Source organism: Stegostoma tigrinum, chromosome 21 (assembly GCF_030684315.1).
Source record: "Stegostoma tigrinum isolate sSteTig4 chromosome 21, sSteTig4.hap1, whole genome shotgun sequence".
In the NCBI taxonomy this organism is placed as follows: Eukaryota; Metazoa; Chordata; class Chondrichthyes; order Orectolobiformes; family Stegostomatidae; genus Stegostoma; species Stegostoma tigrinum.
In genome coordinates, this window is record NC_081374.1 from 17,647,161 (window position 1) to 17,935,518 (window position 288,358).

A 288,358-nucleotide genomic window follows, 5' to 3' on the forward strand; every position below is an offset into this window, starting at 1 on the left:
TAAGCGTTTGCTAAATGCTGGATGTTACTCTTGATGGGATTAGAATGTCTGGTCTGAGCTTGCATAATAAGAGGAGTTAGTCCCTTTGACTTTAAAGTTAGTAATGTTAATAAAAATACTAGACCTGTATAATCTAAATAAATGAGAAATTATGCATGTACTAAATAAAAGTACAGAGGATATTAAACTGATCTTCTGCAGCTGGGTCATAAGACTGCTGGTTTTGACAGTCCTTACACATTCATTCAGGCAGTTTCACAGAAGCGCTCTTTTGACAGTAAATTTTTAAAGGGGTAGTGGCCCTGTTTGATGTATATTTAAACAATACATATTAGTGGAGGAAACTGTTTAATGTTCTGCAACCTATTCGGTCCTGAGAGCCAGTTGGTAAGGGCTAATTAATATTATAATCTTTCCATAGTTTCAGGTGAGTTATGGAAATGCGATGTTCTGAGTGGGTTATGGTACTAACACTTATTTAGGGGTAGCCTTTGATACAGAAACAGGTCTAAATGCTGCTTGCAGCATGGAGTCAACAAGAATTGGAAGGTGTAAAGCAACAGGAATGGGTTGGCAGGAATGTTTAATTTAACGTGGTTTTATGAATGAATGAATGGAAACTTTGTGTGGGGAACATTATGCGCTTGGTAGTGACTTAGTAAAGAGTGATGAATGAATGAATGGAAATGCTGTGAGTGAATTCGTAAAGAGAATCATAATACAATATCTCACAGTACCCTCTTTTGATTCTATTGAGATGCTTTGAAGAGAATCACTCAATTCTAATCATAACTCAAATGTGCCACTTGGGTCTTTTAGGCGTTGGAGGGGCTTGTCCAGTCAAGGCTCATGATTGAGCATGGTTCATTCTTTTAATAGCTCATTTGAGAAGTTGGATCCCCCCTCTCCTTGGTTGTGTACATTGGCGAACATTGCAGGGCCTGAAGAAGGGCGGGATGTGAAATATTGATAAGAATACCACCCTGCCATTTCAGATTCGGTGAAGGGAATAGGATAAAGTGAGAATCCCCCTTCAGAGTGAGTGGGACCATGGGAACATATCCAACACTTGGACAGGTTAGAAACTCTGGTGTAGGCATATGACATCTAAAATAAGTATTTACATGCAATTCTGAATTTCCCAATAGTATAAAAGCTGCAATAATCATAATTGAAAAAAATACCATAGATACCAGTCAGTCTCTGGTTCTGCTGTACAGGAGGTAGGATGTCTGTTTAATGTAGGAGGTGTGAATCCAGGCCCTCTTCCCTTGGACCTCGACAGCCAGCTCACCTGGCATGGTCCTTCCCACTTTGGATTCCTTGTGGATCTTTTTCACAAGAACCCACTCGCCTGGAACAACGTCATGACCTCCCTCCAGCAGATCCTTCCAGGAAGCCGATACCTGTGAGGAAGCAGAACTTAAACAGCATCGATTTGTCCTTAGCAGTAGGAAATAAGGCATCACTCAAAAGATGACAGTCGGCCCTCTGGTGATCGTAGATCATAGAATCCCGACAGTGTGGAAACAGGCCCTTCGGCCCAACAAGTCCACACTGACCCTTGGACCATCCCACCCAGACCCATCCCCCTGAACACTACAGGTAATTTAGCATGGACAATCCACCTAAGCTGCACATTTTTGGACTGTGAGAGGAAACCAGAGCGCCCGGAGGAAACCGACGCAGACAGTTGCCCGAAGCTGGAATCAAACCCAGGTCCCTGGCACTGTCAGGCAGCAGTGCTAACCACTGAGCCACCGTGCCATGATCTATTGCCCTAGACAGGGACATTGGCCTGCGTGTCACTACTTCAAATGGACTTAGACCTGTTGTTTTGTTGGGGGCAGCCCTGACACTGCACAGAGCTATTGGTAAAGCCTGGGGCCAGGGCATTCCCTCCTGGTGGGGTTTAGCCAGTTGCTGTTACAGGGCCTGATTCATTTTTTTGCACCTGCTCTGTTGATTGTGGATGATAGGGATGGTGAAAATTCCAGTTAATCCTCAGTAACCAGCAAACATCTTGATACACTGTTTCCATGAAATGGGTTCCCCCTTCCAAATCAATGCTGGTGAGTAGCCCCCATTGGGATACATAAGCCTTACACAGTACTTTGGCTGTTTGATTGGCTGTGGCCTTTCTCACAGGAACAGCTTCTACCCATCTGTAAAACATGACCCCAATTACAAGGATGTCTGAGTAACCTTGACAGCGTGGGAGCGAGCAATAATCAATTTTGTGAGTGCTGGGACGATCCTGGAGGTGCTGGTGCTTTCAGCTGGGGAACTTGCACTTTGGCTCTGGGGTTGTTATCTGGGAAAGTGAGGCAGCAGCCCATTACTGCTTGGGCATATCTTTTAAAAACTTGTGCCCACCAGCTGCGCTGGAAACAGTCTGTCATCTCTTCAGGCCTCAGATGTCACCAAGAGTGGATTTGTTGTGCCAGACATGGCATCAAGGCAGTGAGTTGCGACTGGTCGATTTGATTCTCGATGTCTCCAAACTCCATCTTTGTGTGGCCTGTGTCCATTATTGATCCATTCCCATTTCTCCTCTTGGGAACTTTCATTCTGCATTGTTTGCAGATTTTGACTTGCTGTCCCAGTGTCAAGTTGGCAGATGTATGCCTGAGGCTCTTGGCAGGAGTGATTGAAAGCAGCTCCTTTGGCTGCTTGGTCTGCCAGGACACTCCCCTCCAATCCCAAGGTGTTATGTTTAGTGTTGGCATTGCACTTTAATATGGCCCCTTCTTTGGGTGGCTGGAGAGCCTCCAGCAAGTCTTTGACTTCTCTCCCATTTTTGATGGGGGTACCTGTTAGGAATCCATGCTGTTTCCAAAAACTTTGGCCAAAGTTGTAGGAAACTCCAAAGCACAGCGGGAGCCCATGTAAATGTTAGCAGACTGACCTTTGCTTTCTGCAGGTTTCAGTCAGGGCCTATAATTCTGCTTGCTGTGCTGATGCTCCGGGGGGTAGGCTTCCCGATGTCATTCGGCTTTCCTTAAACCATTTTCCACGAAAGAGGATCCGTCAGTATAAAGGATGATGTCTGGGTTTTGCAAAGCCTCATTCATCATTTGGTTATGTCCTCCAGTTCCTGCAGGATTCTAGAACAATCATGATCATCTTCCCCTTCTGCATGCACCGGTAATAGTGCGACTGGACTGTCTGGACTCGCACAAACTATTTGTAGTTTAGGGGCTGCTAAGTCTGCTGTCCACTAGGTTGACTGGGCAACGTTTACCTGGGACACTCTGTTCACAGACAGCAAAGGGTGAATGGCATGTGGGAATTTAATTGTTAATTGCTGATCCAACACCAAACCCACGGGGTGGCACAGTGGTTAGCATGCTGCTTCACAGCACCAGTGACCCAGGTTCGATTCCACCCTTGGGTGACTGCCTGTGTGGAGTTTGCACATTCTCCCCATGTCCTCATGGGTTTCCTCTGGGTGCTCTGGTTTCCTCCCACAGTCCAAAGTTGTGCAGGATTGGCCATGCTAAATTGCTCACAGTGTTCAGGGAGATGTAGATTAGGGGGATGGGCCTGGGTGGGATGTCCTGAGGTTCAGTGTGGACTTTTTGGGCTGAAGGGCCTGTTTCCACACTGTAGGGATTCTATGATTCACAATAACTTCCTCCTCCATGCTCGTAGCTTGCACTGCTCTCAAACAGCTCCCCCATCCGAGGAATATATTGTCCAATTTCCCTGTGTAATACCAAATAGGTCTCAACCTGTCCCTGCCCTCCTGGGCCAGCACCGCTTCCATATAGCCCTCCTTCTGATGGACAAATTACGTAAAGGGTTTTCTGTTATTGGGGATTCCCAGTGTTGGTGCGGAACAATTTGTTCTTTTGAGTCCCGTTTCTTGTCTGTCAGGGGCTGGGCTAGTTGGGTATATGAATCAACCCAGCACCTGTTAAAGTTACACAGAGCCAGGAAAGCCCTCAGCTCTCGAACTGTCATTGGCAGCCATCGGCTGCAGTCCAACCTTGGGTGATTTCCCTTTTCCTGTGGGAGATTTTCTGTCCTAGATAGACCATTTCTTTCTGGGCAATCTGAAAGCCTTTTCAATATTGGCCTTATCAGCTATCCATTGAAGGTGGTTCAGGAGAGTCTTTCTGAAGAAGGGTCCCAACCCAAAACGTTTCCTGCTCCTCTGATGCTGCCTGACCTGCTATGTTTCTCCTACTCCACACTGTGTTATGTCTATCTCATGTTCCTTTTCCGTTTATGACCCTATGAGTATATCACCCACATACTGCATGATAACTGACTTTGGTTGGCAGCATTTTGTGTGGATGGGGTGATCTTTTAATTCTTCCCTTTGTATGGTTTTGATGGATCACGTTACCTGTCCCTTATTAAAACGTAAAGATGGGTGAGAATATCCATTCTGAGGAGCAGCTGGGCTACAGGTCCTACCCATACAAAAGTTACTGACTCATGGGGGCTGAATGCAATGCGTGTGGCTTTGGTCCTTTTAATTTTGACCCTGTCAGCCCCTGCTCCATAAGCTGTTCTACTTACCCGTGTCACAGGAGTTTGGTCTCATCCTTCTGGGGTGGGCATGTCACCTCTGCTCCTGTGTCCAAAGGCACTCAATGTCCAGGTTGCCCACTCTCATGGTCATATACAGTGCATCTCCCCTCCACTGGCATAAAGACAGTACAAGCATAAAGGAGAATGGGACGGGCTCGTTCAGTTTTTTTGTCATCTTCAGCAGCTCCTGCTGTTGCTGGTCAGTTAGCTCTTTCAACTGCTCTTGGAGATTGGTCTTCCTCCCAGTTCTTGGAGTCTTCTCTTTCTTATTGCTTATTAGGCGACAGACATTTTCCCCTTTGCCAGCAACCCCTGGCCCAGTGGCCTTCCTTCCCACAGATCTAACACTTGCCTGTTTGACTTGGATCTTTCTGGGGTTATTGGGGTCTGTCCCATTTGTCCTGTCTGTAGGACTTGCAACTTGGTGCCCATTACTCGGTTCAGCTGGTGCACCCGGCAAAACAGTTCATACTAATTAGTCCCCCTCTGGTCCCTGTCTGGTTTGATGACCTTTAGCATGTTAGCTGGCTCAGGTTTAAGTCTGGCCACAAAAGCAGACTTCACCAGACCACAATCACAGCCTTCAAAATCCCTCTCGTCCTGCACATTTGGGGCTCCTGCATATTCTTTCCAGGCTGTCCTAAACCTTTCCTCATATCCTGGGACTTCCTCTGTAGCTTATTGATAGCAAGCTATGTCTTTCGTCCAATCAGTCCTGGGTGAACTATTCCCTTGTAACCAATGTTTTATTGCTGCGCAGCCCAGCTTACAGCTCCTGTTCATTCTCTCCAAGCGCACCTTTGACAGCCTCATGGAGAACATGTCTTTCCCTTTAAGTGACAATGACCTCAAAATCTGTTCCTCATCCCATGGATTGAGCACAAATATTCCCCTCAAATGGTCTACCTTTCCCATGTCTTCATTGGTCGTTTCTTTGGGTATGGCATTTCTTTAGACCACATGGCTATGTTTTCAGGGATCACAGGTCCATGCACAACGTGTCTGTCTGTCCATTTTACCAGAACATCCACTTCAGAGCTTTCCTCTAACCTTTGCCTTACCACATTCTCTATTTTTACCTTCTTGGTTTAAGGTGTCATAAAAATGGTGCCAGGGACATACAGTCCTCACAGCTTTCACTGCCAGGGGATCCATCACTTTTGTCCCTCTCTCTCGTAAGGGTAATAACTAGGTTTTGCTGAACCACTTCCTGGATGTCACGGGGTAGTTGGATAGAAATTCTATATGGGTTTGAGAACTGGGGAAGAAACTGACAGGATTGTTACCTCGTCCTTCAGTTTCTTGTTTTTTTTTCTCCAACTCCTGAGTTTTAATGTCATTATTTTTCCATTTTGATCTCTCCTTTTGCAGCTGTTCATGCACTGCTTTTAATTGCTCCTTAAGATTGTTAAATTTACGATCATGGGCTGATTGAGACATGATTTCATTCTTTTGGTAAATTTGCCCCATTTATGCAAGAGACCATTTTTTTTATCTGCCCTCATCTTTCTGTCAGACGGTTGCTCCCCAAACCCATGTCATGTCATCTAGGGTCCAATGTAATGTGGAAATATTGTATTTCTGTCAGATTTTGATTGGGCTTTTCCCTAACAAGAACTGTATTTCAAGGTAGTTTTGTAACTGCTACAGCGTCTCTTCCTTGATAATGTCAGGAGGAGCCAGACCACCTTTGGAGGTCAAAAGCAGCTTATTGGGGTCACTCATGGTTACCTGAATACTTGCATTGTAGGCAATTTCAGCTGATTTGGAGCACTTGAAATCGAGATGCAGGGGATTTGAAAAATGGCCAACTCACAAGAGGTTCAGGATTGTATTCAGGGATAGGTCATGACTCTAAGAAGGAAGCTTCCTACCTTTGGAGTACTGTCCATGGCTGGTCAGTTTTGAAGGTGTCCCCAGATCCTGCCAACTACGCCAAGTTGTGGGACTGTGTTCAATAATGTCTGAGTGGCAAAAATAGCCACTTTATTGAGCATCCACAGCAGCACAGTTCGAGGCAGCGATGGTATCCAAGGTACAGTTTTACAGAGACAGTAGGAACTGCAGATGCTGGAGACTCTGAGATAACAAGATGTAGAGCTGGATGAACACAGCAGTTCAAGCAGCATCACAGGAGCAGGAAAATCATTTTTTGAAGAAGGGCCTCGACCTGAAACGTCAGCTTTCCTGCTCCTCTGATGTTGCCTGGCCTGCTGTGTTCCTTCAGCTCCACATTGTGGTAACAATTGATATTCAATTTCCAACATTTAATTTTAATACTTGAGACCTTTTATAGATTGGAATCCAAAGCACAGTTTTACAGTAGCCTCTTTAGTTCTATCTATTGTATACAAGTTTGTGTGACATCTATCTTGGGGAAGCAGGAAATGGTTTAAGCGTTTGCTAAATGTTGGGTGTTACTCCTGATTGGATTAGAATGTCTGTCTGGTCTGAGCTTGCATAATTAAGAGAAGTTAGCGCTTTTGTCTTTAAAGTTAGTAATGTTAGTAAAAATACTAGACCTATATGATCTAAATAAATGAGAAATTATGCACGTACTAAATAAAGGGATATTAAACTGATCTCCCGCAGCTGGATCATGAAATTGCTGGGTTTGACAGTCCTTACACATTCATTCAGGCAGCTTCATGGAAGTGCTGGTTTGACGGTAAGTTTTTTGAAGGGAAAGCAGCCCTATTTGATATATGTTTAAACAGTACATACTAGTGGAGGAAGTGTTGAATGTTTTGCAATCTACTCAGGTCCTGAGTGATGTTTGCTAAGAGTTAATTAATATTATAATCTTTCCAAAGTTTCAGGTGAGTTATGGAAACACAATGGCAGGAATGGCATTGTTCTGAATATGTTATGATTCTAACGCTTATGTAAGGGTAGCCTTTGATACAGAAACAGGTCTAAATACTGCTTGCAGCATGGGGTCAACAAGGATTCGAAGGTGTAAAGAAACAGTAGTGGGTTGGGAGGGATGTTTAAAGTGGTTTTGTGAATGAGTGAATGGAAATGTGGTATAGTGAACATTATGCGCTTGGCAGGGAGTTGTAAAGAGTTATGAATGAATGAATAGAAATGCGGTATAGTAAACATCAAGTGCTTGTGAGTGAGTTGGTAAAGAGAATCATACTGCAATATCTCAGAATATCTTTGAGAGATATGCTCATGATATGATCACTGCATCAAAGTATGTGACTTCAGAGTGTGAAGGTCTCAAATTCCATCTCAACTTGGATCACTTGAAACATAACATGATGATGGAAGGATGCCATTCTGTTAATCAAATTGCATAATATTAGTGCAGGCATTTAAATGCTTGTGAATGTATTGTAGCTGCCAGCTGTGTAAATGTCTGTTGGAACCCTCAATACCATGTTGTTTCTTATTTTTTTGAATTTGTTCACAGGATAAGGGCGTTGCTGGCCTGGCAACATTTATTGCCTAATTGCCCAGGGAGCAGCTAAGAGTCAAACACATTGTCGTGAGTCTGGAGTCACATGTAGGTCAGACCAGATAAGGATAGCAGTTTCCTTCCCTACAGGACATTAGTGAACCAGATGGGCTTTTCTTGACAGTTGGCAATGGATTCACAGATAATAATTCCAGATATTTATTGAATTCAAATTCCACCATCTGCTGTGGCAGGATTTGAACATAGGTCCCCAGAACATTATCTGGGTCTCTGGACAGTCCAACAACAATACCTCTGGACCATCACCTCCCCCTGGAGGATATTAAGGATAACATATGCCTTGCCACAACAGATAAACTTTCCCAGATACAGACAAATACCAGAGCAGCCTTTGCAAGATTGGCATGGTTGCTGTGGCCATCTTTTAATACAAAGCTGTTGAAAATAACTGACGGTGATTTTCAAGTTGGAATTTCCATCTTTCTCTGTTGCCTTCAACAGCAGCTGCAGCTCCTTCCCTGCTGGAAATATTCTTATTTGATGGTCCTTTAGCTTTGAAAAAACACTAATTGTCCTTAATTGGATAGTGAGCATAACCTCATGGCACTAACTGACCAAATCTATGAAGATCACATTTGGTGCTTTTGCAACACAGTGTGGGTCAGAACCCTTACTTGACAATATCTTCAGAAACCTGAATCAAAAAAAACCAATACCTTGTCCTTGGATTCAAGGTCCCAGAATTTTTGGAATTGGGAAGGGCATCAGTGTGGCATGCTGCCTATGGAGACATTTGTGGAATTTGGGATTATCAGGGTCAGCCTGACTGTCAGAATATCCCTTCAGTTTCAGGGCTTTGCTCATCATTGAGCTATATGCATGGACATTGCACAATGGTATATAAGTGGGATGAATTACAAACTGAGACAACTTTTCTCCTGTGGTAACCTTGGCAACATGGATGCAAGAACTACCTTTGATTTCCAAGTGTTTGGTGCCACTTGGGATATTTACAAATCTGGTCACGTAACATAATCAATTTCAGAGCCTGAAGCTGCGTATGAGGAGACCCATGACATGTAATGATATTTTTCCTAAAGTCCTTAAGTCATATGAGCCTCCAGACATATTTACACAGCAACATTCCTCTCCTCTTCCTGATCCTCTTCACAATCCTTCAAAACCCCCATTCATAAACCTTATTCCCTGCTATCTTCTTCGGCCTCCTGATCCTGAGTTCAAACCCCCACCTCTAAAACTGTCCCATTACCTTTACAAAGTTCAGCCGACTCCGCCAGAAGAGACATCATAATGGGCTTTGATGGTGCAATGGTATTGTCACTGATCACTCTTCAGGTCCATGTAAATGCACTGGGGTTACCGTTCCAATTCCACCACAGCAGCTGACAGTCTTTAACTGGGATCAATGAAATCGACAAAGTGAAAGTTTTTTTTCAGTAATGAAAGCTACGAAACTATCATTGATTATTGTCAAATACCCATCTAGGTTCAGTAATGCCTGTTAGGGAAGGAAATCTGCCATCCCTACCTGGTCTGTTCCAAATGTTGACACTTAAATACAAACAAAAAGTGCTGGAGAAACTCAGCAGGACTGAAAATATCTGTGGAGAGAGAATAAAAGTCATACTGGACTTGAAATGCTAACTTTTATTCTGTTCACAAATGCTACCAGACCTGCCAGGTTTGTCCAGTACTTTCTGTTTTTATTGCAGATCTCCAACATCCACTTGTAGTTCACTTGCATTTGGGTGGTTGTCTCCAAACATTTTTTTCATTTATTCACTCATGAGACACGGCTGGTTGGTCAGCATTCATTGTCCTTGAGAAGATGGTGGTGAGCTTCTTTCTTGAACCATCATAGTCCCTGTGCTGCGGATAGACCCACACTGCCCTTAGGGAGGGAATTTCAGGATTTTCACCCAGCGACAGTGAAGGAACAGCGATATACTTTCAAGTCAGGATAGAGAATGTCTTGGATGGGAACTTTCAGGTGATCGTGTTCCAATATATCTGCTGCCCTTGCCCTTCTAGATTGAAATGATCATGGGTTTGGAAGGTGCTGTCTGAGGATCTTTGGTGAATTTCTGCAGTGAATCTTGTAGATAGTACTCACTGCTGCTCCTGAGCATTGGTGGTGGAGAGAGTGGATGCTTATTGATGTGGTGCCAATCAAACAGCCTGCTTGTCATGGTGTCAAGCTTCTCAAGTGTCATTGGAGCTGCATTCATTCAGGCAAGTGGGGAGTATTCACACATTCTCCTGATTTGTGCCTTGTAGATGATGGAGAGGCTTTGGGGGATCAGGAGGTAAGTTACTCACTGCAGTATTCCCAGCCTCTGAACCTGCTCTTGTAGCCACTGTGTTTATGTGGTAAGTCCAGATGAGTTTCTAGTCAATGTTGATAGTGGAGGATTCAGTGATGGTACTACATTGAACGTCAAGGACCTCTGAAATGTCTTGGCAACCCACTCTGTTCAGAGGACAATTAACAATTGGCAATAAATGTTTGCCTTGCCAGGAACGCCCACATCTCAGGAAAGAATTTTTAAGAAATGTAATTTTTCCCAATTGCTAGTGTTTGGCCATAGCTGCAACTTGCTACCACAGGCTTTCTCATTTGTCAACTGTTCAATTTGGAAATGACGTAAGAGAACAATAATGAAGTGTTGGGCTCATATTCTCTGGATTCCAAATCCCACACTCCCATCTCTATTAGCACACTCCTCTGCTCACACTCTCCCTCCTTGTAAATATCACAGCAATTGTGAGACACAATGATACAACAAATTGGTACAAAAGTACAGTATAGAGCTGGATTACCTTTTACATAGTGTGTGAAAGCTGTGAGGACTGAGCATGCCTGAACTCTGTCCAACATGAAGACATTTTCCTTCATTAGTCAGGGTGGTGGAGAGAACTCAATGTGCCTGAAACCTCTCCAGCACAAGGACACACATCCTCCTACATTGGCTAGAGCAGCTGATAAAGAGATATATCTCAAATGAAATATGGTTTTTGAAAGCAAAAACAGTAGAAAAGTCTGAACTGAGTTAACTACAGTACAAACTGTTCCCTTGTGTAGAAGGTAATAGAGTTTAAGACCAGGTCAGTTTGACAAATAAACTTGAAAGACAGTATGTGAATATTCCACTACTTTGGCAGGAGAGCTATAATGTGTTTCGATGTAAAGGTTATTTACAAGAGGTCATCGTGGGTTCATGATAAATGAACATTTCATCATCACGACATTGAACACACATTGCATGTTTTGTCATGTTACCGTGTTTAATATAGTTGAGCATGTCCCCTTTATCTCTGAGACACTGCCTCATCACGTAGAAAGAGCTCCTTCTTGAAAATTTACTAACTCCATTATGTTATCGAGTTGAAATATAAAAGCTTTAAAACATCATAAAAGCTACCTGTGATAATGGGAACTGCAGATGCTCGAGAATCCAAGATAACAAAGTGTGGAGCTGGATGAACACAGCAGGCCAAGCAGCATCTCAGGAGCACAAAAGCTGATGTTTCGGGCCGAAACCCTTCATCAGAGAGCTACCTGGCCTGGGGAAAAAGAATAGATGATCGTTCTTCAACACTCAGAAACTTTGGTTATAAAAGCTTACATGGAAATTTGATTGTACCTAAATGTAGGCATGGGGTGGGTGTGTGCTTCACATGCCTATTCGGTCATGTGGCTGTTAGTTTAAGTGTGTAGCTAGAATTACTTACATTCATTGGCTGCATGCCTGTTTGGAGGTCAGGAAGTCAGTCTTGACTGTGATCACTTAATGGGGAGGAGCCTCTGACTAGACCACTGAGAAATATTTCTTTCTCTTTCTCTACCCACCATTTTTTCTCTCTTGCTCCTTCTATCTCTCTCGCTCACTTCTGTTTTCTCTCATTTCCCTTCTCATGTGCTGCACTCCCTACCTCTTTCACCTATGCATACCCTCACTTTCTTGGCATTCATGCTTATTGCCTCATTCAGTCCTTGGGGAAAAATGATGTTGTTTCACCTTGTGGACTGAAGATCTCCATGAGAAACATATGAAAGCTAGGAGCCAATGCAGACCATTTGGTTCCTCAAGCCTGCTCAACCATTCAAAATGATCAAGGCTGAACTGATTATTCCACTCTTCTACATCTCAACAACCTTTCACTCTTCTACATCTCAACAATCTACTTAACCAAGCCTTGAATATATTCAAACATTTAGGCTGCACTGCTCTCTGCGGCGATAAATTACAATGACCTTTTGAAAGAAGAAATGCTTCCTCATTTCCATCTTCAAGTGGAGTCTTTTATTTGAAACTGAATCTAGATTCTCCCCAGAGTAGAAATGACCTCTCCGCATCTAACCTGTCAAGCTCCCTTAGAACCATTTGTTTCAGTGAAGTCACTTCACATTCTTCTAAACTCCTATGGAGTATAGGTCCAACCTTCTCAATCTTACCTCATAAGACAAGCCCCCTCATCATAGAAATAAACCCAGTAGCTAATTTCTGTACTGCCTCTAGTCCAAGTGTATTTCCCCCTAAGTGAGGAGGCAAAAAATATATGTAGTATTCCAGGTGAGTTCTATCTAAAATCCTGTATAGCTGTACCAAGGCTTCCCTACTTCTAGATACAGAGCTTTTTCTTTTCCTTGATCTGCTGATTATTGTTACGCGGTTTAGTTCTTTGCTCTGGGTGTCAAGGACCAAATATACTTGAACTGCAAGCGACGCTGTACAATCCAGTTGTTTGGTTTCTTAAGAGGCAAGATCAGGGTAAATGTCTGGCCATTTTCTCTTTCCTGGTCATTGTCGATCCACGATCTAACCCTTTACTCTTGGTTCACCAAGCAGCCACTTTCTTCCATTGTCCTATTTCTAATACTACGTTTGGTATGACATCTACAGGAAAATCACACAATTCATTTCCACAGATGTGGATCAATTAAACAAGCTACAAAAATGTCAATATTGAAATATCTACATCCTTAATAACAAATGCTGGGCAAAGTTCTTCTGACAATTTTATCGCAATATTATTCTATTACAGAAGAGTGGTCGACTGATAGATGTTATTTTCTTCATTGATTGATAAGTGAATCTCACTAACTGTTGTTTTACAACAATGTATAGATTGCTGTTGCCAGGATTATTGACACTTTAGCTGCTTGCAACAAATATTCCATCTGTCTTCCTAATTACTTGCTGTAGATATATTACTTTTTAGTGATATGTGAATGAGGACAATCAGATTTTCTATACCATAGCATTCTATGTCTCTCTTCATTTTAATAATATTTTGCTTTTCTAATTCTTCCTGACAAAGTGGACAGCCTCACATTGTACTGTGAAATGCCAAACTTTTTGCCCATTCACTTAAGCTATCGGCCATATATACTCATGTAAATAGGAATTGTTCATTTTTGTGCAAAAGGTGGTGGGTCAACGTATCCATGAGAAATGTTTTCGAGAGGTTCAATCTTGGGAGCACAGGCAAGCTTCAGCACTTCCACTTCAGGATGAATTTGTACCAGGGCCAATGGGCCATGCTTAACTATTTTGGAATGGTCCTGTTCCCTTGCAGACTCTCTCCCACTCCCCAAGGCTCCCTCCTGCTCATCACTTCTTTGCCTGAACCCTCTGTCTCTTTCTCCGGTCAATGTTTCTGAAGCTGCTGGAAACCCCCTCTATCCTGGCATAATCATTCAGACCCCCAAGAGGTGTCTTCTTTCTAAGGATCTTGTCAGAGAGCAGACTGGGTGGAACCCATGAGAAGAACGATGTCAACAGTGAGTGCTGCAGGTTTTCACTAACATCTTATCGATAATTTTTTTGTTCCAGTCCCTTATTGTCACTCTGTGTCCAAGGCTTCCTTCTCTATTATTATTTATGACTCTAATTATGTAATGCGCATTCCATTTTCATTGGCGTGCTTCTATTCAAATTCCACCCTATGAGTATTCCTCGCAATTTGCCCTCCTAATTGTCTTTCTATGTGAAATAACTCCATTGAGGCTGGTATCCCATCGCCAAGTCTCCCTTTATTTACCCGTGAAGAATTCTTGACACTGATCCAGCTCCCTCAGAGGCAGTACTCAGAGTGAACCTGCTCCTAAGATGCTGCTTGGCCTGCTGTGATCATTCAGCTCCATACCTTGTTATCTTGGATTCTCCAGCATCTGAAGTTCCTACTATCTCAGAAACAATATCTTGACAGTTCTGTTCTTATCAGTCAGGCAGGGCTCCCTGATTGGACCTGACTGACTGCCCCAAACCAAGAAATCATATTCTATGAGGTCCACCTTGCTGACCTTGTTACAAACACTACATCCCTCCCTGTCTGAGTCTGAAGAGATAGGCTACTATTTCTTTTCTCTTACAGCCCCTCCTGGTTCAGATTCCTCCAACTCTGCCTCAGACACAGGTGGCTTGTAACGCACAGTAGCTCAACTCTTGCATCTGGAGCATCTCAGTAGAAATTCATTCCCCTCTCCAGGCAACAATGGCGCTGAGGCAGCCACATCTGCTACGCCCATCACACATTTTGAGATATTTTCATGATTTGATGGAGAAGGAGAACCCAGGATTCTGGGAAAGTTAGAAAGGCAGTTGAGGAGCTGGGTATGTTTTGCTCCTGCACCGGTCGTGAGTTTGCATGTGGTCCACATGCTTGTTCAGGACCATTGCACCCACCCAAACTTGATATGTCACTAGACCTGACCTCACGTCCACCATGCCTCTTACCCATGCAGGGCCATTCCCGTGGTTCCTACACCAAACTGTGTCCCCTGAAGTAAACTGTCTTTCTTACTTAGCGGAATCTTGTGTCTGGCACTGGTGTTGCCTGATGCCATTTCGCCCCACCTCCACCCCCCCCCCCCCCCCCCCCCCGCCCAAGTTTGGGAAGATCAGATTTAACCTGGTGCTGAGTCTTCTCCCCATTAGCAACCTGGCTGGAGCTATCGCTGTAGATGCATGAGGGGTGGTCATATAATCAAATAGGAACCAGGAGATTTTGGTATTGTGAAGCTATAGGCAGTTTCTTTAAGTCTTACCTTCAAAATTTGGATGGTCTTTCGGCCAGATCATTGGAAGATGGATGATATGGAACTGTCCTTTACAGGAATTGTGCCTTCTTCTCATGAGGTGGTGATCATGGGGGTCAGAGACAAGAACACAGATTAGTTTCAGAGATTACACTTTGACCTCCAACATGTGCTCCTAATCGCCTTCAGTTTTGCCCCCAGCTCCACCTAGACGAGCATAATTTCTCAGTCAAGACAGTAGAGGTGGTGAGTTGAGGCCCTTAAGTGAGCATCAATTGCTGGCAAGTGGAGACAATCCTCAAAGGACCCACTCGACCAGCACTTAATTGGTGGGATAGCTAAAAAAAAAGAGTTTCATTCCAGAGCCAAATCACCCTAACTTCCCCTTCTCGGGGAAGGGAAAATCATACCTGAGGAATCTGTCAAACAAGATTCCCTTTTTATAAAACAGCATTGACTCTTTCTGATTGTATTATGATTTGCTAAACGTCCTGCTACTATTTCCTTTATAGTGGATCCAGCATTTTCAGAGTAACATGTGTTAAACTAACCAGCCTTTAGCCAAAGACCAAATTGGCAGATGCCAATTTGTTACAGCCTGAAATGGCCCTGTGACACAAACACTGAGTGCTTGGTGACTGTGACAGACCCATGCGCTAGTTCAAGGCTGATGTCATGATAGCTTCAGGTAATTGAGTTCATTGATAACTCCTTTGGTAAAAGGGAGAGACCTCATACATTGCTTGCCGGTGACATTAAAGCAGGGGAATTGCTTTCTGAAGACCCTGTCAATTTGAATGTGTGCAATGTTCACATCTCTCAAATATTCCTTTCTGCTGTCCCTCATCTTCCAGTCCAAAGGGCAGCCCTATTAGGCCATTCGTGAACAAAATATTAATGATCCCAACTGATGGTTCTACTGAGAGGTCAGATTCCAGAATTAAATCTGGGTTGATCGATTGTATCTTACTTTCTTTTAATATGTAGCAGTAGTCTTTCATTGAAATAAAAGCGCAGAAGGTGACAGATTTGATTTTGACAACAAAACAGATGTTAATTATATAAAAAGAAATGAAAATAGAATAAACCAAACCAAGCCATCTAAATATTACCTCATTTGAAAGATTTCAAAGCACACAGCAAAACAAAATTTCATCTATTTTCCAATACCTCACTTTATAATTCTTCCAAAATCAGAGGCAAGTTTCTTCTCAATTGCACCTGTATATTTGACTTAACTGCTCCTTCTCAGTTCCTGTCCTGTGACCTGTGCAGTCTTTTTCCTGGAATATTCATGCTGACAACTTAGACTTTCACAGTCCTTTAATAATATGCAGAGGTCTCAGTAACTACTCCTGATCTGGAAGTTTTACAAACTAAGCACTTTCCCCAAAGTAAATTGTTCCCTTAAGATGCGTCTCCTGACATGACTAAAGGGTTCTCGTTGCACATGTACAAACCTCTGCACATGCCCCTGTTGTGAAATGCCCTTCCCATTACAGAAAAAGCAGCAACCAGACATGCACAATGGATATCAGTGAACAGGATGGAATGGCATCACTGCTGTACTGGTAGGGTAGCCTTTCCTTTAACTTTTCCAAACTCTCTCCTTTCTAGGAGAAGTTATACTTGCACATAATTTAATCAGGTCTTCTTCCAACTGCCCAAATGCTTTTCCATCTCTAAGTTTTTCTCAGCTAAAATCAATCTGAGATTATTCTAAACCCAAAGAAAACTGATGTTTTTCAGTTTTGTCTCTCCAATCATGGCACTATGGCTCAATGGTTAGCAATGCTGCCTGCTAGAGTCAGGGACCTGTGTTTGATTCCAGCCTCAGGTGACTGTCTGTGTGGCATTTGCACATTGTCCCTGTGTCTGCATGCGTTTCCTTCGGTTTCGTCCCACACCCCAAAGATGTGCAGGTTAGATGGATTAGCCAAGGGAAATGCAGGGTTACAGGGATAGAATGATAGTTGAGTTTTGGGTTAGATGCTCTTCGGAAGGTTGATGTGGACTTGTTAGGCTGAATGACCTGCTTATACACTGTAGGAATTCTATGGTAACAGATTCCTATCGTATAAACGGATTTCCATTAACTCCAGGAGGAAAATCCTGGTTCAAAACCATGATTCTAGAACATCTGACCTAGTTCATTTTTAAACTGCTTCATGAAAATAAACCAACACCTTTATGTCACTAATTTAAAATGCCAGTTTCTTAAAAAATTATGTTAATAAATTACACACTTTTCGTCACAACATTTAAAATGTTGCGAATGTAGCCCTAAGCACTCAAGCACCAACAAAAACGTGTTAGCAGAAATCAATAGAAATAAAAAAGGCAGCTAAAAGAAAGGTTAATTAAGCCTAAAACCATCAGTTACCTTGAAAATAGTGATGAATCCATTCAATAACTCGACTGGAAAGTCCTCGCCACTAGGCTAGGATGCATATTAAATATTTTATTTTGACAGTTTGAGGGTTGATTATAATTGTTGAACCCAGTCCACTACGTTGAATAGTGCAGTTTCAATGTGGGATGAGTGCGTGAAGTTTGCTGTCAAATTGCTCTTTTAGGTACATGCTTTACATCCGTAAAATTAAAGCAGTGTGATCAAATTTCTTGGCCAATACTGTTTATAAGAATTGAAATTTACAATGGAAACATTTTTCCCACAAGAGCTGACATTTCTTTAATATTCCAGAGTCTGAACTATGAACATACCTGGACACAGTAAGTTATATGGCCAAATACAGTGTTGTCTGGACGTCATGGGCATATTTATATGTCTGTCATATCATATGGTGCTACAACATTATAGCATTCATTCATCCATTGATGGAAGTACTGTGAAAACATTTGCCGTTGGCTTGAGACCTTGAATTACACAAATCCTAAGCAACATGTAGCAGGTCAGTAACCTTTTTTGCATTGTTTCCAATTTCAACTCCTGTTGAAATCAAACGAGTGTGAAGTTGGGTGGAGTGCAAACTCAGTGTCCAATCCAAAATTGTCATATCCCACCTGGGCAGATTAGGTTAGATTTGGAATGTCTCTTTCTGATAACAGTCTGAGGCTGAGATACACAGTTTGCAACCTTGGTGTTGTATTGGTTCTCAAAATCAACTTGGTGTTGTGTTGTGTTCTGCCACTGTAACATTGCCTGACTCTGCCTCATTTTCTTTGCTGCTAAAACCCTCAGCTCTGCCTTAGTTATCTTTAGACTTGACCAATGGAATGTAGGCCAGTCTCTCATCTTCCACCCTCCACAAACAAACTTAAGCACATGCTGCCTATGTCCCAACTCACACTGAGTCCCATTCCCTGTCACCCGTGTGGTGGTCGATTCACATTGCATCCCAGACAAACAGTGCCTCAATTAAGACTTCTTATTCTTGTTTTACAATATCTCCATGGTTTCACCCCTCACTGCATCTGTGACGTCCTCCTGTTCTTTTTCCCTCTGAGATATCTGCACTCTTCCAATTCTGGCCTCTGACACATCCTAACTTTAATCACTCCATCACTGACAGCCATGACTTCAACTGCTTAAGCCCTAAGCTCTCGTATTCTCCCCCTAAACCTTTCTGCCTCTCTTTTAAAATATTCCACAAACTTACTTTTTTGACTAACCTTTTGATCAACTGTTCAAATATAATCTAATGTGGTTGTGTCTAATTTTGTTGGATAAAAGTGAAGCACTTTTGGATAGTTTAGCATGTTCATCAAGCTATACAAATGCATGCTGTTGTTACTGGTTTATTGAAGGAAGGGAATTGTTGGTGAATCAAGTTTGTAAATCAGCAATTTTTAATCAAGGAGAATGTTTAGACTGTTCAACTGAGCTGACCTCAGGGGTCTTTGGGATGCTATAATTGGTCTCACTTCCCCTGGGCTAACGATTCCAACTCCTGATCACTGTCCAGCAACCATTTGGAAAGTCACCATGTGGCCGATGGAGACAGCTCAGATTTGGCTGCCTTCCCACACAAGGAAAGGCCACTGAGGTGAACTATGGAGTGCAGCTGTTGCCTGTTAAATGATTCCTTTTGCAAGAGTCAACATCTTCTGGCAGAAATGGGGAATTCTTAAACTTATACTTTTTCCTGTTCTTCCTCCAATGAATTAGTATTTATTTGTTTAAACTTATTTTCTGTAACAAATTGATTTTGTTAGATGAGTGGTATATGGGTATTCTAAAAATAATCAAGTTACTGATTAGGATTGTGCAGCAAATTTGTTTCAAAGCATTACTAAATGTCTCATTCAGATGACTAATTTGACTAATTTCATTTTTGATAGGATCCATTAACATTTTTCAAATTATTTCTGCGTCAGAGTTCACTGCAGTGCCATTTGAAAGAATGTGTTACATTCTACAGGACTGCACTCCTTCTTGAATTAATGCATCTGTCAGATTAATTCACAAAAACTGTGCTGAACTCTATACTGGTTTCACTTTTGACATGAGGGCAGATTTTGTGTCTTCACTGCCTTAGTAGGGAGCTGAGAGGACCATACAGACAGAGGGGCTCACAGCCCAATTTTAACAATTGCCAGTTTTCCTTTCCATTCATTTAAATGGAAAGAAAGTTAGCCAGATTCCCTCCCCAGCTTCATCTCCCCAATGTAATGAGGTAAAATTCCAGAATACGGTGGTGGCCCAGAATTCCTTATAATCCTGTTGGAGACAGTGAGGACTGCAGATGCTGGAAGCCACAGTTGATAGATGTGAAGTTGGAAAAGTACAGCAGGTCAGACAGCATCCGAGGAGCAGGAAAGGCTGAAACCCTTTGTTAGTCTTGTGCTTTTCCAGCTTCACATCTATTGGCTCTGATCAACAACATAACCTCTCTAACTTTTCTCTTAGCAATTTATCAAACCTCTTTTCAAAAGGGCAAGATGATGAGGAGCTGATCTGTTCCAATATTTAATATCTATACAGTGCCATTAATGTAATAAAATGCCTAAGGATTTTCAGAGGAGTGTTATGAAATAAAATTGGACAGTGAGCCTCATAAAATGAAATGAGGACAGACGACAAAAGTCTTAGTTGAAGAGATAGATTTTAACAGGCATCTTCAAGGAGGTGAAAGGGGTAGAGAGCCAGAGAAGTGTGGAAAAAAATTCCAGAACACAGAGTGTAGGAAGTTGAAGTACAGTCAACAGCAGTGGAACTTTTAAAGTCGGAGAAGTGCAGAATTTTGTTTTTATTTATTCATGGAGTATGGGCATCACTGGCTAGACTAAAATTTATTGCTCATCCCTAACTGCCCCGATAGGTGATCACATTGCTGGGGGTCTAGAGTCACATGTAGACCAGTCTAGGCAAGGATAACAGTTTCCTTCCATAAAGGATGCTGCTGAAACAGATGTGTTTTCTCCTCCCTGACAAATCAACAATCATTTCATGGTCATCAATTGATTCTTTTTGCGGATCTTTATTGGATTCAAATTCCATCATCTGCCTTGGCAGGATTTGAATCCTGGTCCCCAGGACATTCCCCGAGTCTCTGGATTAATAGTCAGCACTAGTACCACTCAGCCATTGCCAACCCTTTAAATTAAAGTAGGGCATATATTTTTGGAGGGCTGCAGGGCTGCAGGCAGTTACAGGTATAGGAGGAAGGCAAATAAATGCTTCCTGAGACCTAATGTAATCTTTTCCCTAGAAATATTTCAGACAAACCCTCTCATCCTATCTTCCTTATTTACATCAAATAAAGTTTGCAACTGGACTGTGTCCAATTGCCTCATTCTTTTAAAATACCCTGCATCTGCACTACTGTCCTATAACTTAAGACTGTTAAAGGAATTGGTAGTCTGGTTTCCCTTCTCTTCACCTTCTCCAGAGATGTGATAGTCTTCATCATGTGGAAGGACCAGAATTGGATATGATAGTTCAAGGGCAGATATACCAGAATATTACTTTGCTGAAGCAGTTAACCTCTTGTAGTCCTTGTTATTTTTTATTTATAATCTTTGCAAAATAGTCTAAAATCAATGTTCTTCTTTCCAACTAGTGTGTTAAGCTTCTAATGATTGATCAACTATTATTCAGCAGGCCCTTCTTGATCCATTACCTTTAATGGGTATAATTGCTTAGTATAAGCACATCTAGAGTTTCTTAAATCCGAGTGCTCAAATCTTAGTTTTTCACATAATACAATACTTGCCACACCATGTTCCATTTTCCTAAATTGCCCAAATTGGCACACAATTCCTGGGCTTCAAAGGATAGAAATTCAGCAGCTAAGCCAGTAATTTGATGGGAAATATCTAGAATATGGTAAATTGCATCCTTATTTTTATCTCTTCTTTTTAAATTTGTTGTAGATGTCTAGATTAGAAGTTAAATCAGAGGTTGCTACTGTATCTCGTTTGTTCAGTGTGACTGAAGTAGGAAACAGTTCAGTGAAAAAAAAGTAGAGAAAATCAGGTGACTACATATCGCATAACAAGGTGGAGACATGGATGAACACAGCAGGCCAAGCAGCATCAGAGGAACAGGAAAGCTGATGCTTTGGGTCAAGACCCTTCTTCAGAAATCAGATTCTCCAGCACCAGCAGTTCCTATTATCCCTGACTACATATAGCACTAACGGGCAAATGGGATCAAAGGTTATGGGGAGAAAGCAGGATTAGACAATTGAGTAGGACAATCAGTCATGATCCTGAGGAATGATGAAACAGGCTTGAAGGGCCAAATGGCCTCCTCTTACTCCTGTCTTCTATGTTTCTATGTAAATAATCATTGTGAACCATGATGATAGATCAAAATCCCAGCACTCAAGGATATTTCCAATTCTTCTATGGGATATGGACATCATTGATAAGGCCATCCCTAATTGTCCTTACTCTGAGTGGCTTGCTATGCTCTTTCATTGACATAGATCTGGAGTCATTTGTAGGCCAGACCAGTTAGGGATGGCAGATTTCCGTCCCAAAAGGATATTAGTGGACCAGATGGGTTTTTGCAACAATCGATGATAGCTGCCATTGTGACCATTGCTAAGACTAACATTGAACAACTGCCATGGTGGGTCTTGAACCCATCACCCCAGAGGACTAGGTGGGCCTCTGGATTACTAGTACAGTGGCAGTTCCGTCTAAACTATTGCCTTTACCAATTATGAGGGGTAAAACAATGATGTTAAGCTTAACAGCAAAACTACCGTTCTGCAAAAATACACTTGTTCTATGATTCTAACACATTCTGCAGCCTTTTTGATGTCATGAAACATCCCAATGTGATTTAGCAACATGAGTGTTGTTTAACACTGACAAAATGCTGCCATCAAGCAAAAAATACATTTTGCCTATCTCACCAATCAGGCATGTGACATTTGAATTTGAAGGCTCATGTGATATTGAATATATAGATGTATGACCCAACAGTGGTTCATCACAAGCAAGGTACTGACTGATTACACTCAATCAGCCCGTTCTTGCAAAATTTGCAACACAGTGTCAAACATTAGATTTGATTTTGCAACTAGACAAAAGCTGGATATTCCTGAGTTTGACAAGTAATTAAGCTTACAAGCAATTTAGGATTGTCAGTAGGCTTCACACTATGATGTATGTGCATGCATTTGTTTCCAAACAGAAACAACACATACACACAATGCACTAATTTAACTCAACGAAGTAAGTGACAGTCACTCCTGGTTTACTTGTCAGGACAATGCTTTGATCAATCAAAGTCAACCTACATGGTATGAAAGTTAAATGTAGCTCGACAGTTAACTGTCAATCATCATTAACTGGTGCATTCTCTGCAGCAATGTTCCCTACCAATTAAAGTCCACTTGCGAACCCTATCGCCAACAATCAATTTGTCATAGAGTGGCTGTGGGCTTGTGTGACACCATGATTCCTAGTGTTCTTAGAAGTCTCGTTGTCACTTCCGATATGTTCTTGATGTATGGCAATGTGGCCAATGTGTTAGGGTGTACTGTGTCCTCTTGCCGTCTAGTTAGTAGGCATCTACAGATGAAGTTGCGGGGATATCTGCTCATAGCGAAAATTTTGTATGGGAGCTCTTCCCCTTTTCTGTGTAGTTCTACCATGTTACAATGCCTGTTTAAATAGCGTCCTAATACAGCTTTGTTTGTGGATGTTCGGGTGGTTGCTGTGGAAGGTGAGGGTTTGGTCACTGTGGCCTGCTTTCCCGTATACTGAGGTTTGGAACTCCCCTTTAGTAATGCTTTCAATTCTGACATCCAAAAACGGAAGCTGATTGTTGTTTTCTTCTTTCGTGATTTTAATCCCCGCGAATGCATTGTTGATGAGGTGGTGAGTCTCTTCTAGCTTGTTGCGTTTAATAATGACAAAGGTGTCATTTACGTACCAGATGCACAGTTTAGGCCACAAATATTATATCGGATAGACAGGCAGGAAGCTAGCCATCAGAATACATGAACATTAGCTAGCAGCAAAATGACATTGCAAACTTTCCCTAATATCAGTGCACTCAGACAATGAAGGCCATCAGTTTAACTGGGACAACATAACCACAGTAGTCAAAGCCAAACATAGACACACACGGGAATTCCAGAAGAAAACTGGAAATGACACTACTCACCATATGTTCCAAGTGGAGTAGAACCACATTGCCTCATTGGAGGCCTCACTGATGATGTTACCTGGCATGGTGACAAAATGTCTGAATGAAAACAAGACAACTTGGTGAGCAAGTCAACAACCTCACCCACAACCCGAGCTACAAATCATTGCTAAAACTTCAAAAAAAATCTAATGCAATTATTTTAATCTGTCTTTACAATTTGCCGCCGGTGTGGTGCTTGCTTTGTCACTGACAGCATCTGACTTTTCAAAAAAAATGAAAAATGCGTGCATTATCATTGTTCACTTCAAAAGTGAATCTATTACAGAAAAGACAAATTGTACATCCACACAATCAATTTGATGTTGAAAACAAAATACAATAGGGAGAACATGAAGAGAAGGTCTAGGCAATAAAGAAACCTTGGAAAACAGCTATTATCGTAGGACCCCTACAGCATGGAAAGAGGTCATCCAGCCCATCCAGTACACACTGACACTCTGAAGAGCATCACTCCCAGGTCCACCCTCCTACCATACACAAGCAAGGCACTATGGACAATTTTAGCATGGCCAATCCACCTAACCTGCATATCTTTGGACTGTGGGAGGAAACTGGAGCACCCGGAGGAAACCCACTCAGACACTGGGAGATTGTGCAAACTTCACATGGACAATCACCGGGTCTAGAATTGAATCTGGCTCCCTGATGCTGCGAGGCAGCAGTGCTAGTCACTGAGCCACTGTGTCACCAAGAATTCAGTGAATCATCGTCTGGAAATTACAACTGTAAGTGCAGTCGGATAGAAGCATCTTGTACACTTAATGAAGTGGAGGCACTGCTTATAGTACATTGCAAACATTTCAGATGATCGCCCACTGCCTCCCAATATGTTATAATATATTGTTCAGAGATGCACAGATTGGGTCGATTGGCCACGCTAAATTGCCCATAACGTACAGGGATGTGCAGGCTAGGTGGATTAGCTATGGGAAATGTAGGTTTACAGGGATAAAGTAGGGGGTGTGTCTGGGTGGTATGTTCTCAGAGGATCAGTATTCCACACTGATTCTATGATGCTCTCAAGCTTTGATTCAAGCTTCTCAATGATGTACTTACGTGGTTATCTCCTGTGTAAGAATCTCTCTGTACTTGTACATTCATCTGGATTATACAACGATTTGATTTTTGGAGCATTTAAGAGACAAATTAGATTTTGCCTCATTTGTGGTACTTCTGAGGCAGATGAGCCACATTGTATTTACACCAGATTGTATTTGTGCTGGTAAACAGAAATTGATATCACCTTTTCGTCTTGTAACAAGCAATCTGGAGTCGGTATCAAAATGAGGTTAATTTGAGAGGCAGAAAAACATTTTCTACCATCACCTACTGCTATTCTTATTGAAACCAGTGTAATTGGTCAGCAGTTACAGCAGCTTTGAGTTATGAATTTACGACAGCTTAGTAATTATGCAATGGTTCTACAATGAATTCACAGGGGTGCTATCCCTAACCTTGCTACTCTTACACTAAAAATGAAGCAGTTCATACACCCTGCAGCTAGGCATTCGGGCCTTAAATTTGGAATTCCTTCTTGATGAAGCTTCTTTAAATCTACCTCTTCACAAAACTTTTGGTCACCTATCCTAAAGACTACTTCTTTGGCTCTATGTCAATTTTTGGTTAATTTTGCTGCTGTGCAAAACCTTAGGACATTTATCTACATTTTAGGTGCTAAGCTAATGTAAGTTAGTTTTTTACCAGATTACCCTCAGTGGCTCAACACATTGATCTTGAAAGTTGCTGAGCAATACAGACAGTAGATCTAAGTTTTATTTTCATTGTGAGTTAGGTTAGTCCTAGAAGCACATGCTCTGCTGTCAGCCCCAGGATCCACTTTAGTCAGTTGGACTTTCCCCGGATATGCTGCATCTAGTTTCATAAGTTAATTATGGCCTGTTCTCAGGCACCAAGTAGGTTCAGGGAATGACCTCTGCATCTGTAGGCACAAAGACTTAAGGACTGTGAGCATTCGGCTCCCTGGTCTTGTCGAAATCTCTGAATTGAGCTACAAGCAGCTAGCATACCTCTGCAGGCAGCCCGTCAGCTGGAGAAGCAGTGTGGCTGCTTGCGGGGTTATTAGAGTGTGAGGGGAGGAGAGGGGCACAGATGGGCCCTCAGGACAGTGGTGAAGCTGTGGATGGCAGGAGCCTCAGGATTTTTACACTGCAGTGTGTACTACCTGCAAGATGCACTGCAGAAATTTACCAAAGATCCTCAGACAGGACCTTCCAAACCCAATACCACTTCCATCTAGAAGGACAAAGTCAGCAGATACATCCAAATACCACCGCCTACAAGTTTCCCTCCAAGCCATTCACCTTCCTGACTTGGAATATGTTGTTGTCCCTTCCCTGTTGCTGGGTCAAAATCCTGGAATTCCCTCCCTCAGGGCATAGTGGGTTAACTCACAGCAACTAGACTGCAATGGTACAAGAAGGCAACTCACCACCACCTTTTCGAGGACACCCAGGGACAGGCAATAAATGCTGGCCAGCCAGTAATGTCCACATCCCACAAATGAATAAAAACAAATTTTCAAGATTCAGAGCTTGGTTAAGAGTGGTGATGGTGAGTGCCAATGTAGTGTGGAACTTTCCTCCAACAGGCAGTGATGTTTACAGTTCTCATAGAATCCCTACAGTGTGGAAACGGGCCATTTGGTCTAACAAGTCCACGGTGCTCCTCCAAAGAGCATCCCACCCAGACCCATTCCCCCAACCCTGCATTTCCCATGTCTAACATACCTAACCTAAACATCCCTGGGCACTATGGGCAATTTAGCATGGTCAACTCACCTAATCCTGCACATCTTTGGACTGTGGGAGGAAACTAGAGCACCTGGGGGAAAACCACGCAGACACGGGGAGAACATGCAAACTCAACACAGACAGTCGCCCGAGGCTGGAATCAAAACCAGGTCCCTGGTGCTGTGAGGCAGCAGTGCTAACCACTGAGCCACTGTGCCATCTCTATTGGTGCAAACACCGCTCTGTCAAAGTGGATTATTTTTGTGATTGAGGCTGCATCATGATCATTAGATTTTAAACTGAATGGTTCTGTGCCAATTCAAGTGTGAAAAAGAAATGGGGGAGAGGGAGTTTGGTAGAAAATAAGGAAGGATGCATATATATGTAACATCTAAAGCCCCATGGAGCCTTGAAGCTGATGAGCTACTTTTGAAGTGTTGTCTCTGTTGTAAAGTCAGCCACAGCAGCAAATTTACACACAGCAACCTCCCACAAATTACAATGCAATAATGGCATTCCTTTAATGCTGTCAGTGTACTGCAGCAAATAAATTGCAGATGTTTGTAGAGACAGCTCAGCAATCAAGGGCTTGTAGGGATGTGCAAGAAACATCAGCCTTCCAATAGCATCCATATTCCACAAACAAAAGTCACCAGATAAAGTGTTCAGTGACACCCGAGAGATAAACATTGGGTTGGAAGACTGAACCATTTTGCCTGAAGCAGGGAATGGCCAATATCTCCCTGTCAATTCATACCTCCAAAATTACCCATTAACTGACCATTCATATCATTGTTCTTTATGGGGCATCACTGTGAGGAATGGTGGCTGCATTTACCAACATGGCTACATTTATTATACGTCAGAAGTAATTCATTACGACAAGTACTTTAGGATTGATGTGAGAAGGAAACAAATGAATATGACAATATTACTATCACAACTGATCCTGTAGTGATAATATTAGTAATACATCCTGCTTTTACCCATTTCCACTGAATGCTATTCTCTTCTTACGTGATGTCTACATACACAGTGTTTTTCACGGGGGATACGCTATCAAGAGCTGGAACTTTGGCTGGTTTCATTTCTCCTTGGCCTTAGAATGAAAAGATTAATTATGGTGTTCCTGCAACGCCCCACTATCTGTGTTAAAATCTATTATCTTGATCTGGAAACTGTGAATATTTATTGTTTTTGATTGAATCCCATCTTGACTTGTGATTTTACCCATTTTCCATTCTTGAACATTCACAGTTCAGGTGCTATGTGTAGAAAACCTGCTAGGTGCTATATTGTGATAGGAATGATATTCTGTAATTATGGGACTGTCTGGAGTGAAGACTACTTTGTGTGGCATTAAGTCTTCTCTTCTATATCACCAGACATAGTTACTGTTTCATGTTAATGCTTCCATTATAATGTTAATAAAAATTGTAGATTAAGGGGGTTCTCAGAATTTTGCAGAATAGAAGGAGACCATTTGGCCCATCATCCCACCTTGCTGATACTGTCTGTCAAAGACTCTAAACAGCCTAATCTCACTTTGCTGCTCTTCATTTGTAGCTTTGTAAGTCACAACTAATCAGTGTGTGTTTTGGTAATTTTTGTAAGTTATGAGGATTTCACCTTGTACTTACCATCCAGACAATGAATTACAGACCTCCACTACCCTCTGGGTGAAATGTTTTCCTGTGAATCCCTACTAAACCTCCTACCTTTTACTTCTAAATCTGTAATTTCTAGTTATGGAGCCCTCAACAACAGTTTTGTAAATCTTTTCTCTTAAGACAATTATTCAATTCGTTTTTGAAAGCCATGATTGAACCTGCCACTACCACCTTCTTAGGCTCTGTGTTCTAGATTTTTTCCTGATTAGTTTATTTAGACATCTCATAATTTTATATACTTCCATTTGGTCTTCCTTCAGCTTCCTCTGATATAAAGAAATCAAGTTTAGCTTATTTAATCTTTCCTCATAACTCAAATTCTCCAGTCCATGTGAATTTTTTCCATATCCTCCTATTTACTTCTGCAATGTAATACCCCAACTGTGGTTTAACTAGTGTTTTTATCTTCTAAACCCTGGTGATTAAGAGCATGCATCCCATGTGCCTTATCCACTCATTCTCAAGAATCTGAGAACCTACATTTCAGAACCCCCTTCCTCTCTCCCCTTTCCGAAGAAGTGTCCAGACCTGAAACGTCAGCTTTCCTGCTCCTTTGATGCTGCCTGGCCTGCTGTGTTCATCCAGCTCTACACCTTGTTACTTCAAGATTCCTGTACCTCGACCTTTCTCAGTGCCCCACTATTGTGTATTTCCATGCCATTTTAGCCTTTCTCAAATACATCACCTCTTATGTCTTCGGATTGGATTCCACATGCTGCAGTGCTATGCGCCTGATGAATCCAATGATATCTCCCAGTTGCCTATCTCTTTGAACATTTTTCTGTCGTCACCTGGTTGAGAGGAGAGGGTCAAAATGTGAATTGATGGGTTGATAGAATTTTTATTGAAATGGGCTTTTTGGACTTTCACTTTTCCCTGTTCTTCAAAATTCACACGTTTAAGCTGCTTGCAAAGTTAAATCTCCGGCAGCTTTGATTTTTTAAAATTGGGTATTTGGAAGTGTTACTTAATTGCTCACCAGAGACCAATCTATATGCTGAAGCTGTCCTGATAATGAGAATTCTGTTATCTTTGAAAGACTGCCTTAGATCTTGTTGCTGAGTGAACTGTAGTCAATGATAGGTAATGAAATATGGTCAGCTTCGTACTGGATAAAAGTCTTCAGCCTGTCTAATCACAGAATTTATCCATGCAACTGAGTCTGAAGAAGCACATTGGAATCTAATTGCTTTCAGACACATTATCAAATGTGTGAAGATACTCAATCAACACCTTTCCCATAGTGAGTGCTGAAAGAGTGACTGAACGTGTTGACAGTCAATAAAATGTCATGATTAATGGTGAGCTGTAGTGTGGTTATCCAATGCATTCCTTTCTCTTTAAATAAGACTGGCACCAGAACAGAAAGCATACACAAAAGGAGCCATGGAACTACCCTGCCTTTATTTTCTTCCTTTGTTTAAGTAACTAAGATGAATGGGTTACGTGCGCATCAAAAACTCTTTGTGCGTAATGCCCTTACTGTTTGTGAGAGAGATTGTAGGAACCGCCGATGCTGGAGAATCTGAGATAACATGGTGTGAAGCTGGATGAACACAGCAGGCCAAGCAGCATCGGAGGAGCAGGAAAGTTTGACGTTTCAGGTCGAGACCCTTCTTTAGAAGTTTTTCAGTGCTTTCAGGGTTTTTCTGAAGAAGGGTCTTGACCTGAAACATCAAATGTTCCTGCTCCTCTGATGCTGTTTGGCCTGCTGTGTTCATCCAGCTTCACACAGTGTTATCTCTAGCCTTTCCTGTCCGTATTTGTTTAATATTATTAAATGATAATGTGATAATCCATGGGAGGAAACTAACGCACCCAGAGGAAACCCACACAGACATGGGGAGAATGTGCAAACTCCACACAGACAGTTGCACGAAGCTGGAATTGAACCCGGGTCCTCAGTGCTGTGAGGTAGCAGTACTAACCACTGGGTCTCCATGCCACCCACTTTGTCTCCCAATTACCGTGCTGCTAAATGCACACTGTACTCCCTCCAAGGCCAATATACCCATCCTATGTATGTGCTGAGACTGTTTGCAATCCTCCGTGTGTAGTCTGACCAGGGCCTTATGTAGTGGGAACATGACTCCCACCTCTTGTTGTTCTAATCCTGTAGGTATAAAGATCACACATTCCATTATTGGCTTTTTGATTAATTTCTGTATCTGAAAATTTAATAATCTATGCACCTGATCTCCAAGTTTCTTTCCGTCTTTTATGTTTCTAACTTCTCATAATTTGGAAAGCACTGTAAGGATCTTGCATAGATTTATAGCTCAGTTTGTGGATGCTGTGGTTGGTTCGCTCGCCGAGCTGGATCGTTAGTTTGCAGATATTCCATTACCCTCCTGGCTAACATCATCAGTGCAGCCTCCAATGAAGCGTTCTGGTGTTTCGCCACTTGTTATTTAAACTCTGCGTTCCTTTGGAGTTGATTACCTCATTTCAAGCTTTTCTTCGCAGCGGTATGTATATAGGATCTAATTCTATGTGTTTATTGATGCTCTTCTTGGAAAGCACTCTGTGTATCCTTTTAAGGTCTACAGAGGGTAACTTCATGTTTGGCAGCACTGAAATCCATTTGTCACAGTTTGTTTCTTTACTTAATCCATCAAAATCTGCAATTTCCTGCTTTCATTCACACTGTTTACAAGAACATCTATCTTTGTGTCGTTGACAAATTTTGATCTGTGTCTTTCCAATCCTTCATCTAAGTCACTCATAAACATTGTGGTGTGAAGTGTGTGATTTATCTATATTTTAATTTAATTTATGTTGGATTTTTGAATGTTGAACTAGTAGCATACTGTCCTTCAGTGTGACTGACAAAGTTTAATGATTAATTTGAAAGCATTTTTATAGACACGGTGATTTCTTTAAAAAATTCTGGAAGATATAGTTTGCATTGGGAGAGTTTAGGTGTTTGCAAAATAAATATTAGGCTTTCAGAAAGATAATACTGGAATTTTGTGCGACTCATGGGTAAAACTCACAGCTCACAAAATAAACTTTGCTGAAACTAGATGTGTAAAACAGCTGCCTCTGAAAAGGGGTGGTTCTTTAGAACTGTTAAGAAAGAGACTATCTTAGTGCAATTAGTTCAGTTTAAATGTTCCAGACCAGAAGTGTTTGGTTAAAGCTTGAAGGAGTTATTGAAGTTGGGAAAGTCTGAGGTCAGTTGTATGAAGGCTCCACGGGAGGGGATATCAGATTCTCAAGATGATATTGAACCCAAGTTAAGCTATGCCAAATGATGTGAAAGAGAATGGAATTCTCTCTGGTTGAGCATTGCAAAGGATTTCTTTTTAGAATTAGTGAGATTGTATTTAACCATGTATTTTAAAACCTTTAAATTTGTGTTATATATAAATAGTTCAGTTTCTTCTATTTTTCTCAATATCTTTTGCATAATAAATTTCTATTTTACTTTTAGACCCAAATCTATAGCTTTGTGTACTTGTATTTCACTGAAATATGATCTTGTTAAAACTAAAATGAAATGATATATCAAGCCAGATTTCAGTCTGGGATCTGACTTGGAATCATAGTAATGTAGTGAATAGTTGAAACCCCAGTACAGATTTTGCATGACACCAATAATCTTATCCTGACAACTCTGTTTCCAACTCTTAAGTGAATTAATTCATTACATCAGTAATTTGCCTCCAATTTCTTGAGCTCCAAATTCAGCTAACTTATGAGAAACATTATTAAATGCTACATGTTTTATTAATATAAGTAATATTCATAGACACTCCTCTGTCCACTAGCGCAGTTGCCTCTTCAAAAATTGTAATTGGTTTCTTCAGGTGTGACTTACCTGGTGCAAATCCATGTCAATACTCTCTGACCAGCTGATATTTTTCAAGCTGTTCAGTCACCATTAATCCTTAGTTATAAATGCTAGTAATTTTGAATAAAAACAGATGTCGGAACAATTAGTCTATTTTTCCCTAATTTCTTCACTGACCTTTATTAAATAACAGGTATTGTAAAGTGAAAGATTGGGTAAGTCTATCCTGAACAATGTTTAGCATTTTGCAATAACCCATTTCAACTCAGGCATGTTACACAATGAAATAGACAAAGCGGACAAGAGCTATGGAAGTTCAACATAGCATTATTGAACACTTTATCAAGGAAAAACAATATTCATTAGCCTACCCAGAGGTAGTAAGAACTGCCGATGCCGGAATCAGAGATAACACAGTGTGGTGCTGGAGGAACACAGCAGGCCAGGCAGCATTAGAGGAGCAGGAACGCTGACGTTTTAGGTCAGGACCCTTCTTTAGAAGGGTCTTCAAAAGGTTTCTGAAGAAGGATCCCGGCCTGAAATGTCAGCTTTCCTGCTCCTCTGATGCTGCCTATCCTGTGGTATTCCTCCAACTCCACACTGTGTTATCTTTATTTGGCCACTGTTGTACTTTAAAAAAACTCTTTCAAAACCCAAACAATCTATTCATAATACTGTCCAGTAAACAGCATTAAATCTCTGAAGTAAATATTCTCAAATCCACACTAGCCATCTACTTTTGACACAAGCTTCTAAGGCTTTGCTACATCCTATCCACAGGCACCTATCACTGTATTTGAGCAGTTTGTCTGAAAGGACTGGTAATACCTATTCATTAAAGCTGAGACAGGCTGTTCCTCGGTCTTTGAGGGTTGGCTGATGTTTCAGAATCTGTATTTGTTGATTAGGGCCTCCCATCTTGTCTAGGGCTGGTGCTGGACTTTGATTCATCTCACTAAGGTGATTTCTCTGAAGATGCCTTTGAAGAAAGTGCAGAAATCAGACAGCTGGTGCTCATTGTTTGCCCCTTTTATCACCTCTTCCCACCCTTCTTGAAGATATTCTGGCCTGTTTCCACTACCAACATCAGGTGGGGGCAGGAATATCCAGTGGTGACTACTATCCATATCTGGAGGTTACAGAACATTGTTTTGAACTTTCAGCAGGCAAGTGCTGTCCTGTGAAGTTATGCTTCTGGCCTACTGAACTGGGAGCTACTAAATCTGCATAACATTCTTCTAACAAAGCAGGTTCACTGAAGGGGCAAACAACGCTTCATTCTGAAACAATTTGGCCGTTAGCACCTGATCAGGCAATTCCAGGCCCCTCTGCTTTCAACAGGAAGTTGATTGTCTAAGACTTGGTTGCATTAATACTATCTGTTCCGACTCTGCAATTCGTAAATTGCCACTAGGTTTAAACTTGGCTTTCACATTATAAGGTTTTACCCAGGATCATGAAAGAAATGTCAATATTTCTGTATCAATTGTGAAGGTCATGGGTCACCTGATCACATTCCCTCCAGTTGATTGGGCAGGTGTCAAGCAAGTTGGATCCCAGCATGCCCAAGCCATTGTCCAGCTAACCATCAGGTTTCCAGGCGAGGGGTCCAAATACCTAACGTTGACCCACGCTATCTGACAATAATACTGTTAATAAAATATCAATAGAAAAAAAGAAAAATGAAAAATAGTTTCATTCGTCAATTCTTAAATATTGTACAAATAACTACATCCAGGGTAGAGCCTGTATAGCAGTGGTTATCGAATTATTGACAAATTCTCTGGGATCTTATGTATGATAAATTACGGTAGTGGATGTTGCCTGAGCAGGGCTCTCTGTTTGCGCCTGCTCAGCATCATTTCTACATTCAGGAACTCAGTGAGTTCCTGTTTCAACTTGAAAACTTTAACTGCAAGGGCAGTTATATAAATTAAGTAGAACCAGTGAAGTGTGTTAGGAGGTGAACCCAAGGGTGGATTCATACATTTGTGACCAAATTCCACAGCCATCCACTTTCTTTAATGCCTTTTTGTGCTTGCTCTGTAAGTTGAGTTGGGTTTGTCCCTGACATTGACAATGATCTCACTTCTCCTGTGTATGTCTATGAATTCAGTTAGGCCTCGCCTGCCTGGTATGTGGGGCTTAACACAGAAAATAAAAACCAAAAGAACTGCGGATGCTGTAAATCAGGAACAAAAACAAAGGGAAAAGCTCAGCAGGTCTGGCAGCAACTGTGGAGGAGAAAAAACAGAGTTCACGTTTTGGGTCCAGTGACCCTTCCTCAAAACCTAGAAAATGGTGTTTTGGGTGTTGCCGGTGAAGATTCTGACTTGATGTTTTATGGAATGTGTAATACAGTATTCTGTTTTGCTTTTGATTGATGTCAGTCTCTAGCTCCAGATTTCTATGGTATAGTTTAAATTGGTGCCTATACAAAAACCACATGAGACATGTTCATTTGAATACATAGAATAGGGGCACACAATGACTTGTTTGGCTCACTGACATTTATTCAGAGTGATACCTACAAGCCTTCTCACTTTTTCAACAATGTATGGTAAGGTGCCATCATATTGTAACCACATTTCCCCTTGGATAATGCCAATGTTTTCAGCCTCAAAAGACTTTTAGCCCATTCTTATTCAATGCAATGATTGGGATCCCCTGCACCATGCCTAAGGCCATTGCTGGGGTTCCCTTGCAGGCACAGTCAAACTAGAGATAATGGGAACTGCGATGCTGGAGAATACAAGATAATAAAGTGTGAAGCTGGATGAACACAGCAGGCCATGCAGCATATCAGGAGCACAAAAGCTGACGTTTCGGGCCTAGACCCTTCATGAGAGAGCTAGGCTTCGCAGTGAGGTTAAAATTGTATCAGAGATAATGGGAACTGCAGATGCTGGAGAATCCAAGATAATAAAGTATGAAGCTGGATGAACACAGCAGGCCAAGCAGCATCTCAGGAGCATCAGAGATGATGAAGGGTCTAGGCCCGAATGTCAGCTTCTGTGCTCCTGAGATGCTGCTTGGCCTGCTGTGTTCATCCAGCTTCACAGTCAAACCAGACCTTGGTTAGTTGCTGTCACTGCCAATGGATACTACACAGGGTCCTATTCTTCTGCCTGTTGTCGTTATACTTGGATAATTTCATTTATTGACCTAGCATACCCTTCTAACACCATTACCAAGTGTTAGCTAGCCTGATTTTTCTTTAATTCCCCATTGACATCTTTCTAATCGTCCTGATTGACTTTATCCAAGATTTGTTTAAATTGTTGGGTTCAAATCCTGAGTTTATTGTCCAAACTAGCCAAATTGAGTATATTGACTGTGCACACTCCTGCCTTGTAAGCTGTCACCAAATCGTTAATTATATCGTCTTTTCTGAACCCTACTGGCCTGAGTCTGGTCTTACCCATATCAATTTCCATTTTCTGTTGCAGTAATTTATGTGTTTAATGCAGTTATAGTTTCTGAAGATGGGGAGGGCACCACTCTAGTAGCTGAGTTGCAGATATGTCTGACACCACAGCTACCAGTTCGTGGCGGTTGTTGTGATACAGAATTTTACCTGTGCATTTTAAGAACAACACATTTTGCAGTCCTGAGATTGTTGTCAGACAAGTGGGAGGAGTGTGCTTACAGCCAGTTTTGGTCTGGCCCTGATTTCGTGTACTAAGTATATCTGATCTTTGACCTAGCTCTAATCCTTCTTCTGGACCAATGGCCAAACTTCCCTATTCAGTGCATCTATTGGTGGAGGTTATCCACCTGTCATTCGTGGGTTCAACACTTGTACAACAATGCTCTTGCATAACTCTCATTGACTCTCATATACACTGCTCATTGATACATCCATACATTATGTTGTGGACCCAGAGAATACCATTACTGCACTGGGCTGCTGTGGCAGGAGAGAATTACATGTAGCCAGTTCTTTTCTGGTTCGACTAGTCTGCTTCAGGTGAAATACACAATTATTAAAAGGCCTGCCTGCTGCATATTAATTGATTCCTGAAAGAGGTTCATCTACACGGTATTCCCACACATGGAATTTTACAGTTCATAGAATCCCTGGCAGGCCATTCAGCCCATTGAGCCCACGCCGAACCTCTGAAGAGCATCCCACCAGACCCACCCCCATACTCTAACCCTGTAACCTTGCGTTTCCCCAAGGACAAAACACCAAACCTGCACATCTTTGGACTGTGAGAGGAAACTGGAACTTACATAGTTATGGGTAGGGAACATGCAAACTCCACACAGATGGTCACCTGAGGGTGGAATCAAACCTGCATCACTGGTGCTGACAGACAGCAATGCTAACCACCAAACCACTGTGCCACTGACTCATGCTCTTTGATCAAATTTTTCCCCACTGTTTTAGTTTTGTTCTTTAAGAATTGTTTCCCCTCAATTCCCCTTTTTTATTCTAAAATCACCAGTTTCAGCTACGTGTCAATTTCTCCTGACTGGCTTTTTAAGGTTTTAACCCAAAGTTTGGAGTTGGAGCAGGTTGGCACATAGACATCTTTCAGAAAAATTTCATGACTGAAAACAATTTTAAGCCCACAGACACCAGGGTAGTGCCATAAGAGTGATGATGTCACTGACAGGAAGACAAAAAGTGGCCAAAATTTGACCACTCCCAACAGAGACCTTGTTGTGAGATTATCATTATGAGGAATGATGGCAGAGGCTTGTCAATTTTGGAAGAATCCAGGGTAATGATGGTTACCATGACTGTGCCATGATGTAACTTGCTGGTAATCAATGCCATTCATTGTTGGGTGGTATCGTTTTGGATTGGGGCAGCAGGGGTCTATGCTGGTTAGCCACCTAGGGATTGTGGATATGAATGACCAGATGAAAGACTAACTGTCACCACAGGCTCTGGGCCAGTTTGAAATGAAGTGGACATGAGATGGAACATCATTGAGCATTGACCTCAGTACCAGGTTCAGTGATTGTCTAATTCAGGCTCACTGTGCCTGTACATGTGCTGAGGTAAGCTCTCTGCTGAAGTGGGAGGGCTCTGATGACTGGGAACTTGTTCCTTCACGACATTTTGTGGGACAGTGATACCTACAGGCCTACACACGGCAGTGTGGGGTTGGGGAATGCAGGGTTGGGATATGCGGGTTTGGGGTGTGCGGGTTGGGGTGTGCTGGTTGGGGGTGTTTGGGGTTGGGTTGTGTGTGGGGTTGGGGTGTGTGTGGGGTGGGGGTGTGTGTGTGGATGGTGTACGTGAGGATGGGGGGTGTGTGGCGTTGTGGTAAGTGGGGGTTGGGGTGTATGGAGTTGTGGTGTATGGGGGCTGGGTTATGTGAGTGGTTGGTGTGTTTGAGGGTATGGTTGTGTGGGGTTGTTGTGTGGAGTTTGGTTGTGTGTCGGGTTGGTGTATGTGGGAATGGGTTGTGTGGGGGTTGTTTTGTGTGGGGTTGGGTTGTGTGGGGTTGAGGGTGTGTATGGGTTGGGTTGGGTGGGGTTGAGGTGTATGGGGGTTGGGGTGCGCGGGGATGGGGTGTGTGTGGGGTTTGGTTTGTGTGGGATTTGGTGTGTGTGGGGATGGGGTGTGTGTGGGGGTTGGGGTGTATGGGGGTTTGGTTGTGTATGTGGTTGGTGTGTGTGGGGGTTGGGGTGTATGGGGTTGGGTTGTGCGGGGTTGGGATGTGCGCGGGTTTGGGATGTGCGGGGCTGGGGTATGTGGGGTTTGGGGTGTAGGGGTTGGGGTATGCATTGTTGGGGTGTGTGAGGGTGAGGTGTGTGAGGTTGGGTTGTGTGTTGGGTTTGTGTGAGTGGGAATGGGGTTTGTGTGGGTTTGGGGTGTGTAGGTTCGGGGTGTGTGGGGGTTGGAGTGTATGGCGTCGGGGTGTTTGGGGGTTGACGTGTGCGGGGTTGGGTTGTGTGTGGTTGTCGTGTGTGGGGTTTGGGTGGTGAGGGGTTGGGATGTGTGGGAGTTGGGTTGTGCGGGGTCGGGTGTGTGGGGGTCTGGGGTGTATGGGGTTCGGGTGTGCATTGTTGGGGTGTGTGGGGGTTGTGGTGTGTGAGGTTGGGTTGTGTATGGGTGTTGGGGTGTGTGTGGGATTGGGGTGTGTAGGTTCAGGATGTGTGGGGGTTGGAGCGTGTGGGGGTTCAGTTGTATATGGGGGTTGGGGTGAGTGGGGGTTAGGGTGTGTGGGGTGGGGGTGTGTGTGTGGTTGGTGTATGTGAGGATTGGGGTGTGTGAGGTTGGGTTGTGTGTGGGGGTTGGGGTGTGTGTGGGATTGGGGTGTGTAGGTTCAGGGTGTGTGGGGGTTGGAGTGTGTGGGGGTTCAGTTGTGTACGGGGGTTGGTATGTGTGGGGTTTGGAATGTGTGGGGTTTGGGGTGTATGGTGTTGGAGCGTGTGGGGGTTGGGGTATGTGTGGTTGGGTTGTGTATCGGGTGTGTGTGCGTGGGATGGGGTGTGTGGGGGTTGGGGTGAGTGGGGTTGAGGTGTGTGTGGGTTGGGGTTTTTGGAGTTGAGGTGTGTGGGGGTTCGGGTGTGTGGGGATGGGGTGTGTGTGGGGATGGGGGTGTGTGTGGGGGTTAGTGTGTGTGAGGGTGAGATGTGTGTGGGGTTGGGGTGTTTGGGGTTTGATGTGTGTGGGGTTGGTGTGTGGGTGTTGTGGTATGTGGGTTGGTGTGTGTGGGGATGAGGAGTGTGTGGGTTGGGTTGGGTTGTGTGTTGGGTTGGTGTGTGTGGTGTTTGATGTGTGTGGGGTTTGTGTGTGGGTGGGGTTGCTGTGTGTGAGGATCAAAAAGTAGTGATTAGCAGTTCAAATATCTACTTTAAAAATCTTGCATGTAATGGCTACCCTCTGCAAGTTGATCATTCCTAATACTTGGCCAGCTCAGCAAAAGCTGTGGGAATAGTTTTTCAACAAATTAGTAGGAGAGTTTGATGATTAATGGATGATTGCTAATTCTGAAAAAATGTGATTAAGGTAGGATTGTAGGTTAATGATGGGGTTGGTTGTTACCAGAAATAAAAGGGACAAAATGTATGAATGCCATATTGTACCAAAGAACCATAAAAGTGCTAGGAAATTCAATAAATGAACAAACTTAAAGGATTTCTAGCTTAATGCACAAAGCATTTGGAATAAGGTGGACAAACTGACAGTGCAAATTGAGGTAAATGAATATGATCTCATAGCCACTACAGAAACATGATTATAAGGAGATTAAAACTGGGAACTTAACATTTGGGGTATTCGATCTTCCGGAGAGACAGAAAGGAAGGGTTAAAAAGGTGATGGAGAAGCTCTGTATTTAATAAATGAGGTGACTTGTGAGAGATGTTCTGGGCTTGGATGATGTACAGTCCATTTGGGTGAAAGTTAAAAAACAGCAAGGGAAAGAAGAGAGAGATAAACCAACCATGGTTAACCAAAGAGTTGCAGAGAGCATTAAGTTTAAAGAAAAAGAATGTAGGGAGGCCAAAGTCAGTGACAGCTGTAAGGATTGAGATGGATTCAAAATGCAGCAAAGGAGGATTTAAAAGATAATAAAGACAGTGAAAATAACCTATGAGAGCAAACTAGCAATGAACAAAATGTGACAATAAGAATTTCTATAAATATATAAAAAGGAAAAGAGAGGTCAAAGTGAATATAGGACCCGTAGAAAATGAATCTGGGCAGATGGTTTTGGGCAACAAGGAAATGGCAGAGGAGTTAAACAGATATTTTGCATCAGTTTGTATAGTGGAAATTATATCCAACATCCCATTAAAACTAAAGAACACAGGGAAGGAAGTAAGTACCATCACTATCACTAGAGAAGTAGTATTAGACAGACTAATGGTGCTATAGGCCAGATAAGTCCCTGCCCTGATGGCTTGCATCCTCAAATCCTAGAAGATATGGCTGCAGAGATAGTGGTGTATTGGTTGTAACTTTCCAAAAGATTCTGGAGAAGTACCAGAGGACTGGAAAACTGCTAACTTGGCACCCCTATACGGAAACAGAAGGAAGCAAAAAGTGGATAACCATAGACTGATTAGCCTAACATCTATTGTTGGAAATGTTTTGGTATCAACTAGTAAGGAAGTAACAGCCAGACATTTAGAAAATCATAATCTAAACAAATAGAGTCAGCATGGCTTCATGAAAGGGAAATCGTGTCTGACTAACTTATTAGCGTTCTTTCATTAAGTCTCTACCATATTGGATAGAGGGGCACCAATAGGTGTGTTGCATTTGAACTTTCAGAAGGCGATTGACAAGATACCTCACAAAAGGTTAAGACATGAGATAAGAGTCCATGGTACTGGAGATCGTATTTTGGCATTGCTAGAGAATTGGCTCATGGGCAGGAAACTGTAACTGGGAATAAAGGGTTTTTCATCAATTTGGTGACCTGTGACAAGTGGGGTTCCACAGAGATCAGTGCTGGTACTGCATCTCTTTACAATATAGCTTACTGATATGGTGGAAGAAAATAAATGCACTGTAGCCAAATTTGCACTTGTTGCAAGAATTGTCAGAAAGGCAGGCTACGAGAGGGATATAAACATTTTACAGAGAGATATTGAAAGGCTAAGCAAGTGAGCAAAAAGTTGGCCAATAGAGTAAAATGTAGGAAAATGTGAAATTGTTCATTTTGAAAGGGAGAACTAAGGAACAGAATGGGAGGAAACTGCAGGAAGTTGCAACACAAAGCGGCCGGAGGTTTTTTGTGTACAAAACACAAAAAGCTAGTACACGGTGCTGCAGGTATCAGGAAGGCTAATGGAATTTTGGCCCTTAATTCAAGATGGTTAGAGTAAAAGAATAGGGAAATATTTCTGCAACTGTACAAAGTGCTGGTGAGCCCACATCTGGAGTACTGAGTTGTTTTGGTCCCTCATTTAAGGAAAGGTATCATTTCATTGGAGGCAGTTCTGAAAAGGTTCACTAGGATGATACCTAGTGTGGAGGCATTGTCTTATGTGCAAACACTAAACAGAATGGGACTGCACTCACTAGAGTTTAGTACAAGGAGAGATGATCCAATTGAAACATATAAGATTCTTAAGGAGCTCGACAGTGTAAATACTGAGAGGATATTTTCCCTCATGAGAAAGAACCAGAGAACACAGTCTCAAAATAAAGAGGTTCCAATTTAAGACTGAGATGAGGAGGAATTTATTCTCTCAGAGAGTTATTCCAGAGATAGATTCTTGATCAGTAGGGGAATCAAAGGTTATTGCGAAAGGCAGGAAAGCGGTCATGAGGAATGTCAGATCAGCCATGATTCTACTGAATGGCAGAGCAAATTCAAAGGACCAAACAACCTATTCCTGTTCCCACTTGTTATGGTCTTATGGTCCTTTAAGGAAGGAAATCAGCCATCCTTACCTAGTCTTGTATATATGCAATTCCAGGTCCACAGCAGTGTGCTTGATTTTTAATGGCAAGCCATTTAGTTTAACGGCAATAAATACGCACTTTGCCAACAAATTCCATGTCACATCAAAAAATGAACAAATGAAGTGTTGCTGTCTGTTTTAACTTTTCATTATAAATGCTGTGTCATCCTTAACATTTAATTTTTGTGTCTGAGTAGGCAATAGAACTGGAGAACAGTCTGATTGCTGTAGCTTTGATTATGAATTTGGAGACATGCAAGTCCTGTCCTAGTCCAACCCATTGGCTGTCACAGAGGCATTGATATTTATTTTACAGAACTAAGCACAATACGAAACTTTATTGGTGATATTTGATCTCAAAACATCTTCAAACAAAAATGCACTGCAGATAATCACTACTGTATTGTTGTCAAGTAATTAAGAAGTTTTCTCTATTAAAAGCTACTAACTCTGATAAACAATAATTATTTAGATCTGACGTACCTGCTTTGAATTTTGAAAACAGTTCTGGGAATTTATCTTCTAATATTGCCAAAACGCAAGATTTGACCCAAAAATCAACCTTGAAATATGTAATTTAAGGATTTGCATAGGATCTAATTAAAGCTGGAGTTGGGAAATATGCCAGAAACAGCAGCAGAGAAATTTGCTGCTGTTTTTCCCGTTCAGCACATTTCAGGAAAACATGTCAATCACATTATTATAAGCTTATGAAAAAAAATCGAATGGTGATATCTGCTGAAAAATCCAGGTCCTACTCAGAATTTCAGACTTTCATCTTCAAAAGTTTGTATTCATGGTTCAGCAGCACATGTTGTCTTCTGTAGAGATGCCATACAGCAGCTGTGGCACTGAGGAGTCAGGTTTGCCAGGATCGGCACAGATAAACTCCAGAACACAATCAAACAAAAACGCTGTAATTGCTAGACATCTGAAATGAATTCAGAAAATGCTGGTGATACACCCCAGATCATACCTCAGTCTGCAAAGAGAACAGATAGGTTATCCTTTTGGTTTGTGGTCTCTTGTATAGGATTTAGAATCCATTTCCAGGGAATCTTTCCAGCATGAGAATGAAAGACAAAAATGTGATTGTGACACCCTTGTCAAGTGAGCTGTTATGAGATAAGAAAACGGGAAAGAGAAAATGAGAAGTGAATGAGAAAGAAAGCAGAAGAGATAATTTAAAAAATGATAAAGTTGGTTATTTTTGTCTTTTTGTCAGTAAACAGCATTTATTGTCCATCCCTCACTGCCCTTGAGAAGGTGGAGGCAAGCCCCCTTCTGCAACAGTTCATGAGTGCACAGCCTGTGTGTTTTCATTGTTGAGTTAAGTTCTGTTATTGAGGAAAGCAGAGCTCCATGCTCAGTCTAGCACTTAAACACATTATGAAGCAACTTCCAGCCATCAATAACAAATGTAATTATTGGTGAGATTTATCCAGTCATTCAGGTTTGTTTAGATGAAAGTTTCCATTGAATTTGACAATGTAGTTTTCTTCTGACACTGACTATATTAGAATGGGTCAACACACAACTTTCAAATGATTTCTTAGCAGTGATCATTTAAAAAATGGTCCAAATGGATGAGACTTGGTCACAAGTCAAAGACTGAGGACGATAAGACAGTGGTAACAGCAGATTTGTAATGGTGTCAGTTTTCTTTTTATAAATGCCCTTATAATGTCATAGAGACTTACAGCACAGACAAATGCCCCTTCGCCCATTACATCTACATTAGTCAAAAGCAACCATTTAACTATTTTTACAGAGATAGTGGGAACTGCCAATGCTGGAGAATCTGAGATAACACGGTTTGAAGTTGGATGAACACAGCAGGCCAAGCAGCAACAGAGGAGAAGGAACGTCTGACGTTTCAGGTCGAGTCCCTTCTTTAAGAAGAAGGGTCTCGACCCAAAACATCAACTTTCCTGCTCCTCTAATGCTGCTTGGCCTGCTGTGTTCATCCAGCTTCACACCGTATTATCTCATTTAACTATTCTAATCCCATTTCCAGCATTTGGCCCATAGCCTTGTACGTACTGACATCACAAGTACACATCTAAATAGTTCTCGAATGTAACAAGGGTTTCTGCCTCCACAATGCTGACAAACTGTGAGTTCTCCATTCCCAGCACCCTCTGGGTGAAAATGATTTTCCTCACATCTCTTCTAAACTTTAAATTGAGTTCCCTGGTCATTGATTTCTCCATCAAGAGGAAATGTTTCTTCTTGTCTGCCCGTTCTATGCCTCTAATAATTTCATACACCTCAAATCAGGCCCCTTCTCAATCTCCTCTACCCTCAGGAAAACAACCCATGTGTCTTGACTCTCTTCATACAAGAAATTCTTCACTCCAAAGGCTAAATCTCCTCTGCACCCTCTCCCATCACTATGATATTCCTCCTATATAACATGGATTTCTGCATTGCATGCAATATGCTATCTGCAGCCAAATCATGTTTTACATAGTTCCAACTAACCTCCCTGTTCTTAACCTTAAAGGACTGTATTGTCTCTCTTATGTTCAGTCTTATGCAGCAATGGTGTACATGCACTCCAAGGTCCCTTTGATTCTCAGCGCTTCCAGTACTACCCATCATGTGTTTCCTCACCTTGTTTATCCTGACTGAGTGAATCACCCTCACATTTATCTGGATTGGATTCCATTTGTCTCGGTAAGGGAGTTTTTGTGGTGCACTGGGAATACCCCTATCTCTGGGCTTGATATGGCTTGGGTTCAAGTTCCAACTGCACCAGAGATGTGTCATAATATTTCTTCTCAGATTAATTTTTAAATACCTATGCGATTGTTAAGAGTGGGCAGCAGATAGGTGGCTGGCCTCATGACTGAAAATCTGGCCACAAGAGCCAAGTACTCTGCTGTTGCTCCCAGCCACCATGTTTTTGATTTTACCTTGGGTACAATGACATTTCTGAACATAGTAGCATTTCTGACACGCACTATCAAAATGGCTCCGATTTTGCGACAGAAATTCCACGGCAGCCCTCCAGGAAGGCCGAAACAAACATTGCCTTTAAGCGTCCTTTGTCCCGACCACCTTTAAGAAAAGGCCGTCATTACTCTCCCCGTCTGGTAGTGAGGCTTTGACGTCAGCACGTCTATTTCCACTGAAACTCAATTGGAAGTGCCGTGAAACTGATCAAGTGGGATCTTTAGCTAGGCTTTTAAAAAAAGGGAGATTTGGATTTTGATCGCTACTTCTTGACAGGAGGTGTAGCAACTCGGGGGATTTGTGAGGTTTGGTGATCCAGCTACTTTTACTGTCTCTGGTGGCAAGTCTGTAACTTGGTGTTTGACAAAGAGCCAGGGGTTTGCTCTGGGTTACAAAGTATCGAGCTCCGATGTAACAATGTTGTCGAACGTTGCGACAGCCAGGGATCCGCAACAAGGTAACCAGATCCCAGAGCCGCCGCCTCCGGCTCCCCTTTACCCTCCTCCCCCGGCTCCCTTCCAGCTACAGAGAACCGGCGCTCAGACCAAGAAAAACGCCATCACCGACGACTACAAGGTCACGGCGCAGGTTCTGGGACTGGGCATCAATGGCAAAGTTTTGGAATGTTTTAGCAAGAAAACCCAGGAGAAATTTGCCTTGAAGGTAAGTTCCAACGTCGAAGTTTGACAGCGGACTACTCATGTTATCCGCTCGATCGACCTTCTGTAAACATAGTTTGAAGTAAACTCCCTAATGGTACGGAGGTTGGGGGGTTTGTTTGGGGGGGGGGCGGTGTGTTCTGTCAGACAGAGTCCTAAAACGTAGAGTTTAGAATGTTTCTAAAGGATTTTATTAAGCCGGACTGAATCTACCCGTCACTGTAGCTTCCTAACACAGGCGTGGAACTCGTTCTGAAATATCTGGGAGAATTGAAAGGTGAAAAAAATCATCCCTCTCTCAGTCGGGCCTAAAAGGCTCCCTAAAACTGGGAAGAGAAGCGGTACGGAGACTTTGAGGTGGGAGGCTGAGAAATTGTGCGGCAGGTGGATTTCCTCCCAGACCCCTGTATTTGAAAACTGACTGACTCGCTTTTATTTGTTTGTACTGCTTTGTCACACTGAAACCTCTCACCGGAACAGGCTCCCTCTTCAGATACAAATAACAAAAAGGCGGTGTGGGGGGCTGCATGCTTTGAGGACAATACGGACCACCCCCCCCCCCCCTCTCTCCGTCACCACCAGGATGAGGAGAGTATTGGCTCTGTGTTTTTCAGTCAGCGAAGTTGCCCATCTGCCATTCCCGGCGGTCCTGCCGTTTCGGAATCCTTGTTGTGGCGGGGGGAACTGTTCAGTTAACAACGTTCAACTCCAGTATCGACAGACAGATGGTCTTTCCTTCGAGACTTCCCCGGTTTCGGGAGTGTAATAAGTTTGTCATTTCAGTAACACGTAGTGTTTGGTATTGTAGCTGGCTTGATGTATAGAGATGGAGGTGAGGACGGACGATGATTACTTAGTACCGAGTCTTAGGGTCGTCTCGCATGGGAGAGACGTATGTTGCATTCTCCACCCACCTCTTTTTCCCCCCCCCCCCAAACACACAAATCTCATGGTTTGTTTCTTAATATGTGGCGGATCTTGGGAAATAATTCTCCCTTTGCACGTTTGCGGGGTGTGAGGAAGGGAATATTCATCCATCGGTTATCACTTCTTTATTGTGAAAAAGATTTACAGCGAAACTCCTCGACCTGCTCTTTGAACGCACTTGAAGTTTACACGGATTTACCAACAGCAAATGCTGTTTGCACGAGGTAAACAGCATGTCTCCGACAAATTTCCGATGGAAAAGTGCTGTCATATTTGTGTACTGTTTTGACTATTCAGGAGACGAGTTGATTTCAGCTTCTAGCCAGGTTGTGGTGCGTCAGATATTCTTGAATTATGTCTCTGCGTAGATTTGTGATAGTTCGCCGATTAACCCCAAATCCCTGAGACTGCTGGCACTGAACCAGAAAGGCCTTTGGGACGTGATCTTGCTCATTTCTCCTGAGAGGCACAACTTGCCGAAAAGAAACTTGAGCATTGCCAGCACTTTTGTTTAGTGGAAATCTTGTACATTATATTGAGTTTAATGTTACTCAGTTGGCATTTTTGTGTAGGCCAGCTATTATTCTAAGCTACTTGCTGAATTTGACTATATTTTAAGAGAATCAGTCTACATTTGTGTCTGTTAGCTAAGGTTATTGTTAATTAAGATCGGAGATAGTCAAAGCAACGTCATTAACTATGTGCGAATATATTGATGTCCCTGCATGTCCTAAATTTTCCCATATGAATTAGGTGGTTCAGTTGTGTTTTAGACACGGCAGTTAGGAAGCATTTTCTGTGGGTCTCCGTGTTCATCTTGGAAAAATAAACAAAGCCTGTATAAAACATTCTGATGGACTTGGCAGAATCCATCAGCGGGGTTGGACTGTCCGCTAGGGACTGCATTGTTGGGACAGTTTATGAAGTTCTTACTGTGAGGCTTAGTGACACAAAAATTGTGCTTTGTTCACCATTATCTGCTGATTCAGAAATGACCGACCAAAGTGAAAGGATAAGAATAACCGCATAGGATTCTGGCGAGACTGAAAAGGATAAAACCTAAATAACAGGTAATGCTGGATACACTCAGTGGCTCAAGGTGGCATTTGTAGAGAGGGGAAAAATTGAATAAATAAATACTTCAAGTTACTGACCTTTCAACGCCCACTGATCTGGGACAAGTCTGTAAAGCACTGAGGTAAATGAAAAAGTAATGATTCACTGACTTTAATCAGATACTTGAAGGTATTAAAAGGGGAAAATCTGAAGTAGATGGGTTTGCAGGGTGAAGTCTTGGTTGAAAAGTGAGTTCGCCCAGAAGACAGTGCAATAATTCTGGAATTGTGTCAGAGAAGGGATCATAATAACGTATTTGGAGCTTGGACCAAACAAGAGAGGCCAGCTTAAAAATTGCAATTGTAGGAAAAGCCACAAAACATAACATTTTATGTACAACTGATACTCAGCTTTAACCTTCTACAGTGTGTTGCAAGATGACTTAATTCCTGAACATTTTTGATCTTAAAGTAGCGTTCAGTGTTAACAATTATTTTCTTTAAGAGTGCAGATTGCTTTCTATATTGGAAGTAGTTTGGCTTAAATTGAAGGACTACATAAAATCTATTTTTACTTAAGTAATTCTGCATGGATGAAATTAATCCTCTTCCACTATTTGTTATTGATATAGGAAGTGATTTGAGTTACAGCTTGGATCAATGCATTTACATGCTTTTTCAGGCTCACTACTGTGTAGCTGTTTCCATGAAACTTGCAGTATTCATGTGGGAGTTGACACTTGCATTTTCATGAACTGTGGTTGCATCAGGTTTGAATGAATTCTGCTTCCTATTTAGATGTTCCAAAACATGACTCTTCAATAAGTAACTTTTTAAAGTATGTGCAGAACAAGTTCAGTGTTATTTTAGATGATACTGGAGAAATCAAGGATGCACCCATAAGTTTTTATGAAATTATCTTTAATGTTACAGAGCACAGCTACTTCAACAGCAAAATGTCTTGCATTTTTGTCCTTTAATAGAACTACAATCTTGTTTTAAAGACTTTAGATCGTGTGGAGCAACAAAACACTGCAAGTGAGCTGGAGGAGCTAAAAGCAAAATAGTGTAACTGCTGGACATCTGAAACGGAACGTGCTGAAAACACTCTGAAAGTTCAGCAGCATCCATGGAGAGAGAAAAGCAATTTAAATTTTGGATCAATAACTTTGCATTAGAGCTTGCAGGTGATAGTGGGTGACTAGGTGCCATAGATGAAAAATAAGGTGTCGTCCACTTTTCTGAAGAAGGGTCTTGACCCGAAACAACAAACTTTCCTGCTCCTCTGATGCTGCTTGGCCTGCTGTGTTCAATCAGCTTCACGCTGTGCTATCTCAGACTCTCCAGCATCGGCAGTTCCTACTATCTCTGTCATCCACTTAAGGCAGAGCTGCATAATTAAACAGTTGATCAAGGCTTTAGAGTTACCCCAGGCTGGTACTTTATAGGGAAGTACTGAAAATGCTAGAATTTTGAAATACAATACCGGAAATGCTAGAAATACTGAGCAGATCAGGCAGTATCTGTGGAGAAACAGCATTTAATATTTTGTGTTGAGTCCTCTGTTTTAATGAAGGGTCATTGTGTTAATTGTTAACCCTGTTTCTCTCTACATGTACTTTGGAATATTCCAAACATTTTTCATTTTGTAATGACCAATGTATGTCTTCCTGCCCAGAGTTGATGTTCACTGTAGCTTTGTGTGTAATGTAAAATATTTATTTAGCAAAGCCAGATTAGTTTATAATTCTGAACTTAGAAACAAGGCAGTAATCATCACTCAGATATGCAGACAATCAAACAGGAGTAACCCTCAGGAGAATCTGAGATAAGAAGGTGCGGAACTGGATGAACACAGCAGGCCAAGCAGCATCTTAGGATAAGGAAAGCTGACGTTTTGGGCCCAGACCCTTCTTCAGAAACGGGGGAGGGGAAGCGGCTCGTGAAATAAATAGACAGAGAGGGGGAGGCAGATAGAAGATAGATAAAGGAGAAAATAGGTGGAGAGGAGACAGACAGGTCAAAGAGGTGGGGATGGAGCCAGTAAAGATGAGTGTAGGGGGGTGGGGGGAGGTAGGGAGGCGATAGGCCAGCCCAGGGAGGACAGACAGGCCACGGAGGTGGGATGATGTTAGTAGGTAGGAAATAGAGGTGCGGCATGAGAGGAAGAACAGGCAAGGGAGGCGGGGACGAGCTGGACTGGTTTTGGGATGCGGTAGGGGGCGGGGAGATTTTGAAGCTTGTGAAATCCACATTAATACCATTGGGCTACAGGGTTCCCAAGCGGAATATGAGGTGCTGTTCCTGCAAACTTCAGCTGGCATCATTATAGCACTGCAGGAGGCCCAGGATGGACATGTCTGAGGAATGGGAGGGGGAGTTGAAATGGTTCGCGACTGGGAGGTGCAGTTGTTTACTGCGAACAGAGGGTAGGTGTTCTGCCAAGCGGTCCCCAAGCTTCGGCTTGGTTTCCCTGATGTAGAAGAGGCCACGTCGGGTACAGTGGATACAGTATACCACATTAGCAGATGTGAAAGTGAACCTCTGCTTGATGTGGAAAGCCTTCTTGGAGCCTGGGATGGGGGTGAGGGAGGAGGTGTGGGGGCAGGTGTAGCACTTCATACGGTTGCGGGGAAAAGTGCCAAGTGAGGTGGGGTTGGAGGGGAGTGTGGCGCGCACAGTGGAGTCCCAGAGAGTGTAGTTTCTCCAGAAAGCAGTTTGGACATTTGAGCAGTTTTTCCGCTGCCTTCGCCTCTATACTTACTACTTTAACTGTGAGCTTAACCCCGCTCCTACTGACCCCTTCTCCCACCTTTAACACAAGCCCTCCTCCTGGGCACCACCCCTCGGCCTTCTACCCTCCCTCGACCTCTTCATCTCCAACTGCCGTGGAGACATCAATCACCTCGTCCTTTCCGCCCCTCTCACCCAACCCAGCCTCTCCCCCGCAGAACGTGCAGCCCTCCATTCCAATCCCAACCTCAATGTAAATCCCACGGAAAGGGGAGGCGCAGTTGTCGTATGACACACTGACCTCTACTTCACTGAGGCCGGACGCCAACTCTCCGACACCACCTTCTACCATCCCCTAGATCATGACCCCACTACCGAGCACCAAACCATCCACCACTTCTTCACCTCGGGTGACCTCCCACCCACAGCCTCCAGCTTCATCGTTCCCCAACTCCACACCGCTGCTTCTATCATCTTCCCAAAATCCACAAACCTGCCTGGGCTGGTTGACCCATTGTCACCGCCTGCTCCTGCTCCTGCCCCACCAAACTCATCTCCACCTATCTGGAGATGCTGGAGAATCCAAGATAATGACCCTCTGATGAAGGGTCTAGGCCTGAAACGTCAGCTTTTGTGCTCCTGAGATGCTGCTTGGCCTGCTGTGTTCATCCAGCCTCACATTTTATTATCCACCTATCTGGACTCCATTTTCTCCCCCTTGGTCCAGGAACTCCCTACCTACATCTGTGACACCACTCACACCCTCCACCTCCTCCAGAACTTACAATTCCCTGGTCTCCAATACCTTATTTTTAACTATGGACATCCAGTCTGTATACACCTGCATTCCCCATGCAGATAGCCTAAAGGCCCTCCTCCTTCCTGTCCCACAGGCCTGACCAGTCACCCTTCACTTACACCCTCAGCGGCTGAGCCGAACTCGTCCTCACCCTCAACAATGTCTCTTTCGATTCCTCCCAATTCCTACAGACAAAGTGGGTGGCCATGGGTACCTGCATAGGCCCAAGCTATGCCTGCGTCTTTGTAGGTTACATGGAACCATCCCTCTTCCGTAGCTGCACTGCCCTAAACTCCACCTCTTCCTCGGTTACATCGATGACTGTATCGGCGCTGCCTTGTGCTCCCATGAGGAGTTCGAACAGTTCATCCACTTCAGCAACACCTTCCACCCCAACCTCAAGTTCACCTGGACCATCTCTAATACCTGTTTCTCCTTCCTGGACACCTCTGTCTCCATCTCGGGCAGCCACCTAGAAACCGATATCCATTTCAAACCCACCGACTCCCACAGCTACCTAGAATACTCATCCTCCCACCTACCTTACTGCAAAAATGCCACCCCCTATTCCCAATTCCTTTGCCTCTGCCACATCTGTTCCCAGGATGAGGCATTCCACTCCCGTACATCTGATGTCTGCGTTTTTCAAGGACCTCAACTCCACTCCACTGCACCACCACCCCACCCCCCCCGCCCCGCCATGCAGTGGTCAAGAACGCCCTCGACTGTTTCCTGCAACTCATCCCTCACACCCTATCCCTGCAATAACATATAAAAAAGAACCCCCCTTGTCCTCTCATACCACCCCACCAACCTCAACCTCCAGATCCGATGCATCATCCTCCAACACTTCTGCCATCCGCGATCCGACCCCACCACCGAAGAAATTTTTCCCTCCCCACCCTTGTCTGCTTTCCGGAGAGACCACTCTCTCCATGACTCCCTTGTCTGCTCCACACCCCGCTCCAGCCCCACCACACTTGCAGCACTTCCTGCAGTTGCAGGGAAAAGTGCCACCTGCCCCCACACCTCCTCCCTCACCCCCATCCCAGGCCCCAAGAAGACTTTCCACCTCAAGCAGAGGTTCACCTGCACATCTGCTAATGTGGTATGCTGCATCCACTGTACCCGTTGTGGCCTCCTCTACATCAGGGAAACCAAGCAGAGGCTTGGGGACAGCTTTACAGAACAGCTCCACTCGGTTCGCAATAAACAACTGCACCTCCCAGTCGCAAACCATTTCAAATCCCTCCTCCCATTCCTCAGACAACATGTCCATCCTGGGCCTCCTGCAGCGCCACAATGATGCAGCCTGCTGTTTGCAGGAACAGCACCTCCGTATTCCGCTTGGGAACCCTGTAGCCCAATGGCATCAATGTGGATTTCACCAGCTTCAAAATTTCCCCTTCCCCCACTGCATCCCACAACCAGCCCAGCTCGTCCCTGCCTCCCTAATCTGTTTTTCTTTTCACCTACACCCTCCCTGCCCCGGGTTGACCTATCTCCTCTACCTCCTCACCTACACTCCCCTTTACTGGCTTCATCCCCACCCCTTTAACATGTCTGTCTCCTCTCCACCTATCTTCTCTATCCATCTTCTATCCACCTTCCCCTCTCTCCCTATTTTATTTCAGAACCTCTTCCTTTCCTCCATTTCTGATGAAGGGTCTAGGCCCGAAACATCAGCTTTCCTGCTCCTGAGATGCTGCTTAGCCTGCTTCTTCACCTAGCTCTAAACCTTGTTATCTTGGAGTAACCCTCACTTTATTCTTCTGAAAAGAAAACACCCTTCTATCCCTTTCTTCTCAACTCCTTTAAGTGCAGCTGCCATATAATGGGCAATTTTTTGAGGGTTCACTTTGAGGGTTCTAAGTGAAAAGTCCTCATGAAGAGAAATTTTCGGCCAGTCAGGGAAAGCAATTTCTATGAAAAAGGAAAGCAAGGAAGAGAAATGATGAGAAATTGAGTTGGTGATCTGTTAAGTTGGAATTGTGAAAACCACTCTTGGTTTTCAAAATGGTTTGTATTCTCACTATTTCTGTAATGCTTTAAAAGGAACCTCATTGCACAGAAGGCTGGACTTTTTCTATTTTCTATTGTTGAGGACTGACTGAAAGATTGACTCTCACTTGGGGTCTGGATAAAGCCCCCAAATTTGCCTTTCTTCAGCTTGGTAAAGTTAAAACTGATTTGTTGACAGTGCACCAAGTAAGCTTATGTCAGGTAGAGCATGAGTTAAAATATCTTTCATCACCTCAGCATTGTGTTTAACTCTGACCTTAACAGACCAACTCCAAAAGCATGTCTTTAATTACTGCAGTCCGTGATATTATTAATGAATTGGGTTCACATTGTCAAAAGTGATTTTTTTTTTTTGGCATCTTGCTGCAGGGTTTATACTGGAGCTAACTTTTTCCTAGGCCTGTGTGGATTTTTATACCAAAAGCAGGCAGTCAAAACAAAAGTGTTGGAAAGCACCATAGTGCCTTGTTCCTTCCAGTGATGTAACTCTAATGAATTATTTGTTTTTAATGGATATTTGCCCAGACATCAGTTGCTGTACTTCCAGTGCCTTTTAAGATTGTGTATTATTATGCTCCTGGTAATTTTTAAATTGTTGCTATGGTTCTTAATAATTCTTACTATAAAGATGGCACATGCAAGTATGGTAAATTGTGCACAAAAAAAATCTTCTTTGTAGCTTTTTAGGGCGCACAGCATACATTAAAGAAAGCATGTTGCAATTTTTTTTCACTCGTTGCCATGTTTTGGCACTGAAGCATCATGTCATGATAAAATACCAATTATTCTGGCTTCTCAAAAACAAAAACATTTGGCAAAGAGCATTCCACTTTAATAAAGTAAATTTCAGAGTAATACCATAAGGATGATTTCTCAATGGACTACAGAAAATCATTCCATGTGGATGATATCACTTTATTACTTTCATTGGAGGTTTGCAGTTTTTTCTTTTTGAATCGGTAAATCCAGTTGCCCATTTCAGAAAAAGAAAATGTTGTTACTTAACTAAGTGCAATGTTTATTGTGCCATTATTTTCAAAGAGATGTGAATAACTGTTGAATCATTGGCACTTTGGGCAAATTGTTTCACTGAAATCAGTTTCTGGAGATATGAGTAATCTATTCATACTGTACTGCTGTCAACATTTCATGTTTTCTGATCAATTTGTTGAATAATGCTAGCAGTATGTTATGAAGTATTGAGGTGCTGACTATTGACAATGAGATTAGTTTGTGTTAATGGTATTCTGATGGTTGGTGGATTATTTTGAAATTGTTCTAGTGAAAATGCAGATTCGACCACTTAAGCAAGTTTGTATTTTGGCTTAGAATAATAGAAAACCATTTTGCAGTGCATTAAACACTTGTACAAAATATGTGCAACGCAGTTTGGAAATGATTTGGGTCTTGAGAGTTACTAACCTTGATTGTCTCAATGTTTCGTCCAATAGTGTATATTAAGGGCTATGATTTTTGAGAGATGGGTTTCTAAGTTTTCAGCTGAACTAAACAGGGAAGCATTGTAGTTTGGAGCATTGCAGAAGTTTCAAAGGGATATGGAGTGACTTTAGTGGGAAAACTATGACAGCTGAGATCACTGGGAAATCCACTGTGGATCTGACACAGATGAATTGAAATTATTATTTTAATGTTGAGAGATTTAGTTGTGCAGAAACAAAAGAATAAGTAGACAAATCCTCTGAAAGCTGAAACTCTCAGATGAAAAAGTAATTATAAAGGCTTATGGAATTTTGGCTTTTCTTTCAAAGGGTTTCAGTTCTTTCGAGACTTGGATCTCCGTTGGAAAACTGCAGTCTGTTTTGGACACTGTGCCCCAGGAAAGGGAGGCACTCAATGCTCGTAATCTGTTGATTTTTATTTTTTTCTCTACCCGTGGATCTGCATACTAGAAATGCTAGCCCAGACCCCATGCCTTTTTTCCTGATTGAAAACCGATTGTGGTACATAGGAGAGGTGCTCGTGGGCCATATCAATGTTTGTTTTTGCTCTACATAGGATGTCCATACCCCTATTACTTGGGGATAATGAGGACTAAGAGTATAAACCTTGAAACCTGTATTGTATCAATTTGCAATATTGATGTAACTCCTTCGCGTCTGCTTAAGCTTGGCCTGTATTCTCTTAAACTTGAGAGGCTGGGAGGTGATGAAATTGACGTGACTAAGATATTTTGAGTATTACTGAAAAAGACACATGGATGGAATCCTTTTGTCCCCCTCAAGGCAGTTTGCAAGAAATACCAGTGTAAAGGGCGGCACAGTGGCTCAGTGGTTAGCACTGCAGCCTCATAGCGCCAGGGATCCAAATTCGATTCCAGCCTCGGGAACTGTCTGTGCAGAGTTTGCACATTCTCCCCCTGTCTGTGTGTGTTTCCTTCGGGTGCTCCGGTTTCCTCCCACAGTCCAAAGATGTGCAGGCTAGGTGAATCGGCCATACTAAATTGCCTGTAGTGTTCAGGGTCGTGTGGGTTATGGGGGATGCGTCTGTGTGGGATGCTCCAAGGGGTGGTGTGGACTTGTTGGGCCGAAGAGCCTGTTTCCACACTGTAGGGAATCTAGTCTAATCTAAAGGAAAAGCACATTTTGTATTGAATGAGGAACAGAGTACTGATTTGTTGGCAGAGGAATTCTGATTGGCAGCAGTGTTGTCATTGGAGAATTCATCAGTTAGACGATGCATGACCGCTAACTACCAAACTTTGTTTTAAGTTTAAAATCAGGCAAGTTGACTCTGTTTAGTCAAGGCATTGTGCTGAGAAATAAACTCAGCAAATGTCTTGGCAGGTTAAGTTGAAAATAGTGCAGGATGTATACATGTCTGCAAAGTATTGATTTGCACCTTTGTGTGTGCAAGGACACTACACTGTGAGCCTGAATGATAACCATAAATTGGTTGCCAGCTTTATTCTTTACTCAATCAGGGTTATTGAGCAAATTTCATTCCATTCTAGAATGTGTAATATTGGATTTTCTTTTGAGGTCTGCAAACAAGGGCAATTTGGTTACAGTCAACATGTTGCGTATTGTAAACAGTCATAAGGACATGCTGTTTATACTGTCTGGTCTTTGAAATGTATGGCATGCATAATTAGAATCGCACTGCATTGAAATCAGGTATCTGATTATTCACTTGAGAGAGGCAGAATATCTTTTTTTGCCTTGACAGCAACATCCTAATAATGGAAAATGCTGCTATATATTTAACTGGGAGGCATTACCCCACAGAATGGTTTTGTTGCACCCTACTTCAGCATCAAAGTTTTCATGGTGAACAAACAGTTCTGATCATCTTTACAATGTTGCTGGTCAGGCCAATCTAATAGCGTATGGTACTGTGCAAATCCCAATGCATATATTTATGATAATTAGAGATGGGCTTGCAATATATGGTTGAGGACAATCTGAACAACTTCTCAACTAAGACATCAGGGAAAGAGCTCACTTGTCCATTTCAAAAATGAATTTGGGATTGGAATAGACCCTATTAAGAGGTAAGGAAATTCTTGCATGCAGTTACAGATTTAATTATAGCAAACATGTCAACTGCAAATTGCAAGTATGCAAGGGATGAGAGGTTAGGTGTCTAAATGTGTGAAGAATTAAACTGTCAATTACTTCAAGATTGTCAGCCAGCTGGAAGCATCTTGTGCATGTTGAAGGCTGCATATATTAATCTACAACATCCTGTTCTTTGTGGACAGATAGAACACATATACATGCACTGTGCCTGTTTCAAGTCAACAAAATAGGTGGCAACCATTCACTGCTTCAATTTTTGGGTAATGCCTTGATCAATTGGAGTCAACATGCTTGGTTCAATACTTTAAAGTTCGGGAGTTCGCTGTGAGCCATCATCTCATTGGTGCATTCCACATGGCAATGCTTTTACTGATCTGTGTCCACTTGCCCACCAATCAGCATTCAAACTTGATGACAGCAATGTTGTTTCTTTGGCAGCAGTGTTGTCATTGGAGAATTCATCAGTTAGACGATGCATGACAGCTAACTACCAAACTTTGTTTTAAGTTTAAAATCAGGCAAGTTGACTCTGTTTAGTCAAGGCATTGTGCTGAGAAACAGACATGTTTCATCCTGATGAGTTCAAGACCAGAAGCTTTGGAAAAAGTGTCAACAGTATTCCAGTTCAGTGTCACTAAACGACTGGATTTGATATGGTAGATAGAAGGGAACTATTTTGGAAGGAATTTAGAGCAAGGGGGAACAAATCCTTTAAAATTCAAATTCAGCCATTCAGGTGTGAAATTACAAATCGCTCTTTCATGCGAAGGTAGTGAACATCTGGCATTCTCTCTACTAAAAAGAGTAGATGCTGGATCAAGTGAAATTTTCAAAATTGTTAATTTGTTGGCTATTGGTATCAAGAGAGCCGAGGAAATGGTGAATGGAGGTGCAGATCAGTTGTGATCTAACTGAATGATTAAACAGGCTTGAAGAACCTGCTCTAGCACTTGTCAATCTGTCAAATGTCAGGCCATTCTGGGTAAAGCTACGAATCATGATGTCTTTTTAGAAAGGCTGGAATTCTTGCTGAAAGTGTGCAGGCTAGCTTTCCTGGATGGGTTGTCACAAAGGCCAAATGTTTCCAAGCTCCCTCCAGTTCCGGTTTTTGTAGATGAAATAACCACTTTCTTTTTTTTCCTCTCCTTCTTCTCTGTTGCTGATTCCTCTGCTTCAGTACTGATTCTGATCAACACCTTTCCTTACCATAGCACTTAAGAACATCAGTGCACCAAGTTATCCCTGAAGTCTAAAGTATTGTCTTGGAAATGAAGCAGCTTTTATGGGTTAGATGTCCAGAGAGAAGACTAGAAAAGATGTTACTTTACCTAACACCTTATACAAGATAACTGACCTATTTTTACTGGACCTCTCCAATTGGATACAAGGGGACAATCCCAATGTTAGTCATTTTGAACGCTGTATTTGATTATTTCCAATGGTGATATATTGCCAATTCAGACAGAATCTCTTTTTGTACCTTGGAAAACTAAAATAAATATTTTTTTTTTGGAATCGCGTGTGTGGTCCTGGTATTTGTGTCATTCAAGATTAAGGGGAAAATGCAAATTATCTTTCTTTAAGGTGACACCTTGCAACATCCTTTGGAAATTTTTGAAAGAGTTTTGCATTGAATTATTACTTTTAGGGAGGTCTGGCAGGCACATTGACACAAAAAAAGCCCCAAAAAGACCTAAATGACCAATTAATGTGGATGTAAGTGGTGTCATTGAGGATCAGTGCTTATGGTGGTGAGGAAACTCTCTGCTTATCTTTTAACATTGTCAGATACCTTGTGATAATGGACTGATGTTTGGGCCTTGATTTAATGGGTCAGAAATTGCTGTGATGCTGTATTTTGGGAGAGCAACACTAATTAGACTTTATGTTCAACATCGACTGCGAATGATCAACTCCAGGAATCTCTGGAATGTCAATCTGATAAAGGCACAATTGCTTCAATATCTCACAGGATCACCAATATCCTGTACCATGACTTTTCTCTAAGGAAAGAAAAGAATATAGAAGTAAGAAAGTAGAAGACAAAGAAGGAAATGAATTAGAATCAGACGAAACAGTGGGACATATAAATAAAAGGGTCATTTCAGAAATGAATGAAATGAACAAGCAGAAAGCTTCCAATTTAGTTAGAAATTTGTAACAACTTTTTAAGCTTATTTGTAACTTGCTGCATTGGTTGTCCAGAATTGGCCAGGTCTGTGTGTAAGTTGTACAAACATTCTTCAGTCAAGTTGTTTAGAGCAATGGGCCCTAATAAACATCACAATCAGCAACAGTGGTTACAACACCCCACTCTTTCATATGATCGTAGGAATTGTTAGACCAGTAAATGGCAAGGTCCATCTAATCCATTGGCTTCCAACCAGGAAATTCCTTGCTAGATTCAGAATGGAACTTTTCATTTAATCATGGCATCAGTCCCTAAATTGGCCCACAGCAGACTCCGCCATAGGCAAAGCACCGAAGTGAACAGCTTAATGAGCTGTAGGTTCAAAGTTACTTTTATTCCCCTCAAACTTTGCCCACACTTAGCACATGCCATGTTTCATAAAAATTGGACTACATGATGCAATAACTTTCTGAAATGGTCTACCTTATTTGCATTTGAATGAGTGATTTTTCTAAATGTAGAGCTTTTGTGCCCGGAAAGCTATTACCTCGTGATGCCAACAGGCCTATGGATAATAGGGCTAATGCTAGGATACTACTGCAACATTAACAAGGTTGAAAAGGCACCAGGAACAGTTTGTGACCTAGGATTGTAAATTATATGGTTTCATTGGTTCTTTTATGAGCTTCCAAGGCTGAATGTTGGCTCAGGGCCATAAATCATTTCATTAACTGAGAACAACATTAATTACCACTCCTAAATGACTGGTAAACTTAATTTGTGAAAACGTCACAAATCCACCTGTTCCTGAATTCTTGGGTTCAAAGGAGAGACCAGTGGCTGGAAATGACAGCTTCACTGAAGGTGATCAAACAGCAGAACAATGCAAATTGCTGAGAAGTTGGCTAAGAAACTGAGCTTGTGGCACATCCTCAAACTGAAACTTTAGCAAGTTAATAATGACTAAGTCTGTTAGTGTGGCATTCTAATGTTATAACTGTTCACCAGCTCCTGGCCCATAATATCCAAAACTGTTAAATGGTGTATTGCCCTCAGTTCTAATATACTTAGGTCCTGGTATGAATTAATAACTTCTATATGACAGTGCTGCTAACTGACCAAGCTGACATGTAGGAGAGGTTTTAGTTTTCCTTCTATTAAAAACAAACTGCACAACCATGTGTGAATAAATAACATTCTGTCCTCCTCCGCACAGGAAGTGTGGTGTTCTCATGCATATACTACTGTACAAACTTCTAGAATTTTGGGGACATTTTACCTAACATTTCAAAGAAAAAGTGTCCCATTCACGTCATTCACAACTGATTAGTGAAGTCACCCACCCACACTGCAGTATCCAGCCCTGAACTGGTTTCATTAAAATCAGGTACTCATTGAAAAGCAGATTTTCACTTCTTGCTGGACAGATCGATACTGAGAGCTACAGAAACAAAGTCTGTTTGCATTGAATTTGTGTGGAACACTTGAGTCTTGCGATAAGGCATTATTTGGATCAGCTCCTCCTTGCTAATTCAGACTACCAGCTCCAAGTTTGGGCAGCATTTTATTTGCAATAACTGATTTGTTCTCAGAACTATATTCTGCATTTTTATACAGCAGTGCACTTTGAATTAGCAGTAGGAAAGGATTTGAAATTTCCAGTAGTTCACCTGCATCCCAGTTTGCTCCCTTTACTGCTTCTCCAGCTGTTCAGACAGGAATAACGTATGAAGCAGGAATCTTGAAATCCATTTTAAAAAAAAGAGCCAGTACAAAAATGTGGACAAGCTGTACTGATATCATTGCTGCTGTGGGAGTGTTTACGGAGCTGTGTGGAATGCCATCGCACTAGCGTGGACTCAAATTTGGGTAAATTCAGAACCTTGCATCATTTTGACGCTCATACTATATCATGAAAACTGAAGTTCAAATTTAAGGTAATCCACATGGATCATTAGAACAAAGTATTGAATAACAGGTAGAAGTAGGATTACAGGCAAACATTTCCTGTCAACATGCATGTTGTGTCTTTAAGATGCAGAACCAGTGAGGTATCTTCTTTATTTTGTTGATGGGGGTGTGGGGTTAGCCCAATTCAGCAGAATAAAGTGGAGCATATATCAAAACCTAGAACAAAACAATCAATACCAAGTTAAATGTGCAACTGTTAATAATGGAGAGCTGAGATAGTGTCCGGGTGATGAGGACACAAGCTGTGCCTGATGTAAATGGATACTTTATTGGGCTCCATTTTAAAGCATGCTGGGAGCAGTCTTGTGAAATTTCCAGCAGTTGAGGATTAATCGCCAGGATACTTTCTGTTTTAAAGAATCCTAACGTTGTTACAGCACAGAAGGGGGCCACTCATCCCAGTGCGCTACGTAGGTTCTGTTTCTTGCACCCAACCTCCTTCCTTTTCTCCTCTATCCCTGCGTGCTTTCAATCCAAATAATTGTCCAATGTCTTAAGTCCTTCAGTTGAACCTGCCTCCTCTACATTTCCAGGCAGTGCATTTCCATACCCTAGCTAATTGCTTTGTGAAAAAGTTTTTCATTCTCACATCACCCTTGCTATATTCTCTCATCATTTTAAATCAATGCCATCTTTTACAAGCAGGAACAGCTTCTCCCTGTCTACTCGATCCAGCCTGCTCATGATTTTGAAAACTTCTAACAAATCTCCTCTTGGCTGCCTTGTCTTCAAGGCAAACAGCCCCAACTTATAGACTGAGTCCTACAGCACAGAAACAGACTGTTTGGCCTAACTAGTCCTGGCCAAGCATAATCCCAAACTAAACCTGTCCCACCTGCCTGCTCCTGGCCCATATCCCTCCAAACCTTTCCAACTCATGTACTTATCCAAATGTTTTTTAAAAGTTGTAATTGTCTGCATCTGTCACTTCCTCAGGAAGTTCATTCCGTACAGAAACCAGCTTCGTGGTTGAAGATTTTTCTGAAGAAGGGTCTAGGCCCGAAAGGTCAGCCTTCCTGCTCCTCTGCTGCTTGGCCCGCTGTGTTCATCCAGCTCTGCATCTCGTATATCTCATATCCAGCAACATCCTGGTAAATCTCTTCTGAACCCTCTCCAGCTCATAACTAAAATTCTTCAACCCAAAAACCAATCTTGTAAATTGCTTCTGCACTCTCTCCGATGCATTCCCGTGTTTCCAAGAATGTCACTCCTAAGTGTACACGATACTCCAGCTGAGGTAAAATCCATGTGTCTCATGGATGTTTAACATTACCTCCCTGATCTTGTACTTTGTGCCACTACTAATAAAGCTGAGGACACAAATGCTTTACTAACCACCCTCTCCACCTTTTATTTACATTCTTCTTGCATACTTCTATATATTAGTCATAAGGATACTGTGGTTGGGAAAAGGCTGTTTCACTGACAATTGACCAATGTTGAGTGTTTTTTTGATTTGAACATTTAATTAGAAGTTCCTTTTGATTTGTTCAGGCATGTTATGACACTCCTCTGAAGCAGGTGGACTTGAACCTGAATCTTCTAACTCAGAAGGAGAGACTGTGCCGGGAGACCCTAAATGATGATTTTTTTTTATTGGCTGTCCAATTAAAATGAAAAGATGGTGCACCACAAAACATTAGAGCTGGAGCAACTGAAGGCAAGTAGTGCCAGTGACTCCTGTGGCTGGACAGTTTCTAATTTCTGACCCTATCAGAATTACTTTTTTCCACAATTTCAATATAACTGACACCCAAAAGTTACTGCAGTTCTAATCTTCAAGTTACAACATCACATCCGAAACCTCGCCACTGGTGTATAATGTACTGACTAGACTATTGGTAAATGCTTAATCATTTTAAAAGCAAAACTTGTATTATTTTTCTTCATGACACAAGTATTTAATGTCTGAAGTAAAGATAATTGTGGTTCGCGCGCACAATGGTCTTCTGATATTTGTGGTGCAGATTTCTCTTCTGATGGTAGTTCAAAAATAACACCAAATTGTGGGAATCACCAGGCATGCAGTAACAGTCATGTCCACAAGCAGCCTATTACATTGAAGCATTCCCACAGACAGCAAACCAATTGGAAGCAGCATACCCTTTTGCTTTTCATTTGACATTTCCAGTAGCAAAGTTATAAGATTTTGGAATTGGTCTGTAAAAGAAACTGAATTACACAAACTTCAGAAAGTTGACTTTTAAAATATTTTTAAAAATGATGATATTTGATGTTCCACCATCTTAAAAAGATTTTGTTTTCAGAAGTAATGAGAATGTTCAGCAGGAATTAAAAGCTTCCAAGGTGTTAATGAGGCCAATAAACTAGAAGTTCTTGTCAGTTCAGTTGATTTTTCCCTTGATTTATAGCTTAGGGAACCTCGAATATTTCAGTCACTGGCAACAATTTCTGTTAGCCTGCCCATGTGTGGTCTCCAGAAAACACTGTCAGTTTCAGTAGAGCAATGATGGTGAACAATGACTGCTTTGCTGTCATTATTTTCCCATTAAACCAGTGAGTGAGTGGTACAGAACATGATTATAGCAGACCATGCATGTAAGTTGACTTCTTAGTAGCAAATTAGCTGCTTTTTGGCAAAGTCTTAGTGCAGATCTTATGGATAGCCATGAGTATCCTGGGTGAGAGGTGCTGTGGTGTACTGGAGTTTGGTCAGGAGACCTCCACTAGCACTGAGTTCTCTCAAGGGATTATTGTTGAATTGCAATCCCAGAATCCCTACAGTGTGGAAACAGGCCCTTCAGCCCAACAAGTCCACACCAACCCTCCAAGCAGCCCTCCCAGACCCTTTCCCTTGTAACCCACCTAAGCTACACATCCCTAAACACTGTGGGCAATTTAGCATGGCCAACCCACTAACCTGCACATCTTTGGACTGTGAAAGACCGTGACGGAGACACGTGAAGAACGTGCAGACAGTCATCCAAGGGTGGAACTGAATCCGGCTCTCTGGCACTGTGTGAGGCAGCAGTGCTAAACACTGAGCCAGTTGAGTTCAGGGTTAATTTTGATTTACTTCCTGGGGAATCAAGCTTGCACACTATTATTACCCAGTGGCTGAAAGAGAAGAATTGAACAGTCACATCGATGAACTGCACTGGCATTTGTGATTATGACCTTGGTGTCCATTTGCTTGTCTGAACATGTTCTGTCCCACAGGTGATAGATTAAAAGTGATGCAAAGTCCTTGAAAGGAGCACTGTAAAAGAAACCACTAGGGCCTGGACTGAGGCTGTGAAAAACATCTAAGTAGGTCACGACAAAAAACTATAAGCAGGTTAAGCAGGTTTTTTTTTGAAGACCAGTTACACCAAACTGAGAAACCTCAGGGATTATCCTGCTCTGAAAACAGCATTGTGAGCACGCTGCACTTTCATCTAATTTACCCAGTGTGCTGGTGTGAGTCTCTGACACAGCACTGGTGGGGTTATGCTGCAGTCGAACTGCGCATCTGGTATTTTTCACTATGATAAGAACTGGAATCACTGAGTGCTTCTGTAGTAACAACCAGCTCCCTCCTTTTAGAAGCACTTTAATAAGGTTAGACTCTGACCAAACACTAATAATGCAGAGGACTGTTTCAGGCTAGGGTCATGAAGTATATTCAAGGCTAAGATACACTGATTTTTAATCAGTAAGGGAATTAAGGTTTTTGGGGAAAATGCATAAAAGTGAAGTTGAGAATGATCAGATCAGCCATGATGTCATTGGTGGAGCAGACTGGATGGGCAAAATCACCTACTTCTGCTGCTACATCTTTACAATAACAAACTTTTGCCTGTGAAGTTAGATCTGATAGGGAGCTAAAACTCACCTAGTTTGGTGGTGGGAGAAAAACCTTCCACTCCCCACAGCATCTGTCATACCTAGAGTATGATTTGGGGGAAGTGCTCCTCTGAGAGAAAGCTTTGGAGAGAAAGATCAGCCATGCATAATTTTGCTTATGGTGAGATTACATGTCAGCTAAGCCAAAATGAGCTAACTTGATTTGTGTTCTTGTATCTCAATTCGTGAAGTTTCCTGTTGGGCCATGCCATTTGAAGCTGGCACGGTGGCTCAGTGCTTAGCACCACTGCCTCACATAATGCCAGGAACCCACGTTCAATTCCAGCCTTTGGCAACTGTATGGTGTTTGCACATTCTCTCTGTGTCTGTGTGGGTATCTTCCCACAGTCCAAAGATGTGTAGGTTAGGTGGATTAGCCACGGTAAATGCAGGGTTATTGGGATAGGGTAGGGAGTTGGGTCTGCGTGACATGCTGTTCAAATGGTCGGTGTGGATTTGATTGGACTGAATGGCCTGCTTCCATGCTGTAGGGATTCCAATGATTTAAGGCTCTTGGGATCACGGTGAGCAAAGAATAAAATTGAGTGCACCCCCCTCGGAGCTTTATGACTTAACCTGAAACTGATGAATTTACGATGAAAACGTTACATACTGTCATTTGTACTTGTTTGAGGCTCTGTCTTGCTTGTTTGTTGGGCAGTTCCAAACCCATTTCTCACCAGAGTCCAACCAAAATTTTCGTGCATATTGTGTTTTTCATCAAATGTATCAATAGTTAGAAAATATTTAAACTAATGGCAACCTAGAGGAGAAACATTTCTACCAATTTTGAGTTTTGCTACTGGGTGCCCTCAGCAAAGAATTTTAAATATAACACTGGCATTTGATGCAGCAGTCTTTCCTAATGACTCTAAAATAAAGATGTAATGTTTTATTATGTGGAGTCAGGGTGTCGATCTGGTGAGAATTAACTTAAACCAAATCTTCATGTACGAGTGAGATCTTTGTCTTCATTCAACTTGGTATTATTAAGCAGCACCGAGATTCTTTGCATTGAAAACTATATTTAGCAGAATGACACTGCAGAAAAAAAGCCCTACTTTTTAAAAAGTAGAGCTGTCTAATTAGCCCCACAGTCCTGTAATCCTTTTCTTCTAGAGTATATAATCATCTACCATTTTACACATTAGTGCTGTGACTGTTTCCACACCCTTGAATGCAATGCAGCCCAGATTGTTGCTTTTTTTCTTTTTAAAAGAAGTTCTTTGTTTGAATTATCTTAAATCAGTATCGTCTAGTATCCAACTCTCTGGCTAACAGAAAAGCAGAAGAATTCTAGTTTCCTCGGTTATGATATAACTGAATTTCCTCATCTCTAGCAAATCTCCTGTGCACGAACTCGATGGCCTTCACATCCTCCCTAAAGTGAGCTGCCCAGAATTGGTTGCAATCCTCCAGCTGAGGTCTAAACAGTGATTTATAAATCCGCAGAATAATTTCCTGCTTTTGTGCTCTGCGCCTCTATTTATAAAAGCTTGGGAAGCCATATGTATTTCTAAAAGCCTTACATATTTGAAATGATTTCTCCTTTTGTGAAGATGTTTTAAATGTGCAGGGTGAATCCAGAGTCATGACATGACCTGGTTCCCTGGAGCGAATAATTTCTTTCCGTCTTCAGTTTGAAAATGCAGAATGTAAATCAAGTTTTGTGTCAAATGAGGTTTGTGAATTGTGGGGGAAAAGATAGCTGGGTCTACCACACATTTTTATGTGCAGTGATTTCCCTCCTGATTGCTTAAATGTTTTAAATGATAACTGTTGCCTATTTGAAACTAGCTGCTTGTTAGGAATGCTACTGATCCAGTCAAGTAGGAACGTTGCAATGTAAACAAGATTTTTACCTGGCTGGAAGCTGAACCACATCCACCTGTTTCAGAATGGAACTATGGTGAAAGGGCATACTTAGAGGCCTAGAATGGAATGTTAATTTCGAAACAGTCAGGTTTATTCCTCCTGTGCTGATTTTTGAATGAACTGTTTACAGTTCAAAATCTTTGGTTCCTAAACTTAGCAATTTTGTTCCATCTTCCCTGGTATGAGTGTATAATTTTGCACTGAAGAGTATGTGTGAACTCATGACTAGGATACACTTGCACTGGCTACAGAATTCAAAATGCGGATTTCTAATGATTTAAAAGACATGCTCTTCCTTTTGTGTTTTTTGCCCATTATAGTTTCTCAATCGCTCCCAAGTTTTGATGAAATTGTAGTGCCTTGATATGGCTACAGTTAACCATGTGGGACCTTGTTATTTCTGAGTTTTTACTGACTTTTTAAGATTGGCCCTTGAACCTGTCTTTTTGTCGATGACCTACTCCCAACCTGCACTCTCCATTCTTTTCACTCTTAGGTACCCATCATCTCTTCAGTTATGGAAATCTTGCATACTTGAATTCCCTATAAACCATTGGTTTCTCTATCTTCCACATTCGCTCTCTTGTGACATTCTTTAATTATCTTCTGGATGTTTAGGGTCAAAATTTGCTTTCCCTGCTCCTTTCGTGAAATCTATGGGAGAATTTTCTATCTTAACGGTGAAATGTGTGTGCACGTTCCCTTGATTTTTTGCTCACTTTCCCCAACCTATGTTTTAGTTTCTTATTTTTAAGAGTCAAGCACAAATTATAAAATATATCCTATGGTACCTGCATAAGTGTGTTGGTACTTCACTAAGTACACTAGTGTAGCTGGTACACTGTTCATGCACTAGGAACCTCTTTTGGCCTGTTGCTGAGTAGCAATTGGTCATGTCCCTGGGATGATGGAGTGTTGGGTTAGGGCTGTTGGAAGGGATTAACAGTTTCTCCATCTCCTCTCCCACCCAAAAGCTAAGGGCCCATCCCAACAGAGTGATCCCCACCACAATTAGGGCCAGGAGGCACCCCAGCTGGAACAAGGTTCAAATCCTGTACTGTTGGCGCCAATTTGGTTCACTCTTAAATCAAGTGAACTGAGTCAACTCACAAATCAAGGAGTCTGAGTTACTGTGCTAACACACATACTACATAGATGTAGTAGCCTAGAGCTTTAGATCATGATGCTGGAGATTTCCATTCTTTCCATCAATTCCATCAAATTGTTGACCTGTTCTTACGACCTGATAATGGCATATGTTAGAATTTGGTATTTACTTTGTCTGATCATATTATGATTGTGGCTTCCTTGACCCTGAAGCTGTGGAGCAGGACTGCATCCCAGAGCTAATGGTGTAGGGGCACATGCTGTCCACTGTGCAACAGGACATCCAGAGAGGGACTGCATCTTTGGTTATAAAGGAAACTATTTTCCCAGAGATGACAGCCAGGCCAGTGGAAGAAGGGAGCTTCCAAATTAAGTGTTAAACCTTGCAACATCTTATTTGGTCAAAGGCGTTCTGTTGGCAAACTGTCATTGGGATAAGAACTTAAGTTGAATAGACAAAGCTGTGGCATATAGAAGTACAACAGAGCGAAGTGTGATGCTGTCTGCTTTGGATTTCAGAAAGATGAGTTAAAAAATTTGCCATGACGAGGCTAGACAATCTCTAGTAAAATAAAATGATTTGAACAGCTAGTTACACATTGCTAAACATTATAAGCTAATCAAGATAGAAAATGGAATGGTTGCTTTATATCCAAGTTCCTTAGAAATCAAAGGAGGCAAAGTGATAAGTAGCTGTTAATCTCATCAGGAGTACCATGCTTGTTCTTGGACATTGTACCCAGAAAATAATTAGATTATGATATATAGTTGCTATAGCTTTGTTTAGAGTCTTTTCTACTTAGAAGGTTTAGTGAATGATCTATTTTAAGGCGTTTTAAAGTGATGAATGAATAAGCTGCTTCCTTTTGAGGCAATCCACAAAGGGGAACAATCTTAAAATTTGAGGCAAACTCTACACACAAAATCTAGTGATAACATGGAACTCGCTACCACAGGGAGTGGTTGCAGTGAATACGAGAAAAGCCACGAAGGGAACTAGCCAAGCATATGAGGGGAAAATAGAGCAGATCATTATAGTGGTAGATTTAGATGAGATAAATTGGGAGGAAGCTCAAATGGAGCATAAACAGTGTGGATTGGTTGGGTTGAATGATCTATTAGTGTTGTCTATCCAGTGTAATCCTATCTGAAGGCGAAAACAGTTATCACTTAAGGGATTTTCAGGAAGTAAGACAATCAAAGTCTGACAGGGTAAACTCAGAGATAGCTTCAAGGCCAGGTATCTATTCACAGAAGTAAGGAGTCAATTATTTAGGACTGGTATGAGGAGAAACTGGAATTCTCCACTGCACTGTAGGTGCTCCATTGTTTGAATATATTTAAGATTGACATCGATTTAGATTTCTAGTCCCTGAAGGAAGTTGATAAATATTGGGAGCATAGCTCAAAGTGGAGCTCATTGTGAGAACAACCATGATAATAGTGCAGAGTGGAGTAGGCTCACAGTTGGTCTCCTAACTTGTATGTGGTATGTTGTGGTGAGGGCCATGGACTGAAGCTGGTAATTGGAATTGAGATGCAGATCAAATGTCTAATTGGAGAGGTGAGGAAAGGCTTAAGGGGCTGAATGTTGGTACCTCTGACAAGTTTATGCAAGAATTTTGTTTTTAAAAGTCAAATTGGTAGTCAGTTGGCTATGTGTGGTGTAATTGATTTTAGTTTCTGTTTAAATGTAACTGGTGTTCTGCATTAGCTTTTTGACCTGGAATTCCCAAGTGAACAACTCTGCATCTCTGGATATCAGAACTGTAGATGCTGGAGTCAGAGGTAACAGGGTGGAGCTGGAGGAGCACAGCAGACCGGGCAGCATCAGAGGAGCAAGAAATTTTCTGAAGGGTCCCCACCCGATAGGTCAACTTTCCTGCTCCTCTGCTGCCTGTTGTGTTCCTCCAGCTCCACACTGTTATCTCTGCATCTCCTCTTCTGTTTTGTTTGTCCTCAGATAGTGAGTGGTTTTGGCAAAGCTACATTTATTGTTCCTCTTTTAGTTGTCAAGGAGAAATTGTTAGGGGCTAACACCTGAAATCTGTGCAGTCCCTTGTGGTGATTGTATCCTCATGATCGTGTGAGGCAGGGATTTCCAGAGCTTGGAACCAGCCTTTGGTTCTATAGAAGTCCTGGCCCAGTCAGAACCCTTCAGCAATTAATTGCAAATATTCTGAGGATTTGGTTACACTGAGCTACGCAGGAGTTGGTTTTGTTTTTAAAAAGTGTCTGACTCATACTGTAACCCTTTCACTTGTGCCTGCAGACAAAATGTTTAATTTATTGTCGGATGATTGAGTAGAAAGTGGTGCAGTTGGGAGCACATCAAACAGTAGCTGAATGATTGATTTACAGTAAAATGCTGATCACTCTCTATTCTTGGCAGAGATGTCAGCCTTCCTGTACTAGGAAATGTTTTTGTTGGCCCTCACACAAGTTGCCATGGATAATCTGAGGAATGAATTGGCCAGTTTTCCCAGTGAATGAGTAGATGTTCCCAGTCCGTGAAATACTCATTCTGTTCTTGATCTGTGTCTCAGAGTTTTAAATCAGAATCACCGAACTCAGTGTCAGCGTCAATGCTTCCATTATCAAATAGGGCATGGAATTTGTAATCTGATGCAATTTAATCAACCTCCAAGTGATGATAAATATCTCCTTTTTTCTAAAAGAATTAGGCTGGGCTAAGCGAGTTTGTCCATTTTATCTTGGCCTCGCTTCCTTTTGCTTCACAGAAGTTTCCACCCGAATAATAACTTTCCAGTAGGGATAGGATGGTACAATCTCTTTAAAGGGATGGGAGGGAAAGGATTTTCAAAACATGTTAGTGGATGACGTTCTTTTGAAGCAGTTCAGTGCAAGATGTATGTTAAACTCTAGGGGACTATACACTCCCCACCACCAACCCCTGTGCTCCGTGCCCCCCCCTCCCCAACCCTGCCACCCCCAAAACCCCTTGTAATTCCAGATGTAAACTGCACCTTTTTACTTGGCCAAAAGCCGTGAGGCATATACTCCAGATGTAAGATCTTGGTATTTTGACAAGACCGAAATGGGAAATTGGTAGGAGGAAAATTTACCCTGGGATAGGGAGCAGGGCTTGAATTTTGTGCTTTTACTTTTTTGCTGACAATCCACTGAACCTGAATAACCAGTGCCTCCACATAAGAGAATGCATAAACTGAGCTAGATGAATAATTCTATTGTCATTGAATGCTACAAGTATCTGAGTCCCCTCTGCAAACCACCCACCATATTCCCAAGTTGCTACGTTTCCAATGCATTAAAAAAACTAAACCTTGGTAAAATGCATGAAGAAGTTGGCCTAAAGAATTTTTAAACAAACAGCATCAGTAAATGAAATTGTACCACAATATACCATGCTTAAATTAAGCTGCTTAATTTGTCACATGTGCTTGCACTCATTCAGACAAAAATAGCCATGGTTTTTAAAACAGTTATCAACAATGCAACGATCACAAGCACACTGCTTGCGTGTGTACAAGTATCAGTGACTAAACATTTTTAGTTGTGTAATCAAATATGGAAAAATGCAAATACAATAATGGCAAAATGTATTTGCCCTCTTATGCGCGTAGTTTCTCCCCAACAGTGGGCAGATGGGATGAAATAATCAAGGTCTTATGACAATGCCAAATTGGCTGGTAGCCTGGATATATTAAAATATTTGCTATCTGATATATATTTTAGATATTTGCAGGACTCATGCCCAAGACTCATACTAACAGATATGAGTATATTTATTCCACGTAGGTGAAAGTTATTGTTTTCTTTGTTGCCATGCTGTTAATCCATTTGGTAGTGGGGTGAAACATACATCCGTGTGCCATGTACAATTAAATCCTTGTACCTGGAAGACATGCAAGGAAAGGAAGAGATGGCATTCATACTGCTCCAGTTGACTCAATCTCTTGATGTGCAAACATTCTCCACATGCCTCATTCCTCTAGATCATACAGTGCTTAAGTAGTCTCCTACTTTGTCTTTTCACCTTGAGTTCAGTCAGATAAAACCAGTATTCTCTCTATTGATTTCAGATGGTGGTTTCCAGTTCCACTTCAGGGTCTTGAACAGCATCCAGATTGAGAATTCAGTGCAAGACCAGGAGGACATTTGTTGCCAGTATATTTTTAATCCTTTCATGGGATCTGTGTCACAAGTTAGGCCAACTTTTACTCCCCATGTCTAATTATCTGAAGAAGGTGCTGGTGAGCAGTCTTCTTGAGCTGCTGTAATTCATGGGGTGTAGGGCATCCACAGTGTTGTTCCAAAGAGATCTCATCTCATGGATTTTGACCTGGTGACATAGTTACAAGTCAGGGCAGTGAGTTTTGAGGGAAACCTTCAGGTACTGATGTCCCGTGTATCTATTGCTCTCGTCCTTCTAGGTGATATGGGTCACTGGGTTGGAATGTGCTTCCCAGGAGGCATAGTTGTTGCAGTGCATCTCATAAATGATCGTATATATTACTTTTGTGTTTAGTGAAGGGAGTGAATGTTGAAGGTGATGGATAGCATGCCAATCTGGGGTTCTTTTGACCTGGGTCGTCTCAGGTTTCTTGAGTGTTGCTTGAGCTGCACTTATCCAGGAAAATAGAGAGTATTTTGTCACGCTCTTGAGTTGTACCTTGTAAAAGGTAGAAGGGCAATGGAGGAGAGTGAGTTAATTTACTTGCTGCAGGCTTCTTAAGCCTCTGATCGGCTCTTGTATCCACACCTGTAATAGTCTAGTTCAGTTTCTTGTCAATGGTAATTCTCATGTGAGCAGAATTCAGTGATGGCACAGTCATTAGAGATGGTCATTGCCTGGCATTCCTATGGTGTGAATATTATCACCACTTATCAGCCCAAACTTAGCCTTTCTGCATATGGACTTGGACTGCTTCAGTGTCTGAGGAGTTGCAGATGGTGTTAAAACATTGCGCAGTCATGAATGAGCATTTCCCAATTCTGATCTTTTATGATGCAGGGATGGTGTTTGATGAAGCAGCTGCAGAAGATTGCACCTAGGACACTACCCAAGGTTTGTCTGCAGACATGTCCTGGAGCTAAGATGACGGACCTCCAGTAACTGTGACCATCTTCCTTTTGTGTCAAGTATGAATCCAACAACAAGCAAAGTTTCTCCCCTGATTCTGAATTACTCCAAATTTGCTCAGGCATTGATGTCTTGGGCTGACACTTGCACATCTCTGGAGTTTAGCTCTGTTGTCCATGCTTGAATTAAGGCTGTAATAAGACCACAAGCTGAGTGGCCCTGGCAGAATCCAAACTAAGCATTGATGAATAGGTTATTGTTGAGCAAGTACTGGTCAGTTGCACTGTTGATGATCCCTTCCAGCACTTTACTGATGATCAAGAGTAGGTTGTAAAGATGGTAATTGGCTGGGTTGGATTTGTCCTGCTTTTTGTGTACGTAACTTGTCTGGGCAATTTTTGACATTGTTGGGTAGATGTCAGTGTTGTAACTATATTGAAACTGCGTGGGATGCAGCTTGTGGAACAGAAGCTTTCAATCTTACTGCTGCAGTGTTGTCAGGGCCTGTAGTCTTTGTAGCATCCAGTCAATTCAGTCATTTCTTGCTGCCATGTGGAGTGAATTGTTTGAAGCCTAGTATCTGTGGTGCAGGGACTTCAGGAGAAGAATGAGATGGATCATCCACTCAGCACTTCTGGCTGAAAATTGTTACAAATCCCTTGCCACGTCTCTTACACTGTAACAGGAGAAGATAAGGTAGATAAAGATTGGAATTATAGAACTAGGGCCATAGTCTGAGGATTAGGGCCAGACCATTCAGGAGAGAGTCTAAGAAGCACTTCGACACACACAAGGTGGTAGATGTTTGGAATCCTTTTCCACAAAAGGCAGTGGATGCTAGATCAGGAGCTAATTTTTAAATCTGATTGCTTAACAAAAATTTATCGAAGGTGTTAATGGGTATGCGTAAAGGCAGGTATATTGAGTTAGGCCACTGATCACTCATGGTCTCCTTAAAAGATGGAACAGACTCAGTGGGCTGAATAGTTTACTCCTATTCCTATGTTCCTATGTGCTGGGTGCTGCGTCACTGAGGATGGGATATTTGTGTAGCTGCCTCATGTTTGGTGATCCACCACCGTTCATGTCTTGGTGTGGCAGGTCTTGAGAGTTTGAATCTTTTGGCTGTGAAATCACTTAGTCCTGTGCATCATTTTAATGCTTACATTGTTTGGCATGCAAGTAATCCTGTATTTTAGCTTCACCAGAGTGACGCCTTATTTTTAGATATGCCTGGTGCTGCTTGTGGCATGTCTTTTGCACTGATTAATAAAAGGTCCACTGGCTTGATGGGAATAATAGTGAAGGATATGCCGAGCCATAAGGTTCCAGCTTGTGGCTGAAATATAATTCTGCTGCTATTGATGACCTCAATGATGACTAGTTTTAATTTGCTTGATCAGTTCGAAGTCTCTTCAGTTTAGCACAAAGGTAAAGCTGGGTAAGCAGCAAGAGGTTTCCTTGCCCATCTAGACCTGATGACTAGAGACTTCTTGGGGTGTAAAGTCAATGTTGAGGACTCCTCGGGCAGTTCTGAGCTATGTGTATACCACTGTGTCACCATCTGTGCCCTGTCTGTCCTGTTGTTGGAGCTGGATATACCCAGGAATGGTGATGGTAGTGTCTGAGATTTTGTAAGGTATTACTATATCACAATGTTGCTTGACTAGTCCATGGGAGAGTTCTCCCAGTTTTGACCCGGGCCCCATATATTTGTAAGGAGGACTTTGCAGGGCCAACGAGTCTGGTTTTGCCATTGTTTCTGGCCCCTAGGTTAATGTCAGGTGATTTGTCCAGTTTCATTCCTTTTGTTAGCACTATTGATACAATGGATTTCTAGGTCATTTCAGAGGCCAGTTACCCATTGCTGTTGGTCTGGAGTCACATGTAGGTCAGAATAAGTAAGGACAGCAGATTTCCTTTCCTAAATAACATCAGTAAACCAGATGGAGTTTTCTGACAATTGTTAGTGCTTACGTTTAGAGCAGTTTTGTTTTAAATCCGGATTTTTAATTGAATTTGAATTTTATCATGTGCCATTATGGGATAGAAAGCCATGTCCCCAGATTAACCTAGACCTTAGTATTAGAAATCCAGTGGCATTGCCAGGATGCCACTGACTTCCCCATGAATTTCCTTGCATCCTTCACAGACATCAACTATACATCTTGTGTGGGCACAAACACTACTTCTGGGAACAAAAACTCTCCCAATTTTGGGAGAGAATATATATTGAAGGGGAAAAGTTTTAGTGAAATGTGTTTTGTGTTGATTAGTAAGCTTGATTGGTTTGTAGCCCAGTGGAGCAACTGTGTACGTAAACAATAATGTAAAGACTTGCAGCAAAGCATGAAAGGAACATTTCCAGGGTCAATTAAATATGGGTTAGAAGACCACACACACTGTGCTCTGGCTATAACCTCCTCCCATCCATGGTGCTTGTGTTTATGCAAAGTCATTGCATTGTGTGTATTCCTCCTCTCAGTCATATTTCTTTTTGTGAAGATACTTGAACTTTTTTATTTCCTCTGTGCCTCAGTAAATGGGAAATTGCAACAAGCAAATAACAATGCACCAGCTGTGGGTTTTTAAAAAAGCAGGTTGGGTATTGGTGGGACAGCCACATCCTTCAAGTCACCTTCCATTAATACGCCAGATTTCAAATGGACTAACTCCAGGAAAACGTGCACTTCTGCTCTGAGGTCTCTATGATGTCAGGCTGTGGTCCTGTTCAAATGGAATGAAAACCAGAAAAACAGGCTTTGCTGGAACGTAGCAGCCAGTGTAATTTTTAAGAAGACTTAGGCTGTGGATGAGAGTTTGCTCGCTGAGCTGGAAGGTTCGTTTTCAGATGTTTCGTCACCATTCTAGGTAACATCATCAGTGAGCCTCCGACGAAGCGCTGGTGTTATGTCCCGCTTTCTATTTTATGAATAGAAAGCGGGACAAAACACCAGCGCTTCGTCGGAGGCTCACTGATGATGTTACCTAGAATGGTGACGAAACGTCTGAAAACGAACCTTCCAGCTCAGCGAGCAAACTCTCATCCAGAACTTCAACCTGAGCTACAAATCTTCTCAAACTCACTTAGGCTGTGCAAGGAATAAAGAATAACATAGAGCTAATAACCACACAGACATGTGATTGTATGGACACTTTTACTTGGCGGGGTGACACAGGCAAATCTTTCTCGTTTTCCAACTACCAAGTCATTGAATCTTTCCATCAGGCAGAAAAAAAAATCTCCTTTTAAAATGGAGAAGCACACTTTTTCTGCACCCTGATTGCCTAATAATAGAGGTGGGAAGGGGAAAGAAGTGGCCCATGCTGTGGCTGTCCAGATTTAAGACTGAGTTGAGGAGAAACTTCCCAGTTTGGGAACAATCCCAAAGCATTTTCACTTTAAAGTCAGATTAACACATGACTGAGATAATGGGAACTGCAGATGCTGGAGAATTCCAAGATAATAAAATGTGAGGCTGGATGAACACAGCAGGCCAAGCAGCATCTCAGGAGCACAAAAGCTGACGTTTCGGGCCTAGACCCTTCATCAGAGAGGGGGATGGGGAGAGGGAACTGGAATAAATAGGGAGAGAGGGGGAGGCGGACCGAAGATGGAGAGTAAAGAAGGTAGGTGGAGAGAGTATAGGTGGGGAGGTAGGGAGGGGATAGGTCAGTCCAGGGAAGACGGACAGGTCAAGGAGGTGGGATGAGCTAAGTAGGTAGATGGGGGTGCGGCTTGGGGTGGGAGGAAGGGATGGGTGAGAGGCAGAGACAGGTTGGACTGGTTTTGGGATGCAGTGGGTGGGGGTGGGGGGTGGGGGGAAGAGCTGGGCTGGTTGTGTGGTGCAGTTGGGGGAGGGGACGAACTGGGCTGGTTTACGGATGCAGTAGGGGAAGGGGAGATTTTGAAACTGGTGAAGTCCACATTGATACCATATGGCTGCAGGGTTCCCAGGCGGAATATGAGTTGCTGTTCCTGCAACCTTCGGGTGGCATCATTGTGGCAGTGCAGGAGGCCCATGACGGACATGTCATCTAGAGAATGGGAGGGGGAGTGGAAATGGTTTGCGACTGGGAGGTGCAGTTGTTTGTTGCGAACTGAGCGGAGGTGTTCTGCAAAGCGGTCCCCAAGCCTCCGCTTGGTTTCCCCAATGTAGAGGAAGCCGCACCGGGTACAGTGGATGCAGTATACCACATTGGCAGAAGTGCAGGTGAACCTCTGCTTAATGTGGAATGTCATCTTGGGGCCTGGGATAGGGGTGAGGGAGGAGGTGTGGGGGCAAGTGTAGCATTTCCTGCGGTTGCAGGGGAAGGTGCCGGGTGTGGTGGGGTTGGAGGGCAGTGTGGAGCGAACAAGGGAGTCACGGAGAGAGTGGTCTCTCCGGAAAGCAGACAGGGGAGGGGATGGAAACATGTCTTGGGTGGTGGGGTCGGATTGTAAATGGCAGAAGTGTCGGAGGATGATGCGTTGTATCCGGAGGTTGGTAGGGTGGTGTGTGAGAACGAGGGGGATCCTCTTAGGGCGGTTGTGGCGGGGGCGGGGTGTGAGGGATATGTTGCGGGAGCAGAGGTCCTTTGCAGGTCTGGGAGAGGGAGGCTGTGAGCTGGGGCAGGCTGGATTGCAGTGCCTGGAGGTGCCGGCGCATGGCTGCAAGTGTCTGTTTCAGGACTTGCAGGGAGAAACGATTCTGAAGGGGCAAAGGTCCTTTGCAGGTCTGGGAGAGGGAGGCTCTGTGCTGGGGCAGGCCACCCACCCCGCCCCCGCCACAACCGCCCTAAGAGGATCCCCCTCGTTCTCACACCACCCTACCAACCTCCGGATACAACGCATCATCCTCCGACGCTTCCGCCATTTACAATCCGACCCCACCACCCAAGACATTTTTCCATCCCCTCCCCTGTCTGCTTTCCGGAGAGACCACTCTCTCCGTGACTCCCTTGTTCGCTCCACACTGCCCTCCAACCCCACCACACCCGGCACCTTCCCCTGCAACCGCAGGAAATGCTACACTTGCCCCCACACCACCTCCCTCACCCCTATCCCAGGCCCCAAGATGACATTCCACATTAAGCAGAGGTTCACCTGCACATCTGCCAATGTGGTATACTGCATCCACTGTACCCGGTGCGGCTTCCTCTACATTGGGGAAACCGAGCGGAGGCTTGGGGACGGCTTTGCAGAACACCTCCGCTCAGTTCGCAACAAACAACTGCACCTCCCAGTCGCAAACCATTTCCACTCCCCCTCCCATTCTCTAGATGACATGTCCATCATGGGCCTCCTGCACTGCCACAATGATGCCACCCGAAGGTTGCAGGAACAGCAACTCATGTTCCGCCTGGGAACCCTGCAGCCATATGGTATCAATGTGGACTTCACCAGTTTCAAAATCTCCCCTTCCCCTACTGCATCCCTAAACCAGCCCAGTTCGTCCCCTCCCCCCACTGCACCACACAACCAGCCCAGCTCTTCCTCTCTCTCTCTCTCTCTCTCTCCCCCCCCCCCCCCCCCTCCACCCACTGCATCCCAAAACCAGTCCAACCTGTCTCTGCCTCCCTAACCGGTTCTTCCTCTCACCCATCCCTTCCTCCCACCCCAAGCCGCACCCCCATCTACCTACTTAGCTCATCCCACCTCCTTGACCTGTCCGTCTTCCCTGGACTGACCTATCCCCTCCCTACCTCCCCACCTATACTCTCTCCACCTATCTTCTTTTCTCTCCATCTTCGGTCCGCCTCCCCCTCTCTCCCTATTTATTCCAGTTCCCTCTCCCCATCCCCCTCTCTGATGAAGGGTCTAGGCCCAAAACGTCAGCTTTTGTGCTCCTGAGATGCTGCTTGGCCTGCTGTGTTCATCCAGCCTCACATTTTATTATCTTAACACATGACTGGGTGTGTTAGCAGACAGTTGTTTAATCAAATGTCCAGATAACAACATTATGAAGATATGGCTTGAAATTGAGATATTAATATTGGGAGCAGACATATTGTTGCTTTCATTTGTCCTCAAATAGATTCATACTTCCTTTGAAATCAAGATAAATTGAAATTGTTGTTAATATGCCCTCATTCTAAACCTAGAGATTAGTTAGAACTTAATTTTCTTTTTTAAAAAAAACCATTTTACAGGATGTGGGTGTCACAGGCTAGACCAGCAGTTGTTGGCCATCCCATTCCAAAAAACCCTTCACAAGTGAAATTGGCTTCCTGATAACTGTTGACACATTTCCTGATGGTGAAGGTTATCAAAATATCATTTTTTTAAAAAAAAAATTGATTATCAGAAGGTCCAGTCCATAGCTGGTCAGTTTATCAGTATCTCCTGAGTTGTGCTGGTGTTGAATTAGCTTCCATTTCTTTATTAGGCATAGTTTAATTTTAGGCTACTTTCAGTCCTGTCTCTGTGGGTATTAAGAGTTTGAAATCTACCGGTTATCTAGGCAGGATGATTAACCATCATGTTCATGAAGCCACATGTGCACCAAACTGATTTTTAAGAGATTCTATGTACAGAATTAGATACTTTTTATAACCTTCTACAGTAAGTCTGAAAATCAGCACTGTTCTGCGATTTGTAACTACAAGTATTTTCCCACATTATTTTCCACATAAGTACTAATGGTTTAGAAAGCTCCTTTTAATTCTGAAGGATAATCCAATGATTAAACTGTCAAATTCAACCTCTAATGAAAAATTACTGTCACCTTAATTACCTTTTCTGACAAGAGACTGATGCTGGGTTATGAGCAGATCAGCAGAAAATTACACAAATGACCTCTGAGAAACTTGCAGTGTTAAGACCGGGCCCTGGGTGAAGTTCCCCCATTAACTATGGTTCCAGATGTCTACTCCATTCCTGTCTGAGGAAGGATGCACTTGCTCCTGTTTATTCACCCACCAGCTTTGCACACCAAGATGAATTTGCAAAGGATCACTTCTTCTTTTAGGGATACCTTCCTCCCAGGCCATATGAATTTGTGGTTTAAAATGAGCTAATTTAACTAGGTTTTATTACTGACTGTGAGAAGTAACAATATCACATGCACACATCAGAACGAGTGCAAAAAATGTTAAAGGACATAAGGTTCATTGATTGTGAAGCTTATAGAATGGAAGGTTGATAAGTCATGAAGTCATTTTTCGGATTCTTGGCTTTGTTTGAAATTTTTTTGTCCAGCTTTTTTGGCTGGATTTCTGGCTCGTGGATTACTAGCATTCAGAACAAGATGATCCTTTGACCTGAGAAGGTAGGAACTGCAGATGCTGGAGAATCTGAGATAACCAGGTGTAGAGCTGGATGAACACAGCAGGCCAAGCAGCATCAGAGGAGCAGGAAGGCTGACGTTTCGGACTTTATGGGTGTGACCTTCATTACCTATTAATGCTTGAAAACAGGCGACGTTTACCTCAGCTCATCACTGCACGCAGATCAGGGTTGAGCTGGTTTTTAACTTTGTTCTTGTGTGACTGTCCCTCTCAAACATACAAAACATGTTCCTCGTCTAGAGATAGTAAGGACTGCCCATGCTGGAGTCAGAGATAGCAGAGTGTGGAGCTGGACAAACACAGCAGGCCAGGCAACATCAGAAGAACAGGATGAAGAAGGGTCCCAATGTGAAACGTCAGCTTTCCTGTTCCTCTGCTGCCTGGCCTGTTGTGTTCATCCAGCTCCACACTGTTTAATGTCCTTCATCTAGGCTGTTACCATTTTCCCTCACCGTGTTCACAGCCTAAAGTAACTTCCAAGGTTCCCGTTTAGTTCATAGTACATTTTAAGTTCCTTTGAACTTCTTGGTACCTTTGTTGGGTATGTCTCACCTGACAGCCACTGAAATATTTTGGCTGTATCGGTTCTCTTTTTTTTTAAAAAGTAAAGCTGAAATTAAATTGTGATTTTTGTCCAAAGGTGATCTAGGGTTATGACTAGATTTGCCATGCTGAAATATAAATTCCTTTTATAATAGCTTTATTCCTTATTTAGTTTGCGGACAGCAATCAGTTAAGTTTGGTTTCAGTGACCCTTCCTTAGGAACTGCTCTGAGGAAGGATCTTGACCCTGTAACATTACCTCTGATTGCACTCTGCAGATGCTGCCAGACCTGCTGAGCCTTTCCAGCAATTTCCAGTATTTGCAGTTCAGTTCATTTGTAAACGGAATAATGAATCCTTTTTAATATATGTACTTACAAAAATGGTTAATTTTCATGTTTTTCACACACTTGGAAATATTTAGACTATCAGGAGGTAATCCTTAGTTTGTTCTTCTATTAAGTGGTTATTTGGATTCCATTTGTGTATGTTTGAAAGTAATTGCCTGAACTTATTAGGGGTTTGCAAATTATTTTAAAAAATTGTTGACCACTCTTACATTCAATTCCAGACCACCTCTGGTGAACACTTGGACAGGCCAGCAAACTGTGCAGAAACACTTGCATATTTTGAAGAGAGGTGGTCCCTTTTATTACTTTAAAACTGTAACCTTTTGAGTTCATACATGAACTCAAACTACTTTGTGCCATGTATCAAGGGTCAACAGTAGTCTGTTACACTCCATGCGTGCTCACATTCTCCCACTCTGAAGTAAGCTCTGTTGGTATAACAAGAGCTTCTCATGATGCTAAGGCTCCTGAAGAAGAATAATATGATTAGTACTGGAGAGATTTTCCCAAGCATTAACATCGTTCTGAGAAAGGGTCACCGGACCTGAAACGTTAACTGTTTTTTCCATCACAGATGCTGCCAGACCTGCTGAGCTTTTCCAGCACATTTGTTTTTTGTTAACATTATTGTCGGATTTAGAATCAGAAATGTGACGCCAGATTAGGTTAAAATTGACAGTTTCAGGCCTTTCTAAAGCCGATCTAACAGGAAGTACTGTTTCATGCTCTGTATTTTATTGGATAGTGTGTAGTTTGTTACAAGTTTCGTCTGTATAGTTGTGTTCTGTTTAATGTTTATCTAGGCTCTGTTGCATCAACCTGGAAGTAATTGAAGTTTATGAAAGGTATTGCATAGTTACAAATAATTTTTGGAAAAAAAGATATATTCTGATACCCCTAATGTAGTAAGGAGAAAAATGTCCTTAAATTTACAATCACCTTGTACCTTGTTATAGATGCAGCAATAAAATTTTTGCTAAGACGGTATGTTTTTTGTAAATTGTAACCATAATTAATATTGCCACATTGCACTTTGATACCAAAAGGCTATAGAAAAATTATATTGACGGTGATGCTTTTAAGTGATGTGATATGAGATTTGGTAATTCTTGATTAATCCTGAAATTAAAAAGTGCTAGCTGTAACAGTTGGGTAATTACAAGACTGTTTTGTGTTATGCAATTCGTTGCATGACCCAACAAGCAACGTTCTATTCAAATAAATCTTCTGTTTAGCAGGAGGTAATATCCAGTTGTGCTACTGAGTGGTATTTACTATCCTGGTGTGTCTCTTGTGTGAGAAAATGTTATGTGGTGTTATATCCAGATGTACCTTTTTGGGCATTGAAAAAGCAGAGAGGAAGTTTTGAACTACAGCCCTCTCTCTCCACTGATGCACAATAGCAGCAGTGTGTATGATTCACAGGATGCATTGCAGCCACTTATCAAGGCTCCTTTTGACAGCACCTTTCTTGAGATCCCATTATCTTTAGCAACTGGAAGGATAAGGGCCTCAGATACAAGTTCCCCTTCAAATCATGCACCAACCTGACTTGGAACCATATTGCTGTTTCTTTATTGTAGCTGGATCAAGATCCTGAAACTTTTCTCCCTGACAGCAATTTGGGTGTGCTACATCATGTGGATAGTAGCTATTCTGGAGGTTGGCATTACCACCTTAATGGCAGTTTAGGATTGGGCAACAAATAACTGCCCTAGCCAGCAATGCCCACACCTCATGAACAAGAAGGATAAAGTCTACACCAAGTACTGATATATGGAAGTAGGGTGGAAGTAATTTCACTTTTGGTCTCCCCCTTTCATGGCAGTCGTGGTCCTCTCCATCAGTTAGAGAAACAGAGGCACTTGGAGTTCCCAGGTCTTTTGGCTGGTATTTATTGACAATTGGAGGCCTCTGAGGACCATATCTGATGCCATAGGCTTCTTTGGCATAGTGGTAATGCCTCGCTCTCAATTAGCATTGGTTTCATAACTACCCCAGACACCTAAGCACATGTTCTAGGCTGCAAATGCTGCACAGTCAGATGCCACATTTCAACTACAATACTAAAATGCAACCCCATTTGCCCTTTTCAGTTTGACATAAGAGAACAAATAATACTGTTTTGAAGAAGGGCACGGGGATCCTCCTTACTGTCACTACATTGATATTGCAATAAGAGATCATTGCTGGGACCTTGCTGTGTGCAAATGGGTTGTCAGTTTTTTTTCCTCACTATAGCAATGACTACACTTAAAAAGAAATTTAAATTGGGTGTAGGGTGCCTACGGACTCCTTTTAAAAGTTACTTATTAAATCAGGTATTTCTATTGCCTTGTTAATGGTGGTTGGCTGCTGCTCCTTGCCCCCACCCCTCCTCCCTCAGTGTGGACTTTGTAGTAGAAGATCCTCAGGCCTAGGGTCACTGAAGCCCAAAAGAGGTGGAACTGACTTCTAAGTCCGTTTTTTTGAAATGGGGGCAGGCAGGGAGTTTAAGAATACCAGCCATGAGACCAGCACTGCCTCTGGGATAACTAAACCCAGTTTTATTTGTAAAAGTGTGACTGGAAGTAAGAGAACTGTGTTGCGCTAGGTAACAATTCCTTTATACGTGACAAGTAAAGACAGTAGTTCTTCACATATGGTGATTACATCCTTGGAGTCACTGTCTATTCACTTTGTCTTGAGGTTCCTGTAGAGAGCAATATGGATTTTGACAGCAAAGAGGTTTTCGCCATTATTCACCTGTGCTTTAGATCAGATTGATTTGAGTCAGCTTATTGCTTCCCTTTCCCGTGCACTCAGATGTAGCAGTTGGAATGCAAAATAATTTTCTGCGGGGCTGTTGTTAAAGGAGCACGTTGTGGATTTATTCTGGGACTGATTGGATATTTTCAGGGATCAAGACAGTGCTGCATTACCATGCAGTCTTCCAGGAACTGGCTGCCTCCATAAAGACCCTAGCTGGGTTTCCGATGGTCCATAGCCTTGGCCAGCAGCCCCACTGGCAGGGGCAGCTCCTGATTAATCAGAACTTGAGGCTACCTCAGAATGGTGATGCCTTCGAGCAATCCTTTTTATAACTTTTGATGTTAGAGGCCAAAAGCTGGCCAAGCCATCAGATTGGAGGGGAAACCCACTTGGAGGAGCTGTTTTAGGCAGAGCCTTCCATACTTGTGCTTTTCCTTTGGGCTTGGACACTTCTCATGGGTACTCTGGATCTGTCATACAGACCCCTTGATGGAATTGGTGGGTGCCACACTCCATCTGGAGATCACTCCTATGCCAGGAGGAGCTTTCTGGGTTTTCCTTGTCTGCCTGACTTGACATGATCTGCTACTTGCTGTTGCTGGCCAAGAGGCCACTGTCGATGCTCACCTTCCTCTGCAAGGTTGCTGGCAAGTGGCAGCACCTTTTTGTGGTATTGTACCGATCTTTTTTTTATTTTCCTGACCTCGCTCCCACTTCTGCTCGCAAACTCCCCACTGTGGGATGCTGAAGATGCCCCTCTGTGAGCTTTATTTGAAGGAGGAATAATCCTGAATTATTTTTAAAATTTTCGTTTTGAATATGGTTGTAAATATGAAATGACCCAGGCCATTAGAGCTCAAGTGTAACAAGAGGCTTTTTACTGTGCTGTTTATTCTGCTAATTGAAAGTATTATTTCTTCCCCATTCAACATCTCTCACTGCTTTCAATATATTTACTTCACAGAATGAATGTTGCAAAACAAATGCATTTATCTTTGCTGAGCTCCGTCCCTACCACTCCAATGCCTAGGGTCACCTATCTTCAGATTTTCATTGATGACCTTCCCTCCTCCGTAACATTAGAACTGGGGATGTTCAGTACTGTTGGTGACTCTTCACCTACTGAATTAGTTTGTGCCAATAAGCAACATATTGGATCTGGGTAACATTCAGACCTTGGCTGATAAGTGGCAAGCATTAGTCATGCCACAAGTGCTAGGCAATGACCACTTCGAGCAAGAATCTAACAATTTCCCACGTCATTCAATGGTAGTTTCATTGAATGTTCTGGAGATGACTAATGATCAGAAACTGAACTGGACCAGCCATCTAAAAGTAGTACATACGAGGTCAGGCCTGAGGCTAGGAATTCCGCAGTATGTAAGTCCTTCTCCTAATCACTAACGGCACACCCCCCCCCCCCCCCCCCCCCCCCCAACCCACAAAGAAAAGTCAGCCATGTGTTGGAATACTCCACTTGTCTGGATGAGTGTGGTTCCAACAGCACGCGAGAAGCTTGACATCGGCCAAGAGAAAATCAGCTGTTTGACTTGCCTCCCTTAAACACACACGCTCCCTCCTCCTCCTCCACCTCTGCTTCCAAAGCCCACATCACCCTGATTTGAAACTGTATACTGTTCCTTAATCCTCACAGGGTGAACAATTTGGAACTCCCTTTCTAACAGCGTTGTGACGGTGCCTACAGCAGATTGGCCACACCAATTCAAGACATTGATTCACCACCATCTTCTGCAGTGCAACAGATGTTTGTCCAGTTAGTGACACCCGTGTTCACAAGAAAGAATGTTTTCTTTTTAAAAAAAGGGGGATTTGACTAAGTAGATTATGAAGTCCATGATGGGCCAAATGGCTCCCTTTCTGTGTTGTTTGTATCTTTCATATTTACTGGAGGAGCTTTGCTACTGTTTAACAATCACTTTGAAACTTTGTAGGTGGTTTTGGTCATTTAGCTGAGAGATAGGGTATGGGGTACTGTCTGCATTAAGGCAGTCTGTTTACATTGGTGTAGTGACATCCATGATGGAAACACTTACAACAGGGTGTTAATCATGTGTGCCAATTATTTGGCATTGGATTTCATGATTTTGTTGTCAGCTATACGTGAGCGTGTGAGTGAGCCTGTGTGTGGATTATTAACCTACTTCAGAGCACTGAAGGCAACCAACTAAAGTGCAAAATCTAACCTTCAGTAGTAGGAAGGTCAGAACCTCCTTGTGTGTTTAACCCTTAGTGGTTGTGTTTAAATGGAAATTGAATAATTAGTTGGAGAGAAAATGGCAGGGAAAAGAGGAGGTCATGAGCTGGTTGACTCTTCAAAGGAGCTGCATGACCTCCTTTTCAGGTTGCTATTCTGGAATTCAGTTCTTAAGATTTGTCTTCTGTGTGTAGACTTGCGTTCAAGTTCCATCCCATCGTTAGTGTTTTTGGTCCTGGTTTAATTGTTCATTCAAGTGAAATTCTTTTGAGAGTCTAGATGTTCATTTGGTTCCTTTATAATGCGAATTACGGATGTTGCAGCCCGCTGGACACTTCATGATTTCAGGGATCATTCTTCTGAGAGAAAAACGAGCAAATCAGTGTTTATAGATTAAAATGGAATTTAATTATTTCCATGACTTTTTTCGTATCGATCTCATTATTTCCTGTCTTTTACAAAGAACAATTGGTAACAAATATAAAAGGCAGAGGTGTTGTAACATATTTACATTACTTACAGGCGATAAGGTTCATTTGAACAGAGATTGTATATTTGATTGCATTACAGGATGTTTGTTCTTTTAACGTGGGTGAGTTGCTTAGCACAACACACGCTCCTGCACTGATGCTCGTAATAGGACAAGTAGGATTGTACCTTTCTCCAACCTACCTAAGAGATCTGGTTAAAGCAGAGATTAAGTGTGCAGTCACCCGCATTCTGCAGTAATTATAACTCCTTTTTGCTTTACTGTTACAAGTTGCACCATCCGGTTGAGGCATGTTAATTGAACATCCAGAAACCAAAGTGGAAAGTTTCTATTGTGGTAATTTTTGTGGGTTTACTCAAACATTTACACTTTTTTTGATTTGCTTTTAGCTTTGAGAAACTAAAATGGAGTAAAAATTGGATGAAACCCAATTTCTATGGAAGGACCTTGCCACTTTAAACAGATGGAAAGCCCCAACTTAAAACAGCTGCAGCTCTAACTGTACAGCATATAAACATTTTTGTCTGTACAATTTATTTCTACATACAGTCCTTTGGAAAATGTGTAGGGCAACATTTTTCTTAAAAACCAATTTTATGTTTATAACCCTTGTTTCTAGAGCAAACTCATTTAATATCTCACTGGGAAAGTGAAGGCACGCGATGCCAGATATTCATCTTTTTAAAAAGTGGACGATAGCAGGAAATTTATTAACTTCTGGATCTAAGTGTCCCTAGCCATGCCCTACAACCCTTCGTAAATTTGATCAAATGTTTTACTTGTAGCTTACCTTTACATGAAGCTGAGCTCTAATCAGAAGTGTTTCTAAAAATGAGTGCACCACATGTATTCTATCACTCTGATAGGATGGTACCCTGTTTTCTGTTCTGATTAATCTGAGAACTTGGCATTCCTCCACTTCTCGCCTGTCTAGGTCTCTGACATCCTTTTGATGTGTGTTTGTATAAATGCTGTGCAGCTCTGTCAACCACCTAAAAGGTTTTGGCCACCTCCTGATGTCTGCTTTGATTCAAAATGCTTTCACCTCAGGCCTGTATGCAGCACCTAGTGTCACTCTCTTGAATGTTAAAGACACTATATGCCATGATTTCTTCTGTTCAGCAAATTAGGTTGAAATTAGAACAGATGGCACTACCTGATATGCACTTATCTGAAACGTTGTGTGAGCAACGATGGGTGGGGAAAAGGCCAGTTGATCAGATAAGTCGTCCACACTGTCTGAATGACTGGAGAGACTATGCACTTCCTCTACCCTCCTTCCACCCCAACTGGCGGTTGTTGTTTTCTTTTCATTTTATTCACAGGATGTGGGTATTGTTTGCTAGGCCAGCATTTATTGGCTATCCTTGGTTGTCCAGAGGATAGTTATGAGTCACCAACACTGCTGTGTATCTGGAGTCACACATGGGCCAGGCCAGGTAAAGACAGTAGTTTTCCTTCTCTCTACGGCATTAGCTAACTAGATTCTCAAGAGAGATGAAATATTGTCCATGAACACAGGATGTCTTCACCTAAAGTTGGCATAGTATTCCTGAAAATTGTGACTTTCTCACACTATTGTTGGTGAGGGCTTGCTGTGTGAAAACAGAGCTTTTTTGTTATAATTGTCACTGCACGACTTGAAAAAACTGGTTTAAATATGACCATTTCTGAAGAAGGGTCCCAACCCGAAACGTTAACTTTCCTGCTCCTCTGATGCTGCCCGACCTGCTGTGCTCCTCCAGCTCCACGCTGTTATCTCTGACTCTGGCATCAGCAGCTCTAACTATCTTTAAATACAGTGCATTGTGTATGCAGCATTGTGTATTATTGACAGAAATAACTTGCAAAATAAAAGGCTAACTTCAGTGAAGAAAACAGGCTTCTTGCTTACAAAGAGGTATTTTCAAAAAACATGATAGTACATTACAGGTACAGTGTAAGCTCTTCAACTACTGTACCTGTGCAGGTGACGTACTGTCGTGTGCAGTGCAGCAGAAAGTTTTTAATTATGCTCACAAACATTCCTCTATTTTTAGTATATGTACAAACAGCAGAGCATTTCTTTTAAATTTAAGACCAGATATACTTGAGTGCTTCACCAAAAAGCTGTTTAGAGAAAAAAAAACAATGATCTTTGCTGGCAGGACACAGATGCAGTGGCACCAACACTGTCAGCACATTTAGGGGCCTTGCTAATGATGCATCTCAAAGGTCCAAGTGGCTTAAAGGTGTGAAATGCAAAAGGACATTAAAATTGGGAATGGGAGGAGGTGACATAAAAAGGCAATATTTTAAAGAGTACAAAGACTTGAAAAAACGAGATGTAAAACTAGAGACAACACGGTGTGGAGCTGGATGAATAAATAGAGGGAGGAAGGGTGGAGTTGGGGAAAGGTAGGTGGGGTGATGTTAGGTGGATGCAGGCAGGGAGTGGTGGGGATTAGTCAGTGGGTGTAGCAGATACTTGAGGAAGAAGATGGACAGGTCGTGTTGATGCAAGGAGTCAGGGATGAGAGGGAGGTTGGATGTGGGATGAGGCCAGAGTGCGGAGATTTTCACCAGTTTTCCATCTTCTTCCCCACCCGTCCAGCCAACCAATTCCACTACCAACCCCTACCCTTATCCACCTATCACCACCCCACCTACCTTTCCCCATCCCCACCCATGCTCCCTACTGCCTCCTTGACCCGACACAACCTCCTCGTCTTCTCTCCCACGTATCTGCCCTACCCATCCCACTGACTAGTCCCTACCTGCATCTGTCTGCTTTTCCCCAGCCCACCCCTCCTCCCTCTATTTATTTCTGAGCTCTCTTCCCTCTTCCCCCACCGAGGGAAGAAGGGTCCTGACCTGAAATGTCAACTTTCGTCTTCCTCTGATTCTGCCTGGCCTACCTGCGTTTCTCCAGCTCCTCACTGTGTTGCCCGCGTTCTTAATTAGATGTAAAGCACTTTGGAATGTCCCAGGAAAGTGCCTATTTAAATGCAAATCCTGTTTAATTTGGAGGTTGGTACATTCAACCTCATATCGTACTGAATATGAGAGCTGTTGCAGTATGGGACGAAGCATCTTGTGCCCTGTGTCTAGACTGACCGTCTGAAAGAGCAGCTCAATGAGTGCCACTCCTTGTTTTTTTTCTGTCAGCCTTCTTTTTACGCTTTTTTAGATAACAACCCAAATTCCCTTTTTAAAGCTACAATGGATCTGGCCTCCTCCACACTTCATCAGGGCAGTTTATTTCGGATCTTTAAAGAAAAGTTTATCCTTGTGCCACCATTGTTTATTTTTATTTTAAATTGCCGTTTCCCTTAACTCAACATCCTCTGGTTCATTCTCCTTCTAACAATGGGATCACTTTATCCCTACCTAATCTGTCCCAACCGTCCATGATTTTCAAATTTTGTCTTACCCTCATTGTAAAGAAATACATATATCAGGTAGCCCTGGCTGTTCTGATGCCACGGACTTGGCTCCGGCTGCACTCCCCAGAAGATTCATCACTTTGATCAGTATTTGGAACTGAATACTGCCTGGAGACTCTCTCTTGTATGACCTGCCTATTTATTTTTTGACTGCGTGGTGGTTACCCACACCTTCTCCCTTTGTGTACTCTTGAACTTTGGAATGACCATCTCAAAAACCATGCTGACCTTGCACTGCAGTGATCCCAGCTGTTTGCTTGTGGTCTGAAATTTGGAGCTTGAGCAGTAGTAGCTGTTCATATTTCCTGCATGTTCATTTAACACAGACGCAGGAAATCTGAGTTCCCACAGGGAACAGGATGTGTCCACCAGGGGCTGGAGCTGCGATGCCATTGCTCTCTGATAGATAACAAAACTTACATTTCAAAGCAATATGGAATTTGCTTTTAAATCAAAGGGGCAGCCCTTGCTTTGCAAGAGTTAGTGCCTGTCTATGATGTGTGTGAATGTTGACTGCATTATTATTGATCTATCTGCAGCCTAAAAGTTAATGTCTATAGAGCCTGTATTTGCAGACCCTGAGAAACCATGACCTAGTGCTATTCACTGATAGTTTTTGAAAGCAAATGGATTGCTAGACATGCCTTTTCATTGGAATAATTTTCATACATCAAAATCGAACTGTGAAGTTGTACAGCATTTTTAATCAACATTAGACCATGCTGCAAAATCAGTACTGAATACTACTGTAAGAGGACATCCGGTCTTGGTTAACAGAAGATTAACAGGCTTTATGAAACATAACTGTGTGAGGAATGATGAGAGGGCAGCTTCTTAAACCTTACTGATTTGAGCTCTAGTTCCGTGTGTTCAGGTGTCTCATTAGTACAGCTCCATAAGCAGGTGCCCAGATACTATTCCTAGAGAAAAGGTACAGTCAATCCTTTACTCCACTGATACTGATTAACACAAATGTCAATTAAATGGAGTTAGGATATGTTACTTGCACTGCTTATACATCACTTAATTGAATCAAACATTAAGGGTGCTTTTACTTCACTTCTGTTATTAAACAAAATTGAATTTCCTTTCTGTGCTGATTAGACAGTGATATATTCAAGGGAGGATGTCGAGTCATCCTAAAAAACAGGTAGAAGTTGCAATTTGGTCACAAAATTCTACTTGCGAATAGGAATTGGTGGTAATGGCAATGGTTTGATCCGATCAAAGATGAACTCTGTTCTCAAAGATAGGATGGACATTCTAATAGAACTGTGCAGATATTTTAAGATTTAACGAGGTGTCATGCCCTTTTATTTCAATCTTACAATGTCCCTGGGCCATTTAAGTCATAACTTTTCAAACTGGAATTTACTGTATTTATTTGTGTATATTAATTTTTTAAAAATGTTCTAATCTTCTGTTAGTAACTGACATTTATTTTATAGAAGCTTCCACAACAAAAGTCGGAATAGTTTGAAAATCAGGACCTTTTGGCAATTTGAGGATTTGATCTTTAGATTCTAGTACTCTTTTTAAAGGCATTAATCATCAGCTTTGTGAATAATAAATAACCATGAGAGAGGATTTGACCCAGGCTAGGTTTGTTTTTCTTGGAAGAGATGTAGCTGAGGGATGATGTAATTGTGTGCACAATCTTGAAGGGCTTAGATAGACGGGAAAGTCCTGTTTTCCCCTGGCAGAGAGGTCCATTTCCAGGATTGAAGATTTAGTGGATTAGAGTAGAACAGAGAAAATTCATTTTCACCGTAAAGAATGTGGGTGTCTGAAAATAGCTGTCCAATTTGGTGTTTGAGACAAAAACCCTCAACTCTTTTAAAACCTGGATCTGTAACTGAAGCACATTGTCCAAGAAGGCTACAGACACGGTGCTATAAAGTGGGATTGGAATTGATTCAGCCGGTGCAGACTCAATGGACTGAAAGGTCTCTGAGTAAATGTCCCGTTCCATGCAATTTTTTAAAATGCCGCTGAATCATTTCAGTTTAAGTAAACATTATTAGAAAAACGTTAGAACCATAGAATGGTTACAGCATGGTAAGACGCCATACAGCACACTGTATCTGCGTTGTGCCTATCCTGATTATTCTGTGCTTTTCTAAGCAATAATATTCACATCTCTCAATATTGTTTCTTGTAACTTGCCTATCATCGAGGTCATGGCCTATCCTTCGTACTTTTTTGGAGTAATGATAAATTGCTCATAGACCTCCAATCCCCTGGTACTTTACCTGTATCTAGTGAGGATCAGAAAATGATCCCCCACTATTTCCTTGCTGGCATCCTTCAATGTTTTAGGATCTAATTCATCCAGTTCTGGTAATTTCTGCAGCTTCAAAGAAGTCAGTTCCTCCAGTGCTTCCCTTCTCTAATTCATATTTTGTCTAATATTTTGCAACCCTTCTAACCAGATCATCAGCATCATTTGTGAAGGCAGAAATGAAGTACTCGTTAAGTACTTGACCACATCTCCTGCATCTATGCACAAGTTAGCATGTGCATCACCACTAAGCTAATACCCTTTGTTTAATAATCCTCTTAATGTATTGATAAAAATATCTTTGACTTTTCCTTGATTTTATCAGGCAATGCCCTTGCAAATCATCTTTGTTTTCCTAATTTCCTTTTCACTTCCCCCTTGTACTTTGTACAATCCTGTAATCTTCCTAAAGTATTACTTTTCTGAGATGGTCATAAGCTTCATTTTTTGTTTGTTTTTTGTTTTGTTTTACCATGTATGCTTCTGGTTAACCAGAGGCCTCACCTTTCTTTTTGGAGATTTGTTTACACAGTACAAATAGTGTCACATTTGAACACCTCTCACTGATTTACCACTGACTTTTGTTATTAAGTTGTCTAGAACAATCATGAGTTGGAAGACGGGAAACTAAAACCTGTTTGCTTTTCTGAAAAAAAGGTAAAAGGATGTGTGGTTCCTTTTAAGAGGTAACGTGCATCTCTAAGCTTAGGGACTTGTACCAAGTAAAAAAGAGATGTCTGTGTAGGTTAAGATGTAGAGCCAGTTCTGAAATTGAAACCTGGAGCAATGCCAAAGATTTACAAACCTTACACTTTTTTTGATGTTTTGGCAACCAGCTAAAATCAGCCAATTAATTTAAACCAAGCACTTGGCGATTGAAAGCCAATTGAATTTAAATCTGACGGTTTTGACAACCTCCGATCAATGCTGCTGTAAGAAATTGATATGTCATCCAAGTTATATAAGGAGAGGATTGTTGAAAATCGGTGTGAGCGTCAGTGATCTGAAAAATAAGCATCTGGCTTTCACAAGAAATCACTAAGCTCTCTAAGAAAGCACCATCTATCCATGAAAAATACAGCAGCACTCCTAGCTACGAGTTCTCACAGAAGACTTCACCGAGAAAACGTCCTGGATCTGCTGAAGAAAGGCGTTTATAACTTGAACAGCAGAAGAAAGGCGTGTAGACTTTGAAAAACTAAGTTTTAATTTATTTTCTTCTTAGTTGGGATTATATCAATTGGAGCTGTTTATTGGAACAGCATGCCGGTAGAGTTCAGTTCATGAATAATTCGTAGTTAGGGGAGAATTGTTCGGTTTGTCGATACTTCTGTTAATTTGTTCACTATTAGAGTTAAATAAAGAAATTGTTACTTGTAAAGTGAATATGAGGGATTTTCTTTCATTTTAGTCACTTTTTAAAACAGATTATAAAGGCAAGGCGAGTCTGTGTTTTGGGTTTAATTATGAGAAGGGAACCTGTACTCCTGCCATAACAGATTGGGGTCTTGTGTTTTGGTTTAATTATCAGAGGGGTTCAAGCTCCTCTTTGTAACATTTTCCATCAGGTAGAGTTATCTATTCCACTTTTGCTAGTTCATCTGTGTTGTAAAGTTTGCCTTCCCCAAACTTAAGAATTTTTACTCTTATTCTGTCCCTTTTTTGCATAATAATACTTAATCTAACTGTTATGATCGCAGTCTCCAAAATGGTCACCCACTGCTGCTTCATCCACCTGTCTGATTTTCCCCCCCCGCCGCCCAGGACTAAATCTTGAATTGCATCTCCTCTTGTTGTGCTTGTTGCAGGCTGGCTGAAAAAAACTCTTTAAATGCAGTTCCAGAATTTTGAGCCCCATGTACCTTTCACAATGAGGTGATATTTGGTATTTAAAGTCCACAATAATTACCTTGCTGCTAAGAAATTTTGGTAACATGTATTTTCTCCTGCATCTTTACCTCTATTTGAGGATTTCTAGTGCATGCCCTTCTGTGTGACTGTTTCTTAGCTCAACATACACGGCCTCACTTGATGTTTCATTTAATACATCATCCTTCCTTTATAGTTATGATTGATTGCTGTGTTGCCTTTCGGGGACCTTCTCTATCCTTCCTATATCCAGGGACATTGAGTGCCACCATTGTCACATTTCAACCTAAGTTCCTTTCATAGTAATGGATATGATGCTGATATGTCTGCTCCCTCATTTCATTGGCTTTACCTGCATTTACATGTTCACTTTTACAACCTGAGAAAATCAAAGGAAGAGGCCATGCAGCCCATTGCTTCTGCTCTGGCTGAATAAACTAGCCCTTCCCTCCATCTGATATCCCGTTCCAATCTTCAGGTGTTGACTCATGTTCGTTCTTGCTCAACCACCAAACCAGGCAGCAAACTCTAGATGACCCACTGTCCTCAGGGTGAAAAATAGTAGGAACTGCCGATTGCTGGAGTTTGAGATAACCAGATTTAGAGCTTGATGAACACAGCAGGCCAGGTAGCATCGGAGGAGCAGACAGGCTGACGTTTTGGATCTGGACCCTTCCTCACGGGGAGGAAAAAAATGAAGGGTCCAGACCCAGTACGTCAGCTTTCCTGCTGCTCTGCTGTCTGGCCTGCTATCTTTATCTTCTGTTCCTTTTCGTCCTTCTACCCTAACTCCGTGACACCTGAAAATTGACTACTTCTTTAGGGGGAACATGGGCAACATAGAATCACATATGTTTTCCCTGTCTGCTCTACCCAAATCACCAAATATTTTGTACACCTCAATCAAGTCACCACTCCTCCACTGCACCCCCCCCCCCGCCACCCTCCGTCACTTCTGTTCTAAGGAAAACAGCTCCAATCTGTCCAATCTTTCCTCATAGCTGCAAATTTCTATTCCTGCCAATTTTCTTGTAAATCTCCTTTGTACTGTCTCTAGCGCAATTACACCCTTCCTGGAACGTGGTAACGAGAACTGTTGAAAGGAACTCCAGCTCGTCCTGTGCAGTGCTTTCTATAGTTCCCGCATTGTATCCCTGCTCAATACTGCCAAATTCCTGTGCTATACACTTCTTTCCTTTTTTCTTTGTCTTCCACTTGCTAAATTTCTGCATCTTGTCCCCTGCTGTTCTCCCCAGTTCCTGTCAGTCTAGTTCAAAATCATCCCAGCAGCTCTCACAAGTTTCCCTGCAAGGATACTTATTCTTGCCCTGTTCAAGTGTTGACCTAGGTGTAAGTACAGGTCTCATCCACCCCAGAAACTGCCACCCATTCTACACCAACTTTTCAATCACTTGTTCACTTGCTCAATTCTCCCGTTCCATGCGAACTAGACGTGGGATTGGGATGGTGTTTAAGGGAAAACCAGGAAAGAAAAGAATAGAAGGTTAAAATGATGGGGTTGGCTGAAGTGGTGTGGATGAAAATTCATGTGGAGCTTTGAAATGCCAACATTGACGAGCTGGGCTGAATTCCCTGTTTTTATGAATGATTTAATGTGCTTTGAATATCTCTAAAGTGTATGTGACCAATATTATTTCCTTGTTTTGATTTACTGGATTTGTGATCCACTTCAGTGTATCTTTTTGAGTTTCACGTTTGGGGAAAACACTTGAATTGAATAGGTTTGCTGATGACTTTTACCAGCATTTTCTGCAGTATGTGCTCCTGAAAAGATGTCTTGGCAGGTCTTGAACAAATCAATGAGTTTATCACATGGAAAAGTTAACTACTGTTGTTAACAGCAAGATTAAAACAATTTAGAAAAAAAAAACAAAACTCCATTCCTAGCATCGTTGAGTCGGAAGTTTAATTTGAAACTGCTAATATTTGTAAGAAAATCTTTTTGGTGGAGAAGTAAAGTGAGTGGGTGCTGATGTAACGTTTTTGATTTGAAGGGGAGCAGGTGGATCCTTTGTCAAACCGAAGCTGTGCTACTCACCCTGCATGCTTTCAGAGAGCAGCTTTTGTTCCTCTTTCTAAAAACTGAACACAAGCACATCTGTTGCGCACAGGACACAGAATATTGAAGATTTATCTAAACAGGAGGCAGATTCTTTGTTGGCTGAGGCTTAATTGATATTCAAAGCAGTAAAAAATTAAGTTACTTTGCTCCAGTTTTGTCAAAGAAAGCAGCAGGGGAACCCAGACTGCAGCTGGCCTACTCCTTCCCACTTTGGAATTGGCCAAAGGAGCATAGGCAGTTTGCTCAGTGCGCTGCTAAAGAATGATACGTTTATGGTTCACATTTTTAATTTGAAATCAAGTACAAACATTTCATCCATCATTATAAAGTATTAAGTTGAAAATGATGAGTGCAAATTTCTAATCAATCACATCAACTTTGTTTTATATCCCTTTTTTTGCCACTTCAAAAGTAGAAACCATAATAACACAGTTTGAGAAATGAATTGTAATTCAGCCCTTCCCGAGTTTCCAGTCTCTTCACCATAAGCCGAGACAAGGAAAAGGAAGTATCTGGAAAGGCAGAGTGCAAGTTTTCTCTTGGTTCTGCGTGAGATTAAACATTCCTCAGGACTAAATTGGTGTTTAGACACAAGTTATTTTATCCTAGATTTGTACTAAAATGCACCTGTTATGTATGCACAAATTCCTGTGCAAACTTTGCATTCATCTGTCCTTACCTCAAACCTGAAATTTCAAGCTGTTTGATAAATTAAAGCAAAAGTAAGTTGCTTAGCAATTGCCCCATTGCATTTTCTTGACTTCTTTTTAAATTCCAGTCACACTCCTCTCCTTTTGTTGTTCTATGCTTACATTTACTTTTTCATCTACCTGCATCATAGTATTTGATGCCTGAAATATGCTGGATACTTTAATTGTGCAATTTTGGATCAGAAATTGAAATCCAAACCGTCTTGTCAAGAGAAATCTAAAAGTTCTGTTACCTTATTTGAAAAGTGGTGTGCCAAATAGGCACAGATTCTGGACATCACTTTATGACTGATTTTAGGAGAGGGTGCAGAGGGGATCTATCAGACTGGTGCCAAGGTGAAAGATTTAAATTTTGTGGGAAAGACTAGAAAAACGGAGTTTGTCCTGCTTAGCATTGAATTGAATTAGCTTTATTGTTACATGTACTCATTTGAGTACAGTGAAAAGTTGCCAGTTACAGTACCATCTTGGGTCCCTTGGTACAATCCTTAACTACCTTTTCATTTCTCTATTCTGTAACTGTTACAGCTATGCACAGTATGAACATAGGTCAGGAAAAAACAAGAAGTGTAAAAAGACAAACCTGACAGTGAAGGGAAAAGGGAGATTTGACGGTGGCAGTCAAAATCATAAAAGGCTTTTGCTGATTTACTGAGTAAATGGCACAAGGGTTGCTAAAAAGAGGATGCAGATTGAATCGCAGTGAAATAGAAAAATAAGTTTCATGTTATGAACAGGAATTTGCTCTGCCTGAAAAAAAGAGTCGAAGCATATTCGGGAATGACTTTCGAAGAGAATTAGATACATAGATTTGAAAGGCAGAAACTTGTACAGGGCAATGACAGGGGGCTAATTGAGCTGACACTGTCGTGATGGGCCGAATGGCTGTGTTTGTGCTGCACTGTGCTGTTTCTAAATCCTTACGAAGTGAAGTGACAGCTGTCTTTGTTTAGGTTTGGGACACAGACAAATCATTTACTGGAATCCTTGGGGACCATATATTCCACAGACTAAATAGTTTTAGGTCCAGATGGCACATTAACTGACTGTGGTTTGTCTATGATTAATAACTACCACATAAACACAATAACTAGGTGCGTTGCAACTTTGTGATTCAGCAATGTGGAAAGGGTCAAAAAATTGAGTCTTACCATCATCCTTACTCTACAGTTTTCCAGTAATTTTCTGGAAAGACGAGTTGGTAATGAGTGGCAAAGGCAAAAGGGCATCTGACTGATGAATCGTCTCCTTTAAGTGAGATTTGCGGATTTAAAGAACGAGACCAAAACACTGGAGTGCCAGGATGAATTGGAGCCAAATCCGATAAAAAGTAAAAAATAAGAAGGAAATACAGATTGGAATGAGGGGGTGTTAGGAAAGAGAAACTGTATGAAATACAATATATTAAAATAGAATGTTTAATTTTCAAGGAGGATTGACAAAATGCAGAAATGGGAATGAATGGTTTATATTGTTCCTCTTCAGTGTAAGAGGCTGATGAGCAGCTTTATATCACTCCATTCATTCCCTCTGCTGTAGAATATTGTACGCCTGCATCTGTATATGCAGATATTTTGAATTATCCTGTTCAGACATGATATGAGACAGACCTAGAGTAGGTGGGTTGGAGGGATACTACCACTTGATTTGATTTGACATGAATTATTGTCATGTGTACTTGAATGCAGTGAAAAATTTTGTTTTTGCATTTTAGGCATATCATAGTATACTAAGTGCATTAGGCTAATAGAATGGAGCAAATAATAGTGTTACAACTGCAGTGAAAGTGCAGAAAGAGTAAAATCAACATTTTAGGAGTTTAAAAATTGATCGGTCCTTTCAGAAGTCCAGTAACAGTTTGGGGGAAAAAGCTGAACATGAATCTGTTGGTATGTGTGTTCAAGCTTTTATGTCTGCTGCCAGGCGGAAGAGGTTGGAAGAGATTATAGTGGGGTTGGGATGGACCTTTGTTTATGTTTCCTGTCTTCCGGAGGCGGTGACAAGTAAAGATGGAGCCGATGGATGGAAGGTTGGCTCTAATGATGGACTAGCTTGTTTTCACGTTTCTCTGCAATTTCTTATGGTCCTTGGCAGAGTAGTTGCCATACCAAGCTGCAATTAATTCCAATAGAATGCTTTTTCTGGTGTATCAAGAGGCTAATGAAATTGATTAGATAATATCTATCTGTACCAAATTGTTAATAAATTGTTCTGGAGCAGGTGGACCTTAAATGTTGGCATCCTGGCTCAGAGGCAGGGACATTACCACAGCATCACAAGAGCGAAGAAGCTAATTGTGTTGTTGTAAAAAAAAACATGCATTGTAATTTTCAGCCCTAATTTTCTGTGGTGAACAATTAATGTGGAGATCCAGCAATCTCTTATGAATAATGGTCCAAGGGTAGGCTACTGTTACATCTGGAAATTTGCAACTTACACCAATCCTTACATTTTCTGACCAACATGAACATTAATAATCCACATTTTTTTCATTCCCCGCGCCCCCCAAAAAAAAATCTGGCCTGTTGCCTTCATTTCGATACGGTTCATACGCTGAGTACTTTTTATTTAGAAAAAGAGGTTAGTGATTGGAGCTACACTTGCCGCAGTCATTTGACTTCAGTGCAAAACAGTACATGCTTTCTCATGCACAAGGAACAGGCAAGTTGTGAAGGGAGTAAAATATTTTCATTGTGCTTCAACCTGACTGGAGGCTGCATGATTAAATTGAGAGTATCTGGGGGTTTTAAATGAAAGGTCTGGTTTTGGCACAAGAAGCCACAGGGCAGGGGGTGTCTAGTTTACCTCATGTGCAGTGGGCATCCATGAATTTCAATAGTAACCAAAACATCGTTGATTTTAAAAAAAACTATTGCAGCAAACATTAAAATTTGGAATTTCCAAAGAGTTTGCTCAGGAGTGGTAATTTGAGCCTTTGGGTTGGACAATTGTTCCAATCCTCTGTGCTGACAAATGATGCACTAATTACAGAAGTTTTAAAAAACAATTAAAGTACATTTCAAAGGAGGAAGTTATAACTGGAATAAAGGAGTTTGGGATTATGCCTTTTTTGGGGTCATTCTGATATAGACATAACCTCCCTCACTTGGTCATATCGGAAACTTCAGTGCAGCTCTAATCCATGTGTCATTAAGCAATTCATCTCCCCGCTCAAAGCATTCAATCATAAAGCAACTTAATAAATATCATATCAGTTTACCTTTAATCTACTGCGGTCTTTAATCCACTGAGATTTCTCCGAAACGAAGTCCTGCCTAGAATAAATAAAGTTTATTACTTGGTTAGATTGTTCTTAGTTCTTTATTTATTGAAAGCTTGTTTAGTATGTAGGCCCCTAAAGCCAAGAACTGTTAATTTGTTGATCAGTTTAAGCATGGTATGAGAAGAGCCTCCAGGGGCTGTGACTATTTTTAAAAAAAGTACTCTCTAATGTCTCAGAAAAAATGGAGAAATGCCTTGGCAGCATTTACTACTGAATCACCCAATCTGAAACATACCATTGTTAGAATCTTTAAAGGAGAATGACAATTACTATCCAGCTGGATGATCAAAGAACAGGCAGATTCTGATAATGGGTCCATTTCAATGATGTGACATGTCTTATTTCTACAGTTGCTGACTGATCTGAATGTTTACAGCATTTTCTGCTTTTGGATTTAGATTTCCAGCATCTGCTTGTTCTTTTTATATTTATTTGGCAAATGATGCCCTTTCTGTTCTTGAGTGAACTTTTATTAAACACTTCCACTTGCTGCTTATTGTGCAAGTGTATGCAATTATCTTTTGTTCTGTCCACTTCATTGGTCTTCTCTTTGAACTCGCTCAATCCTCAGCACAAAAAAAATCCCCCTGGATTTAATAGGAAAAGATTGTAACCCGTTTAGTATCTGGTAGGGCGTACACACTCCAGGAGTCAAATCAATTTTGTGCAGCCATTGCAAAATTGATTCAAACTGAAAGCTTTGGAGGGGCTTCTGTGCTTGTCTTGGTATTTAAATTTGGATGCTAATGATTCTGTCTTGTAGCAACACAGCTGTTGCGTAGAGTGCTTAGGGGAACTTTGAAAGAGCTGGAATGCTTCACTTAGCTACAGAATTTTGAATGGACCTACTATAATGTTAATGTTGATCTCTGTGTGCACCTTGGCAGCTGTAACATTGTGTCCTGCACTCTTGTTCTGTCACCCTGATGCATTTGTATGTATGATCTGCCTGTAAAGCACTGAAGATGACACCTTCTTTACTGTTCTGCAGTTCATGTGACAGTAATAAGTCAAATCAAAGTTGAAATCATGAATCCATTTTGAGCCTTGTCACAGTTTGCTCATAAGGTATAGAGAGAATATTTGACGATCAGTATTGTTTCAGAAGCCTGGAAGATTTGTGCAGTCATTTAAAACAAATACTGAGATTGATCTTATGCAACTATTCCATGTAAATTCTGGAACTTGTGCTATGACCTTCAGTAGAGCATTACATTAATATTGAACTCAGTTGATATTGCATTGGAGCATTCCATTTGCAATGCAGACTTTGTGGACAGCAAAGAAAATGAAGTGAACCTGAATCTCAAAGCCATCTACGATTCGGTTGCCAGGAGCACCTGCAAGTGTTAGATTTGAGTTTTACCTTGTAGTATGTTTTAATGTCATAGTCATACAGCACGCATACAGACCCTTCAGTTCAGGTCAACTGTGTTGACCAAGTTTCCCAAACTAAACCAGTCCCACTTGCCTGTGTTTAGTCCGTATATATCTACCTGCATCCACCACTTCCTTTGGTAGGTCATTCCATACACAAACCATCCTCTGCATGAAAAAGTTGCCCCTCAGGTCCCTTTTAGATCTGTGTTCTCTCACCTTTAAACATATATCCCATTGTTTTCAATATTCCCTCACCCTGGGGAAAAGACCTTTGCTAGTCACCTTATCTATGCTCCTCATGATATTTTAAACGTGTAGAAGGTTCCCCACTCAACATCCTATGCTCCAGTGGAAAAAAAACTCCCAGTCTATCCAGCCTCACCCAATAACTCATACCCTCCAATTCTGGCAACATCTTAGTAAATTTTTTCTGAACCCTTTCCAATTTAATAATATCCTTCCTATAGCAGGATGACTGGAACTGTACACAGTACTCCAGAAGTGGCTTTACCAATGTCCTGTTCAACCTCAACATGACATCCCAACTCTCTTCCTCAATGGTCTGAGCCATGAAGGCAAGTGTGCGAAATGCCTCCTTAACTACTCTGTCTATCTGTGATCTTTCAATATCAAAGTCAGCAACTCGTCATCTCCAATTGGGCACAAGAAACATGATTTTTTTGTTTACACCTTGGGTGACTTTAGTCATTGCTGAAGTGTACACAAATAGTCTTGGCCATTTTGTTTCTGCTTCCTATAGGAAAGCATTCCATTTATAAGCTGTTCTTCTAAGTCTTCAATTTGATGAGAAGGAAGTGTGGCTGATAGCAGTGTATTGCCTGCAGAATTGGTAAATGCTTAAAAATATCAGCAATTAGTGCCCACACCTAAAGTAGGCATTAGCCTCTTTTTTTGCCCCTTGTACTAGTATCAGGTCCAGCACTTGTTTGAGACCTGCACTATAGTTTTGCCTTGCCTGGGGTTTGGGGGTTGGGGGTGGTGGGGAATCAAGTCTGAATATAACTAGTTCTTGAAATGACTACCTTCTGGGCCATGACCACAAGATACCTTTTCTTAAAAATAAAAGTAGTTATGTACCTGAATGTGGAAACAATCTGGCACTAAAGTCCAGCTCCTGTTCTGAGTTGCTCAAGGCTGTTATTAGCTTGGATATTGATGCTGTCTCCCCACCCCAGCTGCCTCACTTCACTTGAACTGCTGCGTAGTCAATAGCAACACTGCCTTCATCAACTCTTCACTTCCAGAGAGCATTATTTGTCTTTGCGTTGCTCCTCAAGGAGATGGCTGGTTTCTTAGGCCTTTCTTGCGCCGAGATGATATTGATCCCACCTTGCCAAAAGCATGAGCTTTTCTTGATCCTAGCTTCCAATTAGCAGAGGAAGGATCTCCCCACCAGGTGCAATGTTGGATGTAAACCTTGCTAAAGGCTCTTGCATGTATTTAAATTATTCAAAAGGTTTTATTTCTCCTTGCTCTTCAGAATTTGGGTACTGGGTGTAATTCCAGTCTTCCCATTCTGTTTGCCTTACCCAATCAAACCATTGTTTGTTACCACACTACAAAACATTACATCATACTGTGTAAAAGTCAAGGTTTGTGATTTTGAGTATGTTTTCACATTGGACCTTATTTTTAAGGATCAACATCCAAAAATTTCAGAGCAAAGTATAATGCTGGAGTTGTTAGTGATTTGATTGATTTGTCGATGCGTAGAAGTGAAAATATGTGTGATACATAAATGAATAAATGTTAATTAATTGGGATTCATATATGTAACTTATTACTGTAAAATAAATGCTATAATGAATTATTTAGAGTTGTTTCTACTTTGTGAGGATTATTTCATTTTACTTGGGTCCGAATCAAGTTTGCACATCAACCCCTCAAAAACTATACCTGGGTAAGAGTTGAGTTTATTGATCTAAAAAGTTGGTTTCAAAAATTCAACTTTTGCATAAATTTCCGAGTTTAGATTTAAGAAAGAGGCCTATTGACACTCCATGTTCTCATCTTCAACTTGTAGACAACAGGGTTCCCATTCCTAGCTGGAGTTTCTTTTTTAACTACTGTGTTTTGTTCAAATACACTAAGATTGGACTTTCCAAGTACTTTCAACAAAATTCAACGTATCAGTTTGGGTGTAAGGTTATTGATTCACATGATTAAAGATTAGACTGATGCATCCAAATCCCACTAACAATACTATAGACATTGAAAGCCTGCAAAGTGCAATTTAGGTATTTTATAGCACAGCGCTTTATGTTTGACATCAAAAAGTAGAGAAACTGCTTTTGACAGATGTGGATAGGGATGGTTGTACTTGGTTTACATACCGTTGTTTAACTGCAACTTCTGTGGATTTGTTTTGCAATGGAATTGTATCCGATGAGGGGGAGGTTAAAGAGAATTTCTGCCTTACTTTTCCTTATTGTGAAGTCGAATGTGGTGCCAATACAAATCCACACTGAAAGCAGTCATAATTCAGCTGCTTGATCATTTGAGGGGAAAAAAGTGTTGCAGTTATTAAAATTTTTTAATTTTTTGAGTCTGGTATGACAACTTTAATCACAATAGTAACCCTAAAATTCAAAATATTTTTTAACATGCGTTTACAATTTGATAAACATAGCATCTAAATTACAAGACTCTTTGAAACCCATGTCAGTCAGTCATTATTATTAAAATGGCGAGGTCTCTATGGATTGTTTCACTTCTATAGGTGTGGTTTAATTTGAAGTACATTTAATGCTCAAAACATTTCTGCATTTTCTCATTATTGCCCTCATCTCAAAAATAAACCAATTGTCTCTGAAGATCATGGGTTCAAACCGAACATTAAAGGTTTGAGTAAGTGACCAGTTTTGATGATGTAGTGCAGCACAGTCGAAAGGTTGTGTTTTGATGAGATGCTAACACCAGAAAGTAGAGGAGCTGATTTTGATAGATTTGTCCAGGCAATGCATACAATTTACATGCTGGTGTTGAACTGAACATCCCCACCATTACCATTGTTGTATCTATCCTGGAAACAATCTTGGTTTTTTTTTGGTTTTGAATCTTCTTGCTGTTTGTGGAGCTCAGATTGGCTGCTGAGCTTAGTATGTCAGTCACTACAGTGCAATAGTCACTTAATTGCTGTAAAGCACATTGGAATATAGTGAGGTCATGGAAGATGCTCTGTAAAGGAAGTTATTTCCTTGAACCTTATGGAAAAACTCAGTTATTGAGGATAGCTACTAGCAGCCTGGTTCGATATCCGAGAAACCACCCTTGGGTGTGTACGCAGTATCATTTTGAATTCCTGATTTGCCATGAAATTTGATAAGCAGAAGTTATTTTGCTTAATAATGCTACAGTTTGATTAATTTGTAATTATAGACGTTTATAGCAGTTACCCTCCTTCATTTAAAGAATGTTATAAAAGAAAGTTGAGGTTGATTTTTGAATCAGCTTGATTGGCAACACACCTTGGATTTTCTGAGCATACAGCTGCCTGATTGAGTTCCTGTGATGTGGAGGTGCCAGTGTTGGACAGGGGTGGACAAGGTCAAAAGTCACATGACACCAGGTTATCGTCCAACAGGTTTATTTGAAAGCATGAGCTTTCGCAGCTCTTCTCCTTCCTCAGATATATAGTGTGGAAGAGGTTGTATGCTGACACAGAATTTATAAGCAGCAATTAAGCAGGATTGAGTGCTTTCCCCACTATACTGTTAATGTAACTAGGGTTATGGTGTAAATTGGCGATGTACAAAGAGCATCCTGAAGGATCATGTAGCATGGCTTGGTGAGGGGCAAAGAGGAAAACGAATGTAAAAACACAGCCTATGTCTAACATAAATTAAAATTTACTGTGCATGAGCTGGTTGCATTACCAAATTGTCCTAAAATCCCTGCTGATGCAGCACTCTGGAGGTTGCACTTTGGCACTAAGGATGTCACTGGCTGTGGGAAAAGTGCTCCTGGTTGTTGGTTTTTTGTTTTATAGGAGTTATTGTCCAGGTGCATCTCCCAAAAGCTGAACTAGCACACTAATTCTTTCACTGTCATGTTTTAATGGTTTGTGTGCTCACAGTCTTGTCCAGAAAACTTAATCCCATCCACAGTTTACAGACTCTAAACTATTTCTAACATTAACTTAAAGGAGCTGAAAATTAGTCCAGGAAAAACTCTCAGTTGCCAGGACATTGTCTAATATATCACATTTCTGCTGCTGTAACTTGACTTTTCTTTCCATGCAGGAACATCTGGTTAAACTACACATACCATAGGAATGTGGTTTGACAGTTGTAACAACTTTCTCCTGGTACTGGAAATGTGTACTTCCTTTAACCCTCGTGAAAGGGTGCTGGTGGGCGATAGTGTATTGATAAAACTTAGAATGTTGAAAGTAAAATTTAATTTCTCTTTAATATTTTTCACAGCTGTTTCTCTGATCCGATTATTCAAATTTGCATGTGAGCCATTTCTTCTTTTCTTAGTCATGCTTCTGGGGGCAGATGTATAAAGAGCATTTGTTGATTTTGATGAGAGAAACTGAACACAAACATGGGAGTGATGATGGTATTCTGAAGTCAGGAAATGAAACTTTCCAAACTTACTCAGTACTGAACCTGTTCTGCACCATCCTGTTCGGCAAAGACTGGTGTGAATTTTTTTTAAAATCCCCAGCGCTCCTTGGTCCTCCACTGACCGCCATTTGTAAAGTTGAACTCGACCAGAAATCTCCAAATCTCATTCACTTGTTACCCTTGTGTTTTCATGTTCGGCAGCATCTCAGTTTTTAGCTTCTCGTACTTGGAGCCCTCTGTGTTTAAATGAAAGAAAATCTGGATGATATCTATCCTTGGACTGACAAATGACGTGTAATATTCATGCCGCACAAATGCCAGGCAACAAATATCTCCAGCAAGAGATATTCTTAACTGCCACCCCTTGATATTCAAAGGTTTTACCATCACTGAATCCCCTACAGTCAATATTCTTGGGGCTACCATTGATCAGAAGCTTAACTGGAATCACCATATAATTACAGTGGCTGCATGAACAGGTCAAAGGCCTGGAATACTGTGCCACGTAACTCCCCACTTGCTTGGATGGGTACAGCTCCAAAAACACCCAAGAATCGTGACACCAGACTCTCAACTTACCACATCCATAAACGTTCATTCCCTATATCACCAATGCTCCACAGCAGCTGTGTGTGTTACCTACAAGATATGCTGCAGAACCTCACCAAAGATCTTGAGACAGCGACTTCTAAACACGTGGCCACTTCCATCTACAAGGATAAGGGGAGCAGATACTTGGGAACACCACCATGTGCAAATTCTCCTCCCAGCCATTCACCATCGTGACTTGGAAATATAACACTCACTGTTGCCTGGCCAAAATCTTGTAATTCCTTCTTGAATTGCAATATGAGTCAACCTAAAGCATGTAGACTGCAGTGGTTCCAGAAGGCAGCTTACCATCATCTTCTCATAGGCAATGAATGCTGTCCAGCCAGTGGTGTCCACATTCCACAAGTGGATAACAAAAAAAACCATCCACTGCTTTGGCTCCTCGCCTCTCTCTATAACTTTTCTCTAGACTGTCAACCATCTAGTGTCTTCATGCTGCTCACATTCTGCACTATCTGATTTTCTGTTCCTGGACCAAAGAGGCTTGTACCTTTTTTAGTTGTTTAGGCTTTTTGCTTGGAATTACATTCCTAAGTGTCTCTGTCTCTCTCTTTTGTTCTGTAACATGCTCCACAATTTTCGTTGTCTGACCTATTCATCTCTTTAATGTAGTGTCCAATTTTAGTTGAAGCTGCTTCTGCGAGGTTCCTCCAGAGACATTTTTCAGTGTTATATATATGCATGCTGCTGTTCTTTCCATACTTCCATACTTCCATGACTCATTAAAGGTGCTTTTTCTCCTTCACTGTCATTACTATGACAGTGTTAGAGTGAAACAATTTCCTCAAATCAAAGTTGGAGCTGTGATGTGAATGTCATCTTATTCAGTAGTCAGGCCTTGACTAAACTTTAATTCATTTAGAATCCCTACATTTAGATATCAGAAGAGCATTATCAGACAGAATTTGGAGCTATTTTAGTGGAGTAAAGCTACCACGTTAATGCGAGATTCTATAGTCAGATGCTAAAGGGGTACTCTTTCAAGACTTTGTTAATTGAGTGATAATGCAAAGGTCATCAATATTGTTGCAGGATGTTGGCCCAGACACTCTGTTTTATGAACAAAATATTAAAAAAATCTTTATGTACAGGCCCTGAAGCAGGTTGGTTCTTTACAGTAGCATATGGAGAAACAAATGTTGGAGCTTGACTCTATCAAACAAACAAACCAAGGCATTTCTTTCTTTTACAAGATTATATTCCCAATATATTTGGGGAAGGTGTGTGGTGGGGCATCCGACAACTGAACAGATCCCCATTTAACTTTGGCAAAAAGACCTCAGACACTGGCCTTTCCCTATTGCTTCTTGATGGTGCCTGCCCAAGCTTGAGTACATCCCTCAGCATATAGTCCTGGGTGTTGGAATGTGCCAGTTTGCAACATTTGGTCAAAGTCAAATCCTTGCTCTGGAAGACAAGCAAGTTTTGGGCAGACCAAAGAGCATCTTTCACTGAATCGATAGTCCTTAAGGTACAGTTGGTGTTTGTCTTGGTGTGTCTCCCAGGGAACAGAACATAGATTGCCCAGTCCTGTGTCATGGAACGTCTTGGGATGACCCTTGACAAAAACCACTGCATCTATTTCCAGACTTCCTTTGCAAAGGCATTTTCCTACTGGAGATGTGTGACAGTCTCTATCCCGCAATGCTGCTTTGAGGGCAGCATGCCTTTTGCAGAGAATCTGATAGTACTTTGTATGATCTCACAGGTATGGCCCTTCTCACCACCAGCCAGGTGATGCGTTGGTGCATGTTGGAAAGTTCTGGTGATGAGACATTCTGCTAAATTACTTTGACAGTCTGCTCAGGGAACCACAGAGGATCCACCCTCTCCTTTTCCCACAGGCTGACTTACCAGCATCTGCAACCAGCTTAAACTCACCTCAGAATCCGAGGTAAAATGAGGCAAGGGTAAGGCCGTGTTCTTTGGGACCTGGGATGACCAATCCTTTATCCCTTTCACTGTAAGGACAGATTACCTATGGATGCTGGGAGTATGGTTCGGAGGGACTGGGACGTATGCCAAAACTTGGGAGGAACGTATTGTCAAGGTGAGGCAGAAACTCTGTTGTGGGTAAAAATGTGGTCATAATGTGTGAGGCACTCTGTTGTTGGACATAGTGCATGTCTGGCCCATTCCCAGAGCCTGTGCCTTGCAGTCACCTAAAACATTTTCAATTGATCTGGAGGTCTACGATGGACCATGTCCTCTAGCGACGCCATGTGCAAAACTCTGGATGGCAGAATGAAGAACTTACTCAACCTGCCCTCATCCTGATGGCTACCTTTCGTGTGCAGCTGCATCAAGCTGTGCATAGACCGTCAATACGCAAACACCAGGTGTCACTATATGTACTGAGGTTCTACCTGTCTCTGGTGTCGTGAAGGATGGGAATGGCCATGTTGACTTCCAAGTAATTGGACTGTTCTAGATCATCTGTGTTTTGTGGAGAAATTGGCGAAGAAGCTTTATTTAAAAAAAAAAATGCATTCTACTGGTTTGTGCCACAACTGAGATTGCTGTGGTTTCAAGCTCCATTGCAGTCTATCACTTAAAACAAAACAAATGTTGATCATTTTTGCCCACGCCCAACTGAATTGCTGATTGATTATCTTGATTATGGGGGCACTTGCGAAGGGTGAGGGTTATGGGATGGTATGGGTTTCTGTAATGCTACAACCTTACTGTTTTCCCACTAATTGGAATGGGGAGGGGAAAGAGTAATATGTGGGCTTTTTTTTTATCTACAACAAAACCTTAGTGATATTCAATCCAGACTGGGAATGGAGAATAGCATGCTCGTCTTAAACTGAGCCAAGAGGAACTTTATCAGAAATTCTTGAGGAAGTGAGCAGGTTTCTTTTCATTCTGAATTTCCAAGCAGGCAAAAAGTTGAGTATGAAGGCTTTTAAAGCTTCGTAAGATGAAAGAATGGAAATAGGCCATTCAGTCCATCAAGTTTTCTCTGCTGTTCAATTGTGCCTGATCTATTTCCCAACCCCATTTTTCTGCTTTCACCCCATAGTCTTTGATCCTTTTACCAACCAAGAATCCACCTATCTCTGTCTCATATATATTCTCAATGACTTGGCCTCCACAGCGTTCTATGACGAGGAATTCCAAAGATTTCCCCACTCTCTGGCTGAAGAAGGTCATCCTCTTCTCAGTGCGGAAGGGCTGTGCCTTCAATCTGAAGGTGAGCCCTCTGGTCCTAGTCCCCCCTACAAGTTGCAATGCTATCTCCACATCCACTTTATCCAGGTCTCTCAGTTTTCTTGTAAGTTTTCATCAGATCTCCCTCATCTCTCTCTCAATTCTCATCAAATACAGACTGAGTTCTCAATTACCCCAATGATGACCTTAATTCCCAGGATCGTTTTTGTGAACTACTTCTGGATCCCCTTCATGGCCAGCACATCCTTGATTTAGATATGGGACCCAAAACTTTTCTCAACATTCCAAATGTGGTCTGACCAGAACCATCCTCAGCATGACATCCTTACTCTTGTGGTCTAACCACCTTGAAACGAATATTAACATTGCATTTGTCTCCTTAACTGCCAACTGAGTCTTCATCTTAATCAGAAGAGAACCCTGGATGTGAGTTTGCACGCTGAGCTGGAAGGTTAGTTTTCAGACAGTTCGTCACCATTCTAGAAAACATCATCAGTGAGCCTCTGATGAAGCACTGGTGTTATGTCCCGCTTTCTATTTATCGGTTTAGGTTTCCTTGGGTTGGTGATGTCATTTCCTGTTCTTTTTCTCAGGGGATGGTAGATTGATTTGGAGCCAATGTGTTTGTTGATGGAGTTCTGGTTGGAATGCCATGCCTCTAGGAATTCTCGTGCGTGTCTCTGTTTGGCTTGTCCTAGGATGGATGTGTTGTCCCAATCAAAGTGGTGTCCTTCCTCATCTGTATGTAAGGATACGAGTGATAGTGGGTCATGTCGTTTTGTGGCTATTTGATGTTCGTGTATCCTGGTGGCTAGCTTTCTGCCAGTTTGCCCAATGTAGTGTTTGTCACAGTTTTAACATGAATAGTTGTGGCCCCATCACTGACTCCAGAGGATCTCCACAAAAGTCACTGCCATCCTGCAGTACCATGCTACTAGCTAGCTTTTCTCTCAATGTTTTATTCCCATCTTGAAACATCCAGACATGGTAATATCTTTTCTGTGGATCAAACAGACAAAGCTAAAATCCTACTTTATTTGTGAAGATTGCTAGGAAGACTTCTCACTGATTAACAGCCTACTATAGTAGGACTTGTTATCGAGAGTGAATAGCAGTGCCTAATTTACACAGCTCTCCTGGCACAGTGCATAATTATAGTATTTCCTCCAAGGCATTATTCCTTTCAGGAAGGGTCACTATTCTGCTGAGATGCTTGTCTGCATGCAAAACGTGAAGCTCAGAACAGTTTATTTCTGCTTCACAAAGCTAAGCCTCAGCAGTTGCAGACATTGTTTACGTACACTCTCTCCATTCAAGGGGAATTTAAAAAGCTATTAAGGTCCATTCTGTACATGTGCAGCAATTTCTTGCTGTGCGAGGTTAAAATGTTCCTACAGTCAGCTTTAAGCATAACTGTCACGATAACGTTCTGTGGTCCACTAATGGTTCTAGTCTCACTTGCGGAAAATTAGTAAATTGACAGCGTACCCATTTGTAGGCCTAGGCCTTGACAAGGTTATTGAGTCATAGAATTGTACAGCACGGAATTCTCCCACGCTGATCAAATAGCTTAAATTAATCTAGTCCCATTTGCCAGCATTTGGCTCATATCTCTCCCAACCTCTCCTATTCATAAACCCATCCAGATGTCTTTTAATTGTTGTAATTGTACCAGCCTCCATCACTTCCCCTGGCAGCTCATTCTATTAATACACCACCCTCTGTGTGAAAACGTTGCCCCTCTGGTTCCTTTTAAATCTTACCTCACTCTCCCCTGAAACCAGTGTCCTCTGGTCTACCCTGGGGAATAGACCTTGGCTATTCACTCTATCCATGCTCCTCATGACTTTTGTAAACCTCTGTAAGGCCACCACTCAGCCTCTGATGCTCCAGGGAAATTAGCTCAAGTCTGTTCAGCCCCTCCCTGTACAATCTTGGCAACATCCTTAATAAATCTTGAAGTTTTACAACCTCTTTCCTATGGCAGGCAGTCCAGTATTGAATGCAGTATTCCAAAAGTGACCTAACCAATGTCCTGTACAGCCACAATGTGACATCCCAACTTCAACACTTGCACCGATCAATAAAGGCAAGCATACCAAACGTTGCTTTCACTATCTTGTCTACCTGCGACTCCACTTTCAAGGAACCATGAACTCACATCCCAACATCTTCGGCAACACTCCCCAGGACCTTTACCATCAAATGTATAACTTCTGCCTTGATTTGCCTTTCCAAAATGAAACACTTCATGTTTATCTAGATTAAGCTCCATTTGCCACTCCTTGTCCCACCTACCCATCTGAGTTCCCATTTACAGAGAACATAGAACAGTACAGGCCTTTCGGCCCTTGATATAGCGCTGACCTATTATCCTACCAATCTACCCTGCTTATCCTACATTTACTATCCTCCATGTGCCTATCCAAGAGTCATTTAAAAGTCTCTAAAGTGTCTGAGTCCACTGCCACTGCGGGCAGTGCATTCCGCACGCTCGCCACTGAGGTAACCTTGTTCGTTGTCCACGACACCACCAAATTTGGTGTCATCTGCAAAATTTCCCATATTCACCTTCAAATTATTTATATTAATGATAAAAAGCAGTGGACCCAGTATTGATCCTTGTGGCACATTGCTGGTTACAGGCCTCCAGTCAAAAAACAAACTCTCCATCACCATCACCCTCTGTCTCCTACCTTCAAGCCAATTTTGTTTCCAGGTGGCTAGCACTCCCTGGATTCTATATGATCTAACCTTGCTAATTGTCTACCATGCGGAACCTTGTCAAATGCCTTGCTGAAGTCCGCATAGACAACATCTGCTGTCTGCCTTTGTCAATCACCTTTGTCACTACTTCATTGGCAAATGATTAGACTATGTATCCAAAGCATGCTTTGAAATGTGTTAAACTGTGGTTGAGAGAAGTCACAAGAATAACATCATATTAAATTCCAATATAAAATGCTGGGGGCAATAGTTTGATGTTGCAATAAGCTTTGGCCAAGCTACTGTCTGTTTCTGTTCTTCAGCTGGGTTCCCATGATTTCCTTTGGCAGGGTGGCTCAGTGGTTAACACTCTGCCTCCCAGCATGATGGACCCAGGTTCAATTCCAGCTTTGGATGACCGGTTCTGTGGCGTTTTCACATTCTCCCCGTGTCTGCTTGGGTTTCCTCCCAGTGCTCTGTCTTCCTCCCACAGTCCAAAGATGTGCAGGGTGGGTGGACTGGCCATGCTAAATTGCCCGTAGTGTCTAGGGTGGGAAATGTAGGGCGTGGGCTGGCTGGGATTCTCTTCGGAGAATTGGTGTGGACTCAATGGGCCGAATCGTCTGCTTCCGTGCTGTAGGGATTCTGTGTTGCTATGTTCCTGGACCTTTCCTCCTTTTGTGACTGGTACCTATGGTCAGTCTGTTAGAATTCGCTCTTGATGCATCATCGAAAGATACACTAAACTGTGTAGGGAATTGTGACTTAGATGAATTGCCATCTTTTACCAAAGGCTATTAATATAGCTGTTTAAAGGATCACAGTTTTGACTATGCCAGTGATGACCTGTATATAGATTTCCAGTTTTAGTGAATTCCATCTCTTTGAATGATGTGCACCCAAGACGGTTAACGATTATTTTGTTTCAATCCAGGAAATTCCATCATATGTTGAAGCGCGTTAATACTCCATTTTCCCACCTCATCGTTTCCACCTCTGAATTACTATCCTCCTAATAATGAAAGGATCCAGCTATCTAAACATTGCTTTGAACTTTGCTGACTAGAATTCAGAAATTTAAAGTAACTGAAGTAGATGCCAAAAGTATCTCAATAATAGATGTTAATTAAAACAAGCTTTTAATGATATGATTGTTGTTTGAGTTTGTCAAGAGGCAAATAAACTCCATTTGAGCTGAAATGTGTATGTAATTGGATTGCAGCCAATTATGGAACGGAAATGATTGTGGAACTTTTTAGTGTCAGCTACATACCTGCAACATATCCAAAGGGCTCCAGTGGTGCAATGGTATTTCCTACCTCTTGGTCAGGAGGCCTAGGTTGAAGTTTCTTCGTACTCCAGAGGTGTGTCAAAACATGTTTGAGGAAATTAATTAAAAATATCTACAACACGCCCAATTCTCTATCTTTTATGTTTCCTTTCCAACCCTTTTCCTCTGAAATGAATCACTGCTCACAAAAAAGGTCATGTTTGCTTGAAGAATCTGTCCGTGCAATGATCAGATTTTCAGGGATGTTGCCTGGGCTGGAGTGATTCAGCTATGAGGAGAGACTAAGTAGGGTGGGGTTGCTTACATTAGAGCAGGGAAGGCTGAGGGGGATGACTTGAGGGATACAAAGTTGAAGAATAGATAAGATAGATAGGGATACACTTTTTCCCTTCATACGGGAGGCACTAACTAGGGAGCATAATATTAAGGTAAAGAGCAGAGCTTAAAGATTTGAGGGAAAAGAATCCGTTCCCAAAGGTTTGTGGGTACCCAGAACACTCTTCCAAAAAGCGTGATACAGGCACAAACCCTCAAAACATTTTAAGAAGTATTTAGATGGGCATTTGAAACAGTATAGGACACAAGGTTATTGGCCAAGTGCTGGAAAATGGCATTTAAACAAATGAATGTTTGACTGGCGCAGACACAATGACCTCTATCCATGTTGTAAAAGTGGAGTCTAAATTCACTTTCCTGGCATTTTCATCGCAATACTTTTTATGGTTTTTTTACTTTAAAAAAATGTCCTCAATGATTTTGTTTCTTTTCATGAAGTGTCAGTTGTATTAAAAATTAAATGGCCTAGTGGTATTATCGCTGGACTGTTAATCCAGAGACCCAGATAATGTTCTGGGGACCTGGGTTTGAATCCCACCATGGCAGATGGTGGAATAGGAGTTCAATAAAATATCTGGAATTAAGAATCTCAAGATGACGTGAATCCATTGCCAATTGTCAGGAAAACCCATCTCGTTCACTAATGTCCTTTTAGAGAAGGAAACTGTCATCCTCACCTGGTCTGGCCTATATGTGACTCCAGACCCACAGCAATGTGGATGATTTTTAACTGCCCACTGGGCAATTAGGGATGGGCAATAAATGCTGGTTTAGTCAGCGACACCCTCATGCTGTGAATAAATGAAGAAAAAAAAAAACTGCAGGTTTTTAAATATACTTTGGGTAATCAATGGCTAAAAGAACTGACACTGGGAATTTAAGACTTGGGGCAGGATTTTTTGCCCACTTGTGCAGTGTAGGTTTTGGTGCACGAGTTAGGGAAAATAAATGGAACAGTCACACTTGCGAGAGAATTTGTGGAAAACAATTACAATTTTACCCCTGAGGTTTAAATACTGACTTCTGAATCTGTCTAATGAGTTGTGGTGATATAATTACCATGTATTTGCTACTCATTATTAGCTAATCTCACCTTATTTCTACACAGCTCCTGAGTGTCTCCTCCTTTCCCAAGAAACTAGATGGTGCCAATTGCTAGCATCCTTACCTGTCTGGCCTATGTGTGATTTTTGTGGTTTGTGGTTATCTGAGAGGAGGAACTTCCCACTCACTTCTCTAGACTTTCACAAAGTCCACCTTCACCTTTTTCCTTCATGCTTCCTGAACGCCGTCCTCTTCCAACCTTCGTCCATGGGCATGAGCATAACCAAACCACCAGCCTCACCATGTCACTGTTGATTTAGCAGGACTTCACTTGATATTAGCTAGATTTCTTTGCACAGGGATGTATCCATATCTGCTGTGCCTGTGCTTGATGCATCTTATGGCATTACTTAGTGCTCATTCATTTTGTGCTTACTTGGAGGATTCTGCCAGCCTCTATAGCTAGAATGGCTCTTTAGTGCAGCTGGTGAGGCAGACAGCTCATCCCAGTTCAGAATACTGAGCGATCAAGTGGAGGTGGTGGATGGCCATCAGTAGTGATAGCTCATAAGCTGTAGTGTGAGGCATGTGTAGTTTGTGTGAATGATGGCCCTGTGTGTGTGAGAGAGAGAGATAGCATAGAGAAAACGGTGGCGCTTTCCCTTGTGGAGATCAGAAGCTCATTCCCCATCTTCCTGGGCTGCTGTACTTTACTGAGGACACAGCACTGACCTGGGCAATATCACATTCCTGGCCAGCTGAGACTGATGACCTAACCGCCTCTGCCAGTCGACACAAAAACGTTGACCATCCTGTCCAGCGCCCTATCCACCAGCGTTTCAAGGTCACTGTCAGTGAAGCAGGCTGCAAGCTGCCCATTCTGGGTCATTCCCTTGGGGCTGACCATGCAGCATCAGTGTGCGCAGGGCACTTACTGGCTTGCAGCATCTGAAGTGCTGCGGAGCCTGGGGTTTAAACCTGCTGCGACTGACATTAATGCTGCAAAGTCCTGGCACAGTGAGTGTGCCTGCCTCTCCTATCTCACAAATCCCATGAAGTGGGCATTGAAGAGGCCTGGCACATAGTCACTGAGCACAGTGGCTTGAGAAAGTTGAGGTGTCGATGCTTGACTGACTCCCATAATGTCACAAAATGCCAACTTTCAGGGGCCACATTTTCACATTTGTTTTTTTTTGGCAGTGATATGTTGGTGTGGGTTAGCTTATTTGGGGTGATTTATGCACATTTTAAGTTTGGACAACAGCTAAATACTGTGGATACTGGAAATGTGAATAAACATGAACAAACAATGTTGTACATACACGACATGTCTGACTGCCAATGTGAAGAACAAAACATGAATAATATTTTGGATCTGTGACCTTTCACCAGTACCAAGTTTGAGCAGGTTCAAATGAGATTGCAAGAATATTGAAGTGTAATTTTGACATTTGTGAAATAGGCATGATATTGATGTAGAGGTGCTGGTGTCGGACTGGGGTGGACAAAGTCAGAGGTTATGCAACACCAGGTTATAGTCCAACAGGTTTATTTGAAATCACAAGCTTTCATAGCCCCTTTATCAGTTGAAGTGAGAGAAGAGCACACAGGCATAGAATTGATAGACCAAGAGATAAAATGATCATGCACATTGTGTGAGCAGAGTGTTGAATAATAAGTCTCTGCAGGCGATCAAAACTGTCAGATGGTGGGAGTAAAGAGCCAACAGTTGAATAACAAGCAAAGGAATCACCTGTAATCCAATAAAATGAGGCAGAGAGATAATTATAAAATGTTAAAAATAAGGATGTGTTGAAGACAAACCAAATGACTGGAATGACATGATAAGTATCAAAGTCACATGCTGAAGGTGTAATATAAGTAATTTGAAACTGTACACACTAAGGTAGAGAGGTCATAACAATTTATCAAGATGGTAGTGTCAACAGGACAATAAGGAAGACTTTTCAGATACAGAACAGTATGCTGGGGTCACGTAGCACAATGTGAATACAAAATTACAGTTGAGGCCATCCTCATGGGTACAGAACTTGGTTATCAGTCTCTGCTTGGCGATTGTGTGTTGTTGTGTATGTGAAAGGCCACCTTGGAGGACAGTTACCTTGATATCAGAGGCTCAACGTCCTTGACTGCTGAAATGTTCCCTGACTGAGCAGGAACATTTCTGTCTGACAATTGTTGCACTGTGTCCATTCATCTGTTGTTGTAGCGTCTGCATGGTCTTGTTAGTATACCATGCTTCAGGGCATTCTTGCCTGCAATATATGAGAGACAACATTGACCGAGTCACATGAGTATCTGCCGTGCACATGGTGGATGGTGTTCTCACGTGTGATGGCAGTGTCTGTCGATGTACTGATTATGTCTTGCAGATTTTGCCATGTCAGCATTGTGTGGTATTCTGAGCAATGGTGTCTTGGTAGTTTGCTGCAAAAGATGGTCTGTTTAAGGTTGGAGTCTGTTTTGAAGGTGAGAAGTGGAGGGTGTAGGCATGATCTTGATGAGATGCTTATTGTCATCCATGACATGTTGAAAGCAGTGAAGAACATGACATGGTCTTGCTTCTCCAGGGCAGTAGTAGACAATGAAGGGTACTCTCAGTTGTAACCTGTATCTGTAATCTGAAGAGGACATTGTGGGTTTTCACTGTGGCACATTGGAACTGGTTATTGATGAGTTGAGCATCGTATCCTGTTATGAGGGTGTCCACCATATTCCTCCTCATCTGAGCAGACCCTGTGTATGCACAGGACTTGTCGGCAGGGGATGGCTTCTTTAATATGTTTAGCATGGAAGTTAGAAGTGCAGCATTGCGAGGTTATCCGTGGACTTGCAGTAGAGTGAGGCACTGAAGAGTCTGTTCTTGTTGGTCGAGAGTGATTTCTGAAGGACAGTCCATGGTAAATCTGATGCTGAGATGAAGCTTGTTGATATCACTATGTAGTGGTTTCGGTGATTCCTTGTCATGAGTCCAATGGAAGAAAACGTTGTTGATGTATCAGGTGTGTAGTGTTGGACAGAGGTCCTGTGCAGCAAAAGTCTTTGCTCGAACTTCTGCATAAAATGTTGGTGTATTAAGGTGCAAATTTGGTGCCCCTGACTGTTCCATGTGTTTGGATGAAGAACTGGTTGTTGAAGGTGAAGACATTGTGGTCGAGGATGCAGTGGATGCGACTCTGATACCTATTGCATTATTTCCAGTAATTTCTTTTCTCTCTAACACCAGCTTATTTTGAATTTTTTGTAATTATCTCGCTGTCTCATTTAATCCGATTGCAGGTCATCCCTTTGCTTGTTATTCAGCTGTTGACTTTTTATTTAAATACCTAATATTTTTGATCACTTGCAGAGGCTTACTATTTGACATAGCACTCACACCATTTGTATGATCTTTTGATATCTCTGCCGGTAAATGCTGTGTCTGTGTGCTTCTGTCTGACCTCACCTGATGAAGGGGCTATGCTCTGAAAGCTTGTGAGTTCCAATAAACATGTAGGGCTATAACTTGGTGTTGTGTGACTCTCAAAATTGATGCCAGTTTCATATTTAATATCTGGGTTGTGCAAAAGGAGGAAACTTAAGACCAGTATCTTCATGACTATCACACTTTCATTACAAACCAATTGCTCTTGATTGTTACAGTGGCTCCACATAAAAGCAATAAGATACAAGGCAGAAAAACAGTGGTGCCTTCATCTGCTTCTCCATTTGATGATCATTTGAGTAGTTAAACTAAAATGAGAGTGAATTTATTGGTACATTTGAGTGCATGCTTGGATCAGACCTGTGTTCATTCAGTCTCTGCGCATTAGTGAACGTAATGATTTCCACAAGATGGTCCCGCAATATCCAGGTTTGAGTGGACCCCTGACCTGCAGAGCTATTTAAAGGACCTTTTTCCTTTTATCTGATGGACTATTTATGGTGAGTGTGGAATTTCTAGAATGGTGACAGTGACAACTGTACCAAATGACATCATCTGAATGAAAGTCTTACAATGATCCACATGCTGCTATAGTATTGGCCAGTAACATGAGCTGCTTGGAGGCAAGGGGCCAGGATGCAGCTTATTCTATGCTAAATGTTTCAAGCTATACAAGATATGTTTGTGGTAAAAGCTCCTGTGTCCTCTGATTTGTCATGTTAACAGGAACACTGCTAACACATGAAATCAATAGTTAGCAGTATCGTCTTCGAATATGGGTGGAAGGCATGACCAATGCATTGGAGCCACTTAATCAGAGGAGTGGAAAATGCTTGTAATGAGTTGACACCCCCATTAAATTGTCATTTTCTTCAGATTCAACAGGGATTGTTTGATATTCATTGTATTGTACAATTTACTGTCATTTTCTTCAGATTCAACAGGGATTGTTTGATATTCATTGTATTGTACAATTTACTGTCATTTTCTTCAGATTCAACAGGGATTGTTTGATATTCATTGTATTGTACAATTTACTGCCAAAGTGGGGTTATGAGAGCACCACTTTATTTTCAGAAGATAAAACTTAGATCTATTTGCTTTAGTCCAGCATTTCTGTGCACCCACCCAAAGATATTAGGCTTGATATTTCAGACAGCAAAAACTGCAGATGCTCGTGTCAAGACCCTTCTTCAGGACAAGAGTCCCAACCCAAAATATCAGCTTTCCTGTTTCTCTGCTGCCTGGCCTGCTACGTTCCTCCAGCTCTACACTGTGTTACCTCATATTTGCTTTGAATCTGTACAGGAACTATATAGAAGCTCATAGCAATGGGAAAGTGAAGCACCGCTTCTTTGTTGGGTGTGCACTTGGGAATATCTCATTAGGTTTTGGAACATGTTTGTGATGAAATGCACAAGTCCAATTAATGCAATTCCTTGAAGGGAATTACAACACGCAAGGCTCTATATTATGGCGAAACTGCTGGAAGAAATGAGGAATCTCAGGTCTTCCCCGGGACCGAGGCAGTTCTCATTTTCTTGGCGCAGTTTTGATTTGATTTGATTTATTACTGTCACATGTACAGAGGGACAGTGAAAAGTGTTGTCTTATGTGCTTAACAGGCAGATCGTACTATAAAATTGCATCAGGTAAACGGAACAATGTAGCTGCCAAGAGGTGCAGAGAGATCAACATTAACGTTAAAGAGGTCCGTTCAGAAGTCTGATAACAGCAAGGAAGAAGCTGTTCTTGAATCTGTTTGTACGTGTGTACACACCTTTATATCTTCTCTCTAACAGAAGAGAGTGGAAACTTGTATAAATGTGGTGGGAGGTAGGCAGTAGTTCCTGAATGCTTGGTTCCCAGCGGTACTTAAATGACCAACTGCATTCACTGTGTGATGAATTGGTTGTTTATATATGTAGGCATATACTTTCTTGAGTTTGGATTTCAAACTATTGACAAATGGGTGTTAGATACTTCTGCAAAAAGCTTAAAGGAAACAATGTCTGAGTCCTTTCTGTAACTGTCTGTTAAAGTTGTCATGTCATGTTGACCATGAGACACTAAAGGGCTTGCTAAGTGTGGGTTTCGTTTTGTGCTACTTTTAATCTGTCATAGCCAATAAGCTTTGCCTATCCTTAATTTGCACTTGAGAAAGTAGCAGTGAGGTGCTTTCTTGAACCATTGAGTCTACATGTGCTTATTTGACTTTTCAGTGCTTTCACATTTGCTATGCAGTTTGAGGGCAGTTGGAATATGGAGTTGCATGTAAACTAGACTAAAGTAGAGCAGATATCATTTCCTGAAGGATTTTGATGAACAAGATGGGCTTTTAAGATCATTTGCACATTTCATGTTCTAGTATTAGTAACTAATTCCACTTGCATTTGCCTAGCTGCTGAGTTGGGGTTTGAGGTTGACTCCAGAGCATTAGCCTGGGCATCTGGAATACTAGAACAGTAACATTACCACTATGCTACTGACCCCTCTGGTCTTTCGGTCAGAAGGCTGTGCTTTCGAACTCTGCTGCAGGACCTGAGCACATAATCTAAGCTACCACTAAAGTGAGCTTGAGGGATTGTTGGAAATGTCTTTCAGCTGAGATGCTAAGCCAAGGCGCTATCCACCTGTTCATGCGGATTCTCAAGATTCAATGGCCTTTTGCCAAGAAGAGAGAGAACTAAGTTCTAATAACGTCTGTCCAATGTTTATCCTTCAGCCATTGCCACCAAAATAGATTCATTGCCAATTTATCTGAGTGGCACACAAATAGCAATGATGAGAGAACATGTGTAATGTGTTTGCTTATTATAACACGAGTAACACTTTAACACACAGAATCCATCAACTTACCAGAATTAGCACAATGTGGAAGGTATTACACCAAATATAAATCCTTTCATCCATAATTATGTTACACACAATTTGTAGTCTCTTTCAAATCAATAATAATCCTTTCAAAGCACCCCTCTGTATATTTGAAAGTAAACTATTTGGGCTTACTACTGCAATTTTTCACTTTTTCTTCTACTCTTTTTAGTGTGTATTCCTCATTCATTCTTGGAGCAGTGTGTGTTTTAAAAATTATTTTTTTGTATGATAACATTATTAATCCAAACCACACTGAACTGAGAAGTACATTAACGTTGTTAAGGAAGACACACAATTCTGTAGTCTGTGCATTTAATGTATTCATTGTTAAGGTAATACTTCAGGTTGACTTAAGGGTTTGGAGAGGGTATAGGAAGAGTTTGTTACCTTAGTTAGCTGGAGGCTAGTTCGCAATGAAGAATGATCCCTATAGCCTGGGTTCATTTCCACATCAGCTGAGGTTAGCATGAAAGAGTCTCCTCCTTAACCTCGCCCAAGTCATGGTAACCTTCAGGTTTGTCTCTGAGACATCAGTCCTGTGGTCCATTAGGACCATTGTGACTTGTGTGAGTAATATATGATGACAGTTACGAAGATGCATTATTTAAATGAAGTTTGAAATGTCTGGCTGCTTACAGATCAGAGAGGCCACACAACTTGAAACAGTCAATTATGTAGTATGAAATTAATGAAATATAATTAGTCACTTTGATCTGTAGCCCTGGTATCATGATCTTGAACAGGAAATTCAATGATGCTATTCCTCCAGTATATTAATGTCTGGGGTGTATGTATGACGATGAAATTTCATCAAATTCCTGCTGTTTGAAAACTGTGTTCAGGTCAGCACCTGGTCAATTTTAGTTGCATCTGGTTAAATATTTGTTATAAAAGAAAAATACTGCAGATGCTGATAATCTGAGGGGGTGGGGGTGGGGGGGGTGGCGAAGGTAAAAAAAAAACTAGCAATGTTCATGGTTGAGCCCACTAACCACACTTGATAGAATATTAGTTCAATGAGCTTTAGTGGTATTGCAGTTTTGGCAAATGTTTGCAGTAGATCCTTCAATCTAGGCAACATTTTATTCTGAAGTAAAGTTTTTATTTTGCATACTGGGTTTTGAAAGTTTGGCTAGCTGAACAGCTTCAAGAACCAGCTTTAAATATCTTGTTAAAGGTAGTGAACTTGTATTTCAGTTGGTGGCAAGGGAAGTTCCAAACGGAACTGAACCAAGGTTTTGGAATCTGTCTTGGATTACTTGTGCCCGAAACAGCAGTCAATTTTTTTTTACCTGTGTGCTATGAGAAAGCAACTTGCTCAGAAATGTGAATAATTAAAAGGAAACCTTGTTTTAACTTGGAAGTCATTTTAATTTCAGCTTTTGTGTAATTTTATCTCAAGAGACCCATATTATATGTTTTTATAATACTGCACTCTGATTTTATTTATTCATATCACTATTCAGTTAACAATGAGAGCGCTTCCAATTTTTGGTGTGCTCCTGTTTGTAAGTCCCAGTATTAAGGAGTTTCCCTCTTCCTGCCATTTCTGACCTTCTCTTTGTAACACCCACACCCTACTTTGTTGACATCATATTTGTACTGAAATACTGGCCACCCAGGCTCCTTTCCTAAATGGGTCCTCCTTTACAAAATTGCTACCTCACCCTCTTGCTTATAATTTTCACTCTTGATTCATCTCTCCTTGAAAGCTACCACCTTATCTCAAGTTTCCCTTTCTGCTCCCAAGTTGATTGAATGTTGTGGTCACTCCTGAAATCTCTGCCCATCAATCCTGCAAGTCCATGGTTTGAGTCCTTATTGTTGTGTTTTCAACTCCTGAAACAGATTGGAAGCAAAGTGTTGGAGGACAACATGACTACATTGATCCATACCTCTCATCTCTCCCCTGGACTTTGAAACATTCTCTGTCAATGCGATCTCTGTTTGCCATTTCAGTAGCACTTACCCCCACCCTGTCACACTTGGAGCATCTTCCTTACTATCTTCTCTTCCCATTCTGCATCGTTACTTTTGCAGTCTCCCAACAATCCGCTCTTGTCTTCCTTTGCTCCCTTATCTACATGCTGGGTCTCCTTCCCTGAGACCCTTGTGGATGTGCCTCTCCATGGGCTGCAGCTGTCCAAGAAGTTGGCTCGGTAACACCTCAAAGAATTTGTGTTAGGGCACAAAAGCTGACTTTGCTTGTCGTGCCCACATGGTACAATTGAATTAAAAAAGAAACTTCATGGACTGTGAAGCTGCCACCAGCAAAGATACAGACTGGGAGCACATTGGCAGCCTCTTGTAGACTGGGACAGTTCACCCTATTTTCTATTGACTTAGAAAATATTGCCAGAATGTTTGATTTCACACCCAGTAAAAGCTGAGGAAGCAAGTCTCCAAGAAAAGATTAATAAACATCTTGTAAGCTTTAGTAAAAGGGAAGATCAGGCAAAATGAAGAATCATCTGCTGATTCACCATGAGTTTGATTTCACAGCTGCATCCTGTGGTATCCTCGACTTCTCCCCACACCACCTTCTCATTTCTCTATCAATGGTTTGCTTCATTGTCATCACGTTCTGGGTCCTCTCCCTTTTGTTTGCTTGGATTTGCTCAAAACCACTTTCTAGATGGGCTGACGAGAACTGGCAATGAGATGCCAGCAAAATGTTGCCAGACCTGTGTTTTGGTGTCTACACTTCTGGTTTTTGTTAAGTTGTATTGGATGACCTGGACTGATTTCTTACGTTCAGTCAGGGGCCTGGGGAATAGCTTTCTGCTTTTTGAGACCTAAGAGCACCATTGTTAACTTATCTGTTCATAGGCTTTAGGGAATGGAGTCTTATCCTATCAGCAGGAAGTGTAGAATAACAGGGTGTGAGTGTGATCCAATTGCCTACTAACAAAATCAATTATAAATGAGACCAGTTAATTCACACTAGCCATTGATGGTAAATGCACAACTTTTGAGGAACTGGAGTAGCCTTTTTTAAGAAAACACAGCATTTGGAACACAAGTTTCTATTTCCATTAGCACATCTCATTTTGAATTGAACAAGAGATAATCATGAGCTAACTATTCAAATTTCCAACAACTGATTTTCAGGCGTACTGATTTGAACAAACTGAGTTGTGTGTTTTTTTTTACAGTGATAGCACCCTCTGCTGCTCACAGATGGCATCATCATTCACAAGCAGAATGGTGTGGACTGAGATTATCCAAAGTCAAACTCCAAGAAAGAGAGTTGTTTAGAATGTGACATTCCAATAATTTGTGGAAAGCTTCTGGTGAAGAGCTCTTCATGGTGGTGGGAGATGGATTCACTTCAGATTTAGGGTGTTTGCAATTTGTGCATCCAGATCCACTCTTGCTGCAGACAGTCGTCCCAGAGCTGCAACACTTTAAACTACAGTAGCCCTCTGCCTGTCTAGTACAGTTTGATGTGGATCATGTACATGGTGGTGTCCAGTAACTGCCCCTTGTGGCTGGGTAGCGAGTGGAAGGAAGGTACAGCTTGCCAGAATGAATTTCTGATTAGATGCAGCCTCCTGACTAAAACTGAGAGTGATGTTACAGAGTCAAAACTTGTGTAGGTAGCAGTCCTGGTGAATTGTGATGAGAACTTGTTCGCTGATTTTGTAAATTACTGATCAAATAAATTTCAAGTAGAAATAGATGCTGGTTCCAAGTTTGTTGAAAACTGAGACTGTTGCAGAGGATTAAAGTGATCTTGAAACGAGCATGGTAATAAATGCACTGATCCTGTTTTAGGAATCACCTAAAGTCAATTCAGTTGCACCATATCATTGTGTGCTGCTGTGTGGTTTCGGGTTGATTCTCTGAAGTGAATCTGCTGGGAATTATACAGTGCAAAGTTATCATCATGCAGTTTTGTGTCTGGAGCCAATCTGCTGTGCCAGTGAGCTTCAATGATTTGCTTTCCCAAGTGCCAAGTCCTGTAAGCAGATAACTGGAGCAAAATAGATTCCTGGCTTTGATACTCCATGCAGCTTGGATATTATTGTTGTATGCAGACCACACATGCCACTGTGCTGTTTGACTCACTGTTTGTAGTAGTTGATGGATGGCAAAATGGCTTCTTTGTCCGTACCTCCCCAAGGCTCCGGACTCTCTCCTGTTGGAAGTCTGCTGTCTGCTTGATTGATGCGGTCGGTAGCTCTTTGTCTACTTCACCCTGGCTGACTGAGCACGAGCAGATTGGGGAAGAAACCTACTTGTTTCGTGCCACTTGATTTACTATGTTGTGAGAGCCTTCTGCTATAAGGTATTGGTCAACCTCAGCTTGTTTTCTCTCAGTCAGAATGCTAAATCCTGGTATATGTAGCCCCACTTAGTGTTGCAGATTTCCCCCAACCCAGACGAGGCCACAAATCTTTGCATTCCAGTTTTGCTTTGCACAAATCTGCCACTCTGCATACCACCCTTCCACCATTTCGGGCTTTGCTGTCTGGCCTGCCCCTTTTGAGGTTATTAACAAACGTAGTGTTTAGTGACTGATTCAGATTCTACAGCCAATGTTGGGAGCCATGAGGAACTTGTGCCCCAAATCTCAGTCAATCATATGCTTCTTGTCCAGGATATATATACAAATACACTGGATGTCCGCTGTGCTGTACAGGCACCCATCTCTCGCTAAATAAGCCTATGCCGACCTTTCGTTGAACTGTTAGATTATTTTTTCTGATCAATAAAATGATTGCCAGTGATGTATTTATGGATATTGGTGTTGAAATCCCTGCAGACAGACACCGTGCCTAAATCATTTATTTGCAAGCCAAGCTGGCCAGAATAAACAATATAAATGAACTCCAAGGGGCTCTTTCAAAGAATCCATTTAGATGAAACTTGGTTATGGGTTCATCAAGCAAACTGGGATTTGGCCAAAGAACATTTTGGCAGCACTGAGTTTTCCGTGACTATGTTACTTACAAATGTTTAATGCATCAATGCTGCGAAAGAATGAGAGGTTTCTCAGTGTCTGAAAAAAATACAAATTTTGAGTGCCATTAGGATTTTATTGACTTGTGATGGTGGGTGTGTGAATTATCACTTCATTTGTGAAGACATACAGTTAAAATTGCAGAATCTTTTCAATTTGAAAGTGTTTGTATTTATTGGAGTATGGGTGGTGGCAGCCCTTTTCGTGCTAACTTGTTGTTGATCAGCCTGCCTGTAATTTGAGGTACCAAATTTGTCAATCTTTTGAAGCTGAGAAAAATCCCTGTGAAAGTGAGGATTGCCTTGCACACCACACATCAAAGTTTGGTTGTGGGTGTTCTGCATTTTTAACATGCTGTTGCCATGTGAAGTCTGCTCTGCATGGTTGTCTTAAATGCCCATGAATCTTTGCAACACAGACTGGGCCATCTGATTGATCCCTTGCCCCAATTTATCAGGTATCAGTTAGTAAAACAGCCAGTTCTGGAGTTCTACATTATGTTGACTACGAAAGTGATTGGGGAATGTGGTGTCTGAAAAATAGCATTGACATATACACAATTATGTGATCTTTTGGGGCTGAAGAATGTAGCTGTGTTTTATATTCCCAATCAACTTATACACTTTTTTCTTTTAATGGATGCCCATAAATCATGTTTTAATACATTAAAGCCCCAAGCGCTGGAATTCCCATCCTTAAGGTTTCCGCCTCTAGCTGTCTTTCCTTTAAGAAACTCCTTGAAATCTACCATTTTTTTGACAAATCTTTTGATTTCATGCCCTACTATGGCTCTCTGTCAATTTGCTTTTGCCTGATTTACACAAGTCTAAAGCTGCTGGGTGCGCTGTACAGTGTTCAAGACACTGCATAAATGCAAGTTGATGCTATTGGAAAGTACTTAATGCAAGTGATGGGCCTCTTGCTGCCAGCTGTGTAGCCAGTGAAAACCCTGTGTGTTGCCTACTTTGGGAATGCCAGCCACATTGCCTGCCTCTGGGACCTTGTCAGGGCTCTCTCTTTTTTTTTCCTTTGGACTCTCTGCCTGGCAAGTCCCCTCGACTGTGTGAATACCAGTGAGCAATTTGTTCCTTCATTGGCAGGAAAGTGCTCCATGAGTCTTTCTGTCCTTCTCGCTGCCCGCTCCGCCCTCCCCTTCACCAAATGCACCACTAGGAGGGGCATAAACAATGGGCACATCTTTAAATGTTGGTGCCAATTTAACATTGGCTCCTGGGTGTCTCGTGATTTGACCACCTGGCATTTATTTTGCGGAAAGAGTTGTCTGCTGTGAAAAGAATTGCAAAGAACTGCCCCAGAGATGCTAATTGCCTGAATTTAAAATTTAGCATTGTTGTAAAGATGACAACAGTGCTTCATACTGCCCATGAAAGTGAAAGTTTACCTGTGGAGCTTTAGTGCTAACATTGCTGGAAATCGAACTTTATTTCGGGTTTCCAGCTAACATACTTTATCATTTGAACATAGAACAGTACAGCACAGAACAGGCCCTTCAGCCCACAATGTTGTGCTGACCATTGATCCTCATGTATGCACCCTCAAATTTCTGTGACCATATACATGTCCAGCAGTCTCTTAAATGACCCCAATGACCTTGCTTCCACAACTGCTGCTGGCAACGCATTCCATGCTCTCAACTCTCTGCGTAAAGAACCTGCCTCTGACATGCCCTCTATACTTTCCACCAACCAGCTTAAAACTATGACTCCTCGTGCTAGCCATTTCTGCCCTGGGAAATAGTCTCTGGCTTTCAACTCTATCTATGCCTCTCATTATCTTGTATACCTCAATTAGGTCCCCTCTCCTCCTCCTTTTCTCCAATGAAAAGAGACCGAGCTCAGTCAACCTCTCTTCATAAGATAAGCCCTCCAGTCCAGGCAGCATCCTGGTAAACCTCCTCTGAACCCTCTCCAAAGCATCCACATCTTTCCTATAATAGGGCGCCCAGAACTGGACGCAGTATTCCAAGTGCGGTCTAACCAAAGTTTTATAGAGCTGCAACAAGATCTCACTACTCTTAAACTCAATGCCCCTGTTAATGAGAGCCAAGACACCATATGCTTTCTTAACAACCCTGTCCACTTGGGTAGCCATTTTAAGGGATCTATGTATCTGCACACCAAGATCCCTCTGTTCCTCCACACTGCCAAGAATCCTATCCTTAATCCTGTACTCAGCTTTCAAATTCGACCTTCCAAAATGCATCACCTCGCATTTATCCAGGTTGAACTCCATCTGCCACCTCTCAGCCCATCTCTGCATCCTGTCAATGTCCCGCTGCAGCCTACAACAGCCCTCTACACTGTCAACGACACCTCCGACTTTTGTCGTCTGCAAACTTGCTGACCCATCCTTCAATCCCCTCATCCAAGTCATTAATAAAAATTACAAACAGTAGAGGCCCAAGGACAGACCCCTGTGGAACCCCACTCACCACTGACTTCCAGGCAGAATATTTTCCTTCTACTACCACTCGCTGTCTTCTGTTGGCCAGCCAATTCTGTATCCAAGCAGCTAAGTTCCCCTGTATCCTATTCCTCCTGACCTTCTGAATGAGCCTACCATGGGGAACCTTATCAAATGCCTTACTGAAGTCCATATACACCACATCCACAACTCGACCCTCATCAACATTTCTAGTCACATCCTCAAAAAACTCTAAGGTTTGTAAGGCATGACCTACCCCTCACAAAGCCATGTTGACTGTATTTGATCAAGCCATGCTCTTCCAGATGGTCATAAATCTTATCCCTCCCTTTGGCCGCTCCAATTACTGTTCTATAGTGTATTCAGCGTGCTTTGCTGAAGTTTGCTTCTGTACACCTGAAGTATCTAAATGTAGGTTTACTGTTATTTAGCAGTATCTAGTGAAGCATCTTTCATAGCAGAGTTCAATGCGAGTGCTGTATTTTTAAAAATACCTGTCTGATGGAGCTGGCCGGTCTACCTTATTCAAAATATCTATTCAAAAGATTAACAGTTTGCATTTGTATGTGCCGTATCACACAGAACACTGTCTTGAAGTACTTCACAGAAGTACAGAAATGGGTTTCAAGAAGGAGATTTAAAAAGGGTAACCAGAAACTTTGTAAAATTATACTATATTTTGAAAGGAGTTTAGGAGGATAGAGAAACAGAGGTAGAAGTGCTTTTGGAGGAAATTCTATCATGTAGGGTTAAGGCTGTACAAAAGGACAAAGTTGGGTATGTGCAGAGTTCTGGGGCTGTAAGAGATGTAGGGCTGGAGGAGGATATGGAGTGAATGAGCTATGAGGCTTTTGAAGCATTTTAAGCAAGTGCTGAAAATTTGAAATTGGGAAGCCCTGTGTGGGGACACAGGGCAGGTTGTGATGGTGGAACTTTGATTTTGCTGAAGTACATTGAAATGTTGAAGTCTCGTATTGCGAACAGTATTGTTACAGAAGTGGAAGTATCTGAGCTTTATGACAGAGGATATGGACTCAGAATTTTGACTAGAAGTTGCAAATATGCCATGGAATGTTAATACTCTTGTTCAAACTGAGGTAATTGGCTGGGATTCAGCGGTTGGGAGGATGGAATAAATGGCAAGGGTATGGAGTTTGTGATTGGGGGGGGGCAAAGCTACAATTCTGTCTTCCCACGATTTGATTGATAGTTTGTGGCTCATCTAGATGTTCTGGCTACAACTTGTAGACTTAAATGACTGTGTGATATTGTTTACATCTTGTTTTCAACTACATCTCTATCATTCTCACTTGTGATTTTCCTTTACTATTGTAAACCAAGTAGGTCCTTAAACCTAACCTAGTAAAGAAGATGATGGCAGCAAACTACTTCCACCACAAGCTGGTATCAGTTGGTCTTGTGCCTCACCCCAGCCGTAAACAGGCACCTTTCAAATAAAGAGTATTTCCACCACCTCTCAACTCCTGTTTGTTTTTTTTCATGTTTTAGTTTTCTTCCCTAAATTGCCTTGGGCTATTTTCTTCATTAATGGCTTGGTGTATGTACAAAGATAAGTTGGTGGTCGGGTTGATTTAAAAAACAAAGTAGGCTTTCGCCTTGTCTGGAGCCCTACGTTTTTTTCTCCAACTGGGGAAGGAGCGAGGGAAGAAACTGCTGAAGGGAAAAATTGCCTTCTGTCATTGGCATCCATCAAAATAATTGTCTGGTTTCTCAAAATAACAAGTGCACTTCATCCCTTGCCTGGTTCTCATTGCTTTCTGACTTCTCCATCACTGACTGTCATCCTTAATCTCCCTCTCTAGTCCAACTCCTTATCTTCATTCATTCGTGATTCTGCATTGAGGGTTGCCTTTTCTTTTAGTGCTTTGCTGTCACTGAGTGTATTACTTGCTGGATAATGATGAAAACTTTTTAAAAAAATGCTTACCACCTTTTACCAGTGGGCGAGTGTTGGTATCTTCTCTTTCCCATCCAATCAGCTGCAGCGTGGTGTTACAACCGTGCTGTTCAGTGACTACAGTATAAGGTACAGATAGGAGAACTGATGTGAGCAGCAATGGGATGTGGCGCAGGCTGATTTTGAGTCATTTAATAAGATAACAGCCCCTAGAAATTACATGTGCATTGTTGGAATCCTAAGGCCAAGATTTTGTGACTGTAATGGTGAAACTGTGAACACTTACCATTCGTCCTTTGTAAAACAGACAGCATCCTCTGAAGTCTGCGTGTGTGGTTCACTTGTCAAGTCCTTGCAGGTAGAAATTACATGATGTAACGCAGAACAAAGAATTAAAGAATTGTGCTTGCTGGAAACAAAAAAACAAAAAATGTTGGAGAAACTCATCAGATCTATCAGCACCTGTGGAGACAAATCAGAGTTAATGTTTCGGGTCCAGTGACCCTTCAGAACGTAATCAGATGAACAAGTTGATAATTAACAGGAACAAAAGCAGAAGTTGCTGGAAAAGTTGAGCAGGCCTGGCAGCATCTGTAAAGGAAAATAAATCAGTTAATATTTTGGGTCTAGTGACCCTTCCTCAGAACCAAACCAGAAACGTTAACGCTGATATTTTTTGTCCCCAACAGATGCTGCTAGATCGGCTGAGCTTTTCCAGTAACTTCTGTTTTTTTTTCCCTGATTTACAGCAATTGCAGTTGTTTTAGTTTTTATTTGGTAATTTAAAGGCTTGCATTTAAATCATTGCTTCTTCAGAACACTATTGTTTCTGATAGGAACATTGAAGCTAGGAGTAGGAGCATGCCATTCAACCCCTTAAGCCTGCTCTGCAATTCAATATGATCATTGATTATAGAGCTGAATATCACAAATCTGCCCCCCCCCCCCCCATTTTCCTTATCACAAAAGCTGTCTCTACTTCCTCCTTGAAAACACAATGTTTTGGCCTCAACCACTTTCTGAGGCAGTGAATTCCACAGGCTCACCACTCTGGCTGAAGAAATTTCTTCTCTTCCTCAGTTCTAACAGGTTTATCCTTCAACTATCACCTCTGGCTCTGATCTCCACCACTATCGGGAACATCCTTCCTGCATCTGTTTAGTTCTATTAGAATTTTGTAGGTTTCTATGAGATTGCTGACTCACTTCTAAACTCCTGCTGAGTACAATCCCTACTTGACACATGCTTTCACCTTTTTTGAAATATTTGTCCCACTGTGCAAATGATTAAAGTTGTGGGACATCGAATGAGGTGTAATTGGAATTTTAATAGTTTGATTGCAGACCAAGCTTGCTGGCCCTGAATGAGCTAATTTTATGTCGATAGGGTGTCACATTTCTCTCACCATGTATATTATAGGTTTTTAAACATCAAAAATGTTATTTTGGTTTCTTTGTAAAGTTTTTGATATTTGAGCTTCCATGTGCACACCGAATTATTTTGCTGTCTGTAAAAATTATTACAAAATATAGGGATTGAATCAGTGCACTTTAATTCCTGGTTTGGTGTCTGTAAGAATTCCTTGGCCTGACTGCTTAATGTATAAACAGTTGCTGGATGCCAGAGATCCCACAGAGCTGGCACTGGGATCAAATTAACCTGGGAGGGGAAAATACACCCCACAGAGATTGTTACATTTTTGTGGGCAGTGGTGGTGAGTCCTGTTTCTTCAGGCCAATGTTAATGAGCCAAGTTTTAACTAGTTTCGTAGTTTTGACTTTTCTTTTGTCACTCCTCAGGCTCCAAACATGAGAAACAATGCTTTAAAATGCTACTAACTAACGTAGCTTTGGAAGAAATGATCAGAAGATAATGTACGATGAGGTTTTCAGCAGTAGATGGGGGGAGATGAATGGAGGTGTATAAAGTAGAAGTATGCAGTCTTTGCAATGGAAGTGATATGAGTTCTGCAGCCTAGCTTGGGATAAAATGAAAGGTTGCTAATAGTCTCATTCCATTTCAGGCAAGAAGGAGCCATTAGCAAGGATGAGGTATTAGCGGCAGGAGCCCCAGACAATTAATTACAATTTGCCAATGTTTAGTGGAAGGAAATTTCTAAGGCTGCATAATGGTCAAGCAATATGACAGCACAGAAAGGTCATGTGCATTACAAAAAAATTGAGTTAAATGTCACCAGTATTTATATGGAACTCAAATCCATGTTTATGGCTGTAACTTGCCGTAAAAATATGGAACTCCGTTAACATCCATTCATAATTCAGGAAAAATAAAATCAGTCATGACTGGAAAGAAAGAATTTGCTTTGTTTATGCAGTGCCTCATCACATTTCTCAGAAATATGGCTTCACATACATTTGAGTTGGAGACACGGTATTCTGCCTGCAATGTTCATTTCAAGTCTTCAGATAAATGTTTTGCAGTTTAGGATTGCTGTTCGGTTAATTTGCACTTTCGGTTGAAGGCTGTTATTGGATTAAGTTCTACGAATCCATTTGATGCAATATGCACACTTTTTTAAAGGTCCTGTCAACTTCGTGTCTCATTAAAACTGTGGAACTGGAAAAGACAGTGATTTTGAGGTTCAATGGAGAAAGTGTAAAGAAAGCTAGTGCAGTAATCATCCGTATTTTGCCCTCTGAACCCTGGATACTATGTAAGTGAAACCGTGCTTGAGCTTTGAAAGTACTTTTAAGTCTGTATCACTGTCTGAAGCCCAATAGCAGCTCTTGCTCAGTGCTATTGTTAGTTCAGCATAATGCCTCTAGAAATCAACTTTGGTTAAAGATGCAAGATTCTGATGAAAAACGTTAGTCTGACTCAGCTGTAAAGTTTGAGGACTTATTTGCCACCAGCCTAGAGTATCAAAATTTTCAGATGTAGAGAATAACAAGCTCGGATAATCTCTCAAGTCGCTTCATTGCGCGGAAACAGTCATGAGGGCCGTGTTAAATTAGTTTGTTGGTTATTGTTACGACTGTTCCCTGAGTAGTTCAACTTCTCAATCATTTGTACTTGCAACAAAAGGATTGAATTTCTTTGTGGGATCCGTCATTCTCAGGTTTGACTGGGTTTTATTCCCTCTCTTTGCACCGCTATTTTGGTTTCATATCACTTTATTTTTTAAAATTACCCTTTTTTTAAAAGCAAAATCTTTAAACTGTATGGACCATCAGAAACAACACCTGTAGCCCATCTAATTATTTTCCCCTTGTCAATGCAGAAAGGTCTCCTCAATCCTGAGGTGAGGCCATGTGAGACAGGGACAGTGCACATCTTTGGGTAATGGGGGACACTGGATCTGGCAAAATGCCTAGTTTTACAGCACTTGAGTTCGAGCCAGAATTGATTCAGATGTCAAGAGACAAAGAAAGTGCTCCTCCTGACTGGAGTGCCATTTCTCCTCCTGCGTTCAAGCCAAATTCATTTCTGGTGGCCCAGACAAAATACCTAATGAGTGAAGGAATAGGAGATACAATGGGTATTAACTGAGAACTGACTTTTTATATTTTCTGGCATTTTTTTAACCACGCAAAAATTTGAGAAAAACAGCAACTAAGGACAGTACCAATGATTGACATTTGTATGCGTTCTGCTTACTACCACAGATGATTATTTAAATATGTGGAAGAGAGGACTGTTTTTGGCACATCTGCAGTGCACTTTCACTTTTACCTTGCCCTAATTTAGGCGTATAAAGAGATTCCTGCTCCTTTTAACTCTGCTTGACCGAGTGATCACCTATACTCTATCATGGTTTAAATGTGACAGAGATGGTGTGTGGCATTAGGAACTTTGTCACTAGTTGTATTTGTTTGTTAATGCTGTGCAGACATTTGAGATCTTGCATTAGGCATAAAAAGGATTTGCTGACTTCAAGTCATTAATGAAAAATATTTGAATCCATACACAACCCTTTAATCATTCTTTGTGACTAAACCATGATTTCTTAATATTTATTTTGAAATTACATTGAAGATTACTTTAAAACTAAATGATCAGGTATTGAACTTATTGCGTGGTATTTCTATGTAAGAGATGCAGTCTCCTGTTAAGCTATAGTCACTAATGGTTATGCCTGTTATAGTGAGGGTCAGAATTGAGTATTCCAGACACAACTTGAATATTAATTCTCTGGATTATTGTTTTGTCATCATTGAGCCTTTCAAATTGACATGATTTCAACTGGAAGATGTCATCCTCAATTCTGTTCCCTGTCATGGAAGTTACTCCTTTAGATCAAGTCAATGAACATCTTGAAAGTTTCAATTGTGCTATAGCTTTCCACTGCACAATTAGTGTGAGACAGTTAGCTTTTTAGAAGACAATACCTGTTAACTTGAAGGTTTGTCATCCCATCTACAATCTTTGCACAAAGGAACTCAGTAGTTAACCCTTTCTATCTTGTTGACTGTCTCACCTATCTCAAATTCTTGCTTTAACAGACTTAGGATATTATTCTTCACCCAAGACACCCAGAATAAAAGCTTAATGCAAAAGAAAATGCTACTCTGGGTGTGAATGCTATTTTTTTTGTTTTGAGAAGTGTGGGTGTAGGTATATTAGGTAGTGACTGACACGCCATGTTCACTGGGAGAAAATCTGGCCTAATGTGCAAAGCATAGGCAACAGGCTTTGATGGTGGTGTCTTGGGTTTCTAGATGCTGTCAGCTAACCTACAGTTCAAATCTATCTTCTGTGAGGAAAGCAGATAAATGGGGATCAGAGAGTGGAAGACCTTAAGCAGTCATCAATTGACTACCTAAGGGCCTTAATTGGTGTTGAAATGGACTTTTTATCGAGACCTTGAGCAGTAGCATGGTGAGAAAAAGGGCTGTTGTGACACAGGGTTGTATTCCTTTGATTTGGCAAGGATACCTGGGTTCAAATCTCACCCACACTAGGAGTGTGTCAAAGCGTACCCAAGCAGGTTGGTTGAAAATATCTAGAGTGGTGAGAACAGGGCAAGCTTCACTTTAGGTCAACTCTGCATTTCTCATTCTCATCACTTCTCTAACCACTCTCTGGAAAATCGTACCATTGATCTGTCTAAGCTCATTTTCCAGCACTAGAATTTTCTTGCCCAATAGCAAACCCGAAAGCAGCAGTGCATATAGATGAGGTGGATATGAAGGTGTATGGAATACTTTATTTCTTCAAGCTTTGAATAGAAGAACAAGGAGGTTATGAATGATCTGTAAATAACATTATTTAGGTTACAGCTGGAGTATTGTGCACAGTTCCAGTTGCCACATGATAGGAAGGATGGGATCGCACTAGAGAGGTTGTGGAAGTATTTCAATGGGATGTTGCTTGGTCCAGAGTGATTCAGCTATGAATGGAGACTAGGTACACCGCAGTCATTTTCCTTAGAGCAAAGAAAAACAAAGGAGGACATTATTACGGTTTATGAAGTTCGGAGGGACAAAAGGCAAGGTAGCTTGGGAGAAACTTCAGCCATTAGCAGAGGAGGTCACTAATCAGGGGCACAGTTCTAATGTAAATAGCAGGAAGTATTGACAAGATTTGAGGGGTAAAGAAGATCACCCAGAGGTTTGTGGACACCTGCACCCCATGCCTGAAAGAATAGCAGCCTGTAGGAAGTATTTAGATGAGCACTTTAAACAATGAGTCAAGACTCGGGTGGCTCAGTGGTTAATACTGCTGACTCACAGCACCAGGGACATGGCTTTAATTCCAGCTTTAGGTGACTGTATAAACTCCACACAGACATTCTCCCCATGTCTGCGTGAGTTTCCTCCAGGTGCTCTGGTTTCCTCTTACAGCTTCAAAGACGTCCAGGTTAGGTGGATTGGCTGTGGGAAGTATGGGGCCATGAGGATGAATTGTAGGGTTGGTTCTGGGTGGGGTGGTTTTCAGATGTTCCTTTCCTGCAGGAATTCTATGATTCTATTTTGGAAAATAAGATGAGAATAGCATGATGTTTATTGACTGGCATGTACACAATGGGATAAAAGCTCTCGCTCTTTGCTATAAACCTCTGTGAACCTGTAATATATGGTTATGGTGTGGGCATTCAATGTTTTGAACTATCTGAAGTTCAGTCTTGATCAGTCAATGGAGCTGTGTTGTGGGAGAACTTCAGATTTTAGTTTTGTTACTGATATTTTTGTAATATTTTTGACCTTGAAATGCAAACCTTTTACGTAAAAAATAATTTAGAATTTTGACTAGCATAATGGGAGCTTTACTTCAAATTTAACCTCGAAAGGTGTAATTGGTGATGATCACTTTTGAATTGTGAATGTATGAACAGGTTTTTGAGCAACCTTTTTAATTGGTTTGATTTTCAAATTTCAGTTGTATAATTTGCAAGAACTATTGGGTGCCATTGGAGCTGCTGTGAAATGCTTGACAACATTTAAGATACTATACAAATGCATGTTTTTATTCCAGTAGCGCCAATCTCCAAATATTCTCCTTTCCCATGACTGTAGACACGAATCAAAGAAAAGATCACAACATCAATTAATTCTCATTAGGCCCTGTTTGACACTAATTAGACATTACACTTAGTGTCAGTTTTAATCTGTTAGATCTCTTGAAAAGGGAATTGCCTCATTTTGAGGGATTGAACAAAATTCTTTGTACAGAAACCAGCAATAATCCATTATATTTTTTGAGCAAAACTACTTTGACAGTGTACCACCATTAGACAGGAATATTTTGGAAATTACCCTTCAGGATATCCTGAATAGATGTCCTTAAACACCATGTCAATTCGGATCAGAAGAAAAAGAATCTTTTTTGCCTTTATCGCAATACAATGAGATGTCACTGACTTGAATAGCATTCATTCATCATCCTCCATCCCCTGAGAAGGTGAACCATGGAGTTGGTCTATGTAGCACTTTCCTTTGCCATGGGATAGCCCAAAGCCTTTACACCAGTTCTTAAAAGATTGCTTGTAATGTAGGAAATGAGGGGCTGCTATGGCATAGCAAACTCCTACATACAGCAATAAGATAAAGAACAGACAATCTAATTTTTAGCGATAACTGAGGTTGTAGACTTGCTCACCGAGCTGGTATGTTTGCTTGCAGACATTTTGTCACCCTGCTAGGTAACATCAGTCTGGCTCCAGTGAAGCGTTGGTGTTCTGTCCTGCTCGTTATTTAAATGCCTCGGCTTCCCGGGGTGCATGGCATTACTTCCAGTTCTGTTTGTCAGTGGTTTGAATCAGTTGAACAGAAATGGAAGTGATGCCAACTACCCCAGCAAACCGAGGCATATAAGTAACGAACGGGACAGAACACCAACGTTTCACTGGAGGCGTACTGACTATGTTACCCTGCAGGGTGACGAAACGTCTAAAATCAAACATGCCGGCTCAGTGAGCAAGTCCACAACCTCATCCACACCCCCAGTCGCAAATCTTCTCAAAATATCTTTTAGATGTTGATAACAATTATGCAGGGAACAGGAGTATGATGTGACTTATTTTATACATAACTGAGAGGGCAGGGAGTTTGATATCTGATCTGAAAGATGGCACCTTCAACACTGCAGTGGTCCCTGCACTGGACATCAGTCTATTTTCTACTTGTGTCATTGAATAGGGACTATGTTTGTAACTACCTGTAATTACCACAAACAATGTTTGGACTCTGGTACCAACTGTACCCCAGCTTGATGCCTTAACTCAACGTGTCTCCTGGTAAAGCCAGTGCAAGGAGATCCCTGACCAGACCTAATGCATGCATTGGATACTGTTGGGAAGTGGGGTGGTGGCAGAAAAGGATAGCCCTCTCGGGGGAAAGCAGCAACAGCCAAGGTTGTGCCAACCAAACGAGGAAAAAGACTGGGAGAGCTTTAGACATGAGCATATCTGGGACTGCAAATGAGACTCGAATGGCATACTGCCTGCCTGGTGCCAGGGTCAGGGATGCCTCAGAGGCTGCACAACATTCTGAAGGGGGAGCGTGAACAGCCAGCAGTCACAGTATGTGTCAGTACCAACAAAATGGTGAAAAATAAGTAATGAGGTCCTGGGACAGGAGTTTAGAGAATCGGTAGATTTAAAGAGAGGGGCTATCACCAATATTGTAATGTCCAGATTAGTTCCAGTGCCATTTACTACTGAGTATAGGAATAGGAGGATAAATCTGAAGAACATGTGACTAAAGGGATGGTGCAGGAGGAAATTCTGTGGATGTTTTAATCGTTAGGACAGTTTCTGCACTAGGTGGGACCTCTACAAGCTGGATGTGTTGCAAGTGAACCAGAATGAGTCCAATATCTTTGGGAGGTTTGCTCATGCTGTTGGGGAGGTTTTAAACTAATTTGGCAGGGGGAAATGGGGCACAGAGTAAATGTAAAATTGTGAGCAACATCCAAACGTATGTAAAAGTAATACTGGGACAGTCCCTAGTGCCTGATGAGATGTATCTCAGGCTGCAACAGGAGTAAAGAGGGAAGGTCACTGATGAAGTGCTAGATAACTTGAGGAATGCTAATGTGGTTCTATTGTGCAAGAAAGGCAGCAATGATAGGCCAGCTAATTACAGACCAGTTAGCCTGAAATCAGTGGTAGGGAAATTATTGGAAAAAATTCTGGGAACAGAATTAATCAACACTTGGCTTTGATAGGATTTTTTTGGAGGCGATTTCCTGTCTAATAGTTTAGTTGAGTGAGTATTTTTGAAAAGTGACAACATATATTGATGCAGGTAGTGCAGTTGTCCTGGCTGACATGGACTTCAGTAAAGCTTTTGACAAGGCCCCAAATGGAAGGCTGGCCCAAAAGATGAGAGCCAACGGGATCCAATGTGAGTTTGTAGTGCTGGATTCAAAATTGGCTAACACATAGGAGGAAAAGGGTAAAGCTGAAGGGATGTTTTAGTCATTGGAAACCTGTGACCAGCAGTGTACCACAGGGATTGGTGCTGGGACCCCCTTGCTGTTTGTTATGTACATTGATGACTTAGATGTAAATGTTTGATCTCACAAGGAATCAAGGGCTATGGGGAGAGTGCAGGGAAGTGGTGTTGAAATGCCCATCAGCCATGATTTAAATAGTGGAGTGGACTTGATGGGCCGAATGACCTTACGCCCACTCCGATGTCTTACGGTCTTGAAGATAATAATTAAGTTTGTGGATGACATGAAAACTGGGGTTGTTGTTACAGTAGGGAAGATGGCCTTAGGCTGCAGCTTGATATTAATCAGCTGGTAAATTGTGTACAGCAATAACAGATGGAACTTAATCCTGATAAATTGGAGGTGATTCATTTAGGGAGGATTCGCATAATGAATGGTAGATCCCTCGGGAGCACTGAGGAGCAAAGGGACCTTGGTGTATAAATCCATAGACCCTTGAGGATATCAGTGCAGGTAAATAGGATATACCGGCTGTTTGCCTTCATTATATAGAGCATAGAATATAGGAACAGGGGAGTCTTGCTGCAACTCTATAAAACATTGGTTACGAGACGGATGGAATACTGGGTATGGTTTTCGCTGCCATAGTATGCGAATGTTCTGATTGCACTGGCGAGGGTGCAGAGGAGATTTGCCAGGATGTTGCCTGAGATGGAAGGTCAGCCTGAGGAGAGACTTGGAACAGGGGAAGCTGAGGGGGATCTGATTTGAGGTATTCAAAGTTACAAGAGGCATAGACAGATTAGATGGTGAAAATTTCTAATATTTTCCCCACGGCAGATGTGTCTAAGGCCAGAGGGCATACTTTTAAGTTGAGCAATGAGTGATTTAGAGGCATCTGAAGAAAAATTCTTTTATCCAGAGGGTGGTAAAAATTATAGAATGGGCTACCTGAGAGAATCAAAAACTGAAATTGCTGGAAAATTCAGGTTTGGCAGCATCTGTGGAGAGAAAGCAGATTTTGAAGAAGGGTCACTTGGTCCAAAACGTTAATTCTGCCTTCTCTCCACAGTTACTGCCGGTTTCAGCCTCTGTTTCTGATTTCCAGGATCTGTCGTTCCTTGTTTTTTCTTCTCTCTGCTTGAATAGATAGTGGAGGCAGGTACTCTCGCATCTTTTAAGAAACATGTGGACAAGCATGTAAATTTTCAGGGCATAGTAGCTATAGACCAAGTGCAGGTAAATAGGAGTACTATACTTTGGCGTTTGATGGTCAGCCTAGACATGGTGGGATGAAGGATCTGTTTCTGTGCTGTATGACTGAGTGACAATGAACACCATTTTAGGATAGTGTTGGAGATGGGTGGTAGGTGGAGCTCCTGTTTGTAAAATCAGCACTGAACACAATCCAGCTGAAAAGTAGGAATGCTTTTGACAGCCTGTTTTTTTTTCCAAGGTATGTTATTCTTTCAGGCAATTCCTTTTAAACAAAAAAAATTCTCGTAACTTCAGCTACCATTAAAGGAAAGGAGTGTAAGAATAATGTGCAAGATTAATGGTTTGTGCTATTAATTGTTTGGACTCATCATGGTGATGAAGCAAACTCTTTTAAGAGAATGTTCCCCTCCCCAGATTACAGTACTATACAAGAATTTGTAATATAGTTCTTCAACCCATTCCTAAACAGCTCTATTCATACATCGGAGCCCCAATGAGATCAACTCCTAACCCTTTGTGTACTTTCAACAAAATTCTTGTAATTAACACCATATAAGAGCTAATTGCAATCTCTGTAATACAGTTCTCTAATACTGCCCATCTTCTATAACCCTTCACCAGCATGCCAGTGGTACATTTATTTCAATAAAACAAAGAACAGCGGATGCTGGAAATCTGTTTTGAGTGGAGGTTCAAGAGCAGTTTCTCATATTTAATGAATTAGAAACTGAACATTTTAACGAAATGTTTAATGTCAATTTGAAAATTACCCAGAGCAAATAATTTGTGTCAGTTCCTTTTGGGTTAATAGAATCAACTTGTTTTCATCAGTTAATTAGGACTACTGCCTTCTGCTGTTTGGAATACAATAGGCTTCTAGCAGGAACAGTGAAGCTATCATTTGGTACCAGGATGTGCCTGTTAATTAAACAGCAAGAGGTCTGGCTGTCTCCTGCATGGTGAATTCCAGGCAATTCTGCTGTCTGAATTAGAACCCTCAAGAAATATATTGTTTCTGTCCTAGGTTTGACATTTGAACAGACCATTTCCTGATTGTTTAATGCTGTGGGATCCCACCACACTGATTCCCAGCCTTGAATGTGGAGGACTTTTTTTTTCTTCCTTTTGCTAGTATCATCCGCTACAAGAATAATTTATTTTTTCCCTGGTGCTGACAAGATTGAACAACATGTGCACCGATCCTCTGTTAGCTGTGGACTGACTCTCTAATTTCAAGGAGGAAGACTGGACTTGTAAAGTTAGGGATTTAACAGTTAGAACATAGAACTGACTTGGCAGCATGCTTCCCTTCGAGTTAGGAGGCTTTGGGGTCACATTCCAGAATGGAGACTCGAGACCTCTCAGGTGGATGCATGGCATCCCAGGGCACTATTTGGAAGAGGTGCCTGGGAGTTGTCCTTGGAGTCATGATTGTGTCCAGGACAGGGTAATGTACATCAGGGCCTAAAGCAAGGCCCCAAGTCTTAGCCTGAGCCGTACAGCACGGAAACAGACCCTTTAACCGAACCAGTCCACGTGGAACATGTTCCCAAAATAAACTAGTCCCACCTGCCTGCACATGGCCCATATCCCTCTTAAACCATTCCTGTTCATGTACTTTTCCAAATGTCTTTTCCATGTTGTAACTGTACCTGCATCCATCACTTCCTCTGGCAGGTCACTTCGCACGTGAACTACTCCATCTTTTTTTTTAGAAAGAGCTGCCCTTGTGTCCTTGTGTCCTTTTGAAATCTTTTTTTCTCTGACCTTCAAAATAAGTGCACTGGTTTTGAACACCCCCACCTTAGGAAAAGACCCTTTTTTCATTCACCTTATCTTATGCCCCTCATGATTTTATCAACTTCTATAAGTTCACCCCTCAACCTCTGCTCCAGTGGGGGGAAAAAAGCCCCAGCCTCTCCCTACAACTTAATCCCTCCGTTCCTGGCAACGTCCTGGTAAATCTTTTCTGAACCCTCTCCAGTTTAATAATAACGTCGTCTAGACTTGCAATGTTAGTGCGCTCTCTGTCTCTGTGGCTGCTGTCTGACTTATTGTGATCTCCAGCATTTGTTGCTTTCCGTTAATAATATCCTTCCTGTAGCAGGGTGACCAGTGGGGATCTACTTTGCCCCAGCTGGAGGCTCTGGCTTGTGACTTCTGATCCTGATCCAATATGGATCCTCCAAACTGAAGCACCAAAACAGATTGAGGATGTTCGCTTAGAGATAACGAAGTGTGCAGCTGGATGAACACAACAGGCCAAGCAGCATCTCGGGAAGGGTCTAGGCCCAAAATGTCAGCTTTTGTGCTCCTGAGATGCTGCTTGGCCTGCTGTGTTCATCCAGCTGCACACTTTGTTATCTTGGATTCTCCAGCATCAGCAGTTCCTATTATCTCTGAGGATGTTAGCATCGTTGTTTGTGGGAACTTCATGCGCACACCTTGGCTTCTGCATTTTCCTGTGTTACTTCAATGGTTGTAAAACACTTTTGGATGACCAGAGCTTGTGAAAGGGACTATATGAAAGCAAAACTTGCTTCCTTTCCCTCCTGCTGCCTTGGTCCCCCTCTTGCTTTTCCTGTCTTATGTACATAAATTCCTCTGTTTTACTGTTTTCTCTCCATATTTCTCCCTTCACTCCTCCCCCAGCATCCAGGGATGAACAATAAAAAAAAATGCTGACCATCCAGCAATGCTAGTGTCCCATGGGAGAATTTTAAAAAATACTTTCAGCAATAATGGAGCAGAATTGATGGGCTGAATGGCCTATTTCTGTTCCTACGCCCTATGAATAATTTCACTCTCCCTGCACAAGATGACTCCATCAGGAACTGAAAGGAGTAGAATTTAAATGTAGGTGCTGGTGCTGAGCTATTATAAAAAGTCACCCCGTGGAGGCTTCTACTCCTCCAACTTCTATGTACCCAGCTTGGCAGTGTTGAATGCAACATTTCATAAAGTGTCCCTTAACTTTGTAAAACATCCTAAAAACTTTCCCAGGGGAAGTATCAAACAAAGATTTTCGGAATCGCATCACCAGCTGCTCAAGTGAGTGAGCAAAAGTGTTGTAAGACGTAGGTTTCAAAGGGAAATGAGACGGTGAGGTTTTGACACTGAAACAGAGCAGTGCAATTTTTCCCTTGTTTGTTTTTTGCTGGGACTTCTATAACATTTGGCGAGAAATTTTTGTCTTTTGTTAGTTTTTTTTTTCTGGTGCTAATATTGACACTATGCCAGTGTGAGGAATAGTATCATTGATACAATCAACTGTGCAATTGTTACTGACTTCAGGTGCAAATTTATAGAATCCCTACAGTGTGAAAGTGGGCTATTTGGCCCATCGAGTCCACGCCGATCCTCTGAAAAGCATCCCACCAGACCCCCTCCAGCCCACCCTAGCCTGCAACCCTTGAAGAATGGCTAATCCAACTAGCCTAGACATCCCTGGACATTGTGGGCAATTTAGCATGGCCTACCCCACCAAACCTGCACATCTTTGGACAGTGGGAGGAAACCAGAGCACCTAAAGGCGACCTCTGCAGACATGGGGAGAACGTACAAACGCCACTCAAAGTCGCCTGAGGGTGGAATCAAACCCAAGTCACCGCTGTGAGGCAGCAGTGCTAACCACTGAGGCACCGTGGACAATCACCCCAGATGTCTTCACTTGGGGGTGAGTGTGCTTCTGGAACAGTTTTGGTGAGTGTAGTCGATTTAAACTTTGCATACTCTTGTGGATGCCTTCTTTTGGTGGAGATACTTGGGCAGCAGTATTTACCATCCTTTTCACTTAGTTGCATTGTGAAGTCTGATGACAAGATTTTGTTTTGCTGATTAGGTCATCAGCATGCACTGCTCACTTTGTCCTGGTGAGGACCATTTCAGGAATAATGGACAGAAAAAGTTCTATAGAGGTAGTAAGAACTGCCGATGTTGGCGTCTGAGATAATAGTGTGGAGCTGGAGGAACGCAGCATCAGAGGAGCAGGAAAGTTGACATTTTGGGTTGGGACTGTTCAGTTCTATACTTGGAAACCCTCTGCTGGTCCTCAATTTGCGAATAAACAAAATGTCTATCGGGAAACCTAGTAGTTATATGAGAGTGGGTAATATTGTGTTCAAGCTTTGGGTTGAATATGCTAATTAGCTAAGGGCTGAAATGAGGTCACATGACCAGCAGAATGCTGGATGATGGATGTCTATGTAGGCTGCTATCTAATTGTATGTTGTCAGTTTGTCTGTTAAGGAAACCTGTTTTCAGATTTTTGAGTAAACTGAATCTGTGCTACTCACTACGTATGAGGATGGTCATTGTGTTAAGGAGCTCAGCGCAAGAATACAACAGGGAGAAACAAAAAAAATTTCACAAATTGGCACTGCAGGTGTTGAGAAGTTACATGCCAATTTAATCGAAGGGAAAAAAAAATGCAGAAGCTGCTTTTTATTGACTGTATGAAACTTAAAGACCTTTCAGCCTTAATGCACTGGTGATCTCACTGAATAGTATTAGATTCACATTTTGCAAACACTTTCAGGCTACCTGTTTGGATGTGCATCTGAGGCAGGTTAGACTTGAACTGGACCTTTTTTGGCCCAGCGGTAGAGTCACTACCCCTATCACAAGACCTGGAAACCATTTTACACGACAAGGATCTGTATTGTATATGATGCCTGCAACATGATATTGTGGGTTGTTGTAGTCAAAATTGGCCCCGAACCAGTCAGTGAGACTGAAAACCAAGCATTTCTTTGTGGATGGAGTTGTTTAGCTACTTCAGTCTTGCGGCTTTTTCAATACACCAATCCCTCTTGTTCAACTTTGAGATCAGCCTAGCCACTGAATGAATTAAGCAATTAACCGTCTCATTTCCCCATCATTCAAATATTTCAAGCATTTGCTTCCTGCAGTTGTTTGAAGTTGTTCCATTCTCCAATCCCCCAACTCCAACTAACCAGATTCTTGAGTGCCAGGTAGGTGACGATAGACTCAGAGCTTGAATCCTGAATTGTGAAGGGAAAGTGAAATAGGAACAGAAGGTTATTCAGCCCATCAAGCCTGTACTGCCACTTGGTACAATCATGGATGCCCAATGCTTCACTGTCTTTTACTCACCCCATAATCTTGTATGCTACCAGTAATCAGAAGTCTATCAATCTGTACTTAAGTACTGAGCTTCCACAAGCTTCTTTAGTACAAAATTCCAAGTTTTTACAGCTCCTCTCTAAGTGAAATGATATCTCCTCATCATGGATCTAAGTCAACTTTACATAGTTTCATTCCAAAGGAAGGTGTATAATCTACCTCTTGGATATTTTTTCTTCTCTTCTGATGCAGGGCCTCTTTCAACTGAGGAACGTCTTTCCCTCAGCTCCCCCTGGGGGACTGGGCCCCTATCCTTTCATGGGCTGCCTGACTACGGTGGCTTTAGAAGTGATTTGCTGTAGCAGTGTCCGTTTGCTTATCTACTTTCTGAATTAAAATGATCCGATAATGGCGAGGTCCCCATTGGGGGATAAACGGACAGGTGTTTGGTGAATCACTGTGAATGGTGGAACTGATAAGACCCTGATGCTCAAAGTCGGTACTGTTACCCAAAAATGGGAACAAGTTTCCGGTTTGCCAGGTAACTCCAGCAGTTCATTCAGCCAGACATTGTGTGTGTGGCTGACACAATTTTCACGTACTGACTGAGGCAACAGTTAGTTCAATTGTCAGACCTTTGGAGACTCTATTTTGTGTGTGTGTGTGTTTTTCTCTGTCATGATGTGAGATGGGGATGTGCAGCAGTGGAGCAGTTTTTAAATAGCACATATCTTAGGAATGTGACCTGCTGGGATTCCATTCAGCGGGCAGTTCACTGTGAAGGTTACTTGCTATGTAGAGAGAATATCCTTTACAGTGTATGGATGGGGTTGCATTCTTTCCTAGAGCTGTCATGCATTTTTCCTTTCAGGCTATTGCCTAGCCTTTCTTGGGAAGGGCCAGTGTTCGTCATTTACTGAGCTGTGAAATGCTGAATGCAGATCGGGATATGGAATATTTGAGGGGCAAAATTAGTGTTGGGAAGGATACAGGCAATTTACACACAGGTTACCACAAGATGACAAAGGGACAAATTACAGCTTGTACACTTAATACAGGCTGTTGTGGATTATGTTCGGTTTTTAAAAACAAAAAGAACTTTAATCTTAGGACAGCATCTTTGACAGTGCAGTGCTCCCTTTGTTTTCCACTGATTCTATGATGATGTGGCTGAATCTGTGGGGTGAGGTTTGAAACTTCTGCCTTGGGTGGGAGAGCCTGCCACAGCTACAAGTGACTCACGGTTAAGGAATACATGCAAGGACTGACTGATTTAATCTCACACTGGCTGTTTTACTGTAGGTATGTTCCTTTGAAAATTTCTTCCACAGCAATGACCTAATCCTAATTATATTGGCAAATGTCCCAGCTAAGAAAGGCATTGCCTTGTCTGAGGAACTTCCAATAAATAGTAAAGTGTCTCTCTCAGGCTGAATTTGCACTTGAACAACACTTTCTTTCTGTGCCCCCACTTCTGCTATAAACCCCTACTGAATCATTCCTTTGTGGACGAATCAGCCCAGGATCTCCTGTCAAAACAATGTGGGGGCTGATAGCGCTCACTATTCTTTTACACCATGCATCAGCTTTGTCTAAAGTTTCTGAGACTTACACCAAAGGTTTGGAATCGTCTACCTTATTTGGCTGCTCCACCATTAATCCCCAAGAAATTGGGCTCTCAATGTCTCTGTCCACGTTCAAATGCTTTGAAAACACAGTAAAATTTCTGTAATTGTGATAATCGTGAGCTACAATTATCACAAAGTTACAATTTATCCACTTCAATCTAATTAACTCATTTAATAGAGTGATACTTTTCAGAACATGGGAACAGGAGTAGACCCATCAAGCCTGCCCCGCATTCCATACAAGCCTGGCTGATCAACCACTTCAATGTCTTTTACCCTCCCTGTTTTACCCTGAATGCCAGTAGTAGTCAGAAGCCTATCAATCTCCAGCTTAATCATACTCAAAGACTCAGCTTCCACAGCGTGCTATAACAGAAAGCCAGAGGTTCTCGATCCTCGAGTAAAATTCCTCATCCGGGTCCCAAATAGCATCCTCCTTATTTTTAAATTGTGTCTCTACTCAGGAGAAACATCTTACCTGCATCTAGCCTGTCTATCCTTTTTATATCTTTTGTAGGTCTCAATAAGATCGCCTCCCATCCTCCACAGTATACAGGCTCAATTTGCCCAATCTCTCTCCATATAGGACAATCCTACTATTAAGACCTGTCTTAAATTATTAAGCAATTTCTCTGGTGAATAATTTACAGGCATGAAATCTCATACCCTCCAAATTTAATTATTGTTTTTGAGAGTTTTAAAAATGTCAATGACAGACAACTTGCTCTCTTCTGTCTCTGTCTCTCTGTGTCTCTCTCTCTCTCTCTCTCTCTCTCTCTCTCTCTGTGTCTGTGTCTCTCTCTCTCTCTCTCTCTGTGTCGGTCTCTCTCTCTCGGTCGGTCTCTCTCTCTCTCTCGGTCGGTCTCTCTCTCTCTCTCGGTCGGTCTCTCTCTCTCTCTCGGTCGGTCTCTCTCTCTCTCTCTCGGTCGGTCTCTCTCTCTCTCTCTCTCTCGGTCGGTCTCTCTCTCTCTCTCTCTCTCTCGGTCGGTCTCTCTCTCTCTCTCTCTCTCGGTCGGTCTCTCTCTCTCTCTCTCTCGGTCGGTCTCTCTCTCTCTCTCGGTCGGTCTCTCTATGCCTGTTGACATTCAATTCATTATCCAACTTGTATTTTCTGATTCCGATGCAGTGTTGCACCTTTAACAGTCCTTCCATTAAAGATACAACCTTGTGTTACCTGTATGCAAAGGCCACAGAAGTGGCTTTTGTGGTGCAGTGGTAAGACCCCTGCCTTTGGGTTGGAAGACTTAGGTTCAAGTCCCATTGGGCCCAGATTTATCACATGCTGAATTTCCTGTAGTGTTCAGGGATGTGTAGATTGTGGGTTATAGGGGGATGGATCTGATCTGGGTGGGATGCTCTGTGGGTTGGTGTAGACTTGTTGGGCTGAATAGCTTACTTCCACACTGTAGGGATTCAATGATTTTATGTCTGGATCGACTGATTAAGAATATCTACAGAGACCACAGATAGCCAGTAGAGGGCGCACATTGTTTCCATTTCCCATTTGCTGCAACCAGCCATGTGAAATCCACTGGAAATGAACTGGATAGGACAGGCTCACCTGAAAGTGAGTGTTGAAATGGGCGACATTAAATTCTGTCCTATTGTCTGTCATTTTAATCTCTTTCTTCATGCTGAGATGGTTGATGGGAACCTGCTATCATTTTTGGTGAGGAATATCATTACTCCCCTCCCCCCCCGCCCCCAACCCACCACTAGTATCTCCAGTGCTGTTACCATTGTTTAATTTTCAATGGAGCCCCTACTCCCAAATTGCTAATTTTTAATCTTCCATTGTTATTTACGTACAGTTCTTAAGTTATAGAGCAATTGCTGCAAAATTGGAAACTGCAGGAGTTATTCCTTAGAACATAACCCAGATGATGTTGGAACAGATTACTACAACTCCAAATGTAATACCCACTCAACACCCCAGCAATGCTCTTGGACCAACTCATTTCTATTTCAGCTGCAGGAGTTAAATTATTATGATTTATTGCATAGCTTCAGACACCCAGGGCTATAGTGCTTACAGCAGACATTTTAATAGAAGCACGTTGATTAGAACTGTGTACTTTGTAACTTTCCCAGTCAAGTGTGTCTTATGGCAGAGTTATAAAGTCTGATACAGTTGAAGCGTTTGTGGCAGCACAACGCGTGGTGCACATTTGCAAGTTCCCGATCAAAATCCTGTTTGCAGCAAGGCCGATCTTTGAGTTTCCCTCTGCAACATCCATTTTTATGCTAACTTTTCCTTTTGGCGGGCCATGTCCTAGAAGTGAATAAACCCCTGGTTGATAATACCTGCAAATCGCTGATACTGAATTCTTAGGAACATAAACTACCATCCCTGATCTAACTGGGACAGAAACTTGTTGGACATAGTGTACAGGAATACCTGACAAAGACACCAAGGGGTTCATTTCTGCAATTTTTTTAGTTGGGATTTCTATCTGCTGTTGTGATCATTAGAAAGCACCATTCATCGTGAGATAATTCTGAGATATTTATTTGCAAGATGATTTAAAGATCAAGATGTGTAAATGGGAAAGTTCATTTGCACAGAACTGTCTCCACCATATGGTCAAATAGGGAATGATCTGTATCTCACTCCCTTTTGACCCCTCTTTGATTAATACTCATCAAAGCCCCTTACCCAATAAATTCTAAATTGAAACTTTCAATTAATCCTATATCTACAGCTCTCAAAGGAGTGTGTCCCGGTCTTCCACTAGTCTTTGGTATGAATATTTGTGACAGAAGGGAATGAGCACACTGCAAGAGGAGGGAAGTGAAAAATGCTGAATTAAGTGCCTTTGTAGAGATGTTGTTGAATATGTGGTCAACTTTTGACAAGCTTTAAGCATTTTGGGCAGACATTTTAATAGTGAAATGAACGGGGAGTATTCAAGAGCAGTAACTAATCTGTTTTCTTCTGTGTTGGCATACTTAATGGTTTCCTTCAGTCTTGTACATTACATATTCTTGTTAATCCACTCTCCAGATGTGATCATGTATGAAAGTGGCCTTTACTTTGATTTAGGATCTCTCCCTTTCAAAGGTGAATTTTCAGAAAATTCCAAGAGCACAGGACTGTGAAAGAGAGCTGAACAAATCCAATTTGGTGAGGGTAGCCCATCTGAGCGGGTATACTTTCAAGAATCACTGCAATGCAGACAGTGAGGAGCAGAAGGCTAGAGATTTGGGAAGTCCAGGTAGCGATCCTTTCCACAACCTTTTTTCAATAAATCAGAAATGGGTAGCTTTAGAATTCCAATAGAGTTTCTCTTTTTTATTGTCGCTTACGTGCAGTGTTTCATAGACCATTAGATTGATCAGGTGCAAGGTAGTCATTCATGCACTGTTCTGTGCCTGTGCAGTGATATGTCATTACTATAATAAAATTATTTTATTAATCTGTACTTAAACTGGACCTCTGATAACCAAGGTTAAATGGAGTGTCATCTAAATGTAGTGGAAAACCAGAACCCAGAGTGAGATTTTCACTGGTTTGGGAACATTCAATCCTGAGAAACTAGCTAATATTGGATGTTTTGTTTAATGGGAAAGAACATTTATAAACTTCCTCCAAAGCAGCCTTTACTTTCACATGTTCAGATTTCTCTTTTTGAGGATCTGCTGATCTTGAGATATCACCCATCGCCACTTCCCTACAACCTCCAACTGATGAATTTGACTCCTGTCAACGCACACAAGCTGGATCTTGTATCTCACGCTGTTCCTGTTGTCTTGCAGAGTTTGTTTTTTGTTTGAAAAGAGTTTACACCTCTTGTTATAAAGCTCTCGACTACCCTGCATTCATTCTAAAGTGATCCATGTTTGGGGGAATTGTACCCTGTAGAGAGACAGTGCCTGTGAGAAAGGAGAGTGGAGTGTTCATCTAAAAGTACAAATGTTCCTTACCATTCCCTTGGTCTGTGTCCAGGATTCTCAAGCTGAAGAATATGGTGTTCAATTTCCTTCAGTAATATGAAGAGGATGAGGGCATTTGGCCATTTTAGTTTGTTTCTTCATTATAAAGATCATGGCTAATCTTCTGACCCAACTGCACCTTTTACTATTCCCTAACTCCTCCTGCATCCAAAAATCTATCGGCCCTAATCTTGAATATGCACAACGACTGTTTTCAATGGTTGAGAATTTCAAAACCTTTTACACACCCTTTGAAAGAAGGAATTTCCCCTCATCTCAGTCCTAAATGGCTGATCCCTTACTTTAAGACCACGACCCTGTTTTCTCACTTACCCCAGCCGGGGAAATATTTTCTCACCACTTTATCCTTTTAAACCCTTAAAAATGTTCTGTGTCTAGGCAGCATATCTTTTTATTCTTTTAAAGCTCTTTGCAATGTTATCTATACAGTTTCTCCTCCACAAGACCATCAATTTTTCTGGGTAGGCAGTTTCATGACACTGCTACAACCCACCCTTACTAAAGAGACCAAAAACGCACGTACTCTTCCCACGTACTCATCCAGTTGCAACCTCTCCAATGCCTTCTATCAGTGCGGTAAGATTTCTTTACTCTAATACTCCAATTTCTCTACCCAAGACTAAAGTACTAGCTGCCTTTCCAATGGTTGGTTATACCTGTGTCCTAACTTTCTGAATAGCTCTCTTATTCAAATACCAGTCGCGTGTTCAAAAACACTGACAGATTCTTTAAATCCATTTTAACTCTGTCGTCCTAACAATAGATTCTAGCATTTTTCCTGCTACTGATATTAAACCAATTGGCCTATAACCCTGTCCTTTTCACTCTGTCTTCCTTTACTAAACAATGGAATTATGTTTACTGCCTTCCAGTTCTTGGAAGCTAGGTACAATGTTTAACTGTGCAAAACTGTTTTATGCTTCATTTGACAATCCACTTATTTTGAGTAGCTTGCTGAGTTGGGTTGAAGCATTTGGACTTTTACATATGGTGATTTGCGCCGGAGTGTTTGGATCTTTCTTTTACAAATATTAACTGACCTTAGAGAGCTCATCATTATTACTGAGAAAGTTGTCCACTACCTTTCAGAAAGGAAGGGAGAGCCCTTGCATTATGAATGGCATTTTGCTGGACAATTTGTGCTGGTTTTATCATTTGGTTTCATGAAAACAACAGCTCATGGTCAACTGCCAACTGAGTTTCAAGAAATTGCTGCATTAACACATTCATTTTCAGGTAAACACATGACAGAGATTTAGGGCTTGTACTTAACAGTGCAAGCGCCTAGTTACCAGGATTTATCTTTGAGCAGTGCTAGTCATCACTTCTTTGTTGACAAAGGGAAGAGTTTAAACTGGAATGACTTACTTGTGTAGATAATATATTGATCCTCATACATTGGAAAAGTAAAAATGATAATAGAACAATTAGCCCTCAATCCAATTTTTTTAAATCTTGTGATTAATTTTTTTGTACCTGGTTTGACTCTTTCATAATCTGCAATTTTTCTACTTTCTCAATCCTTAAATCAAACAACTGTTGGTTCCTTCATTCATTCAGGTCTCAGCTATCCCTTTGCCCTTTCTGTGTGGCTCTTGGCTTGACGATGCAAAATGTGTAGATCTGAAGGGTGAGGGAATGAGCCTATACAAATGAGTTAGTCAGCAAGATACACTGTTACAGTGAAATCTCTGCCAGAAATGCTCAAAGACATTTAGATCTCCTTTGTAAACTGCTACTATTTGGGCTGTGCAGAAACAAAGTTGGCTTGCTCTAATTGCTGCTGTTGGTGGCTATTATGATGATTTTTGCTCTCGTTCAATATGAACAATTCCCCTTCCAATTTCATTTCCTGACTGAACTTCTGCTAAAGAGGACTGTGTAGTTTTTAATGTTATTGCTCTGTCTCCATTTTATTTCCAATGTGAAAATTTCAGTGGGGCTGGGATTGTTCAAGACCTGCAGAATTATCCAAAGGAAGTTGATTATTTTCTAAGCTTTCTCCCATCAAATACGCTTGGTTTTGAAATCTGAATAGTTTCCACGTGTGGAATTGGTTAGCAGCAATACAAAAGAGACTTCCCAACGGGAAATATTCTTTCGATACACAATTATTTATCTTTGCAAATTGGACCTGTACTTGGCAGGAACTGTGTGTGCGCGCGTGTGTGTCTTTCAAAGATTTCCTCTGTGCTCCTGGATCTCTTTGGCCAAGCAAAAGGGCATGTGAGTAATTTGCACATCTTTGTTAGCCATATTGTAAATGATTGCAAGGGAGCTATACAGTGCTTACAAAGCCACTAGGGGAACTTGTCTTGCCTGTGTGAAGCTAATTATTTTAACGGTAATCAAAATTTGTGTTTCCTCTATTAATCCACAAGGGGACAGCGTTGTGCAGCATAACAGTCTGCATCCTCAGCACTTGTCTGAAGCTACTACTTACATGTAACATTAACCTGTGTCTGTATCTAGTCATGATGAAAAGCTATAATTATTTGAAGTTATCTCAATTTGTTCACGTGAGATTAAGCATTTTGTAATGACGAGACAGCACTGCTGAAGTTGCCAACTCTCCAGGATTGCCCTGGACTGTCCAGGAACTAAAGAATAATCTCCCAGACATTGACATGGGTAAGCCAGGAAAAACCAGAGTTATTCAACAAAATTCTGCACTTTGTTTGTTTTTTCATTGATTTCTTTAATTATAAAAGTTTGGAGATGTGTTTTTAAAAAAAAACCTAAAGGTGTAAACAGATATGTGATTAAATTTCCAGGAATATGCCCAACTGGAGCTCGCAACCCTATGGTAAATCAGTGCCAGTTAAGTAACATGACCACCTCTGCAAAGTGCTGACTTTGGACGGATACATTTGGAGGAGGCGGATTGAACCTATCTGGGAAAGGCCATCAGCAGGTGGATCTTTTGAAGAAGTGCCCAGAGCACTGACAGCCTTCCAAGCGATGCCATAGTTGCAGTACAGGACGAGTTAGTTTAAGAAATGTTGTGGAACTTTGACAAACAGTCGACAAACTCTACTGCTCTCTCTGTCTTTCCTCCTCGCTCTTTCTGTCTCCAGAAACACAACAAAAATGAGTTTATAATCACAACACTTATTTTGTTTTCGCTCCTGGACTGACAATGCATCAATTCACGTTTTAATTCATGGAACCTTACCTACCTGTCTGTGTAACGTCTTGAAATCCTGCACACCTCCACATCTGTCACTGCTGACAATAATACTTCCATCTTTGAGGCAGTGTATTTATCATCTCATTTAAAATATTTCTTCAAACTTGTCACTTTGGCCAAATGTTTCATTACTTGCCTAAAGATCTCACGTACGTCAGTGTGAAACTTTGCCTGATAAGAGCCGAAAGAACTGTGGATGCTGTAAATCAGGAACAAAAGCAGGAGTCGCTGGAAAAGCTCAGCAGGTCTAGCAGCATTTGTGGAGGGAAAAAAAAAGTCAGTATTTCAGGACCGGTGACCCTTCCTCAGAGCTTGAGGAAGGAGTTCTGAGGAAGAGCCATCGAACCAGAAACATTAACTCAGATTTTTCTCCACAAGTTTGCCAGACCTGCTGAGCTGCTCCAGCAACTCCTGCTTTTGTTTAGTAACACATGCATGAAGCACCTTGGGACATTTTAACTGGATTAAGGGCTTTGTATAATGCAGGTTGGATGCCCTTTTATTTTACAAACCCCCATCCCTCAATAAAGTGACTCCACAGATAGTCCAAGGGCCCTTGGAATCCCTGTTAATTGAATTGGTTAATACTGTGCCAGTGAGTGGCGCAGATGCAGAAACTTTGATTAGAAGCATAGCTTGCTTTTGTACAACCAACCTCCTATGGTGAAGCAGAAAAAATCAGTTTCGACTTCCCCAGAATGAGGGGTTAAACCAATCCATTTGCAGAGTCTGCTGAGTGGTCTATGGAAAAGATGTTTCTATATCAGGGCTTTAGAGACAGAAGTGAACTCAAACCTAATGCTCCTGTACTTGCCTGGCTCAGTGCACCTCTGGCTCGGGATGCACAAAACATCGGGTGATCCCAAATCCACAATTCCACAAAGGATACCATCGACCAAGGCCTCACATTTTGGGATAAAATTGTAAAGAAGGAAACAATCTGACCCCAAATTCACAGTCAGCTAAGTGTAATGTGGCGAAACCAGGAGGCAGCCATGTTTCAGGATGTTAGGAATTCCTGCTAAAATGGTAAAAACTAAATGACCCAGGTTTTGCTCCTACCGGCTGCAGAAGTATGTGATGACTTTGCTGAACAGGTTGATTTGGAAGAATGTCTCAAACTAAAATGTTCTGCATGTACATCCATTAGATGGCAGCAAGTTAACACATGCTTTGGAAATATCAGCATCTGGCCCTGTTGTACCTCCCTAAATATAAATCCGTTTTTCTCTTTGTTATATAATCATTTGCTTATTCAGTGCAGGCTCTAATTTTGCTTGCTGTAAAGATTCATTTTTAATATACTGGGTAAGAAAAAGACCTTTCTGCTCTTATCACAACTCGCCGGGGATTAGAGTTCCTTCTGCTCCTCCCCCAACTTATTCCATTTTCCCTTCCAAAAATAGGCTAGTGTTAATGTGCAGCTCATTCAGTGTGTCTGTGCAGTGTGTCTGACTCTGCCAGTGCAGCAAATAATACTATCCAAACAGTTGTACTGTTTCGGGAACCGAGCATAGACATTGGGTGTCTTTGGTCTCGAATTGAAACTTCCAAAAATTTCCTACGTTATAGCAGTGCCACTTACTCTGTCTACCGAGATTTCCTGTCCACTCTGGAAACGGCCTCGTTTAATACTGACCCAAAAATGACTGTTGAGATAAGTGAATTTGAAGGCCCTCGTTGCTGTTTGTGGGATCTTGCTGCGTACAAGTTGGCCCCGTTCCCATAATTTACAACAGTTGCCTACCTGTAGGATTTGGGAAAATGCAAGGCTCTAAACCGTTGGCCTGCTTGTGGTGAGGGGGACAGCCTTAAATTGCTGAGAGGTTTGGTCCAATCTGTAGGAAGTCAAATAGAAATGGCAGGTCATTCTGAGCTTCAGTCAGTTCTGAGTGAAGTTATTGCTTTTACATATCTATTGCTGATTCAGTGTAAATTAGAGCTGGGACTTAACAGTTTAAGTACTTCTTTTAATTTTTGAGATTTATGTTCCTGCAACCTCTCTGGTTCAGATAAAGAACAGTGAAGCATTGTGAACTACGGGGACTGCAATCAGTCTTGTTGCTGTAGCTGAAGATTTTTAAAAGCAATATTGTGCACACAGCATACAGTACAGCTCCACATTGTGCCTAGCACCTTGGTGTTGATGTCTTACTGCTGTAACTGGCATCTGAACCAAACTGGCGATCCAGATAAAACGTTACACCTGAGCATTCTGTATGTGATTCTTTATCTGATTTTTCCCAATCCATGCTGGTTTGCGTGGCCCAAGTGATGATATCAGTCAGAACTGGACTGACGATCAGGCTTCCAGCTTCTCCAGCAATGTACTGACCACGTTTTTCTTCATAAGAATATATGAAATAGTAAAGTATAAGTTGAACTAATTGTACTTTGCATTTTTGAAAGAGGATATTACCAGCAAGTTAATTTGCCATTTTTTAATGTAATTGTTTGTCCCCAGTCACTGGACTGAACCAATCCTATATACCTACTGTGATGCTGTCATCCCAAGATAGAACACATGGTCAAACAGCTGTAAAGTGTGCAAAAACAAAATTGCTAGAGAAGCTCAGCAGGTCTGGCAGCATCTGTGAAGGTAAAAAAGAGTTAACGTTTTTTGGGTCCGGTGACCCTTCCTCAGAATGGACCTGAGCTTTTGTGCTCCTGAGATGCTGCTTGACCTGCTGTGTTCATCCAGATCCACACTTTGTTATCTTGGGAACTGCAGATGCTGGAGAATCCATTATCTCTGAAACATTTAACTGTTTTCTCCTTTACAGATACTGCCAGACCTGCTGAGCTTTTCCAGCAACTTTGTTTTTGTTCCTGATTTATACCAGCCTTAGTTCTTTCAGTTTTCAGCTGTAAAGTGTAGCTCAGTTTGGTAGCACATGTGCTGAGTCAGAGCTTGTGGGTTCAAATGCTGCTCTGGTGACTTCGAAACCGATGCTAGGCTGGCACTTGGTGGTGGGGGTGCGGTGTCAAGGGAGTGCTGCATTGGCTGAGCTGCAGTCATTTGGATTAGATAATAAATCAAAGTCTCATTGTACTATCAAACTCTTGTACATATTCTCTCCTGCGTTCTCACTTTGTCATGCTTTCGCCCAGATAATTATTGAGATTTATTAAGATGAAACGATCACTATCCCTCAATGAACATTATTAAAACAGATTAAATATTTGCACAACACTTTATTTCTCAATGATCATTGAAAACCCATATTATTGATCATTTCATCTTGCAGCTATTTGTGGGATCTTACAAATGTTCCAAAGGTTACAGCAGTGATTAACCACATGAAGTAGTTTGGGACATCTTAAAGTGGTGAGAAATGCTATTTAAGTGGAAGTTCATCCTTCAAAAGATTTTCAGGGCAGTGCAGAACCTGTTCATCAAGAACTAACGGCTGTCAGTGGGTGGGATGGCAGCGAGGAAAATTATAAAACTATCTGCAAGTTCTCAAACTTTAAAACTTTATTAGACTGAGTTTTGAAACTTGCCTAATGCGCTACTGAGGACAACATGTTATCATTTCATTCAAGAATATTTAAGGTCACATTTTATAGAATGAATGCGAACGCCTTGTTGATTCATTCATACGATCACCATTGGAAGTTGGGTTTTCTAATTTGACTAACAGAAAGACTGATGTACCACAGGAGCACGAAAATAGCAATGATTTGCGGATAGTACACCTTGGTTTTTCTGCAATTTGACCTTTCTGTGCTCATTCTCCCAAATTGCACAAATCTGCACTGGTCAATGACCTACATTTTTGGCAAGGAGGGAACCTTTTTGTCAGAGGAAGTAAATAGAAATTTCTTTGGTGTTTTGCAGATCTTTGAAGGACTTGCAAATTGAGAAATGCTTTTCATTTTGCATAAGTTAATGGCAGCAGGGTGCAGCTTGATTATAATAAAATAGTTCCTGTTTGCTCAACATGTTAAAGCCTGTACGTTATATTTGCTTCCCTGTTTGACATGATACGATGAACAATATTTCACCAGTTAAGGCTCCTGAAATATGCAGGATGTCCCCAATAACGTCATTTTTCTTGATTGTGTTGGATAGTTTCTGGGAAGTGTTACCACACTGTACTTTTTAAAAAAAAGGATTGGTTTACATATTTGATAAGAATATTGGGAAATCAGGTAATTTAAACAGTGAAAGGTATTGCACCGTTTAAACATGACATTTCCTCTGCAAGGTCAACTGTTTAACTATGCTGAAATTATTTCAGTTCAAAGTAAGAAGGTTGCATTAGCACTATGTTTTGATCGCTGCACTTATAAATTTTGTGGTATGGCTTGAAGATGAACATGGAGTGTCCTGACATCTTCAGAAGTTACTGGAGAAACGCAGCAGGACTGACAGCATCTGTGGAGAGAGAAACAGAGTTAATGTGTTGAGTCTAGAGAATGTTCTGCAGACCTGTCTGAAGAAGGGCCTTTGGACCCAAAACACTAACTTTGCCCTCTCCCCACAGATGCTGCCAGGCCTGTTGCATTTCTCCAACAACCTCTGTCTTTATTTCAGAGTTCCCGAGACCACAGTTCTTTGTTTTCTTTTATCCCAGCATCTTGTTCACCAGTACTTCCTTTCCCAAGACTTCCAAGAACAAACTGTTTGGTCATTAATCCATCTTCTTATTGTGGAATCTTGCTGTACACAAAACGACTGCTATGGTTTCCATATAACAATAATGATTACACTTTTAATATAGCTCATTGGCAAGGAAATGCTTTGAAACATACTAAGGAGGTGGAAATTGTGAAGTAACCAGTGACCAGACTGAAGGTGGAATAACTATTGTCAAGAACTAGCTGTGTTCTACTCTATTCTGTGTAGACATAGTGTACAATTAAGAGTACACGCTCGCTCCTCCGTCTGCTCTGCCATTCAACAAAGATTGTGGCAGGTTTATTGCTCCTCATCTCAGCCTTATGTGGCAGACTCCTGATTTTTAAATTGTGTTCCTGGTTCCAATCTGTCACATAAGGAGAAAATATTCTTTCAGCCTCCACAGCCAAGTCCCTTCAGAATTTCAGTATGTCCCAGTAAGTTCACCACCATTTATTGTGCCAAATTCCAATGGAAAAAGCCTGAGTGCTAAGATATTCTCAAAGGTATCAGTCGAGTGATTGCTCTAATGCATTTATGTCCTTTCTTAAATAACAAAACCAATTCCAATCCCCTTAGAATAAATGAGAGCATTATATTTGCCGTCCTAATCATTTGCTGTACATGCAAACAGATATTTTGTGATACATATACTAGGACACCCAGATCCACTTTACCTTAGACGTCTGTCAACTCTTTCCAGTTAAATATTATCCTGCTTTTCTATTCATATTGCCAAAGTAGACAAGTTCATGTTGATCTACAGTATACCCCATCTGCCAAATGTTTATTTGCTGAGCTTAGTTCCTTTGCAGCCTCCCTTATATTTTCTTCACAATTTATTTTCCTGCATTCTTAGTATCACCAGGAAGTTTATAAACCTTACATCAATTCTTCAATCCAGTCATTGGTAAAAATTGCAAATAATAACTCTGCCAACCCTGTTCTTCCCCTTCGCCAACCAATCCTCCACACATGCTGACATGTTACCTCATACACCATGAGCTCTTGTTTCATGTGGTAATCTTTTAATATAGCACTTTGAAGACACCTTCTGGAAATCTAAGAACAGTTCATCTATTGGTTCTCCCTTATGCTGTTTTGTTGTTTCCCGAAATGTCTCTGATAAATTAGTCACAATTTTTTTTATACTAAACCATGCTGACTCTCCTGATTGCATTAAGATTTTCCAGGTGTTCAGTTATAATCTTCTTAACAATGGATTCCAGGATTTCCTGCTACAGGTGTTAGGCTAACTGATGAGCAGTTTAGTGCTTTTTGTTTCTTCTTTGTAGAGTAGAGAACTGTCGTTTTCTGTTCCCTGATCCGATGTACTTGGTGACAAACTGCAAATATGATAAGAAAACCAATAGAACTGCGGATGCTGTAAATCAGGAACAAAAACGAAGTTGCTGGAAAAGCTCAGCAGGTCTGGCAGCATCTGTGGAGGAGAAAACGGTTAACGTTACAGGTCTGGTGACCCTTTCTCAGAAGCTGTTTGTGGAAATATGATGTGGTCTGAGAGGCATAGTTAAAACAGAACACAAAACTGTAACATATGCCTCCAAGACCAGATTTGTGGTGAGAAAAGTATCTTGATGGTTATTAACAGGCCTACCTATATGCCATGTTACAAGATAGTATGGATTCTGTTTCAGAGATAGTCAGAACTGTAGATGCTGGGGAATCTGAGATAACAAGGTTTTTTTCTTTAGATTAAATTCCCTACATTGTGGAAACAGGCCCTTTGCCCAACAAGTCCACACTGCCCCTTGAGACATCCCACCCAGACAAATCCCCCGATAACCCACACACCCCACGGACAATTTAGCATGGCCGATCCATCTAGCCTGCACATCTTTGGGCTGTGGGAGAAAACCAGAGCACCCGGAGGAAACCCACGCAGACGCGGGGAGAATGTGCAGACTCCACCCAGACAGTCGCCCGAGGTTGGAGTTGAACCCGGGTCCCTGGTGCTGAGAGGCTGCAGTGCTAACCACTGAGCCACCGTGCCGCCCTAAGGTGTACACCTGGATGAACACAGCAGGTCAAGCAGCATCAGAGGAGCAGGAAAGCTGACGTTTCAGGCCTGGACCCTCCTTCAGAAATGGGAGAGGGGAAGGGAGTTCTGAAATAAATAGGGAGAGGGGGGAAGGTGGATAGAAGATGGGGAGGAGACAGACAAGTCAGAGGTGAGGCGGGAGCCAGTAAAGGTGAGTGTAGGTGGGGAGGTAGGGAAGGGATTGGTCAGTCTACGGAGGATGGACAGGTCGAGGGGTCGGGATGAGGCTGGTAGGTAGGAGATGGGGGTGGGGCTTGAGGTTTGAGGAGAGTGATAGGTGGGAAGAAGGACAGATTAGGGAGGCTGGGACGAGTTGGGCTGGTTTTGGGATGTGGTAGGGGGAGGGGAGATTTTGAACCTTCCTACCGCATCCCACAAGCTTCAAACTCTCCCCTCCCCTGATAGCAGCCCAACCCGTCCCCGCCTTCCCACCTATCCCTCTCCTCCCACCTCAAGCCCCACCCCCATCTCCTACCTACTAGCCTCATCCTGACCCCTTGACCTGTCCGTCCTCCCTATCTCATCCTTACCTCCCCACCTACACTCACTTTACTGGCTCCCGGTCCGCCTCTTTGACTTGTCTGTCTCCTCCCCATGTATCTTCTCCTCTATCCTTGTCCATCTTCTATCCACTTCCCCCTCTCTCCCTATTTATTTCAGAACCTCCTTCCCTTTCCCCATTTCTGAAGAAGGGTCTAGGCCTGAAATGTCAGCCTTCCTGCTCCTCTAATGCTGCTTGGCCTGCTGTGTTCATCCAGCTCTACACCTTGTTATCTCATGGGTTCTCTTTACTCATGTTTCAACTGCATCACTACACATTGCTGACTGACTTAGCTCACCTTCAGTAATAATATGTACTAAGGACCTTTTTATATTAGAATATCACAAGTCCTGATGCCTTAAAAGTGCACTGTCTTTCTGGGAACTTCACAATGATGCAATATCCTCCCCTGACTAGTTACTTATACTTGCATGTACAAGACTGGATGCAAGTACATTATATTTACAGTTTAAACTGTGCACTAATGAACTTTGGGCATTTGTTGAATATGCAGTAAGTGTTGTAGTAATGCTCTTTGATTTGTTACACAAAAAGAAATTAGGTGAAGTTGTCAGTTACTAGAACGTACTTTTGATATCCAAGGATACCATTATCGGTTAGAATCTTTCTTCATGACTCAGAAGGAATTTTGTGTGGAATGAGAGGTTCCTGTGATTATTGAGGTTGATGGAGTTGGTGTGTCGCACACAACTTGATCAACTAATCGATCTTTATTGATGTTGGGCCAGGCGTGAATCTCATCAGTTTTTGTTCTGTGCCCATGTGACCTATATGTGAATGGTCTAATATGTCTTGACATGGAACACACCTGCTGGATGATGGAACATAATGTGTTGGTGACCTTACTGTATGTCTGATGCACCTTTGCAGAGTAGACCTTGAAAAGGAGAGACTTCGATCGCGTAATTCAAAGTATATGGGGCTAAAAATTTAGATAAAGTGAGACACCTTTGTCTCGCTGTGTGAGAGTTTTTGCATGTCTTCTATTTTAGTTGGTTTGTGTCTAAAGCAGTTTGGTGAGGTGAATTCGTCGAAAGATATTGTCCCGAGTTGAGGGAGATTTGCATCACGCTGGTGTTTAGTGTTGAGGACTGCAGTGTTATCTGCAACACAGAGACTACCCTCATGATGAAAGGTCACTGCATATGAAATGTCAACTCCCTTTTCACTTCACGGATGCTGCCAGACTTGCTAAGTTTTTCCAGCAATTTTGGCTCTTGTCGCAGAGAGAACCAGTCAAATCTTGATGATATAATCCCTATTCTGTTTGACTGTAAAGAAGTAAATTACAGTTGTTGCTGGACATCCGGCAAAGAAACCTACTGGAGAAACTTAGTATCAACTGGAAATGAGTTCCGGGTTTACAATTCAGCTGGGAAGGTGAGTGGAGAAATACGACAGCATGGTTTGAGAGATTAATTTGGTTCCAGTCAGGCACAACAATTTCATGAGAAATTGCCTGAGAAGTGTTTCAAACAGCTTTGTTGCTTATATATTTCAACTTTTGTCATCCCCTTCTATGGAGAATTAAAGACAAATGATATAAGCCCAGGCTCTGCACTTAAAGTTAATACGAAATGTAAAAACGGATAGTTCAGAAGGAAAAGAATATGTAAGAATTAGGAACACTAAAGAAGCATTATACTGGACTCAGATAGTGCTAACTGTGCTCTCATAGGTGCTGCCAGCGTGCTGATTTTAGTGAAAAGTAAATCAATTGTTTTGCCACTTTTGAGATGCAGTGGTAGTATCCTTCCCTCTGAGCCATTTCTGAACAGGTTGATTAGAAAATAGCTGAATCTATCATTTTCTTTTTTCCTGTTTAATGAGCTTTTGACAGCAAATCAATGTGTACAAAACAATATAATGTGAAAAGTGCTTGCCCACTAGTCAGCTTTACTGGATTACCGATAGAGGTTTGATCTGTGTGTTGGTATGGAAGCCTCCCATAGCCATCATTTGCCTCACTGAGATGCTATTTACAAATTTGAAACTCATTTCAAATTGCCTGAATAAAGTTTCCTGTGCATTGTTTGTAAAGGTTGCCTGGAGACTTTTAGGTGCTAAACACAACTATTTGTCTGCACTTCAGATTCTAGGAAGGAGCAGTAGTGTGTGCCTGGTGAATAAAAAAACTTTTCCTGGTTCACTAGGGGATATGATCTGTTTAAACGTGTTGCTGATGAGCGATTATGTGATGTTGTAAATTGTGAAAACCTTTCCTTTACGTATACCTGCTCTTAATTTTCAATAATACTATCAGGAAGTTTCTGATGTTACTTTTATAATTGTACTTCTGTAAAGGGGATTCTCCAAAAAACATTCGGAAATTTTTGCCTGGAACATGATTGAGCAATGTCTTACTCACAAATCAGGGAAGAGTGATCTAAACTCCCAACTGGTAAGTTATGTATGACATGATTTCACGTGCTACATTACACATGTTGATGAATCTCCAGCTCAGTGCCTTTTTAAAGATAGTTTCATGGGTAAGAATGGCATTTCCCAATCTGCTGTGAATATTTACTCTTTATTTTTCACTGATCCAGGGGAAGAATTGGCTCCTTCAGTAGTGTGATCTCTCCTTCCCGTCATGTTGGCTTTAGGAGTTGCTCTACTCAAGTTGGCATTAGTTTGACTCCACTGTTTGCTGGAACACTAAATGATGGTGCCATTAGTGCAGTGGAGCTAATTTCCAAACACTGCTGACTTCTTGTGTTCAGTACTTCACAAGAAACAACAAAGAGACAGGTGCCTCATGGCAAAGTTGCATTAGGCAAAGTCAGTGTAGAACCTTCACTGGATTGCTTTCATGTGTGTCCTGGTAGCTGGTCTTGACTATCAGAACCCTGATGAAGGGTCTAGGCCTGAAACGTCAGCTTTTGTGCTCCTGAGATGTTGCTTGGCCTGCTGTGTTCATCCAGCTCCACACTTTGTTATCTTGGATTCTCCAGCATCTGCAGTTCCCATTATCTCTTGACTATCAGAACGATCTTTTTATAAGGAAGGCATTCTCAAGAGAGCATTTATGGCTTGCTTAGATTTTTAAATTATTGTCACTGTCACTGTTCAAATGAAAATACGTCAGTACACACTAATACAGAATATCCAGATTTTGTGCGTGTGCGTGTGTGTGTTGGCCAGGGGGTGGGGGGAAGGTGTGAGCAGTAATTTGATTTTACTTTGAAGAATTGATTTATTCCAGGTAACATTCCTGCTGTTGTACTGAATACTAAATTAAAAATGACTGCCAAATATGGAGTGCTTACATCAGATTTACAAGATTATTTTAACTATATTTCATTCAAAATATCCATCCTACAATGTTATATCCATCCTACAATGTTGTGTAGTGATTATAATAGATTTCCTTCGAAACGTTCTTTTACAGCTCAGCTTGTTCAGGTGTTCTGATTAAAATGTTCATCCTTTGACCCAGCGAGGACCGTGTTGCCCAGTGTGGTATGGATGCAGATAAATCCTTCAGTTATTAGCTGAAGGAAACAATGGTGCAGTGGTCATATCACTGGGCCAGTAGCCTAGGCACCCAGACTAATGCCCTGGCATCATGGGTTCAAATGTCAACATAAGTGATTGACTCTTAACTCCCCTTTGAAATGGCCTAGCAAGACACTCTGTTCAAAGTCACACAGATGGATGTCAAATTGCCAGCGATGCCCACATTCAGGGAAAGTATGAAAAGACATTTTGAAAGGTGCACAGATATGCCCTTCATATACTATAACCTACATGGTCATGGAATGTGTGATGTAGGTGACTCGTTCTTCAGCTGTTGCAGATGCTATGAACAACTTTCCATCACAGGGAGGCGGTGGCCTAGTGGTATTATCGCTGGACCGTTAATCCAGAGACCCAGATAATGTGCTGGGGACCCAGATTCGAAGCCCACCATGGCAGATGGTGGAATTTGAATTCAATGAAGTATCTGGAATTAAGACTCTAATGATGACCATGAATCCATTGCTGATTGTTGGAAAAGCCCTTCTGGTTCACTAATGCATTTAGGCACTATATCATCTTATGTCATAATGTCCTTATCTGGCCTACATATGACTCCAGAACAATAGCAATATGGTTGACTCCTAACTGCCCTTTGGGCAGTTAGGGATGGGCAATAAATGCGGCCTAGCAGTGACTCCCTCATCCCATGAATGCATAAAGGAAAAAAAATCAACCTGTCTCTGATTCTATTTGCCCCCAAAACCCAGATCATCATTTCCTCAGAGATAGTAGGAACTGCAGATGCTGGAGAATCTGAGATAACAAGGTACAGAGCTGGATGAACACAGCAGGCCAAGCAGCATCAGAGAAGCAGGAAAGCTGGCATTTCAGGCTGAGACCCTTTCTCAGAAATGATTTCTGAAGAAGGGTCTAGGCCTGCAACGTCAGCCTTCCTGCTCCTCTGATGCTGCTTGACCTGCTGTGTTCATCCAGCTCTGTACCTTGTTATCTCATAATTTCCTGTCAGCTTTGAGCTGTTGATGTGGGGATTATCTGACCTAATCATTGTCAAATTAGGTCAGAGGAACATTAACCAGAGATTCTGTTTCAGATTATTCTTTGTTGACTTGTACTAGAAAAAGTCTTTTTATTGTAGTATCAAGCAAAGATAAGACTAGATTTGACTATGATGTTCCTAGCGTCAGATCATGGATTGATGCAGTATAGAAAAGGCTATTCTTCCAATCTGTCTGTACAGGTTCCTTGGCAGTTATCCAGTTAATTCCATTCTATTGCCTCATAGCTCTGTAATTTTTTTACCCTATCCAAGTATTGATGCAATGCTCTTTTGAATATTGCAATTGTATTTTCTAGCACCTGCTTTTCAGTTGACGTGTTCCAGATAACAAGTTGCTGTGCTGAAAATGAATAAATTTACTTCATGTTGCCCCGGCTCAAAATTTTTGCCAAAGAATCCATTAGCTTGTCCTACTGACTTTGTACTCCGAGACTAATGATTTGGGTTGCTGGGATGCTCCAACTCCCAGTATGAATTAGTGTACTTGACAGATGAAAGAGGCAAAGGAGGGAAAATTGAAAAATAAAAGAACATTCAGTAGCCTGTGACTCAAATCACCAAAGACAGGGGAGGCGATGGCCTAGTGGTACTATCGCTGGACTGTTAATGCAGAGACCCAGATAATGTTCTGGGGAGCTGGGTTCAAATCCTGCCATGGCAGATGATGGAATTTGAATTCAATAAATATCTGAAATTAACAATCTAATTATGACCATTGTCTGATTGTCAGGAAAAATCCATCTGGTTCTCTAATGTCCTTTAGGGAAGGAAACTGCCATCCTCACCTGGTCTGGCCTACATGTGACTCCAGACCCACAGCAATGTGGTTGGCTCTGAACTGCCCTCGGCATTTGGGATGTGCAATAAATGCTGCCAATAAATGCAATGCCCTCAACCTGTGAATCAATAAAGGAAAAAAAAAATGACTGTGACAAAGATTTGTTTTTCATTGGAAACTTCATACGAATTAAATGCTTTTCCCTTAGATGAATGCTTGGCTCCAGTATGCCATGTTATGATCCACATACAGACTGACAATATTTTAAAGAAAAATCCCAATGAAGCCAATGGGAAGAAAGGCAATGAATAGGATTTTATATTTTCAAATTTCTACTGCAACAAAACAACTGAAAGCAACATACTTCAATTATTAATCAGCAAGGGCTCATTATTCCCACAGAAATATGGGATCGCATGCAAGCTCCCAGACTTGGTTTGTAGGATCTCTCCCTTCCCATTAAGTCAATGCGACCCTTGAATTGCATTTACCAGCAGTCATATTTGATCTGAAGTCCTTGGACATGATGAACCCAGACGGCATGCACAATACAAACCCCATCCCACCTGGATCTCGGCAGTGCTGTTGGCACAGAATCCCCAGAAAGTCACTACTCAGACCCCTTTAAACCATCAGGTGGGCTCTGACGATACTGAAATAGTGGTTGTGAGTCTTGTCTGATCTACAACCTCTTGCCATTCTATCTTCAGCTCTCTGCTCTTTCTAAATGGCAGCAGAATATTTGGTCTTAAAGGGATATCTCTCAAAAGAAAATACAGGCCTTACCAGGCAGAGAGGGTTACGACAAAAGCAGCATTAAAAATGGAGACCGAAACAATTGCGTTATTGATGTTGTGACAGTATTCTTCACCGATAATGACCTGTGTTTCAGGCTGCAGCTTTTCAGTGTACCAACACCAGTCTTGTTCTGTGACCTGCCGCAAGGAGAGAAGATTGATGACACGTCTGTCCTTGCAGCCAGGCAGACATCATCCATACTAGTTACTTTATTTAAGGGTATGTCAATGAATCCCATCCTGACCGTTTCCTTGCCTTTGGTGGAAATCTTACTCCGAACTGGGATATAATTTTTTAAGTGTGCCTCAAATAACTGAAGAATGTAAAGGATAGCAACAAGAGTTGACCATTCAGTCCCTTGTGCTTGCTCTGCTATTCAGTAAGATCAAAGTGATCTTCCGTCTCAACTTCACTTTCCCTGCTCTACCCCCATATCTCTTGATCTTGTTTCTATTCAGAGATTTACTGATCTCACTCTTGACCAATTTCAGAGATTGAATCTTCGCAGCACTCTGAGGTAGAGTTTGATGCAGGAGTTGAGCCATTAATGCCAGCTTTTCACTGGAAGAGCTATTGTATCAATCTGACAGATCCCTGGCAGACTGCCCACAGCATGAGAGCTAATTATGCACCGCTGAGCCCACTGATTTTAAAAAAAAAGTATGGTCCAAGCTTCCACTGAAGTTAGAGCAACAACAAAAGCAGAAACAAAAACACTTTCCCTGTCTGTGAAAAGGACCAGTACATTAAATTTTAATACCGAATAGTTACCAAATGTAACAATAAATCTATACAGTTTGCATAACAGATACTAAAATATGTTGTTCGGGTTGCTGTAATTTGAAGAGAATTTTGAAGACCAAATGCACTTTGACCAAATCCATGCCCCAGAACAGTCTTCACACTTAAAATTTGTAAGCCTGCTAATTTGGGAGTATATTGCACTCAAAACATAATAAGTAACAAATGAGGTTGTTGCTATATCTTGTACAGCATTTAGGCCATGTGAAATTTCCTCTCTTAAAAATAGAGCTGGGTCTGGGCTGTCTGGGGCCATGTGCCCAGATATGCTGATGCTTTACCAGAAATCTAAAGTCCACCCTTTCGTGTTAGTTCAGTAGATGAATGAATTGTTTCCTGGATATACTGCTGATGCTATCCAATCGTGTATCTCTGATCTAAGGACATTTTTCTTTATAAAGATATGGCTATCTTTATTAACAGGAGTCTTCAATCAAAGTGGTGACTGATCAATACCTTTGTTTTGCCAGGATAAAGGAAAGTCTTAAGTTGGTTCTTGATAAGTTTAGATAGTTACCTGATCAATTGGACACTGCAGTCCCAATAAATATACATTCTACACCAAGTCAGGATTCTAGGATGCTGTCTGCCTCCTGGACAAGCATGTGTAGAGGTAGTGTCAACGGTAGCCAAATTGTTGAAAAATACATAAACAATGGAAGGGGATTCCAACAACCAAATACCAATTGGATTAAAATCAGCATGAAAAGTGTAGAGAGCAGAGCATTGAACTTTTATTTTTCCAGTATGTAACAAGTAGAACCCAAGAAGGGGAAATTGTGAATTTTGTGTTCAGATTTGAAATTGCCCTTTCCTTCAACAATTGGTGTAAGCTGTGACTTTTAATGAATAAGTCAGAGACTCTTTCGCACACGAACCAGCCACCATGTGTCTCTTGCAAACCAGTGGAAACGTTCAAAGTATGACTAAACAAAACAGCATAGTGACCAGCACAATAATCACAAGAATCAACTCAGCAGACCTGATGAACAATGATGATTGAACTGCTTTGAGTGCTCCCTCTTACACGTGTGTGTGTGTGTATTTCAGTAAAAGGGGCTTTATAAGGTGATTTAAAATTTTAACATTATTATGTGCTGACTGTTCATAACTGATTTACCTGCAGCTGGCATCTAATTATTTGTAACAAATAGTAATTTGTGTTGTGTACAGAAAACTAGTCTGTTTTCTGTCAACTTGGGTCTAGAAGACAAGTATTCTTGGGAATTTCAAGCATTTAAAAAATAATTAAATGATCCCACAAATAGAGGGGCTTGATTTCCAGTATGCTATCCCAGTGAGGCAACTAAAAAGGGAAATTGACAAAGACCAAGAGTTGACAGTGAGAGAACTGTAGGTGGCAGGAAGGTATCAGTGTACCGGTCAAGTAGGCAAAAGACTGGCAAATGGAATTCTATCTGGAGAAGCCTGAGAGAATGCTTTCATGTTGGACTAACTAAGGCAAAGAAATATGCAAAATGTAGTAGAAAACTGTTCAGTATATAGTAATCTTAGAGCATGTGTCTACAGATCAGTGAAAGTCACAGGATAGGTAAAGGTGGTTAAGAAGACCTGCAGCTACTTTCCTTTCATACCTGAATGATGCAGAGTCATAGAGAATAAGTTTATACTCGGACTACAGAGCGTGCCAGGGAGGATGCAATTACGAAAGAGTATATAGGGGATTTATGAGAATGTCTCCAAGAATTTTAAATTTTATCTGTGAGGAAAACATGGATTTAATTGAGGTATAATGAATGTGAAAAGGATCGAGATACAATGGATGGTATGGACCTATTTCCAGCACTAGGGCAATAAGGTCAACAACCAAGAGCATGGCATTACCAAAAAAAAACGTAGATGCACACTTTAGAGTTAAGGACAAAGAACTGCAAAGCAGGATTTGGCTGTACAGCTCTCTTTGGTTGTTACCATGATTCCTTCGTGGCTATAAATTCAATATAATTTATTTGGTAACAGCAGTGATCAAATGTTACTATGAAGAACTTGTGAAAATTACAATTCATACAGCTTAATGTCCAGTTAAAAACTTCCTAAAAGTCACATGCAATTTTCCATTTGGCTGCACTTCTTTCATCTGCCTATTTTAGTCAACATTATCAAGTCTGGAACTGTCATTTACAATATTACCTCAAATGGGTGTAGCTCACTGGGTGCTGGAGTTTGTTACTGCTGAACTCAGTACCTGGAACACACTCTCACCAGAAACCCCCAACGTGTTGGATGTGTTCGGAAATGAAAAACATCTTCTCATTTCTTGGGACATTGTTCCGAGATTAGCTTGGGGCACTTTGAATGAGAGGCAACTTCTTGTACTGCTAATACAGTTGATTAAAAGTCTTGGACAACAATGTAAGAAGAGAAAAGCTTTCATACTTCACATGTCAAAAAATCAAATATGCATAATTCTCTATTTCAATTTGAGTGAATACAAAGGGAAGTTTTACTCTAGAACGTCTTCCCTTAACATTACTCCCCCTTTAAGATACAACCTAAAACATATTCTTAGACCAAGCTTTTGGTCATATGTCCCAGTGTGCTCTCACATGGCGATGTGTTAAATGTTATTTGGTATTGCTCCTATGAAGTACATTGGGAGAGATTTTGCACCTAGTTTATTCTTGCAAACAAATTGGATAAATAACCAGTGGAGGGAAGAACAGTCAAGAAAGCAGGCTAGTACCCTTTTGATGATGGAATATGTAACGTTCTCCTGAGCAGATTATGTGGGACCAGTACTCCTTGTACGTCAACTCGGAGGGTTGGGCATTGGCTGCTGAGGAGTTGTTTCTTTTAAGATTATGCATGAAATGTATAGTGCATTCAAATAAGCAGATTGTTCACACTAAAAACTTTGTTTTAAGAGGAGAGACTAGGTGGGTGCTCATTTGAAAGTCTTTTGGTAATGCAAGATTTTTTCAGCGCTGCACTGAATTATCATCAAACTCTGAATAAGGGAATGTGCCAAAGCTTTTGTTTCATTTTTAAAAAAAATCAGTTTTAAAAAAAGATGCAAGAGCTTGTGCCATAACTTGATCTGCCATAACTACTTGAATGAACATTGTACTGAAGGAAAAACAGAAAATGTTGGAGAAATTCATCAGGATTGGCATCAGCTGTGGGAAGAGAGCAGAGTTAACAATTTGAGTCTGGTGACATATTCAGAAGAGTCTGCTGTAGATGAGACACACTGGATTTGAAATGTTCACTTTGCTTTCTTCCCAAAGATGTTTCAGCTTCTCTGGCAATTTCTTGGTCTATAAGTGTGAGGCCAGGAAAGAACAACAGGGCAGACAGTATCAGAAGAGCAGGAAAATCAAAATTTCGGCCCAGTTTTTGGCATCTGTAGTCCTTATTGTTTCCCAGCAATTTCTGTCTGTGTCTCAGATCTCCAGCATCCAGAGTTATTTGTTTCATGTTAGAATAATGTACACAGTTTGGTCTGACGTCACCTAGGATTTTAATTCAAAGAAATAGGCTGAAATGCACTCCTCGTTCACGTTGCACTGTCCAAGTTAAGTGCTGAAGTCTCTGCACCATGACCTAACCCCACCCTTCTGACTCTGAGGCAGGTTTACTACCAACTGAGCTATAGCCCGTATGAAGGACAAAATATATGCTAAAGCATAACCAGTGAAATAATTCACTAAATTGATTCTTGTTTTTATTTTGAAACAACTGGTTACAGATTACAGTCTCAGATGATGGCCTGTCAGCTTCAAATGTAGATATTGGAGTCATGGTTGTCTGCTAAATTTTATGTATTGATATCATAGGGTCCTTTTATTGAGGATTGTTGCTGTCCCTGTTGGATAATGTAGAATATCATAAGTTCATAAACAGCTTGGTGGATGGCAGGATAGGTGACTGAAATTCAATGTGGCGAAGTATGAGGTGATGCATTTTGGTGGCAAGAGCACAGACTGTATAAATGAAGGAAATGCATGAACTGAAGGATATTTACATTTATAAGTCATTAAATGTGGCAGGGCAGTTGAGAGAGAGTGTAAATAAAACCCATTCTATCCTGGACTTTATTCGTAGGGGTGTGGAGTACAAGAGCAAGGAAACTTTATTGAACATGTACAAGGCAGTGGTAGCATTCGAAAAAATGCTAAATGATCAAGGGGCGAAAGGAGGAAAAGAAGTTAGTACAATAACTATTGCTAAGGAAAAGCACTGGGGTAACTAATAGACCTAAAGACGATAGATCCCCTGCAACTGATAAGTTGCATCCCAAGTTATTTGAAAGAATAGCTACAGGGATAGTAAATGTGCTGTTAATAATCTTTGAAGAATCCATAGACTCTGAGGAACTGCCAAAGGATGAGAACACTGCCAATGCAACATCCTTTTTCAAAAAGGGATGAGACAAAAACACAGGTAACTATAGGGTATTTAACGTAACATCTGTCATTAAGAAAGTGTTAGAGTCTGTTCTAAAGGATGTAATAGCAAACCATTTAGAAATACATGACATGATCAAGCAGTATTCAGCAGGACTTCATGAAGACGATATCTGACCTGACCAGCCTATTGCAATTATTAGAACATGGATGATGCTCAGAGGTTGTTTCCCTTGGTGAGAGAATCTAGGACTAAAGGACATTATCTCAGGTCAAGGGGTCACACACTTTTAAAAACCACGATGAAGAATTTTGTGGTGGAAGGAGGTTCAATCACGGCATTCAAAGGGAATTTGACAATGCGCTGAATAACTGGAAGAAAGCAGGAAAATGGCACTAGGTGAGATAATCATTTGGAGAGCTGGTGCAGATAAAATGGGCCAAATGGCTGCCGCCTCCACCATCACAAGTCTGAGATCACACCCCCCCCTCCCCTCCACCCCCAACCTCACTCTCTTCATAAATGCCATTGACAAAAGACTACTTGTAGGATCCATTTTAACCTTCAGGAAAAGTAGGTCATGGTGAACATGAACTATTTTCTTCTAATAATCTAAGTTTATGATACCCAACAATTAGCCTTGGGACTAATTTGTAAACAGGTAAACAATAATGATTTACTTTTGTTGCGAGTGGATGACCTGAAGAATGTAAATTTCAATTTGATCACCTGCAAGTGCTTGTGTTGTCATTTCTGTTGCTTGGGAAATCTGTTAGTTTAAAGAGTAAAGTGAATGACCCATTATCAAGATCTGGCATTGTTCCATTCTCGGAGAACCAACAATACAAATGCCTGCGTGGTTTGGGTGTCAAACCCAGACCACTACCTGACTTGCTTCCTAAGTATGGTAAGGAGATTTGTCGTTACAAGATTACACAGCTGAAATGCTCTGCACTTGTTACTAAGTGTTGATGCTCTCCATTATTTCTTAAAGAGAACATATGAAATGACGTTGGGGAAAATATATTTTTATTTGAGCTAATGCGTGCAAAGACTGGGTGCTTGGAAATTAATGTTTGTCATGTTTTCACCACTCTTAAGCCTAAAATGTACACTTGCAATTATCTTTAGAAGTATCATTTTTATTGAAAAGGGAAATAACTCCTTTCTGATTTAAAAGTATTTTAAATGAGCACCATTATTTAATGCAGCAAACAAAGATATCAGTTAAAACGTCGGTTCAACATTATTAATATGAACCATTTGTTTCTAGATGCTTTGGTAGTATTGCCTCATGATATGAATAACCCAATATACAGGTTCTGAAGATATAAAGTGACAAAGGAGTTAAGTATCTTGTTGAAAGTCTCAACATGGAGACACAAAGGAGGTAACTTTGTTCGAGTGTATTAACGCCGAGTGGCCAATATCCATTTTACATCTTTGACAATTTTCTTTTCCCTTTAAACTGCAATGGAAAGGGACTGCTGATTTAGGTTATAATGGCCCAGGACTGTTGTCTATTCCAGTGGCTGTTCTTTACCATAATTTCTCTTCTCTCCTTTTCAGTAATATGGCCTTCCTATTGAGAAGGGTACTCACCTTGCATTATAGGTAAGGTTTAAAAATGGAAGGATTCATATTAGAAATAGAAGTAGCTAATGTGGACTGACCCTGAATTCTAACTATTGCTTGTTTCCCTGTGACTCAGACCCACAGCATGTTAGGGTAATGTAATGGTGATGTTATTTGGGATGGTCAATATCATGATGTACAGTTTCTGGAGCTTTTCAGGTTTCATCTTACGGTGGGAAAGGGCAGCTGTAGGCACAAGAACTTGTCGTAAGGTACATTGTTGAAAAAGGAATGTGTGAAAATTCCTTAACACAAAGTTTGAATGTCGTCTTTGTCTTTGGAGGAAGTGTTTTGGAGAGTAGCTCCATGATTCCTCCTTTCTCAACCAGGGTTCAAACTACTGTTGGTATTGCAGTGTGTCAGTGTACAACCAAGTTCACTTTGAGCCTGAGAGAGCCTTTATATGAGCCTGTGTGTGTACATGTGTATCTGCATGTATGTGTGATTTTTGAGGGAAAAGGGTGAACTGACTGTAATTCTCTTCAATATTACAATGATAATAAATGCCCTCTTCCTGCTTGCTCTGAGGACATCACTCTGTACTTGGGTAGAATGCCATAGGTGCTGCTTGACCTTCATTTAGTCATTTTGAGCCCTTACAGTGATATTGGCATAGCAGAACACCATAAAACAGCAATGGAAAAGGACTTCACGATCTTCAAAATCTCCCCTCCCCCTGCCACATCCCAAAACCCAGCCCAGCTCCTCCCCGCCTCCCTAACCTGTCCTTCCTCACACCTATCCCCCATCTCCTACCTCCTAACCTCATCCTGGCCTCTTGACCTGTCTGTCCTCCCTGTACTGACCTATCTCCGCCCTAACTTCCCACCTACATTCACCTTTTACTGGCTCCATCCCTGCCTTTATGATCTGTTTGTCCCCTTTCCACCTATCTGCTTCTCTATCCGTCTTCTATCTGCCTTTCGCCCTCTTTCTATTTATTTCAGAACCCCCCTTTCCCTCCCCCATTTCTGAAGAAGGGTCTAGGCCCTAAATGTCAGACTTCCAGCTCCTCTGATGCTGCTTGGCCTGCTGTGTTCATCCAGCTCTACACCTTAATTATCTCAAATTCTCCCGCATCTACAGTTCCTACTAACTATGGAAGCGGAACGCTGATTTCAGTTATAATGACCAGGACGGGTCTCCCTCCCTCCCTCCCTCCCTCCCTCCCTCCCTCCCTCCCTCCCTCTCCCCCTCCCTCCCTCTCCCCCTCCCTCCCTCTCCCCCTCCCTCCCTCTCCCCCTCCCTCTCTCTCCCCCTCTCTCTCTCTCCCCCTCTCTCTCTCTCCCCCTCTCTCTCTCTCCCCCTCTCTCTCTCTCCCCCTCTCTCTCTCTCTCCCCCTCTCTCTCTCTCCCCCTCTCTCTCTCTCCCCCTCTCTCTCTCTCCCCCTCTCTCTCTCTCCCCCTCTCTCTCTCTCCCCCTCTCTCTCTCTCCCCCTCTCTCTCTCTCCCCCTCTCTCTCTCTCCCCCTCTCTCTCTCTCCCCCTCTCTCTCTCTCCCCCTCTCTCTCTCTCCCCCTCTCTCTCTCTCCCCCTCTCTCTCTCTCCCCCTCTCTCTCTCTCCCCCTCTCTCTCTCTCCCCCTCTCTCTCTCTCCCCCTCTCTCTCTCTCCCCCTCTCTCTCTCTCCCCCTCTCTCTCTCTCCCCCTCTCTCTCTCTCCCCCTCTCTCTCTCTCCCCCTCTCTCTCTCTCCCCCTCTCTCTCTCTCCCCCTCTCTCTCTCTCCCCCTCTCTCTCTCTCCCCGTCTCTCTCTCTCTCCCCCTCTCTCTCTCTGTGTCTCTCTCTCTCTGTGTCTCTCTCTCTCTGTGTCTCTCTCTCTCTGTGTCTCTCTCTCTCTGTGTCTCTCTCTCTCTGTGTCTCTCTCTCTCTCTCCCCCTCCCTCCTCTCCCCCCCCCCCTCCTGTTTTAGTAATATGGCCTTCCAATTGAGAAGGGTACGCACATGTTCACACCCTAGTTGCAATGAGCGAAGGATAGATCTCACCCAGATAAATTTGACATCAAGCTTGGCAGGCAGGACTGTAACCAAATAATGAACTGCAACTGAACCTTTAAAGAAAAGAGACTAGGTATAGTCAAGGATATTTTCATGATGAGGTCACGTAGGGCAAACAAATTCTCGAGCTCCCTGGAAAATTAAAAATAATCTTTTTTAAGGTGAAGATGAAACAGTGTCTTTATTCAGATGTCACGTGCATGATGCAACTTAAAATAAAAGTAACGAATGAGTCCGAGGAGAAGTGAAAAACAAATGAGAAGAGCAAAAAGAAAGAATGGTAAAAGGGCCAGTTAAGGACTCAAAGAGATTTTTGCTTGGAGGCAGGGTATAGCCAAGGTATGAGATTAAGATTTTTGGATTAAGAAGAAAATTGTGCATAGACCATGGTGAAAGGTGTAGCTCTCACTTGAAGGTTTTTGAATTGATAAGGACCACATTTTGGATTGATTGTCTGTCCTCAAAGATGGTGAGGCATCAGGACCACATGATGCATATCCAAAGATCATGAGGCATCAGTACTTCGTGATGTGTATCCAAAGACCGTGAGGCATCAGGACCATGTGACATATATCCAAAGATGCTAAAAGAGACAAAATTGGAAATTGTGGAGGCTCTCGCTATTATTTCCCAATTTTTCTTTGACTCTGGGATGATGCCAGAGGGCTGGAGAATTGTAAATGATACACCCTTGTTTAAGAAAGGATGTACAGTTATGTCAATGACTAAAGGCCAGTTTGTTTAGCCTCAGTGGTAATGAGTTCCTTTTATTTTAAGAAATCAGAATTCAAAGCCAGCATGGACATGTTGAGAACAAATCATGTTTAACTGACTTGATGGAGCTCTTCTGGTAAGGCAACAGAGAAGCTTGATGAAGCTAATGTTGATGCTGTCGTATCCACGGACTTCAAAGGCATGTGATAAAGTGCCACATAGCAGATTTGTGAACAAAAGAGCCAGGAGCAACATGAAGACAGGAATGTGAGTGTGGTAGGGAACAGTAGTGTTGAGCAATTTGTTTTTTGTTTGATTATAGTGGAATTCATTGGGATTTGATCTTGAGACTTGAGTACTTTCTGATGTCATGAAAAAAGATACTTCGGTCTTGGTAAACAGGGTCACAATTTCAATATTTGTGGTTGATTTGAAACTTGAAACTAATGTGGACTATGAAGATAGGTGCCCAGGTCTTTAAATTCTGCACTTTTTGGGATGAATGGATAAGTGGCATGAAAATTTAGCACAGAGAGGTAAGAAGTGAATCATTTTCATGGGAAGAACATGAAGAGGAAAAGTATTAACTAAAAGGTACAATTTTAAAGGCGCTGCAGGAACAGAGTGACGTGATTTTCTGAAGAAATGTCTAAGCTTGAAACATCAGCCTTCCTGCTCCTCTGCTGCTCGGCCTGTTGTGTTCATCCAGCTCTACACCTTGTTGTCTAGGAGTGACATGGGTGTACTTTTGTGCTTAGATCATTGGAGGTTTCTGAAGGTGCATTTTAATAAATTATACAAAATTCTGTGCTTAATAGACAGGGCAGTGAATACAAAAGCAAGGACATTACGTCATATCGGTATTAAGTACTGGGTCAGCTTTAACTATAATATTGAATTTTGTTTATCTGGCTTGCGGAGTGATGGGAAGGCATCAGCGGGGTGCAGAAAAAGTTCACAATCATGCTTCCAGAGATGAGCAACTTTGGTTGTGCGGAAGGATCAGACAAGTTGACACTGTTTTCTGTGGAGTACTGAAATCTGGGATGAGATTTGAAATAGTTGTTCAAATGGACACAGTATGTGTGGCAGAACCATTCCCACTGTTGGAAGAATTGGGAACCAGAGCATACAGATTTAAGGTGGGAGAAACAGTGGTGACTGGTAGAAAAACTATTTTGATGCAGAAAATGTTTAGCACCTGACAAATGTTGCCTGAGTGTGTTGAAGGCTGGTTTAATTAAAACATTCAAAAGGAAATTGGATTATTATCTGTAAAAGAAGAATATGCGGAATGATACGGGCAGAAAACAGAAATGTAGCACTTGGAAAATTGCTGCTTCAAGTTAATTAATTGATTTCAGTGCTCGTGTTTAACTGAGAAATCCTCCTTTTTGCTTACTGTTAATTTCTCCCATTTTTAGATGTTGCAGGATTGTCCAAAAGCCCGACGAGAAGTTGACCTACACTGGCGAGCATCTGGCTGTACTCACATTGTCCGAATTGTAGATGTCTATGAGAATCTGTATCAGGGAAGGAAGTGCCTACTGATAGTGATGGAATGGTAAGTTCTTCTACAACAAGGTACAGAGATATTTAGTTAAGGAAAATGCGATTTGGTAGTGAATGAGACACCAGGTTTAAAACAAAACAAAGATGCAGAAGTCTGAAGTTATAAAACCAAATCACAGGAAGGCTCTGAATTGAATTCAAGAAAATGAATTTAGAAGCTGGTTCTGTAATTGTAACCTCCTATGTGTCTGTTGCAGATTTTTTTTGGTTGCTAGCACTTGCCTATGAAAAGGAATGGCTTTGTGAAAGGCAGCTATGTTGATTTCTGCTAACTCTGCTCTGTCAAGATTCACATCTATGTGATGGAGTTAATATTTGAGCCTTTATTCGCCTTCAAGCTACAAGTTTACAGAAAGACGGTACATACCGTGCACCCACAGAGAAAACAAAACTCCTTTTTCAGTATGCACCTCTGTCTGAGCAGCAGTGCAGCCCCAATTCAATACAACATTGCTTTTCTTTTTCCCCCCAGTACTAAAGGCCCCATTGATATCAATCTTGTATATAAATGATATCATTATTGAAGGTGCTAAACCAAACGCTACAACTACAAATTAAATACGTTCTCAATCTGTTTGGTTGACATTCAAGTGTCACATGATAAGTTTCAAACTAAGTGCTCCAGACTAGAAAGTCGTGTGTGTGAAATTGAGATGTTTGATTCACTCAGACGTGAGGATTTGTATGCAGTCTGCTGGAGACTTACTTAATTTTGGCAAGTCCGAAGTCCTTGGGCTTGACTGTGAGCTCACCAATGCAGAAATGGTGACCTCAAAGCAAACTTTTCACCGAGATTTAGTGACCTTCCTGGCCTGAGCCTTTGCTTATGCACTGGCTTTGTATGTCTAGCGGCAGATGTCGGCATTGCCTGCTGTGTGGCAGTAGTGAGGTCAGCAAACAAGTAATCAATCACTGAATTATTCACCCACAGTGAACATGCACTGATAATAAAATGTGAGGCTGGATGAACACAGCAGGCCAAGCAGCATCTCAGGAGCGCAAAAGCTGACGTTTCGGGCCTAGACCCTTCAGAGAATTTTTGTGCTCCTGAGATGCTGCTTGGCCTGCTGTGTTCATCCAGCCTCACATTTTATTATCTTGGAATTCTCCAGCATCTGCAGTTCCCATTATTATCTGTGAACATGCACTGAATAGCTTTCACGCTTAATTTACAATTTCAGATAACAACCAACTGATTCTGATCAGGTGAGGGTAGAAGCTGCTAGGAAGATAAACATTTCAAAATATCAGGGCCAGTTCACACGTTAATAGTATACTGACTTCACTATTAGTAATTAAGAACCAACATACACCTCATCCAAGATAATAAAATGTGAGGCTGGATGAACACAGCAGGCCAAGCAGCATCTCAGGAGCACAAAAGCTGACGTTTCGGGCCTAGACCCTTCATCAGATGAAGGGTCTAGGCCCGAAACGTCAGCTTTTGTGCTCCTGAGATGCTGCTTGGCCTGCTGTGTTCATCCAGCCTCACATTTTATTATCTTGGAATCTCCAGCATCTGCAGTTCCCATTATCTCTGATACACCTCATCCAGCAGGGTGTATTGGCTTCTCAAGGGTTTTCAATGAGCCTAACAGCATTAGCGTGGAAGCTTTTATCAGTTCATAGATTTTCCATTGCTTGTAGCCTGTGTAGCAGGCTGGTGCCCCTCAACAGTACGCCCTCTCAAGAAGTGTAGAATCACATGACTACTTCTGAATTTTCGGCATTATTTTGGACACACAGGGAAGCTAGAATCTGTTGCTAGCTTCAGTGATGTTATGACGGTGAACACTGACAGTTTTCAGCATTATTACCATCACTCTTTTTAGCTTTTAAATGTGCTATAAACCTCTCTCCCTGCTTCACTCTCTCAGGCTGAACGAGACTTTGCTACTCCTTTTGTTCTATTTAATCCACTTCTTGCAATAGTTGATGGAACCAGAAAACCAAAACAAACTCCATGCTCTTCTTTGAAATATTGCTGTAGCTACATTTACATCCAGCAGTGAAGGAAGACCTAATCTTAATCTCAAGTATCATTGCAAAATGGCAACTACAATAATACAGTGCTCAGTCAGTGCAGCATTGGAGTGTCAATATAGATATTTGTGCTTGAGGTCTGAGGTGCAATTGAGCACATAGTGTTATTACTTCTAAGTGTGATTATGGCTGACATAAATGTGATTTGCATTGTACAGAATACTGAAGATTTGAAAACTGCTATGCATTTAAGTGCAATTCCTTCACCTTATTACTTCAGCCTTTAACTGATCAATATAATTTTACTAATAACCAGACTGCACAAGTTAAATGGATTCTTGCATCATGGAATAATACTCACAAGTCATAAATTGAATAGACTTTAATGGTTTTTCATTTCAAGAATGCTATCAATGTGGACTAATTACTAGAAAAATATTCAGATTCTACCTGTTTCATATTGCTTTCTATGGCTTGTTGGGAAGCTTGAGTCATATCTTTATCTCCTCAAATCAACCAGAATGATGATCTAGGATGAGAATTAAAAAACGCAAATGGTTATCTTTGGGTACGCTGAAAAATGAGTCAGACTTTTAGAAATCATGCTGAAGAAATATTTGTGTTAGAATAGAGAAAAAAAAACTTAAATGGCAACTTTTGCAGTCTCAGGCTAATGCAGAGAGCTTTGTTGCAATTAAGTACTAGAAGTGTTGTCCCTGCTGTAATATAGGAAGCATTGCAGCCAATTTGTGCAGATCAAGATTTCAGAAACTGGAATGAGATAGTAACCAGATTATCTATCTGTTTTATTGGTGTTATTTAAGGGCTAAACTAACTAGTGTAATGTGAATCTTGTACGTAAATCTCTAAAGGGAAGACGGGGCCTCCATTGGTAGCCTCAGACAAATGACGACATTTTTGAACATACAGGATTTCCTATGATGTCGAAATCTAAAGAAACTAGCAACTGTGACCGTAGCCGTTACAAATAGCAAACTGATGTTGACCAAGCTACCATTGAATCACAACGGTTTTCTGAAGTGAACCATTAAATGTCTGCTACATTTTGTCCCACGTTGGGAAGATCTAGCGGCAATAACTAGTTATGCAATAATATAATGTATTGGAGTTTAAATAACATCTACATTTGTAATCTTGCACCAAAAATAAATTACACTTTTAGATTTATTTGAAGTGTACCATCAAGAAATATTATGCTCACTTGCTGCTGTTTATCCTAATAATATTAGAGAATACCTGTCTTCTCTGTGTTCATTGAGAACTTAATGCATAGCTTTAATCCAGCTATTGCCGTACTGAAAAATAGATGGTGTATTAAAATCAATTATATTTTTAGAAAACAGATTTTGTGATTAATGTTAGAAAGACTCATCTTTCAAATTTCCTCATCTATATGGCTGAAGCCAAAGAATTGGTGGATTGCAAATATTACACCCTTGTTTATAGAGGATAAACTGGGCATTGGACAAGCATATGGATGTACATGGAATAGCGTAGGTTAGATGGGCTTGAGATCGGTATGACAGGTCGGCACAACATCAAGGGCCGAAGGGCCTGTACTGTGCTGTAATGTTCTAATGTTCTATTACACAGTTAACATTGCCAGCGAGGAATTATTTTTATAAAGAATGAGCGAGGAGAAAATTACCATTTCAACAAACTTTGATTAATAAGTAGGAGCCAGCAGTGATTTGTTAAATGACAAAATATGTTGTAAGAGACAGTGAATGGAAGTTATGAAAATCATGTTGTGTGTGTCAACTTGCTGAAGGTGTTTGTAAAATTGTGACACATTCAGCTTGTTGGAAAACTTGAAGCCCACATAATAATAAAAAGGCATTAATAACATGGTTGTAAAATTGGCTGAAGGGTAGAAAATAAAACCTTTGTGGTGAGTCAGAGTTTTTCAGATACTAGGATGTATATAGTGCAGATTTCCAAAGTTCAATTTTTGATTTGCATTTAAGTGCACAGGACACGATCCTGAAGTTTGTAGATGACAAAAAGCTTGCAATTGTAGAAAAGATTGAAGAAGACAGCAGATTCCAAGAGGGTGCCAGTGCAAAGTTCGAGCACGTGGCAGATGAAACACAACATGAAGAAGAGTGAGGGGATACTTCTTTGATTAAAAATGTGAACCATTCCATGCTATATGCTGCAAATTTAAAGTGGGTGCAAGAAGAGAGACAGCCGGCTTTGTTTCTGTGTAAATCTTTTAAGGTGGCAGTTTACCACAGCAGCTAATAATGCGTTTGCGTTCCTTGGCTTCATCACATAAATATTTATTTCTTAAGAGAATGGGAAATTAAACTGTTTGGACCCTATTAGGTTGAAGAATTTATCGTGTGAATTCTTAGAGTCAAGAACTGATGAGAATTCGTTTTTTTTTTGCTGTTCACTGGAAAAGTAAGTTTGGAAAAGGAAACAACAAAAAGCTTTTTGAAAGAGATGAGATTGCTTCGAGAGTCTTAAGGCTTCCATCACAGAGCAACACTTCCTCTAAATTTCTGGTTTCTGTTTTGGTATGTATTTGGGTATTGTTGGCAATTGGAAGAGCACTGGGAGGGAAATCATTCTCTGTCTCTCTCTCTTGTGCGGTCTTGCCTCTCTCCCCTTGCTATTTCCCCTTTTGTTCCCCTCCATCTCATGTGAAATAAGTTTGTTTTAAATTAATGAAATATTTTTAGAATTATTATTGAGAAACCCGGTGAAGGTTATCTTTTTCTGTTTTAGACCCCAGTAAGTTGAAACAAACTGATCATCTTTGGTGATTTCATCAGACTACTGTCACAGCTTATTGAGTAGTCAGACTTGATCTTCAACATGTTCCTCCCATCAGAGTTGTACCAATAAAGAGGCTAGAGTTCCAGAGCAGGGAAGTTGTATTACACTGATATATCATACTCTACTGCAATATTACTTTGATTCTGGGTCATGGATTTTAGGAAGGACCTGAAAGCGTAGGTGAGGGTATAGAAGAGATTTTCTGAGAATACTTTCAAGGTTGAGGAATTCCAGTTTCTTGGATGGGACTGGGAAGGTGATGCTGTTGTGCTTAATGGCAGAGAAAGCTAAGAGGGTGTTGAATATGGGTGTTCGTAGTCATGAAGGGTTGGATAAGAGTCAATTAAGGGAACCTGTTTCCAATGGATGAAGTCTTAAACAGAAGGCACAAACTTAATATTATTGACGGAAGAACAGAAAAAAAATGTGGCAAAATGTTTTAATACAACAAACAATTTCGGATTTAAACGCTCTAGCAGAATGGATGTAGATATCAGAGGATAATCAGCACTGATACAAACAATCCATGCCAGCATTTATTCTTCACTTGTACCTCCTTCTGCTTTTGCCGATCTAATTCTATCATTGTTACCAGCAATTTCCTTCTTTCTCAAGTTTCCTTTTTAAATGTCTAAATGCTATTTGCTCGAAGCACTTTGGAAAGGAGCTCTCATGACTCTTTGGATATAGAAGCTCCAACTGAATTTCATGTTGGATATCCTGATGATTATCTTACATTGACAGCTTCTAGTTATGCTCTTCCCACAAGAGGGATCCTTTATATTTGTACGTGCCATCTCAAAGACCCCTATTACAGCACCCCTTCAGCCCTTTTTCCAAAAGTAAAGACAGTCAACCTGTCCACCTTTCCTGATACATGTACACGTTTTGCTAACATCCTTGTAAATCTTCTCTATCATTTCCTGTGCCTCTCAGTTTTGCTTTTATAATGTATCAACCAGAGCTGGATGCAGTATTCTGTGGTATAATCAACATTTGATAGAGATATACTGAAGGCTGAGCAGGAAAAAACAGGGGATATTGCGGGTAAAAGTGAGAAATGTTTATGGTTTATTTGTAGTATTTGAATATCACTGACAAGGCCAGTATGTATTGCTCATCTCCAACTCTCTCGAAGCTGGTGGTGGTGAGCTGCATCCTTGCACCCCTATAATTCTTCAGATATCGATGCACTCCCAGTACTGTTGGATTTTGACCCAGTGACAATGAGCCAACAGCGATTATAGTCCCAAATCCGGGGGAGGTGTGGATTGGAGGGGACTATTTCAGGAGCTGGCATTTACAGTGCTGTCAAAGGAGCCCTTATCAGTTATTGCAGTGCATCTTGTAGATGGTACACTCAGTGGTAGAGGCAATGATGATTTGAGGTGGCCAAAGGGGTACCAATCAAGTGGGCTGCTTTTTTCCTGGATGCTGTAAAGCTGCTGGAGTTGCACACATTCAGTTTGAGCGCTCTTCTTAAATATTCAGCACTCTCTCTTGGAACAGATACAAACAACGGGTGCAGAGTTAGCTTACTCTGCTGTACTTCAAAGTGCCAATGTGATATTTTCCATCCTTTGAACTCTATTTGTGATATATGAAATGAATGCAGAAATATTTCCTTAACGTCATGTCATTTCTTGAATCAGTTGATGTTAACAGTGCATTTCCCAGCACCAACCATGGGTTCATGCATGTGGCACAGTCAGTTAATCACATCTTTGGTTGAAATGCATCTGGTGCAGGCATCATTAGCCTCAAAAAGCTGGTAGAACTTTATTTGCTTTTGTATAATCTATCCAACATTGATTGTAATGTATAATGGTAGCGGTTGTACACGAGGTGTAATATAATGAAAGGACAAATTTACTACACAATTATGGATCATTGAATGCTTTGTGGCTAAGTATCAGAATGCATTGGCTGCCTTGTGGAACTGAAGACAAAGATAAAAGATGCAGAAGATGGTGTGTACAAGAAATCAGTATGCAAGCTGGTGTGCTTCAAAACATTCAAAGGATATTAGAAGTCAACTGTTGGACTGTATCTCAAGTATCCTTGTATGTAATTGTGATTACATTTAGTTTATATTAATTTATGTATCTGGCTAAGACTTGCACACAATGTCTCCCTGTATATGTTTGCTGGGTGTTCCACTGCATTTATCTCAGTAGGTTCTCTAGTTTCCTATGAAGGTTTAGCAGGCAATTAGGAAAAATCCTCTTTGGAAGTTTTGGAGTTTTAGTTTCAGCATCATCCTTTGAAACTATCAGGATAAATTGATCTTTCCGGGGTTTCTTTTTGGAGGAAAGAGATGAATGATGGACAAGCTGATTAGGAGTCCTTAAGATCATGACAGCTGTCAACAGGCTTGGTGTACTTGAGATGTTCCCATTTGTGAGGCAGACCAAAACGAAGAGCCATAACTAGAAGATGGCCACAAATAAATCCAATAGTGAATTCAGGAGAAACATCTTCACTGAGGAATTGATTGGAATGTGGAACATGCTACTTCGCAGAGAAATTGAAGCAAGTAGCTTGGATGTGTTTGATGGGAAACTGAGTAAAAACATGACTGGGAAGAGAATAGAAGGTCATGCTAAAGTGGGTTTGGTCACATCAAGTGGGAGGAGGCTTGTGTAAACTTTAAATATGGAGATGGATCAGTTGGGCTGAATGACTTATTTCTATATTGTGCAGGTGACATAATTCTGCTTGTGATTGTATGTCTAGGTAGGTTCTTTTCTTGTGAACTTGGAAACATTGATTGCATTTGCTCTATTTGCAAATCTCTCATTTTCAGATTCTGCAGAGGTTAGTGGTGTAACAGGAATTAGGATAAGATGGGTATACTCATCACTGTTGAGGTACAGTTTATTTTTCTTCAAGTTAAGACTTGGGTTGGAATAGAACATTAAGAATACGAGCTATTTGCTGATGACATTTCAGAGAAGACAGTGAGACAGTAAAGTTCTTGTATACCTTTGCAAGCCAAGCAAATACTTACAAACAGTCAGCATTCATATGGTGAGAAGGAATGAGTAATCTTCCCTTATCTAGAGTATTCTCTCTTGTGGCTTTTCAGCAGAAAGACTAGTGCAAGATGGAACACCTGTACCTGCCAGTATACATGAAATGATGCAGTTAAGTACTGAACTTGCTGTTTGACGCAATCTCCTCTTGTTTACTTATCACCTTTTGACTCCACTTACCAAAAGCTAGTAAAAGCTGTTTGTTGGAAAGTAAAGTTTACATTGAAAATGTACTTGAGCTTGTACTTGTACTGTCTCTCTTCATGATGCAAGAGCAGTGCCCGACATTACAGGCATTAAGTAAAAGAACTAAATGACAATTTGGAATAGGCAAACAATTATTTACCTAATGAGTATGAGGGATATATGTAAACAAATTTGAACAATCAGTATTTTCAGCCAGCCTGTTGTTTTCTTTCCCCCTACATATCCTTCTTTGTCCTTTTTTTGTCCTTATTTCCTTCCTTTGCCCCTTTCCAGAAGCTTGCTCTCAAACTTCTTTTTGCGCACGCTCTCAGTTGTCCACACAAAAACAGAAAATGTTGGAAAAGCTCAGCAGATGTGGCAGCACCTGTGGAGAGAAATCAAAGTTAACGTTTCAGGTCAAGTGACCCTTCCTCAGAACTGTCAACTGATGTTGACTGTTTGTTTCAGACTGCAACTGGTCACTTTGCTCCTCCAAGCATTCTGCTTCCATGACTTTTTTAAATCCAGGAAAGTTGATTTCTTGACAGGAATTTGTATTGTTTACTAACTAGATCATTTTCTAATGTACCACTTCCAATAATAAGCAGCTCTGAGTTCAAGAAACTGTCCTCTGATTCGAGAATTCTTCCCTTTTCCTGTAGGTTGTTTCGTAGCTACGAGGCCAAATCAGAGATGGAAGGTGGAAAGCTGGCTTTTCCTTATGATTCAAATTTGGTCAAAATATCATTTTGTACTTTTGAAGACTAAATTTCTACATTTTACATTTGGCCTTTTGTTCAGAAATGTGAAAATAAGTCTCAGAATAGTTACAACATAGAAGGAGGCCATTCATCTTTGGCTTTGCATGGGAGTACTTTACCTCCTTCTACTCCCTCACCACCTCTCAATACCCTTGCACATCCTATCTTTTCAGATGATAATCTAATTTCCTCTTGCATGCCTCAGTTGAAACTGCTTCAAACCATGTTCTCGGGGAGTGCATTCAAGATCCGAACCACTTGTGTGAGCACTTTTCCTCATGCTGTCAACAATCTTTTAGCTAGTTACCTGAAAGAATTCTGTACCTGCTTCTTTCAAAGATACAAAGAACAGTACAGCACAAGAACAAGCTCCTTGGCCCACCAAGACTGCGCTGACGCATGATGTCTTTCTAAATGTAGTCTGTATCTCCTTAATGCCTGCCTATTCATGTATCTATCAAGATGCTCATAGAGTCATGCCTGTTCATATAGACTATAATCCCAAATTAAACTACTCCCACCTGCGTACACTTAGTCCAAATTGCTCCAAACATTTCTTTCATCATGCACTTATTCAAATGTCTTTTAAACATTGTAGCTATATCCACATCCACATCCACCACTTCTTCTGGAAGTTCATTCTACACACAAACCACTCATTGTGAAAGAATTGCCCCTCGTCTTTTTAAAATATTTCTCCTCTCACCTTAAAAATATGCTCCCTAGTCTTGAAATCCCACACCCCACAGAAAAGACACCTGCCATTCACCTTATCCATACTTCTCTTGATTTTCTAAACCTCCACAAGGTGATCCCTCCACCTCCTACATTCAAATGAAAAGAAGTCCCAACCTGTGTGAAGTAAACTACAAAGAATTATGTAGCTGAACCCCAAGGTTTCTCTGTCCCACAACCCAACTTAAGGCCCTGCCTTTAATTGTATAAATCCTGCCCTTGTTTGTTTTACCAAAATGCAATACCTCACATTTATCCAAATTAAATTTAATTTCCCACTCCTCAGCCTATTGACTCAATTGATCAAGATCTCTTTTTATACTCTTAAATGACCTTCTTCACTGTCCACTATACCACCAATTTTGGTGTCATCCATGAATTTACTAAGCGTGCCTTCCATATTCTCAACTAAATCATTTTTATATAAATGACAAGAAAAAGTGGACCTGGCGCTGATCCCTGTGGAACACCACTGATCATAGGCTTCCAGTCTGAAAACAACTCTCCACTGCTACCCTCTGTCTACTACTGTAAAGCTAATTTTATATCCAGTTGGCAAGTTCACCCCTGAATATCATGTGATGCTACTTTGATAACATTCTCCATGGTAAAAGAATTGGTAAAGTCTTTACTGAAGTACAAGCAAACAATGTCTATAGTTCTGTCCTCACCAATCTTCTTGGCTACTTCCTCAAAAAACATAATAAAGTTTGTGAGATGTGACTTCCCTCTCATAATGTTAACTATCTTTAAACATTCCTTGCCTCTGCAAATGCATATAAATCGTATCTTTCAGAGTCTCCTCCAACAATTTCCCCACCACAGATGTCGGACTCTTAGGTCTATTGTGCCTAGGCTTCTCCATACACCCCTCCTTAAAGGTATGACATTAGCCACTCTCCAGTCATTCAGCACCTCACCCATAGTTATAGACGATAGAAATATTTCTGCAAGAAACTTCGTAATTCCCCAGAACATCCTCAGATACACTAGATAAATTCCTGGAGATTTGTCCATCTTTTATGTTTTCTAACACCTTCAGCGTTCCATCTTCTGTAATATGAACTGTTTACAAATCATCAATATTTATTTCCCTGAGTTCTCTAGCCTCTCTTTCTTTTTCTCCTATAAAAACTGATATGAAATATTAATTTAATGTCTCTCCCATCTCCTGAAATCCAACGCAAAGATGACCTCTTTGATCTTTAAGAAGCACTACTCTCCCTCTCTAGTTGCTCTCTTGCTCATAATATACTTGTCTAATCTTTTTGCATTATCCTTCACCTTATTTGCCAAGGCTCTGTCATATCCTTTCTTTGCCGTCCTGATCTCTCGTTTAATAATGCACCTACACATTCTTTGTACTGTTCAAGAGATTCATTTAAACCCAGTTGTCTATATCTAATGTACAGTTTTATTTACTCCTGACTGGACCCTCAATATATGTGATAATGGGAACTGCAGATGCTAGAGAATCCAAGATAATAAAGTGTGAAGCTGGATGAACACAGCAGGCCAAGCAGCATCTCAGGTGCACAAAAGCCGATGAAGGGTCTAGGCCCGAAACGTCAGCGTTTGTGCTCCTGAGATGCTGCTTGGCCTGCCGTGTTCATCCAGCTTCACACTTTGTTATCTTGGAGCCTCAGTATGTTTATTCATCCATTGTTCTCTAATCCTACCAGCTTACCTTTCACTCTAATAAGAACATAATGACTCTGAAACAATCTTAAACATTGCTATTGTATGTGCGTCCATCACCAACTCTGGCAGCCCATTCCAGGCAGTTACCACTGTAATAGCAAGGTGTAGAGCTGGATGAGCACAGCAGGCCAAGCAGCATCATAGGAGCAGGAGAGGTGATGTTTCGGGCCTAGATCCTTCTTCAGATCTGAAACTTCAGCCTTCCTGCTCCTATGATGCTGCTTGGCCTGCTGTGTTAATCCAGCTCTACACTTTGCTATCCCAGATTCTCCAGCATCTGCAGTTCCTCCTATCTCTGAAACAATAACCACTGTAATTGTTCCTTTCTTTATGACTTAGAGAGTTGATCTGGGGTATTCAGAAATCTGAACAAATGCAGAGAAACTTGGCAGGCGAAGAAGGGTCAGTATTTTGAGGACACATTTTTATAGGAAATAGAATTGAAGTAGCACAATTATGGGGTAGATAATTAACATTGCAACAAAATAGTTTTTTTTAAAAAAGTACACTTTCTTTAAAACTTAAGAACATGTACTTGTGGATTCTCTGTAAAAGTTACTGTAAGTAGTCAGTACAGTGCAGAGCTGGAGGAACACAGCAGATCAGGCAGCATCAGAGGAGCAGGAAAGTCGATGTTTTGGGCTGGGACCCTTCATAGCTAGTGCCCTATAATTTGGGGATTTTGTTACAATTTGTTTAGCAATGTGATAGAGTTTTGTTTTGTTGTTTGCAGTTATGTAACACAGTTTTCACCTTCCAAATCCATCAGCCAATACCTTCAGCACTATTATGAAGTAGCTGCAGAATGTGTGTATTTTTAATATTCCTCAAGGTTGAATGAAATGTATTTTAATTCCCCATCCTGGTTAATTGAACAATAAAGCATTTTAGTCCCTTTTTGGTCTACTTAAGTTACAGAATAAAAGTACATATCATGCTTATTGGCTACATTGACAGCTTTGTAATGTTCAGATTATTGAATTAGTTATAACGGTTTGTAACTATTTAAGATGTTTAAGCTAATGACCATTTCTGATAGAGGCAATAAGTCAAATAAAGTAGAGCACATAAGAGATTGTGGTATTGTTTACAAGAACTGTAGGTACAAACAGTGCAGAGAGTACTTACGAGAAAGTGATTCTGTCACTTAGAATAAGCAAAACCAATTAAAATCTGTGTAGTTAGCCAGTATTGGAAAGGTTAATAGAATGCCAAGAGACCAAAGTAGAATCAAACCATGCTTTATTTGAAGTTGGCCACGATACTTGGTGAATAAGCGCTTTCTTCTAATACTGAGCACCCTCTAAGCTAGTGAAATGTCCGTAATATTACGGGAAGTGGTCTAACCACTTGAATAACTAACTTCGTTAACACCATTGACAGAACCAAAAATGGAACTGGTTAAGTAGATGCTGCACACATGCAATAAGAACAGTGAGAAAATTTAAGCACACGTCATGGTTAAGGAGCAAATGTGTTTTGGGGCAAATGGTTTCATCCTGTCCTAGAAAATTAGGTCATAAAATAATTGTGGGGGGAAGAATACCTTAGAGTGTGCAATTAAATTTGGTTTATTTTAATATCGATGTATACATAGAAGGTCTGTACAGTCATGGGAGTTTTTGAATGGCAAAAGCATCCAGCCTACATATTTTACATTTGACAAAATTAGTTTGGTAGGTCCAGTGGGTGGAGTCCTGCAAACAAAAGTAAATAAGGATAATATGTATGGATATCCTCCTCTCCACTCCTCACCCACTCTTTGCAAGTTAGTAAGAGAAATAAGGGCGGGGCAAGGGTTGGGTGCGGGGAGATGAGGGGAAAGCAACAGAAGTTTATGTATTTTATCCATTTTCATAATGAGACACTTCAGAAAATCAAACACAATTACGGTCATCCGGTGATTTTTGTTTTTTGAAAAACGAACGGTTGTAGGTGTGTGTGGCTGCATTTGTATTACATTTAATATAAAGACCCATGATTTCTCACCATCCATCATGTGTAGTGCTTTTTTTTGTTCGATTTCCTACGCAACCCACGCTTATCAGAAGTATGATTCCATTTGTTTTACTCAATTGTATTACTAGTAATCAATTGAATGAAACAGATGCTTCTAAATAAATGGCAAGTTTCCTTAATGTACCACAGTAGGGTAGAAGGTTGATGTTCTTTTGATGTTTGTTCGAAATGTTAGATCAAATATGAAGATGATGAAGAAAGCATCAAGCAGCCAACTTTTGTACCTTGGGAACTACATGCTAAATAATCTGTAAATCATTGTGAAATGTTCACTGAAATCAACAACAAAGCTGCTTTCTTTAACTCGCCCTTGCACAACGCAAATGCTGATCATGAACTCTGTCATCAAATTTGGTCAACTGCATAAACATGATGGTCACCTTTTAACTAGTCATGATGCAAGCAAAGCCATCTGCTTCTGAGAGAGTGAGAAACTGTAACAGTTGAATTGCCATCCTTCCTGGCTTTCTACTTTCTAGAACTGAGCTGCCATTTTTTTTTAGTTGCAAGATATTGACTTCTGTTTGTTTTGGTGCTCTCTGCAAGTTAACCAGTTGGGTCTCAATAGCTTTGTGCCTTTCATCAGATATATAGTGCCCTATTCCCCCTCCCAGGGTTACCAGTCATATAAAAAGAGCTTCTTTATCATCTTGTCATTCAGATAGGGTAACAGAATGAGTGAATAGAAGTTGTGACAGAAGCATGTTGCCAAGTGAAGTTGCTTTGTTCCATCCACTAACATTTTAAGTGACTTAATGTGGTCGAGCTCTCCTCATTTTCTTGATATTTCTTGACAACTTGAATCCAATAAGTGTCAATCATTGCTAACCCAGTGGTCTGCAAATGATAGTTCGCGCCCAATCTGGTTTTGCTTTTCATAGACACCCAGAGGAAATCACTATGCAGACCTGTATTAAGATTGGTTAAAGCAATAGAAATCTGATGTGAAAGAATAAGAAATGTGTCCTTTTATAGAACACACTATAGAATTGAGAATGCAGCTATATGGAGTAGGTGCATGAAAATTGGAAAATAAAAGATCAGACTCCAGCATCGGCAGTTCTTGCTATCTCAGAATTAATTCTTTAAGTTTCACTAATCAAGAAGTTAAGCTGAATTGTTATCTTGAACCAGACTTCTCTCAAATTAATAAGCAAGAAGACGACAACATTCGCACAAGGGAATTTGTGATGGACATATCAATGTATATAGTCAGTACAGGTTTGATAGGAAGTATGACAACCACACTTAGGATAAAATAGATCTATTTTTGTCTGGCAAGTCAGCAAATCTTAAACCTTCTCAGAATTGATATTAATTAGGAAATGTGAGTGTGTACTTTGGCTGAATAATTTAACTATTTGATTTGTATGTAAACTGTGAGTTTAAGTAGTAAACATAGACATTAGAGTCATACAGGTTTACAGCATGGAAGCAGGCCTTTTAGCCCAACCTGTCCATGCTGCCCAGTTTTCACGATTTAATCTAGTTCCATTTACCTGTGTTTGATCCGTATCTCTCCATACCTATTCTATCCGTTTACCTGTCCAAATGTCTCTTAAATGACAAAATTGTACTCTTCTTCTCTACCACTACCTCTGGCAGTCTAATGCAAACACACTCAACCCACTTTGTGAAAAGATTGCACCTCTGGATGCTTTTGTACTTCTCCCCCATCGTTATTCTTCCCAAGGATAATTTTATTCATAACATCTCCCAGATGTTCAGAGGTCTGTCCACAAATCGTTCAGGGTAATGTGGATGCCAAATTCATCACGTTGATAATTTGAATGAATTTTGGCAAGTAACTTGCCAATATAACTGACAAATAAAAGGTAGAGTTTTGCAGTTTAGGTGTGTCTCCTGATATCAATCCTAACCTCCCCCTGTGACAGGGGCAGTTTGCCTGAATTGTCTGGTATCTGGGCAGAGCATGTCCACTGTCCAGTTGACCATTGTGGGCAGAATCTTTGAAGCTTAGGGACCAACATTAGATTCTCCAGCAAAGAAGGGGCTGCAGCTTGATGTGGTAAGCAAGGAAGAACGATGGTGCCTCCCCCACTATAAAGTAGCCATTTGATATTTAAAATGGCCTCTGCCGACAGGTTAGCACGTAGAGATAAAACCATTTCTCATGACGAGCTGTGACTGAAGCTCTAGCTATATAGGCAAGATTGTGACAGGAAGCTTCAATGGATCCTAGGAAGCTGAGCCTTGGTCTGTCCCTGGAAGCCCTCCCCCACCCCAGAAAGTGTGGCACTTCTGAAGCGCACCCCCCCCCCCCAACCTAGCCCTGAGCCAATGGGCAATTCCAGTTGACCTCTGATATTTGCCCTTTAATGATTTTACCAAATTTTGCAGCTTAGCTGCATTTCTTCCTCAAAAATAGATTACAGCAGAATGGTGTTGACAAACAAGCAAGCCAGCTGGTGCCTGGAATTAAGAGTCTGCTGGTCCCAATTCTCGACCCTAATTTGGGATGAAAATCTCCACTGCAGTTTCTCAGTAAAATTACAAATCTTATCACTTTACAAGCAAGAACTCCTAGCTTTCCAGCAAAGTTTTAATGAATGAGAAATTATATTGGTGTTACAATTTATTGGATATCATCTTTGTAATTATTGTGAAAATAATCTTTAATTTTAGTCAATGATGAATTAACTGCCGAGTTGTTTACTGTAGAGCTAACACAGTCAATGCTTGCTGTTATCTGCAAAGAGGTGAGAAAGCACACGGCCCAAATTATCATTGGAGTGAGGTTACTTGCATTCTGCAGTAGTGTTGAATGTGAATCTGAGCTGGCTAATGCGCTTTGCGGATCTCAAACAGAAATACTTGTAGACGTTTGAGTGAACTCCATTTTCTTGTCTCTGTATCTGGCTGATACCTCTGTTTTGTCTCTGTCTCACTGGCCAATCTTTTTCGTGTTGCATTTCTGGAACGATGAAAGGGTTTGTTGTTTCGTTTCTGCTCAGTCAGATTTTCGGCGGAGATACGCAAATTTGCATTCGGACAGATTGTGAAAATGGACGGCTCCGATTGTTTCGTCATTTATGCCCTAAAATGGGGCATCCCGACTGACAACCCAATTTGGAACAAATGCCTTGAAAATTGCAACCGTAGAGAAGTGTCTTCCGGAGAGTAAACCTGAAACTCCTGAAAAATGTGATTCTAATCTCTTCATAGAATTTGTGTAGTCATTTTATATATTGTAGAATGATGCAATTTTGCACTTTTCACCTCTTCAATTACTAATGTCACTTTGAATTTTCAGAATAATGTAGGCAGAAGTCCCTTCGTGAAGATGTCTTGGAAATATAGGACTGGGTACTACATTCCCTCACTGTGTGTAAGGGAGGAGGAGAAACCTATCCTTCATATGAAGGGTGGGTAGGCTTTTGTATTGGGAACTCATTGACCATATGTAAATAATGAATTAATGGTTAATTTAGCTTGTTCTAAGTGCAAATGATCTTGATGAAATGCTGCTTCTCCCAGAATATACAGCTGGTGTGGAAGGACCCTTGTGTGTTGGCAGTTTCCTTAGCTCTGAGTCAGGAGGCGCTGTTCAATTCTAACTTGCTTCTGAGATGTTTCGTAACAAGTCTGAAAGGGTTGATAAAGTTGTTGCGGACAGTTTGCCAATATCTCAATGAATAAAGGCAGGAAAGAAGTTTGTGTAGTGGAGCTTCTGACTTATACCAGCCCACCCTTCCATCTGCTCCACCTAGAGACAGAACCAGCTCTCCCTTACCATCCCCCACCCCACCAACACCACCACCAGCACCACTGGGCTAAAGGATCCCACCACACTTTAAAACTCTGAGATTTGCCTTCCTGTGGCTGCCCCGAACCCCTTTTGAGGCACTTTGCTGAAGACCTAGCAGTGCCCATTATTCAGCTCTGCTGCTGACAGTAGAGTGGAATCAAAGAACTGCAGAATTATACAGCAAAAAAGAGGCCCTTTGGCCGATTTGAGTCTGTGTTGCCAAATCAACGCCAAATCTTCTGCTGTCATTGACCCATCGCCTTGAATATACTTGTGCAAGTACTTTTTTTTTTAAAAGGCTGTGAGGTTACCTGCCTGCACTGTCCTGTAATGAAATCCCTCCATATTCACAATCTGGTCAAATGGAAATTTGCATACCTCTAACTAACAACCATACCAAAAACTAACCCTTTCATCTTTCCATAAAGGTAGTACATTTCAGACCCCCATCATCCTGGTGGGTGAGAACAGCTTCCTTAACTCCCCTCTTAAACTTCCTGCCTTTGACCTTTTTAAGAATTTGCCCCCTTCTATCCACCTTGTCCACACCCCTCATCATCCTGCCCCTCAGTCAGCTCCCCACAAACCTTGTCTACTTCAAAGAAGACAACCCAAGCTTGTCTACCCTCGCTTCATAGCTAAAGCACTCCATCCCAGGTAACGATCTGGTGAATCTCCCTTTTGTGGCCCTGTAATACAATCACGTCCTTCCTATTGTGTGACCAGGACTGCACACGGTACTCCAGCTGTGTCCTTACCAAAGGTTTCCACAGCCCCAACATAAACTCCTTGATGTTGTAATCTGTGCCTCAACTGATAAAAGCAAGTGTCCTATGTACCTTTTTTAACTACCCTATTAACCTGCCTTGTCACCTTCAGGGATATGTGGACAAACATCCCCAAGGTACCTTTTGAGGCACCTACTGTCCCACCCATCCCTTAAGTACTCCCTTTTTCATCTCTTCCAAACTGCATCACCTTACATCTATCAGGGTTAACTTCCATCTGCCATCTGACCAATCCATTTACATTTTCCTGTAACCTAATACCTCCTTCCTCACTGTCAACCACGCAGCCAGTTTCTACATCATCCACATTACATATTATAGCACCTCAACATTTTCATATCCCTTGCAAACAACAAGGCACTTAACACAGGATCACTGTGGCTTGACACTGGCCTCCAGTCATTAAGTCAATTTTGGTTCTGACTTGCCTAATCACCCTGGATCCCATGTGCGCTTAACCCCTCTATCAGCCTTTCATGTGAGGTTGTGTCAAAGGCCTTTCTGGAATCCATGTGAACTACATCAACTGTACTGCACTCATACGCACACATGGCCACCACCTTGAAAAATTCAACCAAATTTGTTTGGCATGACCTTGCTGTGACAAAGCCTTGTTGGCTATTCAGATCAAACCTTATTTCTCTAAATGCAGATTAATTCCCTCCTTTCGAATTTTCTTCACTAATTTCCCTACCTCTGATTGTAATACTCATTGGTCAATATTTCCATGGTTTATCTTGACAGCAGCTAATGTGATTCTGTGGCTCCTGAGGACAGTATCTGCTCCTGAGAAATAAGCAGAATTCCTTGATTTGGCTGAGTTAACCTACTGGCAGCGTGCTACATTTCGTGGCTATATTTCTAAATCTGGCCGTGGAATTCAAGTTGAATTTCACTTATTCTACTGAGTGCCGTGTGAATAATAAAGATAACAAAGTGAGCAGTTGTTCAAGCTCTGGTTTAACAACTGTCTCTTAAAAAGTGATGGTTTTCATTTCTTCACCTGTTGCTGCTTTCATGCTTGTAGCCTGTCAGAAACCAGGCCTCTTGGCAGAGCTTCCCACTGTGGAGGGCAGCAAGGTGCTGGGCGGGGACATCTTGACGCATCATCCAGCGAAGGGAGCTCTTAACCCAGGGATTTTCTGATGAAGGGTCTAGGACCAAAACGTCAACTTTCCTGCTCCTCTGATGCTGCTTGGCCTGCTGTGTTCATCCAGCTCCACACCTTGTTATCTCTGATTTATCAGTGTCCGTCCTTTAGGGAATTAAGGCAGCTTAAGGGAGATTGAGATTTGTAGAGGGCTGCCCCAGTTTTCATTGGTCATTCCTCTCTCCAGTTGAATATTGGAAATGCCAAAATTGTTAACGAGCCTCCATCCCCCATCAGGACCGAGTCCATCAAGCCAATTCTCAATATGAATGTTCTTTTCAACTCAGAAGTGCTTTCATCTGTACGGTATCTCAGTTGTTAAAGTTGCACGTTTCAATTGCTATAACATTTCTGCTCCTGACTGGTGCTATTTGCTACTGAAGACTGGGTTACCACTTTTAAATGTGACTAAGCTAAAGGTTTGCCAACCAGCATCCATCCTGATTCCCAATCTGTAGCCTCCACTTTACCAGCAAGACCTCCCAGCTTTCCAGCAAAATTTAATAAATGAGAAATATTCAGGTGCTGTAACTTATTGGATAGCACCTTTTATAATTATGCTAAAATAATCTTGAATTTTAGTCAATGATTAATTAAATGCTCTGAATTGTTTATTTTGGAACAAATACTGTTTGCGCTCATAATCATCTGCAAAGAGGTGAAAAAGTGCATGGCCCAAATTATCATTGGAGTGAGATTACTTGTGTTCTACAGTAGTGTTGAATGTGAATCTGAGCTGGCTAATGCTCTTTGTGAATTTTGAACAGAATTGCTTGTAGATGTTTATGAATAAAGTCCATTTTCTTGTCTATGTATCTGGCTGATACCTCTGTTTTGTCTCTGTCTCATGGGCCAATCTTTTCATGTTGCATTTCCAGAACAATGAAAGGTTTGTTGTTGCCTTTCTGCTCAGTCAGATTTTGGGCAGAGTCATGCAAATTTATGTCGGAGTAGATTCTGAACATCGACGGCCTGCATTGTTTCATCATTTAGCTTCTAAATGGGGCACCCTGACTGACAACCCAATTTGGAATGAATACCTTTTGAAATTGCAGCCGTAGAGAAGTGTTTGCTCCTTCTGAGAGTTAACCCGAAGCTCCTTTTTAAAAAAAAGCACAATTCTGATCTTTGCATGGAATTTATGAAGTCAATTTTTGTGTTGTGGGGAATGATGTAATATTTTGCACTTCATCTTTTCAATTACTGAAGCAATTTTTGAATTTTCACAATGTAGTTAGAGGTCGCTTGATAAAGATGCCATAAAATATATTTGGTAACAACAAAGGACTGGTAATTACATTTCCCCGATGTCTGTACGTGTATATGTGTTTGTTTCTGTGTGAGAGGGCTATCTAAAATAGAGTAGGAACCTGCCACCTTCAAACCTACCCTTGGTATGAGGATAGATTGTAGAATTGGGAGCCCACTGACAATATGTAAATAAATGGGCAATTGAGTTTGTTCTGAATTCATTGTGAGAAGACACTGCTCATACTAGAACATAGCTGTTGGACAGTAAGAGAGTGGTGGGTACACTTTTTTTTTAATTGCATACATAAGCAAAGGCAGGAAGGAAGGCAGACTTCTCATTTATTTTGGTTGTGCTGCATACATCTGGAGCATCTCCCCAACACACATGAACAGTGTTCCTCAATTGTGTAATAAGCATGGTGACTCAGTGGTTAGCACAGCTGCCTCACAGCACCAGGCTCCCAGTTTCAATTCCAACCTTGGGTGACTATGTGTCTATGTGGAGTTTGTACATTCTTCCCCTTGTCTGAACGTGTTTCCTCTGGAGTAGCTGTGGGAAATGCAGGGTTACGAGCATAAGGTCAGGGGTTGGGTCTGGATCGGATGCTCTCTGGAGGGTCATAGAGGAATACAGCATGGAAACAGGCCCTTTGGCCCAAACTGGTCCATGCTGACCATGGTGCCCACTCAGTGAGTTCCAATTGCCCACAGTTAGTCTGTATTTCTCTTAAACCCTGCCCATTCAAATGTTTTTAAAATGTTGCTATTGTGTCTGCCTCAACCACTTTCTCTGACAGCCCATTCCACATATGCGCCACTCTCTGTGTGAAGAAGGAATCCCTCGAGTCCTTCTTAAATCTTTCCCCTCATCCTGAACCAATGGCTTCCAGTTTCCAATTTTCCCCATCCCTGGGAAAAAGACTATGCATTCATCTTATCCAGGCTCCTCATGATTTCATACACCTCACCTCATTCTCCTATGTTCCAAGGAATAAAGCCTCAACGTATACTCTTAATGTGGTTATAGAACCTCTTGGGATTATCTTTAACCTTATCTACCAGATCTATCTTATACCCTCTTCTTTGCGCTTCTGATTTCCCTCTTAAGTGTGCCCCTACACTTTTTGTAGTTAGCTAGGGATTCAATAGAGCCCGATAACACAAACCCAATGTATGCCTTCTCCTTTTTCCTGACCAGAACCTTAATATCCTTCATCAGTCAGGGACCCCTAAACCTGCCAAATTTCCACTTCATCCTAACAGGGACATGCTATCCCTGGACTCTTGATATCGCACTTTTAAAAGCTTCCCATTTGTTAGTCATTCCGTTTCTTTTGAACTGATTCACCCAGTTGACTGGTGCTAGATCCTGCCTAATTGTCCCAACATTGGCCCTGCTCCAGTTTAGCACCTTAACCTGTGGACCTGTCCTATCTTTTCCCATAGCTGTGTTAAAACTAATGGAGTTATGGTCACTGGACACAAAGTACTGTCTGACTGACACTTCAGTCACTTGTCTGTCCTCGCTTCCTAAGAGGAAGCCCGGTGTTGCATCCTCCCTGAATAGGTTGTTTTACATATTGATTTAGGAAACTTCCTTGGACACATTTGATAAATTCCACTCCGTCCAGGCCTTTTACGTTCTGAGTGGTCAAGTCAATATAGGGGAAATTAGAATCTCCAATCAGTAGTACTCTGCTGTTCGTGCAGGTATCTGCAACCTCTCTCCACATCCCCTCACTGACTATGTGGGGTTCAATAATACAGTCTCAACAGAGTGACCATCCCCTACTTGTACCTAAGTTATAATCAAATGGCCTCATTTGATGTCCCCTGAAGAATACCCTTTCTAAGCACTGTTATGTCCTCCCTTTTCAAAATGGCAACTGTCCCACTTCACTCACTTGTACTTCTGCCACACTTGCTGCTTCTGTGTCCTGGGACATTCAGCTGCCAGTCCTGCCCTTTTCTCAGCCATGTTTCTGTTCTGGCTATAATATCCCAGTCCTGAGAGGCAATCCATGCTCTGAGCCCAACTGCCTTACCAGTCAGGCCTTGTGTGTTGAAATAAATGCACTTTAAACCTTTTCCCTTCCTTTACTGTTCCGCTGACTATCCTGAATAGCAAACCTGCTCTCCATCAGTGTAGACTTGATGGGCTGAATGGCCTGCTTCCCCACTGTAGGGATTCTGTGATTCAGCTGTCCTTAAACTGTGACAGAAAAAATGCACTGTGGATTAGTCCAGAACACACACATTGCAGCAGTTTGAACAGATAGCTCAACACCACCTTGGGGGCATTTTGAGATGGATAATAAAATGTTTATATTTTCCAAGAATGAGTAATGAAAAAATGAGGAAAAGAGCATTTTTATCAGTTATCTACCAACTGACATTTAAACAGTGATGTCAATTCTAATAAGGGATATCGAGCCAAAGAAATGTGGAATTTAATTTTTTTCTTTGAATATATTGAATGTTTTCCATACAAAGGTATATTGTTGTTATATTTACAGGGGTTTGCAGTTTGTTCCAATTTAATATTAAGTCCCATCATTTGAATGAACAGCAAGTGCAAAAGGCACAATATCAGCAAATGTGAATGTGCCATGTGAAAATGGATCAGCAATTCTGCAATCTACAAATCTGAAATTCGTAGAAAGCTTCATGACTGTTGAGCCATATTATACCAGAAATGCTATATTTTTTAGCCCATAGTAGATTTGACCAGGACTAGTGGTTATTTTGCTTTGTCATTCTTTTGCTCCCTTTGATCTAGTTATTCGCAGAAGTTACACCCACATTTCAACCACAAGGTAATTTATTAAGGCACTGTAATTGGTCTTTCTTTCAGCAAAGAACTACAATCATTCAGGGGATCTTTTCAGGATTTCAAAGAAGTCATACATCCTTTTAGTGTGTCAAGGTCTAGAAAGTAAAATGTGTGCGCTGTAGCATTTTATCTTGACTCTGAAGAGATTTCTACTCTGATTGTTTTGAACACCATAGAGTGGTATTCTTGATGTGACAAGGTGAGGAGACAATAATTTGTAAATGGCTTTATAATTTTATTACACAAGGCATACTGTGGAAACCTTCGCCCTCCTCCAATTCTATAAAACCTGAAATAGTATTTAAACTTGCCATAAACTTGTCACAGGCAAGTTGAGAATGTTAATAAATGCTGGCCAGGCCCACATGTGAACAAATGCAAAATCTTCATTTTAGAGGTCAAAATTAAACCTTTTTCAATTTCGGGACCACCGCTGATGAGCGCTGGCAATCTGCTCATGAGAAACATCCAACATTACATCTTCCTTCCTTTCCATTGTGACAGAAAAATGTTCAACCCACAAAGTGCTATGATATGTGAATGGTGCTAGTTCGTTTAAATTTTGTTTTTAAATTTGCTAGATTTTCTGCCTGAAGGTGTTATTTTCTTAAGTTCTTATTAGTAGCTTGTTGGCAATTTTCCAGCTGAATGTAAAAGGTATGATCAGTAAGTCTGCAGATGACATGAAAATTGCTGTTACGAGGGCCTTAGACTACATGACAGGTAGAAAAGGTGGTTAGGAAAGCGGAATGGAAACTTGGCTTTATTAAGCAAGGCATTGAATATAAGTGCAAGTTAGCTATGATGGACCTTTTATCTAACTTTTCAGTTAGGCCACAGCTGGAGTACCATGTGCTGTTCTAGGCATCACATTATAGGAAGAGTGCGATTGCACACAACGAAAGGGTGCAGAAGAGATTCACCAGGTGGTTGTCTGACTTGGAGTGATTTCAGCAGTAAAGAGAGTTTGGAAGTGTGGTTTGTTTTCCTTTAAATCACCCAAAGCTGAGGGGGCATCTGATTTAAGGTGTACAAAGTTAGGAGGGGCATAGATAGGGTAGAAAGAGAAAATATTTTTTCTTCGTAGAGCAGCCAACAGTTAGAGGGCACAATTTTAAGGCAAGTTGAATGAGCTTTAGAGGGGAGTTTTGGAAATTAATTTTTACCCATAGGATGGTGGGTATCTGGAATGCACCATCTTTAGAGGGTGGTAGAGGTAGGGACCGTCAAGATATTTTAGAACTATTTAGATGTCCACTTGAATCACTATAGCATACAAGATACAGATTTAGTGCTGGAAAATGGGATTCAGACCAATGGATGTTTGGTGACTGGTGTGGACACAATAGACTGAAGGCCCCCTTTCCATGCAGTAAAATCCCTGACTCCATGACTTCAATGTACTTTTGATTCCTGTGTTCCCAACATCTTAGCAAGTGTGACATCAGCAAGCAAAAATGAAAATTGGGAAGAGCATTTGTAAATTGGGACTCGATGCCATGTGCAACGTTCAGACAGTGAACCCCTCTTTCTTTGCTACAGTGAAAGGAACTGTGACACCCAGACTGCAGCACCTCCAGTGGCAGGAACATGTAATTGCAGTGTCACAGACGACCATTTTGTCGGGTGAAGCTGGTGGAGTGTAGGTGCTGGGGAGGCTAGAAACCCGGACATACTGTCCCTTTTCCTGGTCTGATAAAGCACTGGTGAAGCCTCCAATTTTGTAGGCTAGAAGTGTGTTCATTCTGAGCCAGATGTGAATCACCTGCCATTGTATTTCGTAATCCTCATTGTGAAATGACCTCTTCTATCACATGGATGCTTGTGTTTTCATAATTCCCCTCTTACTACGTTTCCTATCCCTCACATCCCCTTCACCGTTCAAGTATTTAAAACATCCAGAATTTGTGTAGAGTCAGTGAGCTATGCTTGTTAACTTCTCTTTTTTCTTTTCTGATAAATTGTAAATATTAAACTGAATTATCAATTTATCTTCTCCCAAATAAACAGTTCAACTTTTTGGCTTTTCCAGTTATCGTCAGATACTGATTTCCTACCTTAGTCTTTTATTTTCCAATGTTTTAGCTTAATTTCCCAAGCAGTTATGCTTACTCTCACCAGCTCTTTCTTAGCTATATGCTTTTCCCCAGTGATATCGTTGGAAAACACATCCATTTCCACATGTATACAGCCAATGTTCCCCCCGCTTGTCTACTTTACTGCTATCTCTCTTGACCTCTCCACTGCATCTGATTTATTGGATGAGCTGAAGTTTCCTGCAGTTGAGTATTGAGATGGTCAAAGTAATTACACGCTACACCACAAAACAGAAATTGCTGGAGAAATTCAGCAGGTCCGGTAGCACCTGTGGAGAGAAAGCATAGTTAATGTTTCAAATTCAGTGACCCTTCTTTAGACTCTGTTTTTGAAATGTTAACTATGCTTTCTGTCCACAGATGTTGCCAGACCTGCTGAATTTCTCCAGCAATTTCTGTTTTTGTTTTAAATTTTCAGCATCCGCATTTCTTCGTTTTACATGATAGTCTCTGTACCCCTGCCATTGTCTGAAGCTGAATCTGACTGCTCACGTCATTTGGCACCCTTTCTGACTCCACACCTGGTGTCACCAAGTGTCTACTTCCAAATCCGTAACTTAGTCCATCCTGACTCCTGTTTCATCTCATTGTTGCTGAAACCTTCATCTGTGTCTTTCCTAACTTGTGGTTCAAATATTCAAGCACTTTTTTCTGACTGGCCTCCCATCTTAACACTCCTGTAAACTTCAGCTTTTCCAGTACATGCTGTCTGTGTGCTAATTTGCACAAAGTTCTGTTCACTGTTCACCCCTGTATTTGCTGAGCTATATTGAGACCCAGTCCAACAGTGACTTGAATTTAAGATTTTCACCAGTATTGCCCTACATGTCCATGGCCTCACACTTCCTGAAAGCTACTTCAGGCATCCAAGATCGCTGTGCTCCTCCAATTCAGATCTCCTACACCCCTTTACTTTCTTAATTCCATCATTTTCAGCCATGCCTTGAGTTGCCTAACCTCCTCCTGCAAGGTTCTATCTCTATCTTCTGGCTCTAGCTACACCAGTACAGGTCAGTGAGCTCCTTCTACTAGGCGCTCTCAATACATAGAGGCAAGTAAACTGTTTATATGGTACTTTTACTTGGGTGGATATGTTGCATAATTACTGATGGGTAGGCAGTGTCGATGTATAAGACCGATTTCTTGCATTGATACTCTGGATTGATTTTTCTTAAAAAAAAAAATGATACCTTCAGTTTGATGACTTGTTCGGGCCCTGCAAACAAACAAGTCGAACAAAATTTTAACTTTCAGCAAATGGAACTAAGCTGTCTTTCCACTGGAACTAGCAGTTTAAAATCAAGATAATAAGCTTATTGCTGTCACATTCTTCCAAATGCACAGCATTCAAATAATTAGAAAAATCATGTCTAATATTTGCTTGGAAAGCAATTTCTACAAAAGCCCCAGATAAGGTGTAGGAAAGCAGATGCTGCATCTTTTGACACGGGGTGTTCTCATATCAGCCATTCAAAGCGGTGTTAACTGGCTCAGAAGAGCAATGCTGTGACATGAATACAGATACCACGTGTGGTTTCGTTTTGATTAATCAATGTCAAACCTGCATCTGGAAACCATCTGCACTGTCACGGAATTACGTAGTTATGCCAGCAATATTGCCTTACAGGCTGTCTCTGATGCACTAAGCACCCTTTCTCTGAGCCACTTAAGAGCCAAATTAGTGCCACAAATACTCTGAACAGGGGAAACACAGTTGTAACGACTTTTTTGTGGCAGGTCTAGCTTATGAATTTATATAGTCCCAATTAGCCTCTCATTTTGTCAACTTCAAACCTTAAGTTTTACTCCATTGCAATCTATGTTGCTGTCAGTGTTTCAGTTTTAATTTTAGTTGACACACCACACAAATGCCAAAGAATTTGCTTTCTTCAGTAACTGGCTGTGATGCCACTGTGACAAAAATGAGGATTATTCTCTTGCCCATTTATTCCCCCTTAAGAGTGAATGATGTTTCTTGACGCAGTAACATTATGGCTGTTGTAAATCAGAGTAAAATACATAATCTGCCAGTGCTATGTGCCGATTCTAAAGTTTGACCCACGAAATTAAAATCTGTCATTAAAAACCTGTTTTGAATGGAGCAAACTATTTCACTAGTTACATTCCTATTGCTATTAAATTTTAGTCTTATGCCAAATGTGTGGGGAAGTAACTGGACACACTTTATTCAGTGGGTATTTTCAAGGTGTGAGGTGAAAAGATTGGGTGTTTATAACAGCTATTGGACTAATCTGGCAGATCGACCATGTTCTGTCAATCTGGTGAACAAAATCTGTGGCAGGATGGATCAAATAACTGGAACGATTGGAGGGGGGAAAAGTGCTCAGAGGGAATTATCAGGCAGAAAATATGGAATGGTTTGCTCATTTGCATGTATTGGAGAAGTAGAGCTTTAATTTCTCTCTATTATGGAACAAAATGAAGACTTGTTCTACCACCACCAAATCTTACTCTTCCACTTTCTGGACCATGAAAATTGTTTTTCTCTTAACATCTCTCAATGTTCCCTTCCTTGGGCATCCCACAACTTTAGTGTCTATTAATCACTTGCTCTCAACTGGTCTTGTTTTCTGTATGTCTTTTATAAATAAGAGCGTAAGAAATAGGAGCAGGGGGATGTGCGGGTTTTTGCGCTTGCTTCTCCATTCCATAAGATCACAGCTGATCTTGCACATCGACTCTACTTTCCTGCCCTCTCCCTGTATATCTCTGGCCCCTTTGGTATCCAGAATTAACTTCCTGAAAAGACTGAGCATACCCAGCCCTTGGTTAGAGAATCACAAAGATTCATGACTCTATCTGAATATTTAAGAATGTGGAATATGGGGTTCATGTGGGGGGGAAAATTGGTACTTTTGAGCAATCAGCCATGAATTTGTTGAATGGTGGAGTAGGTTAGAGGTACTGAGTCTCCTAATTTTTTTTATCTGTTCATGGAATGCAGGTGTCCCTGTAAAGGTCAGCATTTATTACCTGTTCCTAATTATCCAATGTCAACCAGATTACCATTGGTCTGGAGTCACATGCAGGTCAGGGCAGGTAAAATGACAGATATCCTTCCCTAAAGAACATTAGTGAACCAGATTTTCTTTTTGAGAGATGGCGATACTTGCGTGGATGCCATTCGGCAATCTTTTGATTTCAATTTTTGTATTGAATTCAAATTTCGCAGTCTGTGTTGGTGGGATTTGAAATTATGCCTATGAAAATGTTGGCCTGAGGATCTGAATTACAGTTCTGTGATATTACCATCATCTCCCCTCTTCTTTTCTTTCCTAAGTTACTCTGAGTGAAGACATTTTTGTCCGTCTTAGCCATACATCATCTCAGCCCTTCTCCTGAGTCCGTTAAATCCTAATCCTAAACTTTCCAACCATTCTGTCATGCACTTGTAGAAATTTCATACGCTTGTCATATTTTTATAAACCCTAAAAATTGAGAGGAATGGTGGCTTGATGGGTAACATATTCGTCTCTGAAACACAAAGCTGTCAGTTCCAATTCCACTTTAGCACATGAGTACAAAAATCTAGGCTGATACTCCAGTGCTGTACTGGGGGAAATGAAAGACTTCCTTTTGTACAATGAACTTCATGACTACTAGATGTCCCAAAATACTTTGCAGTCTTCATTTCTGAAGAATAGTTAAATTGCCACCAGTGATTTCCCACGTGCAATGTGAAAATAATTGGATAAACTCATTATTTGTGTTGTTGATGGAGGGACCAGAGATAAGTGCCATGCTTATTCAGAATAGTGCCTATGGATCCTTTACATCCACTGAAAGGACAGGCTGGATCTGGGTGTAATTCAAAGGACTGTGTCTTTGACAGTGCAGTACTTTCACAATACTGTGTTATCACATTATTAATTGTGAGCTCCCATGTTTTCTACACTACAACAATGAGAATGCTCCTAAAAACAGTTTCATTAGCTGTAAGGCAGTTTGAGATGACTGATGGTTTGAAAAATGCTGCATAAATGCAAGTTGTTTTTTTATTTGTTTGTTTGCATTAGGTATTTTCAGCAGTACTGACAACTCAGCAACCTGACATCTATTATGACTGAAGTGAAAGTTAATTTCTCGTGTTAATGAGGTTGTGAAAGGTAGTTGCATTTGCAGGAAAGGTGCAGTAGCATTATAGTGCTTAAAACACAGCTGTTCTGTATGTGCTTTCATTTATTACATAGGCATTTACATCAGTGTTTTGAAATAATTGCTACCAGCCATTACACTTGTCATCGTTGAATCTGCATGCTATGCTGATGCATCACAGACACAACTTCTCCATAACTGACAAGAGTAGTATTGCCCAATGTTTTTGTTTTCATCGTCATGCTATGGTATTCCACTGTTTGTCAATAAACGTGACTGTTACTTGGTCAGGCAGTGCCACGTGCTGAGTGAGTGGAAGTAGGAAAAATAAAGTTGCCAATCAGATGATAAATGACTCCCCTGAAATGTACGGCACGGAAAACCACACTGCCCGCACACACACTTGCTGCAATGCTGGAGGTGTGAAAGAAGATGTTTGCTTGCTCGAATAGCATTGCAACAAATGCGCTTTCTATTTAACGATTCAGATTTGTATCCTGCAAACTAGCAATCATAAACATGCTTTTAACCCTTAGCATTCTGCAATGTTCAAAAGGTTTGCAGCTCATGGTAATTGGCTGAATTTGGATTGATTGCTTTTTGCTTTGTGCTTTCTGTCACACAACATGTTGCTACTTCTGGTGTGGGTTTCTGCTGACACGCTGTTCATCAAATCAATCAGTCTGTTAGAGTTCAGTGTGTGACAGTGAACCTCCATTTGTAGACTCAATAACCTTTCCTGGTATAATTTAGTACTGAGAAGTAATGCAGGACTTTGAAAATTTAATGCAATTTAACTGAAGAAACGTTTTCAACACCAGAATATGCTCAAATATTACATTGATCAGCCTTTTAGCCATAGTGTCATGCTGGTTTAGTGTCCTAGACTGTGCCAAAGGGAAATAGGAATCAATGTTGGAACCATTGAGCTTCCAGAACAGTCTTGCAGATGAGGATTTTTGCAGAGAGATATATTGTGGGCTTGGTGATGCTCCACAACTATCATCTGCAATCTTTAGCATCTTTGACAAATTAAGGTGTCCCAACATGCTTTGCAGGAAAGCTCTAAAATGTGACTGTCAGCCTTTTAGGGCAATTTTTGCCTACAGGTTGAAAGCTTGGACAACGAGGTAGCTTTAAAGAGTGCTTTAAAGGGGGAAAGAGGAGGCAGAGATGTTTGGAGATGGAATTCCAGAACTTGGAGCTGAAGTACTGAAAGAACAACCACAGCGGGTAGCAAAATTAAAGGACAGGGATGGGTAAAAGCCAAGACTTCGGAACACTGTAGATTTCAAGCAGATTGCAGAGATTGGGGGAAACAAGGGAATGATGGAATTTGAAAATCAGGATGAGAGTGGTAAAATCAGAACAAATTGAAGAGGAAGTAAGTATTCAGTTATACTGACTCACTTGACATGGGCCAAATTAATCTCTTCGTTGTAGAAAGTGGTAGAAAATCCTGATGCTGTGCTTGCTAGGATGAGAGCTTGCTTTAGTACACAAACATGCTTCATGTCGGGATCATTTCTCTCAAATGACCATAAGGGCTCCACCAATACAATGTTTGAACAGTCACATTATACAGTTACAAAAAGACCACTTGATTAGCTCCCTTGGCTTTAATTAAATTCTTCTATCTAACTATCCAGGTATTCCAATGACATTGTCTTTTTAAAATTATTTTATTAGATATTCTTGCCCCTGGCCTTGTCATCTCTTGATTAGATCTGCCACATGGCTCATTGAGAAAAGATTGACTGAGAGTCAATGTTTTACACTAATTCTCCTGTGATCCCCATTCGTCAGTCTCCCCTATAGTGCTGTAGATATAGCACTATCACTCCTATCTTGTGGATAGAAGCCTGGCCTGCTGGTAGTTGCTCGTAAACTGTGCTACTAAGATAAGGGAAGGTGGAATTGAAAAAGGAACAACAACAACTGTGCTTTTATAAAAGAGACCCAGAAATTTCAGTGTTTGTCGGATTTGAGATTTTAAAAACTTTATACTGAGAAAAAGTGCGATATCGTGATGGTGTAGGACATCACTGATCTGAGTTTTATTCTAAAAGCCAATTGAAGGACAGAACTGGAGCCATGTAACATTTTACATGAGGTTATGAACATTTATTTACAGACTTGCCCTTAAATCATGCACCTCCTAACCCAGAAAGAAAAGCCAGTAAATTTGGCAAATAAGACATGCTGGTTTGACATGTCTTGTTTTCTTCAAAATGGAGGTCCAGTACACCCAGGGCTTTAATTTCCAAGGAGTACTTGATTTTTTTTTTGCAGTTTCTTTCCTCTTGGAACCTAAACAACACTCTTTAAGTCAGAGATAACAAGGTGTAGAGCTGGATGAACACATCAGGCCAAGCAGCATTGGAGGAGCAGGAAGGGTGACGTTTTGGGTCTGGAGCCTTCTTCAGAAAAAACGGGTCTGAAGAAGAGTCCAGACTCTCGATGTCAGCTTTCCTGCTCCTCCAATGCTGCTTGGCATGTTGTGTTCATCCAGCTCTACGCCTTGTTAAGCCAAATTCTCCGTCAGTGGCAGTTCCCACTATCACTATTTAAGTCTGCATCTGTTTATACAGGTTGATGCAATGGGTAGCACCCCTGATTCTCAGCAAGAAACTCCAGGTTTGAGACCCACCCAGGAAGTCACATAAATAACACACACAACTAGTTTTATTATCGACCTGCAAATTTTTGCAAGACTTGCAATGGAAAGTGGTAAGGCTGGGAGAGATTTCTGCTCAGCCATGTGGTGGAAAGAGTGATAAGTTTTATTATTTTCAATGAGAAATGCTCCTGACTGTGACACACACATGTTCCTTTAGCACTCAGAGTCCGTGAGATCTATCACACAAGCACCATTTTCAGGATACAAGCGATTCCGCAGTTAATGAGCACCACCTTTGATATGATTAAATACAATGAACATTCAGTTTACTGGCTACACAGGAAAGAAACCTCCTTTTAGCTTGCCTTGCATTTTGTACAACACTGAAATGTAGTTTAACTGCTATATGTAGTCATATTGAAAATCATAATTTTAATTATGGACTTTAAGTTAATGAGTCAGAATCAAGATCCACTGTAATCATGTTCACTGTCCCTGTGCTTGAGAGGGTTATAATAGGATTGGCTAATTACTGATTTCTAAAGGAATACCAAGACGGATATCAAGAGCCAGGTAGATGGATGCTGATTGTGTCCGGACAAAAGAATCTCCTGCCAATTGTTAGTACGTTAAGTTCATGAGGAAACACAAGATTTAAGAAGGAATCATTAATAGGTTGTTTTGTCGTCTAATCATGATTGACCATTTGCAATCTGGTTGACTGTTTTACTCAACTCTACCTTTCTGCGCTATCCTCACGCCTCTTAGATCCCAAAGTATCCAAAAATCCATCAAATTTGTCTTGAATATATTTATCAACTGAATATCCGTAGCCGTCTGGAGTAGAGAATTCCAAAATCCAAACACGTTTTAGTGAAGAAATTTCCAATCACCTTAATCCTAAATGGCCCACCTCTTAGTCTCAGAATTGTGACATCTACTTCTGGATTCTCTAGCAACACGAAACACTTCTTCTGCACTATCCAATCAAATTATTTAGGAACTCTAGGTTTCTTCTCTTCCTTTTTAAATTCTAGGGAATATAGTTCCACCATAGTCAATCTTTCCATTTTCAATAAGGAAAGGAATCCTAGGAATGAGCACAATCATTCTTTGTTGCAGGCTTCCATGATTATTATATCCCCCTTTATGAAAGGAGACCAAAACTGTGCACTGTGGTCTAGCTATTATCTGGCCAAGGCCCTGTACAATTTCAGTAAGACCTCTTCACTCTTCTACTCTAATGTCTTTGCAATGAAGACTAAAATACTGTTTGTTTCATAATTGCTTGCTGCCTCTGCTTGTCTTCTTTCTGTGATTCATGTACAAGGACACTAATGTCCTCCTCAATACCAAAGGAAGATTGACACTATTGGGCGGTTTCTCCAGCCTGTACACTTGGCCCATTATTTAAGTCACCTAGGTACAGCAAAGTTAAAAGGTTTTGTTTTAAAACATATCTTTCAGTTCCTAAATGATGGATATTACTTTAGTCCTTTAGAGGCTTAGGTTTTACTGTATATCTCAATCATTTAATCTGTGTATCTGAATAATGAAGTGTACTTTTTTCAAAATAAGTGAAAGTGATTTTGACCATTTTTGAACAGAAATGCAACAATAATGAATTAGATTTAGAAGTTTGTGGTAACACTGTTGCATGTCACCTGACTTCTAAAGCTTTTTACTCCAATGTCAAATATTAAATGCTTACAGGACCATAATTTGCTGTCAATTTAATGGTGAAATTAATGGTTCACTGATTATTTAGGTGCAAATAGTGCAGCAACATTCAGACAAGTGGTTCTCTCTTTGTGATGGTGTCAGCCTTGTGAAACTGGTACTTCAGTGCCTGCTTTTCCATTGAAGTCTATTTAACAGCATAAAATTATTGCGTTGTTTGAAAGAGAGAGCTTAAATATGAAGTATTTGGATATTTCCAGTGTAGGTCTGGGTAGAGTGTTGGAAAGGATTATAAGAGATAGGAATAATTTGATTGGGGATAGTCAACACGGTTTTGTGAAGGGTAGGTCGTGCCTCACAAACCTTAGAGTTCTTTGAGAAGGTGGCCAAAACAGGTGGATGAGGCTCAAGTGGTTGATGTGACGTATGTGGATTTTAGTAAAGCATTTGATAAGGTTCCCCACGGTATGCTATTGCAGAAAATACAGAGAAATGGGATTGAGGGTAATTTAGCGGTTTGGATCAGAAATTGGCTTGCTGTAAGAAGACAGAGGGTGGTGATTGTTGGGAAATGCTCATCCTGGAGTTCAGTTACTCGTGGTGTACCGCAAGAATCTATTTTGGGGCCACTGCTGATTGTCATTTTTATAAATGACCAGGAGGAGGGCGTAGAAGGATGGGTTAGTAAATTTGCAGATGACACTAAAGTCGGTGGAGTTGTTGACATTGCGCAAGGATGTTGCAGGTTACAGAGGGACATAAATAAGCTGCAGAGCTGGGCTGGGAGACGGCAAATGGAGTTTAATGAGGTAAAGTGTGAGGTGATTCATTTTGGAAGGAGTAACAGGAATACAGAGTACTGGGCTAATAGTAAGATTCTTGCTAGGGTGGATGAGCAGAGTGATCTCGGTGTCCATGTGCGTAGATCCCTGAAAGTTGCCACCCAGGTTGATAGGGTTGTTAGGAAGGCGTACGGTGTGTTAGGTTTTATTGGTAGAGGGATTGAATTTCGGAGCCATGAGGCCATGATGCAGCTGTACAAAACTCTGGTGTGGCCGCACTTGGAGTATTGCGCGCAATTCTGGTGGCCGCATTATAGGAAGGATGTGGAAGCATTGGAAAGGGTGCAGAAGAGAGGTATGGAGGAAAGGTCTTATAGAAAAGGCTGAGGGACTTCAGGCTATTTTTGACAGAGGAAGGTTAAGAGGTGACTTAATAGAGACATACAAGATGATCAGAGGATTCGTTAGGGTGGACAGAGAGCTTTTTCTCAGATGGTGATGGCTAGCATGAGGGCTAGCTTTCAATTGAGGGGTGATAGATATAGGACAGATGTCAGAGGTAGGTTCTTTACTCGGAGAGTAGTAAGGGTGTGGAATGCCCTGCCTGCAACAGTAGTAGACTCGCCAAGTTTTGAGGGCATTTAAATGGTCATTGGATAAACACATTGATAATGGAATACTGTAGGTTAGATGGGCTTCAGATTGGTTTCACAGGTGGGCACAACATCGAGGGCCAAAGGGCCTGTACTGCACTGTAATGTTCTATGTTCTACGGCCAACCAAACTCAACTGGCTTTGAAAATGAATGAAAATGAGTATCCGTCATTCAGCTGTTTGAATTTGCTTTAAATGTTTGCACTTAAACGTAATAAAAATACTAAGTTTCAACTCCAGCCTTTTAGCATTAGGAGATCTTATGGCTTAATGGTAATATTCATACCTCTGGGCCAGAGCTCCTGGATCAGTTCCCACTTTGGGCCTTGATGGTCATGGACGGTGTTTAAGATCTTGGCCAACGGTGTTGAATTTCAATCTGTGAAACCTTCCGAGATGCTTGTGGCAGTAAGTAAGGGCAGGAGAGCTTCTTGGTCAGACAATTCCTGTTGTAGCTGCAGTGCAAGAGTCTCCCAGTAAAAAGATTCCACTTTCTTGTCATCAATGTGCATTATCCTGATTTTGAGGGATTACCACCTGCATGCACAATATTTTCTCTCAACTTCTCTTTATTTTCCTTGCTTTTTCTTGACCGAGGTTGTTATTAACTTCATCCTGCCTGTTTTACATCTTACATTTCATCATTCTTCATTGTGGTCAGTTTAATGGATACATACATCTTTGCTGTATTCACCTAGGTCATACATGCTGTTGGCCTGTTATCACTTGCATTTTGAACTACTTTTCGTTCCCAACATTTAAAACTATAAATATGCACAAGCCAGTTTAACTGAGGTCAGATGCTGCTCAGTGTCCTGCTACTACAACATCTATCAGTGAATGCCAGGTAGATAAAACATAAAGATATCCTTGAATAAATTTAATGTCTTTCTAAGCTGGGAAAAAAAAGTAATATCAAGCTGTGGATTTTTCTAGTCATGTTAGATCCTTCAAATCTTGCTACCATCCCATTGAAATCTAAATATACACTCTTTTTTCAAATTCCTTTGCTAATTGACTTGTTAAAAATTCTGTGTGGGTATCATACATTTGTTAGTGGAAAGCTTTGATTTCATTTGATAAAAAGCAAAAGAACTGCGGATGTTGTAAATCTGGGACGAAAACAAAGTTGCTGAAAAAGCTCAGTAGGTCTTGCAGCATCTGTGAAGGTGAAAATAGAGTTAACGTTTCAGGTCTGGAACTCACCAGACCCGAAACGTTAACTCTGTTTACACCTTCACAGAAGCGGCCAGACCTGCTGAGCTTTTCCAGCAACTTTGTTTTTGATTTCATTTGATTTATTGTTAAATGTACCAAGATACAGTGAAAAGTATTGTTTTTGCATACTATATGGCGAATTGTACATTACAGAAATACAATAGGGTAATAGAACAGAATGCAGAATAAAATGTTACAGGTGCAGAGAAAGATTCTTGAATCTGTAGAGTGTCTTTTCAAACTTTTATATCTTCTGTCTGAAAAGGTTAGAAGAGAGCATTACTGGGGTAGGAGAAGCCTTTGGTGTTCCAAGTCCAGTGAATCATCTTTGGATCATTGAACCCAAATTGTTAGTTCGGATTTCACTTCACAGATGTTACCAGACCTACTGAGCTTTTCCAGCAACTCTTTTTTTCCTGATTTACAGCATCTGCAGTTCTTTTGGTATTTCTTTAATTGATTATGTTGGTTGATTTACTGAGGCAGTGGGAAGTGTAGACGGAGTCAATGGATGGAAGGCTGGTTTAAGTGATGAACTGGACTGCTTTCACAACTCTCTGTAACTTCTTGCATTCTTGGGCTCAGCTGCTACCATACCAAGCTGTGATGCAACCAGATGCGGTGCTTTCTATAGTGCATTTATGTTACATGTAGAGGTGTCAACGTAAATGTTACTAACATGCCTTAGCGCTATTTTGACCGATGATTCAATTTCTATTGTCATTGTTGACCTTGTAAAATGCTTTCACTTTGCAGTATGGAAGGAGGGGAGCTGTTCAGCAGAATCCAGGACAGAGGGGATCAAGCATTCACAGAGAGAGGTAAATGCCAATTCTCTTTCCAATTTTTTTGTAACGGATTCAGTAAGTGTATCTTGCTGATCATCCTGATGGCAGTGATTTTTAATATCATAGTTGTATATGGCAGGGAGGATGCTTAATTGGCCCACTGAGTTCTTGCAGGCGCTCCACTAGGAAACAGTTGGTCTGAAGCCTATGTAATGAGGCAGAGCTGACTCTGTCATTCTTATTTTTACGACTGGTAATATCCTCTGCCTTCTCTAGCCAGGGACTTCCATGCGCTCAGCTTTTTTTGTAAACACAGATCCAAGCTGGGAGGATTGTATCCTTCTACATAGTTGAAAAATTGATCTATGAGATGTGACCAGCAGGACCAATATTGATTTCCAATGTCTAATTGCCTTTAAGAAGTTGTAGTAAGCTACCCCTTGAATCTTTGAGGCCCAAGATAAAGGTACACCCACAATATTGCCAGGTTGAGAGCTTCAGGATTTTGTATCAAGTGACATTGAAGGATTGGCAACATATTTCCAAGTCAGGATGGTGTGCCCAAAATGACAAATGAGCATCTACTTCTTGCAGGTCCCCAAAGTCCAGCACTCTTTCCTATCCTCTTAGCAAACAATTATGGTCATGAAGGCCAGATTTATAAAAAGTAGAAACATAATATATCACATCTTCTACAGAGGCTTCCGAAATCATGAAAAGCATTGGAGAAGCAGTACAGCACCTGCATTCAGTGAACATTGCACATCGAGATGTGAAGGTAAGCTGCGGCTTATATTCTATTAAGTTCTAAGTGTGCAGGTAAAGAGCTGTCTGAGCAACCACTTGAATATGGTGAACCATCTATCTCTCACCCAGCAAGCCACAAACTTGACCGTTTCATTTTGCATTTGCGGAATCAGAAGCACATATCACCTGTACGTGCGTACTGACTGCTTGTATATTTTTAAAAAATTGTTCGTTGTCTTTTATAGATGTGTGTGGGATCAAGACTCACTTTAGCAAGGGCTTTGCATAATTGCGTTCTCCATGAATTCCAGAAAAATAGTTTGTTTAAAACTCAATCAATTGGACGTTTTTGCTTTTCTGTTCTTTTCCCAGCTGCAACTTTAACATTCTGAACAGAATCCAAGGGCTTTGCCAGTCAATTAGTATTCATCTTAGAAAGAAAGTTGGGTGGTTTCATGTTTTCACTGCTTAACTAATTTTGTAGTACTGAATAATAGTGAAAACCCATTTGGATGAAGAAATCTTGTTCTTTTAGCTTCTGTGTCCAAGTTTAAGTACTGTACAAATTGTCCTTGTTTCTAAGTAAATTTGCAGGAAGTCAAAAATTGTGAAACATTTATTTCTATTCTTACCCATTTTCAGTATGAGTAATTCTTCAATGTCAATATTTGCCTGCAATCTTAATAGTAATAAATGCATTAGTAAATAATATTACTTCAATTTAGGGAGTTCAAATGTCATAGTCTACTCCAAGCAATGGAAACCTGTCTACCTGATTGAATTGCTATAATTCAGTGAGCAGAGGAGCACCCCACTAAGTTGAATTTTTCAAGAAATGGAACATGCTCCTATTGGGGGAAAACACATCCATTTGAGACATTAGCATTGTTACTGACTTGATATTGTGCAGTTCCTCTGGTATAGTAGCTGTTAATTTTAACTTTAATTTGACTTTATGGCATCCATCCTCTATCTGAGGAGCGGTAACTGTGAATGTATTGAATGGGATGGCCTGCATTTAAAGAATGAAAGATCCCACTAGCTAGGCAGTCTTTCATACTCCCTAACAGTGCTATCATTTGATTATGCAAAGACGCAGGGAGGAGAGCATTCGTTTTGCAACAGGCTGATATGGAGGCTAGCTGGTATAATGGAGAAACAGCTCACAAAGAGTTTCTGGGATGGATGGAAGGCTGAATGGAGCTTTTGTATTTGTCACTTAGAGTTTCAAGTTTAGGGCTTTTAGTTGACATGACTGAAACAAAATTCCTTTTAAGAGAAAGCTCCAGATAGTGGAGTCAGTAAGACTTGAAATCTTGAGTTGACGCCAACGATTTCTGTCTGACATGAAATCTGTTGCAAATAGGCACAGTGTATAGTACAAAACAAGGTTGATATGAACTCAAAGGCCAAGGGATGAGAGGTGTGAGAAATGAGTTCTGGACCATTTTTTTGGGGGGTACAGAAGATGGTGCTTTTCTGTGCCCCAGCTACACTGTATCAAACTGACAGAGTTTGATATCGACACTGACACTAGGAAGGAACAGCCCGTTCTTCAGAACACGAACCTCTGTTGGAGTACCTTTATTAAAAAAATAAAAGTTTATCTTTCTTCCTTTTAAGCTTCTGATTTCTGTAGTTAGGCAGTACACAATTGTGACTTATCAGATTGTTGGAAATAAAATTAATCTTCTGTGGTTATCAACTCCTGTAGCTACTCTGATCTGTTCTGTTCTGCTCACGTTAGTGTAATTGTTTTTGAATGGTTTTGAAAGTCCTTGCCAAGTGTCTCCGGGTGCGGGCATATTTGAGAGTATTGCTAACTTTACTCGGCATTCACCTTGCCATAAGTGAAAGTGTTTACTTTGCTAGTATTCAAGTACTGTCATTTTCATGTTATGCAATATTTATCTCTTCCAAGTTTATGAATAAACACCATACTTCACAGTATAAAATTCTTTGTATTTGAACTGTAACCAGCTTGATTAAATGTTCAGTTAAATGCAGTAACTCGGTGTTTTTTGTTCGGAATTTGAAGATTAACAGGTTGATTTTTTTCTGAAGTATGTCTTGATTTTTGTTTCATGTCATTAAGTGCTTTTGCATTTCTTCTGCAGCCAGAAAATTTATTGTACACCACCAAAAGACCTAATGCTATTCTAAAACTAACAGATTTTGGCTTTGCCAAAGAAACCACCAGCTTCAATTCATTAGCAACCCCTTGCTACACACCATACTATGTTGGTAAGTTGTTACAACGAGCATAACCTTATGGCCATTTGCAGTGAAACTCTTGCAACATAACCCCTGAGAATGGAGTTTCGAGTGTCTTGCTGCAGTTAGTCATTCAGTTCTCTCTCAATCGGGTCATAGAATTGTGATGTGGAAAATAATGTTTTTTACGAAAGTGCTAATGGGTTTGTACGAGTAACCAGAGAAGAATAACTGGACGAGTAGTCATGAAATTTGAGAAAATAAGATCGATCAGAGTGCACTGTGATGAAGGCTAAAAGATACTGAGGTGAATGTTAGCAATTATTAATGACAATAATAAAGTAATTCCTATCATTGAAAAGTGATGGCTATAATTGAGGTGGGACAATTCTCGAAATATAAATGATTAATATCAATAAGTAATGCAAATATTTGTATTTTGCACTGATTTTTACAACAGAGAAGAGGTGACTCTTCAAATGGTTAAGATCAAGTTAAGTATTGTTGGGACAAAGGGAAAAGGAAATTTTAGATAACTTAGAACAATGATGAAATTCCAGGGCATGACAGGATGCAAGCAAGGATCTGAGAAAGATGAGGACAGATAATTGCAAACGCCCTGTGAATAGAAAATTTAAAGTACCATTCCCCAATAATGTTGGAATACATATGCCATAATAATCAGGCACTTTAGTTCTTAAACTGCTAGTTTGCACTCAATAAATTTTTCAGCTGAGCAAACTAATACACAGTGCTGATAGACTTGGTGTCTGTGCATGAGTTGGATCCAATGCTTTGGGTAATTATACCTCCTTACCCTTTAAAGGAGGGAATATCTTGAGCTGTTTTGAAACTTATCTGTGTCACAATTCTTTTTTTTTTAAATGAAATTTAGGATCTAAACTCCAACTGTGCTCTCCAATTGGGTTTGGGTAGAAAACTTTGTACATTTTACCCTTCAGCAAGAGGCTGACTGTAGACTAACACTGAAAGTTCAAATGTTCAGACATGCATCTGTAAGAATTTGTGTGCTTAAAAGTGATCAGTGTTCTAACAGTTTTGTAAAAATAAGCCTTTGCAAGGCACAACAAATGTTTGGCAAGTTGCTCATTCGAAAGGAGCTGAGTGCTGTCCAGTTGACAGGGATATCTGTCCTACCACACAAGTGTCAAGTTAGGAAACAGTAAACCTAAAATTGACATTAAATGCATGGAGCAGTATTATACTGTAGAAAAAGGCCATTCAGTCCAATTAGCCCATGCAATATGAGGCTCCTCCAGCCTCATTTCAGTCTTTCAGAGTATGTTCTATTCCCCTTTCTCAAGGTTTAACGTCCAAGCTACTTCCCCGTGGTCTGAGATCCATATTCGATATACTGAGTAAAGATCTTTCTTCTCTTCCCAATTAGATTTATATTCATATCTTGGTTTATATTCCTGGTTCCTCGTTTTGAATTTTCTCTCAAGTGGAAACAGTGGGTCAGTTTTCCTTCATCTCATGGGGGTCAAAATTTGCTCTGAAAATATAAATGCACTTTTCTCTGTCTTCCTAATCAGGCATTTTTATGGTACTTTTATGGTTGGAAAGGCATTGGCTGTAAAACATACGCTTAGCTCTTCTGAGATCAGAGTCCACTTTGCGAGGGCCATAGGAAAATTACATTTCCTCATGCACTGCAATCTTTGTATGCTGGTGTGGGTTTTGCAAGCCCTTAAATTGCACACTTCATTAGAGAGTTTGTGGCCCCTGACAAAAGCCTCCTGAGGTGTCTAAAACGTTCTGATAACCAAGTGTGAAATGTTTTGACACTTTTAAATGTCACTGTTAGTTACTGCATTGTAATGTACATGTGCCTTTAATGCAGTGATTCATCAAAGTTTCTATCCTGAAAAGGTAAATTGCCCTTTGCATTAGCAGGCCCTTGGAAAAAATGCTACAATGCATTCAAAATGAGGGAAAGCATGTTGATACACTTTCCTATTCTTTGTTTGATGCTTGAATATAAATGATCAATCAACTTGTTCTTAGAACAAAATTGCCTTCTTCTGAAAGTTGAAAATAAAATCTAAATGCCTCATTCATTGACAAATGATCTGCTATGAAATTGGGAAAAAAGTTTCAATTTCGGACTCTTTGCAGTGTCAAGCAGTTATCTTGATAGCGTTGATTATTACGAATGCTTGGTTGAGAACTAAATCTGGGTTCTGTTGAATTGCTACACTTTCAAGAAGTATGCATAGGTGAGGTGGGACAACAGATTGGTTTGGAATGAGGTTTAGTAGGCCAGTAAATGATGCTCAAGGTTGAGCTGTTGTCTTCAAGAACTGAAATGTTCAACCTTACCTGCCTACCTCTACTTGCAGTCCTTCCATGCTGCTTCATGGTTGCACTATGAACCTGAACCTTGTGCAAGAAAATCAAAAGATTCTTGGCCAAAACAGTCATGAATTGGGTGTGTGATTCAAAAGCAGCAACTGTAACCAACTCAAGTCTTCCAGACTATACATGAAAGTCCAGGCCATTGTCTACACATTTACCTTTTCTATTTTGATAAAAGGCCATACCTGCTCAGTCCTTTCCAACCGCTGAGTTCCCAGTTCTTCTAAAGTCCTAATGATTGTTTATGCGTTTCCCACTGCTTTCTAAAATACTTATTGTCTTAAAATCAGAACTCCTTGCTTGCAAGGAAGAAAACATGAGAAAAACATCTATTATATAGTACTTCTCAGAAATCCAGGATGTGCTGAAGCACTTTGCAAAAGTGACCATTCATTGCTATATTTCCTACATTGCAGCCAAGCAAACAAACGCCTACAAACAGAAATGTGATAATGGGCAGATAATAACCTGTTTTTATGTTATTGTTTGTGGGTCAAGTATTGGCCAGAGCCCTGGGGCTAATTGACCTTCTCTTGTTTAGAATGTGCCATGGGACTTTTCTGCCTGTGAGGACAGACGGCTTTCACCGAATGGCCCCTGCACACAAAAAAAACAGCCTGATCAGGGTCTTATTCAAGTTTGACATCATTGTACTGCTTTACAGTCCTGTATCCCAAGAAAGAAATCCCTGGACTTCTAAAGTGTTCCATAAAACCTGAAAACCAATAAAAAAAATTTGGTTGACTTAATCTCTCAGACTTGTTGAGACACCCTCAAGCCTTAAGAAATGTCTTGAAATATCCAATATAATGATGTAGAAGAGCTGTCACCATCAGATAATTAGTATTTTAATATATCATATGTGAGTGTGTTGATATTGTTGTGTATTCTGTAGCTTCTGATAAGGCACACAATCGATAGTTTCCCTTTTACTGGAAGAATAACACAAGTACACAATGTATTGAATGGCTTGCTGTGTTGGAAAAGGACACCCATGACGATTCCATTGTATCTTCAAATTTCATTTGGTATAATTTTCTCAGGTTTTTTTTAAAAACAACACAATTTTAATTTTTCTTCCTGTCGTGACCTGCCTGCTCTATTATTTGATCCAAGGATTAAGATCATTTGATCAATTAGAGTAACCTCCAGTGAGTCAAGAGCAAAGTTGGGAAAATGATACTTCGGTAGTTTCTCTTGACTGGTTTAGTGTCACAGGGCATATTTTTGGAAATTATTTTGTTATGCAATTCCTACAAAAAATGTTTGTCTGGGGGAAATTGGTTCTTTCAGCCTAACTAGCTTCAGTGAAATGAGGGTGGGTCAGTTATGGGTTTATTTGTATCAAAGTTTTAATAGCTTACACAGGCGAGGCAGGCTACTCATCTAACTAACCACCTGCCTGTCTACTCAGCTGTCGTCTGATTTTTTTAACTGAGGGATTTGCTAGGGAAGTTTGCAGTCAGATGTTTTAGTTTTTCTGCCTTATTGATCCTCGCCCATGTTTTTGGTACCAACTGTTTAATTCTGAGAGAGAGATTAATCATTTTTTTTCCCTTCTGAGATGGCGCATTGAGTCAGACTGGAAATTCTAAAGAAATTTAGTTCCCTGTAGACTTTGTCCTATCAGATCCGCTCCTTGCAGGGTTCACTTGTTTCCCACGTAGTTATGCATGAAATATCTGTGCCCCATGTCACATCAGTAAACTAAGCATACATTAAGGTAAAAGTGTGTGAGGCTGGATGAACACAGCAGGCCCAGCAGCATCTGAGGAGCACAAAAGCTGACGTTTCGGGCCTAGACCCCTTCATACATTAAGGTTTATGATACTTTGGCCTCCAGCTTATATAATAAACTAAACATGACTGTGCCAGCATTTGAGATTAGATTGAATAGGTAGAATAAGGAAAAGTGATTAGAACGTCATGGGAGAGAGAGATAATGGGAACTGCAGATGCTGGAGAATTCCAAGATAATAAAATGTGAGGCTAGATGAACACAGCAGGCCAAGCAGCATCTCAGGAGCACAAAAGCTTTTGGTCATGGGAACTGGGTGGGTAAAAGTGACTAAAACTGTTTGCTTCTGTTGTGAGTAAATGTGACCATAAACTGGATTTATCAAATGCCCTGTTTCTATAATGCAGTTTGTGCATGTTGTGCTTCACAATCTTCCCTAGTTTGTGATGTTGTGACATCCAACAGTGATATGTCAATAAATTTAACTTGTGGTTTTCTTCATTTTACAGCCCCTGAGGTTCTTGGGCCCGAGAAGTATGACAAATCCTGCGATATGTGGTCCTTGGGTGTAATAATGTACATACTGTAAGTTGTAGTTGTACAGTCTCTGTGCATGTCTTCTCTTTCTCTTCAGGTACCATGCCCTGAAAGGATTTTGGTAAACATGCAGTTCTGTGATGGTCCATGGTTATCCTGGGCAAGGTACTGCAATTGTTCGCTATTGCCATTTGAGGATTGCTGACCAGCAGTCTGTCCAATTCTTACATTCTGCAAATAGGCCTGTGTTGGAAGCATTTGCAAATTGGTGTATGCTCTAGTTAACAAAAATATAAAGCGGTACCTGGAAAAGGCAAGTGACGGGTAATTTCCCAGTGGAAAAGACTCTGTGCAAGCAGTAAATGATGGAAGTTGCCCTTTATGGTATTATTACAAGCAATCATAATATCCCTGCAGTGCAGAAAAGGCCAATCAGCCCATCGATCATCCCACCCTATTCCTGAAACCCCATATTTATCATGGCTAATCCACCTAGCCTACTTATTGCTTCACACTATGGACAATTTAGCATGGCCAGTCCACCTAACCCACACTTCTTTGGCCTGTGGGAGGAAACCAGAGCATCCAGAGGAAACCTATGCAAACTCAACACAGGTAGACACCCAATTTCCTTAGAATTTCCTGTCTGACAATATGCGCCATCACAGAAGGGAAATAATAATTAATCTCTCCCTCAGAATTAAACACTTGGTACCGAAAATGTGGGCAAGGATCAATAATAAATTGGGTCTCTGGCTGTACTGAGCCAGTGTGCCCTTTAATGAAAGGTGTTAAAACCTCCTCCTGTTGCAGGGCCACCAGCATTAAGGGAACAGCAATTTGAGCAATGGGTTTCCTTGACTGCTGCCCTTGTTAAATCAGCAGTTTGCCCCAACAATAAAAACATGAAAGATAAAGCAAAGAACTGCAAATGCCGGAGATCTGAAACAACAGCAGAAATTGCTGGAGAAACCCAGCAGGTCTGGCAGCATCTATGCGGGGGAAAAAAGCAGAGTTAATATTAGAGTCTGGTGGCTTTTCATCAAATTGTATTTGTGTAGTGTCTCTAATGTAATAAAACACCCATGACCTTACTCAGGAGTATTATCACATGAGTGAATAAAAAAATTATTGAAGAAAATTTGATGTCAAGTCACATAATCAGAGGTTAAATCAAGTGACTAAAAACTTGGTGAAAGACATTGTTTTCATTTTTTCCAATATTCCTTAAACCTACGTAGAGAGAATAGGCCAGAGTTTGCAGCCGAAACAACTGAAGATACAGCCACTAATGATGGATCAGTTAAAATCTAGCATGTGCAGGGACCTGAGTTAGTGTAATGAAGATATCTTGAGGGGATTGTGTGGCTGAAGGAGATTGCAGAGAAAATGAGAGGTGAGGCCTTGGAAGAATTTGAAAATAAAGGTCAGTATTTTAAAATCATGACATTGTGTTTGTCTAGGAGCCACAGTGGGCCAGTGAACACAGCAGTGTTAGGAGAATGAGCTTGCTACAAGTTAAAACACAGACAGCCAAGTTATGGATGTCCTCAAGTTTCAGGAGGGATTCCAGCTACGAGAGCATCAAAATAGTTATGTTGGGCAGTAGCACTGAAGGTGAGCTGAGACGGGGACAAAATTGGCTGAAGTTATGCCAGAAGAAATGAACAGCCTTAGTGAAGGCACACATGAGGTTGGAAGCTCATGTCTGGGTCTCATGTGACTCCAAGATTGTAAACAACTCAGCTGCATTTCAGACAGTTGCCAGGAAGAGAAATAGAGCCAGTAGCTAGGGAATGGAATTTGGAGCTCATCCTCTTACCCTGTCTTACCATCACATGAACACCTCACAGTCGGTGTCCACAAATGTTGCCCTTCCCTCCTCTCCATGCTATGATCTCTCACCTCTCCGCTGTTTGTCTTTGCCTGCTATCATGTCTTGTGCCTTCGGTTTTCTGCAGAGATCTGGGTTGGGTTCGGATCCAGTGATGGGCACCACATGAGTCGTGTGTGTGTGTGTGTGTGTGTGGGGAATCTGAAGGAAGCTTTGTTCTAGGAGGTGGCAGGAGTTCGCAGTGACCTCCTGTGAAACCCTGAGCCTCCTGATGTGGAGAGAGCTGATCCTACTTGTAGGTGCTGTACTGGGGTCCTGGCCCCAACAATCCAACTGGATTTCTAAGTCCATCTCCTCTGCTCTGTGCAAGGGATATGGGTGAAGAGACGGCATAGCTGCTGCTGGATTTGTTAGCTGCATTGTGGCTTCTGCTCTGAGCCCCTCCTCAGAAGTGCAAGGTGGAGCTGAGTAAGTTGTTTCTGAGCTATGTTGAAAGCTGGCTCTATGGAAATGCAGTTGAAGGAGAACAAGGTGGTAGGTCGGTGAAGAACTTTGTCAATCACTTGTCTAGCCATTGTGTCCATTGCTAATTGCAAACTTGTCCACCTTCACCTTGAATATACTTAATGACCCAGCCCCATAGCCTTCTGTGGTAAAGAATTTCACAGTTCTCTAGGCTCCGAGGAGAAATTCCTCCTCTCTGTCTTAAATGGGCAACCCCTAACACTGAGATGATGCCCTCAGATTCAAGACCGTTCCAAAGGGGGGAAACAACCCCTCCACATCTACCCTGCCAAGACCCTTAAGAATCTTGTATGTTTCAACAAGGTCTCCTTCATTCTTCTGAACACCAAAAGTATAGTCTCAACCTGTCCTCTTGGTATTTATAATCTCAGGAATTTGCAACTGGATTTGCATCACAAAACTATATTTTTAATATTCTTTGTGTTAATATTCTGCCTGGTTCAGGGTGCTTTTTTAAAATCTGGCTGACTTATTTGAGGTTTATGATTTTTGCACTTTAGGCTGATAAATTCACAGTTGTAATAGAACTTGACAGATAAGGTGCAAAATAAAAATGGCAACCACACTGCTATACCATAGAAACTGGTTCACAGGTTTTCCTACCTGTGAAGCCCTGAAGTAAATCATCCCTCTGTATTATTTCAGCATAACGCTGCTGGTTAGTCTTTCTTTCATGCAGCTCGGCTTGTGAAATTCTCACACTCTATTTATCTGACCGCTGAAGTGCAATCTGTTGTTGTTTGCATTGGTTGAAACAGAAAGCTGTTGAGAAGGTTTGGTATTTCATTAACGTAGCAGCACCTTTGACATTTCCCATCATCTGAACCAAGCTATCAACACAAGTTTATTTGATATTTTGAAGCTGTATTGTTCCAGTTTTTTTAATAGCGGCTGTAAAAAGGAAATTAACACATTCTCAAGCTTGATTTTGTCCTTTTCTCCTTCTGTGGTCCAATTATTGGGAATGTTTAGGAAAAGAACCGGCATTTATATTGCACCTTTTGAAATTTTACATGAACTCACTTTAGCACTAGTTAGGTACTTTCAAAGTCACTTTTTTTATAAGGTGGGAAGCACAGCAGTCAGAGAGTGCACTGCAAGGCTCCTCGACCAGCAACATGATAATGACCAAGTAAATTAGTTTATTGATATTAATTGAAAGAAATTTTGGCCAAGATAGAGTTCCCCTCCTGTTCTTTGAAATAGTGCTGTGCGATCTTTTGCATTTACCTAAGATGGCTGTTTAATATCTGACCTAAAAGGCTGCAAAGGATTTGATAGGCTGCACTATCATGTCAGAATGGATCCTGTATTTGGATCTCAGAAAGGTTCATAGAAATTTGACCCAAATTTATGCTGTAATCTTACATAGTAAATGCATAGATTTGTGACAAATAATCCTTGCTGTGAGGTCGTATGGGGGTTATGTTATAATGGTTGTTCCAGAAATTCAAATTGGCTATAAAGCGATTTGACGAAGAGAGAAATGCTAATTCTAAAATGCGAACTTGTTCCGTTGAGTACACATCAACCATGGCCTTTGTCAAAGGAAAATTTCTTTTTTGACCCTTGCAGGTGGTGTAATTGTTCACCGTAAGTCATAATGAGCTTATTTGAAAAAGATAATTGGATTTTCTGTCATAAACCTCAAATACAATATCACACAGAATAACTGCCTCATTGGGAAAGCATGTGAAGTCTTAGTTTGAAGCGTTTATGGTGAACACCATTAAAAGCAAAAAAAAGTATACTTTAAAATAATGAGCGCTGTTAAAATCTGTACCCTTGTGTGTAGTATTTTTGCCCAGATTTTGTTACATGTTTAATATGTAAGAACATTTGAACTTGCTCATTTAAATCATTTATACCAGAAGTTGTCTGTTTTACAACCTGCTCTTTTCCAGGATTACTTTGAATATAATGTTACTCAGATTTATAACACATTTTAATCCTACAATTAACTTCAATGTCAATAGGCTAAAAAGGAAAGAAAGGTTATCTAAAAACCTGAACAGAAGGCAGTTCCAATGGAATGTCAGGTCAGATTAGCAATTGGCTAGGATGTGAGGCAGAACATGTTGCAGGTGAATAGATTTTGTTTGATTGTAGGTGTCAAGGCTCACACGTGACAGGCATGGCACCAATACTTACAGGAGAGTGGTGAGGAAGAATTTTGACTGATTTTGCATGATTTTGTTTTTGTGGCCTGCCCCAACCCCATTATTTCGATAGTGCGATTCTCTCATGCGGTGTTGCAACGGAACACAACTATTACATTATAGCAAAATCCGCTGTAGATGTTATTTGTGACTTGATGTAATTTACCATCGTTCTTTGATCCTGACCAGCGAAGGATTTGTCAAATCTTGCTGTATTCCTCTCCTTTGTTGGAAAATGCAGATGGAAAACGTACTGCTTGAACTAAATACATGAGGGGTGACACAGTGGTTAGCACTGCTGCCTCACAGCACCAAGGACCCAACTGTCTGTGGAGTTTGCACATTCTCCCTGTGTCTGCATGGGTTTCCTCTGGGTGCTCTGGTTTCCTTCCACAGTCTAAAGATGTGCAGGCTAGGTGGATTGGCCATGCTAAATTGCCTGTAGTGTTCTGGGGTGTGTAGATTAGGTGGGTTATAGGCTGATGGGTCAGTATGGACTTGTTGGGCCAAAGGGCCTGTTTACACACTGTAGGGATTCTATGATATATAATCCATGATCTAAAAAACTGTTGTATCAAAAGTGATCATATCCACAGCTATTGATTTTAAACAGTTTTGGATGTTTGACTTGTAATCCAAAAATAATCTTAGTTCTGCTATGTTGTAATATTTTAAATGTAGGTTGATCAGATGCTGTACATTATTTAAATTTACATTTCTTTTTCTTTTTGTCAATCTACAGGTTGTGTGGATATCCCCCATTCTATTCTAACCATGGACTGGCCATTTCACCTGGCATGAAGAAACGAATCCGAATGGGCCAGTATGAATTTCCTAATCCAGAATGGTCAGAAGTATCCGAGGAAGGTAATCCAATTTTCTTTAACTGGTGTGAAATAAGTAAATGTAATGCTCCTTCATTTTTAACTTTGCAATGACCAATGCTAAATTCTACAAAAATATTTTGAAATTGTTATTTTTCAGTGTGCGAAAACTAAATGAGTTGAGAGCGTTAACCCTGCTTAAAGGATAATCAAATTCGAACTCTGCATGCCTGAAAAAATATCATAGTTTAAAAATAAATTCTGTAGTTTGGAACATTTACAGCTTGCGATATTAGCAGTTTAATCAAAAAAACAATGAATGCCAAAAGTCTGAAATGAACACACAAAATTCTGGAGAAACTCAACAGGTCTGGCAGTGTCTGTATAACTTCCCGCTCTGAAATCATCATATCAGACTCCAAAATGTTAATGCTATTCCTCTGTGTATGGATGCTGCCAGACCCACACAGTTTCTCCTGCATTCTGTGTTTGTACTGGCAGTCTACTGACTTGCCTGTTGTGCATGATGAGACTAACTTTAAAAAAATGTAAAATATTCTATTGTTTTTGTAAAATTATCTTTAAAAATCTTGCAGAATGAATTACAGTCAAAGTGTAGTCATTGGCATGTGGGTAATCTATTAAAGAAAATGTGAATTGTTCTTTGAATGTAACATCTTCACATGTTTACTGTAGATTACATTACAGAAAAGACATTGGCTTAATGCATGATAAAGATTATGCATTTATAATGCTATCTGCTGAACATATAGTAAGACTTTAATGGCAAGTCACTGTAAATGCTATATTTTTTCAAAAATTATTTTGAGGATTTTCCTTCGTCAACTTTAGGTACATTTAAGTCGTCATTGGACAAGCATATGGACGTACATGGAATAGTGTAGGTTAGATGGGCTTGAGATCGGTATGACAGGTCGGCACAACATCGAGGACCAAAGGGCCTGTACTGTGCTGTAATGTTCTATGTTCAAGGCAGAGATCTCAATTCTATTTTTTCATATAATTGCAAGGAAACTACATTAATTAATTGACTATTAAAACATTATGACTAACTCTGAGGATTTATAGTTTTAAGACAATTACCTTTTCTTACTGTTATGGTAGGATTGTTAGCAATAACAATTTAGTGATTATGCACCCTTATTGGAAACCCACTACACCTCAGGTTGTGACATAAAATAACACATTTTCCAGTTACCAGGATGACCAGGGAAATACCTTCTCTCTATCAGGTATTAAAACAAAAAGATCCATTGATTTTCTAAAAAAAATAAAATTATACATTTATTATCAAAACAGTGGGAGACAGTGTGCTAGTGGAATTATCACTAGACTACTAATCCAGAGACCCAGGTGATGTTCTGGGAAATTGTGTTCGAATCTCACTGTGACAGATGACGGAATTTGAATACAATAAAAGTTCAGAATTAAACGTCTAGTGATCGATCTTCAGGGAAAAAAAAATCATTGGATTCACTACTGTCGTTTAGAGAAGGAAAATGCCTTACTTATGTAGTCTGGCCAACATGTAACTCCAGACCCATAGCAATTTAGTTGCCTCTTGACAACTAGGCAAGGGCGATAAATACTGGCTTAGCCAACAACACCCACATTTCTGTGAATTAATTTAAAACAAAACTGATCTCTCTAAATATTGCCAAGTTATACGTGCAAAGGCGAATGCTCATCAGCAACAAAGGAAGAAAAAAATTGCAGAGATTAGCTTTTTTCCTAAAACACACTGACCTCTGTGTTACTTTTCAAGGTGAAAGTGTAAAGTGCCAAGTGTTCTGGAGCCTGCTGCTCTAATATTCTGACATGTGGTCATCGTTAATCGTGCATGGTTCTTTCTAGAGTATTGCAGGTACAGGTTCTCGGGAAATGCAGTCTTGATGTTCTTTCAATAATACTTTTGAATGAACAAATTGGTTTTACCCTAAACTGGTGAAGTTTCTTTCTTTTCAGTAGTGGGAGAAAATTAGCTGGGCAGCTTGTTCAAAGTCAGGAACAGAAACAGAAGCTGCTGGAAAAGCTCAGCAGGCCTGGCAGCATCTGTGAGGAAAGATCAGAGTTAACGTCTTGGGTCCAGTGACCCTTCCTTCTGAGGAACATTAACTCTGATTTTTCTTCACAGCCGCTGCCAGGCCTGCTGAGCTTTTCCAGCAACTTGTTTTGTTCCTGATTTACAGCATCCACAGTTCTTTTGGTTTTTATTCAAAGTCAGTTCTGTGCTCGTCAGCTCGTTCCCTCCAACTCACCCAATTAATTCCAGAACATTTCCATGCCAATCGCAATTCAGAACACCCCAGCAAAACTAGTAGTTATCACCAATCATGTAAGTTACGGGCAGCTTTGTTTTGTTTTAAAAAAAGAATCTCCAGTGCAGTGAACTTCTAACCACTTATTGTAAAGAAACCAATCGTGGCATGTCCACAAAATTTGAAATAAATTGACTTGCCACAATTTTTCAAGACATGAGTCCTGTGTGCAATAGTAAATATAAAACATCTTTGTAATACAGACAAAGAATCTATGTGTAACTAGATTTGAGTAACCAGGCCAAGCATACTGGACTGAATTTGGTCAAGATTCACACTCCAAGCAGTTTAACTCACCTTTTGATTTTTGACTCCAGTTGTGTTTATTTTTCCTTGCAGAAAAGTTCGTTCAGTGACATTGTAGATTATCCCGAAGCCAGTGAAATGTAATGAAGAGCATTTTCTTTTTCTTGTGCTTTTACTGATTGTAATTTAATGAACTGCATTTTTCAGTGTGTTTGGTTTATATCCTCTGAATGTGTTTTCAATGTGCACCTTTTTCAGAAATGACATTAACACAGTTATAATTAAACAATTACATCTGCTCATGTTGAATTTTTCAGCCAAACAACTGATCAGACAACTCCTGAAGACTGAGCCAACACAACGCATGACGATCATGGAATTTATGAACCATCCTTGGATTAATGTAAGTAATTCATTTTGGAGTGGGACTTAAAGGCTTTAAGTCATTCCCATTGAATAAATTATATCTTTTATCCTCACAGAATTTATGTTCTCCTCTTCCCCACTTTTTAACCACCAAATACATCCTCTCCCCACTTTTAATCACTTGGTAGTCATGGTAAGATCCTAGCCAAATGTTTAACGTTGTCTGAAGCTTTTTCCAGTTATTTTGATAGGATTAAAGTTTTAAGTTAGCAAGAAAGGAGTTTTTAATCAATGTATTAATAGTAAATTGCATTTTTCTATGATACAGATGTATCATGTTCCAACAAGTTTCAGAACTCAAGGATGATATTAAGCTGTTTATTCTGTAATTTTCAGCCTAAGCAGTTTTCAAACTCTTCTTTCCCCACCCCCCTCAAAAAACACCTTTGCCAACCAAAAGTTTTTAGTTCACAAGGAAGTTTACAATAAAACCTTTTCAGGTGAACAGTGTTCTTCAGAGCAAATGCAAGTGCAAGTTACATTTTAATTGTCAGATGTTGCACCCTGCATCATTACATTGAAGGAGAGCATAGTGGTTAAGTTTTCATCCGAAAACAACTGAAGTGAAACACTGAGAAATTTTCTCCGTAGCCAGCAGTTTCAGGCCATGTTCATTTTGTTTCTTGATTCAGTGTTTTGAGTTTGAACTATGTTTTTTTTTCTTTGTTGACTTTAGCAATCAATGCAGGTACCGCAGACACCTCTTCATACCAGTAGGGTCCTGAAAGAAGAGAAAGATTTATGGGAAGATGTAAAGGTAAAGTTGGACTTCAGTTCACTCCTGTAGTACATCATAAAATAGTCACTATGTCTAAGGCCAACTTGTGGAAGCATAGTGTACTAATAATCAGATAATAGACCTGTTTTATGTTCTTGTGTTTCACTGCGTATAGGGAATATCCGATGTTTGATCTGTTCTTTCCTCCTCTTTTTGAAGAACTTGGCAGTCATCAGCTGCTTAATATTGCCCACTACAGGATTTTATGTTTAGGTCTTCTGATTTCCCTCCAAGCTTTAACAAAACCAGCAACAAACTAAATATTGATGTGGTCATGTAACGTGACGCTGCCATACTTAGGTTATACCTCGTAACGTACAAAACGAGTTGGGGATAAAGTGAAGAATCCAACAGATATCTGTAATTCAACTATCTTTTCATGCATTCCATTTATAGGTACATCATGGTTTGGGCTATAAAGTTGAGCTATGATGTTACAAAGCACATTTTCTTCCATTAGTGTGTCATGCTTCAACTATCAGGGATAAAATGAAGTATCCTTATGTTCTCAGATCACATGCTTGTGTTATCACTATATCATAGTATGTCTTTTTTTAAAAATTCATTCATGGGATATGGGCATCACTGGCTAGGACTGCATTTGTTGCCTATCCCTGTTAAGGACATACAGTACGTCAGTATCCATTAAAGGTATGCTGAAATACTCTCTGGGAGACAAACACAACAAACATTGGAAAATCGAATATCTGTTGCCTTTTTAAAACACTGGGAGCACTCATTTTCATTCAATTGACTCAGTAGGGGACAGTAATCAATCCAAAGACTTTTCTGGTTTGGGTGTTTACAGCAAGAAACTAATATAACCACCTGTCTTAGTTATTTCCCCTTTCCTAAGGCCCTGCTTTGAGATGCTTAATCCCTGGACTATTTTTCAGTTGATACCTTGCTTGCTACTTAGAACACTTGAGTGTTTGGAACTTGAGGTCACCTGCCTAGTTCTCATTTTCCCTTCCTGTTGCATATATATACCTGAAGGCAATTGTAGACTCATTACGTAGCATTTGCACAAACCGACCCCGGTCTTGCTATGCTATAACACTCTCCCAAATTATGCCCACCACACTCTGCCTGGAGTACAGCAATTTTATGAAGTCATTTTTTTTTCCTTAAATTCAGTGTATGGCATCTTGCAGCCAAAGTTAGGACCCATTATGGTGCAAGCCTTTCTTTTCTGAATAAATATGGTTTTCCCAATTCAGGAATTAGCTATTGTAACAGGTTTTAGAGATCAGGGCAACAGTTCAGCTTTGTTGCACAACTAAGAACATTGAGCTAACCAAGAGAAAGTTGGCCCTGCATGCAAAATAGTTTGCCCCGTTCAGTAATTCATACAGATAATAACAGTATGGCTGTGAGCGGTGCTGGTGGAAATTATTGATAGTGCCAGTATTCCAAGCTGCTCATATCTCACCAACATCATTTGGGTGCAGTGCTGAAAAATGTACCTTTAAGACAATGTTACCTACTACTTTGTCATATTCTTAACGCTAGACAAATATGAAACAGAAAAATATTTCTGTACTGGAAACCTATTACTAGGAGACCAATTCAAATCACATACTTCAGAGCTATTAAAAAGATGACCTGCATCAAATTCATTACCACTTATTTACCACTCTCCATCTTAACCTGATGTTTAACAGATTTACAAATATCTTGAAGAAATCCATTGATTTTGCCATCCGAGTACCACAGCTGTACTGTTTTTGAGGCTGACTACTATAGAGAATTAGTGTGTGATCAAAGTATTCATTCCCAATCCTTAGATGGAATGAAAGGTCTTGTTGGAGCCCAAGATGTTGCTTCACACGTGTCTCTTTGCAGCACGCCCATTCTTGGCCACAAATCTGAATTGTATTGATTTTGGAGTTGAGACTATGCACTCCCATCCTGGAAGGAAAGAACCAAAGAAATAGGGAGCAAGGAATAGACCATTCCAAACCCACAAACTGTGTCCAAAAGTGAATAAGATTTCTGCTGATCTGATGTAACAGTAAGTCCACTTTCATGTCTAAAAAGACTTGACTCCCTTTCCTATCAAAATTTATCTAACGCTTCCTCGAATATATCTCATGTCCACACGTCCACCGCTTACTGGGAGAGAATTTCAACAGTCAATGACTCAGAAGAAGCAAGCCTCATCTTGGCCTTGTATGCGACATTGTATGTCGTGCCACCCCCATGCTCCAATCATCCCAAAAGGAAGACATCTTCGCAAAATCTACCCCCGAAGCCCCTTTGACCTGTCACTGTTGCAATAAGATTACATCTCAACCTTTAAACTCAAAAGAATAGTGACCCTTCCTCATAACCCAATGCTTTTTTTCGCTGATCAATTATTAAAGGCTGCTCTGGTGCTTCTCCCAAGCTAATTGGTGAACGTTCCAGAGAAGATTAGGAACAAGAACTTGGTCAAATCCTTTCAACTGGGACAATTATGGACACAGTTCCTGTGGAATGAGATAAGTAGGAACAGCACTATCACTTCCATTGTGCTGTTCATCATTCTAATACAGCTTTCTCTCATGACAGGAGGAAATGACCAGTGCCTTGGCAACCATGAGAGTTGACTACGAACAAATCAAAATCAAAAAGATAGAAGAATCTTGCAATCCCTTGCTGATAAAAAGAAGAAAGAAGGCCTTAACTGCTCCGACTCCAGCCAGCCACTGAAAAACAACATGGAAAGTGTGCCAAATTATTTTTAGGAAGTTCTTTTTAAATGTCGCATGAAGTTCAGAAATGCTTAATTGGTTGGCTTTTTGGATTTTTTAAAGATTTACTGTACCTCTGCCTCTTGGGCTGAGGTGAACACTGTCATGATACTACTAGTCCAACACGCGACCAGATTTTTAAACTGATGTCAAAGGATGGTGGGTGGGTGGGGGGGAGGGGCAGGGGGACATGACAGCATCAGGACAAAGTCAACTTGTGAGTTTTGTGAAAGGTTGACTCAATGTTTCAACTTGATATTCCTTTCTGATTTTTATCATTCTGTGTCACCCTTATTTCCAAGCAATTTCATTCGTACCATCTTTCAGTTTGTCTTATTTTGGACCTCTGTTTGATTACTTTAAAGCTGTCTTGGTTTCATGGGATTAAAATGTTGTGATTTTAAAAGATCAAGATATTCATTATATTTGAACTTTTTTAATGCTAAAAGCTGTATTATTAAAAGCTTGCATTAGTTGTTTTTTCATGGATGTTTGAACAAATCCACAAAATTTGTGGAATTCCCCATGAACAGAACAGGTTTTACAGTATTCACAATTGAAATGTAGGCCTGTCCTATAAATTTTATGAAAACTTCAGATGTTCCGATACAATGGGTCAAGTGGCCTCTTTCTGTACTGTAAAATTCTATTATTCTACGTCTCTTTTTATGCTGAGTTTTAGATTTCAGTGGTTTGATCATATCTCGACTGAATTAGTACAATCAGTTATTGCATTCAGCCTACTTGGACATGTTATGACACACACCCAAGACACACACCCTGGGACTTGAACCCAGACCTCCTGTGTCAGAGGTAGGGACACTATCACTGTGCCACGGTAATAAGTTACAAAATGCATGCAATTCCACTGCACCCATCTTCAGTTCCTAAATTGATAAATTGCCGTTTACTTTGCCAAAATGATCCTTCAAATTAATTGGGATACTTTTTGCAGTTTGAGCTGTTGGTATGATTTTCATCTATGCCTGAGTGGGATCTTTCTCTTCCTACTCCCTCCCAGCAGCTACCTAAATTCTTGTTATGTCTGTGCATTAGGCAATTAAAAAATACAACACACTTTTTTTGTTTTGAATCTATGTTGATAAGCAACATTATCACTGGCAGGCATAAATTAAAACTGGAGATCTAATCTTTTCTTGACCAGCTATGATATTGAGTAATTATTGAGTCCCTGCTTTTCCTCTGGGGTAAGTCATATGCTATGTTCTGGGGGGAGCATGAGTCAAAGATACAGGTGCAAACCTTCAGAACAGTTCCACGTTGCCAGTATTGGAATGAGAAATTTACCTATATGCATCATTGTGAAATTATTGAATTGGCTAAAATCTCTTGCATCTAGAATTTGAAGTAACTTTGTGCTCCACAGCGAATACCCAGCTAAAAATTCCCAATCGGAGGCAGCTGCAAAACATTCAAAAGCAAGTCCATGCCTAAGGTTTTTGGGTAGACTTGTAGCTCAGGTTATGGGTATTGTGGCTAGTTGGCTAGCTGAGCTGGTTCGGTGTTCTGCAGATGTTTCATTGCCCCGCTAGGAAATATCATCAGTGCAGCCTCTAATGAAACGCTGTTGTGTTTTCCCACCTGTTAGTTAAACTCCGGGGTTCATTGAGCTGGGCTACCTCATTTCCGGTTTTCCTTCCCAGTGGAATGTGTACGGGGTCCAGCTGTATGCGTTTGTTGATGGCCGTCTTAGCGGAGAACTAGGCCTCTTGCAATTCCCATGCTTGTCCCAGCATAAGGAAAACCACCATGATTGGGACAACACCAGGATCCTGGGACAGGCCAAGCAGAGACAAGCACCTGAATCCCTAGAAGCCTGGTTCTCCACTAAGAAGGCCCTCAACAAAAACATACAGCTCGACCCTACATACACTCCATTGCAAAGCAAAACCAGAAGAGGGGTAATCCAGCTCGACAGACTCCAGAGTTTAAATACCAGGCGGGAAAACACAACGGTGCTTTATCAGAGGCTGCACTAATGATGATACCCAGTAGGGTAATGAAACATCAGTGGAACAACAAACCAGCTCAGTGAGCCAACCAACCACACAAAAGTGAATGCACCATTCTTTTCAAAAAAATCTAAATCCTGATGGAGTTGATTCATGGAATGGAATCCATTGGTGTTTGTCCATCTGTTCATATTTCTAATGAATATTTGTTTAAGGCATTTATATTTTGGCAGAGTTGGCCTTTCTGGTGAAAAATGGCTTCACCCTGTTGAAGTCAATTGTACAGATTTGTTGCCAAATTGTTCTATAGTAAATTGTGTCTTTATTTCTAAAATACAATGTGCTTTTCAGTCTTTGTGAGAAACATATTTGTTTGCATGGGCAGAGTCAAGAGTTGAATTTTCTGCAGCATTGTCGCTGTCGTCTTAGGCCAATATTGTGACAAGATTTTGCTCATGGGGTAGGGTAATAGTTTTAAAATGCTGCTCTGAAGAATTGTTTAAATGAGGAATAATATTTTGTAATTTCCTTAATGCAAAAGGCAAGTATGTTATGACAGTTTCTATCACAATACTTTAGAAACACTGTCCAACTTTGATAAAATGATGCACTTTTAATGTTGCTTTTTTTTTCGAAGTTGCTGGTTAAAGAGGTCCACTGGACTTCTCCAATTCTGGACAGCACATTTAGCCAAGTGAAGAGCTGTGGAAATTCTAGTTTGGATGTTCTGGCGTTATTAAAGCACAATGACATCAAAGAAAAGCACAATGGCAACATATTTCATGTTCATCCAATCTGCTGCTGTGTTAACAAGTCATGTGGTACCTTCAGATAAGTTGGAGTACGGTTCATTTTTGACCACTTATTTGAACCTTTGGAAAATTTGCTCAATAGAAGCAACCACTAGCCCCCAAAGAAGTGTTACTCCATCATCCTTTCTCCTCTGACATTTCAAATTAGGTTAATAAATATTATTGTAAATATTTCTACTTACAATAAATACATTTTTAAAAAAAGAATGTGGGTAGACACAATTTCATGAACCTCTCAGCTGGATTTCATTATTGAGAAGTGAAAGGAGGTTGAATGTTGTGGCTCACTGTCTTAGGAATGCCATTTGTTGCACTTATCCCTAATTGCCACACCATTCTGAAAGAGTAAAGTGGTGAATGGTAGCTATCGAGATGTGCATTCATAAATTTGCTCACTCAGGTTTTAGTGCTGTTTTGTCAAGAAAAAGGACTGCGACTAGTTAGCTGTGTCAAACAGCCCTAAGAGTAAAGCTCAAATAGTGAGCTGTACATTTGGCATAGCCTGACCTGATTGACATGCATGGCCTCACCTTATCACAGCCTACATCCATTCTTAAGCCACATTTGGAAGTTTTTTGAAACCACTTAAAAATATTTTCTGTGGCAGTGCTCTTATTTTTAGCTCAGGCTACCTATATATTCGCTTATAGCCCATCAAGCTCATTTTTGCTTCTAAAGCAAATTAGCCACCTCTATGTGGGAGGTCTGGAACTGATGCCTGGTATTGCAGGACCCTTAGTAAGATTAAATATGTTATACCTATTCTTGAATTTATGTATGTTTCCACATTCAGTTTGGATTTTGTTGGAGAACAGTTCACATCTTTTATAATAAAGGAACAAAAGCAGGAATTATTAGATATTAAATGAACCCAAGAACTAGAAATCCATATTTCTGAAGTAACAGCTAGGGAACTAGAACTATGGAAAGAAATAAAAGAATTGACAGAGTTGCAGTTTTTGTGGAAATTCAAATTTAATGAGTAAAACTATAAGACAACTTTTTGAAGCTTTGAAAGTATAGCTATTTGTTGTTAACTGAACGCTTCACTCACCACAAAATATATTGGCACATCAGAAACCTATCACATGCAAACCTAATGGCTTGCAGCCAAAACATCAGATTCCAATCTCCATGGGATGAATTGGTATTGAGGAATTAATTTTGCCATCTGCAGCTATAAGCATATGTTTTCAATGTGCATCCCTGGACTAGTGGCTGAAAAGCAATGGACAAGATGGTCATCCATGAATATTACAGGACCTATCAGCTGGTATGAACTAATAACAAATGATAGGGAAGGAAATTTTAAGGGTTGTTGCCCACTTATGTTCTGCTACAAACATAAATTTAGTTTTATCCTGGTGATTACATACCAAAGATTTGCTAACTGCTTAAAGTATTATTTTAAACTTTGTTGCTTTCCAAGTTAGAAACAACAATAGCACCAGGCTACAGTGTGTTTCAAGACATTCCTTCAGATCTAATCTTCAACTCCTGGTCTTCCTATTGAATTTGAATCCTGCGCACTAAATTTGATAAATAGAAACTTAACTAAAATAATTAGTAATTTCAGAAAAGGCAGTGCAGGCTTTTTGTGGGGAGAAAATAATGTCGAGCTCTCCAAAACTTTGAAAGAAGATTCAGTCTCCTCTTTAAAATCTAATCTTTCTCACTCTGGTGCCGGATGGTAATGCACTGTGCAAATTGAGAGGATATCAATCACATCCAAAATCACAGCGTGTGTCAAAAATTATGGTGTGCAATTGGTGCATAAATGTAAATGTGGTTTGGATGCAAAGATGAAGCAAAAATAGATAGCAAGTACTTTTGGGACTTTATACCAAGCAGTTTACTGCACTGTAGAGCTGGTAAGACTACAGAGTCAGCAAGCACTGTGAAAATAGTCAAGGTAAATCCACTTCAAAGAAGCTGTGAATCAAGGTCATATAATGAGCCAAGACTCAGAAGAAGCCGCCTTAGAATTTGAATTTGTCAGAAAACACCACATTGCGGAAATATATTTCTAAAGCATTCTGAATGATTTATTGACACAAAAAGCTACATACATTTTTTTGATAAAATTGAAATGGCAATTGTTTTTGACCACACATTGCAGTCCTGCTAAAAGCTGTACAGGGCAATTTCACTCTGTCAGGTTCCTGAAGAACTGTGTAACTATGCACCCAGTGTACGACACTCTAAATGTGAGGAGCAACAAAGTTTAAATGTCAGGGCATGTTTAGGAGCTTGTTCACCAACTATGTGGAAGACTTGTTAAATCCACACATTTGTATGTGAAACAAACCTCAAACAACACTAGACAATTGGAACAACTGAGCAATAGTTCAGATGTTTTAAAAAAAATTGAATATTTCTGGGAAATGATTCCCATGTTACAAGTTCGTTTATCATTTATGACTCACCAATTCCTTGCTTTTTAGCCGATTTCCCAATTTCCCCTTACTTTATGGAAGCCCCTGCAGCCTATCCAAAGTGGGCTGCCCCCTGACATTGCAGCTTCATTGACCGGGGGAGCTGGCAGATTTCAGGGATCATCTTTTGCAATGCCCAAATGAACTCATCATGCGTTTTCAAGTGAGCCTGAGCTGGTGGAGTTAATACAATTTTCATGTAGTTTCCCTGTTGGCACTGCAATATGCGCTCCATGTTCTGGCTACGAAGTCTGCAATGGTTGGGGGTGGAGGGAATGCAACCATGTCACCTTCTCTGCACTTGCTCATGTGTGGATCTCTTACAGATAGAAATTGCTCCTATAGAATACTTGGGCTAAATGAAAATGACTTCCAATCACTGACTATGTTAAATATATTAGTATCAAATGTGATCACTTTCTGAGCCAATATTTTGTGCATTTTTCTCTTGTACTTGCTTTCTTTAATTTTCTCATATATGTGCACAAGCCCTAAGTACTGATCTATATAATAGATTAGTTTTATAAACAGAGCTTGTATATAGCATGAAAATGCCATGTAGGCTACACAAAAAAAAAATTTTGGAAAGCACAGAGGTTTCACTTGGGAAGACCTACATTCACTGAGTCTAGGATCTGCTCGACTGTCACGACTTGGACCACATAGGTCGCTGATAGGAACCTGCAGCCATGTTTTACACTAAATTCATTCACTTTTATTGTGTTGTCTCCACTTTACACTTTCAGATTTCATGCAGTTTCAGGCCTTGCTAGAAAGTCAAACCAGGATTATGGCAAACGTGAACTTCTGTGAGGAAAGTGTAGAATCTTTCCACCAAAATGCCTACAGCCTCCATTTTAAAGCTGACCCACAGTATGTAGATGGGTTTGGTTTGTCTCCAATGCCCACTCACACCCCTCCTTTGGCTGGGATTTCAGCTGGGTACATCTCCTCATCCCTCCTTGCCCCTTCTCTGGTTTTGCTTGCTTAAAATTGGGGCTTCTCTGCCCCCGCACCACCAACCATGTTGGTCTGAGGGTGGTCCTGAACAGTGTTTTTCTCCTAAACTGTCATTTTTAAATCTGACAAGTCAGGTTTCCATTTTTTTTTAGGCGTGCTGTATATTGACCTCTGCTCATTTCATACAACAAATCCTGAGTTTTGATTGCATTGTCCCGTTTTATTCTTTCAATGTAAAATGTGTGTGAGGTATTTTTCACTACATCTGTCAAATCATGTGGAGGGAGTGGGGATAATTTTTCCTTTATTTTGTTTACTGTTTTAGACAGATTTGGCATGTCATGTGTTTTATTGAGTGATTGTACCCCATTGTATTCAAAAACACCACCTTTGGTAATTAAAAGTTTATATTTATTCAATGCTGGTGACTTTTTTGTGTTCGCTTGCCTGTTGCTATTTCAATTGCAATGTTTGAATTAATGAGCAGATATGCAGTGTGTTTATTCACTTTGATCTTGATTTATTAGAGTAGTACTTATGGCTTCTTCTGTGGAACACATGCTGAATTTGTATCCTAAACAATTACTTCAGAGTTGCTTATTTGTCCTAGGATGTGGACATATTCAGCTAGGTCAGCATTCATTGCCCATCCCTCATTGCCCATCCCTCATTGCCCTTTAGAAGGTAATAGTAAGATGCTGCCTTGAACTGCTTTAATCCTTGAGTAGTAACGCATTATAGCATCAGACAGCACCTTCCTGCCACAGTAAGCAATGTTTATCGGCTAGGATTTAAAAGAAAAGCACATTATATCAGACAACAAGCCCCTAAACAATTGCAAAGCTGGTGGCTTTCTTTTCGGTGAAACCACTTTGTCACTGATAGCTATAATGAAATAATTAGTGGCACAATGGGCTCATTGGCTTCTACAGGCAGTAACACACATTGGTTATCAAATAGGTGGTCTGGTGGTTGTGGGGGATAGGTCTGTGACAACAAGTTATTGAATTAAGCTTGTTAAGAATGTGAATCTGTGATGACAAGACTCAATGGCTCCAACCTTTTAGCCTGGTATATCTGCTGTGTTACTTCTAATCCTCGTCTTCATCAAAGCAGAGAAGTTTCAATGTTGTCCTTGGTCTAGATTGCACACTCCAAGTTATTGGATAAAAGCACATTAATTTTTTTATGATTCAAAATATTTTAAACACCAAGTAAAATACTTTAACTCATCTGAAGATATAGGCAAACATCCCAATAAGTTTTGGGAAAAAGTACTGATAGGAGACAAATAAAATTGCTAAACTTGCATCTGATTGCTGTGTTTCTTGGCTGCAGGACATTGCTGCCCTGCCACAAACTGTCCCTGACAGAATTTGATATTCCCAGAAATTTCACAGCTTTCTGCTTTCAGTTGTTCTACTTGCTGCCTTTTCTTTTTATTCAAATCTCTGCCCTGTTAACAAAGCTAATGAACCAAAGTATTCGGAGAAAAATTGAAAATAAACTATGAATATTAATGTTCATTTGACAAATTGGAACTGTCTCCTTGACAGTATTTCTTTATCTAGTAATTCTATTTTCATCCCATGGGATAGGTGGAGGCTTGCATCCATGTCAGGCCTTCTGGGCCAAATCTGTTTCTTTCATATTCATACATGGGATGTAGCCTTTGTCGGCTAGGCCAACATTTATTGCCCATCCCTAGGTGCCCTTGAGAAAGTGGTGGTGAGCTGTTTTCTTGAGCCACTGCAGTTCATGTGTTATAGGTAGACTCAATGTATCAAGGATGGAATTCCAGGATTTTGACCCATTGACACTGATAAAAATATATTGCAATTCCAAGTCTGGATGTGATTGGCTTGGAGGGGAACTTTAGAGGTGGTGACGTTACAATGTATCTGCTGCCTTCAAGATGGTAGTTCATCTTGTAGATGGTCCATACTTGCTGCTGTGCATTGGTGATGGACGGACTGGAGGGTATGGTACCAATCAAGTGGGCTGTTTTGTCCTTGATGGAGTTGAGCTTCTTGAGAGTTGCTGGAGCTGTACCCATCCAGGCAAGTAAGGAGTATTCCATTACAGTCTGGATTTGTGCTTTGTAGATAGTTGACAGGCTTTGAGGAGTCCGGAAGGGAGTTGCACTTAATCATTTGTGGCAACATGTTGGCTAACAAGCACAAATATTCAGGTATTACAATTCAATATCATGACAACTGACTCATCGAAAGTTGCAGTTTTCTTATGGTCCAAATTAAAACTCTACTCTCGCTCAATGGAAACAAAACTGTTAAGACAGATGTTTCAGTTTCTAACAACTTAGAGGATACCACAGGTAGAAATTGCACTCTACCCAGTTTAAGGAAATGCAACGTGTGCAACCTTTCTTGCCCTGGAGAAGTGGGTTTGCAAGTGGAGGCAGGAAAGGGGTTAATAAATTCAGATAGTCTCCCATCTGGATGGGTCCTCAATATGTCCCATCTCTGGGTGAGTTGCCCAAAGTTAGCTGCCACCAGAATTGGAGACCTGATTCATGGAGTAGACTGAACTAACAAAGACCCTAATTCAATCTGACTGGAATTTCGTACCTAGAAGTTACTTGGAGGCACCTGCCTGGTGGTAGACAGGGATAGCTCCTGATGCTCCTCTCAATTCCCTGATGGAGGAACCTCAAGGTTGAAAAGACAACAACTGCAGCCCTGATACATCCCATTGAGAAGATCCGTGTCCTCACCACATTGATGCTAACAGCTGTGGGCCTTCCTGGGGAGAGCCAATTGTTTATGGGAATTAACATCCTAATCTTCCTGGCATTCTATTTTGAGTTGTACAAAATCAGTCAGATCAGTACGTATCATTCACAAAATTTGCTATCTTTTCCTTTAATATTCTTCATATTGTAGTTTGCTGTAAGCACCTTATTGAGATGCCATCATGCTTTCCCCTCTGCCTTGGCAGTGCACAGCTTTTCCCAGTGGGTCAGAACACCATCCAGGACTGTGGTTTGTGGGATTGCTCCTCCAACATTGCTTTTAATAACCTTCTTTTAATTGCACAGCAAAGCTGGGTTCAAACTCTTCGTTGTCCACCTGTGGAAAGAATTCATTATGGTGCGTGTGTCAGGTAGCAGCAGAGTAAGGACCTTCAGAAATACGCTCAATGTTGACTTCTTGAGGCTCATGGAAATGTAACTGAGGTGAACAAGATGGTGATGACCAGACAAAAGACTGAACAAAGATTACAGCACAAACTTGGAATGCAATCTAAATTCACGACACAACAGTGAGAGACTGGTGTTGACTGAAAGCAAGTAGTTAAAAGCAAGCAGAGATTGAAGAGGAATTTAATTATAAAGAGATTTGTTCATGTAAAGAACACAAATGTGATCAGTTTCAAAAACTATTATTTCCAGTCACATCGCATGGGATAAAATGGTGTTCTAATTCTTTTCAACTTGAAAATTATCTTTAATGGTCATTTGATCACTTCAGCTATGGTATGCAGTATTTTTGATTTGTGTACATACAGTTTATTTAAAAACCTGGCTGAAAAACTAATAAAACTGTGTAGAATTGCACCAAAATTGGAATTATTTTTAAAATCTCAGAACCTTATGAATTGGGGATGCAAAGTTAAAAGCAAACCCTTCTATTAATCCAGCACAGAATCATTGAGCCAGAATGAGAACATTGGAATGTGTACAAACCTCAATTGTTCAATGGACAATGAGTATGATGCTTCAAAATTATGAAGTATTTTATAACCCTATCTCTACACTCTATCCTTGGTGATTGCAACCTACACTTAACCTTTGCCAGCACTCTGACAATATTCCCTCCCTCATTTAACATCAGCCTTCTGAAAAATTCTCTCAACCATACTGACAACTGCCCTGATACTCCTGGCATTTTAAATCTCAATGCCTTAAAACAATTAATTGTAATGTTTATTACAAAATAAACTTATTCAGGTTGAGCCAGTAAAATGGATGTACATTATTTAATGGTTGTAAAACAAACTGATATTTTTCTCTTTCAAAAGTATTGAACAAGTTAGTGGGGGTGATTGTTACTAATACTTTTCTCATAATGAATTCACAGCATATATATTGGAACAGGCTGCAGTTGACAGGACCTGAATTTAATGTTACGTTTTGAAGAAAATGGACAGAATGCTCAGCATTGGTGGGGCATAAACAAGAGATGATGGATGCATTGTATATACACCATAACCAAACCACTATGGTCCATTTTAAACTTCCTGCCAAGATTGTAACTTCAGCTCAATAACTCCAGTGATACGCGGTCTTTTTGAATTGCACTAGGGTATGTACGCACAAATCTTGGTTCAGCAGCTTTCCATCTCGTAAAACAATGGCTTGCACCATGACGCTCAGCTCTGCGTTAAACGTTACCTGATGTGGAGCCCTGTTTTAGCATGATAGCTTCTGTTGCAGTTTCTGCAGAGGAAGGCAGTGTGCTGAACAAGTGTACAAGTCCCTGCCCTTTGTCTGTTCTGGTCCTTTTTGTGGTTGGCTGAACGTTCTACTTCTACTTGTCTCTTCAAATTCCTCTGCAGGCAGCTTCTATGAGTGTCGACCAACAGTAACTGTCTCCCAGTTATCATTGTCAATGCTTGCAATCTTCAAAGCTCACTTGTGGGTTTTCTTTATAATACGTGTAACAAAGAGGTTATGGTCCAATAGACATTTCACTGTATGGCGTAAAAATATGGGTATAGGGGTACCTTCCATTGAAGTAATGTGGTCAAGCAACACAGACTTTATTGGTTTAGCAATGAGTACAGGCTGACAGAATTAGCACACTCCAGGACCTCTGAGTAGGTGACCTTGTCCTGCCGAAGATATGTCTGAGACAGAGAAATGTAAACTGCTAAGCCTGTTCTTCTGCCTATTGTCTGCTGACCCGGTCTTACAAATGCAAAGGAATGCATTGAAGGTGCAGGCTTGCTAGACTCACTGGTGGTCACAGTCAGGTTTCTGTTCTGCAGTCTGGTAAATCATTTTTTGGTGATAACTCGGTAAACTATTCTGTGAGAATTCCTTCTATCTATAGCCATCAAGGTAAACCTATTTATATGGGGTTTTGTTCCACAACAACCAAAGGAAGAAGTTGTATCTGCTTAAGGTCCAATAGATGTTTAAAGTTTCACGTGCGTGATTGCCTGCCTGTTCAGGCTTCACTGTTATTAGACCTCTGCTAGTGTGGAACATGGTTGAATTTCATTGTATGCGACAGGTTCAGCCTGGTACTTGGTGCTGGTTTCCCTGAGCTTGGTAGTTTAGTTAAATATTTTCCTTTGCAAATTACAGAGATTTAGATTCATGCTTTACTGAAGGTGGATGATTTTTGACTTTTGTGTGACTTGCCCCTTCCGCCCCCTTTTTTCTCTAGATATACGTCTTGCCCGATCACTCATTTCTTGCAATCTTGTAGGCACGTGTCGGTATGTGTCAGCACTTCTGCAATGACTCTGCTTCCAAGTTCCTGCCTTCTGTGAAGTGCGTCAGGAACTCCTGCACCAGTGCAAATGAGCTTCCTAGGGTAGGAGGGCTTTGTCTGTACAGCTGACCCTGTGGAGCCTCTTATGATTATTGTGCTAGAACACTGCCAGATTTTTGTGAACTATTCAAATTCCAAACCTGTTTTTAATCATCTTCCCCCAGTGGTCTGAAACTATATATAGACAATTGAAAGTCACCAGCATTAAAGGAGTTGTCTCCATGTGGAGACCCATGAAGTAAAAGGGCCCCATTGGGATTTGCGTTGAGTCCGAAACCATCACTATCCACTTTTATTCCTTAAAGTACCTGACGGGAATTCTCCAGAGTTTCTTATTATCGATACTAGGTGTTTTTTTTTTGTATTTTTGCTTTTCCTGGGAATTTATATGGCTCTGGCTAGGTAGACAAGGCAAAAGTGTTTAGTTATGATGCTGGGGCTACTGTGCCTCCAGATGATGAACAAACTGATCTTTTCCTAACCCATTAATTTTGTGTATCCTTTTTGTGACTATTATTTCAAGAATGATGCGATGGCCAAAGATTTATGAATGATAATATCCAAATAAAGAGAAAGGTAATAATCTGATCTGGATGCAATGGTAACCAGTGACTGAATCTCTTCTTTTTGACAGTGACAATTTTGCTAAATTTCATGATAGGCTTCTCCCTGTGAAGTCAAGTCAAGTTTTCTCACTGTATTTTATCAAACTTGCCATGTTAACTACCTTCCCCATCTCATGCCTGTCCTCTTGTTCCAATGTAGCCCTATTCTATACTTGGTATACCCAGGATATCCTGGAAGGGACTGGCTATCATGGACTTGGACAAACGTAGTCAGTCCTGTTCTGCTTGTGCGGTTATTGATATTTGTTGTTGATGCGACAGGTAAGGGAGGCATGGAACCCTACTTTGTGAGCAGGGGCTGAGAGGTCATTCTATATGCGGTGGTACAGACACATGACATCCTATTCCCTCAGGACCAACGATGGAGGCTGAGCCACCAGACCAGGAAGTTGCTGGAATTTTTTGAGGATGTATCTATGAAGATGGACAAGAGAGAACCAGTGGATGTAGTGTACCTGGACTTTCAGAAAGCCTTTGATAAAGTAGGAGATTGGTGAGTAAACTTAGGGCACATGGTATTGGGGGCAAAATACTGACTTGGATTGAAAATTGGCTCGCTGACAGAAAGCAAAGAGTAGTGATAAACGGATCCCTTTCGGAATGGCAGGCGGTGACCAGTGGGCTACCACAAGGTTTGGTGCTGGGACCACAGCTGTTTACAATATACATTAATGATGTAGACGAAGGCATTAAATGTAATATTAGCAAATTTGCTGATGACACAAAGCTGGGTGGCAGTGTGAAATGTGAGGATGTTGTTATGAGAATACAGGGTGACTTGGACAGGCTAGGTGAGTGGGTGGATGCATGGTAGATGCAGTTTAATGTGGATAAATGTGTGGTTATACATTTTTGGTGGCAAGAACAGGAAGGCAGATTACTATCTCAATGGAGTCAAGTTAGGTAAAGGGGAAGTACAACGAGATCTAGGTGTTCTTGTACATCAGTCAATGAAAGCAAGCATGCAGGTACAGCAGGCAGTGAAGAAATCTAATGGGATGCTGGCCTTCATAACAAGAGGAATTGAGTATAGGAGCAAAAAGGTCCCTCTGCAGCTGTACAGGGCCCTGGTGAGACCGCACCTGGAGTATTGTGTGCGGTTTTGGTCTCCAAATTTTGAGGAAGGACATTCTTGCTCTTGAGGGAGTGCAGCATAGGTTCACGAGGTCAATTCCCAGAATGGCGGGACTATCATATGTTGAAAGATTGGAGCGACTGGGCTTGTATACTCTTGAGTTTAGAAGGATGAGAGGGGATCTGATTGAGGCGTATAAGATTATTAAGGGATTGGACACTGGAGGCAGGAAGCATGTTTCCGCAGATGGGTGAGTCCAGAACCAGAGGACACAGTTTAAAAATAAGGGGCAGGCCTTTTAGAACAGAGTTGAGGAAAAACCTCTTCACCAGAAGGCAGTGGAGGTCAACTCTCTGGATACTTTCAAGAAAGAGATGGAAAGTGGTCTTTAAACTAGTTGAATCAAGGGTTATGGGGATAAGGCAGGAACAGTATACTGATTGTGGATGATCAGCCATGATCATAATGATTGATGGTGCTGGGTCGAAGGGCCTACCCCAGCACCTATTGTCTATTGTCTATTGTCACAGCAGTACTGCGCTGTGCCAGTTATCTGGAGAAATGCCCACAAATGTATGAAGAAAGTCAATGACTTTCTCCACTCTGCCAGTGTAAGTGTCACCATCTTCTCTCTGATATCTCATAGTCATTCCATCTCTGCTACTGTACTCACCTTCAACCAATGCTTGTGTTCTACCACTCTCATTTTTGCCTGCAACATCTTACCCATTCATTGTTAACCACCCCAATCTCCCAATATCTCCTGGGTGCTCTCTGCACTGTCTGCTCAGTTGCTCAGGTCACCAACCCATGGCTTTTAAAAATCACATCTATTCCACCCATTCACATATGCCTTCATACCTACCTTGTTCTCATTCCAGGAGAAGAACAGCCCACAAAAGGGCAGAGAGAGTCAAGTTGTGGGTTATGTGGCTTTCAGCCACTTGCCCTTTATGGGAGATGCAACTCACTCGGATCACTCCATGTCTGACTAACTGTGCTTAAGCATCTGGATTGGCATCAAAAACTGCCCTTAACTTATTGCATCTCAGACCCCTTTTCCCAAGACTACCTCCTTTTATTTGACAGAGGACTGCTGACAACTATGACAAGCTTCCTGGTTTTTATATCTATGCTAAATGTAGTGAGGCAAACCAGCAATACCGTGAGCCTGCTATCTCTGACTGAGAGGTAAGGAGCAAATAGACAAGGTAGGGATGCCATGAGCATCCAGGTAAGGTTAAAGTAAGCAAACACTAAGAATACAGGTGAACAGTCCCGGAAGTGCAGCCTGAATCATAGAAACATCTCCAGCGTGATAAATAGCCAGTCCATGAAATGGCTGTATGTCCCTGAGCACACAGTGCCTTTCTTGCAGCATTATAATGATAGGTGCCATTTCACTCCAAGATGCAGTGTTGAAGAGCAGAAGTATACCTTAAGTGGATTTTAGAGAGGTGTTGTGAGGGTTCTTAGAATTCGGCACATCCCAAACATCAAAACCTGTAAGCTTCAGGTGCATGTGGCTGGTGCCCATGGATTGTGCACTGAGATATTGATGCCTGGTGTCCAACATGAAGGTCTTCTGCAGCAAGAGGTGCTCGGGACCTGCTCTCCCTCCCATGTTGAGAATTCTCGGTGCCTGGCTCACAGTGCATATCACTACAGAAAGCTGCAAATTAGTGAGGCAATAACTCCCTCCTCCTCCCTTAACAGGCAGTTTACCACTGTTACGGAAGAATCTTGCTTCAATGCTTGGGACCTGGTTTAAAGATGAAGCGAATTATTCCTAACATTGAGAAGAGCCTCTATTGGATTTCTTGCTCAATTTTGCCAAATTTCTCACCATAGCCTGTGTCATTCAGGCCTCTATAAGATTAACTTATTTGGCAGCTGTTAATCTTGCTGAAATACAGTCATCTGCGTATGGGTTTACATGCGTTGTGAGTGTGGCTTAACTTGAAGCTAAAAATGTTCCGATTGTGAACAATTGCACTGTGGACTATTGGTAGATTTTGGGACAGAAAGAAAACCAGTATTCATGTACGTGTAGTGCCTTATTTGACCCCAGGAAATTCTACAGCATTTTACAGTCTGTAAAGTATCTTTAAATTTTCCTCACTGTTGTAGCAAGTGCAACTGATAGTTTAGAACTCCACCAGTGTCCATTTAGGATCCCCCTCCCTTCCAACTTTCTAATATGTTTTGCTGTTGCTGTGATGCCCTGGCATTTCTTTTGATTAATTTTGGGGGAAAGCTGGTTTGTCTGACTGTTATCCTTCTAAATAGATACAACGTGTTTTCTTATTTTGTTTATCGTGTTTGCAGGAGAGAATGTGTTTCCTAATGGGAAGATACACAGCAAGTCTTATTACTGAATGGCCCCACAATTAGGACAGACTTGATGGACCAGCCTGCCTTCCTCTCCAACTTTTTGTCTGTTTTCAACTCCCAGAAGTCCGTAGTCGGGGGCGGGTAGAAACACTACAAAGGGAACCAACTAATTTCATTACATAATGAAATTTTCATTCTCAAAATCCTTGGAGGGTAGGAACATTGGATTTAACTAGATTATTAAAAATGGCATGCTTTATTGGGAACATGTATATTTGTGGATTACAAGAATTAGAATATGGAAGATTTGGATGATTTCTGGATTGAAAAGGAATTACCTTGTGACTCTTTGGAAGTCAAAGGATCAAAAGAATTGGAGACTGTCTGCGCTTTATAAATTCCAAGTGGTTTGGAGAATAGCTTATAAAAGTCAGATAAGAGAATGCATGATGGTCTATAATAACTTGATGAGCAAACTGAGTTTGAAAAGAGGCATCGTAGAACATAGAACAGTACAGCGCCCTCGATATTGTGCCAACCTGTGAATTAATCTAAGCCCCTCCCATACACTATCCCATCATTATCCATATGCTTATCCAAGGATTGTTTAAATGCCCCTAATGTGGCTGAGTTAACTACATTGGCAATTCTTCATGCTTCATAACAGTCTCCGAACTTTTGGTTTCTGTTTTTTCACTGACTTGAGAATGTAATAACTTGCAAGAAATGAATATTGTCTCTCTCTTTCTTACTCATTCACTGTTTCAAGTTTAATCTTGAAGGAAATCAGCTGAAGAGATACTTCAGTGAAGTATTTTATAGTATCTGAGAAAATTCAAGAAATAAGTATGACTGATTTCATTGACTCTGAATACTGAACTGTTAACTCCATCCAAGGGCCTGGGTCTAACTGATCTTCTGTCCAAACTGAAGGTCTTTCACAGCTCTGCAACCTGTCAAAGGAACAGTGAGAAGTTAATCAATTTTAATTTCTGCATTTGTATCCTTAGCCTACAGGGGCATTACTACTTTCCTCCTCATTTTTTGCCTGTTCACAATAATCTTAAAGCCGTGTCATCATGTTCTGCCAGTGTATGAATGTACATGTGTGTTAGCATGAAGCGAGAAATAGTTTAAGGCTGCATAGTATTTCAGCCACTTGCTTAAAGAATAAGTTTGTTCTTAATAGTGTCATAGAGTTATATGGCATGGAAACAGACCCTTTGGTCCAATTAGTCCGCACTGACCAGATATCCTAAGCTGATCTAGACCCATTTGTCAGTTTATCTTATATCCCTCTAAATCCTCTGGATGCCTTTTAAATGTTGTAATTGTACCCGCCTCCTCCACATTCTCTTGCAGCTCGTTCCATATACGCATCACCCTCTGCACGAATAAATTGCCTCTCAGGTTACTTTTTAATCTTTCCTGTCTCACCTTAAACCTATGGCCTCTATTTCAAGACTACACTATGGGGTTGGTCGGTGGGGGGAGGGGGAGAAGGGCTCTTGGCCAATCGCCCTATCCATGCCCCTGTTGATTTTATTAACTTCTGTGAGGTCTCCCGTCCCGCTTCCAATGCTCCAGGGAATATAGCCACAGCTTATTCAGCCTCTGCCTATAGCTCAAACCCTCAAAACCGAGCAACATCTTTCTAAATCCTTTCTAAACCTTTTCAAGATTAACAACATCTTTGCCATAGCAGGGAGACCAGAAATGAATACAGTATTCTAAAAGTGACCTGACCAGCTGCAACATGACATCCCAACTCGTATACTCAATGCACTGACCAATGAAGGTAAGTGCGTCAAATGCTGGCTTCACATTGTCTACCTGTGACTCCACTTTCAAGGAATTATGCACCTGCACCCCAGGTGCCTTTGTTCAGTAGCACTCCCCAGGGCACTACCAGCAACTGGATAAGTACTGCCCTAGTTTTCCTTATCAAAATGCAACACGTCACATTTATCTAAATTAAACTCCATCTGCCATTCATTGGCCCGTCTGATCAAGTTCCTGTCGTACTTCCTCACTGTCCACTGCGCCACCAATTTTGGTGTCATCTGCAAACTGAATAATCATACCTCCTATATTCACATCAAAATCGTTTATATAAATGATGAAACGTAGTGGAACCAGCAACAATCTTTGTGACACACCACTGGTCACAGGCCTCCAGTTCAAAAAAACAACCGTCTGTCACCACCTTCTGTCTCTTTCCTTCAGGCCAATTTTATATCCATTTGGCTAGCATCTCCTGGATTCCATGTGATCTAACCTTGCTAACCAGTCTATCATGCAGACCCTTGTTTATTGTCTTGCTGAAGGCCATATAGACAATGTCTATGGCTTTGCCTTCATCCATCTTCTTTGTCGCCTCTTCAAAAAACTCAATCAAGTTAGTGAGACAAGATTTCCCATGCATGAAGCCATGTTGACTATCCCTAATCTGCTCTTGCCTTTCTAATTGCATTTAAATCCCGTCCCTTTGAATCTCCTCCAACAACTTACCCGCCAGTGACACCAGGCTCATCAGTCTTTAGCTGTCTGTTTTTCTTTACAATCTTTCTTAAAAATGGCCTTTAGCCACCCTCCGGTCTTCTGGAAACTCATCTACAAAGATCTCAGCCAGGGATCCAGCAATGTCTTCCCTAGCTTCCCACAACGTTCCGGGATACATCTGGTAAGGTCCCAGAGATTTATCAACCTTTATATGTTTTAAGACGTCTGGCACCACTTCTTCTGTAATATGGACACTTTTCAAGACATCACAATTTATTTCTCCAAAGCAAAGCGTTTTTGTGTTTATTGAAGAAACCCGATAAAAGTCTCTCTTTTTGTTGTTAATGACAATGATCAAGGGAGGAAAAATAATTATTTTCATGATAAACTAAGATATTTACAGTTTTTGTACAACTCATTGAGTAGTGGGGTTTGATTTCTAGCATATTCTGGAGTTTTCCAATCCTTACAAATTACACAAATAAAAGCAAAACTCTGCAGATGCTAGAAATCTGAAATAAGAACAGAAAGTGCTGGAGTAACCAGTACGTCTGGCAACATCTGAGAAGAACAAAACAGAGTTAGTGTTTCAAGTCCAATGTCTCTTTAGTTGGAACCCTTATAACTTGCAGGCTGGTTGATGACAAAGGAAAAAAGTGCAACATACTTGGTAGAGTTGAGCAAAAGCTTAATGAAATATTTTGTATGAAGATAAACCCAAAGGCACTGTTAGCCTGCAAAATTGGCAAGCCATGTTATATATTTGGAGCTGGCAGGATGTGATACCTAGTTTAGATACATGTGGAACATTTCAAACCCAAGCTCTGAACAGGTAAGATGTTTACTGTTTAGCTGACCCGCTAAACTCGCCTACACGGTGACAGCAAATAAAGAAACCTATTCTGACATAGTTGATGTTAAGGTTTGAACCACAGTGTGTTTTCTCATAACTAATATGACGATTATTGCACTTTATTAAATTGATTGTTGATGTTCAGAATGAGACTGGGATTTCACCCTTAGAAGTTAGGGCTGCGTTTGAGCCTTTTACATGCCCAGAGTATGAGCAAATCCCAAATTTTGCTCCATTTGAGCCCAATGAAATTATGATTAGATTGTTGGGATAACATGAAATTTCAATCGAAAGAACTGTGTGACATTCCTGGATTTGGTTCCTGTACTGTACCATCTGGCAGCTGTCAGTTGAAGTAAGTTTTTGGAGTAATGAGGCTGCTTTGTTGTTCACTTCATGTAAACGATTGGAAAGGCATAGTGGTTTCCGAGTCAATGAAGACCTACAAAAGATTTCTTATCTTTATATGTGCATTGGGACTTGCCTGTATTTTGGTAGATTCATTGTTGCATGAGGTTGTTCTGATCACTAACCACATCCTTCAGGAAAAGTACCTGAATAGACAATTCATATCCAAGACACTCGTAAGACACAGCCCTATGCGGTCGTTTTAATAAAGACTCATTTATTGATAACATTAGCTTATACCTGACCAAGAACAGAACTATGTGAGCTTTCTTTGAAAGGTTGATGAGCAATTCTGCTATATCACCTCTCTCCTGTCATTCATAACATTAAAAACACACACTCGCGCAGATAAACACATAAGTATTAAGAAACCTGACAACAAAATTTATTAGCAGTGTCATTCCTGACATATGAAAGTTTTTTTAAAAAATCTGAAGTTACTAAAATACTTGAACCTTTAACATAGTAATAAGGTGTGTTAGCATTTCAAATATATAAGTTTAATCTTGTGCTTTGACCTCTTTTTCTCTTTTTGTTTGCACAGTTACCCCCGCTGTGCAGTCTGCTGCTTTTGTTTTAAGTTGGCTTACCGTTGCAATTTTCCACACTACTGCATTTTTGAACCAGAAGCTTCGATTCGAGTTAGTTTCTTTGGTTGTATTCTACGCCTAGGTTGTGCCCCTACCTTTCCTTAATGCAGGACTGCGGTCAGATAGACATGTAGAAAAAAAAGAGCTTATTTTTCATGTCTAGCCCCTCAATTTAATCCTACTCAGCACCTGTTTGGAGAAATTATCAGTAGAATTCTCCTGTTTTCCTGTTGTAACTTTAATAGGAGATCATTAGAAATCCTCGGGAAATGATATAAGTGATCATACTGTGATTTTCAAGTGGCTGTAGAGTAGCATAGTGGCCAGGTTAATGGACCGGTAAGCCAGAAGCACATGCAAAACTTCCAGAGTCATGAGTTCAAATCATACTTCAATATCTGGAGAAATGATTGTGATTAAATATGTCTCAAATGAAATGTTAATGTCAGAAAGAGGACCATATAATGAATGGAAATCCATTTTGTTGAATTCATATTCTTAAGGGAAAGAAATTATTGTCCTCACTCTCAGTTTTTATTTTACCACCACGTATCTAATTACTCAATCATGGATACCAAAACCACAGGAATTTGGTTGAGTCTTAGTTTCCTCTGAAATGCCCTAACAAGCCCTGAAGTTGTATTTAAGAAAGTTGTCATCAAGGTCAATGGGACATAAACAATAAATGCTAGCTTTGTCAATCACACTTTATAGATGAGTGAAAAAAATCCTAAAAAGCCGCTGCAGAATGACAGGCAAAGCATCAGCTGTGCAGTGGTTAGCAATGCTGCCCCACAGCACCGGGTACTCAGGTTCGGTCCCAACCTCGGGAGACAGTCTATGTGGAGGTTGCATGTTCTCCCCTTGCCTGTGTGGGTTTCTCTGCTGCTCCGGTTTCCTCCCATAGCCTAAAAGGTGTCCAATTTGGGTAGATTGACTATGCTAAATTTAAGAAAGCTGTTCTCAAGGACAATGAAAAATAGGCAATAAGTGCTGGCTTTGTCAATCAAACTTTATGGATGAATAAATAAAAATCCTGAAAAGGGATGTGTAGGCTAGGGGCATTAGCCATGAGAAATGCATGATTAGGGGGATGGGTCTGGGTGGGATGACCTTCAGAAGGTTGGAATGGAGTGAGGCAAATGGCCTGTTTCCGCTCTGTGGGGATTCTATAACTATTTACAACTGAGGTGAATAGCTATCTTTTTCTTTTAGAGACTGTTGGTATACAACCTCTTGCAGATAATCTGACTTTAAAAAGAATGGTACTGGAACTGAATATCAGACATCATAAGAATGAATGACAGCCACGGTGGCTCAGCAGTTAGCATTGCTGCGTCACAGCACCTGGGTTCAATTCCAGCCTCAGGCAACAGTCTGTGTGGAGTTTGTACGTTCTCCCCATGTCTGCGTGGGTTTCTTCCGGGTGCTCCAGTTTCCTCCCACGGTCCAAAGATGTGCAAGCTAGGTGGATTGGCCATGCTAAATTGCATGTAGTGTTCAGGGATGAGCAGATTAGGTGGGTTATAGGGGGATGGGTCTGCGTGGGATAATCTGGGGGTCAGTGTGGACTAGTTGGGCTGAAGGGCCTGTCCCTACACTGTAGGAATTCTATGATCTATGAATGCTAATTTGTTTCATTGTATTAGGGAGACATATCATTTTGGCTAAAAGAAGTGACTAATGTTGGTCTCCCCGCCTTGCTTGAGGTTTATATTTGCACAACATTTGTTATATATCATTTTCTAGGACGTACATCAAAAGCATTAGAATGTATTAATTGTTGGTTCTGAAAAAGTGCTGTATCAATTAGCAGAGATTGTTTTGTCTAGAAGTGTTTCCTAGAGCTGGTTACTTGTTGGCTGTCTAATAATCTGTCCTTTGATTTGGTAGACATTTAATATGCCACCTTTCGCCAAGTTTCTTTATGCACTCTGTAGGCAGTCTGACACCACCACCCCAAGTTTCAGATCGACTAGTAATTATGAAACAATGAATTCCAGATAAGGAAAGTTTCAGGTAAAAAGCAAGTTGTTATTGTGTCTTGTGGAAAATCTCACCCACTACTTCTACAGAAGTTTAGTCTAGAGGTTACTACATGGTCATGCATCTCGGGTACAGCCAAGTGCATACATGTAGTGATGTGATAGTTTAAAACTCACCCTGGTGCATTGTGTCTCATTGATCACTGAAGTTTATTGCTTTCAGCACCAGTAACTGATGGCTTATTTGCTTTGTTTAATGTTTGCTGATTACTTTTCAAAAACACACAAGGTTGTGTGAAAGACCTATCAAAGAACCTGAAACTGGTGTCGTTACTGAGGATGGAACTTTTCCAAGTTGACAGAGGCAGGAGCATTCTACTGGCATCCTGACAAGTTCAGATACTCTCTGGATGTTCCCAGTTGGTTCAAGAAGGCTGCCCATCACTACCTTCTCAAGGGTACCTAGGGATGAGCAATAAATGCTGGCAAACCAGCAACACCCACATCCCATGAGTGAATAAGTCAGTCGGTGGGCTGGAGAGACCAGCCTCCTCAGAGGAGGATGAATGAGAGAAAGACCCAACAAATGCTGACTATCCAAAGGTGCCCAGCTTGATAATGAAAGAACGGTTATCCATGACCAAATTAAGACGATGATGTGTAATTTGGAGGAAAACTTACAAGTGGTAATGGTTCCCATTTCCCCCGTGACCTTGTCCTTCTAAGTAGTAGAGGCTAGAGGTTTGGAAAAGGCAATTGAAGACGCATTGATGCACTTCCTCTTGTAGGCCACATTGATTCAGAGGTGGTTGCATGTTCAACTGACTAATCCCTGGGATGGTAGGATTGTTTTACGTGGAGAGATTGAGAAGACTTAGCTGACATTTTCAAGAATTTTGAAAAATGAGATGTGATCTTATTGAAACTTGAAAATTTCTCAAAAGGTGTGTCAGAATGGTTGAAGTAGGCCGCTCTTCCCCAGGCAGTGACTCTAGAATCAGGGAACTAAATCTCAGAACTAGGAGTAAGCTAACTAAGACTGAGCCGAGGAAGAATTTCCTCACTCAGAGGGTGGTGAAACGTTGGAATTCTCCACCTAAGAAGTCTGTGGAAGCTCAATCATTGAGCATCTTCAAAACTAAAATCAACAGATTTTTAGAAACCAATGATGTCACAGGACAGGGAGATGTCATGGGAAAATGGAGTTGACAACATAAATGTGTACTTTTGACAACATTGAATAGTAAAGCAGGTTAAATGGGCAAAATAATCTACTCCTTTTCCTACATTCTTTCCATGCCGATCAGCATTGTGGGCCCATCTACAACTCATGAACTGTGGTGTTTTAGGAATGTGGCTTAACTTTTTCTCAGGTGAAGAAAGGAATGGGTAATAATGCTCGACTTAACAGCTATGCCCATATCTCAGAAATATACAAATTCCCACCTGCGCTTCTGTCTTTTTCAAACACAGTGGTGGATTTTCACTTCTGACCTGAGGGACTCAAATCAGGAAGTTAAAAGACGCAGTCAGAACTAATTTTCTCTCCAGGGCGGTAAGGGCAAGACTGATTTGGGATCTCTCAAATGTGCTAGACCTTAAGTGGCCAAGGGATGAATGACTGTCCATGCAGACTAGTTTAAAGGTCTGTCTTGGTTCCCTGGAACTTTGTTCTTGTTGGTTTATAAGCTCATTGGCTTTCTAGCCCTCAACCTTTAGAGACCTCCGCAATTCCCACTCTCTTTCACCTTCCCGTATCATTTTCATGTCAACTCATCAGTCTGGCATATATCCCATGGCACCACTATAGGTAATAACCCAATTTCCATCATGATTAGGTCTCAGAAGTCACATGGGGATGAGAAATAAACAACAGCCTTGCCGTCTCATAACCCACTCACTCAGACAAGTGGATTTCATCTGATGAAGGAGCAGCGCTCTGAAAGCTGGTGACTTCAAATAAGCCTGTTAGTGTATGACCTTGTGTCGTGTAACTTCTGACTTCCTCCACCCCAATCCAAGGGCAACACCTTCACATCATGATGATTATACATATTTGATATTGATTAAAACACCCATTCAAAAATATCATTCAATGTCCTTAATGATTAATATCATAAATGAAGAAGAAAAAATCCAATCAGACCCTAGATCAAATATAATTTAATTCTTTAATACCCTCTTCAAGCTGTCATTAAAATGTGAACTCAGAACTCCCTACTGTGTTGATTGTATCTTTTGAAACTCAGCCAGGTCTTCATAAGCACATAATAATAACACTTGGGAAAATGTCGGCAATCAAGCTGACTGAAATTGTATCAGAGATAATGGGAACTGCAGATGCTGGAGATTCCAAGATAATAAAATGTGAGGCTGGATGAACACAGCAGGCCAAGCAGCATCTCAGGAGCACACAAGCTGACGTTTCGGGCCTAGACCCTTCATCAGAGAGGGGGATGGGGGGAGGGAACTGGAATAAATAGGGAGAGAGGGGGAGGCGGACCGAAGATGGAGAGTAAAGAAGATGGGTGGCTCAACAACTTCTCTTTTGACTCCTCCCACTTCCTACAGACTAAGGGGGTGGCCATGGGCACCCGCATGGGCCCCAGCTATGCCTGCCTCTTTGTAGGTTACGTGGAACAGTCCCTCTTCCGCACCTACACAGGCCCCAAACCCCACCTCTTCCTCCGGTACATTGATGACTGTATCGGCGCCGCCTCTTGCTCCCCAGAGGAGCTCGAACAGTTCATCCACTTCACCAACACCTTCCACCCCAACCTTCAGTTCACCTGGGCCATCTCCAGCACATCCCTCACCTTCCTGGACCTCTCAGTCTCCATCTCAGGCAACCAGCTTGTAACTGATGTCCACTTCAAGCCCACCGACACCCACAGCTACCTAGAATACACCTCCTCCCACCCACCCTCCTGCAAAAATTCCATCCCCTATTCCCAATTCCTCCGCCTCCGCCGCATCTGCTCCCACGACAAGACATTCCACTCCCGCACATCCCAGATGTCCAAGTTCTTCAAGGACCGCAACTTTCCCCCCACGGTGATCGAGAACGCCCTTGACCGCGTCTCCCGCATTTCCCGCGACACATCCCTCACACCCCGCCCCCGCCACAACCGCCCCAAGAGGATCCCCCTCGTTCTCACACACCACCCTACCAACCTCCGGATACAACGCATTATCCTCCGACACTTCCGCCATTTACAATCCGACCCCACCACCCAAGACATTTTTCCATCCCCTCCCCTGTCTGCTTTCCGGAGAGACCACTCTCTCCGTGACTCCCTTGTTCGCTCCACACTGCCCTCCAACCCCACCACACCCGGCACCTTCCCCTGCAACCGCAGGAAATGCTACACTTGTCCCCACACCTCCTCCCTCACCCCCATCCCAGGCCCCAAGATGACATTCCACATCAAGCAGAGGTTCACCTGCACATCTACCAATGTGGTATACTGCATCCACTGTACCCGGTGCGGCTTCCTCTACATTGGGGAAACCAAGCGGAGGCTTGGGGACCACTTTGCAGAACACCTCCGCTCAGTTCGCAAAAAACAACTGCACCTCCCAGTCGCAAACCATTTCCACTCCCCCTCCCATTCTCTTGATGACATGCCCATCATGGGCCTCCTGCACTGCCACAATGATGCCACCCGAAGGTTGCAGGAACAGCAACTCATATTCCGCCTGGGAACCCTGCAGCCATATGGTATCAATGTGGACTTCACCAGTTTCAAAATCTCCCCTTCCCCTACTGCATCCCTCAACCAGCCCAGTTCGTCCCCTCCCCCCACTGCACCACACAACCAGCCCAGCTCTTCCCCCCCACCCACTGCACCCCAAAACCAGTCCAACCTGTCTCTGCCTCCCTAACCGGTTCTTCCTCTCACCCATCCCTTCCTCCCACCCCAAGCAGCACCCCCCGCTACCTACTAACCTCATCCCACCTCCTTGACCTGTCCGTCTTCCCTGGACTGACCTATCCCCTCCCTACCTCCCCACCTACACTCTCTCCACCTATCTTCTTTACTCTCCATCTTCGGTCCGCCTCCCCCGCTCTCCCTATTTATTCCAGTTCCCTCCCCCCATCCCCCTCTCTGATGAAGGGTCTAGGCCCGAAACGTCAGCTTGTGTGCTCCTGAGATGCTGCTTGGCCTGCTGTGTTCATCCAGCCTCACATTTTATTATCTAAGCTGACTGAAATTGTTTGATTATAGAATCCCTACAGTGTAGATAGAAGCTGTTTGACCCCATAAGTCTGCACTGACCCAGACACACTCCCCACCCTATTCCTGTACCATTGCATCTACCATGGTTAATCCACCTAGCCTACTTATCCCTGTACACCACAGGCAATTTAGCCTGTCCTATCTGCCTAACCTGCACGTCTGTGGACTATGGAACAAAAGTGGAGTACCTGGCAGAAAAGCGTGCAGAAACGGGAGAATATACAAACTCCACAAAATCATCTGAGGCTGGAATCGAAGCTGATTCCCTGGAGCTGTGATGTATCAGTACTAATCATGTGATAACTTTACTTTTAAAACCTACACCAGATGTTATGTCAATAAAAGTGGGCCTGTAGAGTTTTGTTTTAAAACATTAACAGTCTTTTTATGCTTTAATAATGTTCTGATTATGGTTGTTAAACAGACCTTATATACCCATTAAAATGTTTACATGTACACTAAAAATGTATAACTCCTCATTGCAGATTATGTAGGAATATAGGATTTGGCAGCAGGAATAGGGTATTTGGCTTTTGAACCTGTTTCACCATTCAATAAGAATGGATTGAAACTTATAATATTTTGACCGTATGTCAATTTTATCGAGCTTCATGGACAGTTTCTCTTTGTGAAGCCTATTGAGATTTTTTTGCTGTATCATCTTAAACTTGCCTCGTTAACTATCTATCTACCTGAAGGTACCTGCTCTGACTTTCATACCTGGAATTATTGACATCTTTTTCTTGCAGCTGGTCGTATCACGGTGATTCATGGTGAGGCACTATCCACTATTTATGAGGCTGTTAACAAGCAATAATCCCTGTTATTTGATATCTCACCACTACCTAGTTCCAATCGTATCTTGACACCTGGAATTTAATTTGGAAATGCTGTAACTTGTTTCTGATGTTGAGAAAGGTCTCCCTAGACTCCTCATGCAGTTCTCCTGGATTTCTCATCATAACCCATGTCATTCAGGACTTACAAGATTCTGCCTACTATGACTGACTTGATTGTGGTGTCAGCTCTACTTTTCTGTTTGTGTCCCATTACCTTTGACTCTCTTGTCCAATGAACTCAGTTATTAATAAAGCTAAAGATTCAGCCCCACTATCCTGTTGGATATACTTTGTAATGACCCCTTCTTTGAAAAGGAGACCCTATATCCTTAAACTATATCCCTTAGTTTTAACTTCCCCGTAACAGCACAATAGCCTCCTGATATCCAGTCTGTCCAATCCTGTGAAGATATTATATGATACAATAAGGTTACCTCTTGTCCTCTAAATTCCCATGGTTTCAACCTGTCAAATGTTTCCTCCTAGAATAAAACCCTTATTCCAGGCATGAGTTGACTGAACCTTCTCTAAACTGCTTCTAAAGTGATTATATCTTCTTTTTCAAATAAAGGCACTAAAGCACTACTCCAGATGTGGTCTCACCACCACCCTGTACAGCTGTAGTATATCCTCTCTGCTTTTATATTCAACACTCCCTGCAATAAATAGCAGCATTCATTTGCTTTCCTGCAAACCAACTTTGTGATTTGTGTATGAGAATACCCTGATCCCTCTGCACTGCTGAATTCTGCGATCTCTCTACTCTACATTTACGTTATGTACTGTTTTTCTATTCTTTTTCCCAAAACGAACAACTCCACATTTACCCCAGTTGTAAACCATCTGCCAAATTTCTGCTCACTCACTGATTCTGTCTATATTCCTATCCAGACTCTGTTTCCTCTTGGCAACTTGTTGATGTTTCTTGGTCTGATTTCCATATATTTTTATTTCTATGCATTTGCCCTCTTATCAAACCATTGTTATGGATCATAACAGTTCAGCACCCAGCATTAATCACTACGGGACTCATAGGATTATACAGTATGGGAACAGACCCTTTGGTCCGATTCATTCATACCAACCAGATGTCCTAAACTGATCTAGCCCCATTTGTCAGCCCATATCCCTCTAAATCCTTTCTATTAATGTACCCGTTTGGATGCCTTTTAAATTATGCAATTATACCCACCCCCATCACTTCCTATAGCAGCCTGTTCCATAGACAGAGCACCACACCCCGCCACCCAACTGCTGTGTGAAAACGTTGCCTCCCAGGTCCCTTTTAAATCTTTCCACTCTCACCTTAAATCTGTGCCTGCCAGTTTTGGACTCGCCTACCCTGGGAAAAAGATCTTCACTCTTCACCCTATCAATGCCCCAATGATGATAAGGTATGATGTCACGCCTTCGCCTCCGATGCTCCAGGGAAAAAAAACGTCATCCTATTCAACCTCTCCCTTAACTCAAACCCTCCAACCCTGGCCACATCCTTGTAAATCTGAGCTCTTTCGGGTTTAACAACACCTTTTCCATAGCAGGGAGACCAGAAAAGAATGCAGCATTCTAGAAGTGGCCTCGCCTGTGTCCTGTACAGCTGCAAGATGACATCCCAACTCCTCTACTCAATGCACCCAATAAAGGCAAGTGTACCAAATGCTGCCTTCACTACTGTCTACCTACAGCTCCACTCTCCAGGAACTTTGCAACTGCACCCCCTAGGTCTTTTTGATCAGCACAGTCCCCTGATCCCTTCCATTATGTGTAAAAGTGCTGCCTGATTTGCCTTAACAAAATGCAACATTTCACATTTATCTAAATTAAACTCCATCTGTCTCTCCTTGGTGCATTGGACCATCTGATCAAGGTTTTGTTGTACTCCAAGATAGTCTTCTTTACTGTTGACTGCACTACCAATTTTGGTGCCATCTGCAAACTTACTAACCATATCCAAATCATTTATATAAATGCCAAAATGCAGTGGACTCAGCACACTACTGGAAACAGGCTTCCAGTCCTAAAAGCAACCCTCTACCATTACCCTCTGACTCCTACCTTCAAGTCAATTTTGCATCCAGTTGGCTGGCTCCTCTGGATTCCACATGATCTAACCTTGCTTATCAATCTACCATGTGGAACCTTGTTGAATTCCTTGCTGAAGTCCATATAGACAATATCTACTGCTTTGCCTTCAGCAATCTTCTTTGTTACTCCACTAATTACAGTTTACCAATCTGATAAAAATCCATTTGTCTTAGCTGTCTGCATCTTGTTGGCTAACCGATCCTTTATCCATAGTAATATGTTACCCCCTATAGTTACCTAACACAGCATAAACTCTTTCATTGTACATTAGATTTGTTGTTATGGAAGAGCTTTAGAACCTTGGGGAAACTTCACAATGATATCATGGAAATACTTCTCACTGGCATAAATAGCACAACAAAGTTAGAAAGAGGTGAGAAGGTAAAGAAGTTGGAAACACACACAGGGAAGCATGAGGAGTAGACTGACTAATATTAGCTGGTAGATTTAATGGATAGTCTTTCAATGATGTGACAGTAAGAGAGTATATCTTGTTCTATATATTCGGTATTTTGTCTTGGTATATGAATTCTGAGGAAGGCTCACTGGACCTGAAACGTTAACTTTGTATTTTCCTTCAGAGATGCTGCCAGGTCTGCTGAGCTTTTCCAGCATCTTTGTTTTTGTTCCTGATTTACAGCCTCCGTAGTTCTTTCAGTTTTTATCCTGATTTTTGTTTAATCATCGTGTATTTTTAATACATAATAGGGAATGATTCACAGAGGCCTAAATCTGAAGTTCTTTACCTTGAGATCTCCTCAATAAGTCTGTCTTGTACCCAAAATCTTGATGTGGGCATAAAACTATACAATGGAAGCAATATGTCCTCTTATGAAATGCCTTTTTGAACATCCTTGTGCACCACATTTGCCAGTTTCCCTTTATTCACTGTGAATTTTACTTGACTAAGAATTGTTAATAGAATAGTTAAGTATAATTTCTCTTTCATGAAGCTATGTTGGCTCTGCCTGATCACATGGTGATTTCCTATGACCTCCTTAGTAATAGATTCTATGGCCCCTGCAACAGCCAAAATTAAATCTGACTGAACTTAACACTAAATTGATATGAGCCTGGTAAGTTTGTGTAAATTGTGCCCCATCTGCAAAAGCTGGATCTGTCAAAAATGGGGTCTTCTGACTCTACAAAAATTCAACCCTTGCATTCCACGGAGCACCTGGCCTCATTAATCCTTTCAGTGGTTCGATTTACTTTCTTGAATTCCTTTAGAATCCTTTCTATACTTTAGATGCATATTTAATTAATTGCACTTTTGAATCCTTTCTTCTGTTTCATGTTTTCTTTCTTTTTTTTCATGCATTCGTTGTCACTTCTTGTTTCATTTTCTCTGCTATTTTTTGCTTTCTTTGTATTTCCTATTTTGGTGTGTAATGGTTTGGTGCAATTTCAATCACCATGAATTCAGGTTGAAATAAAGTAGATAGATAGTTTTTTTGTTTGATCAGGATAACAAAGGATCTGGATTGAAGCTGCAGCAGTGAAGCTGAGACGCAGAATGTGAGCTATTTTAATGGTGGAGTGGGTTTCAGAGATTGAACTGAATTGGTAATTAAATTCCAAATGATACTCTGATTTAATTGGATAAAATCAGGCAGGACAATAACTTATGAAATCGGGAAACCAAACTAGTAAGAGTTGAAACCAAAGTTATGTGGAACTGAGATGAGAATGACTGATTTGTTATAAATGGACAGGAATATGGATCTAAGCCACAGTGATATTAAAAGTGCTGGAATCCTGTCACTAATTTGCAACAAACACATTCAGGAGAATTATATTTTTATAACCATATCTTTTGTTTTCTTACTGAAAGTAATAAATGTTGTAGAAAAGAACCTTGAAGGTTTTCATGTCAATGCAATGATGGCCGGTGCAAGGTGGTGGGAAACTATGGATTTTACAATTATATAGCACCTCTAACCTAAGACTGTCCCCTAATCTTTCACAGGATTGAAAGGGTAATCCTTAGAAGAAAAAAAAGAAACATGCAAGTATACAAGTCTTTTCACAGCCATCAAATATCTTAAAGTGCATTACAGCCAAAAAAGTACTTCTGATTGTTAATTACTGTTATAATATAGGAAATATGATACTCAATCTGCACACACAGCAGAAATGTGATAATAATCAATTAATCTGTTTTGTCATGTTGATCGAAAGATAAATGGTGACTACGTCTCGACCTCCCTGCTATTTTGTTATTGGTTCACATTAGCAGGCAGCCAGCGTCTCAGTTCACTGGCTCATGCTAAAGCCAGCACCTTCAATGGTATGACCCTTCCTCAGTATTACACTATAGTGTCACCCTTGGTTTTTGTGCTGCAGCTCTGGAGTGAGACCTGCCACAAAACCTTGTGATCCAGAAGCTAGAGTTCTACAAACTGAGCCATGGCTGATGCACAGAGAATAGATTATTACAATCATTGGCTTGGAAAGACAAATGCAGTTATAAGTGCAGAACATCTTGAAGTCAAATCTGAAGCACTTTGAGTGGTCTAAACAAATTTGCAACCAGTTGAACTATTCTTAGGAGCTTGAACACTGGGCATTATCTTCTTCCTGATAAAATTGTTTGCAAATTGGGCATTTTGCTTGCGTGGCTAATTGAGTGATATACAGAGGGAATGGATCGAGATTAAAGTAGTGAAGGTGGCAAACAACTGACTGGAAAAGCTGAAGTTTTAATTGGGTCTACCTGTAATATCTGTAAATGTGGTCAGGACTTTCCCCAGGCCTATCAGTCTAACTTGCTTCCAGTGTCAGTTGTTTTTTATACCTAAAAATAATGCAATGTCTTATTGTGAAAACACAACCCTGCTGTATTCATTTTCCAAGTTATCACTAATTTTATGAAAAGCTTAATGTTTCCAATGATCTGGCATCGGCAATATTGTTTTCATAAATCTCTGAGTAGATCAATAGTGGGGATTCTGATATTTATGCCAATATTTGGCAGCTAAAATAAATGCAATTTAAACTTTATTTTTCATGATGAATTAGCTATGCTCATTCAATCCTGTTTCTGTAATAGTGATCATTATGTGGCAGTATTAGTTCAGTATCTATCCTTGACAGCACCAGTTAGTGTGACCACCAAACAATTATTCACATTGAGGGTGCCTCATGTTGTCTGGCACCATCACTGTGCTAAATGGACAGACTTCAAATAAACATAGCAATTCAAAACTGGGCATCCATGAGGCACTGTTGGCTATCAGCAGCAACAGAATTGTATTCAACCCCAATCTGTCACATGATGACTTGACATATCTCCCACTCTATCATTGCCATAATGCAGAGTTAATAATCCATCTTGCCATCCTCTAAAGGCCTGCAGCAACATAGGCGTCAGTCTTCATCGGTTTAATTCACTCCAAATGATGTCAAATAATGTCTCAATGTACGGATACTACACAGGCTGTGGCCCTGGCAATGGTACTGAAGATTTGGTTTCTAAACCTGTTGTGCCCCTAGCCAAGCTGTTCCAGTACAGCTTCAACATTGCCAAACAATGTGGATAATTGTCCAAGAACATGCTGCACACAAGAAGTAGGACAGATCCAACCTGGCCAATTACCCCCGACAGTAGTTTATTCTTGATCATAAGCAAGCAGGAACAAATTGTAGTAACCTCTGGGTTATTCCCAGTGCCACATGAACATAAAACATAGAACATAACAGCACAGTACAGCCCCTTCTGCCCTCGATGTTGTGCCGACCTGTCATACCGATCTCAAGCCCATCTAACCTACACTATTCCATATACGTCCATATGCTTATCCAATGATGACTTAAATGTGCCTAAAGTTGGCGAATCTACTACTGTTGCAGGCAAAGCGTTCCATTCACTTACTACTCTCTGAGTAAAGAAACTACCTCTGACATCTGTCCTATATTTTTCTCCCCTCAATTTAAAGCTATGCCCCCTCGTGCTCGCCGTCACCATCCTAGGAAAAAGGCTCTCCCTATCCACCAATCTAACCCTCTGATTATTTTATATGTTTCAATTAAGTCACCTCTCAACCTTCTCCTCTCTAATGAAAACAGCCTCAAGTCCCTCAGCCTTTCCTCGTAAGACCTTCCCTCCATACCAGGCAACATCCTAGTAAATCTCCTCTGCACCCTTTCAAAAGTTTCCACATCCTTCATATAATGCGGTGACCAGAACTGTACGCAATACTCCAAGTGCGGCCGCACCAGAGTTTTGTATAGCTGCAGAATAACCTCATGGTTCTGGAACTCGATCCCTCTATTAATAAAAGCTAAAACACTGCATGCCTTCTTAACCCTGTCAACCTGGGTGGCAACTTTCAAGGATCTGTGTACATGGACACCGAGATCTCTCTGCTCACCTATACTACTAAGAATCTTACCATTAGCCCTGTACTTTTCCTTCTGGTTACTCCTACCAAAGTGCATCACCTCACACTTGTCTGCATTAAACTCCATTTGCCACCTCTCAGCCCAGCTGTGCAGCTTTTCTATGTCTCTCTGCGACCTACAGCATCCTTCGTCACTGTCCACAACTCCACTGACCTTAGTGTCGTCTGCAAATTTACTAACCCATCCTTCTACGCCCTCATTCAGGTCATTTATAAAAATAACAAACAGCAGTGGACTCAACACGGACCCTTGCAGTACACCACTAGTAATTGGTCTCCAGGATGAACATTTCCCATCAACTACCACCCTCTGTCTTCTTTCAGCAAGCCAATTTCCAATCCAAACTACTATATCTCCCACAATCCCATTCCTCCGCATTTTGCAAACAAGTACAGAAGTAGCAGGATAATACAGATGAATGTGTACCTGGAAAGATGGTCCAAAAAGGAGGCATTAGATTCCTGGAGCACTGGCACTGGCTCTGGGGAACCTGACACCTATATAAACTGGATGGCTTGCACATAACCAGAATTGGGATTGAGGTCCTTGTGTGGTGTTTTGCCAGTGCCATTGGGAAGGCTTTAATCTAATTTGACAGTGGATTGAGTGCCAAGACAGAATATTCGAGGTGAATAAACTGGGTTTACAAAATACTTAGGGATATATCTGGCACTAGTGTAGAAAATAGTCAGATAATAGGTGAAATTGGAATCAGGGAGAAAGCAAGTCCAAAACATAGTGAAAGTGCATGTATTTAAATCATGGAGTATGGTGAATAAGGTCAGTGGGTTATAGACACAGATTGCAATGTAGAATTATGATGTTGTAGCAGTATTGGAGAATTGGATCAAGGGCAAAACTAGGTATTAAATATCACTGGGCATATGAGGATAGAAAATGCAGGAACCAAAGAGGAGTTGCATAGTCAGGTAAGGAGGGTCTTGCAGTGCTGGAGAAGGGGGTTGTCTTGAAGAGTTCAAGGATAGAGTTACGAAGTTGCAAAGAAATGCCATCATTATAGTACAGTTATAATAGGGAACTTCAATTACCTAAATATAGACTGGGGTACTGGTAGTGTAAGGGGCAAGAGGACATTGTGTTGGAGAGAGTTTCCTATAGCAGGATGTGTCCACTCCAACAATGAAGGATGCATTTTTGGACCTGGTCCTAGGAAATGAGGTGGGCCAATCAATCAAGTGTTAATGGGGGAGCATTTAGGAGACCGTGATCATTGTATCATTGCCCATGTTCAGGGTTGTAGTGGAGAATGATGTGAAATAGTCCAGAGCAAGAAAAATCAGTTGGTGGAGAACTGACTTCAATGGGACTAGAACAGAGCTGAGCAGAGATAGCAAGGTGTAGAACTGGATGAACACAGCAGGCCAAACAGCATCTTAGGAGCTTTGGAAGAAGAGATTGATGGATAGATTAGTAACTGAAAAATGGAGCACTTTCAAGGAGCAGATGTTTTAGATGTAACTGAGGTATATTGCCTCTGGCATAAAATGTAGGACAAATAAAACCAGAGCTCCCTCAGTAACAAAGGAGGTGGAAATCAACATTACAAAGCAAAGATGTATTTATGACTTGTGTAAAGCAGAAAGTACAATTGAGAATCAACAAGAATACTGAAGTATTAATGGGCAGTTGAAAGAGCAATAAGAAAAACAAAGGAACAATGAGAAAAGACATGCAGCCAACATAAAGGGAAATCCCAAAGTCTTATATAGACATACAAACAATAAGAGAGTGGTTAAAGGAGGAGTAAGACTGATCAGAGACCACAAAGGGGATTTTACACACGGAGGCAGGGAGTATGGCTGAGATATCAAATAAATACTTTGCATCTGTTTTGAAAAAAAGGAAGATGCTACCCAGGCCACGATGACAAAGGAAGAAACTGTCACTCGGGGGATATTAATTAACAAGGCAGGAGTCTTGGATAACAAGGCATAGAGCTGGATGAACACAGCAGGCCAAGTAGCATCATAGGAGCAGGAAAGCTGACGTTTTGGGCTTAGACTCTTCTTCAGAAATTTGTGAAGAAGGGTCTAGGCCCAAAAAGTTAGCTTTCCCGCTCCTATGATGCTGCTTGACCTGCTGAGTTCATCCAGCTCTACACCTTGTTATCTCAGATTCTCCAGCATTTGCAGCTCCTACTACCTCAGAAGACCTTATTAGATTGTTGTCATTTAATTTTAGTAAGGCTCTAGGACCATTTGAAGAAAGTGAGGGTAGAAATTGTGGGAGGCATTGCCTCTGCTATTTTAGTCTTCCCTGGACTCTGAGGAGGTGTCAGAAGCCTGGAAAATTGCTAATGTTATGGCCTTAGTCAAAAAAAAGTTGTAAGGCTAATCTTGGCAATGTTAGACCAGTTAGTTTAAATCCAATGATGAGGAAATATTTGGAAACAATTATTCAGGATAGAATCGGTTGTCATGTGGAAAAAGATGGGTTGATTAGGAAGAGTCAGCATGGTTTTCTAAAAGGGAAATTGTGTTTAACTAACTCATTGGAGTTTTTGCAGAAGTAACTGAAATGTTTGACGAGGGTAACATTAATGACATGATGTAGATGAATTTTCAGAAGGCATTTGACAGAGTGCCTCACAACAGACACATGGCACAATATGTGAGGAATGTTTTAGGCCAGGGTATTAAAGGGACTGTGACAAAATAGACAAATGTGTTGAATGATACAAAATAAAGTAGTGGTCGACAGATATTTTTCAGCCTGGAGGAAGATTTATACTGGACTTCCCAGGGGTCAGCATTGGGACCCTTACTTTTCCCAATGTGTATTAATGATCTGAATCTTGGCGTATATAGATTAGTTTCCAAGTTTGCAGATGACACAAAACTTAGAAAAACTGTGAGCTGTGAGGAGGACAGTGTGGAATTCCAAAAAGACAAGTTGGTGGAGTGGGTGAATAGAGGCTGAGATGTGGTGATGCACTTTGGTCAGAAGTTTAAATAGGAGATTCAATTCTGAAAGGGCACAGGAGTAGGTGAACTATAAACACTGTGGCTTGAAAAGCAGGTCTAATGCTAATAATCATGCAATAAGTAACTCATCTCCTGACTCCCAAAGCCTGTCCACCATCTACAAGGCACATGTCAGAAATATGGTAGATATTCCTCACTTACCTGGATGAGTGCAGTTCCAACAACACTCAAGAAGTTTGACAACAGGGCGAAGCCTGATTAGCACCATGTCCACAAACATTTACTCTGTCTACATCTTACGCTCAGTAGCAGCTGTATGTGCCATCTATAAGATTCACTGCATGAATTCACCAAGGCAGTACTTGCCAAACCCACAACCACAGCCATCCAGAAGGACAAAGGCAGCATAATAAAGCATAATAAAGGCAGCTTTTGTGCTCCTGGGATGCTGCAGGGCCTGCTGTGTTCATCCAGTCTCACATTTTATTATCTTGGATTCTCCAGCATCTGCAGTTCCCATTATCACAGGACAAAGGCAGCAGTTACTTAGAACACTATGAGCTGCACATTCTCCTCCAAGCCATTCACCATCTTGATTTGGAAATGTATTGCTGTTCCTCCAGTGTTGCTGGTTTATAATCTTGGCCCTTTCTCCCTAATAGTTTCAGGGTGCACCTATAGCAAACTGGCTGCCGCTGTTCAAGATGGTAGCTCTCCATTATCTTCTCAAAGGCATCTAGGGACAGGCACTAAATTCTGGCCCAGTGAGTAATGCTTACATTCCCTGAATGAATTTATTTAAAAGAGATATTTCATTATTTCTTTTCTCAGGCTTAATACTTTATCAACACCTTTTTTATGCTCAAGAAAATCTTGTAACTTTCTTCATTTTGACTAGATCATGCTGTCTTAGCTGAGTGCGAGAAAAGGAAGTACAAATATTTCTTGCAATCGGTCAAGATGGAGGTTGGAAAGAGGGTGTCAAATCAACCTTCCTCACCCAGCCATGACACTGTTGTAGCGTGCTATTCAAGAAATTTGCACCATGGCTTTTTTTCTTATTCTCTCATGGAATGCGGCAGTCAATGGTCAACAGTTCTGCCCATTGTTAATTCCTCAAATGGAATGTCTTGCCATTAAGAGGCAGTCACATTGCTGTGGGTCTGGAGTCATATAGCTTTCCTTCCTGAAATGGCATTAGTGAACCAGATGAGAGTTTGTCAATTCATAATGGTTTCATGATCATCAACACTGATGCAGCTTCATATTGCAGATTTTATTAATTTGACCCCATATCCCGAGAGCATGGCCTTCTGGGTTACTAGTCCAAGGATATTGCCACGAAGCCATCATTACCCGTCTTCTATTCACTTAGGTAAGTGGATTTATCTCCCTGACATAACAATTCATAGGTTTGATGGCCTGCTTTTAATATTTTTATGATGATATGTTACCACCTAATTCATCAATTAGCTGTGGTGTCTGAAAAAAGACAGCAAATTGATGTCAACCAAGAGGGAGAGATATATATAGTTTACATAATGTGTTGGAAAATATATTTTCCAAGTTGCAGGTCAGGAGTGGAATGGAATACTCCCTGTTTGCCTGGATGAGTGCAGCTCTAACAACACTGAAGAGGTTTGAAGCCATTCAGGACAAAGCAGCCCGCTTGATTGGCACCGCATCTACAAGCTCCTACTCCCTCCATCACTAACACTCAGTAGCAGTGGTGGGTACTATCCACAAGATACACTGCAGAAATTCACTAAAGATCTTAGCACATTTCAAACCCATGACCACTTTCATCAAGAAGGACTCTTGCAGTATTTGTGTTTCTTAAGTCTTCTGGAAAGGCAGTAGATACATGGGAACATCACCACCTCCAAGTTTCCTTCCTGGCCACTCAGCATCCTGACTTGAAAATTCTTGGAATTCCTTCTTTGAGGGTATTATGGGTTAATCTGCAGCACATTGACTGCATAGTTCATGAATCTTACCACCACTTTCTCAAGGGCAACAATAGGCAGGCAATAAATACTGGCCAAACAACAATGCCCATATCCCACTTGTGACAATTAAAAAAAACAATTGCCTGTATAGGTAAGAGTAAGCTTTCAATGTCTGACTTCAAACTAGATTTCCCCAAACAGGTCAAATACGCTAGTGTATTTTCTTTACTCACTCATGACTAACTCAAATGTTTCTTTGTCACACGTGAAAGATGACGTTGCTCGTTTCAAAGGGTGAAGAGGGAATTCCACAGTTCCCGATTGTGCATTCCCATTTCCTGAGAGTATTTTACAATTTGATAGAATAACAACAAGAAAATTTCTTTTATTGTGCACAAGAGAAGCAACTGTGTCTTGATGCAGTTACATGAACACAACAGCTTTCTAAAAGACTTAAGAAACACAAATACTGCAAAAAATGACAATGTCACAAATGTAGCCTGCAGAATTATGTAAATAGCATAAATTTTATGAACATTAACTCACCAGACATTTCCTCACTTGTGTTGGCGTAGGTGTGGTGAGTCAGAAAGGATGAATTTAGTGGTTAGTTATATAACTTTGTCTGACTCTTTGGAGTTAAGAATTTGAATAAATTAAATGATTATCCCCTTTGGTAAATGATTACACTTTGAGAATGGAAAATGTCTCAAAATAACCTGTAGAGAAAAAAATCCCTGTACATATTTTTTTGTGTCAAAATTGCTGTTAGTCATATTAGAAAATGCATACAAACTTCCTGGTTTCTAAAAGTTGTAAAATATTAGATTTAATGTGATAATAACAGATAGGACAGGCCAGAATAATCCCTATTTCATCTGTCAGAAATTAAAGCTGGTTATAATACAGCCTTGTTTAAACTGTTGTTATCGTGTATACATTACTTCAACAAAAAGAAAGAAAGTGCATTTATAAAGCACCTCTCACAATATCAGAATGATCCATATGTCCCTGCCCAGGAATCAGCTAGCAAAGCCATATTGAAATGTATTGGAAGAACTCCATGAAAACAAAGCCAAAGGCTTTGATTCCCTGACTGATTTTGCATAATTTCTTGCACGTTTGATCCAGCGAGTGTCTGAGCCAGTTTTGCTCATGGATCTTCTCAATGTGAGGTGTAGAAAAAAAAAAGAGAATAAAACAAAAATGCAAATTGTAAAAGTATACATTGTGCAGACAGTTGTAAAAATGAAACAATGAAAAGTCGCTAAAGTCCTAGTTGTTTCATTCCATGCTGATATTTCTAAGATTACAGACAGATATACAAGGTTTGAACTCTTTATTTAGATCAAAGGAGAGAGCTTTGACTCAGTGGCAGCATTCCAGTCAAAGTCCAGACAGCCCTATGAGTGGAGACATCGGATGGAATTTTGTACCCTTCCTGTGGTGAGTTTGATTACAAGGTGCTAATTAGTCTAATGGAAGGTGATGGATAAATGTACGATATTTATTTATAGGACTTGTATATATGTGTGAATAATGCATTATTTTAAAAGTTGTGGCTGTGGTTATTTCCCTTTTGTTTCAGAATAGCATTCATACATCATATCCTTGACTGAAAACAGACCCTAAAAAGGAAATAAAAGTTCTTTATATTAAGAAATTGGCTCCCTAATTACACTGAGGATCAAACACTGGGGAAATATAACCGTACATTGTTCAGTGCAGCAGGAAATCCAACTGTCTTGTTCTAAGCGAATGTCACGCTTAGAATTGCTTAATGTTTTCTGAAGAGTTCGCCAATCATGTGCAATACCTCAAATGCCATTGCATTGCAGAATTGTCCAGAAGACCATCTGATGCGTCTGAAAATTGTGTTCAATTGTTCTAATAGTGTAAACTAAATTGGAATACAACTGCTTTGCTAAGCCATTTATTGTCGTTGTAGGTAATATATGGATTAGGCAGATGAACTTTACTCTCTGATGTAGTTTTCTCCAATATGCCTACATTGCCATATGCTGAATCATTTGAATCAGCCACAGGCAGATGGGAAATTGATGCTGTTCATTTTTAGAATCTGACAAAATTTTATACGATCACTGCTGAAATCTGGGCCAGCCTTAGGCCAGCAGTCCAATAGTCCCCAATATCCTCCTGAGGACTTTAATGGTACAGGCAATGCTAATTGAAGAACTTGTTCTTATTTAGCTGGTAGTTGACTGTTTTTCACAAAACAGCTAAGTGACGGACAATAAAGCACTAAAACAATTAACCTAAACAAACCTAGAGTTGTAAGAACTGCCATGTGCTCCGAGGATGTTGCTTGGCCTGCTGTGTTCATCCTGCCCTACACTTTGCTATCATGGTTTCAGAAAGGACAGGTTTATAATTTCACTGCAAATAGGACTGTTTCAACTAGCAATTGTCAATAGGTTAAGGTATAATGTTTTGACAAGTAGGTTTTTGGTGGTTGAAGTTTTCAGGCCTTCTCAAATCTCCCACCATAACTTTGCCAAAAGTTCAGGGCATGTTGCAGAGAATCAAACTTTATACAACTTCACCAAGGTTTTAGTTAGGGCTCACAGTGGGAAATTGCTAGATAAATAGAAACTAACTAAAGCATCTTAATATTAACACATCAAATGTTTTGCCCTTGGCCTTTAGTTGTTAATTCTTTCCGTGGTGTTTTTAGCACAACAAAATACAATTTAAAAAGTTCCAAAAATACAAAAAAAGGGTACCTTTTTGCCACCATCTGAAAAGTTGAATTCAGCTCCGCTCCATAAACATCACCTGGTAACAGCATGGACTTTTGTTGAACAAAATAGTGTGAAATATAGAAGAAAAGCTATCAGTTTAATGTTTTTGTGTTTGATTTATTCACCCACCTATTAGCTACAATGTAGAATAGATGGAAATGCATAAAGTTTTCACCCCAACAAATATTCAGTTCCAATTGTTACAATCACTGAGCCGAATCAGGAGCTAAAATATTCGATATTATTAAACTATTTGATACAAAAATGATATGCATCTTGGGCAACCACAAACATCAATTCCACGCCCCACAGACATGTAGCACTAATAGCTGCACAATGTACCGTACGGTTTTTCATTCATACAGGGTAGTTCAGGAGTCCTAGCCGACAGCAGATTTCTATCACCTCAGAATTTAACAAGATCAATTATCATCAGTAAGCCTTATTTGCACTCAACCACCCATGAAGGTTTGATTTATAAGGAGAGGCTGGACAGGCTGGGACTCTTTATTTTTCTTGGAGCATAGGATATTGAAGCGTGAACTTATAGCGATTTATAAAATCATGAGATGTATGGACAAGGTGAATAGCCAAGGTCTTTTCCCTAGATTAGGGAGAGTCCAAAACAAGAAGGAATAGGTTTCGGTTGACAGGGGAAGATTGAAAAGGGAGCTGAGGGTCAACTTTTTCATAGAGAAGGTGGTTCGTATGTGGAATAAACTGCCAGAGGAAGTGGCAGAGGCAGGTTCAATTGCAGCATTTAAAATATATTTGGACATGAATAGTGAAGCTTTAGTGGCATATGGGCCAAGAACAGACAAATGGGGCTAGTTTAATTTGGGAAACAAGGATGAGTTGGGATGAAGGGTCTGTATGACTCTATAACTCAGGTCACAACTGATGGTGTACCTTTCCAGAACTCCTTTTCAATTAACCAACCAATAACCCACCACTGCATAGTATTGCGTTTAATGGCCAGCATCCAATTGTTTAGTCTCTCCAAGGTATTTAGGCAGCTTTCCAAGTTTTAAACGTTAGCCAGCTCACACAGTGCCTCAGAAAATCCTATCTTTACTATGGCAGTAGCTGCTTTATGTTTCTCATCCTTGTCTGGGCAAACAGTGTTTATATCTTATCTTTCTTCCTGTTAGTATTGCTTCCAGATCAAGGATTGCATGAAGAAGTCATGTGAACCAATATTACAAATTCTCCAAGCAAGATCCTTTTACAACTGATTCAAACTCTTTAAATTTCATTTGTCAAACATGCTTAGCAACAATTAGAGATTTCCGAGATATTTTACAGAAATTTAAAATTTTTTTTTACTGTGTTACTTCTGTGACAAAGGTCATCGTAGAAAGATAAGGTGTATTATAAACAACTGAAGCTATAAAAACAGGGTAACAAATACCAAAACACAGTACAAATAAATGTTATCATTAGCACTAGAAAGTCAAAATGTGTAACTCCATTGCAGTATTTGGGAGATCAGACATAAGCTAGAATTATTATGAAAGTGGATCATTTCCCTATATTATTGATGGATGTATTCAACTTTTAAGTTATAATGTGCTGTTTTCGAAGAAAGACTAACATGCCAATAGGTGGTTGAGGATATAAATTCAGTGAGCATGCATGGAAGTGGCTACGTGCTGTCAACTGGCTATTCCCACAAGAAATATATCCACCCAAAACTTTGCTGGACTTGGCTCAGTTCTTCATGTTCTGCCTACTGAATATCATTCAGATCATGGGCAGATTCCTTGTACAAGGGATTTCAGGAAGTTAATGTATAACCTGAAAATGACCCAGCTGAACTGATCGCCCACGGTGACAGGAGATGCTAGAACAGTACCACCAGACCCTAAACTCAATGATCATTGCACACTGCCATGAGTATCCCCATGACTGGGATTAAGGACCAGCTTTTCTTCTGTTTGCTGCCCAATAACATTATTTTGTTTGAATTATTTTACAGGCACCAAATATGAAGGACTTGAAATTAATCAACTTGAGGATTTCAGAACTGAAGGATGAAATCTCCAAGTTAGATTGTATAGTTCTCAGATCAACTCCCAAGAACCTGTGATGAGGCCCTGGAATACTTGAAAATCTTCCAGGCAGCAATGAAACCACATAATGTCCGCAGTCTGGGATATAATCTGCACAGCACCACAGTCCTTTCTCTTTAAATAGCATCTTTTTCCCTTCCCTTTGAAGTGTTGCTATCTGAAGTTCCATCGAATATCTTCATGTGTGTCACATTTCATGATTCCTCTCCAGTCTTTGTGTAATCAATATTTAAAAATTCAATATATTCATAAGTAACTCGAGCTTATGATGTGTTTTCGTAAGACTTGCTTCACTCATGAAAGGAGAGGAAATTCATTGTCATTAATGACGAAAGGAGGAAAGTGGCTAAATATAAAGAACAGGTAACGCATACTTTTCGGAACAAGGAGACAGCAAATTATCATGGCTTAATAGAGTTTAACTCCTGCAGTCTGTGAGAAGCCATGGATATACCAGATGTCCCACACAAACATAACTGCAGGAAGTGTCACCAGCTGTGAAGGCTTGAAGTAAAGGTTTTACATCTTGAGCAGTGACTGGAATCACTATTGTGCATCTGCAAAGCCTAGGACTATATGGAGAACATTGATATGGAGGTGGTCACATTGCGGATAAGAAGAGTTTAGGCATTGAGATAATGCTGACCACCAGGTGAGTAATGGAGAGTCCCTTGGGTCTGAGTCCATCACACCTGCCAATCAGTATACCATTTTGGATACTCATGAAAGAAAAACTCGTTCCTCGGGCAGAGTGCAGCCTGAGTGCCAATGGCATCAAGACTGTATCAGCTGTACTGGGGAGGAGAGAGAAAGAAAAATAGAAGATGCAATAGTGAAAGAGAATTCCAGCATCGGCGGATCAGACAAACATTTCTCTGACTTGAAATATGACTCTAGGATGATGTGTTGCCTCCCTGGTATCAGAGTTACAAAGCAGCTACTAAGGCATCCTTCCAGGGAATCAGCCAGAGGTCATGGTCCACATTTGGTACCAACAGCATCAGTTGAAAAAAGGATGTGGTCTGAAAGCAGAATTCAAGGTGTAAGGAAGGAGATTGAAAGGTTGGTCATCAAAAGCAGTAATCTCAGGATTATTCCTCATGCCATATGTTCATGAGCATAAGAACAGGAGAATCGATTGATTGAACACTTGTCTGGAAAGCTGTTGTAGGAGGGAAAGCATCAGAGTTTTGAGGTTGGTGGGACCTGTAAAAACTCAGTAAGTTACATCATAACCGCACAGGGATTGATATCTTCTCAAGGAGATTTATTAGTGCTTTTAGGATTGGATTAAATTAACTTGATAAGGGGATGAGAACCTGAGGGATAACCCAAATTAGAAAGAACTAAAGTTGGTAAGAGGAAGTAGAACCACTAAAAGCATAATATGAAAGACATTGTGAAACTTGAAAGGGTTCAGAAAAGATTTTACAAAGTTGTTGCCAGGGTTGGAAGGTTTGAGCTGTGGGAGAGGGTGAATAGGTTGGGGCCATTGTCCCTGGAGTGTTGGAGGCAGAAGGATAACCTTACAGAGGCTTATTAAATGATGAGGGGCATGGATACGGTGAATAGCCAAGGTCTTTTTCACATGTGTGGGTATGTGTGGGGGAGGAAGAGGGGGTGTCCAAAACTAGAAGGTTTAAAATGAGAGAGGAAGAGGCCTAAGGGGCAACCTTTTCACACAGAAGGTGGTGGTATGTATGGAATGAGCAGCTAGGGAGGTGGTAGAGACTGGTACACTTACAACATTTAAAAGGCATCTGGATGGGTTTATGAATAGGAAGAGTTTAGTGGGCCAAATGCTGATCAATGGGACCAGCTTAATTATGGACAAATGGACCAAAGGGTGTTTCAATGCTGTACATCTCTATGACTCTAAATAGAGCTAAATGGTTCAGATAATTGTTGTTACAAAACTTTGGCTACATGATGACCAGGATGGTGCACTGAATATTCAAGGATAAGCAATGATTAGAAAGGGCAGGCAATTAGGAAGAGGAGGTGCTGATAATACAAGATCAGATCAGTACATGACTAAGGGAGGATCTAAGATCAGAAGGAATAGGTCTGATAACTGTTTGGGTGGAACTAAGAAATAACAAGGAACTGCAGGCATTGGCTGGGGTTTTTTATAAACCACTAAGCAGTAGTAGTAGTAACGTGGGACATAGTATAAGTCAGATGATGAGAGATGCATGTTGTTTGGTCAGCAGAGTAATCATGGGTGACTTCACTCTGAATATAGACTGGGTAAATCACATGAGCACTAAAGTTTAGAGGATGAATTTCTGGAGTTTCTTAGAGATGATTTTCTAGAGCAGCATGTTGACAAGCTGATCAGAATTTTGAATCTCGTATTATGTATTAAAAGTGTTCTAATCAATAACTGCTGTAAAAGAACCTTTAGAGATGAGTGACCTCAGTTTGATAGAATGTTACATTATGTTTCAAAGTGACGCAGTTCAATTTGAAACAGAGGGAGTTAAATTTGAATAAGGAAAATTATAAAAGTATGAGACACAAGTGGCTGAACTGGATTGGGAAAATACATGAAAAGGCATGTCTGTATGTAGGCAATGAGCAGTCATGAATGAACTATTACATGGTTTACAGCAATATTACCTTTGTTCAAGATGCAAAAAGCTCAAAAAAGGTCAAATGTGGCTGATAACGGAAGTAAAAGATTATGTGAGATTAAAATGAATGGCTTGTAAAGTGTCCTGCAATTTTGAAAACCTGTGGAATGAGAAGTTTTTTTAAGAATGCAGCAAAGGAAGATTGATAAACTGACGAGGAAAGGGAAAGAAGAATAAAAACTTAATTTAATGAAATATGTAAGAATGGAATGTGAAGACCAATGAGGGTACATTGAAAGCAGAATCAAGAGAATTTATTCTTGGAGAACAGGGAAACAGCGGAGAAGCTGAATGATTACTTTGTGTCTGTTTTCTCTAAGATAAAAGAAACCTTCCAGCACTGGAGTTCTGTGACTAGGGAGAATGAGGCGTTAAAGAAAATCAGCATGAGTAAGATTGTTGTGGTGGGAATTTATTGTGATTGAAATTTAGCAAGTCCCCAGAACCTGATTTTCTACATCCCAGAGTGTTGAAAGAGGTAACTGTGCATTGGTAATCACCTTCTAAATTTCTAGAGATTCTGGAATGATTTTTGCTGATTGGAAGCTAGCAAATGTCACTGCATTTGAAGAAGGGAGCGAGCGAACAAAAGGAAACGGCAGATCTGTCAGCCTTACATCAGTAGTAGGGAAAATGCTCAAATCTGTGATGCAAAACGGATGTTTGGATACGTGGACAAAAATGAACTAATTGTGTACAGTCAACTTTGATGTACAAATGGAGAATCATATTTGACAAACTTAATGGAATTTTTGAGGATTTTCTAACAAAATTGATTAAGAGTTGATGGCAGTAGCATATTTAGAGTTTCAGAAGGTTTTTGATAACGTCTCCCACTGGAGGTTGTCCATCAAAATGAAAACATAAAGGATATGAAGTAATTTACTGGCATGGATTAAAATTTGGCTAACAGACAAAAAACAGAGAACAGAAATAAATCAGCCATTCTCATCATGGCAGACAGTGTCGAATGGGGTACCATAGGATCGATACTTTCACCCGTGCAGTTTAACATATATCAATGATTGGACATTGAGACCAAATTCCATATTTCCAAACTTGCAGATGATACAAAGCAAAACTGGAATGACTGTGTAAGATCAATGTAAAACATTTTCAGATGAATTTAGACAGCCTGTGTAATTGGGCAAGTAGATGTCAGGAGGAACATAATTTGAAAAGTGTGATGTTATTCACTTGGTTAAGAAGGCATTTTGGGAAGGTGAGGCATTGGCCTAGTGGTATTATCATGAGATTATTAATCCCTGGATCATCATAATGTTCCGGGGACTTGGGTTTTGATCCTGCTGTGGCAGATGGTAGAATCTGAATTCAACAAGTTGGACAAAAGGGACTGTTTCTGTTCTATATGGCACAATCTGGAATTAGGAGTCTAATAATGACCATGAAACCATCGTCAGTTGTTGGGAAAAACTCATCTGTTTCTCTAATGTCCTTTAGGTAAGGAAACTGCTGTCCTTACCTGGTCTAGCTTACATGTGATCCAGACTCTCAGCAATGTGGTTGATATTTAATTGCACTGTGGGAAATTAAGAATGGGTAATAAATGCTGGCCTGGCCAGTGATGCCCACACTTGTGAAAGATTCTTTTAAAAATCACAGATATGCTGTGTATTTCTTAAATGTTGAGAGATTGGAAAGTCTAGGTGTCAAAGGAATTTGGCTGTCTTTATCAATGTGTCATTGAAGGCTGACATACAAGTGCAGCAAGCTATTTGGAAGGCTAATGGAATGTTAGCCTTTATTTGAAGAGGTTTTGAGCACAGACATAGTGAAGTATTGCTTCAACTGCATAGAAATTTGCTTAGACCACAACAGGAGAACTATGTGAGGCTTTGGCCTCCTTATCTCAGGAAAGATATTATTGCTAGAGAGATAGCACGATGAAAGTTCCTCAGATTTGTTCCCAGGATAGCAGGCCTGTCCTCTCAAGAGAGATTGAGCAAACTGGGCCTCCAAGGGTCTTGCAGATTGAAAGGTGGTTTCATTGAAATTTTCAAATTACTTAAAGAGTAGACAAGATAGGTGCAGGTAGGATGTTTTCCCTGGTAAGAGAAGAGATTATTTTATGAATCAACCTTGTTGTGATAAACCAAAGGAGAAGGTTGACAAAAGGAGGAGAGCCAGTTTATACTTTACCACTTGGGAACATGATCATTTCAGGAAATCTGGTCCAAGATCATATCAAAGTGAGGATCCTTGCCTAGGGATGCGTCGTAGCAGAACGAAACAAATTTCTGGATGGTTATTTTAACCTAAGTGACTGAGTTCCTATATGGTTGATATAGTTGACTTGTTAGGAATGAAAATAACAGCAATGCACAAACCTCCAAAATCTGGGAAATGCTATCCATCTACTCCAGTTGCTTTTATTCCTCTTAGTATAGTTTTGCCAACTCTGTGTAAATATGGAAACATTATTGTCAACCTCCTTTGCTCCCACAATGATGTGGGGACATTTTCTTCTGTTATGGGCAGCATTGGGCATTACTACACAAGCATTTTATATTTGTGAAACCTTCTTCAGGTCCACAATGTGAAATTGTACTTGCTGAAACTTGTGTATATCTTTGGAATAGAAGAATGGTGTTTATTTTTCAGAATTATTGACTTTTAATAATGCTACATACAATTTTATGTCACAGGAACATACCATTGGTTCTACAAGTGTTAATTGTCACATAAACGTCCTCCCACTTCATCTCACTGTGTCAATGTTTCCTTCCCCTTTAAATCAAATGATGCTTTTCTGTCTCAGACAATGTATCAATTACTGTTTCAATAATTATACAGATTCTTAATATTTGACAATGATTTAATGATTTAGAGAAACTGTTATAAAGATCCCCTTTGCTTTTGCTTGATACAATAGAGATAAGTTGCATGAATATATAAAGGGAGAACAAAGTGGCCACAATTTAGACACATCCATCGTTTACTTTAAGCAACATATTGTGAATTAGTTTTAATTTCAAAGAAGAACTTTTAGTTTGGGGGAAAGGAGTTTCGATCTATAGTGCTTTAAACTCACTTCATTAGTTTCAAGAGCGACTGTTTTGTTCAAGTCGTGATGTATGATATCATGAGTATCAGTTATTCACCACTGCATTTGTATATTTCCTTGATGTAATTTGAGGTGCAGTTTGCCTTATTCTTCAGTATTGGTTTCAAGCATAAATGTACCATGAGTGGGTAAAAGGCAGCTGATGTGAATAAGACACTAGGAAAATATTTTCTTTGGGTATAAACGACTGCATTAACGACTCAAATGGCTAAAAAGGAGAAAGTGACTGATTACAATTTAAGAATCACATTAAAAAAAGAACATTAAATTCAAATGATGTAGTGTCTTTGAATTAAACCTGTTTTTTGCACTATGAAACTTCAAACATCTGGGATGAAGCACCAAAGTAATAATTACTGTGTTAGGTCCTGGTCCCATCATTGCGGGCTCACATACAATGGGTACATCCTAACTTTGTAATATGCTGCAACACAGCTAATAGTCAAGTTGACATCTTGTTTTATATATCTCCCAGTTTTTTCCTTACCTGAAAGTAATGTTAAATGTAAAATGGAGTGGTGATATTTTAAGAAATTGAAGAAAATTGTAGCGTTATAGGGATTGATTAGGAAAATGGGCCAAATTGGATTGCACTTCAAAACAGCCTCTGCAAGCTTGATGGGCTGAATGGCATCCTTCTTTTGTGTTACGTCGTTCCACATGAATCCCTGATTCATTGTCCATTTTACACTATTTCCTAAACTCACGGTATTTTCCAGTTAGTTTTTGATCTTAACTTTTGAGCTCCAAAGATGATTTATACTAAATTTGAATCATTAGCTCTGCTTCTATCCACAGATGCTGTCAGACCTGCTGAGTTTCTGCAATGTACTCTGTTTTATTTCAGATCTTTAGTATCCACACCATTTAACATTTCTAATAGGGTGTGCGCTGTGTGACTTTATGTACAGATAGATCTTAATAGCAAGCAGATTAATACATTCATGTAATCTCATTTCCTTTCATTAAAACAATAAGCTGATTAACAAGATTATCACAACTTTCATTAAAATAACAGACAGTGGAACTACTTGTCACCCACTAGATTTCCAGTTATAGTAAGCCGGATCTCATCTGATCAGTTCAGGAGTATCACTATTAGGGAAACAGAGAACACCTATTCTAAAGTTTAAGTCAGCATTATAAGTTTCTATTTGTAAAATTATTCATTTCTGTTGCTCCTCTCCTTTTCCTCAGACTTTAATGTATTGCTAAGTTGAACTCATGTTTGCTTTTTGCTTTGTGGCATTCTTCTCAGCCAGCCAGAATTCATATGATGGTGCAGATTGCAGTATATTTAGAATACAAATGTTACTGATGTGATGTAGTATCAGGGATAACACGGTGTAGAGCTGGATGAACACAGCAGGCCCAGCAGCATCAGAGGAGCAGGAAAGCTTGACATTTCAGTTTAGGACCCTTCTTCAGAAGAAGGGTCCAGGCCCGAAATGTCAAGCTTTCCTGCTCCTCTGAGGCTGCTTGGCCTGCTGTGTTCATCCAGCTTCACACCGTGTTATCTCAGATTCTCCAGCATTGGCAGTTCCTGCTATCTCTGATGTAGTATCAGGTTAGGTTTAGGTTTATTGTCACATGTGCTCAATGAGTACAGTGAAAAGCTTGCATGTGCAGCACCTTCTTAAGTATAAAGGTACAAAAGAAAAATAAAGAAAACAAAGTTAAGAATTTAAACAATACAGTTTTTCTGACTAAAAAAGGTTATGTAGGAGATTATGTCTAGTAAGGGGAGGCAAGAGTTATGGAGGAAGGGCAAGAAAGTGGATGTGAGGAGTATCAGATCAGCCTCGATCTTATTGAATAGTGGAGCAGCTTAAGGTCTGTATTGCCCACTCCTATTCCCGTCTGTGATAGTGTTATACCCTTATTGTGTAAGAGTGACTTTGACAGTTGCCAGCTTTGGAAATGTAGGTCCCTCAATAGTCAACCAGAAAATTTCTGGGGTTGATTGACAGCAGACTATGATCATTGGAGTTTGTATTTTTTAAAGGTGTATTAAGGCTCTTGTGGCGAAATGATAGCATCCTTACCTTTGAGCCAGAAGGCTTCGGTTCATGTCGCACCTGCTCCAGAGGTTTCTAATGACATCACTTGTACAGAACTCCTCCATTCCTGGTATCGGTTGAGTGAACCTTCTCAGGGCTGCCTCCAATGCCACGAATATCTTTCCATAGATAAAGGGCTCTAAACTGTTCATTGCAATTGAACTGTGGATAACCTGTATTCTTGTATAGTCCTGTGAAAACTCTTTGTCTTTTGTCCCTTGATTACTTAGTATTTTGGAATCTATTAGTGTCTTTTACAATGAACATTGATACAAAAAGTATATGCTCAACTCTGCCAATTCCTGCTTTCCCATTTTTATTTCCTGGCCTTGTTCTCTAAGGGACCTATGTTCACCTTGAATTCTCTCTTACTTTCTATATATATAGCTGTTGCTGTCCATCTCTCTTTTTTTTGGCTATCTTTTGTTGTTTTTTTAAATTTTCTCATTCCTCTGCATCACCACTAATCTTTGCCACATTATATTTTTCTTTCTTTCAATTTAAGGTTAATCTTGGCTTTAATGGTTAACCATAGTTGGCTTATCCTTTTCCTAGATCCTCCTTCCTCTCTAGCATTCTGACAAGAGTGGATGGAGTAACAACTGCTGGAGAACTATATTACAAAGGTCAGAATTATGTATGATAACATACAAATAAAACAGTTTGTTGGAAGCTCCCAGAAATCTGGCAAAAGCTGTTCTTAAGAGACCTAGATACAATACACAGTGGAGACAGTACATCCTAGGGCAGAAATCTCTCTGCAGTGAAGGGTAGAGCTTGATTCTGAAACCTCACTCCAGTCTATTTCTTGAGGACTGATCGGCTGAGAGTTGTATTAGTAAAGACAGATCAAACGAAAGACAATGAAAGACTGCAGGCCCTGATTGATCAGGAAGGTGATGGCTAACATCATTCTTGTCAATATTCAGTGAGGGTTGAGGGAGTGTAAAATTTTTGCAATAACCCCTCCTTGATCTGAGATGAGGGAAGAAACATGTGGCCAATTGTAGCACCCAAATCCATCAACCAATGAGGTAAATTAAATTAACGCTGAGAGTGGACACTCTAGCCTGTGGGATTTAACTTTCTAGGCTATGTTTCTGACACAAGTTTTGACAAGAATTCTAATATGCAAATTTTTAAATGATAGTACAATTTACCCCGAGGTAGTGGCATATTCATTTATTGAGTGAAAGAATTGGCACCCACGATTTCGTTTGATGCCGTTATTGTTTCTTTTGTGTCCAGATTATTCTCAGTTTGTGACCGCCTTGTTCTCCTCTTTTTGTGTGGAATTTATAGTCAGTCATGGCACAAAAAATCATGAAGGGCATCCAGTGAAGATCTTATGGGGCTAGCCCAGCTACGTTTGACATCATTACTGTTTTTGCCTTCCTCATAGAAAATGCTGAAATAATTAAGAACCATTGCTATTACCTAGGTATCTTTCAAATGAGAAGAATTCTCTCTTACTTATACTGTTAATTATTCATCCTGGGGATGTGCAAAGGCCAAGTCAAGGCCAATATTTATTGCTGTCTAATTGCCCTTGATACGGTGGTGTTCAGTTACTTCTTGAAGTACAGCATTACTTGTAGTATAAACGCACAAACTGCTGTCAAGTAGGGAGCTAAAGTAATTTTTTTTACCACTCTTATCCGTTACCAGCTAGTTTTCATGCAAGTGATTTCTAAAGGAGGATGAAAGGCTACCAAAGTGCTGTGGAGCTAATGAGTACTTTCGAATTTTAATCTCTGTTGTACGGAGGAATAGTGGCTCCAATTTCCACTTTGCATTGCAACATGCTCCCACACACAGCAATGCAATCATGGCCAGATAATTCGTTTTTGTAATGTGGTGTGAAAGTTAAATTTTGACCAAGACAACAGGGCTAACTTTTCTGAAAAAATGTCATGGGATCTTTTACACCCCTCTGAGAGGGAAGACTGGCCATGGTTTTATGTCTTGCCCCCAAAACAGGCATCTTCAACAATGCAAAACTTCCTTGGCGTTGCACTAGAACCTATAGTCTTGTGGCTCAAAGGTTGAGAGAGTTACCTACTAAATCACAGTGGAAGCATAAAATGCAGTTCTGTACTTGTTAAAATTAATGTAGATACGATTATAACTCTGTTAACTTTTGTGGTTTAAAGTTTATAGTATTGAGCTTTGGAAGCATCATTGAGTCTTCCTGGAAGGTTCTTGTTTGGGTGTGTTAGGCTGATTCTGTGTTTGAAAGTTGCAATTTGCAGGAATATATTTGATCGGAATAAGAAGAAAGAACTGAATTGTTATAATTCATCATCTGGTGCCTCAATATTTTATAAAGTCCCCTAGTTTAGAATATTAAAATAACTGGGTAGCATTTATATCA

The 288,358-nt window shown here is 41.0% G+C and overlaps 1 protein-coding gene across 1 annotated transcript; it reads left to right on the forward strand.

The window, feature by feature from the left end:
• Nucleotides 1–44,377: 44,377 nt before the first annotated feature.
• On the forward strand, nt 44,378–234,988 carry LOC125462635 (MAP kinase-activated protein kinase 2). The gene is made up of 10 exons (XM_048552862.2): nt 44,378–44,879; nt 178,233–178,372; nt 215,319–215,383; nt 216,049–216,128; nt 218,215–218,341; nt 222,938–223,013; nt 228,226–228,350; nt 231,210–231,295; nt 231,995–232,075; nt 234,650–234,988. The coding sequence occupies exons 1-10, from the start codon at nt 44,634–44,636 to the stop codon at nt 234,788–234,790; spliced, it is 1,167 nt and encodes a 388-aa protein (XP_048408819.1). The 5' UTR covers nt 44,378–44,633; the 3' UTR covers nt 234,791–234,988.
• The last annotated feature ends 53,370 nt before the right edge of the window (nt 234,989–288,358 follow it).

What these genes read in the sequence shown, in the direction of transcription:
- LOC125462635 (XM_048552862.2), top strand. Translation starts at nt 44,634, where the DNA reads ATGTTGTCGAACGTTGCGACAGCCAGGGATCCGCAACAAGGTAACCAG. An exon ending in GGTGTAATAATGTACATACT is followed by an intron (nt 223,014 to 228,225) that starts GTAAGTTGTAGT and finishes GTCAATCTACAG; the next exon opens with GTTGTGTGGATATCCCCCAT. An exon ending in ATTTATGGGAAGATGTAAAG is followed by an intron (nt 232,076 to 234,649) that starts GTAAAGTTGGAC and finishes CTCTCATGACAG; the next exon opens with GAGGAAATGACCAGTGCCTT.